Source organism: Salmo trutta, chromosome 1, assembly GCF_901001165.1.
Source record: "Salmo trutta chromosome 1, fSalTru1.1, whole genome shotgun sequence".
NCBI classification, from domain to species: Eukaryota; Metazoa; Chordata; class Actinopteri; order Salmoniformes; family Salmonidae; genus Salmo; species Salmo trutta.
The window spans coordinates 33,944,738-34,188,207 of record NC_042957.1 but is presented as its reverse complement, the minus strand read 5'-3'; the positions used below and the strand labels follow the sequence as shown (position 1 = coordinate 34,188,207).

Below are 243,470 nucleotides of genomic sequence, written 5' to 3'. Positions count from 1 at the left end.
TTTGCTTGCTCAGCAATTTTTCCCTAGAAGGATTCGACCACTGATACCGTACAGAGGCCAAGTTCACCTTTTCAAACAAAAATGATTTATTGAGAGCCATAAATATAAGAACATTTGTTCCCAATAAAACCAAGTCAAAACAAAGCATTACAAATGAGAAGCAGTGATCCACTCCTGTGAGGGTTCTGCTGCTGTAGTGTTACAAGCGTGACATCTAGTCTTAACAAACATAGGTTCTGATAACACCAAAGTGTTGTAAATGTCATTGTCTAAGGGTGTATGACCTTGTTCACGCTGTAATTGACAATAGCTCTCGCACCGGAGCCACTTGAACAACACGTCTTTCTTTAAAGTGATGGCATTTAAGAAACATAAACATTCATTGTGAGAGTAACTCCACCAGCATTACCAGTCACCATCGATATAGAAAGGAATAATCACAACCTTTTGGCAACTCTTTCCAATAAAACTAGCCTAAAGCTCAATCAATCAAGTTGGTTCTATAATGACACATGAAAGCTGGAACTTCAGACAGGTGCTAAGTTGCTAGGTCTCCTTGTTGAAATATGGTATCTAGTCTGGGTGTCTCCCAAATGGCAACCTATTTCTTATGTAGTGCACTACTTTTGACCAGAACCCTATGGGCCCTGGTCAAAAGTAGTGCACTACATTGGGAATATGGTGCCATTTGGGACGTAACCCCTAATGCTATTCAATACTTTGGAAAAGATGTACAGTATATGTTCACACAGAGGTCTTATTAATGCACAACTCATTATACTTGAACCACACGCCCCAATGAAGACATAAAGTTGGTGTGAGAGGAGATGTTGTTGTTTTAAAACATGGATCCTTCTATATTTTTAGCCCAGAGCTGATGGTGGTCCTCACATTAAGATTCAGTGTTGCACTTGTGGATAACATGAGACACAATGTGCCACTTGAGACACGGCTGTAAAAGTGACCAAACTGTTTCTAAGTCTAAGTATTTTATTAAGTAATCTAGTGGTTAGAGATAATTCTTCTGTGTAGATGACATACACTGAGTATACAAAACATTAAGAACACCTGCTCTTTCCATAACATAGACTGACCACGTGAATCCAGGTGAAAACTATGATCCCTTACTGATGTCACTTGTTAAATCCACTTCAATCAGTGTAGATAAAGGGTGGAGACAAGTTAATGAAGGATTTTTAAGCCTTGAGACAATTGAGACATGGATTGTGTATGTGTGCCATTCAGAGTGTGAATGGGCAACACAGAAAATGCCTTTGAACTGGGTATGGTAGAGTTCACGCCCTGAGAAAATGAGGCTGTTCTGAGGGCAAAAGGGGGGCTGTTTCCCTACAATTCTATCCTAATATCCTTCTATCCTTCCTAATTATTATGTCCATGTTCGATCTTCATCCTGACATGTACCATAACAACAGTAAAATGACAACTGAAAGTTTATTGTATAATTCTTTTAAATCTTTCCGGAACATGAAGGGTGATGGTGTGCTCATAACTGTGGCTATGGTTACAGTCTTCCATTCTCTCCTAATGCACAGGGAGCCGGAAACCAAAGCACTGCACATTACTGACAATTGAGTCAGAGCCTCTCCTTCTCTCTGCTCCCTAATGCTCCGAGATGGTTATCATGGCCAGGACCTCTCTGTCGGGCATTTCATCTGGGGTTACTAAGATACTGATCAAGTCAGTACCTTTTGAAGTCATTTTCCAAAATGTTTGTTTACCTTATCCAACGTAAGAGCCCTTCGCTTTTTGGATGGACCCAATACCTTTGCTCAAGATCTTATCGTTTGCAGCTGTACAGTTCCTCTGATCAATCAAAGAAATACAGTGAGCGATTCATGTCGTTGCCATTGACAATACACGTAGAAATGGATGTGTATAACTCCCCACGACCTCTTTGATTTGGCTTGATTACAAACTGCAAGGTGCATTGAATCAAGCTCTGTCATTCAATCTAGCTAATAGAGACATTGGTGTGTTCCATTGTGAGAAATGCTAAGTGTAGAATTTGATACGGCCCTCAACAGACTCATCCACGGTAAGGCAGGATGAGCAAATAGGCAGCAAGGCAGCTCTCTGTCACATAGCAACCCAGACCTATTTTGGGGAGGTGTTTAAATGTGCTTGTAAAATCAAGGTCCATGTCATTTGTTATTGGCAAGTAAAATCAAAGCAACATTGGATACACTGTACTGAATCCTACGTATTTGGATAAGGTTCAACACTTGTTTTAGATATTAGGTTTTTCCCCCATGGGTATCCAGAGGTTCATAATGATATTTTGCTCTCTGTAGATTACATATATCTATCTTCACAAGAGATGGGTTCAGCGTCTGTAGCGTGTCACATTTGGCAAAGGAAAATGTATAAAATTATTTACACATTTACACGGTTCGTTCTAGGTGTCTGGAAACAGATGTTTAGTGACTTTCATTAAGGCTAGATCTCTGTCCTCTTTATGGCAAAATATAAATTATGCAACATCTGTTTTGCAGTTTTTCTGGTGAGCGATTTCATGCTAATGTCATTAGCGCACCATAATGTGCCAAACAAAATAATATCCTATTGAGCTGCAACATAATGTAACATAATGTTTCCGATATGTGTAATGTCTAGCTCGTGGGGAGCTGGCTAGAGCAGTCGAGTTAGATTTTGCAACACACAAAATTTGTTTCAGGAAATCATTAATCATCAGTTAGTAGTAGTGGAGCTTCAGTAATAACACATTAGCTGAGATTTGTGCATTAAATAAGGAGACCCCCCCCCCCCCCCTTTACATTGGTCTATTTAGCCTTATGTATGAAAGCCCTCATCTGTTTTGTATTATAGGGAACATAGGACCCTTTCAGTTAATATCACACGTCAATGGTACAGGCTGTTAGGCTATGAATATTTAATTATATTTTCATGCCACTGGCTTTACCATAATGGAGTTTCAGTGGAGACAATGAATAGGCTACTTGACCTTGGGTCTTTACAGTGGGAGTATATGAAGTAGTAGGCCTATGCATTGGAGAAATGGCTGCATCCAATTACAACAATCAGGAGGCATTTGAGGGCATGCCACTACACACCACACATTTCACAGATTTGTATCGGATTATTTAAGATAAATGCATACTTTTTTTATGAAATGGAAAGTTATTACATATATTTGTACAGCAGCTCATTTATTCTGGGGTATAATGATTTCATTCAGAGCAACAATACAGCACTGAGAAGTGAGTCGGCTATGTGACATGAGAGGGTGTTGTACTCAGAGATGGCTCAGCTTCTACTAGAGAGTTGTCGCCACCTAGCAGTTCTCTGTGGTTTGGGAATGGGAATTTAGGGATGTGGTATTTCTGAATGAAATCAGTTATGCGAACACTGCTGAATAGTAGGGATGGGAAGATGGCTTTTTTCTTGTCTTCGTCAATACATCACATATTTTGTCACTTCGCACATAAGCACTTATTTTCAAGCATTAATTAGTCACAGGCAGCTTATCATGGTAGATGATTGTAACCGTGGTTCAACTTGCAGTTGTTTAGCCAGCCCTTCCCTTCCCAGGCCGAATAAAACCACAATAAGGCAACAGCAGCAGAGGTGCAGAAGTAGACCCACATGTATTATTTTGAAAATGTTTTACCTAACACCTCTGAGTAATAGGCAAATCAATAACGTTGGGCTTTTCTAGCAAATTATTCTAGCTACCAAACAATGTTTCCCCATTTACAACTAGCTAGGTACTTTGTAACAATCGAATGGGCACAACGTGTGTAGAGCTAGCACAATTATTCTGAGACCATCACGGTACATTTGGCAACGAACTGTTTGTTGGCTGAAAAAGTAATCGACACATTCTGCGTTGTGCGTAGAACCACAAAAGCCAACTCGCGAGCCCTCTGCGAGATTGGGTCGCTGGTGAGCAGCAAACACCATCTGAAAGAGAAAGATAACATGGAATAAACATGGCACACAACATAAGCTTTTTTGAAGGTAAAGTGAGACTTATTTTACCTAGTTAATTGTAAAGGCAAGGCGGCAATGTTCGTTAGCGATCGCATTCCCAGGTCTCTAAATGAGACGTCGGATCCCAGCGCGCGTGCCTCAAATTTTGGTTTCAATCATGTTCGGAGAGCGCTAGCAACTAGCTAGCGAGCTAAAGTTAGCTATTCCGTGCAGAACTAGCTAGCTACATTTATTCACATAACTTACATCTGTAGCTACATTGTTCGCCGTGAATGGACATTTCAGAAACAAAACGACCTAATAGGCACGATTAAAATGGAATTGTCAGTGTCACGTTGCGTTACTGAACGCTGCCTATAGTTATGCTAGCTACTAAGCTAGCTAGCTAACTTGCCCGTGTATGTCTGACTAGCTAGCCAGAAGCTATCTGACTACCTACTAGCTAAGCTAGCTAGATTCAAATGTCGTAGGAAATGGGACACGGTTTTACTGACATAAGTTTGCGCAGGATTTTATAGGAGTAATATGTTTACATAAATTATAGCTTGCTGTGCCATGGGGTAAAGTTGTAACTTACTTGTGGACGTAGGTACTGAATGTACTGTAGATAATGGTTAAGATTGAACAGTCAGACAGCAAGGCCTAGCTGGCTAACGTTAGCTACCTAGACATAATTGTTGACAGGCCTTCATGTCAGCTATACTTTTATGTCCTTTTTGTTTTTCATTTGAAAATATTTAACAGTGGATCAACCTAACGTTATTTGTTGGTTAGCAATCAAGCTAACGTTAGTTATAAACAATACATTATTTCTGCTTTTCAAGGTCTTAAAGCTCAGAGAAGGGTTGTCAGTTTCAATTTCAGACAGCGCATAACAAAGTAGCTAGTGTGATGGTGTTCATGTAAATAGCCAGCAACCCAAGAAGGACAAACCATATGCTTTATAATATGCATGCTTATATCAAAGTGCTAACTCGCTCAAAAACAAGGAAGGGAACACTTCTGTAAGCACCATGCCAGTGTGGAATGTGGTGTCTCCAAATTCAGTGTGTTGGGGGTGGGGGAGTTGAGGCTATAGGTATAGCTACGGTATATCATCTGCACATAACTCTTAATAACTCTTAACAAGACCAACACCTAATATATTTTGCTGTTAACACTTGCTGTCATGACCAATTAAGTAATAGGCCTAAGTTATTAATTGCCTGTGCCACAGACTATGGAGCAAGGACGTAGTTAGTGAGGACAGTATGCAACCCAAAGGCATATTGATAAAGGCAACCCCAGGAATAACTTTGTTTATTAGTTATTTCTATACTAAATTACTAGCTTTATAGACCACATCGTGTGAGAAGGGTCAGTACATTGAGACATTAGTCTGACAGATTCTAAAGGGAGGCTAAATGTAATTCTAGAAAACTCTAAAAACACATGACAATCTTTTTCAATTATAAATAACTGTAAGTGCCTACAGTGGGTCAGCTAAGTGGGAAATATCTTGCTGTACCTAGCATAGACTGGTTTGGCCTGTCTTGCGGCAGTCTGTCTGGCAACAGTGCCCACAGTGTTGAGAAGGGAACAAAGCTGCAGTGACTGTGTCATTGAGCCATGGGTTTGAACCACCGAGCCAGACTCAAAGCGATCCTTCAACTGCTGTGCCCATCTATGACTGACCAGCCTCATTCATTTAGACTGCTGATGGTGTTATGAAGAAGGTGGGATAACGCATGTAGGGTGGAAGCCTTGATTTCATAACGATGTAAGGATAGCCTACAGTGTTAGGAAATCAAATCATTGCTAGTCGGGTGAAAATGGAACGAGCTCAGTGGTCAAGTTATGACCTAATTATCTAGGCTACAGTTGGTGTACTAAGATCCGGTGTAGATGCATTTCTAACTGTTAGCCTAAACACTTACAGTGACAGAGTTTTTGACAGCAAAATATAGACCCTTTGGCCAACTGCCACATCCCCAGCTTCACTGCGTACCCTGCTGCTGTGCCACATAGTATTTATTGGAAAACATTAAGTGCTTCCTTGAAATGGTTTCCTCAGACATTGATATGGAGAGGCCTACAGTTATGTGATTGCACAAAACACACCTACTCAAAGCATCATGCAAATAACTTTTTGTGAAATACCGCCATCCAAAAACTGTTTTTGTCGTCTCTAAACCAGCTATTGTGATTGTCATGAGATATTACGACTCCACCGTGTCTCATTTTCGAGCAGCATGTTGCTACGCCTCTAAGCCTGTTACACATTTATGATGAGAGTCACCATAGGAAATGAGTCTTGTCGTCCACAGAGGGGGGGAGTTGCTCCTTGGCAAACACCTGCTCTGTTGTCAGCTGCCGATGTGTCTCCTCTGCTTACAGTTTTATCTCAGACATGATTTAAGCTTCATTCATCAAAGAACATAAAAGGGGTATTCAGTTATTTCTTTGTTGACTTGACTTTAGGTTGAGGCTATTTGGCTTCATCTTAACATCAGATTCATTATCTAGTTTTAGGATTACTCATGAATCGAAGTTCTCTTTGTTGATTTGAATTATGCATATGGTGCTAATACAAGCAGTGTTGAAATGATTAGTGCAACTCCTTGAAGTACACATGATCATTTCAACTGATGCCCTCATTTACCCGTCGTATAACTGAACTCATGCAAGTTGTGGTTTATTATATTCAAGCTCTGGATAGATCAGAGGCCAGGCGAGATGGAGGGTACAAGCAGAACTGGAGCTTTTCTCTTTCTGAAGGCAGTGAAGAGGAGAGGAGACATGAGTAAGCATTTCTCCTCCGGACCTCATTTCAGCACTCAGCATCGCTGCATTGCATCAATTTCACCCTGCCATCCGCCGTATCCACCAATCTGACAGACCCCAAGATTCTTTTTGTTCTGTTTATTAGTATTCCCACCTGAGAACCTGCCTTGCCACCAGCTTAATATACAGATATGGCCACATGCACACGCACTGAGTCTGTGTTGTAATAGAAGTGTGTAGACTGTAGAAGTGTTTTACACTAGGGATACAAACTGACAGTGATGTTACTGTAAAACTACATGTATCACAGAATCATGCAGTTGCATATGACATCATTTTTGTAATTCAATAATTGATGTAATCCAGTAACTTAAGGAAGTACCCAATATGTTTATCCGATGGTTTGGTCTAAGTGGACATAAAACCAAGGCATTATCTAACCACCCCTTTTTCGCTTCTTTTCTCCTAAGCTGCACATCGGTGGTGACCACGAAGGAGATGGATGGACAGCAGCACACCTCCCCAGAGGGGCAGAAGGTACTGTAGGCTACCTCCCTCACTAAGGAAAGCCTTATCTTGCACCCCTCCGCGTTACTCACATTTATGGCATTGTTGCTCGCAGCAGGCTACAGGCTTTCTGCTCTGTCCTGTTGGTGCCCTCTGCCGTTCTGTCTCATCTCTCTCCCTTTTTATATGTCCTTATTCTTTTCTGTCTTAATTCTTTCTTTCTCTCCTTTCTTTTTCTTTCTCTCTCGCTCTGTCAAATCTTGTATGGCAAAGCCATCCAGAGGACTCCAGCTTTGTACCAGTAAAATGTTTTGTGCTGGTGAAAAGTTCATGTTTTGACATTTTGATGCTAACTGCACTATTAGAATACACAGAACATTTAATCCCATTAAATTTATTGTGAATGTGATATTATTTTGGGGTATTATTACAAAATATTCAAAACCTGTTTCTCTTGTCTCAACTGAACAGTGAACAAGAACATCAGCTCAGTGCTGTTTTTGCCATAACTTTATCAGTGTTTAATGCAGCATCACTCAGGCATATATACTGTATGCTCTCAGCAGAAATGCACTGCAACATACTTTATGTAATCAGATCCTCTTCGGTAATTCTCTTCTTTGTTGTCCCTCTCTCCACCAGTCCCCCGCGCTTAGGCACTTCTCTTCTGCGGATCCCCTGAAAACATACGAAAACAGGCCAAATACAAATAATCACATAAGGGCTCTAAACAAACTAGGAACTGGCAAGAGGCTAAGGTATGGCACATCATTGTTGCTAGTATCTCTCCTGTCCAAGTTGGAACGTTTTGATGACAAAGGCAAATATCATAATGAACAAATTCGACCTGTGTTCAGTGAAACCCGGCAGATGTTCTTTCTCTGCTTTTCTCTCTAGTGAAATCCCATACCCGGTAGCAACGACGTCACCAATGCCCAACAGAACAGACTATTTAATCGGCAGCCCAACACCGCCTCAAGGGGTCGTTCTACAGGGGAGACACTTTCAGCACACCCACCATGTTCCTGCTGCAATGAGGAAACCTGTCCAAAGGTATGAGCCCTCACTGAAGTCACACTAGTCATACTGCATAATAAAGCATTGAAAGCGACTCTGTGGTTTTGTATGTCAGAACGCTTGATTTCTCCCAAGTTGCCAGGTAGGGCTGGATCTCTAGTCGATCGAAGAGAGAACATGTTACTCTCCCTTTTTATGTAAGGGTTTGATCAATTCCGTTTGGCTAATTGCCATCAAGTTGGAGGTGCAGCCCATTTAATCATGGATCACCACAATTATTGTGTTAGACTTGATTGTATTGGTAGACGAGACTTACTCTCTCCATTTTCCTTTCTTAAGCAACCTTGACTTAAAGGAAAGGTAAGACATTGAACCCAGTGGATTTTCTCAGCCACGCTTTGTGCTGCAACCACTCGTAGTGAGCTGAACGGTCTGATCTCTTTGTCCTGTTCTAACATTGCATTTCATGTCATGCTGTAGTCAAAGCAGTAGTGCCTGTGACCACGTGCGTTTGTACTCTTTAGCTAACTTAATACCCTGCTCAACGTGCATCCACCCACCTTTGGTCTGGATCTGTAGGGCACTGACTGAAGTCTGTTTGCATGGAATATCCCATGTCATGCGTTTCATCATAGCCTTACTCCATTGTGAAATAGCTTCATTAGCCCTCCTACCCTTCATATTGCATATTTTTCTTATCTCCAATGATCCACTGCGGATTTGAGTTGTTTACCTCATTTATGGCTGTTGACAAAAAAAGTATTTGTTTTAAATGGCTGTGCTTCTGACCAGAGCCATATATTTAGACATATCTAGATATATGGCTGTGCTTCTGACCAAACTGTGCCAATTTTCTTCCCTCAGGAAAGAGTACAGCACCACCCAGCAGCAGATCCAACCAGTAGAAGTAGAGAGCATCATTCTCACCTGTCCAGAGAGCCCAGGTAAGACGACACATTCACTGTATTTCAGGGTTTCCGTCATGAAAATGTGGCGCCGGACATTTGACCGGCAGCATTTCAATTTACCGGACATTTGAGAACTGTACCGGACCCATGTGCATTGGGTGCGTAACCTGATTCGGGTGTCCAATCACCGTTCTCAGAATGACAGAAGTCACATCTTAGATTATGGTAAATAATCTTCCCAGAATATGCAAGTCGAGGATGAAATGACGTGTCCTTGTCGTGCACTTTGATGTTAGAGGAACTGTCTACATTTACATTTTCCCCAGACCACAAAATGAGTAACGAGTAGCAAAATCGCTAGCCTATGTATAGGCGGCACGCGAGTTTCAAGTTTGGAGAAGAACATTTCACCGTAAAAATGCACCTTTTATAATAAAGCATTCCATGCATCATCGCATTTGCAGACTTATGTAAGATAGCCTACTATTCGTACTTTGAGTAGATTGGAGAGTAAAAATTAGGGCTGATAATATAACTCGATCGCTGTTTGCAACAAAAAAAAGACAGTTCAATGCATGGCTGAGCGCGTATAGCGTAGAGGCCTGGGCTATAGACCATATCGGGTACGTTTCTTCTTTCTTTGCACGTGAAACACATTTCTTGCGATTCTGCTGCACTTTATATGACCGGAGACATTAGCAGAATCTTGTGAAATATAACAAATTACAGGGTAGCCTACTCTTAACACTGACAAACAGTCAAAACATTTCGTGTCCATATAATAGGCCTATGAGAAGGGGATACACAACTAGAATATGACGTCCGTCTGAACTGGAGGAGGAAATTATTATCCAAAAACAAACTTTTAAGTGGCACTGACCCAACAATGATAGAGTGAATATGTGCGGGGCGCACCAGGGATATGGCTGTTGCTCTCCGCTGGTTCCAATTTGATAGGCTATAGGCCTGTTGTTCGCTCAACTAAAAGACAGAGTAGTCTTTTCATTGTCATCTCTTTACAGCAATAGTTTGGGAAGCAAATGGCTATGTTTTCTTGTGATTGAATGTAGAAGTATTGTGATATGCCTGGCTGGGCGTCTGTACTTTTCACTGACAGTCACAACTCAACAATCATCTATTTGGTATTTGCAGTGCACGCTGCCAAAATTGCGCGGGTCGCCTTTCCTCCCGACCGTAGGCAATGCGATTTTTAAAAAATCCACAAGGTGTCATTTTCTTACGGCTAGGAGAAGCTAATGATCCTCTGTGGCCAAATCTTGCTTTAGTAACCTATTTTGAAGTATGGTATTTATTTATGTATCGACAGGTGTAGGCTAATTAGGCTATATAATTTAGCCAATTTAATTCAGTTTACTAAGAGACGGCTTAGCTTCCCCTAGCCTTGTGGATGTGCTGCATATGAGCCTATGCCAATCTACTATCCCCCATTTGTAGAAAAGTCTACCTATTCTATTGGTCAGCTTGTCGAGAAACAAATAGCCCAAACAGGCTATGGGACGGTAGATCCCAAATTCGTCTAACCAGTAAGCCTAGGCTACATTAACAAACAAAAAAAGTTGAAGCAATGAATCTGCAAGATATCAATCAGAACATTTAGCTTAAAATGTCGATAAACTATAATTTCTTAACTTTTTCAGCGCAGCAGTAGGCTACGCGCGGATGTGCATTTGGCTATTGGACAATGAAAGAAAGTGGAAAACCAATAGAACATGAGAGAAATAGGCTACTTGTTTCAATGACATATGGAAGTCTTTATAAAACAATAGACTACTGGTTTCAATGACATGGAAGTCTGTATAAAACAATAGGCTACTGGTTTCAATGACATATGGAAGTCTTTATAAAACAATAGGCTACTGGTTTCAATGACATATGGAAGTCTTTATAAAACAATAGACTACTGGTTTCAATGACATGGAAGTCTGTATAAAACAATAGACTACTGGTTTCAATGACATGGAAGTCTGTATAAAACAATAGACTACTGGTTTCAATGACATGGAAGTCTGTATAAAACAATAGGCTACTGGTTTCAATGACATATGGAAGTCTTTATAAAACAATAGACTACTGGTTTCAATGACAAATGGAAGTCTTTATAAAACAATAGACTACTGGTTTCAATGACATGCAAGTCTGTATAAAACAATAGACTACTGGTTTCAATGACATATGGAAGTCTTTATAAAACAATAGACTACTGGTTTCAATGACATGGAAGTCTGTATAAAACAATAGGCTACTGGTTTCAATGACATATGGAAGTCTTTATAAAACAATAGACTACTGGTTTCAATGACAAATGGAAGTCTTTATAAAACAATAGACTACTGGTTTCAATGACAAATGGAAGTCTTTATAAAACAATAGACTACTGGTTTCAATGACAAATGGAAGTCTTTATAAAACAATAGACTACTGGTTTCAATGACATGCAAGTCTGTATAAAACAATAGACTACTGGTTTCAATGACATGCAAGTCTGTATAAAACAATAGACTACTGGTTTCAATGACATGCAAGTCTGTATAAAACAATAGACTACTGGTTTCAATGGCATATGGAAGTCTTTATGAAATAATTGCCTCCACGGATATGGTCGGAATTTGCCAAGGCTACGTTGAAGCAAGATAAAACATGTCTCCATAATATGTAGTAAAACGTTCAGGTTTCAAACAGTTAAGTAGCGACACTGAACAAAAATATAGACCATTTCTATGATTTTACTGAGTTACAGTTCATATAAGGAAATTGGTCAGTTTAAATAAATTGATTAGGCCCTAATCTATGGATGACTTGGGATACAGATACGCATCTGTTGGTCACAGATACACTGTATAGTGTATTCAGACCCCTTGACATTTTCCACATTTTGTTACGATGTAGCCTTATTCGAAAATTGATCACATTTGTTTTTTTCCCTCATCAATCTACACAGAAAACCCTATAATGACAAGGCAAAAACGGGTTTAGACATTTTTGCTAATGTATAAAAATATGTAGTGAAATATCACATTTACATAAGTATTCAGACCCTTTACTCAGTACTTTGTTGAAGCATCTTTGGCAGCGAGTCTTCTTGGGTATGACATTACAAGCTTGGCACACCTGTATTTGGGGAGTTTCTCCCATTCTACTCTGCAGATCCTCTCAAGTGCTGTCAGGTTTGATGGGGAGCGTTGCTGCACAGCTATTTTCAGGTCTCTACAGAGATGTTCGATCGGGTTCCAGCTCTGGCTGGGCCACTCAAGGACATTCAGAGACTGTCTTGGCTGTGTGCTTAAGGTCGTTGTCTTGTTGGAAGGTGAACCTTCGCCCCAGTCTGAGGTCCTGAGCGCAAAAGAGTTCAATCTTGGTTTCATCAGACCAGAGAATTTTGTTTCTCATGGTCTGAGAGCCCTTTCGGTGCCTTTTGGCAAACTCCTGGCGGTCTGTTGTGCCTTTTACTGAGAAGTGGCTTCCACTCTATCATAAAGGCCTGATTGGTGGAGTGCTGCAGAGATGGTTGTCCTTCTGGAAGGTTCTCCCATCTCCACAGAGGAACTAGAGCTCTGTCAGAGTGACCGTCGGGTTCTTGGTCACTTCCCTGACCAAGGCCCTTCTCCCCCGATTTCTCAGTTTGGCAGAGCAGCAAGAGTTTTGGTGGTTCCAAACTTTTCCATTTATGAATGATGGAGGCCACTGTGTTCTTGGGGACCTTCAATGTTGCAGAAATGTTTTTGTACCCTTCGCCAGATCTGTGTCGCGACACAATCCTGTCTTGGAGCTCTACGGACAATTGCTTCAACCTCATGGCTTGGTTTTTGCTCTGACATGCACTTATAATTGTGGGACCTTATATAGACAAGGTGTGTGCCTTTTCTCAATCATGTCCAATCAATTGAATTCACCACAGGTGGACTCCGATCAAGTTGTAGAAACATCTGAAGGATGATCAATGGAACAGGATGCTCCTGAGCTCAATTTGGAGTCTCATCGGAAAGGGTCTGAATACTTACCGTAATTTCCGGACTATTGAGCGCACCTGAATATAAGCCGCACCCACTGAATTAAAAAAAAATATATATATTTTGAACATAAATAAGCCGCACATGTCTATAAGCCGCAGGTGCCTACCGGTACATTGAAACAAATTAACTTTACACAGGCTTTAACGAAACACGGCTTGTAACAAAAATAAATAGGCTTTAACGAAACACGGCTTGTAACAAAAAATAAAAAATTAGCAGTAAACAGTAGCCTACCAAGAAAGTCATTGGTCACTATCTTCCTCCTCCTGTGCACTGAAACCACTGAAGTCATCTCCTTCGGTGTCGGAGTTGAATAGCCTCAGAATTGCTTCATCCGATATTGGATCGTTTTCCCTGTCGCTCTTGTCACTTTCATCCAGAGGCAAAACCCCCGCTGAGCCCTCTTCAAAACGCAGCAGTCCAGCCTTTCGAAACCCGTTGATGATAGTGGATTTTTTGACAATGCTCCACGCTGTCAGGACCCACAAATTTGAAAGCGGGAAAAATCCATATATTAGCCGCGTCTTTGTTTAAGGTTCAAAGCGTGGGAAAAAAGCGTGGGAAAAAAGTTGCGGCTTATAGTCTGGAATTTACGGTATGTAAATTAGTATTTCTGTTTTTAATTTTTAATAAATGAGCAAAACTTAATTTAAAAAAAATGTTTTTGCTTTGTCATTATTGGGTATTGTGTGTAGATAGACAAGGATTGTTTTATTTATTGAATCCATTTTAGTGTAAGGCTGTAATGTAACAAAATGTAGAAAAAGTCAAGGGGTCGGAATACTTTCCGAATGCACCGTATATACATAAGTATGTGAACACCCCTTCACGTGAGTGGATTTTCGCTATTTCAGCCCCACCCGTTCCCGATAAGATAATAAAATCAAGTACACAACCATGCAATCTCCATAGACAAACATTGGCAGTAGAATGGCCTTACTGAAGAGCTCAGTGACTTTCAACGTGGCACCGTCATAGGATGCCACCTTTCCAACAAGTCATTTCGTCAAATTTCTGCCCTACTAGAGCTGCCCCGGTCGACTGTAAGTGCTGTTATTGTGAAGAGGAAACGTCTAGGAGCACTAACTCCTCAGCCGCAAAATGGTAGGCCACACAAGCTCACAGAACGGGACCACCGAGTGCTGATGGGCGCAGTGCGTAAAAAAACGTCTTTCATCGGTTGCAATACTCACTACTGAATTTCAAACTGCCTCTTCAAGCAATGTCCGCACAGTAACTTTTAGTCGGGAGCTTCGTGAAATGGGTTTCCATGGCCGAGCAGCCGCACACAAGCCTAAGATCACCACGCGCAATGCCAAGTGTCGGTTGGAGTGGTTTAAAGCTCGCCATCATTGGACTCTGGAGCAGTGGAAATGCATTCACTGGAGTGATGAATCACTCTTCACCATCTGGCAGTCCGACGGACGAATCTGGGTTTGGTGGATGCCAGGAGGTTCGCTACCTGCCGACTGCGTAGTGACGACTGTAAAGTTTGGTGGAGGAGGCATAATGGTCTGGGGCTGTTTTTCATGGGTCGGGCTAGCCCTCTTAGTTCCAGTGAAGAGAGATCTTAACGCTACAATATACAATGACATTCTAGACAATTCTGTGCTTCCAACTTTGTGGCAACAGTTTGGAGAAGGCCCTTTCCTGTATCAGCATTGATATTGGCGAGAACTGGAACATGCTGCCGTAAACGTCAATCCAGAGCATTTCAAACATGCTCAATGGGTGACATGTCTGGCATTGGAAGAACTGGAACGTTTCCAGCTACTAGGAATTGTGTACAGATCCTTGCTACATGTGGCCATGCATTATCATGCTGAAACATGAGGGGATGGCAGCGGAGGAATGGCACGACAATGGGCCCCAGGATCTCGGCACGGTATCTCTGTGCATTCAAATTGCCATTGATAAAATGCAGTTGTGTTTGTTGTCTGTAGCTTATGCCTGCCCATATCATAACCCAACCGCCACCATGGGGCACTCTGTTCACAACATTCAAATTTAGAAAACCGCTCGCCCACATGATGCCATACACGCAATCTGCCATCGGTACAGTTGAAACCTAGATTAATCCTTGAAGAGCACACTTCTGCAGCGTGCCTGTGGCAATCGAAGGTAAGCATTTGCCCACTGAAGTTGGCTACGATGCCAAACTGCGGTCCGGTCAAGACACTGGTGAGGACGACTAGCACACAGATGAGCTCCCATGAGATGGTTTTTGGCAGTTAGTTCAGAAATTCCTCGGTTGTGCAAACCCACAGATTCATCAGCTGTCTGGGTGGCTGGTCTCTGAGGATCCCGCAGGTGAAGACTGATGTTGAGGTCCTGGGGTGGCGGGGTTACACGTTGTGAGGCCGGTTGGACGTACTGCCAAATTCTCTAAAACGACGTGGAGGTGGCTTATGGTAGAGAAATGAACATTCAATTCTCTGGCAACAGCCCTGGTGGACAATTCATGCAGCCAACATGATTTTCTCTACAAAATGTTTGTGATACAAATGTAAAAAGCATGTCAAGCAGTCAAGTTTCTGTGTGAGAATTGCTATAACAATCTGTGATGCCCAAACCATCCTGGCATGGAATCACCCAGCATGGTTTTATATGTGGACAAAGTGTACTGTACTAAGATGTCGGTTAAATGCTAGTATCAGGATGTAATGTGGGACTTGGTACTAGGTGGTAGAGGGTGTCTGGATGTGGCTTTGCAGCCTCAGTCTCTGGCAGTGAAGGCTGTGGGGTCTGCGGGGCAGCAGATCTGGGCTGAGCCTCCTGCCTGTGTCTGCCAGAGGGGGATTGCAGCAGGCCTCGCAGATTAATCCGCCCGCAAAGCTCCTCTGAGAGGAAGGAGAGAGAGCCTGGCGGTCACAAATGAGCATGGGGAGGAAAGCAGCACACACAGGCAGTCAGGCTAATAAAGCACACTGTGCCCAGCCAGCCAACTCCTGCACAGCGAAATATTATGGGAGTGGTGATGATCACATGTGGTGCAGCAAGGTGACCTTGGAACATTGGAACACTGCACCCGTGTGAAACTTTTCCCCAGGGGCAATTGTTTCCACTCTGGCAATTTTTGTTTGTGTTGAAGATGAGGCTGGTTCTCAACCAGTTGTTACTGCACACTGTATATGATAGATAAGTCATATTTCTCCTTTACATGTTATCTTTTGTTTCCTTTTTAGCCAACGACAACTCGAGCATCAAACGGCGTGTCCAGCAGCACAGTCGGAGAGCCTCGGCGGAGGGCTGTTGTAGCTTTCCCTCGCAGGTTCAGACCGAGGAGGTAAGAGCAGTAGTTTATACACTTTGTCATCTCGGAGTAGGAGTGCTGATCTAGGATCAGTTTTTGCTTTTACATTATAATGGACATGTTAATATGGACGGGGGGGCTGATCCTAAGTCAGCACTCCTACTCTGAGAAGCTTTATGTATAGGCCAGGCCCTGAAGGTCGAAAAGGACCTGTGCCTGCTTAGTAAGTGCATGTCTCTGTGGTCATCTAGATCTGACTGTTTAGTGTTTACCATGCAGCCTACCAGAGAGGACTCTGACCCTGCTGGGCTGGAGTGGCAGCTACTCTCCTCTGGGCCTTTCTCTCAGGCCTTGCTAGTCAACTATCAAACCATCCAGCCTGCTCCTTCCTGTCTGAGTCATACCTTTAGTGTCGTGCCTAGAGCCAGAGATGAATAAATACCTGACTAGAAAGAAGCATGTTTATCAGTTCCACTTTAGTTGACCATTTCAACCCAAAAGGGCAGACAGGTTTTAAGACGATACCCCTGACAGATTAGTGTTGAGAAGAAAATCTAAATATTTGAATGTGAACGTATCTGCTGCTGAAATTAAATTGTCTCATGTCTTTTCTGCAGGCCCTACATCCAAACGTAGTGTGCGGGAAGTGTAGCAAATCCAGTGACAACAGCACCATGTGTGAACACTGTGGGAACCCCTTGGCGTTGGAGGCCCCCCACCTCCACCACCCCCCTGCAGCCCAGCCTACGTCCCCCACGCCCAGACCCCCCATCCGACCCCACCCCCATACCCACCAGCACCCCTCCCCAGGAGCCAACAATTTACAGCTGAGGAAGAACAGCTTCTACGGTTCGGCCTCGACCTTGAGGGCGCTGCCGCTGCGCGTGGACACTGTGATGAACCCGCCCATCCCGGTACGCATTACCACCCGGGCCGGCCTGCTACTGCCACACAACGGGAGACCCGTGGGGGCTGGGCTAGTGGGGAGCTGCTGCGCTGGGAAAGTCACCGCCAACAAAGGCAGGAGGACGGCGGCCGCCAAGCTACACAAAATCAACGACCCCAGTAAGTCTACTGATCCATCCCGACCTGCTTAGTACTCACTTCTCGCATCTCTCTACAGTGGTTATTGTCAAGGTTTACCTCAGGGCTTTGCATTGTGTAAGGTAGTGCAGGAAGTTTTCATTTAACTTCTCTAGGGTATGTGGGACGGTAGCGTCCCACCTCGCCAACAGCCAGTGAAATAGCAGAGCGCCAAATTCAAAACAGCAAAAATCTCATAAATCAAATTTCTCACACATACAAGTATTATACACCATTTTAAAGATAATCTTCTCGTTAATCCAACCACACTGTCTGATTTCAAAAAGCCTTTACGGCGAAAGCATAGCATTAGATTATGTTAGGACAGCACCTAGACAAGAAAAACCACACAGCCATTTTCCAAGCAAGGAGTGGCATCTCAAAAAACAGAAATGCAGCTAAAATTAATCACTAACCTTTGATCATCTTCATCAGATGGCACTCATAGGACTTCATGTTACACAATACATGTATGTTTTGTTTGAGAAAGTTCATATTTATATCCAAAAACCCCATTTTACATTGGCGTGTAATGTTCAGAAATGTTTTGCCTCCAAAACGTCCGGTTATTGAGCACATCAATTTACAGAAATACTCATCATAACCTTTGATAAAAGATACAAGTGTTATGCACAGAATTAAAGATAAACTTCTCCTTAATGCAACCGCTGTGTCAGATTTCAAAAAAGCTTTACGGCGAAAGCAAACTTTGCAATAATCTGAGTACAGCGCTCAGACATCAAAACAGATACCCGCCATTTTGGAGTCAACAGAAGTCAGAAATAACATAAATATTCACTTACCTTTGATGATTTTCATCGGAATGCACTCCCAGGAATCTCAGTTCCACAATAAATGGTCGTTAAAGTTCAGCCGTTCAGTCGAGTAATCCAAATCCACTGTGCTCGCGCAGTAAATTCAGACAAAAAGTTATATTACAGTTCGTAGAAACATGTCAAACGATGTATAGAATCAATCTTTAGGATGTTTTTATCATAAATCTTCCATAATATTCCAACCGGAAGATTCCTTTGTCTTCAAAAATGAAAAGGAACACACCTAACTCTCACGGGAGCACGCGCGATTGAGCTCATGTCATTTTCTCAGCCATCTGACTCCACATGCTCTTATTCTCTCCCCATTCACAGTAGAAGCATGAAACAACATTCTAAAGACTGTTGACATCTAGTGGAAGCCGTAGGAAGTGCAAAATGACCCCACAGACACTGTATATTGGATAGGGAATCACTTGAAAAACTACAAACCTCAGATTTCCACACTTCCTGGTTGGATTTCTTCTCAGGTTTTTGCCTGCCATATGAGTTCTGTTATACTCACAGACATCATTCAAAAAGTTTCAGAGTGTTTTCTATCCAAATCTACTCATAATATGCATATCCTACCTTCTGGGCCTGAGTAGCAGGCAGTTTACTATGGGCATGCTTTTCATCCGGATGTCAAAATACTGCCCCCTACCCAAGAGAGGTTAAGCTGGCAGTACAGAATGTTCTTGCTAGTAAACCACACACCTCAAAACCACTAGCACCTGTCTGTACATCTTACCTCTCACACAAGGTCACATTTGTTTGCAAACGAAGGCTACTTTTCAAAATCTAAATCTCCTGCTCTTCTTGAAAGAATACATTCAACTATGTCTGTAATGTGTGTGTTCCAGTCGTGCTGTCCAGTGACGATGATGATGAGGATGAAGCAGACGACGGCAGCACTGGTAGCGTCAACAGGCTGGACAGCGTCTCCCCGCTGCCCGCTGACTCGGCCCACTCCTCGCCAGCGCCCTCAGGAGGCAGGGTAGAGGCGGCAGTGAAGAGTAGCGCAGGAGAGGAGCAGGAGGAGATCACCTCTGATTTCTTCTCTGACGTCGACAGCAGAATCTCACTACCCAAAAGGAACCGCATGAAAGATCAGGTATGTGTCCGCTTCTTTGAAATACACTGAGTGTCCAAAACATTAAGGACACCTTAATGTGACTTTCCGTGACACAGGATGACCAGGTGAATCCAGGTGAAAGTTGTGATCACTTATTGATGTCACTTGTTAAATCCACTTCAATCGGTGTATATGAAGGGGAGTAGAAAGGTTGAAGAAGGATTTCTAAGCCTTGAGACATGGATTGTGTATGTGTGCCATTCAGAGGGTGAATGGGCAAGACAAAAGATTTAAGTGCCTTTGAACTGGGTATGGTAGTAGGTGCCAGGCGCACCGGTTTGTGTCAAGAACTGCAACGCTGCTAGGGTTTTCAGGCTCAACAATTTCCTGTGTGTATCAAGAATGGTTCACCACCCAAAGGACATCCAGCCAACTTGACACAACTGTTTGAGTCATTGGAGTCAACATGTGCCAGGATCCGTGTGGAACGCTTTCGACACCTTGTAGAGTCCATGCCCTGATGAATTCAGGCTGTTCTTAGGGCTGGGGGGGGAGACAAGTTGATATTAGGAAGGTGTTCCTAATGTTTGGTATACTCTCTATGTATTTTAAAGGATTTTTTTTCATTTTATTCAGACTGGGATAGCATGAAATGAGTAGTGTCGGGGGCTGGGATTCGTACCCATGTTGTGGTAGTGTATATGTGCTGCAAGCGGCCGCGTTATATGCTGCACCAGCCTCTGTGTATAGGATGGCACTTGTGTGGATACGTAATGAAATGTTGTTGATCCCTCAAGGATCTTTCCGCAGTTCTCCTCTCAAAGGTTGGCCACATTGAGCCAGTCTGATAGTGAGCTGTTTTGGAACATTTCAGTCTGGATTTATTGACCCTGCCTGTCAGAATGTCCTTGAGAACTCAATGTTCCTGATCTGCTCTCTCAAGGTAACTTTGGGTTGTTTTGCTTGGCAGCAAATTATATTACTGGGTGTTTCTTTATTCACTAAGATAGTCCCACTCCCAATGGCCAAAAACAACTAACGATTAAGTCTCCTAATTTACTTTTTGTGTGTTCAGGATTGTTTTCCTTTGAGAAACATACCGCTTCTGACATTTTATAGCTTTCAAACTAATTAGGCAGCTGAATCTAAATGACCAGTTGAGGAAGTATCCGATACTGTTGGCAAGACGAGTACTGCACATGATTGGTCCCTAAGAGGAATGGATGATACGAAGCGGCAGATTTCAAGGCTGACCGTGTGTTTTTCAGTTTGGAAACCAAATACCTGACGACTCTACACCCAGGAAAAAACAGAAGACCTCCCCCTACAAGCTGGACAGCATCATCCTGGACTGTAGGAGCGTGAGAGTAGGGACTCTTCGCAGGATGGTGACCAAACCTGTCATTGTAAGTACTCCGCTCCTGTACTCTGTTCTCTCTCTGTACAGAGACTCAGTCGTGCTTCTCGGAAATCTTGCCAAAAACAATAGCCTATAGCAATATGGTCAAAGCTGAAATTATTTTTACTAATTGTCTTACATTATGTCGGTATCATTCAACCATCTCTTTGTCTTTCAGTTTACGGGCGATTACATTCAACTTGAAACTGAAGGTGAGAGACGTCAAAACATCAAATGTCTTACGCATTTTTTCCCTCTGCTCTCCAATGACAAAATGTTGTAGATGCATTATACGCACACTCTTGTACAGTATGAAGGGTGGCATAATTCCAATACATTTCCCATGTTCTCTAGAAATCGTATTTGGAGGATCCAGAATTTCCTGCTTATTCCCTCCTGTTTCAGGGAATCTTCCAACCAGGATTTCTGGACAACCTGGGAGTTGTCGAAACGTTACTGAAATTTTGCAAACCTAACAATATGTGATGTTCTAGTGCTTTGTATCCCAGGACCTGAAGTGGATTCTCTGGAGAAGGTGCGTCTGCAAGCGTCTGGGCTTATCAGCTGTGAGTGGTGCAGCGTGAGAAAGCTACCCGTGCTCTTCTTCCAGACCACCCAAGAGGAATGTCAGCGGCTTCGCACCCAGCTCAAAATGACCCGCGACAAGGGAGGCCTGTGGTACGACTGTGCCAGCAACGGTGAGGACTGCCAATTGAAAAGTGAAGAACCCTTGCCAGTTGCAACATCAGTAGTCTGTAAAATAGATGGATGAATATGTTTGTTCTTTACAACACTTGTCAACGTTGTCCCTCTGTTTTGGAGAAGACTTTCTATGACATATTTTTTTGCTAAATCAAGTCTGTGACCTCACGGTCAACAAAATGTCCACAAGTCTTATTGCTCTCCCTACTCACCCCAGACTCTGACGAGAAGTACATCGTGCTGATCTTTGAGAACGGGCTGTCGATGCACGAGCAGATGATTCTAGAGGAGATTCTACAGGAGATCGGCCGAGCCAACAAACTCAACGAGTTCCCCACTAAACTGCCGTTTGATGAAGCTAACATCAGATTGGTCAACTACAACAAAGCAACAAAAGAAAAGGTGGGCTTTCTCTACGTGGAAGATTATCATCTTGGAGCCTTTTGAGACTAGCTAACAAAATACGCGTTGCCGCTGTTGCCTTTCCTTGGCTTCAGGTTTTCAACAAACAGTCTCTTTTTTTTAAACAATCCCTTGACCATGATATTTTGGTTGCATCACTTTCTTGTAGGTAAAGAATAATAACAACAACAATGGCGGTAAAGCCAACAACACACCGCCACCAACAGTGCGGACACGCATGGCCACACGGCAGCAGACCAGCACGTTCTTTGATGATGATGAAGACGATGACATGGCTGAGCTCCAACCCACCTTCACTGGACCAATCGTAAAGTATGAGGGTTATCTATCTCCTACACCTGGGTCATGTTCAAGACAATGGGCTGAAATGGGAAGGGGCTAACACTCGTTTTCTGTTGCAAACCATTTCACTTCGGTGTGCCCTGTCCTCCTAAGTATCATTCTAAAGTGTTTGTCCCTAATGGTAATTGGATGGTTGTGTTGTAGGTTGATGGTGTACCCACCTCCTCCAGCCAAGGGGGGCATGTCGGTGACTAACGAAGACCTCCACTGCCTTAACGATGGAGAGTTCCTAAATGACGTCATCATAGACTTTTATTTAAAGTTAGTGGCTTTCGTGTTCCGTTGTGTATTTCCCATTGTTGTTTTTTGAAGTCACATTCTAGGTTTGATATTCTATCGAAACACAAAGTGCCTGCGTTTTGTAGTACACTGGGAATTTTGCCAACCTTTACAAGGATAGTGGATTAACTGTTACTCTATGTGCATCTTCCCTTTAGATATTTAGTTTTGGAGAAGTTGAAAAAAGAAGACTCACAAAGGAGTCACGTGTTCAGCTCCTTCTTTTACAAGAGGCTCAACCAAAGAGAGAGGAGAAACATCCCAGACACCACTAACCTAACGTGAGTCTCCTCTCCTCTGCCCAGAGCGGCCCAACAGCCCCCAGATCTATGTGTACTGTTTTGCCAACTCGTTTGGTCATTATCACAGCAAACATTGTTTTAGTTGTCAAGACGGCACAAACTGATGTGGGACCAGGCAAGGGCAACACATTTCAGACACAATTCAGTAAACCATGTCTCTTGTTTGCCAGGATCCAGAAGAGGAAGCACAATCGGGTGAAGACGTGGACCCGACATGTAGACCTGTTCCAGAAGGACTTCATCTTTGTTCCCATTAACGAGTCGTGAGTGCTGCTCAATACCCCTGGCTGCGTCCCAAATTACACCCTATTCCCTACGTAGTGCACTATATTTGAGCGGAGCCCGACTATATAAGGAAGGGAAAGGGGATGCCTAGTCAGTTGCACAACTGAATGCATTCAAATGGATCAGAGCGGTACAAGGGGCTGCCTTAATCAACACCTATGTCATCGGTGCCCAGGGAGCAGTTGTTGTGGGGGTTAACTGCCTTGCTCACAGGCAGAATGGCAGATTTTTCCACCTTGCCGGGATTCAAACAAGCAACCTTTCGGTTACTGTCCCAACACTCTAACCTCTAGGCTACCTGCCATTTGAGATGCGAATTTCAACATCGAAATGAATTGACTGTTTTCTTGTCTCATGTGCAATGATGAAGGTGAACAGACTGATACAAAATAATAGACAAAGATGGTAGACCTAACTGTCTCTCTTAACCAAACCCATTGCTGTATGTGTTTCAGAGCCCACTGGTACTTGGCAGTGATCTGCTTCCCAGGCCTTCAGGGCCCTCAGTTTGTGGCCAACCCCCTATACCAGGCCCCGGAGTCAGCACCAGGGCCGACACAGGCTGCCCCCCAGGGCAGCCCCCCTGACCACTGCCGGCCCCTGTCTCCAGAGCCAGACCACTTTGAGCCTCTGTCCCCAGACAGAGAGGAACCCATGGCCCACTCAGAGAAGCTGTCCCTCAGTGCCACCGAGGCCTCCTCGGGGGGACACTCTCACAACGAGCAGCCAAAGGGGGTGTCCTCCTGTCCCAATGGGGGCCAAGAGCCTCCCAAGATCTCTGGAGCCAGGGTGAATGGACAGGGCAACGCCCAGCCACAGTACACAGGTAAGCCACAGGCAGACGTCACTACTTGCAAGTAGAATTTCATTGTACCGTGTACAATACACTACGTTGTATCCTGCGCATATGGCAAATAAACTTTGATTGCGATTTCTTGGAAGCTGTGTGGAAACTGATGGGAAATGAATCTGTGATTCACTGGCCTTTTTTAATTATGTTTTGCAGATGGCCTGCACAGAATCAGTGTGTGTTATGGATCAGGAGGTGGCAATGGTGATGACACCCATACCTTTTCTGATGATCAAAGCTCCTGCCAGGTAACGGTGGGATTTGCTTCTCTGTTTGGTGACATTTCCAGAGGAAGTTAAATGAATGTTATGTGTCACGTTGTTGCTGTTTTTCCTTTTTGTCTAGGATGAGTGCAGTGAGGATGGTGCACTTGCTGAGGACCCGGTTACCCCTGAGAGCTCGGAGTGTACCTCCAAACCCACCATCTGTAAACAGTGAGTAGGAGAGGATGTTCTACTTGTGCCAGTAGATGGCGATATTGCTCTCCTGACACCTTTTGTTGCTAGTGTGATTTGAGGTAATTGTCCATTCATATTTACCTCAGAATCACAATGTTTCAGCATTTGCTGAGTGATTTAAAAAAAAAAAAATTTACATTTATTTTTTGCTTTGTTTTCTCAGGCCTTGCATTCTCATCATGGACTCGTTACGTGGCCCTGCCAGATCTTCGGTAGTTAAAACATTACGAGAGTAAGTCAATACCTTCGTACTGTTCTGTATATTGTACATTTAGTTTGCCTAATTTGTACGTTGTCTAGGTATTACACCCATTGGCGCACCAAAGCAAACCTTCCCAAGCCAATTCTTTTTTTGTGTTTTTGTTTATGTGACTTGCGTGTGTAACTACAGGTACCTGGAGGTGGAGTGGGAGGTGAGGAAAGGAAGTCAGAGGAGTTTTGGGAAGGATCAGATGAAGGGCTCCAACCCGCGTGTGCCTCAGCAAGATAACTTCAGCGACTGTGGAGTCTACATCCTGCAGTATGTGGAGAGCTTCTTCGAGGTGAGAGCATAGGCTGAAGGCAAAGCGGCTGTGTTCAAAAGTAGTGCACTATATAGGGAATCGGGTGCGATTTTTAGGATGCACACGGCGAGAAATACAGCCAGTGCAGTGTATAAAATTAACAGACACCTGGGGCCAAAATGGTCCATTTTCATTTTCTATTGGTTGTATTTTTAGATTGCCAATGTTTACCGAATTGATTTACTGTAACAACTACTGGTAGCTGACTCTGCTAACCAGAAGTGAATCCCAAATACAGATACCAGCTACTGTTGTAAAGCAATCGCACTAAACCAGGGCTTTATAGACCTATATTTTGAAGCTAATTTTCTACCTTACAACACTCCAAAAATAGATAGGACATTGCTTAGGAGTGAATCCATAATAATGAAGTTTTTCTGCCCTCCATTCAGAGTCCACTTGCCAGCTTTCATCTCCCCGTGAACCTGGCAGAATGGTTCCTGCAGCAACGGATGAAGACTAAACGCGAGGAGATCAAGGAGCTCATTCGAAAGATCCAATCCCAACAGAAGAAGGAGGCGGGCCAGGGCTCAGCCAAAGGCTCTCCTGGAGAACAGGAGGTGGCAGGAGAGGATACAGAGGAAGGTGTAGAGATACAGATTCAGAACTTTCCTGTCAGCCCCTGAGGTGCATTGTCTGGTCTGACACGGCTACCTACCTACTCTCTTTTACTTTGACATGACGGCCCTATCTATCGGGTGGGGCTCCCGCTGCCTGGTCAAGCCTGGAGGTCGGTCCGTCTGCCTTCCTGCTGCCAGGGCCAGGCCTGATTATATGCTGCTGGATTACCCCCCCACCCCCCTCATTATTTCCTAACTGTCCTATTCCTTCCATTTACAACAAAAGAAAACATTTTACATTTGTATTGAATAAAACATGTACATATGCTGGATGTTTTTGCTGCCTTTGAGATTTACTGTTTTTGATGGCGCACTATACATGGATGCTCATCATCCATATGTTTTCTTCATAGATGTTCTTTTTTTGGGTGCAGAATATACTGTTCTGCTCTTGTATCATATTTTTTATGCATCTGAATGAGTTGTGTAGAGAACTTGCAGCATTTATAGCCATACCGGTCTGGAAGAAAGTATCATTTTCAAAATCCCAGTACCTCCCATGAATTGCTTAGCCAGTGCTTGTTAAAGGCCCAGTGCAGTCAAAAACATGATTTCCCTGTGTTTCTCATATTTTTCCACACTAGGATGTTGGAATAATACTGTGAAAATGTATGATAATGCCCTTTTAGTGTAATAGCTGTTTGATGGGATGAAGACATCACAGCTAGTTTTCCGTTTTTCCCTCCCCACTCGAACCCCTCCCAGATAGTCTTAGCTAAATTCTTGCCTGAGAAATTGATCTTTGCTAAGAAGCTATTTGTTGCATTTTTACCATTTTTAATTGAAGATGATCACAGTAAGGTACTTACTTGTTTCCCAGATATGATTTGATATTGAGATAAAAACGGCTGCATTGAACCTTTTTAAGTCTCTATGTGAGTGGATGGAACTTGAGCATTAAACACAGAGATGCAAGAGCACATAATTTGCCTTAGTTTTTATAACATACTGTTTGTCAGCGTTCTTCCCTCGGTTGCTGTTGGTTTTCCTCTGCATAAAACATGAGTTGCACCTTTCTTTAGTAAAATATTTGGGACACTGTTACTGTAATAGAGTTCATGTAATTCCATGAGATGTCATCCCATATTCAATATCTCTATTGTGGTAGAAGTGCATTTGTGCCCGGTTTCATCATCTGGTCGCCCGGCGTTGATGGGATGAAAAGGTGATCATCTAGATGTCCTCTATTGTTTGAACAAATGACTGCTATTATCCATCATTATCTAGGGATGATTGGGTCTTGTCATTAATACAGCGATTTATACAGTTAGTTGATCTTCCTTTGCTCAAAATATTTTATTTTCTATTACCCTAGCTCAAAAAGTTTTGTTTACAGGTAACTGCCAAAATAAAGGAAACACCAACATGGTGTCTAAATAGGGCGTTGAGCCGCCAGTGCACCCAGAATGGCTTTAATGCGCCTTGGCATAAATTCTACAAGTGTGAAACTGAGAGATGCAACAGCATTCTTCCACGCGAAATTCCATCATTTGGTGTTTCGTTGATGGTGGTGGAAACCACTGTCTCAGGCGCCGGTCCAGAATCTCCCATAAGTGTTCAATTTGGTTGAGACCCGATCCCAGTTTTTAAAAGATATCTATCTGGATTCCACCTATCGGATAGTATTAAATGGAATGAACAGAACAAGAGTCCCCATTCAAGTCAATGGTTTGTCCGTTCTATTCATTCTATTTCTATGTATTTTATCCCATCCAATAGGCGAAATCCAGATAAATAACTTAAAAAACTAGGCCTGATGACTGAGACAAGGTCAATGAGATATCTTCTAGCCATGGTAGCCAAAATAATGGGCAACTTGGCATTTTTATGCTTGACCCTAAGCATGATGGGGTGTTTTAATTACACAATGAACTCGGGAACCACACCTATGTGGAAGCACCTGCTTTCAATATACTTTGTATCCCTCGTTTACTCAAGTGTTTCCTTTATTTTGGCAGTTAACGGCATTTTCATAGGCTTTATTTATGGTCTTTTAAAAATAATTGTATCTACTTTTTTCAGTTATCACAATGATCTTAAATATACTGTATGTGAAGAACAAGTATGTTAAAATAGCAGCGTGAGGCTTTCCTCTCCGTGTGTAGCATTTTGAGTTCATAGAAGCTTTGCATTCATTCCGACCCTCCCTCCCAACAGGTCCTTAGAAACCGATGTTACCTAACAAATGGCACACTATTCCCTTTATAGTGCATCACTTCCAACCAGGGCACCTATATAATGGACTACATTTGACTAGGGCCCATAGTACTCTGGTCAAAAGTAGTGCACTATATTTGGGATGCAGACAAGGAGTGAATAACCTGGAGCTGCCTTACCTGCCTTTTAAGTCTTTACTGCGGTTATGGTCACAGACAATGTTGTGTAAATATTTTAGAAGCTTAAGTAGGATCAATGCATCCTCGCACTGCCCTCTGCAATGTGACGGACAGTATCTATTGTCCCTCTGAAATGTCAAGTGCATCCAGACCTATTCTGCCAGTCACCATAGTTTCCATGGTGTATAGGCCATAATGCTGTTTGCACAGCTAGCCTTGTTTTTCATGAGGGCTGTCCCTAGTGGGATGGTGAATAGACAAACAAACCACATTTCCTCCAGCACAACCTGGATTTGCATTTCTTATGCACATCATGCAAGGTGGCCAATGAACTAGCTCACCTCACCAGGTGTGGAGTGTAATATATGTGTGCTTTCCCCTCCATATCTTATATCCCAAATATATCAAATCATGTGCCGAATACAGTGAAATGCTTACTTACAAGCCCTGAACCAACAATGCAGTTTTAAGAAAAACACCTGCAAAAATAAGAAATAAAGTAAGAAATAATTAAAGAGCAGCAGTAAAATAACAATAGTGAGACTATATACAGGGGGTACGGGTTAGTCGAGGTAATTGAGGTAGGTTGAGTTATTAAAGTGACTATGCATAGATAATAGAGTAGCAGCAGTGTAAGGGGGGGGGGGGGGGGGCAATGCAAGTAGTCTGGGTAGCCATTTTATTAGATGTTCAGGATTCTTATGGCTTGGGGGTAGAAGCCTTTTGGACCTAGACTTGGCGCTCTGGTACAGCTTGCCGTGCGGTAGCAGAGAGAACAGTCTATGACTAGGGTGGCTGGAGTCTTTGACCATTTTTTGGGCCTTCCTCTGACACCTACTGGTATAGAGGTCCTGGATGGCAGGAAGCTTGGCCCCAGTGATGTACTGGGCCGTACGCACTACTCTTTAGTGCCTTGCGGTCGGAAGCCGAGCAGTTGCCATACCAGGCAGTGATGCAACCAGTCAGGATGCTCTCGGTGGTGCAGTTGTAGAAACGTTTGAGGATCTGAGGACACATACCAAATCTTTTCAGTCTCCTGAGGGGAAAAGGTTTTGTTTTGCCCTCTTCACGACTGTCTTGGTGTGCTTGGTTAGTTTGTTGGTGATGTGGACACCAAGGAATTTGAAGCACTCAACCTGATCGACTATAGCCCTGTCGATGAGAATGGGGGCGTGCTTGGTCCTCCTTTTCCTGTAGTCCATAATCATCTCCTTATTCTTGATCACGTTGAGGGAGAGGTTGTTGTCCTGGCACCACACGGCCAGGTTTCTGACCTCCCTATATGCTGTCTCGTCATTGTTGGTGGTCAGGCCTACCACTGTTGTGTCATCGGCAAACTTAATGATGGTGTTGGACTCGTGTCTGGCCGTGCAGTCATGAGTGAACAGGGAGTACAGTAGGGGACTGAGCACGCACCCCTGAGGGGCCCCCGTGTTAAGGATTAGCATGGCCAATGTGTTGTTACCTACCCTCACCACCTGGGGGCGGCCCGTCAGGAAGTCCAGGATCCAGTTGCAGAGGGAGGCGTTTAGTCCCAGGGTCCTTAGCTTTGTGATGAGCTTTGAGGGCACTATGGTGTTGAACGCTGAGCTGTAGTCAATGAATAGCATTCTCACATAAGTGTTCCTTTTGTCCAGGTGTGAAAGGGCAGTGTGAAGTGCAATAGAGATTGCATAATCTGTGAATCCGTTGGGGCGGTATGCAAATTGGAGTGCCATGACCAGCCTTTCAAAGCACTTCATGGCTACAGACCTGAGTGCTACAGGTCAGTAGTCATTTAGGCAGGTTACCTTAGTGTTCTTGGGCACAGGGCCTATGGTGGTATGCTTGAAACATGTTGGTATTACAGACTCAGACAGGGAGAGGTTGAAAATGTCAGTGAAGACACTTGCCAGTTGGTCAGCGCATGCTCGGAGTACACGTCCTAGTAATCCGTCTGGCCCTACGGCATTGTGAATGTTGACCCGTTTAAAGGTCTTGCTCACATCGCCTGCGGAGTACGTGATCACACAGTCATCCGGAACAGCTGGTGCTCTCATGCATGTTTCAGTGTTACTTGCCTCGAAGGGGGAAAGAAGTAATTTAGCTCATCTGGTAGGCTCTCCTTCCTCCCGAAGTGTGCACTTGTTCACTTCCCTGTACCTTTTAAAGGCAATTTGTGGAATAAGAAACATGGTGGAACCTACCACTAGCCAATGCCTCCACCAATCCAATGCTTTTAGAATTATGGGAAGTAGGGAACAGTTCAGGAGACATGATGCATTATTGGGACGCACCGGTGAGGTGATATAAGTACACTTGAGGCACCATTTTGTCCCAGAAACATGGTGGAAACTACCACTAGCCAATGCCTCCACCAATCCAATGCTTTTAGAATTATGGGAAGTAGTAAACGATACATAAGACATTATTGGGACCCACCGGTGAGGTGATATGAGTACACTTGAGGCACCATTTTGTCCCATTGTCTGTGTGTACAGAAACATGAAGCAGATGTAACCCTGGCCTCCTCTCAGGTGATTCTCTAATGATATGTAGCTATCAGCTTTCAATCTGGTATTGGATGACTTCTTTAGGGGGGAAAACTTCACCAGTTTAATGTTACTAGGTCACTCAAAAATGTATGATGCCCAAGTCGTGGTGTTGTGTGGAAACTTGGTCTGCAATGCTGTCTGTCTTCCTTTTTCTTAGCAACCCAGCATAATTGCTTGGAAATAATTATGGCTATTGAGCCATATAACAGTAGATGCATAGACAGTTTAAAAAGATAATGGATACATACTCTGGATATAGAAAACATTAAGAACACCTGCTCTTTCGATGAGACTGACCAGGTAAAAGAAATGATCCTTTATTGATGTTACTTGTTAAATCCGTTTCAATTAGTATAGATGAAGGGGAGGAGATTTCTAACCCTTGAGACATGGATTGTGGCTGTGTGCCATTCAGATGGTGAATGGGCAAGACAAAAGATTTAAGTGCCTTTGAACGGGTTATGGTAGTAGGTGCCAGGCACACCGGCAGTTCTTGTGTCAAAAACTGCAAGGCTGCTGGGTTTTTAACACTCAACAGTTTCCTGTGTATATCAAGAATGGTTCACCACCCAAAGGACATCCAGCCAACTTGGCACAACTGTGGGAAGCATTGGAGTTAACGTGGGCCAGCATCTCAGTGGAACGCTTTCGACACTTTGTAGAGTCCATGCCCTGACGAATTGAGGTTGGTCTAGGGTCAAAAGGTGGGGGTGCAACTCAATATTTGGAAGGTGATACTACTAATGTTTAGTATACTCGATGAAGAATGTTAAATGTGTACAACTGACACTCAGTGTTAAGCGCTCCCAATGGTCAGTGGATGCTACTGCTTGTGATGCTCATGACGTCACGAGCAATTCCCTGGGGTGTATTCATTCCTCTTATTCTGTTGCAAAACGTTTGTTAAACGGAAATGAACGAAACGAAACTGGGCGGGACCTACTTGAATTTGTCCAACAGAAACTCTCGTTTTGCTCTGTTTGCTTCCGTTTGGTTCTTAAACGGTAAATGGGTTCCGTAATGAACGCACACCAGGACTTCTGAGGGAGTCGGAGGGTGCTGCTGCAGGAAGGGGAGCTCTGGGAGAGCTCGGAGGTTGGATCTTCACCCGGCAGTCTATCGTGGAAACTTTACATTTTTTTATAGACAATAAGTGTCCGACTGCACAGGTTGAAACGCATACGAGGTAGGTAACGTCCGCGACTGTCTTTTTCCTCCACAAACTGAATCCAATGTAATTGTTGAAAGCTTTGGAAATGGTGGTAGTTTTCCGTAGCTGGCTAACGTTAGCAGGCTACATTGATGCCAATGGAGGCTGTCAACACAGAAAGCGATAGCCATCAAAATGTATCATTACTTTCGAAAACCGTAAACGCAGCATCTTGGAATGTGGAATTGTGTTGCCGTTGTCGCTGAAAGCAATGCTCCCTTTCAGAAAACACTACATGTTTCGAATGATATGAACGTATATCTGGAAAATTCGACATTTTGACAAACACTCCAGGACAGAACAACGTGGGAATCACTGAAGGTTCATTACACCACTCTTCAGTTCAGTCGTTTCCCAGCTGCAGAGCATGCACAATAGGCGATGCCCAGACGGTTGTTTTATAACCGTTCCAACGACCAGTTCTAGTCCAATACAATCCTGTCAATCATGCATCATCAACGCGACTCCATGAGGATTAATGGAACCCTTACTTGTCCCCTGGCCGTGGTGTACCGGTTTTTGTATTCATTGTCTTCCCCCAGTGTTAATTAAGTATGGGCCTAGGCCCGCATATATCTTACAGTACACAGTGTTGAAAATAGAAACAGAGATTGTCTTATATGGACACACAGGTGTGCGTGCTCTCGTTATGACCGCAGTAACTAATGCCTATGCTCTTTTCACATGTGTAGCCTACTGTCCGGAAAATTGTACCTCTCTGTTTAATGATTGCACACACACCGAACTCTTATGTAATGTAAGCAACGCTGTTCTCGGTCCGACAACTAGATCAGACAGACAGACCCCTGATGATGGAAAGAACTAGAGCTGTCAAGTTGACAATTTTTTTTTCCATTGATCCCACAGTTTATGGAGGGACGTTTTCTACAGAACATTATCTGTCATCGTTTTTCGAGGCACTATGATCTTTGGTCATTTCCCTACCTGGTTTTACGAGAGTGAATTGGTATGAGTCATGTCACAGCGATACTGCTGCTTTTTGCCACAGAGGTGTAGTACCTGTGACATCCTGCTAGTAAAAGTTGAGAGAGTTAACTTCAAAGTCCATTTCAGGAAATGCTCACTTTACCACCCAGCTCCTGAACTAATCTGTTTTTTTTGTTTGTTTACATTTTGAAGACCATAACGGTGAGACCCAGTGGAGGCTCCTTTATAGGAGGAAGGGGAGGACCATTCTCAATTTATCAGAAGTTCACTAAAGTTAACCTGATTCATATGAAGGCAGTGGTGTCAGTTCAGCTGGAAAACCTTCCAGTGGTACTGGTCCAATGATGAAGACAGTGAATATGCATACATTCCCTGGGATATGGCTGATGCTTTCCACTGGTGCCAGTAAGATAGGCTACTGTGCACTCAATTGGGAGTTGAGAAGTAAGATAACTAGAGACAGATTAATATTTTCCTTACAGCAAACAGTTTTTCCTACAATTGTATTTTAAAAGATTGAGCTAGGCCTATTTACCTGCTTTTCATTGACCTCTGCAACTCAACAATCAGCTATTTGATAGACGATTTGCAGCCAGTGCTGCCCAAATTGCGTGCTTAAAACAATCCATAGCTCATTTTTAAAAGACTAATGATCCTCTGTGGCCAAATCATGCTCTCTGGTGTATTATTTTGAATTATTTTATTTATTTCTGTATAGACATGAGTAATTATATAGTAAATCTTGGCACATTTCATAAAATTTACTTTAGGGGAAGCAACTAGCCTATTGGACACGCCTCCTATGCTGACATTAATATTTAAAGTAACCGGTGCATAAAACATCTGGTGGAGGCTTACAAGGCCAAGTTCAAATGCCATGTTAAATTTCAAGCAATCAGCGCGCTGCCTAAACAGTTTACTTTGCTGGTCAGCCATCTGGCCCCATCTCTGCTTTTTTCTTTTTTTAATGAAAGGCGTGGCAGACTGGCAGCTTCTCTCCAGGCGATGCTCCGCGTGGTCCTAAAGCCTACTTTTACATTTTGGTCTTGAGATATGGTATGGTGCCATACCCTGTATGAAGGCCTTTGGGTTTACTGGCGCTGCGCGTACACTACAAAACTCAAGGTTTTTGAGGCTGTAAAATGTAATCTCACTGGTTACTTATTTAATTACTCTCGTCTGTGTGTTGATTGTGAAACTTGGAGACGTTTTCCTAAAACAACATCCCACACATTGGCCCAGCCAGGGTTACTGTGACCCTTTCATCAGGCATTGGCTGTATCCTTGATAGTGCCCTACATTTGACCGGGGTCCTGGTCAAAAGTAGTGCTCTATATAGGGAATAGGTTGCTATTTGGGACTGAGACGTTGACTCCACCCATAACCGAAGCAGATGTTTAAGGCTAACCACAACAGTAGTGCGGTGGGTGCCAGTGATGACAGAATGGGGATGGGACTGCACAAATGGATCGCGTTTCTGGATGGTATGAGGCTCTATGTAAGGTTCCAGACCCCATCACCTTTGTAATTAGTGTAATGTGAGCTGAATTAGTCATGCCCCAGTGATCAGACTGAAGTCTCAGTTTAGTGTGATGAGGAGTGTCACCTTACACAGTTTGAGGTGTAGGCTATCGAGCCTCTTCTCCAGGTGCTGTCAGGCTCTAGTGTCTGTTGTACGTACACACACACACATTCATAAGTCCACCAAACTAGCTTTGTTGTGCAGGACAAGAGACTTAGATTGAAAGGCAATGGAGGTTGGAGCTGTGAAAGGAAAGTTTAGTTTTCTATCGTTGTGCAATTAGCACATAAAACAAATTATGTTCTGATGTGTAGGGGTGTAAACATTCACCTTTAAATGCAATTGGGATGTTAACATTAATAAAAATAAATCCCTAACCAAAACTTTGTCTTCCACAAAATAAAAATCCCAGCGCAGTTATCACACAACGTCTACTGACGGGTGAATACTTAACACATCAAGGCTGTAATGTTAGTAGGATACATCTTTCAAATGATTTGCCATGGATATAAAGCACTCTGCACGTAATCCTTGGAAAAAATGGCAAAGGCAAGCAACAGCAGCGAACAGCCTGCTCTGCCCTGAGTCAATACCGCTGCCTGTGCTTCTAGCGGGCCCAATGTTACAACGTATCGATTGTTTCTTTGGAAACATGCTGAAGTACAGACTGACTGCTGCGAACATGTCTACAACTTCATCAGCAAGCTGTCAAACTATTGTAAATAAGGGACAAGTTACACGCTGTTTATCAGTGTAGTGCCCAACATCCTTGGCTAGCTAGCTAAAATTCCATCCCTGTGTTTGTCAGGGAATCTACCTAGCAGCAGACAGGCTACAGCAAACTAAATCAGCTGATGAAATCACTGGTGACCGATTTATACTTTACAACTTTTTCAGGGCGTGATTCTCTGCCCCAGTATCTGTGTTTCGTAGCGAGTGAGGCATGCACAACGGGTTGCGGGAAACAATGCTGGCGAATGGATTTTGAAATATTGATAAGTGGCAGTTGGGACTTCGAGTGTGCATCGTCTCATGCTCATTTTGGCCAAAACACTTGCAGACTAGTGATCACTATCGAACAAAACAGCAAGTGCCCACTCGATAAAGGGCTTATGGGTAAATTGTTCAGTTTGAGATTCAGACTGACTGCGGTAGATAGAACTTCATTGCCCCCTAGAGGTCATACGCAATATGACCATATTCGCATGGTGAATAAGCGTGGAATTGTATTCATCTTTGTAATTAATATTTTTTTTCCCCCCCCATCTGTCACATATCTATATGATACCATTATGGAATGTTTTCTCTCTTCCCTTCCTAAACCAAATGGCTGAGCCTCTGTACTGACTGAATCTTTAGTACTGCCCATGGCACATTTGATATGACACTTTTACCACATCGCACTGTTGCCTTTTGGGAGTGGGCTCAAATCTTCAGTTCATTTGTTTTTCTCCCTCCATAGCTCAGCTGTGAACTTGGCCTTATTGCCTAACTTAATGCCTCACGTGATTTAGCTGGCAACATGCATGCAAATGAACCCAGACATAATTAAGGCAGGTAGTGTAACATATATTGCATTATACCTCGTCCCTGACGCCAGAGATCACACGTTTTTGACCTTTGGAACCTCAAGCCAAGGCTGCCCTCAGAAATGGAGTTAGTCTCTGTACCAGATAGCAATAGTACAGACTGTAAGGACAATAGCCTACGTGGTTTAGTCTCCAGCGCACGCTACAGTTAACGTAGGCCATTTCCATGTAAAAGGACCCATGAGCACCAACGTGAAGTTCATAAGGGCACATACGATTTGGTGTCAAATGAAAGCAAAGAGTCTATTTTTGAGAAATTAAGGCATGTCATTTTTTTTCCCCTATCAAAAGATTTTGAATAAGCAAAGCCATTTTGATTTCTGGTTTAACAGATGGAAAAGGGGTCTTTTGCTTTTAAGACTATCTGGTAGCTGTTTTCTATTAGAAATGCCTCAACCCAATAATGTTGACGTTAAGACCCTTGCCAACTAATACCAACATTTTGTTAAGTTTTAGAATTAGAATAATAGCCAATGTGTCATAATACCCAAACATGCAGAAGGAGGATGTTGCATGTTTCTACCTTTTGTGTACTTATTCAGGATGCATCACAATGAACACATCACATATCTATAAGTATGCATTTCTGTATAGTACACATCAGGGACCCGTGATGTTATCAGGTGTTAACCCACTTCATTTACTGTAGTTGAATAACCAAAACAGATTTTTTTCAAACTCAAGGTGTCATATCTGACACCCCATTTCTTTCTGACATCTTTCAATCTTAATTCAGTGTAGACATTTTTGGGGGCGAACTTGGTCACAAAAACTGAGGGAGGTTTTCACATCATATGCACTGTTCTTCAATTAACCTAATGTGTATTTGTCAATTTTACGTGGATGTTTTGTGTAAGGTAAAAATCTTTCTCTTGTCCTTCTGTTACCATGGAATTGCCCAGTACTCGTATGTTTTAGTGTTGTTGCTGATAGTGCCGAGATACTCAAATCCCCAAATAGGAAGTGTGTATCAGCTTGATTGTTTTTATACCAGTGCCCAAGGCTGAATAGGCCTAGTACACACAGCCACAACGCACAGGCTAGACAGAGGCCTGTTAAATCAATTTATTTGCTTCTCTTTTCACTGTCTGCAGCCAGCTAGTGCTCTGTTTAGACTAAAGAGTTTCCATTTGTAATATATGAATGTATTATTTATCCCTTCCATTGCCATCCCTAAAGGCTCATTAGGTACTTATTCTGAACAAAAATATTGACGCCACATTTTCAAATATTTTACAGTTACAGTTCAATTGACTGATTTTTCTTTAGGGCCAAATGAATTTACTTCATAATCTATGAATTTCACATGACTCGGAATACAGATATGCATCTGTTGGTCAAAGATAAAAAAAAAATTTAAAAGGTGAGGCGTGGAGCAGAAAACCAGTTAGTATCCGGTGTGACCATTTGCCTCATGCAGCGCAACACATCTCCTTCGCATAAAGTTGATCAGGCTGTTTGTGGCCTGTGGAATGTTGTCTCACTCCTCTTCAATGGCTGTGCGACGTTGCTGGATATTGGCAGGAACTGGAACGTGTTGTCGAACCAGAGCATCCCAAACATGCTCAATGGATGGTGACATGTCTGGAAGAACTGGAACGTTTTCAGCTTTCAGAAATTGTGCAGCAAACTGCTCGCCAACATGATGCCATACATGTTGTTTGCCATTTTCCTGGTACAGTTGAAACTGGTATTCATCCATGAAGAGCACACTTCTCCAGTGTGCCAGTGGCCATCAAAGGTGAGCATTTACCCACTGAAGTCGGTTACGATGCCGAACTGCAGTCAGGTCCAAGACCCTGGTGAAGATGACGAGCATGCAGATGTACTTCCCTGAGACGTCTTCTGACAGTTTGTGCAGAAATTCTTAGGATGTGCAAACCCACAGTTTCATCAGCTGTCTGGGTGGCTTGTCTCTGACGATCCCAAAGGTGAATAAGCTGGATGTGGGGATCCTGGGCTAGCATGGTTACACGTGGTCTGCGGTTGTGAGGCCGGTTGGACGTACTGCCAAATTCTCTAAAATGACTCTGGAGGTGGCTTATGGTAGAGATATGAACATTCAGTTCTCTGGCAACAGCTCGGGTGGACATTCCTGCAGTCAACGTGCCAATTGCACACTCCCTCAACTTGAAACACCTGTGGCATTGAGGTGTGACACAACTGCACATTTTAGCTGCCTTTTATTGTCCCAGCACAATGTGCACCTTTGTAATGATTGTGCTGTTTAATCTGCTTCTTGACATGCCACAACTGTCAGGTGGATGAATTATCTTGGCAAAGGAGAAACATTCCTGTTAGTGAGCATAAAGAAATGAGTGCACAAAATTTGAAAATTTGTTTGTACCGATGGGACATTTCTGATATCTTATTTCGGCTATTGTAAAGTGTTATTCCCATGTTTTATATTTTTGTTCAGTATTGTATTTATTAGGGTTGCGGTATCATGTTAAGGTAGCAAAACATAAAGCTGACTGAATTTCTTGAGGAAAAAAGTTCTAATGTTGGAACAAGCAGCCTTATGTTATCACCCTGAGTCACATGTTTCTTTTCCAGGCTATAGTACCGTAAATTCCGGACTATAAGCCGCAACTTTTTTCCCAGGCTTTGAACCTCGCGGCTTAAACAATGACGCGGCTAATATATGGATTTTTCCCGCTTTCAGTTTTTTTTTTTTTTCTAAAAAAACAAAAACATTCTGTGACGTGCTCAGTTTGGCGGCATGAAGCTTTCATTAGACCAATGAAATTGCCGAGCGGGTTAAGGTCAAACAACTTTTTTGTTTACTGTTTAGATTAAATCGAGCGCTCTCAAACTTCATCATTCTGATTACGGTAGTCATTTTGTCACCCTCATCATGGCAAAGACACGGAGAAATGCATATGATGCAGCTTTCAAGTTGAAGGCGATTGATCTGGCTGTTGGAAAAGGAAATAGAGCTGCTGCACGGGAGCTTGGTCTTAATGAGTCGATAAGACATTGGAAACAGCAGCGTGAGGAATTGACTCAGTGCAAAAAGACAACTAAAGCTTACTGCAAATGTATTTTTTGTTACAAGCCATGTTTCGTTAAAGCCTGTGTAAAGTTAATTTGTTTCAATGTACCGGTAGGCACCTGTGGCTTATAGACATGTGCGGCTTATGTTCAAAATAATATATATTTTTTAAATTCAGTGGGTGCGGCTTATATTCAGGTGCGCTTAATAGTCCGGAAATTACGGTACACAATATTTTACATACAATACTTTCAATGGAGCAAAGAGTTTAGTCTGCTTTGTTTTCCTTTATGCCATGGAAAATCCGATTATCGCAATACTGGTATCGTGACAACCCTAATTAGGATCCCCATTAGCTACCACGGCAGCAGCTGCTCTTTCTGGGGTCCAAACAGGAATAAAACAATGCATCATAATACAAGACATTGCGTTTGTACACGTTTACATTGCTCCAATATTACAAATGTATTATATTGATAAAATATTTACAATTGTCTCTCCATAGTCCATGTGGTTCCATGAGGTGTTTTTATCAATTTAGTTTTTTATTTATCAAGTTTTACTTCTAGCTTGAGTTACTCAAGGTGGAAGAGTTCCATGTAGTCGTGGCTTTATATAGTACTGTGCATTTCCTAGCCTCTGTTCTGGACTTGGGGATGGTGAAGGGATGGTGTAGGCTATGTATGGGTAAAGCTTATTCAAGGCGAACTTTGACCCATATTATTCCATCCGCTCCGTTATCCCAACCCTGTGACATAAAAGAGAATAATAGACCAGCGCTTTTTCGCTTTTAATTGAGAGACGTTTTTTTTGGTAATTTTTCTACACAGAAACATTCTGTTTCTATAGAGCAGTGGAAAGTTTTGCCTCGCCCATGGGATGAGCATTCAGCATTCACTTATTATATATATTTTTTTAAATCAGCATTTACCTACAGCATCCATTATTCACATGTCTCTATCGCCTTAAATCATGTATAGCTTTTTACTAAACTTAGCTCTCCACTGTGTTGCTATCCATCCTGTACCGCTGCTGATACTCAACTAGTGCATTTAAGAAACACAGTGGGATAAGCAGCTTGGGGCCTCCAGACTCTACTGTGAGTTTGTCGGTCTGGGTTTCCTGGGCCTACTGTGTGTGTGTGTGTGTGTGTGTGTGTGTGTGTGTGAGAGAGGCCACCACTGTTTCCCTTCCAGTCCCATTGGGCTCCAGTCAGTGTCTCAATGTGTTTTTCCATGTTCTCTTTAGCTGGATAAGATTGATGGCCTCTGGGGGAAGTGGGGACTCCTCTCCTGGTTCTTTGGTCGGCAGTGTGCCTATGTTGCTGTTGGAGTGTCTTCCGACCGTGGCGCCACTGAGGCTTCCACTCTATTCATTGTGGGCGTCTGTAGAGTCTCTGGTCCCAAACGGCACCCTATTCCCTAGTGCACTACTTATGGCCAGAGACCTATGGCCCCTGTCAAAAGTAGTGCGCTTTTAAAGGGAATAGGGTGCCGTTTGGGATGTGCACATAGAATAATCAGTGGTGTTCACACAGCAAAGAGATTACTGTACGCCTGAAAAGACAAGATTGTGGGGAAGAGATTTTGTCTGTATGTCTCGAGGGACTGGCGGTAGAGGAAGTTATCTTAGGGGTTAGTTAACAAAAGACCGACTGCACAGACAGGGCCCCAGTGCTGTCTCGTTTTCAGTGAGCGGAACCCTTATTTGAGTGAGCCACACCAAAATTAGCCTATGCATACAGTATGTCAATGGAAGATTGGCATGACTCGTTGTATGCGACGATGGAATCAATGATGATGGCTCACGACTCGAGAAGCATGATTGGAAATAAAATACAAGAGAATGCGTACTTTTAATATGAACTTGAATAGTGATGGACTTCTTGCTGGAGGAGTTGAAATGCTCCTGGAAGCTGTGGTGCCGTAAGGCTGGGCACATTTAGAAGTGAATTGACACTGAACATGTTAAGCTCCTTTTCATTGTTTTACTGATACTTTAATTTCTGGTAATAGTGTGTGATCTGTAAGCCACTCTGGCCATTTAGTCAGTTTGTTCATAATACCAGTGGATGTATCCTAGATCTAGTGCCGTGCAATGACGATCAAATCCTCCCGTCTATGCTTAGGCAGAAATGCTGCTCAGTTCATTAGGGGAGAAACATTTTGCTAATCTTTTTGTGGATTAAAGTTGGGTTGAATTTGGACAATTGTTATTTAAAGTGCTTTTGGAAAGTATTCAGGCCCCTTCCCTTCTTCCACATGTCACGTTACAGCCTTATTCTAAAATGGATTAAATAAATGTTTTTCCTCATCAATCTACACAAATTTACCCCATAATGACAAAGCGAAAACAGGTTTTTAGAAATGTTTTGCAAATGTATACAAATAAACATACCTTATTTACATAAGTATTCAGACCGTTTGCTATGAGACTCAATTGAGCGCAGGTGCATCCTGTTTCCATTGATCATTATTTAGATGTTTCTACAACTTGATTGGAGTCCAACGGCGGTAAATTCAATTGATTGGACATGATTTAGAAAAGGCACACACCTTCTATGTAAGGTCCCACAGTTGACAGTGCATGTCAGAGCAAAAACCAAGCCATGAGGTTGAAGAAAGTGTCCGTTGAGCTCTGAGGCAGGATTGTGTCGAGGCACAGATCTGGGGAAGGGTGCCAGGTTGCCAAAACATTTGTGCAGCATTAAAGGTCCCCAAGAACACAGTGAATTCCGTTCTTAAATGGAAGAAGTTTTGAACCATCAAGACTCTTCCTAGAGCTGGCCGCCCAGCCAAACTGAGCAATAAGAGAAGGACCTTGGTCAGGGAGGTTGACCAAGAACCCGATGGTCACTCTGACAGAGTTCCTCTGTGGAGATGGGAGAACCAGAAGGACAACCATCTCTGCAGCACTCCACCATCAGGCCTTTATGGTAGAGTGGCCAGACTGAAACCACTCCTCAGTAAAAGGCGCATGACAGCCCACTTGGAGTTTGCCAAAAGGCACCTAAAGGACTCATACTATGAGAAACAAGATTCTCTGGTCTGATGAAACCAAGATTGAACTCTTTAGCCTGAAGTGTCGTGTCTGGAGGAAACCTGTCACCATTCCTACAGTGAAGCATGGTGGTGGAAGCATCATGCTGTGGAATGTTTTTCAGCGGCATAAACTGGGAGACTAGTCCGGATTGAGGGAAAGCTGAATGGAGCAAAGTACAGAGTTCCTTGGTAACCTGCTCCAGAGCGCTCAGGACCTCAGACTGGGGCGACGGTTCATCTTCCAGCAGGACAACGACCCTAAATACACAGCCAAGACAACCCAGAAGTGACAAGTCTCTGAATGTATGGGACAAGTCCCAGAATGTCCTTGAGTGGCCCAGCCAGAGCCCGGACTTGAACCCGATCGAATATCTCTGGAGAGACCTGAAAATAGCTGTGCAGCGACGCTCCCCATCCAACCTGACAGAGCTTGAGCGGATCTGTAGAGCAGAATGGGAGAAACTCCCCAAATACAGCTGTGCCAAACTTGTAACTTCATACCCAAGTAGACTCGCGGCTGTAATCGCTGCCATAAGTGCTTCAACAAAGTACTGAGTTGAAGGGTCTGAATACGTATGTAAATGTTCATTTATTTTAAAAAACTAACATTTTTAAAAACCTGTTTTCACTTTGTCATAATGAGGTATTGTGTGTGTGTGTGTGTGTGTGTGTGTAGAACAATTTTTATCCATTTTAGAATAAGACTGTAACGTAACAATGTGTAAAGTCAAGGGGTCTGAATTCTTTCCGAATGCAATGTATGCCCAACACCTCTAAACAACTGTAGGAAATAGGAATTAGGCCCTATAGGAAGGAATTGATTCGAACCACTAGACCTGTAGAATTTGTCCAATGTTTAACTTTTAAGTTGTAGAGTCCCTCCGAGAACCTTTTTAATGGTGTTAGACTTGAGGAAGATGATTCTTGTCAATCTTTAAGCTGTGTAACAGGGGTTGTAGGTTGAAGTTAGGCTTTAGATTCACTGCATCTGCTGACCTCATCAAAACCAAATTCACTGGACTGTGAGGGAGATCACAAAATGGAGTCTCTAGGAATGGGGGGGGGGGACTCAGGAGGGGAGGAGATTCCTGTCCACTTCAATAGCAAAAAGCTGGTAATCTTCTTATCCTTTTACACTCCTAGTTTGGGCAAGGCTTGGCTTTAGGAGAGTAATGCTTCAGCTTTTGTACAGTTGCCTATACTGGGTCAATCACTCACTGGGCACACAAACTGGAGAAATGTTGTCAAATTGAGAACATGAGCAGTAATGCAGGCCAAGTTCAGGTACTGTTGGCTACCTCCTGAGTTTTAAAACCCTTGTTTAAACCCTAGACTCACGTCTGGTGAGCGTGACCCTAGTAGGCATGACCTTCCTAGACCAGACCGGCTGGAACCAGGATCAGGGAACTACTCCTGCTGAGCCTATGTCAGCTCCAGTTAACAGGGCATGGATGAAAGCCCTATTTCTGACCTGCAGTCAGGAACCATCAGTCAGGAACCTTAGAATGAGTCTACCAGACCAATTGTCAAGGTTAGATGTTTCGAACCGGTTCTACTCATTCTATTTCTATGGGTGGAACCCTGTCTGAGGAAAAACATTTCTGTTGTGTGAGCATGACAGTGAGAGATTTGAATTCCCTCCATAGTTCTAACAAGATGTATCCGTAAGGTGTTAACTTAAATCATTATGCCCTATAGTTTCAAAACCTGTTTTTGTCCGGTATGTACAGACTGTGTTCTAGGGCAAACCGACGCACCCTTCAGGGCAGGGAATCCATACTTTTATAGTTTCTCTCTCTCTCTCTCTCTGGGACATAGGTCATGTCTCGACAAACCACCACCACCACCTGACTGTTACAACTTGCATCACGGAGTAAGAGAGGGAGTTATTAAGCATGACATGGTATTAAAGTACACACTAGTCTGCTGGTGTAGACCTCTCCCACTCTGAGCTCATACCACCATTAGCTTACATTTTGCAGGCTGCAATAATTGATATATCTGATAACCAATCATGTTAAACAGGAAACGATAGTTCATACCATTTAATATGCTGTATTTCTAGAGCTAAGCATAACCATAGAAAGGCTGAGTGTCATAGAAATGGAAAGACTTTGCAGGCAGATTCACAAGGCTTTGAAGGCTCAGCTCTTTTGCTCTTCTGGCACATTCAACACAGCCTCCAGGCCCATTGTTTCTGAACCCATCACAGGGTTTTGTGTTCAGAAGCGGTTGTGTCCCAAATGGTACCCTATTCTCTGTATAGTACACTGCTTTTGACCAGGGCCCCTAGTCTCTGGTCAAAAGTAATGCGTAGGGTAACATTTGGGATGCAGCCTCTCTTTTTGTCTCTTCACCACGTGACTTTGCTTTACCGTGACAGTAAGCTCTGTGTGCAGCGGACAGTCCAGACAATACTCCAACAATCCTCTGTTTTGTTCCAGCTGTGGCAGTGTGAAGAGTAGGCCCAACATGCATAACTCGCAGCCCATTCAAACACTCCCTCTCAACTCTTTCCTCTGCTAAGGTAGCAGTGGCTTTCTTTTAGAATGGAAAGGCCACAGTCTGCCTTGATCTCCAGCTCCTCTTCAGAAACACACAAGGAACTTCAACCAGCAGCTGCTTTTGGCCTGAACGTTCAAATGAATATCACTGGTTAACTCTCTTCACAGAACTGTCCCTTTTTAAAAAAAATACCATTTGGTTAGAGTGAATAGGCTTGGCTATGTCTCCCAAAACACACACACACACACACACACACACACACACTTCGTGGCATCCTCCCTAAGCTCTTCTCAACTCCCATATTTGCCTCCCTCTGTTTGTCAGATTGTGGCATCCTCAGAAGAGCGAGAGTAGCGTGTCCACCCACTCTGCGAAAATGTGCTTTGGAGATTACATAAAATGTCAATAAAATACATTTTACCAAGACACACATGATTTTCATGTTCTGAATCATGAACATTCTCGTGACCCCAACCATATCACATTTTGTGATTAACAGCCAATGTTAACTTTTTTTATTTGAGTCTATAGCAGTCAATGGAAAAAGATTCTAACATACTGACCGCGTTGCGTGCTTGGTTCTATTTGAGACGCTCAACACGCTGCAAGTCCTGCCTCTCCCCATTTCCTCCTCATGGGTTTTTAGGAGCATATGCCCACGTGGGTGATTGAAAGATGAACTGAGGCCCACACTCCAGTTGGTTGTGGTAATGCACCTCAAAGTTGGTTGCCAACCGCCATATGAAGACTAGAGGAGGAGTGGTGACTAGAAACTAACTCAGTTTAACGTTACCCTTTTTATCTGTGGATTCATTGTCGGCGTAGAGGACATTGTGCATTTTAGGTAAAATAAACCAATGTTTATATATTCCAGGACAAATTAGCTAGCAACAGCAAGCTAGCTAGCTATTTCCATAAATGTTTAATACTTTTTCAAATGAATATAGTTGGTTCAGAGTTTGTTTTGATATTTCATCCTGCGTGTCCTGATCGTGTCTGTGGGTGGACAAAATCAACATGGTGCACACAAGTGGTCTGGTCAGCATGTGACAGTATTTATGATTTGTCTTAACTCACAATCAAACATTTTTTTTAATGTCGGGCTATGACTGTCAAATGCAAATTAGTCTCACATGTCTCTTATCTCTACCCAACTGATGAGATGGGTGTGCTTAATGAATGTCGGCGCTTTGCAAAGTCGGGGCGTGGTCAACAGTACGCACCTCATCTCTGCAGACGAGAGCACTGAATCCAGCTTCACACAGATAGGAACTGGCGAAGGGTACTGTGAGTTTTGATGCTCAGAGGGAGACTGCAGGGTATTCCCTTTGAATCAGGTATCAAAACCCCTCCGTAGTGACCCGTGAATGCGTTGTCTGCAACATTCGGTCACATGGCAGCTCGAACAGCTGTTTTATTTCACTTACCAGCATGTCAACTGAGCCAGGATCACAGTCAAATGGATTGGGAAGTCGGTCCCGAAGTGCTCTGCCAAACGTTGGTAAGCAGTCCTCACTCGTGTGGGACACTTGCTGATGCTGTTTTCTTTCAAAAGCATGGTTCCCTTCTGAAAGACGTCCTTTCAATTGAATCGGTCACTCATCTGTAGAATGTTTTTGTATTTCCCCTGCATGCTTGTGTTCAGTTCATTCAGTTTCCCAAATGTGTCTGTTACATAGGCAAGAAGACATTATTTTCATTACACAGTCAACCAAGTCTTTTTTATTTTATTTTTACATGTTATTTTTTACATCCATTGTGAATAACAACAGTTCCTCTCTTAATGCGAAAAATCTTTCCAACACGCCCTCTCGATAACCACCAAGCCTTGGCGTGTAGCCTGTTCACCGTGAAATAGAACATTGTCATGTTCTGATCCCACATCTCCAGGCATACATGCAGTGGATGTGGTTTGTCGTTTACAATCGAAGTTACCTGCTGTAGTAAATCTCAGTTCTGTGATAAGCGCTTGCCGACAGTTGCTCTCGTTTATCATACAATGCGTCCATATGACAGAGGGAGACACCATTCATAAGTAGAGTGCAGATGCCTGCCCGCCGTCCCACCATAGATGGATCCTCACCTGGTGCGGAAGCCCACCATTCAACCCCTTGGGATCTGTTTTTCGTCAATATAGCCACGCAGCACACTGAACATCCCCTGTGCCGTTTCATGCTTGTGAATTGTGAAACCGAACAATATTTTCTTGTGAATAGTATCCCCCGACATGTATAGAAAACACAAGTCAATGCATGGGCGTCTTAGCCTCCCTCACAGTTAACGTCCATTTGGAGAGCATAAGCTGTGGAGTTTTTGACTTGTTCAGTTGATTGCCAGCAATAGCATCACTTCTTTAAGTGTTATCTGACAAGGGTATTGCTATGAGTTTCTGTGCCTCTGCCTCCCCACACATTAGTTTTACCGTATACATTTTGGGCGGTAATATGAAAGTCTCTGTCATAGTGTGTCGTTTCGGAGCGGGCCTAGCCATGAACTGTAGGAATGATTCAAGGGCAACGGTCAAGTGGCCTTTTCCCATTGGTTGGTTTAATTGTATCTTTTAGATTTGAATAATTTTCATTAAGGTTAACCAGATTTACAATGATTTTGAGACACACACACACACACACACACACACACACACACACACACACAGAGTCTTTGTATGTATTTCTGCAACTTCATTTTCATATCATGCGAACCCCTAATTTGGGAACTCCTGCTCTAACATATTAACATTTTATATCCAAAAAGTCAAATTTTTGTTAACTAATATATCTGATTAATAAACAACAAGCTCTGGCAGAACGGTGCAGATTCCTTGCCAAAACCTTTGAGAATTTTACATTTTGTGGTTGTGGGCTTCCAAGATACTTTGGGGTCAGTTGACATTTCACGTGTACACACAACACAATCGCTGATGCAACTGGTTCATCATGATGACATAATGCTGTGCTAACTCTGCATGACGGTAGTGCATTTGTTGCTGCTAATGTACCCGACTCCAGCTGGGCTCATGACAGTAAAGCAAGATTTTGTGGTTTAGTTAGGCTGAACAACACGTCAACCCTTAAGTTCCCATGTCATTTTCTATGTTGTATGCTGAGCTTCTTTGAGTTCGGCCTATATTTTGAAGAGGGAATGTTACTGAGAAAGAGCTGTGCGTTGCTCAAGTTGTTCATGTCAGAACCAATTACTGGCTTTGATGTCTTCCTCAAATTTCTCTGCTTATTATGTAAATTGTAAGAGACGTGGGCTGATAAGCAAATAGCTCCTTGTTACGCAAGCATTGTCCTAGTAGGTGTGTCGAGCCAGCGTGTCGTGCCCCCCCCCCCCCCCCAAAAAAAAAGATCCTGTGAAAAATGTCTTTAGTTGCCAGGCGTTTGCCCGGGCGCCGTGCTGGGGTTGCCATGATGCAGCAATACATCAAAGCAGGACTTTGTCTGCGTCTCAAATTGCACCCTATTCCCTATATAGTGCACAACTTTTTATTTTTATTTTTACCACAGCCATATGGGCCAGGCTAGGCACTAGTCCTACACAGGGAATAAGGTGCAGCACTTGTCACAAGGCCAGGCAAATAAGTCTCTGCGTGCCCTTTCCTCTGCCCAGGGATTGGTAACATATTTTCTTCAAATGCACATTGCTCAACCTATTTCAGATGTGCCGGAGTGCCTTTACATTAGTTTACTGATCAATGGAGCTGTGAAGATTGACTGGCATACCTAAAGTGCGTTCAGAAATCTTTTAATTGACTGCCTGAATAGAGTATCAACTCGTACTCGCTCCAGAACGGCATGTTGAAATCACATGATCAGGCGTGACTCTATTACTGTTACCATCATGCAAACGGAGGCTGCAACCCAAATGGCACTAAATAGAGTATTGGGATGCAGACAGAGTTCGATGGCTTCGATCACTGTGTTTACTGTCCCCTCGGTTATCAGGAGGGAGGAATTGTAGTCAGCCATATGTGATATCTGCCCGATTTTTATCATGTCTGTACGCTAGACTGATGGTGTGAAGGACTATCATTAACAGCTGCATCGGAAAACGCCATTCACAGATGTGCAGTCAGTGCTTGGTTTGCATTTCTGATTTTAATTTCACATGCCAATGGATGTGATAATGAGCATGTATGATGTATGCCAGTCAGCCCTGTGATGGGACTCTGACACATACAGAAGGAGAGCTCGTTGCCATAGGACCTTAGTTTTAGACTACGAGCTACAATGTAACCACAATTCTGCTTGTGAACACATGGGCCTACATGCATTTTTAGGTGCTCGTTGAACCTTCAATAATTCTGCTCAAGCTAAACTGTCAGATGTTGCAGTGTGTAGGCTTCCGTGGGTGGGTTTCAGGTTCAGTCTTGCCTCGTTCTGCATGGCTCCCCAAGGCTCCAGTGTCTTTCCATGTCATTTCAGCGAGCCATGACGCCCACCATCTTAGATTTGTCTGAAATTGTTTCTGTAGTTGGAAACATAAGAAGTATTACAGAAACATTATTCTGTTGAATTATAATTTGATTTCTGAGAAATTAAGCTAATTGATTGCACCCAAATTAGCATTTGTATTTATAGGATTCATATATGACAGCTGTGGTTTTGTTGGACATTGTTTCAAATGCTAACTTTTTTTAGCATTTGTGTCACATTCATTGCAAGAAAATGGTGCCTATATTAGAATTTTCGCGCTTCATATCCAAGTCATCTAAAGTAACGTTGTTACACAATCCATTTTTTTATACATTAGGATGATTTGGACATGAAGTGTGTAAATGCTCATATAAACTTAGCAAAAAAAAAAGAAACGTCCCCTTTTCAGGACCATGTCTTTCAAAGATAATTTGTAAAAATCCAAATAACTTCATAGATCTTCATTGTAAAGGGTTTAAACACTGTTTCCCATGCTTGTTCAATGAACCATAAACAATTAATGAACATGCACCTGTGGAACGGTCGTTAAGACACTAACAGCTTCCAGATGGTAGGCAATTAAGGTCAGTTATGAAAACCTAGGACACGGAAGAGGCCTTTCTACTGACTCTGGAAAACACCAAAAGAAAGATGCCCAGGATCCCTGCTCATCTGCGTGAACGTGCCTTGAGCAGGATCCCTGCTCATCTGCAAGGAGGCATGAGGACTGCAGATGTGGCCAGGGCAATAAATTGCAATGTCTGTACTGTGAGACGCCTAAGACGGCGCTACAGGGAGACAGGACGGACAGCTGATTGTCCTTGCAGGGGCAGACCACGTGTAAAAACGGCTGCACAGGATCGGTGCATCTGAACATCACACCTGTGGGACAGGTACAGGATGGCAACAACAACTGCCCGAGTTACACCAGGAATGCACAATCCCTCCATCTGTGCTCAGACTGTCCGCAATAGGCTGAGAGAGGCTGGACTGAGGGCTTGTAGGCCTGTTGTAAGGCAGGTCCTCACCAGACATCACCGGCAACAACGTCGCCTATGGGTACAAACCCACCGTCGTTGGACCAGACAGGACTGGCAAAAAGTGCTCTTCACTGACGAGTCGCGGTTTTGTCTCACCAGGGGTGATGGTCGGATTTGTGTTTATAGTCGAAGGAATGAGCGTTACACCGAGGCCTGTACTCTGGAGCGGGATCGATTTGGAGGGTCTGTCATTGTGTCACAGCGTCATCGGACTGAGCTTGTTGTCATTGTAGGCATTCTCAACGCTGTGCGTTACAGGGAAGACATCCTCCTCCCTCATGTGGTACCCTTCCTGCAGGCTCATCCTGACATGACCCTCCAGCATGACAATGCCACCAGCCATACTGCTCGTTCTGTGCGTGATTTCCAGCAAGACAGGAATGTCAGTGTTCTGCCATGGCCAGCGACGAGCCCGGATCTCAATCCCATTGAGCACGTCTGGGACCTGTTGGATCAGAGGGTGAGGGCTTGGGCCATTTCCCCCCCCCCCCCCCCCCCCCCAGAAATGTCCGGGAACTTGTAGGTGCCATGGTGGAAGAGTGGGGTAACATCTCACAGCAAGAACTGACAAATCTGGTGCAGTCCATGAGGAGATGCACTGCAGTACTTAGTATTTGGTGTGGCCACCAGCTGTGTTGACTGTTACTTTTGATTAAGACCCCCCCCCCCCCCTTTGTTCAGGGACACATTATTCCATTTTAGTCATGTCTGTGGAACTTATTCAGTTTGTCTGTTTGAATCTTGATATGTTGATACAAATATTTACACATGTTAATAAGTTTGCTGAAAATAAACACAGTTTACAGTGAGAGGACGCTTTTGTTTGCTGAGTTTAGGTACCATTGAATTTGTGACACAAATGCTAGAAAGCATTTGAAAAGTGCCCAACAAAACCAAAGCATGGATTGCTGTCATCTTGTCCAGGGTAAGGAAACCAATACGTGTTTTGGGTGAACTATCACTTTAACAATGTTTGTGGGGGAGGGGGGGGGTTCTTCAAACTTTTTTTCACAATAGCAGGAGCAGCGCCATCTAGTGTTCAGAACCTAGTAATATTAGTGTTGGAGGGAACATAAATATAATTTTCTCTGAATAGGGGAAAAATAATTAACTGAATACATTTTACACAGGATGAAGAAACAAAATTCAGAGCCGCAGCTGTGTACTACATGGGTGACTGGACTATTTTTTTGGGGGGGGGGATTCCTCATGTCTAAGTCATTGTTAGAAAAAGGTTTGGTCCAAATTGGATGTTAGGTGCTATATTTAGTGAAATATTATATGAATCCTCTAAATTAAGTGCCAGTTTGGGTGCAAACAATTCGATTAATTTCTCAGATCAAATTATTTCATCAAAATGCTGCAAGAATCTTATGTTTTCTAATAACAGGAACGATTTCGTAACAATCTGAGATAGTGGGGGTCAATCTTGTGCTTTTTGAGGTGGAACGACCCTCCAGGCAGTTCTAGTAACACATTTGCTTCATGTGACTATATTAGACTACTGCATCAGCAAATCTTGTGTAGCAAGCTATTATGGACAGACAAAAGAAAATAGTCTTTATAGACCTAGTATTTCTGATGGAGTTAGCCTATCCCTCTCGAGTACTCATTAGCATGAGGATGTGATGTGTAAAACTTATTAGGGCAGGTGAATTTTACAGCCCAGCCAATAAGTTACTAGCGACCTTTTGACTGATGTTTTGTTATGCCTGATTGGATAAAGGGACATTTCTGGAATCATAGTGAGTCCCTTTTGTAGGGTAATGTGGAAAGCAGACTCGGCTCTTGGCACACGGCTGAATTGATAGAGGTAATGAATGAATGAAGGTCCCTACTCATTCCAGGGTTTTTCTTTATTTTTACTGTTTTCTTCATTGTAGAATAATAGTGAAGACATCTAAACTATGAAATGTCACATAAAGGAATCAAAAAAAGAGTTAAACAAATGCAAATATATTAGATTTTCTTCAAAGTAGCCACCCTTTGCCTTGACAGCTTTGCACACTCTTGGCATTCTCCCAACCAGCTTCATGAGATGGTCACCTTGAATGCATTTCAATGAACAGGTGTGCCTTGTTTAAAAGTTAATTTGTGGAATTTCTTTCCTTCTTTTAAGCCAATCAGTTGTGTTGTGACAAGGTAGGAGTGGTATTCCAAATGTAACCCTTTTTGGCAAAAGACTAAGTCCTTATTATGGCAAGACCAGCTCAAATACGCAAAGAGAAACGACATGAAGGTCAGTCAATCTGGGAAAACGTGCAGTCGCAAAAACCAAGCGCTATGATGAAACTGGCTCTCATGAGGACCGCCACAGGAAAGGAAGACCCAGAGTTACCTCTGCTGCAGAGGATAAGTTCATTAGAGGTACCAGCCTCAGAAATTGCAGCCCAAATAAATGCTTCACAGAGTTCAAGTAACAGACACACCTCAACATCAACTGTTCCGAGGAGGCTGTGTGAATCAGGCCTTCATGGTCGAATTGCTGCAAAGAAACCACTACTAAAGGACACCAATAAGAAGAAGAGACTTGCTTGGGCAAAGAAACACAAGCAATCGACATAAGACCGGTGGAAATCTGTCCTTTTTGAGTCCAAATTTGAGATTTTTGGTTCGAACTGCCGTGTTTTGTGAGATGCGGAGTAGGTTTCCTACCGTGAAGCATGAAGGTGTGATGGTGTGGGGGGGCTTTGCTGGTGACACTCTCTGATTTGATTTAGAATTCAAGGCACACTTAGCCATGCTGGTTATGTGGCAGCTTCATTAAATAGTACCCGCAAAACACCGGTCTCAACTTCAACAGTGAAGAGGCGACTCTGGGATGCTGGCCTTCTAGGCAGAGTTGCAAAGAAAAAGCCATATCGCAGACTTGCCAATAAAAAGAAAAGATTAAGATGGGCAAAAGAACAGACACTGGACAGAGGAACTCTGCCTAGAAGGCCAGCATCCTGGAGTCACTTCTTCACTGTTGACGTTGAGACTGGTGTTTTGCGGGTACTATTTAATGAAGCTGCCCGTTGAGGACTTGTGAGGCGTCTGTTTGTCAAACTAGACACTAATGTACTTGTCCTCTTGCTCAGTTGTGCACCGGGGCCTCCCACTCCTCGTTTTTGTATTGTGTTTTTTTTCCTAAATTGAATAACTGTTTCATGGCTTTAGGAACGTGAACAGGCCTCTAACGGTCCCCTGTTTCTTTCCTATTGTTGCAGTGCTCTTCAAGCGGTCCAATGGAGGATGGGAAGCCGGTGTGGGCACCCCACCCAGCAGATGGGTTCCAGCTGGGGACCATAGTGGACATAGGAGCAAACAGCTTGAGCATCGAGCCGCTGAAACAGGGGCAAAAGGTAGGCTATGTCCAGCAAATATACACACAACCTCGCGAAAACAGACGTCCATCGCTATGACATTTTGCACATAGAGAATTTGTGTAATTGTGGTGGTGGCCATCAGTAGGCAGGTTTCTATTGCACCAGGTTAATATGACGACAAGCAATGTCCCCCCCCAAAAAACATTGACATGTTTTTTGTTAACTGCAGCTATAGGATAAATGCTCTAAAGATACTTTTTTTTGTAATTTTTTTTTTTTTAATCTGTTCGACAGGTGGATTTGTTTTTAACTTTATTGTGACAAATTATGATGATAAACTGTTTTTTGAATAACTTATGATTGACAAGGGGGGGGCCTCCACTCCGCAATTTATTTTAAAGGTGTACTGCTTGTTAAATCTTGTCTTAACATTCAAGAATGCCTGAATTGCTTTTCTGGATGCAAGTTCCACCATCCAATTATTTCAGATCTACATGAGTGCAAGTTTCACCATGGCACTGACTGTGGTAATATTTTGAATATTGCAAATATTTGATGGGGGAGGGGGCCACACCTGAACTCATCTTGAGGGGCCGCAGTTGCTAGCGGGTCTGCGTGCCTATTTTGCCATTGGGCGTAGAGAAATATTTGCAGGTATTAACATGATAAGAGTAAAACTTACTAACAAAATCATATATCTTACCGATTTTATATAAAAAAAAAAAAAAGTTAGTCACTCAATTAGCCCATGTCAGCTATCAATTACTGACATAACAAGAGAAACTACTGATGCATAACCAAATTTTGAAATTGCACCTTGTGTATTCTACTATTCTAACTCTCAACAGTAAGTTGAGACCCCGACTGAGTTCCTAACACTGTTCCATACACATTCTGCGTAACCGCAGCATTCAAACAAGGCTGCAATGAAAACTAACGGGACTGTAGAATCTGTTGGCATCAACATCCGGGGTGGGAACTACATTTCTATTCAAGTGTTTATTGACATGGTAATGGACCAATGGTATTGGAGAAACTATGAGAAAACGGACCCCTCTGAAGCGGTACTTTTACGGCACGCGTTCTGCTGCTCATTGCGTGCCGTACAACCTCTTTCCACCAGGAGTAGCGCTTCTCTCGCAGAATAAAAACAAGAAATGATCAATGGTGAGTTAATTACTCGTGAGTTCATCAAGAGTTAATTCAATCAATAGTCAAATGTTTGCGTCATCGCTGCGAGCCATCGTGACTCTCAAAAGCCGCGACAGCCACGGTTTACTTGGAAGGTAACTTTAGCGCTGACCTAAAGCACCCTACTCAAACTCGCACACAAACCTTCAAATAGGTATGTAATGAGACATTATAGAATCTCTTTATAGGGTTTTATTTACATTTTTACAGGTGATAAGTTGGAGAAATCCCCGCACAACATACCTCCCCCCTTTTACTATCACTCAGTAGCCTTCGCTTCTCCCTCCGCCCTTTTTAACAAGACCTGGCGGAGCTCCATTGCCTTTTTCAGTCCTCCATAGACGGGCAGCATTAAGGTGTCATTTATTTTGCTGGAAAGGCGAGAAATTGTGCTTTAAAATGGTATTCATATTATAGTTGACCTGGAAGTATTCCATTTTTGGGGTGCTAAAACAAGGTCAAATGTACAGAGGTTTGCTAGCTAGCGTTTTATCACACTGTGTATACAATAAGATCATGATTAGGTGAAAGCTGTCAGTCTATGACCCCTTATTGATGTCACTTGTTAAATCCAATTCATCAATGTAGATGAGACAGGTTAAAGAAGGACAATTGAGACCTGGATTGTGGATGGGTGCCATTCAGAGGGTGAATGGGCAAAGGATTTAAGTACCTTTGAATGGGGTATGGTAGTAGGTGCCAGGCACACCGGTTTGTGTCAAGAACTGCAACGCTCCTGGGCTTTTCACTCAACAGTTTCCCGTGTGTATCAAGAATGGTTCACCACCCAAAGGACATCCAGCCAACTTGACATGACTGTGGGAAGCAATGGAGCCAACATGGGCCAGCATCCCTATGGAACACGTTCATGCCCTGACGAATTGAGTCTGTTCTGAGGGCAAAAGGGAGGGGGGAGGGGGTGCAATGGCAAACTCAATATTAGGAAGGTGTTCCTAATGTTTGGTATACTCAGTGTATATGCATGTTTATATATACAAAGTATGTGGATTTGGCTATTTCAGCCACACCCGTTGCTGACGGGTGTATAAAACCGAGAACACAACCCTGCAATCTCCATAGACAAACATTGGCAGTAGAATGGCCTCACTGAAGAGCTCAGTGACTTTCAACGTGGCACCTTCATAGGATGCTACTTAAGTCAGTTTGTCAAATTTCTGCCCTGTTAGAGCTGCCCCCGGGCAACTGTAAGTGCTGTTATTGTAAAGTGCACTCGTCTAGGAGCAACAACGGCTCAGTCGCGAAGTGGGTAGGCCACACACGCTCATTAAATAGGTTTCCATAGCCGAGCAGCCGCACACAAGCTTAAGATCACCATGCGCAATGCCAAGCGTCAGCTGGAGTGGACTAAAGTTCGCTGCCATTGGACTTTTTGAGCAGTGGAAACATGCTCTCTGGAGTGATGAATCACGCTTAACCGTCTGGTTTGTTGGATGCCAGTAGAACGCTACCTGCCCGACTACATAGTGCTAAGTGTAAAGTTTGGTGGAGGAGGAATAATGGTCTGGGGTTGTTTATCATGATTCAGGTTAGGCCCCTTAGTTCCAGTGAAGTGAAATCTTAAAGCTACAGCATACAATGACATTCTAGAGGATTCTGTGCTTCCAACTTTGTGGCTACAGTTTGGGGAAGGCCTTTTCCTGTTTCAGCATGACAATACCCCCGTGCACAAAGCGAGGTCCATACAGAAATGGTTTGTCAGGATTGGTGCGGAAGAACTTGACTGGCCTGCACAGAGTCCTGACCTCAATTGGAACGCCGACTGCATGTCAGGCCTAATCACCCAACATCAGTGCCCGACCTCAATAATGCTCATGGCTGAATGGAAGCAAGTCCCCGCAGCAATGTTCCAACATCTAGTGGAAAGCCTTCCCAGAAGAGTGGAGGCTGTTACAGCAGCAAAGGGGGGGACTAACTCCATATTAATGCCCAAGATTTTGCAATGAGATGCTCGATAAGCAGATGTCCACATACTTTTGGTCAAGTAGGGTATATATTTTTAATTTGGGGGGGGGGGGGGGCAGGGAATTGATCCGAGGGCCTTCAAAAGGGGGGCCGTCAGTTGCCGATCCCTTGCATAAATGGATAATGGAAACACTTCAACCACTTTTATTTGACACTAGGTTTTTGTAAAATAGTTTAAAAATTATTTTCACCTACAGTCAATTGTCGCATCTAACTTTTTAAAAGTCAACCAGAAATCGCTGGAGAAGTTAATGGAAACCTATCTTGTCACGAAGACCCTCCAATAGCTAACATACTAGTGAAACATCAAATCTCCCAGAGGCTGTAGTTTAGTCGTTTATAGATACTACCGTCCTCCACTGGCACAAAATGAAGCCCCGGTATCTGAGGTAAAGTGGCTCTTACCTGGTCAAGTAGGCTTTCCCTTCGAAGCCCCCGTCACTGCTAATTCACTAGATAATGTATTACGCTAAAGCTCTTGATGTTAGCGAAACCCAGTTTCTATGGTAACTCGTACTTCCTTGTGTGGCTTTGTCATAAAGTGAACGTCCTCCTCAATTTGCTCACTTATAGTGTTTACATCCGGCCCATAAATCATCAGACTCCGTCAGATCTTTTATTATGAAGGAAGCTGTGTGTGTGTGTTCCAGTCATTTGTAACGGATGTGTCCATTCTCTGGCATTTATGGTCCGTTCTGTGCTGTAACAGGCAGTCTGAGGGGCACAATGTGTCTTCTGTCCCTGCAGCAGCCAGTTAGTGCCAGTCTACAGTTCCCTTCCTCCACGTCCAGCCCGCTCAGAGCAGCAGCGGCGTACGCAGCCTGGCAGACCCCCTGAGGGGGGACGTCAGGAGAGGGGCTGCTCAGTGCATGACACCGTGTCACTCACACACACACAGCCTGAGCCACAATGGCCGACTCTGTGGCCCACAACGTTTGGTAATGTGTCCCAGACTGGGGCTGTGTCCCCAATGGAACTCTGTCCTATATAGTGCACTCATTTTGATCAGAGCCCTGGTTGAAATTGGTGCCCTATAAAGGGAATAGGGATAGTTTTTTTTCACTGTTTCGCTCTGCCTTGGTGCCTGTGAAAAGAGGGAGGAGGGGTGAGGGACGTATTTAAATTCAAGGGGGCATTGCCTCACCGTGCCTCACTCCCCACCTCCCTCTCCTTTTCCTCTTGCCTTCAGTCGCCTCACGTGACTCAGTGCTTTGGAATCCTGCCAGTTTGGGCTCTGAATGTAGCATATGCCAGTGCGGGAAAGAATAAACTGACTGTACGTCACCTTGGCATCTCCACTCTTGGAAGTTTTAAAACCTTCTTGCAGTGCCTCTATTGGAGACACTAAGGACATCCCAAATAGCACCCTATTTCCTGTATAGTGCCATACTTTCAAAAGTAGTGCACTAAATAGGGATTAGTGTGCCAATTGAGACGAAACCTAAATTGCTGGCCCAGAAGAGGAGAGGCCAACAGGTCCCCATGGCCCACAGGAGGGAGCTGGCTCCGGCTGGATGTGTCCCAAATGGCACTCTGTCCCCTACATAGTGCACTTCTTTTGACCAGAACTCTGGGCACCTATGTAGGGAATAGGGTGCCATTTGGGACGCGATGCTGTCTGGCTTGGCCTAGCTAGCTACACACATTGCAGCCCGCCTGACCCGCTTACTAGTCTAAGGTCACCCCACATACTCAAAAATATTTGTTAAACATGTACATTTTTTTTCCCTGGTGAAGAAATATTTTTGCCACATTTGGAATGGACAAGGTAAAATTGCAGGAGGCTTTTAGCTGGTGCTGTGTTAGGGGCAGGCCAGGAGAATGTAGCTCTAACTCCAGGTGGCATTCTGCCTTCTCCCCTACCGTTTTTACCCGTTAAACTCCGCTGGGATTGTAGTTCACATGAGCTTTAATGTTTTAGAAACGTCAATCATCGCTTGCGATACGGCTTTCAAAACAGCATATGGCACTTATCTTTCATCAGCGAGAAAGAACCCTTTTAAATAAAAAAGATACTTACTGTAGCAGTTATGCACAGATCCATAAGGCTGTGTGTGTCCATATCTGACAACTACACTTCAGTAGTTACGCTTGGAGCACACTAGATGGCTAATTAGCACAGGTGGTCACCTCTGTCTTCCCGTAAACAAGCGCTGTAACATTGGGATATGGCCCGGTGGGAACACTAACCCTATAAAGGTGTGTAGTAATTTAAAAGTGTTTTATATGTATTTTTAAAATATTTTCTCGCTGATATGAAAGATACCTTCCTTATGTTTCTAAAACAGAAGTGGTGCGTGTTAATGTTCACAGCAAGCGTCTGGGCTCTTACCAAAACTCCCTCGGTCAGAAGATCCCGTCGTCAATAGGCGCTAAAGCAGTTGGCGTCTATGACTTGGGTAAGAAGAATGTATCCATGCAGAAGGAGAAAGGTGCAGCCAGCCATCTTTCACTAGCTTTGGTTAGCCAAGTAGCCCACTGTGTTTGTTCATAGTTCCATGAACATGAATGCACTGCATATCTTCAGAGACTATTCACACACCTTTACCTTTTCCACGTTTGTTGTTTTACAGACTGAATTAAAAATGTATTCAATTCAGATGTTTAGTCACTGTCCTACACACAATACCTCATGTCAAAGTGGAATTATGTTTTTGAAGTAAATTAAAAGCTGAAAGGTCTTAAGTCAAGTATTCAACCCCTTTGTTATGGTGAGCCTAAATAATTTCAGGAGTAAGCATTTGCTTAAGTCACTTAATAAGTTGCATGGCCTCACTCTGTGTGCAATAATGGTGTTTAACATGATTTTTGAATCACTACCTCATCTCTACCCCACACATAAATAATTGTAAGGTCCCTTAGTCGGGCTGTGGATTTCAAACAGATTTAACCACTAAGACCAGGGAGGTTTTCCAATGCCTCGCAAAGAAGGGAACCTATTGGTAGATTGAATAAAGAAAGCCATCAACAAGGCTAAACTGCTAGTGCTCCCATAGTACTCACCAGATGTGTTTTGTTTACCTTAAACACATGCTATGAGTAACACCAGCCTCACAACTCAAGCCCTGCCTATGGGAACATGTAGCTAGCACTATTGTTTGTCCTGGGCCATGCATGTGTACTGATAATGCCGGTGAATAATGCATGGTGGCTGTGCTCTGCGGTGAAGGTGCTGACCGACAACCTTGGGCCTGAATAGGGGAGGGGCTGCAGCTTGCAGCCAGCCTCCACAGCACCTCACTAGTTAACTCCCAGATCCTGTTTCTATCCTCACTCCAAATAATTCATTGTCCCTTGACTTGTCACTCACGGCTGCATACGCCAGGGTTTTTTGAAGCAATGGCGTTCTGAACAGTCTGTGTTTTGAGTGGCCGTTGGGAAACGTGGGGATTGCGAGAAGAACACGTTGACAGACTTAAAAAGGTTACTGACTTATATTTTTAGAAGCAGGCACATTGAACGGAATCAAAATAGACTTAATGGGTTTATTTACTCGTGTGTGTCTCTCTCCTTTGCGTTATTTGGTATTTTAGGCCACATACTTTTATGTACTTCGTGACCTCCTCTTCAACTTTAATACATTAGAAAGAGAACAGCATGGTGAAATGATTGAATCCTGTTTTCACGTCCATCTTGTTTTGACAGATCTTTACGGCCCAGATCAACCAAGTGTTCCCAGCTGAGGATGATGTCAACAAACATGTGGAAGACAACTGTGAGTTTACAGCACAAACACTGCTATTGTTTTACCAGAAGTCTGCAGTCTCCAGTACAAGGTTTTTATGTTTCTTACCATCACATAAAGTTTCCCTAATGGGCACCTAAGTGGTTTTGCAGCACTATATGAAGTAATGAACTGAATTACAATCATAAAACTGTTACCCCAAAAACATCCACTGAGGATTTAGGGATGCCATTTTGTGACATTTGTTCTTGTGTTTTCCATTTTGATCCATCCTCTTCTTGACAGCTTGTGATTTACTGTTGTTTTTCAGGTTCTTTGATGTACTTGAATGAAGCCACTCTATTGAACAACATCCGCGTGCGGTATAGTAAAGACAAAATCTATGTAAGTACTTTATAACAGACATAACCTGTATTTACGCTACCGTTCAAAAGTTTGGGGTCCGGTGCACAACTGAGCAAGAGGACAAGTACATTAGTGTCTAGTTTGAGAAACAGACACCTCACAAGTCCTCAACTGGCAGCTTCATTAAATAGTACCCGCAAAACACCAGTCTCAACATCAACAGTGAAGCGGTGACTCCGGGATGCTGGCCTTCTAGGCAGAGTTGCAAAGACAAAGCCATATGTCAGACTGGCCAATTAAAAATATTAAGATGGTCAAACGAACACAGACACTGGACAGAGGAACTCTGCCTAGAAGGCCAATTTTCACCTATGCTAACATAACTGCAAAAGGGTTTTCTAATGATCAATTAGCCTTTTGAAATGATAAACTTGGATTAGCTAACACAACGTGCCATTGGAACACAGGAGTGATGGTTGCTGATTAATGGTCCTCTATGCCTATGTAGATATTACATTTAAAAAAATATATTCAGCCATTTCCAGCTACAATAGTCATTTACATGATTAACAATGTCTACACTGTATTTCTGATCAATTTGATGTTATTTTAAATGAACCATTTTTTTTTTTTTTGAAGCTTTTATTTGAAAAACAAGGACATTTCGAAGTGACCCCAAACTTTTGAACGGTAGTGTACATCCTGCTGTCTTCCCCATCAGTCTTGTTCCAACAGCTGAACAGGTTGAACCAGCAGGGGCAAGGCCGATAGAACACCCACTCATTATCATGCTAAAGCCCTGTCACCTCAGCCACTTCTGTCTCTCTTCACCTACTGTACTTTACTACATGTTGTGGTGTGTTCCCTCCCTGATGGACAGCGTGACGGCCTTATCATTGTCACTCTGGGCTGCATGTCAGGTGGCTGATGGGAGCGAGGGCAGTTACATTGACGCGCGCACACACACACACCGCTATAGCGCGTGTCACTGGAACTACCCTCCCACCTGACTGGCAGCCCAGAGTGACAACGACAAGGCCTTCACGCTGTCCATCAGGGAGGGGACACAACACATACACACCCAGACACAGCTAGCTCTTGTCATCAGTCTCCCTGCTGGCCCCTGTCTACCCTTTTGTAATCGGCCAGGGAGCAGAGCAGAGCCAGGGAGCGCTATCCTGTTCCCCACTGAACTTAATTAGGTCCTCTGAGGTGACAGCCAGCCAGGCAGGCAGGGGGACATGGATGCCAGCTGGTGGGGAGAGGAGAGTCATGGGACACTTGTCTTCCAACGGGTGGCACCTAGTGGCTGCAGTGAGAAACTGCCTTGCTGTGTTCTATGGAAGTGTTTGGCTGATATGCAGTGAGACAATTCCTTTTAGCAGTGATGACTAGTGTTTTGTTAGGTACTTGAGGAAAACCTGGGTGTTATATCAGAAGTATTCACCCCAAAAGCAGTTGCTGTGTATCTGGTGCTGAGCGATTTAACCGAAATGTTGGTCATTTTGTTTTGCTTTTTAAACAACATTTTCCAACATCAGTTAAATTATTTGCATTCCATTTAGTTCCTTTTTTTCTGTGAGCTCAATGCGCAGTTTCTCTAGAGAGAAATCCGATGAAACCTGAACTGTGCGACGTAGTCGGGAGTTGTGGTTTCCAACATGGCGGAAATAATATTAACTACAATAACCATAATCCATTGCATGCCTACGTGTCCGGTCTGTGTGGGGCAGACATGGAGAGGGAGAAAAGAGACAGAACGTGCTGTTCGTTTGCTTGGTATCTCTACCTGAAAATACATGATTTAAGTGATTTGATAGTTGGTATTCAGCAGTCATAAAAGTATGCCTTATTTACTTTGAAGAACTACTAAAATCTATAGAGAGAAGTCAGCAGCTCATAATGAAATAATAAAGTCATAAAAAAAAAAAAATGTAATATACGTTAAAATATAGTTACCGTAAATTCCGGACTATAAGCCGCAACTTTTTCCCACGCTTTGGACCTCGTGGCTTAAACAATGTCGTGGCTAATATATGGGTTTTTCCCGCTTTCAATTATTTTTATTTTTTTCAAACACACTCTGTGACGTGCTCAGTTTTTTGGCGGCATGAAGCTTTCATTAGACCAATGAAATTGCCGAACGGGTTAAGGTCAAACAACTTTTTTGTTTACTGTTTAGATTAAATCGAGCGCTCTCAAACTTCCCATCATTCTGATTACGGTAGTCATTTTGTCACCCTCATCATGGCAAAGACACGGAGAAATGCATATGATGCAGCTTTCAAGTTGAGTGCAGTACAAAAAGACAACTAAAGCTTACTGCTAACGTTTTTTTTTTTGTTGTTACAAGCCGTGTTTCGTTAGCCTATTTATTTTTGTTACAAGCCGTGTTTCGTTAAAGCCTGTGTAAAGTTCATTTGTTCCAATGTACCGGTAGGCACCTGCGGCTTATAGACATGTGCGGCTTATTTATGTTCAAAATAATATATTTTTTAAAATTCAGTGGGTGCGGCTTATATTCAGGTGCGCTTAATAGTCCGGACATTACGGTAAGTAATGTTAATAAGTGAAAAGCCGTAATGGCCAGTCACTACCATCATGGGACTTTATTAATTGTTTTATTCTGTGTTACATCATTCAACCCACATAATGTATGGTGCATTATATTGTTTTGAAAAATGTGCGGAACTGACCTCAAAAAGCACTAATCGCTCAGCACCTTGCTTAAAAACAACCTTGTGTATACTAGAGTATTTCTGACTTCAGGTTTCCCTTTGTTTTTTCTCCCAGACGTTTGTAGCCAATATCCTGATCGCAGTGAACCCGTATGTTGACCTCCCAAAGCTCTATGCTCCAGAGACCATTAAACAGTACCATGGGAGGTCCCTGGGCACCCTGCCGCCCCACGTCTACGCTATCGGTGAGTACTAGGGAGGAAGGAACACACAGGTTGAGTTCCAAATGGAACTCTAGTCCCTATATAGTGCACTACTTTGACCAGGGCCCATTGGGATCTTGTCAAAAGCAGTGCGCTATGTAGGGAATAGGGTGCCATTTGGGACGCATAAACACAGATGTCTCTGTGCCATTGTTGGGCTGACAATGCATTACACTTTCACATCTGTCCACTGGAGGGCAGTCTACAGTAATTTTCACAGTACATGTATGCTCTGTCAAATCAAATTTTATTGGTCACATACATTTAGCAGATGTTATTGCAGTCATAGTGAAATGCTTGTGTTCCTAGCTCCAACAGTGCAGTTATCTAACAAATCACAAAAATACACACATCTAAAAGTAAAATAATGGAATTAAGAAATGTATAAATATTAGGACGAACAATGTCGGAGTGGCATTGACTAAAGTACAGTAGAATACAGTATGTAAACATTATTTAAGTGACTAGCGTTCCATTATTAAAGTAACCAGTGATTCTATGTACAGAGGGCAGCAGCCTCTAAGGTGCAGGGTTGAGTAACCGGGTGGTAGCCAGCTAGTGATGGCTATTTAAGTCTGATGTCCTTGAGATAGAAGCTGTTTTTCGGTCCCAGCTTTGATGCACCTGTACTGCCCTCGCCTTCTGGAAAGTAGTGGGGTGAACAGGCCGTGGCTCGGGTGGTTTGATGTCCTTGATGATCTTTTTGGCCTTCCTGTGTCTTGGCCTATTTTCAGTGTGATTTTCGCTACCTATTTCCAGTGAGCATTCAATGTACAGTTTGACTTTGCTAATGTAACCATCCATCTTGAGGATCCCATTTTGGATTTTTGGAGTATGTTGTGTGTGTTGTGAACACTGTAATCATTTAAAAGTACAAGGAGCATTCATTGTACCTTCTGCATGGCTATTGCAACCGTAGACTTCATTTATGATCCCACTGAGATTCTTTTTTTTGTGTCACTGAGGTAATGGAGAGGGTAAATAAACTGTAAACACTGTCTAATGGCTGGATGTCTGTTGTCAGCTGACAAGGCCTACAGGGACATGAGGGTGCTGAAGATGAGCCAGTCCATCATCGTGTCCGGGGAATCTGGTGCCGGAAAGACTGAAAACACCAAGTTTGTCCTCAGGTAAAGTTATGACGTTCTCTGTGCATCGTCAACAGACGGGCTGTGTCCCAAATGGCACCACATTCCTCATAGTGCACCATTTATTTTCCAGAGCTAGTCAAAAGTATTGCACTATACAGGGGCGTAGGGTGCCATTGGGGACGTGCCCCAGTCTGATCTGGCAGGCTGTTTTCTATTGGTTTGTGTAAAGAAGTGCAGTCAGAGTATTCACGTTAACTCAGATTTTTTTGTTTCTGCCCTGTAGATACTTAACAATGTCCTATGGAACAGGTCAAGATATTGATGAGAGAATAGTTGAAGGTACATAAAAATCTCACTTCCTAGCAGCATGACTTAATACCACACTGTATGGATTTGTGTTTTGATTTCTCTTTGTCAATCCCACAGCTAATCCCCTGCTGGAGGCTTTTGGGAATGCAAAAACTGTCAGGAATAATAACAGTAGTCGCTTTGGGAAGTTTGTAGAAATCCACTTCAACGAAAAGGTACAGCAGCAGCACTGTCATACCGCTGTGCCATATTTCACGAGCATTAAAATCATCAGACAACACCATAATAATAGTGTTCAAATACAATTTGAAATTGTTCAAAGACTTTGAGCATTTGCTTTGGCTACGTCTGATGCTAATTGAACCGGTGTTGTCTGGTCAGAATACTGTGGTGGGAGGCTTTGTCTCCCACTACCTGCTGGAGAAGTCCAGGATCTGCCAGCAGAGCCAGGAGGAGAGGAACTACCACATCTTCTACCGGCTGTGTGCTGGAGCCTCAGAGGACATCAGGACCAAGTTCCATCTGGAATCCCCAGATGCCTTCAGGGTGAGTGGGGCCTACTGGCTGGCCTAAAACTCACTCACTCACCTTTTGCTAGCTCCTTGGAGCGTGTGCGCTCAAGAAGATCAACCTGAGTATGGCGCTCCGCAGAATCACTGATCTACAAATCGCCTTGCATCTCAAATAACGAGTCATCATGTGATTTGAGATTAGTGAATCTGCGCAGCTCCTCGCTAAGGGCGATCCCCTCAAACACTACCTGACACTCGTATCAGTGTGAGGGAGTGAGGACTCGGCTCCTTCACCCCAAGCAGTCAGCTCAACGGGGGTACCAAAGCTCCTCATTAAATATTAAGGAAACTCACTCGTTTTGGTGTTTAGGATTAAAATAAAACGATGCTATGAAAATGTCAAGTCATGATACATGTTTGGATGGATTTCTATTGTTGCGCCGTACCTCTGAGACCACTAGGTGGCATTCTCAGCCATCCTTTAAGAAGGGCTTATTTTCTTGCCATAAACTTCACAAATATAACAATTCATTTCATTGTGCTTTAATTAAGGAAAGCCAATTCTGTTATAGTCAGATTATTTGAGAAGTTGTACAAAGTCTCTTCCTGCCTTGTCCATTATCGTTCATCTTTTATTAAAATTCCCTGTCTGGTTCCCCTCAGACTCAGTGTTATCGACACCCAATTCTGCTGTTATTAGCTGGCAGGTGTTTAGAGAAGTTGTACTAACTCCGTGCCTGCCATTTTCTGTCCACCATTGGTCTAAAGATCCCCGTCTGGTTCCTGTCAGGGGGATGAGATTATTTTAAGACACCCAATTATGTTGTAGTTAAGTGGCAGGTTTTTAGGGAAGTTGTACAAACTCCCCTCCTGCCTTGTCCAATATTGGTCCCCTCTTTTAAAGTTCCCTGCCCAGGGCTCTTTAGGCCGCTGGTTCCCAACCTTTTCCGTTCTGAGGACCACCAAATTGCGATCAACTGCCACATTTCTTAAAATTGACCACCAAGATATTTTATCAGTGAATGTAATAGATTAATGTTATTATTATTATTATTATTATTATTATTATTCTTATAAACAATTGTCATTGTAAAATTGCATAATAGCATTAATACTCCCACATCAAAAAAATTGAACTACCTGCAGGCCACCAGTGGTTGATCAGGAAGAGGAAGTGCTTTGACTCCAGCTCCTGACAGGAACATCGTCCGCTATAATGAAGATGGTCAAACTGAGTGATGCAGTGACATTTCTTCTGAGCTCCAATTCAACTTGGACATTACTATTGACCGTTGGAAATTCTATAGAATTAACAGCACCCAGACAACTCATGTGCTCCCTGTTTCACATCCAGTGCAGATTAGCATCGCATGGAATTGAAAGAGTTTGAGCAGCTAGACAGGAAGGAAGTTGCAGGGAAAAGAAGGGATTTCAGTACCTTCAACATCACTTGCTGCAGGAAACATCATTTCAGCGTGGCTCCGAAGGTAGCCTACATCTCTCTTCAGCTGGACATCACTTTAATGTCAGAATTTTGTCTTCAGCCTCCTCTCATTTGTGTTATTTGCCGTACTGCATATGGCCATAGTTTCCCTGTATTTCTGCCATTTTTATCCCCTGCGAAGCATATCTTCTGGGCAGTAAGCCAGGTACTTCTACTCAACCGTGGTCCCTTGTTTCCTCGAATAGTCTTCTGTCCTACCATTTTTCTGATGATCTGGAAACTAAAATGACATTTTATTTATTGATCACAACAATTACTTTTGTGCACAGCAGAGACCCAGTGGGGTTAGCAGCAGGGCTGTGTGGAGCTTTGTAAGATGTCTGTTATGTTCTGTAGCCTTGTGTTACTGAATATGCCCTGTCTGGAGTGTAGAGCACAGGGCTGGGAAGAGAAGGAGAGAGACGTACAATCCTCCTCAAGGCCTATCTCTGTAATTAAAGTCTTTGTTCCGTTCCATCTGGCCAGCTGAAAATGACTCGTCTCCTACAAACAAGATAAGCAACCGGGTTCTGTTTTGTTATTCTCTCCTACCCACCTGGGACGTTGTCGTCGCGCTCATCATCAGGCCCGTATCTCTAGTGACAGGCAGGAAGGGAGCAAGCGACTGAGAAGTCATTAAAAGTCGCACAAAGGCAATTACGGAGAGGAATAACGTATTTTGTGCCAAATGCACTCTTTGCCATGAACAATGGTGAATGCTCAAGACCCAAGTAAACAACAAATCCGCTCACAGCGAAGTGTAATCCATCATGTGAAACGCCTGTGCAGGCCACACAGACTTACATGGAAATAGAGAGACAGTGATGTGGAAATACAATCGCTACATTTTGTTGCCTTCACATGAACCCTCAAAAGGGAATATATTAGATTTTTTATTTTTTTTTGTCCTACTCCACATTTTCAAAGTTGAACTAAAATTATCAAAATGTTTCCTAATTAAATTAAAAAACAAATGTCTATTGCTCAATGCTTCACTCACCAGAGTTAATGCTTGGTGGAAGCACCTTTCGTAACCATTACAGCTGTAATATATATTTTTTTGAACTTCTACTAACTTTGCACAACTCTTAAGGCAGCATTTATCCATCGTTTTTGTCAAAATTGCTCGAGATCAATCAATTTGGGTGAGTCATTGATGGGCAGCAATATTCAAACCTTTTTTTAAGTCCGTTCTGAGGCAGGACCTCTCAGGAACTCTCAACACCTCATGGAAAGCCATTCTTGTGTTTCTTTGACATACAGTACCAGTCAAACGTTTGGTCACCCCTACTCATTACAGGTTTTTATTTTTACTATTTTCTACTTTGTAGAATAATGGTAAAGAAATCCAAACTATGAAATGACACATGGAATCATGTAGTATCCAAAAAGGTGTTAAACAAATCAAAATATGTTTTATATCGAAATTCTTCAAAGTAGCCACCCTTTGCCATGACAGCTTTGCACACTCTTGGCACTCTCCCAACCAGCTTCATGAGGTAGTCACCTGGAATGCATTTCGATTAACAGGTGTGCCTTGTTTAAAAGAATTTGGAATTTATTTTCTTAATGCATTTAAGCCAATCATTGTTGTGACCAGGTAGGGGTGGTATACAGAAGATAGCCCTATTTGGTAAAAGACCAAGTCCATATTCAAATAAGCAAAGAGAAATGACAGTTCGTCATTACTTTAAGACATGAAGGTAAGTCAAGAACTTTGAAAGTTTCTTCAAGTGCAGTCATAAAAACCATCAAGCGCTATGATGAAACTGGCTCCCATGATGACCGCCACAGGAATGGAAGACCCAGAGTTACATCTGCTGCAGAGGATAAGTTCATTGGAGTTACCAGCCTCAAATTGCAGTCCAAATAAATGCATCAGAGTTCAAGTAACAGACACATCTCAACATCAACTGTTCCGAGGAGACTGTGTGAATCAGGCTTTCATGGTCGAATTTCTGCAAAGAAACCACTACTAAAGGACACCAATAATAAGAGACTTGCTTGGGCCAAGAAACACGAGCAATGGATATTAGACCGGTGGAAATCTGTCCTTTTGGTCGAGTCCAAATTTGAGCTTTTTGGTTCCAACCGCCGTGTCTTTGTGAGACAGAGTAGGTGAACAGATGATCTCCGCATGTGTGGTTCCCACCGTGAAGCATGGAAGATGTGGTGTGGGGGTGCTTTGCTGGTGACATTGTCTGTGATTTTTTTAGAATTCAAGGCACACTTAACCAGCATGGCTACCACAGCATTCTACAGCGATACACAATCCCATCTGGTTTGGGCTTAGTGGGACTAACAGGACAATGACCCAACACCTCCAGGCTGTGTAAGGGCTATTTGACCAAAGAGGAGAGCGATGGAGTGCTGTGTGTGTGTGTGTGTGTGTGTGTGTGTGTGTGTGTGTGTGTGTGTGGTCCCACTAAAAAATAACTCTATCCCAGGGTTAGCTTTTCGGAAGACTAAGGCAGGTTTTCCTCAGTTTTTTTTTTTAACCTGGGCTTTGCTCCTTTTCATATTTTATTTTATCCTGACAAATGTTCCATTCCTTGCCAGTGACAAGCATATGTATAACATGATGCTGCTACCACACTACTTGAAAATACAGTGTTTCACTCTGTTTTGTTGTACTTGATTTGACCCAAGACTGTTGTTTTTAATTAAGACCCAAAAGTCAATTTCTTTGCAGTATTCTTAACAGCCTTGTTGCAAACAGAATGGATGATTTGGAGCTGATTTTAAAAAATAAATAATTTAAATATGTATTTTTAAACGGACTTCATTATGGGTATGCCGATCTCCTGCAGGGACTGGGGAGTTTGTTTGGATAAAAATAAACATGAAAGTAGCAAAGGCCAGACAGGAAAGAGGAAACCCTCCCTCAGTCTTCTGAATACCTAAACCTGGGATCGAGTTCTATTTTTCAGCTGGACAATTACACACATTTTAATGCTAAAGACACACCAGAATGGATTTCCAATATGTGTTGAGTGTTCCTGATTGGTCCTGTCTCAGGCTTGACTTAATTGTGCTTGAAATTCAGAGACAATGATTGAATGGTTCTGTCATCAATGACACCCAACCAAACGTACTGAGCAATTTTGTCAAGAACGATGTATATATGTTGCCCTAAGAGTTGTGCAAAGATTCTTATTCCAATTTTTTTTTTTTCATTTTTAAAATGTGGAGTAGGTTGTGTACATCAGTAGGAACAAAAATCTAATTTTAAAATGTTTTAATGTAATTTTAAGGCAGCAAAATTTGAAGACCGTGCAAGGGGTGTATAGACTTTGACTAGGCACTGTATTACTTACCAATGGCTTTCAAAAGTCATTGTTTCCCATATTACTGCTAATGCATTGTTAGATGTGTTGACCATTTTAAACCATCCTGTACCAAGGTTGATGGGATATTCAATAGATTTAGGGCCAGTTATAACTATACTGAACAAAAATATAAATGCGCCATGTAAAGTGTTGGTCCAATGTTTCATGAGCTGAAATAAAAGATCCCAGAAATTTTCCATACGCACAAAAGATGATTTCTCTCAAATTGAGCACAAATGTGTTTACATCCCTCTTAGCGAGCTTTTCTCCTTTGCCAAGATAATCCATCCACCTAACGTGTGGCATAACAAAAATCTGATTAAACGGCATGATCATTACACAGGTGCACCTTGTGCTGGGGGCAATAAATGGCCACTCTAAAATGTGCAGTTTTGTCACAACGCCACAGATGTCTCAAGTTTTGAGGGAGCATGCAGTTGGCATGCTGACTGCAGGAATGCCCACCAAGCTGTTGCCAGAGAATTTAATATTCATATCTCTACCAGTGTCGTTTTAGAGAATTTGTCAGTACGTCCAACTGGCTTCACAACCGCAGATCACATGTAACCATGCCAGCCCAGGACCTCCACATCCGGCTTCTTACTTGTGGGGTCGTCTGAGAGGGTGCTGAGGCGTGTTTCTGTCTGTAATAAATCCCTTTTGTGGGGGAAAACTCATTCTGATTGGCTGGGCCTGGTTCCCAAGTGGGTGGGTCTATGCCCTCCAAGGCCCACCCATGGCTGGGCTGCGCCCCTGCCCAGTCATATAAAATCCATAGATTAGGGCCTAATGAATTTATTTTAATTGACTGATTTCCTTATGAACTGTAACTCACTAAAGTCTTTTGAAATTGTTGCATATATATCATACTGCAGTATCTTGATCCATGCGATCTTCTGTTGATTGTTATATTTCTGTGTTGCAGTATTTGAACAGAGGATGCACTCGCTTCTTTGCAAACAAGGACACAGACAAACAGATTCTTCAGAACCGCAAGAGCCCAGAGGTACAGTGCATGTCTTAATCTCCTTTCTTTCCTTTCTCTCCTTTCTTTCTTCATGTACCTTCCATATTGATTGTCTTTAGCTACTCTGGGTATTCCCAGATATCTGGACAACCACAAAGGAAATCCTCCCTCTGATCCTTAGTTTTTGGCTGTCTAATGACAGATGGTTTCTCGTCTCCAGAACTAACTGGAAATGCACTTAGGCACGACTGTCTGTGCTGAGAGAAAATAACAGAACGTACTCTTCCATCCCTGTCTTGCTCGCTGTATCTGTCACAATGTCTTATACCTTTACTAAACGGCCTGCTCAGTCAAATAACGATCATTGTTCTTGGTCTGCGGATGCACTGATGTAGTGACACTAATTTATTTTATTATTTTATAAACTGAACAAGACACTTAAATATATTCATTTTACAAGTTTTAAAACTCCTACCAGTTGCCTACAAATTGTTTTATTTTCATTCTGGTCAGATAAGCCCCCTTATTTATATACACACACACACACGGAAACTTGATCTGAGATGTGGCGCAAACAATTTAATTAAGAAAGGAGCCAATGAGATGAACTGTATGACTAGATGAAAGTACCGTATCGATGAGAAGTCTTTATGCTCAGCCGAAATGAGTTCCTTCCTTTGCCTTCTCCCTTTGATTAATTATGCATAAGTTCTCCATTATTGCAACACCCCTTCAGGACTCACAAGTGTAATGAATTATTATTGTTATTATGAAATGCCCTGGACAACAGTGTGCCTCTCTTACTCTCCCCTTGAGGGACATTGATGATTAATCCATTCTATGTAGTCAGGGACATCAGTGGGAGAAAATAACGTGGCTGTGAGTGTGTACGTTTTCAATCTGATAATATCACGTTTTGTAATTGTGCTGCTGATGCCGTGTGTTTTAGTAGAGGTTATCCTACCATGTAGGTTAAAACCATGCAATTTAGAATGACTTCCATTTCTATAGTTAAAACTACACAGTAAGCAAACAAATTCCGAGTACTTTCTGGGCTGAGTTTTTCAGCGTCTGTTTTATCTAAGCAGATGGTTTTCAGATGACTCTTTTAGACGGTAGGTACAGTACATGTAGGTGATACCCTTGACCCCTTTTTAGGTTCACACCAGAAGGCAGTCTCCAGAGAGGCGTGTAGCTTGTTATATGATCATGGAGGATTGTGCCTTGTTGATCACAGGAAGCATCTGTTCATGATAAATGCTGGGTTTGGCCTATTGGAGAGAATCGTATTGTGACAGATGCTGAATAAGGCCTTTGCTCATTGCCTGTGGATATAATGGGCCCATACACTGCATGTGTTCCAAATGGCACCCTATTCACTGCGAGGCCTGGTCAAAAGTAGTGCACTAACTAGGGGATAGGGTGCCATTTGGGATGGACCCCTCGTTTTATACTATGTTTACTGTCACTGTTGTTGATCAAGGTTGTATGTCTCTTTGCACTGCTTCTGCTCTATATAATACAGGATGATCAGGTGATTATAGATTTGGTGCTATTACAAGGATTATTTCTTTTTGATTTTATTATGATGTGAATTTTGGGGAGTTTGTCTTTTTTTTGTGTCTGGGTTCACATTGGTGCTGAGTGTGGTGGATTCCTTGCATGCTTTCTCTCTCTTTAAGTGCATGATGGGGTTTTTCTCTGGAGTGTAAGACTTGAGGTCAAAATGACCACATATTTTGTGTCCAGCGTAAAGTTGGACCAGAATGTCAGAGTACAATGGTTTCTTTTTAATGGTGTAGTGGAGGACTACAGATGCAAAGTAGCTATTAGCGAAATCTGGTGGGACGCATCATTTCAGAGTGCTCTGAAACTTATTTTTGTGCATTGTCCCTGCCAAATAAACCTAATGAAATAAATAAACTGGCACTCGGGGCAATATTATCCTTCTATTTGATATCCAAAAGTTACTGGGAAGTTTGGAGCCAAGGAACTTTCACTCGGTACATGAAATGCAGCCAAGCAGCTACTATATAATTGGGAATGAAGTGCTCAAATGTGCCTTTTTAACAAACTGCTTGGTTTCCATTATTGTAATGGCTTGGGTTTCTTATCACCTTAGGCCATCAATTTTACTGTAGAGAAGAATAAACCGTTCTTACGCGCTAGCACTCCTATACCTTATGGTTGTTGTTTACAAGGCGATGTCTGCTCTGTACTGTGTTGTATGCAGAAAAGTATTACTCATTGCCGTAGTTAATTCATAAACTAGTGCCACCACCTTCAGTTACAGAATGTCAGTTGATATTCATTTAATGACAATAAATTCAAGAGTGATGAGATGGATTCTTATTAGTGTCTCATTAGCCACGAACCCATTCAAATTTACATCTTTAAAAAAAAAAAATTGTTTAATATTAGGAAACCCAATTATCATAAAAGCCGTTTATCTGCCGTTCTAATCTGGTGTTTGAAGCTACTGTATGTTATTGCTATGCCAGTATACCATCGTACTGTAACATTCTTTGTGTTGCTGGTTTTCCAGGTGTGGGCTCTTACCTTACTATCCTTGCTCCTCTTCCTGCCGCAGCGAACAGGATATGTTATGTACTTTATCTACCATGCAGGTTTAATGTGCTAATTCCATTTACAGAATCTGCCCAATTAGCTTGAAGTCCAATAGCATTGCCTCATCTCGGATCTAAACAAACACTTTCACCAAGTCAAAGAAAAACTCTTGCCAGTGAGGGAGATGGTATTGTTATTACTTTATAGGTAATGTTTTTTGTCATTTTATTGATGTTGGGGCACAACATTAACACAGCCACAATGCAAGCCTTTGATCTTTGAGACAGTACCCCTTCTGTAAAGAGCTTGTGACCCTGGTCACTGACTCATCCTCTCCCCATGGTTCCTCAGCACCTGAAAGCTGGGCTCCTGAAGGGTTAAGGTTGTAGAGAAAGGCTGACCCCTACTTAGGGCGACCACTGACCCGTCCTCTGCCCATGGTTCCTCAGCACCTGAAAGCTGGGCCCCTGAAGGACCCTCTGCTGGACGACCAGGGGGACTTCAACAGGATGTGTGGGGCCATGAAGAAGATCGGCCTGGATGACACGGAAAAGCTGGACCTGTTCAGAGTGGTGGCCGGTGTTTTGCACCTAGGCAACATCGACTTTGAGGAGGCAGGGAGCACATCAGGTGAGCAGGGTGTCTGTTGGTCTCGATTTGTTTGTCTGACTGTCCTTTTTGTCTCTCACACTCTCTCGCTTTGTCTCTCACTCGTTCACTGCTCACTATAGTTTCCACATCAGGTGAGCAGGGTCTCGGTCTCTCTCTCTCTTTCGCTCAGTGCTCATTATAGTTTCCATATGTTGGCCGGGTCTCGCGCTCGCACTCACTCCTCATTGTTTCAATTGTTTTTTTTGCATGCTTGTTTGCAAGCTTAACAGATGGCTGGCTTATAAGATGTCAGAGTATATCACCCCACTCACTATTTGGTACACTAACCAACAACAAAGACACAGCTGTCTCTCTTTCAGTGCAGTGACAATATGAGTAAAGCACCAGGGCACAGGACAGGAAGTCTAAGGGATGCTGAGGAAGTGGTAGCCTTTTGTCAGAGAGCTGGCAGATACCTTTTGCGTTTTCCTCATTGTGTGGTGTTGCCTCAATAAGTCATCTGTCTAGTCCAGGTATGGGAAATTTTGATTGGGGGGGGGGGGACCACAAAAAATCCAAACTCATCATGAGGGGCCGCGACCAGAAAAACGATCTTCTTTTGTGTCCTTGCAGTAGTTGCGCCATTTTGCTGTTGTCTCCGGGAAACTCTGCTCTGTGATCAATTACTTTAATCTTCAGCTTTCTTCTAAAGGCCCATGTGGCTTCTTGTTGTAGTCTGAAATGTATTTTATTCACTATCAAAGAGCCACCGACACAAGGACACTTGGGACTTGTCATTCTCCTCCCATTCATTTATTATTGCTACAAAGCCATTGGATTAATTGATGAAATGTTTCACATGTCGCTCTTTGTAGTCCCCTACGGTTATAATAATATCATACAGAATAATCTCATAGATTTTTATTGTTGTTGTTTGGACAAGTATATTCTTTCGTTTGGCAAGGCTGATTCATTACGATGTGAATGTCTTAGGCTCTCCTCCACCCACTGACTTCACACATGCTGTTTCAGACGACCCAGAGGAAGGTCACATTTTGAGAATAAACCATTCCTTTTGAACATCAGTGAAACTCGAACGTAGTGCCTTTCAATTCTCCTCTTTTTCCCCTTCTGTGAGAGTGAGAGCGGCACAGCATGGCAGCATTTAAAACAAGTACTTTGTACTCAGCGGGAGTCTCCCGTGGTGCGTTTTTACAGTGACCTGAAGCTAAGAGTCCAGTCAGAGAAGATGAGGATGGGAACCGTCCAGCTGCTCCCTGTCCCTGACATGAAACACATGATATCCTGCCTCGGCTCCTCTGAGAGAAGCGCCGTCTGGTGTCGCACGGAAAACTGTCCCCCTTATGTCCCTTCTATCGTCACCACCAAACTGTACCCTTTATCCCCTCCTTCCTGTGTCGCCCTAACCAAACATACTTATCACCTCCTTCCTGTCGCCCCTAAAATTGTCCCCCTTCTTCCTGTCACCCCTAAACAGTTCCCATTATCCCCTCCTATGTCTCGTCCTGAAACTGTCCTCCTTATCCTGTGTCGACCTTGATCTAGCCATTTTATCCCCTCATTACTTTCCCACTATCCTGCTTTTTGTCTATCTACAGACACTATGCCAGATAATGTGATATAACCAAAGATTTGGGGGTGTCAGTTACAGGAAAGGCCAACACAAACCACCGCCATAGAATTTTCAACTCACCGGTTTTTATATTATTATTTTTTATTATTATATCTTTAGTAATATCTGTTTCCAGTTGCATGTGGTTCTACAAAAAAAAACATACATTCTGAAAGATATTAAATCCATGTTTTGTATCCATTGAGATTTGCCTCTTACGTGTCTGTAGATCTTTGTTTTGGTCGCACTGTGTCATCTTCTACACGTGGCCGCGTCGCATATAAACGACTAGTACCTGCGAAGATGCTGGGAAATGTTCGGTTTGGGCCGCTAAAATGGCGAAGAACCTTCTTGCTGGTTTTTGTAGAACCACCTGCAACTGGAAACGGCCATTAATAAGAGAATGAAGACTGTATCGCCAGGAACGGGTTAGCTGAAAAAATCTATGGCGGCGGTTTTGTACGGGGCTTTCCTGTAATGTCCCAGTAAAGGACGCCAAAAACCGTTTGGTTACGTCCCATTATCTGGCGTAAAATCTGTAGCTACCTCTTGTCCACCCCTGGCACGGTTGGAGACTAATGAAATGCATAGCGTTAGGCAGTGATGGAGTGCTATGGTTCAGGAATAATGAAGCCTGTTTCATTATGAAGTAGATGGAGGGAGGTTACGTCTGTGCTGATAAATCATGCGAGATTGATTGTAGGCCTTGTCCTAATACTATTGAGACCAGACTAGGGTGACGCTGGATTGCCGCACGTAGCTAGTTCTTTAAAAATGCAATAGTCTCGTAGCTGGCAAGAGAATCAGACTTTGATCGTGCTGTTTCCTTACTGACTGCCTGTCAGAATCAATGACTGTATGGCCGGAATGGATGTTAAGTATCGATATGGGCAGTATTGAACTGTAATCCATGTCATATATGTCAATCATGTTGTAATGTACAATATGTGCAATCACTGTATGCATATTTACCCAGGGTCAGAGCTTACTCAGTCTTCAATAAAATAACTGACATTCTTCCTAACCGCTCACATCATTCTACACGTCATCCTTACAACGTTACTAACAACTTTACTAGCTACTTACAACGTAACCACTCTGTCTGGCCCACCAGGTGGCTGCACCATAAAGAACCAGTCGAGCCAGACTGTGGAGTACTGTGCTGAGCTGCTGGGTCTGGAAGAGTCGGACCTGCGAGTCAGCCTCACCTCCAGGGTCATGCTCACCACAGCAGGGGGCGCCAAAGGAACAGTTATCAAGTGAGTCACCATATAATGACTTATAGAACATATTACATACGGTACCAGTCAAAAGTTTGGACACATACTCATTCAAGGGTTTTTCTTTATTTTTACTAATTTCTACATTGTGGAATAATAGTGAAGACATCAAAACTATGACATGGTCCTCGTGAGAGCCAGTTTCATCATAGCGCATGACTACACTTGAAGAAACTTTCAAAGTTCTTGAAGTGTTCTTGATTGACTGACCTTCATGTCTTCAAGTAATGATGGACTGTCATTTCTCTTTGCTTATTTGAGCTGTTCTTGCCATAATATGGACTTGGTCTTTTACCTAGTAGGACTATCTTCTGTATACCACCATTACATTGTCACAACACAACTGATTGGCTCAAACGCATTAAGAAGTAAAGTAAAAAATATCTACAAATTAACTTAACAAGGCACACCTTTTTAATTGAAATACATTCCAGGTGACTACCTCATGAAGCTGGTTGAGAGAATGCAAAGCTGTCATCAAGGCAAATGGTGGCTACTTTGAAGATTCTAAAATGTATTTTGATTTAACACTCCTTTGGTTACTACATGATTGCATATGTTATTTCCTAGTTTTGACGTCTTCACTATTGTTCTACAATGTAGAAAATGTAAAAGATAAAGGAAAACCCTGGAATGAGTAGGTGTGTCCAAACGTTTGACTGGTTCTGTATAGCGCTATACCATTTCTGTTTAAATCACTTCCTTCTCAACGGCCTTGCATGGAGAGAGGACTGCGGCTGCATCTTAAATGGCACCCTATTCCCTATATAGTGCACTACTTTTGACCAGGACCGATGGGAAATGGGGTGTTTTTTGGGAACCATCCACTGCCTTTTTGAGAGGACAGGCAAAATAACAGGTAGCGCCTGTGTTCTTTAATTGCATGTGACGCGTGTTTGAATTCCTAAACGTTCCGATGTGAGACAGTATGTGTGTCAATATGGTGATGATTCTAGCCTATATTTCTATTTGTATTGGAAGGCTTGTCTTTGTGCAGATGGTGTCAGGTCCACATGATTAGCACTCATGCTCTGTTAACAAGTGCCTTACTGGTCACGTGCCAGTTACCATAGGAACCAACAGATGCGCATGTGTGTGCGCATTTGTATTGTGTGTGTGTGTGTGTATGTGTGCTGCGGTTGTCACTAACAGTAGTGCTGTGCCTCTGAGTAAAAATAGGAACTAGCCACCTTTGAATGAATACGGGCCCTTCCCTAGTCCCTGTATGTGTCCTAAATGGCACACTATTCCCTATATTCTGTAGTGCACTACTTTTGACCAGAGCCCTGGCCAAAAGCAGTGCACTATACAGGGAATAGTGAACCATTTGGGATGCGTGCCTCATTCTTGATCTATGGCAAGGCCCTGTGTGCATTTAGCCGTGGCCCAGCCTGTCTTATGCCTGACAGTGATTGTTGTATGGGCAGCTTGGCGCTCCCTCAGCTCGCCAACCTGAATGCCAAGCCAGTCGCTATGTGCAATTACCCTTATGTCCTCCCTCACTAATGTTTGTCTCATTTGTGGAGAGAGGGAGAGACACTTTCACACAGTAGTTAAGCTTTAACTGCTACTTTATACGGGCCTGGCTGGGTCTTTGAGAGTCATACTGTATTCCCTACATAGTGCACTATTTTTGACAAGGGCCCATATTGTTCTGGTGAAAAGAACAATGTCGGGAATCTGGTGCGATTTGGGACGCAGCCTCTGAGGGCGTAATATTAAACAATTAATTAGTGGTGTGCAGTGGCTTGTTTAATTTCTGTTTAATTAATAGCAGCAATCGCAATGTGTGAGTACAGTTACATTAAGTGACTTATAAAGGGTGGGTAAGGATTTCAACTGGCTCTCTCTCTCTCTGTGGCTCCACCATTAAGCGGCCTATTTTTATGACTTATGTAAGGGGGAAAGCCGTATCTAAATGTTAGCCTGTTTAGAGACTAGCTTTTAAGGTGTTTATGTGCGAGGCAGAGTGGGTGGGGGTGGGGGGGGGGGAAGAGGAGCGAGAGAGAGATATGTTAATCGTGTTGACCCCACCATGGTGAATTCACTGGCGGACGCGGCATCTCGGCGATGCCAGGTGGGGTCAGTCCACTCTCTCAACTTGCCCATATGCACAGTGCAGTACACACTCATAATGGTAATTTAAAAAAAGATGTGTGCCCCTCAACTTCCTGATAACATGCTGCCGGAGATCATTTTGTGGAGATCATTGGAGCAAGGTGGATAACCTCGGGCTTCATGGGGAATACACACATCCCCACTACTGTTTAGTGTTCTGGCATTTCCTACCTCTTGGTTTGTAAATGAGAGGCCAGGGCTTAACCCTGGTATTTAAATGTTTTAGCTGTGGACCGTTAGTTTCTCACTGGCTGGAAGAATATAGATGAAACTTGGTTTGTGGTTGAGAGAGCGTGAGAGAGGGCCCAGGTGTACTGGGAGCTTAAGGAGGCAAAAGTGTAAAACGAGGTGATGTGATGCTGGTATCATAATGGGGAGTTCTTGTCTTGTGGGATGTGTTAAATGGAGATCCACGGGGGGGATGAGATAATGGATAAGTCCTGCCTGAAGAGTGTGGGTGTGAGGGATGGAGGTAAAGGTGTGTGAAGAGAATCTCTAAATCAACTCACTTCAAGACATTAGAGGTGGCTTTTGGACATTGGCAGTTCTCTAAGTACTTAATGGCTAAGTGCTACTTGTACAGTATTATCCTGGTTCTCTCCCGACCTGAAAGGAAAAACTTTAGAAGAAAAGTGTCACTTGCCACTTAATCACAATGATGCTTTTTGGGTCATGATTCATTTTACATCATGATGAAGTGACACTTGGCATCTTGAAGTCCAACAGCTTGAAAACTTGACATGCAAAACATTGTGGGCTAATGAAGGAAAATACCGAAAGATAGTTTTTGAGTGGAGTTTTCCTTTTTAAGTGCATGACAAAGATGCGTTTGAATCAAAGGTAAAGCTTAACGAGCAACTTTTGAAGTCCACGTGGTAGTCATGTTGTACATTTCACGTTCCACTGCATTCTCAGCCCTCTCTCGGTGGTCTCGGATTATTCAGCTGAGCACTTGACCGCAGTCCGAGCTCTGGGGATGTCACAATGCCTTCACAGAGCTGTGATGCTTATACTTTCTCTCATTGTCATGGCTCCTTATCACGCCACAATCACTCTTTCCCCAAGATGTCAATAACCCAATTATCTGCTTGGGAAACCAAGCAGACCCTCAGTGTTTTTGCAGACCAACGGTGATGAATGCATAAGATTATTTAAACTGACTGCCTCTTATGAATTGTAGGCTATTGATTTCACCAGCCATCATTGCTCAAATCTCTGTCTCTGTGTGCGTGTAGGTGCCTTAGCGCTATGTTTCTTTGCTGGTGACAAATCCAAATCCCCCTTGTGTGGACTACATGGTAGATTTTAGATTAGATATACTTAAATTTACTTTAAATACAGAAAAGGCAAGTATTCAGTTATAATATACAGTATGCTATTTAGCAGCTGTTTTTATCCAAAGCAACTTAGTCATGCTTGCATACGTTTTAGATACGGTTGGTCTTGGGAATCGTACCCGCTATGCTGGCGTTGCAGAGTACGGTGCTTGCAAACGGAGCTACAGAGGACCAGTGCTAGGAGGAATTATGTGCCCTCTCTTTGTCTCTCCCTCCCAGGGTGCCATTGAAAGTGGAGCAGGCGAACAACGCGCGGGACGCCCTGGCCAAGGCTGTGTACAGCCGGCTGTTTGACCACGTGGTCACCAGGGTCAACCAGTGCTTCCCCTTCGACTCCTCCGCCAACTTCATCGGGGTTCTGGATATCGCAGGCTTTGGTCTGTACCCCCTCTATGTGCTACATCGACGTGATACATGATATGCTATTAGTAGTAAACGTTATTATCCCTCAGGCGGAAAATGGTTTTGCAGGGTAATTGTCCATTTAAAAATATCATCAAACAGACATTTCGCCATGGACATTATACATAACACAAACCACACATTGCGCACACATGCTAGAGTTCATTAGTCAGAGACAGTGGTGGTTTACAGCTGAAGTGTTTTTTTTTTATGTCTTTTCATTTCCCCTTCCAGAGTACTTTGAGCACAACAGCTTTGAGCAGTTCTGCATCAACTACTGTAATGAGAAGCTGCAGCAGTTCTTCAACGAACGCATCCTGAAAGAGGTGAGCGCTTCTTCCACTGTCTGTCTGTAGACCCCCGACGCCCCCTCCTTAGTTGACATCCCTGCTGTCCAAGAGCTTAATCTCAGGATGCTAGGAATCAAAGAAAGGCAACTTATCTCCTTGCCTCCTCCTCAACTGTGTTAGAGGGAAATGACCAAGGTCCCTCCCATTGGACCTTCTTCTCCAATGCATTCTGAGAAGGAGAGAGGATCTGAGAAGGAGCCCAGATGTTTACAACAAGCAGAAGGAAACCTTGATATTTAAGATTCAGTTATATTGATCAGTGAACTTGCTAACGTAATGTATTATTGTTGGATAGCTATAATAGACAAAGCTTCTGCCCTCATAGACTTTATTTGAATATTTGAATGAGTCTTTGGCCTCATTAGAATAGAGAACAATCTTATATACACTACCATTCAAAAGTTTGGGGTCACTTCGAAATGACCTTATTTTGGAAAGAAAAGCAAAAAATGTTTGTCCATTTAAAATATCATAAAATTGATCAGAAATAGTGTAGACGTTGTAAATGACTATTGTAGCTGGAAACGGCTTTTTAAAAAAAAAAAAATTATGGAATATCTACATAGGCCCATTATCAGCAACCATCACTCCTGTGTTCCAATGGCACGTTGTGTTAGCTAATCCAAGTGTATCATTTTAAAAGGCTAATTGATCGTTAGAAAACCCTTTTGCAGTTATGTTAGCACAGCTGAAAAACTGTGGTCCTAATTAAAGACGCAATAAAACTGGCCTTCTTTAGACTAGTTGACTATCTGGAGCATCAGCATTTGTGGGATCAATTACAGGCTCAAAATGCCCAGAAACAATGCAGTTTCTTCTGAAACTCGTCAGTCTGTTCTTGTTCTGAGAAATGAAGTCTATTCCATGTGAGAAATTGCCAAGAAACTGAAGATCTCACACACCGCTGTGTACTACTCGCCTCTTCGCTGTTGACGTTGAGACTGGTGTTTTGCGAGTACTAATTAATGAAGCTGCCAGTTGAGGACTTGTGAGGCGTCTTTCTCAAACTAGCCAGTAATGTACTTGTCCTGTTGTCCTGCCTCATTGCTCGCACACGCTTTTTCAGTTCTGCCCACAAATATTCTATGGGATTGAGGTCAGGGCTACTCGAATACCTTGACTTTGTTGTCCTTAAGCCATTTTGCCACGACTTTGGAAGTATGTCATTGTCCATTTGGAAGACCCATTTGTGACCAAGCTTTAACTTCCTGACTGATGTATTGAGATGTTGCTTCAATATATCCACAATTCTCCTCACTCATGATGCCATCTATTTTGTGAAGTGCACCAGTCCCTCCTGTAGCAAACCACCCCCACAACATGATGCTGCAACCCCCGTGCTTTACAGTTGGGAAGGTGTTCTTCGGCTTGCAAGCATCCCCCTTTTTCCTCCAAACATAACGATGGTCATTATGGCCAAACAGTTCTATTTTTGTTTCATCAGACCAAAGGACATTTCTCCAAAAAGTACGATCTTTGTCCCCATGTGTAGTTGCAAACCGTAGTCTGGCTTTTTTATGGCAGTTTTGCAGCAGTGGCTTCTTCCTTGCCGAGCGGCCTTTCAGGTTAACCTGTTAGGGCTAGGGGGCAGTATTTACACGGCCGGATAAAAAACGTACCCAATTTAATCTGGTTACTACTCCTGCCCAGTAACTAGAATATGCATATAATTATTGGCTTTGGATAGAAAACACCCTAAAGTTTCTACAACTGTTTGAATGGTGTCTGTGAGTATAACAGAACTCATATGGCAGGCAAAAACCTGAGAAGATTTCATGCAGGAAGTGGCCTGTCTGACAAGGTATCGTTCTTCTTGCCTCTGTTTATTGATCTTTGCTATAACGTGACACTTCCTACGGCTCCCATAGGCTCTCAGAGCCTGGGAAAAAGCTGAACGATATCGAGGCAGCCTCTGGCTGAAACACATTATCGCCTTTGACAAGTGGCCGATCAGAGGACAATGGGCTTAGGCGCGTGCCCGAGTCGACCCCATGCTTTATTTTCTTTCGTCTGTTTACCTAATTGCAGATTCCCGGTCGGAATATTATCGCTTTTTTATGAGGAAAAATGGCATAAAAATTGATTTTAAACAGCGGTTGACATGCTTCGAAGTACGGTAATGAAATATTTTGAAATCTTTTGTCACGAAATGCGCCGTGCGCGTGACCCTTATTTACCATTCGGATAGTGTCTTGAACGCACAAACAAAACGCCGCTGTTGGAACATAACTATGGATTATTTGGGACCAAACCAACATTTGTTATTGAAGTAGAAGTCCTGGGAGTGCATTCTGACGAAGAACACCAAAGGTAATCAAACTTTTCTAATAGTAAATCGGAGTTTGAAGGCTAAACTTGCTGGGTGTCTAAATAGCTAGCCCTGTGATGCCGGGCTATCTACTTAGAATATTGCAAAATGTGCTTTCACCAAAAAGCTATTTTAAAATTGGACATATCGAGTGCATAGAGGAGTTCTGTATCTATAATTCTTAAAATAATTGTTATGCTTTTTGTGAACGTTTATTGTGAGTAACTTAGTAAATTGTTAGTAAATTCGCCGGAAGTTTGCGGGGGGTATGCTAGTTCTGAACGTCACATGCTAATGTAAAAAGCTGGTTTTTGATATAAATATGAACTTGATTGAACAAAACATGCATGTATTGTATAACATAATGTCCTAGGGTTGTCATCTGATGAAGATCATCAAAGGTTAGTGCTGCATTTAGCTGTCTTCTGGGTTTATGTGACATTATATGCTAGCTTGAAAAATGGGTGTCTGATTATTTCTGGCTGGGTATTCTGCTGACATAATCTAATGTTTTGCTTTCGTTGTAAAGCCTTTTTGAAATCGGACAGTGTGGTTAGATTAACGAGAGTTTTGTCTTTAAAATGCTGTAAAATAGTCATATGTTTGAGAAATTGAAGTAATAGCATTTCTAAGGTATTTGAATAACGCGCCACAGGATTCCACTGGCTGTTACGTAGGTGGGACGATTTGGTGCCACCTACCCTAGAGAGGTTAACCTCTCTGGGCCAGTGGGACGTTAGCGTTCCACCCTAGTCAACAGCCAGTGGAATCGCGTGGCGCGAAATACAAATACCTCAAATGCAATAAATTCAATTTCTCAAACGTAAGACTATTTTACACCATTTGAAAGATAAGACTCTTGATTATCCAACCACGTTGTCCGATTTCAAAAAGGCTTTACAGCGAAAGCAAAACATTAGATTATGTCAGGGGAGTACCCTGCCAAAAATAATCACACAGCCATTTTCAAAGCAAGCATATATGTCACAAAAACCAAAACCACAGCTAAATGCAGCACTAACCTTTGATGATCTTCATCAGATGACACTCCTAGGACATTATGTTATACAATACATGTATGTTTTGTTCAATCAAGTTCATATTTATATCAAAAAACAGCTTTTTACATTAGCATGTGACGTTCAGAACTAGCATACCCACCGAAAACAACCGGGAGTTGATAGGCTTGAAGTCATGAACAGCGATGTGCTTCAAACATTGCGAAGAGCTGCTGGCAAACGCAGGAAAGCGGTTGTTTGAATGAATGCTTACGAGCTTGCTGCTGCCTACCACCGCTCAGTCAGACTGCTCTATCAAATATAAAATCATAGACTTAATTATAATAAACACACAGAAATTTGAGCCTTACATCTTTAATAGGGTCAAATCTGTAAACTATCATTTCGATAAAACTAAAAGTCTTTATTCTTTCAGTGAAATACAGAACCGTTCCATATTATATCGAACGGGTGGCAACCCTAAGTCTAAATATTACTGTTACATTGCACAACCTTCAATGTTATGTCAAAATTATGTAAAGTTCTGGCAAATGAATTACGGTCTTTGTTGGGAAGAAATGGTCTTCAAACAGTTCACAACGAGCCAGGCGGCCCAAACTGTTGCATGTACCCTGAATCTGCATGCAATGAACGCAAGAGAAGTGACACAATTTCCCTAGTTAATATTGCCTGCTAACATGAATTTCTTAACTAAATATGCAGGTTTAAAAATATATACTTGTGTATTGATTTTAAGAAGGGCATTTATGGTTTGGGACATTGGTGCAACGATTGTGCTTTTTTTTTCGCGAATGCGCTTTTGTTCAATCATCACCCGTTTGGTGAAGTAGGTAAATTCGATGATAAATTAACAGGCACCGCATTGATTATATGCAATGCAGGACAAGCTAATTCAACTAGTGCTATCAACCATGTGTAGTAAACTAGTGATTATGTTTATATAAGTTGTTAGCTAGCATTAAACTTATCTTGGCTCCTTGCTGCACTCGCGTAACAGGTGGTCAGCCTTCCATGCAGTCTCCTCGTGGATTGCCATGTAATTGGCCATACGCCGATTACCGATTTTTGTTATGAAAACTTGAAATCGGCCCTAGTTAATCGGCCATGCCGATTAATCAGTCGACCTGATTTTGAGCCTGTAATCGAACCCACAAATGCTGATGCTCCAGATACTCAACTAGTCTAAAGAAGGCCAGTTTTATTGCTTTTTTAAATAGAACAACAGTTTTCAGCTGTGCTAACATAATTTCAAAGGGTTTTCTAATGATCAACTAGCCTTTTAAAATGATAAACTTGGATTAGCTAACACAACGTGCCATTGGAACACAGGAGTGATGGTTGCTGATAATGGGCCTGTACGCCTACGTAGGTTTTCCATTAAAAATCAGTCGTTTCCAGCTACAATAGTCATTTACAACATTAACAATGTCTACACTGTATATGACCAATTTGATGTTATTTTCATTTACAAAAAATGCTTTTTTTTTTCAAAAACAAGGACATTTCTAAGTGACCCCTAACTTTTGAACGGTAGTGTAAGTAAACAGACTTTAATTATTTCCTTAATGTCATTATGAGTGACATTACCAATGCTTGTTTTTGGACCCGTTCTGTTTTGAATTCTAGGAACAAGAGCTGTATCAGAAGGAGGGTCTTGGAGTAAATGAGGTCCATTATGTCGACAATCAGGACTGCATAGGTTTGTCTCGTCTTCGTATCTTTACATGCACATCATTTGAGGTTTACCCTACATACAGTATCCTCTGCCTAGTTTCCAGTTCCCCCCCCCCAATGTTCTTCTGACTGGAGATCTGTTTTGGCCTCCGTTTGTGTGGGAAGGTGGAATAGCTGTTTTCTCTGAGAGGTTTACGCTTTTGAGCACTAAACTCTTGACCCTGACCCCAAGTTATGTTTCATGGTCAACAGAAATAAAGCAGTTGATGGGAGGTAGATTGATTATGTTGCAGAGCGCACCTAAACCCCTCTGTTTGAGGTGTGTGTGTGTGTGTGTGTGTGTGTGTGGTATGGCGGCAGGATACCGGAGAGTGGAATGGAGGTGACCGGGGTTAACGCTAGATAGAATTGGGTCTGCGTTTTAAGAGGAGCAGCCGGTGGAACAAAGCATGCCCTGTAGACTCACTCTCTGAGAACAGACATTTTACTTTCTGTTCCATCAAATAGGGTTGGGTGTTTATAGCCAAAATGTATCACAATATTTCACTTTTTTTTTTTGTAGTTTTATATTTTTTAATAGTACAGGTTATAAATTTGCTTTAAGTAGTGCATGACCTTAGCATGGCAACACATACATTCTAAGTGATTTCAATGGGTCTTTCTCAATACTGGTTGTTTTATACTGTTAAATCAAACTTCAAACAAAAGTAATTTTCATAAATGTCTGCATCTCTTGCTCTCATTTTGAGATCATGTCCACAGTGCCACAAATGGCTGCGTGATATGGGCAAAAAAATGGAGGCCTTATTTTTAAACAGATGTTGCTATTGCTATTTGATTTGTGATTTTAGACCAAAATACTTGGGTGAACTGTTGGAATCATGAAAATATGTCATTATTATTTTAATTCTATAGTTATATTATAATAATGGGCACTTTGAATAGTGTTTGACATGAAAAAGCCTGGGAGTTATTGTGACATGTTGTTTCCCAGTGGACCCTAATTAGATGTTAGCTACGTTAATGTTTTCTCTTACTTGATCTAGCTAAAATATGCATGCTTTGCCTATTCCTGTCTGATTTAGAAGATACTGTTGCACAAACAAAATGCTGACTTGTATCCGACTGTATTAGCTAGCTATGTTTTCTGACTCGGTAAATGTATTAGCTAGCTAGCTTACTTGCTATTAGCAGCTAACACGATTTATTTTAGCCACAACTTATTTTAATTCGATTTTTTTTTTTAACCTTTATTTAACTAGGCAAGTCAGTTAAGAACAGTCTTATTTTCAATGACGCCCTAGGAACAGTGGGTTAACCGCCTTGTTCAGGGGCAGAACGACAGATTTGAACCTTGTCAGCTCGGGGATTCGATCTTGCAACCTTTCGGTTACTAGTCCAATGCTCTAACCACTAGGTTACCTGCTGCCACTTGCTAATAAACAAACTAGCTGTTTGCACACAGTAAGATACACAAACTAATAGTGTAATTATAGAACGCTTGTGGATTTATATTAAGAAGCAAAGTGGAAACAGCATCATTGGCAACACTTTTTGCATCTGCTGCATTGACCATGCAGACTGAAGAGTGAAAGACAAGTGGTCTCGCGGTCGAAGCAACAACTCCGCTCCTTGAGTGACTAGGGGCGGGGAAAGAGGGAGGGGGAGACAGACGACTCAAGTAGCGGAGTGAACTATAAAAACGGACACGTTGCACTCTACACACATGTACACATGGATTTTGTGTTTATGTGATAGAGTAGGAGCCTGAGGGCCTTAATGTGTTATGAAATGTAATGTCATGTAATATTTGTAGTTGTGTATAACTGCCTTAGTGTTGCTGGATCCCAGGAAGACAGCAGCTAATGGGAATCCTTAATAAATACGCCACACTGCCATGTTTATTTGTATCACATTTAGCAAACCAAACATTGAAATACCGCTACAGAAGATAAAGTAAAAACCCAAACCGTTCCCTTCGTCAATACCGATGTCAAATTTTATTGGTCACATACACATATTTAGCATATGTTATTACGGGTGTAGCAATATGTTTGTGTTCCTAGCTCCAACAGTGCCGTAGTATCTAACAATTCACAACAATACACACTAATCTAAAAGTAAAAGAATGGAATTAAGAAATATATAAATATTAGATTGAGCAATGTCAGTGGCATTAACTAAAATACAGTAGAATACAGTATGTACAAATGAGATAAAAGCAGTTTGTAAACATTATTTAAACATTTATTTAAGTGACTATTTTTCCATTATTAAATTTGCCAGTGATTCCAAATTTATGTACATAGGGCAGCAGCCTCTAAGGTGCAGGGTTGTGTAACCGGGTGGAAGCTGGCTAGGGATGGCTATTTAACAGTCTGATGGCCTTGAGATGGAAGCTGTTTTTCAGTCTCTCGGTCCCAGCTTTGATGCACCTGTACTGACCTCGCCTTCTGGATGATAGCGGGGTGAACAGGCCATGGCTTGGGTGGTTCTCCTTGATGATCTTTTTGGCCATCCTGTGACATCGGGTGCTGTACGTGTCCTGGAGGGCAGGTAGTTACAAATAACATTTTATTTGTCGACTATAACTCATTTTATTTGCTGAATACAACAGGTGTATACCTTAGCGGGAAATGCTTACTTACAAGCCCTTAACCAACAATGGAGTTCAAGAAATAGTTAAGAAAATATTTACTAAATAAAGAACATTTAAAAAAATCTAAAAGTAACACAAGAAAATGACATAACAATCGAGTCTGTGTGGGGATACAGGTTAGTCAAGGTAATTTGTAAAGTGACTATGCATAGATAATAAATAGCGAGTAGCAGCAGTGTAAAAACAAACGGGGGGGGTCGTCAATGTAAATAGTCCTGGTGGCCATTTGATTAATTGTTCAGCGGTCTTATGGCTTGGGGGTAGAAGCTGTTAAGGATCCTTTTGGTTCTAGACTTGGTGTTCCGGTACCGCTTGCCGTGCGGTAGCAGAGAAGTCTGATTTGGGTGACTGGAGTCTTTGACAATTTTCCCCTGACACTCAGATCGTCAGTGACGTATGCACCGAGGAACTTGACATTTTCCAACTTCTCCACTGCAGTCCTGTCGATGTGGATAGGGGCGTGCTCCCTCTGCTGTTTCCTGAAGTCCACAATCAGCGCCTTTGTTTATTTGATGTTGAGTGAGAGGGTATTTTCCTGGCACAACATTTCCAGGGCCCTCACCTCCTCCCTGTAGGCTGTCTCGTCATTGTTGGTAATCAGGCCTACTACTGTTGTTGTCTGCAAACTTGATGATTGAGTTTGAGACGTGCTTGGCCACGCAGTCACAGGGAGTACAGGAGGGGGCTGAGCATGCACCCTTGTGGGGCCCCTGTGTTGAGGATCAGCGAAGTGGAGGTGTTGTTTCCTACCTTCACCACCTGGTGGTGGCCCGTCAGGAAATCCAGGACCCAGTTACACAAGGCGGGGTTTAGACCCAGGGCTCCGAGGTTAATGATGAGCATGGAAGGTACTATAGGGTTGAATGCTGATATGTAGTCAATGAACAGAATTCTTACATAGGTATTCCGCTTGTCCAGATGGGATAGGGCGGTGCGCTTGCATCGTCTGTGTATCTATTTGGGTGGTAAGCAAATTGAAGTGGGTCTAAGGTGTCAAGTAAGGTAGAGGTGATAGGATCCTTAACTACCCTCTAAAAGCACTTCATGATGAAAGAAGTGAGTGCTACAGGGCGATAGTCATTTAGTGCGGTATCCTTTGTTCCTGTACCCAAGAAAGCAATGGTGGACATCTTGAAGCGAGTGGGGACAGCACACTGGGATAGGGAGAGATTGAATATGTCAGCTGGTCTGCGCATGCTCTGAAGACGTGACTAGGGATGCCGTTTGGGCTGGCAGCTTTGCGAGGGTTAACAAGCTTAAACATCTTACTCACGTCAGCCACGGAGAAGGAGAGCCCACAGTCCTTGGTAGCGGGCCGCGTCGGTGGCACTGTGTTCTCCTCAAAGCGGGCGAAGGATTTGTTTAGCTTGTCCGGAAGCAAGACGTTGGTCTGTGACCCTGCCACATGCGTCTCGTGCCTGAGCCATTGAATTGCGACTACACTTTGTCTGACGTTTTAGCCTGTTTGGTTGCTTTACGGAGGGAATAACTCCACTGTTTTGTATTTGGCCATATTCCCAGTTACCTTGCCATGGTTAAATGCAGTGGTTCACGCTTTCAGTTTTGCGCGAATGCTGCCATCTGTCCACGGTTTCTGGTTTGGGTAGGTTTTAATAGTCAGTGGTTAAAACATCTCCTATACACTTCCTGATGACCTCAGTCACCAAATCCGTGTATGTTATTCTCAGAGGCTACCCGGAACATATCCCAGTTCGTGTGATCAAAACAGTCTTGAAGCATGGATTACGATTGTTCAGACCAGCGTTGAATTGTCCTTAGCACGGGTGCTTCCTGTTTCAGTTTCTGCCTATAGGAAGGGAGGAGCAACATGGAGTCTTGATCAGATTTGCCGAGGGGAGGGCCTTGTAGGCATTTCAGAAAGTTGAGTAGCGGTGGTCCAATCTTTTCCCAGCGCGACTACTACAGTCAATGTGTTGCTAGAACTTCGGTAGGGTTTTCCTCAGATTTGTTTTGTTAAAATCCCTAGCTACAATAAATGCTGCCTCAGGATATATGGTTTCCAGTTTGCCGTCGTGGTATCAGCTTGAGGGGGAATATACACAGCTGTGACTATAACTGAAGAGATTTCTCTTGAGGTAATACGGTTGGCATTTGATTGTGAGGTATTCTAGGTCGGGTGAACGAAGAACTTGAGTTTCTGTATGCTATTACAGTCACACCATGAGTAGATAATCATGAAACATACACCCCCGCCTTTCTTCTACCCGGAGAGTTCTTTATTCCTGTCTGCGTGATGTATTGAGAACCCAGCTGGCTGTATGGACGGGGACAGCATATCCCAAGAGCCATGTTTCAGTGAAACAGAGTATGTTACAGTCCCTGATTTAGAACCTAACAGAACAAAGGATCCAATTCAGGGAAGTCGTATTCCTGGTCGTAATGCTGGTGAGTTACTGCCACACTGATATCCAAAAGGTATTTCCGGCTGTATGTTATAAAACCCCCCAAAAATTCTGGGCTAATAATGTAAGAAATACACACATAAAACAAATACTGCAAAGTTACTTAGGAGCTAGAAGCAGAGCTGCCATATCATTCGGCGCCATCTTACGCACAGTAAAATATGGTATACCGCCCAGCCCTACCATCACGTTGTTCATCATAAGTTTTTCAACAGATTTTTTTCCTACCCACAAATTCCTTAGTCACTCGATATTTGTCTGTGCATTTACTGCATATGAGGGATAATATATCCTCCTCGATTGGCAAAGTAAATAAGTGTCTAAGGGACAGTCTATTGTGATTCTATTGCGCTAGAATGCCTGTGCTTTTGCAGCATTGCGAAATCCCGAGAATATGCCGATTTGGAGCTTTTTGTTTATTTAGTATTTTTATTTTACTTTAACTAGGAAAGTCAGTTTAAGAACAAATTCTTATTTACAAGGATGGCCTAGGAACAGTGGGTTAACTGCCTTGTTCAGGGGCAGAACGACAGATTTTTACCTTGTCAGCTCGGGGATTCGATCTAGCAACATTTCAGTTACTGCCCCAACGCTCTATCAAGTTTCGTGGAGTCACAAGCTTGATATCATTGCGTGCAACAAATATGGGACCACTTGGGACTACTTCAATGGGACTACTTCAATGCACATATACAGTAATTGAATTTATCCCAATGCTTTTGGTCCCCTAAAATGGGGGGGAGACTGACTATGTACAAAAGGGTGCTGTAATTTCTAAATGCTTCACCCGATATGGATGAAAATACCTTCAAATTAAAGCTGACATTCTGCACTTCATAGTTGTTTATCATTTCAAATCCGAAGTGCTGGAGTACAGAGACAAAGCGACAAAAAATAGGTCATTGCCCCAATACTTATGGCGCTCACGGTGTCTCTTACACCTTCAGTGCAGTGTTTCCGCTGCAATCATCTTGCTGTGGTGTTGCGCCACGCCAACATTATTGCCGCCACAACAAAAATATATGGAACATGAAAGGCGCACTTTGATGTTCTACTTTGAAGATGCTAGATCAGTACACATTGACTTTTCCTCTGCAAACAAAATGACTAATGAATAGAAAAATCTGACAACCCCATAGTAAAATATTATATCTATTGACCTAGTCGGCTTGTTGTGCGTTCTATGCAAGATAAATATTCCTCAAGGCGCATTCAAGTTGCAAATGCCATAGGGAGGTAAACATGCATTCTGACAATCAAGGCACAGCAATTCATAAAGCAATCGTGGGGAGAACAGCACTTTTTTTTAATGGCCTTTGTTAAAAAGAGGGGGGATCCCAGCTTTGTATTTATTATGGATCCCCATTAGCTACTGCGAAGGCAGCAGCTGTTCTTCCTGGGGTCCAGCGAAAATGTAGGCAGTGATATACAATTTTTAAACATTAAAATACATTTTACAACAAATTTCACAATACATTAACTGTGTGCCCTCGGGCCACTACTCTACTAACCACAACACACAATTTGTGTGTGTGTGTGTGACTCAGTCCTCACTGTACCGTAAAGTGTGTAATCTGATTTGACCGCTTATGTGAGTTACTTGATGTGGAATAGAGTTACATGTAGTACTGTGCGCCTCGCATACCGTAAATTCCGGACTATAAGCCGCAACTTTTTTCCCAGGCTTTGAACCTCGCGGCTTAACCTCTCTAGGATCGACGAAATCGTCCCACCTACATAACAGCCAGTGGAAGACACGGAGAAATGCATATGATGCAGCTTTCAAGTTGAAGGCGATTGATCTGGCTGTTGGAAAAGGAAATAGAGCTGCTGCACGGGAGCTTGGTCTTAATGAGTCGATGATAAGACGTTGGAAACAGCAGCGTGAGGAATTGACTCCGTGCAAAAAGACAACTAACGCTTACTGCAAATGTTGTATTTTTTGTTACAAGCCGTGTTTCGTTAAAGCCTGTGTAAAGTTAATTTGTTTCAATGTACCGGTAGGCACCTGTGGCTTATAGACATGTGCGGCTTATTTATGTTCAAAATAATACTTTTTTTTAAAATTCAGTGGGTGCGGCTTATATTCAGGTGCGCTTAATAGTCCGGAAATTACGGTAGTCTGTTTTGGACTTGGGGACTGTGAAGAGACCTCTGGTGGCATGTCTTTTGGGTTATGCATGGGTGTCCGAGCTGTGTGCTAGTAGGGCTGGGCGGTATACCGTATTTTACGATATACCGGTATTGATGCATGGACCAGTTTGGGCTTTTACTTCACCTTCTGTAACGGTATTTGAATGTTTGGTTTGTTAAATGTGATACGCTGTGTTTAATGTCCATTTTCATAGTTATAAAAATAATTATAGTTCGCTACTTGAGTAATCTCTCTCCGCTCTCTCTCCGTGCCGCTTTCCTCACAGACCTAGCCCCGCCCCCGTCACTCAAGGAGCGCATTTGTTCCTTGACAACGAGATGCTTGCGTTCAGTGTGCATGGTCAATGCAGCACATACAATGCTGTTTTCACTTTGCTTCTTCATATAAATCCAGTAGCGTTCTATAATTACGCTATTAGTTTGTGTTGCTTACATCTGCAAACAGCTAGTTTGTCTTTTCTTAGCGAGTTGGGCCTAAATCTTGTTAGCTGCTAATGCTAATCGCTAGGTAGTTAGCTAATAAATGAACCGTGTCAGAGCAAACATAATTGGTTATACAGCCTGATAATACCAGTGATGGTGTAGTCCTAAATCAGCATGTTTGTGCGACAGTACCTTCTAAATCAAATATAAATACAATAAGCATTAATATGTTAGCTACATGAAGTAGCTAAGAGAATACAGACAATGTAGCCAAAGATTATAGGGTCCCCTTGGAAACAATTATCAACACTTTGGATCCAAACACAATAACTCCTCCCTGGCATTTTCATTAATTTTCATGTCAAACAACACTATTCAAAGTGCCAACTATCATATTCTAACTATAGAATTTGAATGATCATTCCATTTCCATGATTCCAACATTGCACCTAAATGTTTTGCTCTAAATCATCAATCAAATCGCATTTTTTATTTCACCTTTATTTAACTAGGTAGGCCAGTTGAGAGCAAGTTCTCATTTACAACTGCGACCTGGCCAAGATAAAGCAAAGCAGTGCAACAAAATCAACAGAGTTGCACATTAACAAACGTAGTCAATAACACAATAGAAACATCTGTCTACAGTGTGTGCAAATTCAGTAAGGAAGTAAGGCAATAAATAGGCCAATTGTGGCGAAGTAATTACAATTGATCAATTTACACTGGAGTGATATATGTGCAGATTAGGATGTGCAAGTAGGAATACTGGTGTGCAAAAGAGCAAATAACAAATATGGGGATGCTGTTGGTTGGATGGGCTATTTACAGATGGGCTGTGTACAGCTGCAGCGATCGGTAAGCTGCTCTGACAGCTGATGCTTAAAGTTAGAGAGGGAGATATGTCTCCAGCTTCAGTGATTTTTGCAATTTGTTCCAGTCATTGGCAGCAGAGAACTGGAAGGAAAGGCGACCGAAGGAGGTGTTGGCTTTGGGGATGACCAGTGAAATATACCTGCTGGACCACGTGCTACGGGTGGGTGTTGCTATGGTGACCAGTGAGCTGAGATAAGGCGGGGCTTTACCTAGTAAAGATTTATAGATGACCTGGTGCCAGTGGGTTTGGCGACGAATATGTAGCGAGGACCAGCCAACGAGAGCATACCGGTCGCATTGGTGGGTAGTCAGAAATAGCAATAAAAGAAATGCCTTACCTTTGAAGATCTTATTCTGTTTGCACTCCAAAAGCTCCCAGCTACATCACAAATGATCCTTTTGTTCGATAAAGTCCTTTATATCCCCAAAAACTCAGTTTAGCTGGTGCGCCCTAATACGTAAATAAACGATAAAATTTAAGACGGAGAACCGTTATTGTCTTTACCGGAGATAAACAACAAAGAATGCGCTCTCATCCACGCGCATGAAAACACTACAGCCAAAATGGGAGCCACTTAGAAAAAATACATATTTTAGCTAATTTTTCCAAAAACAAGCCTGAAACTCTTTCTAAAGACTATTGACATCTAGTGGAAGCCCTAGGAACTGCAATCTTGGAGGTTTTCGCCTCATAATAAGCATGACAGCCATTGGAAACAGTGGTAGGCTGAACATTCTTTTAATTTGTTTTATTTTTATGGTTTGTCCTCGGGTTTTTGCCTGCCATATCGGTTCTGTTATACTCGCAGACATTATTTTAACAGTTTTTAGAAACTGCATATCCTCGCTTCTGGGCCTGAGTAACAGGCAGTTTACTTTGGGCATGCTTTTCATCCAGACCTCAAAATACTGCCCCCTAGCCCCAAGAAGTTAACCCAGTGTCCAAAGAAGGGCCAGATGTATACACAATGGTGTCATCTGCGTAGAGGTGGATCAGAGAATCACCCGCAGCAAGAGCAACATCATTGATGTATATACAGAGAAGAGTCGGCCCGAGAATTGAACCCTGTGGCACCCCCATAGACTGCCAGAGGTCCGGACAACAGGCCCTCCAATTTGACACACTGAACTATATCTGAAAAGTAGTTAGTGAACCAGGCGAGGCAGTCATTAGAGAAACCAAGGCTGTTGAGTCTGCCAATAAGAATGCGGTGATTGAGTCGAAAGCCTTGGCCAGGTCGATGAAGACGGCTGCACAGTACTGTCTTTTATCGATGGCGGTTATGATATTGTTTAGGACCTTGAGCGTGGCTGAGGTGCACCTGTGACCAGCTCGGAAACCAGATTGCATAGTGGAGAAGGTACAGTGGGATTCAAAATGGTCGGTGGTCTGTTTGTTCACTTGGCTTTCGAAGACTTTGGAAAGGCAGGGCAGGATGGCTATAGGTCTGTAGTTTAGGTTTAGAGTGTCTTCCCCCTTTGAAGAGGGGGATGATCGCAGCTACGTTCCAATCTTTGGGGATCTCAAATGATACAAAAGAGAGGTTGAACAGACTACTAATAGGGGTTGCAACAATGGCGGCTGATCATTTTAGGAAGAGAGGGTCCAGATTGTCTAGCCCAGCTGATTTGTATGGATCCAGATTTTGCAGTTCTTTCAGAACATCAGCTGTCTGGATTTGGGTGAAGGACAAGCGGGGGGGGGGGGGGGGCTTGTGCCAGTTGCTGCGGTGGGTGCAGAGCTGTTGGGGGTTGGGGTAGCCCGGTGGAAAGCATGGCCAGCTGTAGAGAAATGCTCTCGATTTATCAGTGGTGACAATATTTTCTAGTCTTAGTGCATTGGGCAGCTGGGAGGAGGTACTCTTATTCTCCATGGACTTTAGTGTCCCAAACCTTTTTGGAATTAGTGCTGCAGGATGCAAATTTCTGTTTGAAAAGCTAGCCTTTGCTTTCCTAACTGACTGTGTGTATTGGTTCCTGACCTCCCTGGAAAGTTGCATATCACGGGGAATATTCGATGCTAGTGCAGTACGCCACAGGGTGTTTTTGTGCTGGTCAAGGACAGTCAAGTCTGGAGTGAACCAAGGGCTATATCTGTTCTTAGGTCTACATTTTTTAAAGCGGCATGCTTATTTAAGATGTTAAGGAAAGCGCTTTTTAAAGAACAACTAGGCATCCTCTACTGACAGGATGAGGTCAATATCCTTCCAGGATACCCGGGCCAGGTCGATTAGAAGTGTTTTGGGGAGTGTTTGACAGTGATGAGTTGTGGTCGTTTGACCACGGACGCAGGCAGTGATCGCTGAGATCCTGGTTGAAAACAGCAGAGGTGTATTTAGAGGGCAAGTTGGTCAGGTTGATATCTATGAGTGTGCCCATGTTTACGGATTTGGGGTTGTACCTGGTAGGTTCCTTGATAATTTGTGTGAGATTGAGGGCATCTAGCTTAGATTGTAGGATGGCTGGGGTGTTAAGCATATCCCAATTTAGGTCACCTAGCAGTATGAACTCTGACGATAGATGGGGGGGTAATCAATTCACATATGGTGTCCAGGGCACAGCTGAGAGCTGAGGGGGTTCTATAACAAGCGGCAACAGTGAGGAACTTATTTCTGGAGAGATGGATTTTTAAAAGTAGAAGCTCGAACTGTTTGGGTATAGACCTGGATAACCTGCAGAGTTCTGTCATACTATCTCTACAGTAGATTGCAATTCCGCCCCCTTTAGCAGTTCTGTCTTGACGGAAAATGTTGTAATTGGGGATGGAAGTTTCAGAATTTTTGGTGGCCATCCTAAGCCAGGATTCAACATTTGCTATTGCAACATTTAGTTCAAAATACGGTTTAGATTGTTTGCCCATATCATGCAGCCCTACATGGTGGTGTGGAAAATATCTCAAATGACTGCAGGAAATTTATGAAAATGCAAAATAAATATTTTGGGTTGAATTGAACAGTATAAAACAATCAGAATGGAGAAAGACCCATTTGAAGTCACTTAGAATGTATATGTTGCCACCCTGAGGTCATGCACTACTTATAAAGCAAATTTAGAAATGTTATAATTTAAAAACATAAAATACTGTCAAATACCGCCATACCGTCCAAAAAAAATGTAATATCGTGATATATTTTGTCCATATCACCCAGCACTATGTGCTAGTAGTTTAAACAGACACCTCTGTACATTCAACATGTCAACACCTCTCACATAGTGAAGTCAATCTCTCCTCTACTTTGAGCCATGAGAGATTGACATGCATGTTGTTAATGTTAGCTCTTCATGTACATTTAAGGGCCAGCCATGCTGCCCTATTCTGGGTCAGTTGTAATTTTCCCAAGTCCCTCTTTGTGGCACCTGACCACACGACTGGGCAGTAGTTGTCCAGGTGCAACAAAACTAGGGCCTGTAGGACCTGCCTTGTTGATAGTGCTGTTAAGAAGGCAGATCAACACTTACTATGGACAGACCTCTCCCCATCTTAGCTACTGTTGCATCAATATGTTTTGACCATAAGTTTACAAGCCGTAGTTACTCCAAGCAGTTTGGTCTCCTTAACTTGCTAAATTTCCATGTTATTCTTTACAAGATTTAGTTGAGGTTTAGGGTTTAGTGAATGATTTGTCCAAAATACAATGCTTTGTTTTTTGAAAATATTTAGGACTAACTTACTTGCCACCCATTCTGAAACTGACTGCAGCTCTTAAGTGTTAGCAGTGATTTCACACACTGTAGTAGATGACGTGTTGAGTCATCAGCATACACCACATAAGGCTTTACTCCAAGCCAGTGGCGGTCATCAGTAAAGATTGAAAAAAAGTAAAGGGCCTAGACAGCTGCCCTTGGGAATGCCTCATTCTACCTGGATTATGTTAGAGAGGCTACCATTAAAGAACACCATATGTGTTCTGTTAGACGGCTAACTCTCAATCCACATTATCTCAGGGGGTGTAAAGCCATAAAACGGCTCCCACAATCTTTTTTATTATCAATTTCTCTCAGCCAATCATCATTAATTTGTCTAAGTGCTATGCATGTTGAATGCCCTTCCCAAAAGTGTGCTGTAAGTCTGTTAATTTAGTTACTGTAAAATAGCATTGTATCTGGTCAAGCACCATTTTTTTCCCCCCCCAGAAGTCTACTAAGGGTTGGTAAAAGGCTGATTGGTAGGCTATTTGAGCCAGTAAAGGGTGCTTTACTGTTCTTGGGTAGTGGAATTAATTTAGCTTCCCTCCAGGCCTTTTGTAAGCTTAGATTTGAAGGGATGGCGAATATGAGTGGCGATATCGTCCACTATCATCCTCAGTAATTTTCCATCCAAGTTGTCAGTTTGTCAATTTTTCATCCTCTTCCACCCTCAATTTACAGAATTCAAAATTACAATGCTTGTCTTTGATAATTTGGTCAGTTATACTTGGATTGGTTTGGCGTTTGTTGCTGGCATGTCATGCCTATTTGCTAATCTTGCCATGAAAAAAAATATATATATATTAATGGAGTTGCCTATATCAGTGGGTTTTGTGACGAATGAGCCATCTGATTTCATTTGAGGTGCTCCAAAGCGTTTTACTATTATTCTTTATATCATTTGTCTTTGTTTCATAATGTAGTTTATTTTTGTTCTTAGTCACATGATTTCTTAATTTGCAGTAGGTTTGCCAATCGGTTTTGCAGAAAGACTTATTTGTCATTCCTTTTCCTCATCCCTGTCAACACTTTTTAATTCCTTATCAATCCACGGGGATTTTAGTTTATAGTCGTTTTCTTAATGGTTGCACGCATATTAGTAACTGGCGTAAGCAATTTCATAAATTTGTCAAGTGCAGTGTCTGGTGGCTCCTCATTACACACCACAGACCAGCAAATATTATTTACATCATCATAGAAATCACTACAAAACCTCTTGTAGGACCTCTTATACACAATATTAGGTCCAGTCTTTGGTTAGCATGTTACCGCTAAACAATTTGCAGTGAGTGAAAAGGGGAGTGTGGGGTTAAATGTAACACGGGTCAATTGTAGGGTGACTTGGGGTTAAATGTCAACCTACATCAAATAAATAATTATTTGTGAGTGACTTAACTTGTGATGAGACGGATGACATTTTTTTGTTCAGCATGAGTAGTGGCAACCGGGGATGTGTTGGGGGGGGGGGATGATGACATGAAGCTAACTAGGTGAAAAATCTGTCAACGTGCCCTTGAGCAAGGCACTTAACCCTAATTGCTACTGTAAGTCACCCTGGAAAAGAAGGTACAGGCTGGGGGACGTGTTATCCCAAGTTGCCCTAACAGGTAGACCTATATTATAGTTTTACTGCGTTTATTCAAGTTCATCAACAATAAGATGCTAACTAGTTAAATAATCTAATTTGGGATCTAGCTAATGATTAGTTCAATAGGGGAAATGCAGATAGGCAACCCCATGCTTCAGCCTATTTATTTATAGCCACTATGCTGTTATCAGTTGGGCTACAGGTGATTGCTAATTGCTAAAAGCAGACGTGTGTGTGTGTTAAAATATATACAATTTTACCAATATCTTATTGGGCTCATTTTGGGAGGTGGAAATTATATTTTAGGTTGTGGCGGCATCATTTTATTTTCACTCATTTTGGAGTATAATGTCCTTTTTAAAAAGTCACCAGAACTGAGCTTCTCAGTCCTTCTACATAAACATTATTCAGTGGCCCTGGGCATGGCCCTACTACTGCATTTGGTAATCCAGCCCTGGACTATACAAAGACTAAACCCCTTATGAAATACAGGAAGCAACAGTATAGCTCAAACTGAAAGATGATTGGATATAGTCATTTTGGGATACCTTGACCTTTTGACCTCTGTCTGTTTACAGACCTTGTGGAGGCCAAGCTGGTGGGCATCCTGGACATCCTGGATGAAGAGAATCGTCTACCTCAGCCAAGCGACCAGCACTTTGCAGAGACCGTACACAACAAGCACAAGAACCACTTCCGACTAACCGTGAGTTTTTACTTTAATCAGGATTCATGTCCTTTCTGTGTGTTATAGGCAGTGCCTGTGTGTGTGTGTGTGTGTGTGTGTGTGTGTGTGTGTGTGTGTGTGCGCGCATTTTAACATTTGTAAAGTAATTTGTGTGTTTCTTTCTTTAAGCCATTTGAAAGGTCATGCTTCAGTGGTTGTATTTGTGTTTCACTTATTTAAAATGGATGGTGTGTGATGCATCCCTCAGGTGCCCAGGAAATCCAAGCTGCAAGTCCACAGGAACGTGAGGGATGACGAGGGATTCATTGTCAGACACTTTGCAGGAGCGGTGTGCTATGAGACAGTATGTTCAGGTTCACACACAATGACTCAGCATGATGTCTGAAGGCAAAAAAACATGTCATTTTTTTAATGAGTTTTATCATGTATATTTGTTATCCACCATATCCTTGTGGTAGGCCTATACTGCAGCATCTCCAACATTCTCCTGCTTTGAAACCTGCACAAAACCCAGCAGGTGGAACTCAAAGCATGTTTATTTTTTTTTTAAGTGCCCCACTTATCTTCCCAAGCAGAGCAGCCTTTTTCTGAACGGGGTACTTCTGCATCTTCAAGGTTCTACGTTTTCTCTCAATTGCAGACCAAGTTTGTGGAGAAGAACAATGATGCGCTGCACATGTCCCTGGAGTGCCTGGTGAGTGAGTCTAAAGACCGGTTTATCCGGGATCTCTTTGAGAACTCCAGCAACGCCAAGGACTCGAAACAGAAGGCCGGCAAACTCAGCTTCATCAGCGTCGGCAACAAATTCAAGGTGAGGACGAATGTTAATCCCACGCTTTTTATTACCAGACTTTATTCTTACGCTGCTTAACATGGTAGGTATCGTTTTACTTTCCACAGAGTTCATGTTCTCTCTCTATCCTGTTACCTGTGGTGTTCTTCCTAATGCCTCTCCCTCCCACTGTTCCGCCTCCCTTTCTGCTCTGTTCTTCGTTCCTCCTCCCTCTGTGTCTCCATCATTTGCCTATTCCCCCCCATCATAGCTGTGATTTAAAGTTGTGTAGAGAGAGGGAGAAATACAGACAGGAAAAGCAGAAAGGTAGGGGGGGGGTAAAATCAATCGTGATGACTTGTAGAAACAGCCAGGGAAATAAGGTAACTCGTCTTGTGCTGTTGTGTGTGACGAATCCCACAATGCATCAGTGAATAATGCTGTTCTCTCCAGCTAACCGCTTCCAGCCACCCCCTTTCCCCTCCATCGTCTCTGTGCTTCCTCCCTCCACAATTTGTCCCCTGCACCACAACATGCATACTTTGGGTTTTAATCTGAATTCAGCCCACGGGCAAACACTTGCTAATGATATCTGGATGTTGGCAGCTTTCAATTCCAATTAATTGAAATGTTATTCATATCAGTATCGCCAGTGTAGTGTCAATATTTTGCAACTTGTTATAGACCACAGCGAGATCCATAGCTTGTAAATAAGGCAGCTACTTTAGAAATAGTGATATAGATCTTTGAGCTTGACTAAGGCCTGATCATTGATGCAGTTTAGTACCTGTCTGTTCTCAGAGTTACAAGGTGAGATAGAAAGCGTTAGCAGCTGATTATATGAGATGTGCGATCCTGCCGGGTGTATGAATATTAATGTCCCACTGGTGATCCCTAGAGCAATCAGTCTGTTAAACACAGCTCTTTGCACACTAGGGTCGCAAAATTCCGGTAACTTGCGCAAAATTCCCAGGTTTTCCAGAAATCCTGGTTGGATAATTCCTGAAATCCAGGAATTAATTTGAACTGGGATTTCTGGTAAACCTGGACCAGTTGGGAAAATTACAGGGGATTTGCAACAAGAGCTCTAGAACAGTGACCGAGAGGGGCCAGTTGGTTATCTGTTTGTCTACCATCCCACAATGCATGGTTAGTCGGCTACCATGCGTTCCTCCGTCTGTCTGTCCTTCTGTTCCTGTGGTCCTACCGGGGTTGTATTTAGACCTGTTTGCATGAATGACATTCAAACAGAATCTCTTTTTGTTTTAGTTTCAATGCGCTTCAACTGTAAAACGTGTGCCTTTCATGGCTGTACTGTTGCTTAAGTAGCTGTTGATTTGAGTTTTGGACAGGTGCTCGCGCACTCTCTGCCTCCAGCGCAAGTACCCTTAGTAAGCTTGTGTTCATGTTGTGTTAGACTAGACAGGTCTGTCTGTCACTAAACAAAAGGTTTTCTTCTTTTTACCTCGACAGACCCAGTTGAACATTCTACTGGAGAAGCTTCGCAGCACGGTTAGTATTTACTACAGTGCTAAACGATTTACTGCTTCACCCCACTCACAGGGCGTCTAACTTGAGTTGAGATCAGGTCTCGTATAAAATAACTTTTATCGATCTCCCGGGGAAATGTTTTCTTTTGTAAGTCTGATGCCTAAGCCGATGTCTAACCAATCTGGGTCACCAAAGAAGTGGCCATCTTCAGTGTGGCTGCTGTCAGGGCTAACAGCTTGAAATTGCATATAGAACACTTGAATTGAATAGGGTCTTTATGGCTAACAGCCTCCTCTCTTGCTCTCTCCCCCCCCCCAGGGCTCCAGTTTCATCCGCTGTATCAAGCCCAATCTGAAGATGGTTAGCCACCAGTTTGAAGGGGCCCAGATCCTCTCCCAGCTGCAGTGCTCAGGTCAGTATATAGTTCTAAAGAGCAGGACTAATCAACTTGGCACCCTATTCCTTATGGGCCCTGGTCAAAAGTGGTGCACTATAAAGAGAATAGGGTGCCATTTAACACACGCTCTACATTGGTGATGGATGACGTGAAGATTCCCCACCGTACTGTTAAGCGTTAATTATTCAGTTGTTTATATTTAACTTGCGTACAACTACACTGGGAGACATGACTACAGATGTGGAATTTGAATCTGCCTGAAAGCGTTCAAATGCAAAATGACCAATGTGATATACATGCGTTTATTGAAAACTCAGTTTTCTTTTCTCTCCAGAAATTGGCACACAATTACTGTGTACCATCTACGTTTCTGCTTGTTCATCAGAAGTTCCTACCGGTGACCTGAACTTGACAGTGCCCTGTTCCACAGCAATCCTCTTCGTCCTAGACCTAGATGGTTTTACCTAGATGGGGGGGGGGGAACAACAGCCAAGAGCTGTTCTACTTCAGTGTTTTCTCAACTTTTCTCTTTCTTGGACTTTTTTTAATTTGCCTAGCAGCCTTCAGTTTAATGTCCCATTCTCCTGGTAAATTTGCGTACTGCATTTGACATGCTTTTCTTCTGTATCCTTGGAGCTGCCAGATTATATATATTTTTAATCTACACGAACTCATTAGTGATCCCACAGATAAAGGGAGAGACTATGCGCCAGTTCTCTGAGTTTAAGGACAAATGGTAGTGCATTAACCATATTGAGTGGGTGATGGACTGAGTGGAGTCAGCAAACGTTCGTTTGATACATTGGAAGAATGATTCAGAGAAATGTGTGTTAAAGTTCACCTCTGACTGAACAGGAGAAGATTGAAGCTTTAACTATGGTTTTACAATAAACATATGTTTTAAATGGTGTGTCACGCCTCAACTTCTGATGCAACATTTGATTCTTTAAGGTTATTTGATGCATCATTCGATTTATTTATTTATTTTTCCTTCGACAATAAAGCTGCCATTTAGTTGCAAGTGCCAAGATGTTTTCTCTCTCTTGGCTGGAGTGACCCTGTCTATGTCTATATGTGTAGGAATGGTGTCTGTGCTAGATCTCATGCAAGGAGGCTTCCCCTCCAGAGCGCCATTCCATGAGCTCTACAACATGTACAAGCAGTACATGCCTGCCAAGCTGACTCGCCTGGACCCAAGACTCTTCTGCAAGGTCAGTACCTCATGGCACACACACACACACACACACACACACACACACACTGGCCCTTCTCTGGGCTCCTCTACAAACACAGTTTGACATGTCATATCAACATCTTGTGTTTGCGCTGCAGGCTTTATTCAAAGCGCTGGGTCTGAATGAGAACGACTACAAGTTTGGGCTGACCAGAGTGTTCTTCAGACCTGGGAAGGTGAGAACTCCATGATCTGTCTCTGTGCTGTTGTCATTGTGCTGGTTTGACTGTGAGGGGAAAGGGATTTTGATAATAAACCATCGAACACTGGGTATTTACTTCTGCACCAGATGAATTGGTCAGTGATGTTAAATGTGCTGTTAAATGTGCGGTTTGGCATTTCACATTGAAGCTCTGTAGTTTAGTGCTTATGAGTAAATCAATATGTTCTCCTCTTGACCCTGACCAGACAGGAACTACTGTTATGGCTTTAATATATCCATCCGCTATTGTCATCTCCGCTGAGCAGGGAACATCTGCATACTGATGGCTGTTTTAGAGGGGAAAGTGCCTTTCACTACTCTGTTCTCTCTCTCCTCTCTCCCCCACCCGTGTCGGTCACCTCTCTCCCCCACCCGTGTCGGTCTCATTCCTCTTTCCTCCACCCATCCTCACCTCAGTTTAAGGAGTTTGATCAGATCATGAAGTCCGACCCTGACCACCTGGCAGAGCTGGTCAAGAAGGTCAACCAGTGGCTCATCTGCAGCCGCTGGAAGAAGGTCCAGTGGTGTTCCCTCTCTGTCATCAAATGTGAGTAACATCCTGCTACCTTCCATATCACCATTATACACCAGGGCCTCTATTCTCAATGCGTCTCTGAGTAGGAGTGCTGATCTAGGGTCAGTTTTCCCAATTAAGTCATAATGAATAAAATTATATGGACAGGGGGTACCTGATCCTAGATCAGCTCGCCTATGCTGATATGCTTTGTGAACACATGTTTTAGGAGACAAATGGTTTAAAGTGATTGCACCAGTTGCTCTGACCCAATTCTGACCATAAAACGGCAACTGGCTCTGGCCATCTGTTTTGTGTGGCGATGTCCTCTGATATAATCAGACCGCCTCATAAAGCTCTGAAAACAGTCATTTAAAACCTCTTCATCCTGGACCAAGATATTGCTTTTTCCTCCATTACTCTAACGTGCTGTGGGGCCGTGTTGGCAGACCGTTCACCTCAGTCCTTCAGATATGATCTATTACCTGCCCAGATAGTATACAAAACATGAGGAACACCTGCTCTTTCCGTGACAGACTGACAAGGTGAATTCAATCAGTGTAAATGAAGGGGAGGAGACCGGTTAAAGAAGGATTTTTAAGCCTTGAGACATGGATTGTGTATGTGTGTCATTCAGAGGGTGAATGGGCAAGACAAAATATTTAAGTGCCTTTGAACTGGGAAGCTCAGGCACTCTGATTTGAGTGTGTCAAGAACTGCACCGCTGCTGGCTTTTTCAAGCTCAACAGTTTTCCCGTGTGTATCAAGAATGGTCCACCACCCGACCAACATCCAACTTGACAAAAACTCTGGGAGTCATTGGAGTCAACATGGGCCAACATCCCTGTGGAACACTTTCGACACCTTGTAGAGTCTATGCCCTGACGAATTGAGTCTTCTGAGTGCAAAAGGTGGATGGTACAACTCAACATTACACTCCTTGGCTGCGTCCCAAATGGCACCCTATCCCCTAGGTAGTGCATAGGGCTCTGGTCAAAAGTAGTACACTAACAAGGGGATAGGGTGCCATTTGGGACATGCACTCAGTCACACATATAGTCTTTGACCCATTGGGTTTACCTCTCACTGAGGCAACATTTCCATATCGTCTGCTCTTTCTGTGTGAATTACCGCTGGAGTGTACTGTGCAGCGTGTCCCCTATATTCACTTAGCAGCGGCACGCCACATGTCTGGTCTCCCATTGTCATCCTCTCTCTCCTCTTTCTCTCCTCTCTTTCTTTCTCACGCTCCATGTCTCCCACAGTGAGGAACAAGATGATGTACCGCGCCAGTGCCTGCATCAAGATGCAGAAGACGGTGCGCATGTGGCTGTGCAGGAGGAAGCACAAGCCCCGGTGGGTATCCTCTAATACCTCCCTCCTCTTCCTCGTTATAACTGCACTTTCACAGCTCAGCTCAGGGGTGCCAGGCTGCTTAACACATGATGCATGTAGCTCCACAGAGCCGGTCTTATCTGTACCAGCTGGTGCCACAAGACTGTCTTATTACCTTTGTAAAGCTCCAGGTGATCTGTACTGATTACCACAGAGCCCGGTTGCATAAAACGCCTTAAGTTCATTTTCCTCTTTTTCTTTCCCTTTAAATGTCCTTTTCCATTGAATTGTCCTCAACTTTAAGTCAGTTGCACCACACATTTTAAGGTGAAGTTCCCCCTTAAATTAAGTGAAAGTTAATTGTGCCTGTGAGGTTCCCTTAACGGCTTCATTCAGTATGGATATCAATGTAGTCAGTATTTGTAGAGGTGAATGTTGCTTTCATCTCTTCTGGTTACAAAAGGGAAACATCAACCGGCTAGCTACTTAGCTAAACAATGGAAGGTGCGCAATCCATGGCTACAAAGCTAGCTGGCTAGTTAGGTATAGCTACTCTGTAAGCTAGCTTGACGTACTAGAAAGCAATTTAAAAACAAGAAACGTGATTCATTATCTTCTGAAGCGATTTGGTTATCCTGTCTTGATTGTAGATCTCTTTGACGAGACCTTTAGTGAGTGAATCAGGTCGTGTCCATGGTAGCCAGATGCTCTTTCTGCCGTACATGCCTTCAAACTACCGTCAAACCCCTTAAGTATGCCCTTACCTAAGGAGATATTTGAGGGGCTATATGCAATGCCCTTAAACGATTCCCTTAGGTAGGGGAACGTTATTCCTTAAGGTAAACCCTAAAGATGTTTTATACAACCGGACCCAGAGCCTCTAGGCCAGTGCGATAGGAGTTACTGTGCGATTTTGTAATTATTTGAAAACCAACTGTCTTCGACTAACTGTGTGTGTGGTACAGGATCGACGGGCTGGTGAAGGTTCGTAACCTGAAGAACAGGATGGATAAGTTCAACAAGGTTATCGCCGGCCTGAAGGAGGGCAAGCAGGAGATGAGCAAGCAGATCCAGGAGCTGGATGCCTCCATCAACGCAACCATGGTCAAAATCAAGGTCTGTGAGATGATACCCCCAGCCTTCCATCCTGCGACCTCTCCGAGTTCTACGAAACCTCTGCTTTTTAAGTCAAACTTCTACCTAACCCCTTTCTCCTCTTGTCTATGAATCCAAAAACAAAGTCTCTTTTGTCAAGTTAGTTGAAACACTCTGTATTTCCAAAGGGAGATCAGATATGTTTGTTCACCTTTGTTTGTTTCATCATTCCTTCTTTGAATGTCAAACTTCTATCCAAATGCTCCTGTCCAAAAAAAGAGTATTTCAAGATATTTCATAATTCATTATTTCTCTACATTCAACATTTAGTTTTCTGAATGTCATTACACCAGTATGTGCATCGAGTCCGCTCAACGTCGAAGATGTGTCCCCAAACGGCGCCCTATTCCCCGTAGCGTGCGCTGCTTTTGACCGGCCCTGGTCGAAAGTAGTCCACTAATACAGGAAATGGGGCGCGGTTTGGGATGCAGGCATAGCGCTTATATAACACATTCATCCCAGTGTGGAATATTTAACACATGGTGGATAGTTGGAGGGAAACTCTACCTGTTAATAACAGGCTTCAGCCAGATGGTGTGTAATTATGGCAGGCTCAGTGTACAGACTATGAATTTTTGGGGAACCTCTGGGGAACCTGAAGACTTTTAAATGAGGGCAGCTTTGACTGCTGTAAATCACTCCCCTGTGTTGTTCATTTTCTCTCATTTTGTGAGTAGCATGAAACAGGGTTTGTTATTTATTCACAGGACCTGATGTTGTTTTGGCAGCTATACTCTATCTTTGAATCAGACCTTCTCTCTGTCTCTACCCGTTGGCATCGTGGCTTTTTTAAATTTTTTAAGATAGATATTTTTCATCATAGCCAAGGCTGGATTTAATAGGATGCCTCAGTCCACGGGCTATCTGCATTTTGAGAAATGCATCTTGTCTCAGAGCCGTGTATATTAACTTTTGACTTCTTTTTTTGCATTTTTAGGGTTCTGTTTGTGATCAAATTGTATTAGTCAAATGCGCCGAATACAACCGGTGTAGACCTTACAGTGAAATGCTTACGAGCCCCTAGCCAACATTGCTGTACAAATAAAATCTTTGAAAGCCAAGTTGACAAACAGGTCACCGACCATTTCGAATCCCACTGTACCTTCTCCACTATGCAATCATGGTTTCCGAGCTGGTAATGGGTGCACCTCAGCCACGCTCAAGGTCCTAAACGATATCGATAAAAGACAGTACTGTGCAGCCGTCTTCATCGACCTGGCCAAGGCTTTCGACTCAATCACCGCATTCTAATTGGCAGACTCAACAGCCTTGGTTTCTCTAATGACTGCCTTGCCTGGTTCACCAACTACTTCTCAGATAGAGTTCAGTGTATCTAATTGGAGGGCCTGTTGTCTGGACCTCTGGCAGTCTCTATGGGGGTGCCACAGGGTTCAATTCTCAGGCCGACTCTCTTCTCTGTATACATCAATGATGTCGCTCTTGCTGCTGGTGATTCTCTGATCCACCTCTACGCAGACGACACCATTCTGTATAGATCTTGCCCTTCTTTGGACACTGTGCTAACAAACCTCCAAACGAGGTACAGAGTCAATGTGGTTAAACTTCTATCCAGTTAGTCGAGGTAATTGAGATATGTACATGTAGGTAAAGTTATTATTAAAGTGACTATGCATAGATAAGAGTAGCAGCGGCGTAAAAGAGGGGGCGGCAATGCAAATAGTCTGGGTAGCCATTTGATTAGATGTTCAGGAGTCAGGAGCTTGTTGGACCTAGACATGTTTAGAAGCCTCTTGGACCAAGACTTGGCGCTCCGGTACCGATTGCCGTGCGGTGGCATAGAGAACAGCCTTTGACTAGGGTGGCTGGAGTATTTGACAATTTTTAGGACCTTCCTCTGACACTGCCTGGTATAGAGGTCTTGGATGGCAGGAAGCTTTGCCCCAGTGATGTATTGGGCCGTACGCACTACCCTCTGTAGTGCCTTGCGGTCAGAGGCCGAGCAGTTGCCATACCAGGCATTGATGCAACCAGTCAGGATGCTCTTGATTGTGCAGCTATAGAACCTTTTGAGGATCTGAGGACCCATGCCAAACCTTTTCAGTCTCCTAAAGGGGAATAGGTTTTGTCGTACCCTCTTCACAACTGTCTTGGTGTGCTTGGACCATGTTAGTTTGTTGGTAATGTGGACACCAAGGAACTTGAAGCTCTCAACCTGCTCCACTACAGCCCCTTCAATGAGAATGGGGGCGTGTCGGTCCTCTTTTTCCTGTAGTCCACGATCTCCTTTGTCTTGATCACATTGAGGGAGAGGTTGTTGCCCTGGCAACACACTGCCAGGTCTCTGACCTCCCTATAGGCTGTCTCGTCGTTGTCGGTGATCAGGCCTACCACTGTTGTTTCATCAGCAATCTTAATGATGGTGTTGGAGTCATGCCTGGCAATGCAATCATGAGTGAACAGGGAGTACAGGAGGGGACTGAGCACGCACCCCTGAGGGGCCCCTGTGATGAGGATCATCGTGGCGGATGTTGTTGCCTACCCATACCACATGGGGGCAGCCCGTCAGGAAGTCCAGGATCCAGTTGCAGGGGGAGGTGTTTAGTCCCAGGATTCTTAGCTTATTGATAAGCTTTGAGGGCACTATGGTGTTGAATGCTGAGCTGTAGTCAATGAATAGTATTCTCACACAGGTGTTCCTTTTGTCCAGGTGGGAAAGGGCAGTGTGGAGTGCAATAGCGATTGCATCATCTGGATCTGTTAGGACGGTATGCAAATTTGAGTGGGTCTAGGGTTTCTGGGATGATAGTGTTGATGTGAGCCATGACCAGCCTTTCAAAGCACTTCATGGATACAGACCTGAGTGCTACGGGTCGGTAGTCATTTAGGCAGATTACCTTAATGTTCTTGGGCACAGGGACTATGGTGGTCTGCTTGAAACATGTTGGTATTACAGACTCTGTCAGGGACAGGTTGAAAAAGTCAGTGAAGACACTTGCCAGTTGGTCAGCGCATGCTCGGAGTACATGTCCTGGTAACCCGTCTGGCCCTGCGGCCTTGTGAATGTTGACCTGTTTAAAGGTCTTACCCCCATCTGCTGCGGAGAGCGTGATCAGTCTTCTGGAACAGCTGGTGCTCTCATGCATGTTTCAGTGTTATTTGCCTCGAAGCGAGCATAGAAGTAGTTTAGCTCGTCTGAAAGACTCGTGTCACTGGGCAGCTCTCGGCTGTGCTTCCTTTTGTAGTCTGTAATGGTTTGCAAGCCCTGCCACATCCAACGAACGTCAGAGCCTGCATAGTACAATTCGCTCTTAGTCCTGTATTGATGCTTTGCCTGTCTGATGGTTCGTCGGAGGGCATAGTGGGATTTCTTATAAGCTTCCAGGCTAGAGTCCAGCTCCTTGAAAGCGGCAGCTCTAGCCTTTAGCTCAGTGTTGCCTGTAATCCATGGCTTCTGGTTGGGGTATGTACGTACGGTCACTGTGGGGACGACGTCATCGATGCACTTATTGATGAAGCAAATTACTGATGTCATGTACTCCTCAATGCCATTGGAGGAATCCCAGAACATATTCTAGCAAAACAGTCCTGTAGTTTAGTATCTGCTTTATTGGACCACTTTTTTATAGACCGAGTCACTGGTGCTTCCTGCTTTCATTTTTGCTTGTAAGCAGGAATCAGGAGGATAGAATTATAGTCAGATTTGCCAAATGGAGGGCGAGGGAGAGCTTTATACTCTGTGTGGAGTAAAGGTTATCTAGAATTTTTTTCCCCGTTTTTTTTAAATTTTCCCTGCGTTAAATTCCCCGGCCAATAGGAGCGCCATCTCTGGGTGCACGTTTTCCTGTTTGCTTATGGTGGAATGCAGCTCATTGAGTGTGGTCTTAGTGCCAGCCTCAGTCTGTGGTGGTATGTAGACAGCTATGAAAAATACAGATGGAAACTCTAGGTCAATAGTGTGGTCTACAGCTCATCATGGGATACTCTACCTCAGGTGAGCAAAACCTCGAGACTTCCATAGATATCGTGCACCAGCTATTATTTACAAAAATCCATAGTCCGCCGCCCCTTGACTTACCAAACGCCGGTGTTTTATCCTGCCGAGACAGCGTATAACCAGCCAGCTGTATGGTGATAATGTCGTCGTTCAGCCACGACTCCGGGAAGCGTAAGATATTAGTTTTGAATGTCACGTTGGTAGCTTAATCTTCCGCATAGGTCATCGATTTTATTTTCCAAAGTTTGCACCTTTGCTAGCAGAATGGAAGGCAGGGGTTTATTCGACCGCCTATGAATTCTCACAAGGCAGCCTGCCCTCCGGCCCCTTTTTCTCTGCCTTCTCTATATGCAAATGACGGGGATTTGGGCCTGTTCCCGGGAAAGCAGTATGTCATTCACGTTGGGCTCATTGGATTTGATAAAGTAAAATAAGGATTCTGCCAGATCGTGGTGAGTAATCGCAGTTCTGATGTCCAGAAGTTACTTTCGGTCATAAGAGACGGTAGCAGCAACATTATGTACAAAATAAGTAAAAAAATAAGTTACAAACAACGCGAAGAAAGAAACAAAAAAAAACACAATTGGGTAGGAACACGTAAAACGTCAGCCTTCTTCGTCACCCTGTTCACAATTAATAGTACCAAAAAAACGTGTTAAACAATTAATTCCTTTGCGTCCAACTGATTTGTTAGACTTTAAAAGTAAAACTTTTTATTGTAGAGAGTAGTGGGCCTTTTTAAGGTGAAACTAACATCAAATGCTGCTAAGTGTGACTTCAGAGTCTGATGTCGTAGACAAAGCATAATTCAACGGATGTTTGGGTTATGAAAACCGAGTGAGGAGACGCTCTGTATCCGTGTCCTCGGGCGGTAGTAAAACACATCAAACACAGGCCCACAGCTGCGGCGCAGAATAGGGCCTTCTGATAAAAGGTTACTTTGACGGCAGATGCGTATGAATATTCATCAGCGGCAGAGAGTGTTGCTGTAATACATTTGCCTCTAATTCAAACCTACACCACTGTCTGTGGAAGCTCTGTAAATGCCAGCAGTCACAAATGTAGGGCTCTGATTGGGATGAATGTGTTAGTGCTCAGGGACGGAGATGGCACCCAACAGAAATATGAACTTGAATACCCTCCCGTGCCATCAAGCCCAATTAGTTGAGGCGTGGGTCTTGATGGTCTGGGAAGGTGTTCCAGATCATATTTCTGTTTGCTGCAAGGAGACACTTGCTGAATCCCAAACCAGTCTCTTCCTCTCGGCCCTCCATTTGCAAAAGTCTCCCAAAGCTGAGGGAGTGAAAAGTAAGTGTGTATGGGCTAATTAGACCCTTCAATAGCCAGTTTGACCGAGCCAGCAAGGCTGAAGTGCTATCCCAACACGCGCCACGATTTTGCTCAATTTCATACAAAACAATGGAAAGGCGTGGCTTAATGTATGCATTGTGTATTTGTTTGTGTTTGGTTTCCAGGGTAAAATGAAATCTCTCACACCTTACCTGTACCTGTGTCCTACTCCCCCGTCAATGTCGAGATTGGGTGGATACTGCACCCCATGTTTGTTCTTAGTCTTTACTGAATTCAATCAAATTTTGGCTGATGCCTTTTTCATGGGACTCTACTCTCTCTCTTCAGACTACAGTCATGACCCGCATGGACATTGACCACGAGTACCAGGCCCTGGTGACCCGGTCAGAGCAACTACTGACCGCCATGCAGAACAAGAAGAAGGAGGAGGAGGAGAAGGAGCGACTGAAGAAGATCCAGGAAGAGATGGAGAGAGAGAAGAGTAGGAGGGAGGAGGAGGAGCAGCGCCGCAAGCAGGAAGAAGAGGACAGGCGCCTGTGAGTGGAGGGGGATGGAGGGATGGAAAGAGAGCAGAGGTTGTCAGATACATTAGTCATGCTTAGTGTCATCCCCTCTCTTCATTGGTGAATAAAACCCTTAAGCAGAACTAATGGCCCATTGTATCTGTCACTAGATCCTAATTTAAGGCATTAGAGACGACTACCAAAACTTTATGGACCTCTGACGACTCTGCCAACTTTATATGCCTGGTAACTGAAGGGTACCGTCATGGACATGGTTTAATAATTAGGCCTACCTACTGCTGAGGCACTTTGAGCATGACCATGTCAGAGGACCTTGATAATGTCATAGATGTCGTAATGCAATTATCAGGGCTCTTCCGGTGGTCATTTACTGTAGGTTGGATTTTTTAATCCAGGGATTATTTATTGGTTGGATCCAATTGAATTGATTTAATCGGTTTCACCTCCCTTAATTCTGTAGGAGTGTCCTACCAGGATGGGTAAAGTATTGATCTACACACTGTATGAGCTTGACTAGTACTGAGGAGCTGCTGTATGTTACAGTATTGATTATGAAGTTCAACCTTTGACTCGCCGTGACACCAGACCCTAACAGCCTTTCTTATTCTCACTCTTCCTCAGGAAAGCAGATATGGAGCTGAAGAGAAAACATGAGGAAGAGGAGCGGAAGAAGAGGGAAGAAGAGGAGAGGAAGCTTCAGGTTAGTGACAGTGTTCTTCTTCCATTGTTGCTTTCTCCTTGTCAGTGTCTTTCGCAGGGCGTAGTACAATGCTTTACTTAATGTTCTCGCTCTCTCGCTCTCTCGCTCGCCCCCGCTCTCGCTCGCCCCCGCTCTCGCTCTCCCTTTCTCTCGCTCTCTCCCTCCAACTCACTCACTAGCTCTCTATACCCACTCACTCCAGTTCCGTGGAGATGGTTAGACTTCTGTTTATATACTGTCCATCTGGCTCCCCATGTTGTCCATCTGAAGAGGGATAGCACGAAAGTGCCCCAGAGATCTGACCCTGGATAATCTACAGGCTTTTTAGCTTTTATTGCTGAAAACTGCGCTCTTAAATCAGTGTCTGGCCTAGAGCCCACCCTGAGCCAGGGACAGGGTTGGTGCTTACTCAAACAGCCTTTTTAACCTTTAGATACCCCATCAACATCACATTTGGCTTCCGTGTACGCGTTGGTATGAATATGCATGATTTACACTGCAGATGTTTGCGTTTTGGGAGGAAATAACTACATGAAACACAGGGCTTTGACGGTCACGAAATTTCGTCAGCTGGTGATTGTCAAGCAAATAACTGTTGGTCTCACGGTAATTGGCCATTTAATTAACATAAACACATTTAGCATATCCTGGCCTATAAGCCACTGATGCAGACCTTTGGAACATCTACATTTTAAGTCTAATAAATCCATGTAATATAGCCTACACCTTCACAATAAATCCATTATTTATTGTAGACAGGCCTAAAGAAACATGATAGGAAGAGTCTATTTCAGAAGAACAGAATAGCATACTCTGAGTTGTCCTTATGTTTGGTCCTGATCTGGCAATGCCAAAATGGCTGTGGGCTACACTAGTTTAATTTAGCAGACAAGATTTGCTTAGAACAAAGCTGAATAAAATAAAGGATATTTTCTCCAAACGATTTGAGGGAGTGCGCACATGCGGCTATTCTGTGTTGAGCAGTTAGCATATAGGAGTACCTATTTCTTTGTTTAGTTATTAATGTAACTTTGGTTGTTCTACTAACGTTGGGCTATATCTTTAGATGTGTAATACATTGAAAGGCTGCATGATGAGACTCTGATTTGAAGAAGTTGCTTGAAAGGAATGAGCTCTGCTTTGGTTTTTTTGCGGTAGGCTGTACACACTTCATCAGTCTCTCATTCACAATTTGACAAGCACTTGATAATGCCTAGAATTTCACGGCGGCATCCCGTGTGGCCGTAATGCACCCTAAAAAAATCCATGCCTTTTGCGGCCAGTGGCTGTTGTACCCTTTGCCCGGAGTGCTACGTTGTGCCGTTCTCCCTGAGTGCTTTGGAGCTCGCCGCACGTCTCACTCACATGGCTCTCCATCACATGATTGGGTCTTTCTCACAGGTTACAAGTGAAGACAGACACATCGGGGACGCAACGGCATGTGTCCTTATCCAATTCCGAGGTGCATATTGAAGATATTGAAAGAACTGTCCACATTTACTTAAGCCAACAAGATGAGTAGGCCTTTACGAACAGCAAAAGCATTAGCCTATGTCAGTCGACTATCCATCATAGTACAAAAGTTGACCAATTATATTCTTTGCGAGAAATAAATATTTCACACATAGTCTGGGACAGTTGTGGGATGCAATGGATCTCAAATTAATACAGCCACTAGTATCAAGAAATGCAATGTGGCTGATGCAACAAGTCAGAACATTTAGCTTAAAATGTTGATAAATTACTAGGCTATTTCTTCACATTATAAGCACAGCAATGCGCACATGGCAGTAGGCAATAAGCACTTATGTTCCATTAGCGGGAAAACACCATTATCAAAAGTGACCGCAAATGTGATTATGCATGTAATGCTATTATTATAAAGGTGCATTTTTATGGTGAAAATGATCTTCCCCAAACTTGAAACTCACGCGCTGCTTATAAAGGTGAAATACATTTTTGTTATTTTTTTTATTATATATGTCTGTCAGGCTTTACGCCCCATGTGAAGCGGATTTGTGCTGCATTTTAAGAAGTTATTTGGCCACTTTAGTTGTGATACAAACCTTATCAAAACATATAGGGCTAGGCTACATGAACTGTGAGACTATAGCTGTGTTCGAATACTCATACTAACCGTACTACAGTATGTGTGACGTGAATTGAGTATATAGTATGCTTATTGGTCATAGTATGGATATAGTTAGTATGCCAAAAGTTCCCCGATGTCGTACTAAATTTGCCAAAATATGAAGTATACACAGAGTACACAATTTCCGTACTTTAGGGCCCATAATGCAATTCAGGGCCCCTTCGTTTCGAGATTTGAAGAAAATAGCGGAAAATGTGCCGTCGAAGTACAAGAGCAGATACAAATTCATTGCTTTAACTAATTATGACGAATGTTAAGAAAATGTTGAACAATGTAATAACTTTTCAAGTAAGTTACCTTACACGTTATATTGGCTGACAATTTGTTAGCAACGCTGTCCTTACGAACCAAATAGGTACATACTGCTGTAATGATACTATGTTGTTAGCTAGCTACCTAATGTTAGTTGGCTACTATACTTATACATCAAACTTGCCAGTATATTAACAATAGGATATCTAACTACCCAACGTTTTATTGACTTGATTATTACCGTCATTCTTAGCTTAGCTAAATGGTATAGCCGTTATGCGTTTCAATGGACATTCGGGTGCTTTCGTTAATTCGCTCTGGCTATCTACTCCGATTTCAGAGCACTCTTGTCTGAGTGTACCAGAGTGCAAAATAATGAATTTACGAGTGCACAGCCCCCGTTGAATATGGCCGGTGTCAGTAAAAAAAGCATAATTCAATTGTTGCGAGCATCACAGTTAGTCACCAACGCTCTGGATAACATGGAAACTGCCTAAACAACTCTGCTAGGGCGAGTAAAATGGTCAGTGGTCTCATTTGTGTCTGGAAGTAGCTAGATAGCAAGCTAGCCAACGTTAGCTTGGGTGCTTAACTGCCGTTGTAAGGTCAGAACGCTCAAACCAGCCCAAGCGTCCAGTGTGCGCTCCGAGAGCGAAACGCTCCAAATTTACAATCTGACAACGCTCTGAATTTACGAGCACACTCTGGCACTCCAGATTGAATTTAAGAACACACCCGAGCTCGTAAAATGTCTAACTAGTCATTTGTTATGCTAACTAGCTAGCAAGAGGTTGCATAGCAACAGCATCAACTTCCGGTAGACAGGCTAACAGCTCAACTGAAAGCATACTGTTCGTTTACAGTATACTAAAATGAACTAATAGTATATACTCATTAAGTACGTAGTATACAGTATGTTAATATGGCTATTCGAACACAGTTTATGATATAGAAAAAGTTACAACAAAAAAGGCATTTCTTGCCTTATGCTGGACATCATTCACAAGTGATGGGCTAATATTGTCACCCATCAGACTATTCTTGATTTATTCTTGTCTCTACATATACTAAATAATATGTGACATTTTGGGGATTTAGGAACGGTGCATGCTAATGGGCCAATCTCGAAGCAGTGGCAACGGGAAAAAATGCATGTCATCTATGCACTTACAGTGAATTGAGGACACTTTTCCCGTGATTCATTTTCATGCCAGCCAAGTAGGCTATACTCCTGTAGTAAAGATAAGCAATGTACTTAATATTAGGAAAGTTGAAATAAATATAATAGGCCTAGCCTATAAAAAGCTGATGGGATCCTTTTTTTTAATAGAGACCATCACTCAGTTTTCTCGTACAATTGCATAGCCTATAGCAATGCTGCGCAACATGAGCTCATGGGCTCTCATGAAGTTTGATTAGATTTTCAAATACATTTGCATTGATGTCAGAGTGATTAGAGGGACAATAGAGCGCTGAGTACCAGGCAGTTAGCAAGTTTGGTAGGCTACTAATGACCAGCAGCAGCATCAGAGCTTGGAGAAGCCTAATTACCATGAATAAACAGTCATGTGGAATTTGACTGCCTTCATGATTCGTGACCGCCGGTGTGGCGGTAATATCACCACCACAACAACCCTAATCAAACATCTTTTGATGCTTTTTCTCCACCTTTTAATGGATCTTGTCTTCCTGTTGGAATTTCTCTCAACCCGAGTGTTTCTTTCAGTGGTGTAAAGTACTACTTAAGTAGTTTTTTGGGGCATGTGTACTTCACTATTTATATTTTTGACTACTTTTACTTCACTACATTCCTAAAGAAAACATTGTACTTTTTACTCCATACATTTTACCTGACACCCAAAAGTTACGTTTTGAATGCTGAGCAGGACAGGAAAAGGGTCAAATTCACACACTTATCAAGACAACACATGGTCATCTCTTCTGCCTCTGATCTGGCGGACTCACTAAACACGCATGCTTCTTTTGTAAATGATGTCTGAGTGTTGGAGCGTGCCCCTGGCTATCCGTATTTTTTAAAAACAAGAAAATGGTGCCGCCTACTTTGCTTAATAGAAGGAATTAAGTGATTTATACTTTTACTTCAGATACTTAAGTATATTTTAGCAATTACATTTACTTTTGATACTTAAGTATATTTATAACCAAATACTTTTAGACTTTTACTCAAGTACTATTTTACTGGGTGACTTACTTTTACTTGAGTAACTTTCTATTAAGGTATCTATACTTTTACTCCAGTATGACAATTGGGTACTTTTTCCACCACTGGTTTCTTTGAAAACAAGTTCTCCATTGATCTTATTGCCAAAAAAGTGTGGTGATCTTTTCAACCCTGCCCCTTGTATTTTTCCCCAGTAGAAAACTTGACCAAAAGATAAATGTGCTTGGCTTGGTACAGTGGACTCCATTCCCTAGTTGCACACCTGAAGGCTGCTTATCTCCTGACCCTGGATGGTGGCCAGCTCCTGTAGACTACAGCTAACAGCCCCTCGGGGATCCACAGGCAGAGGAAAGGCTCATTAGTGGATGTGTAAGGAGTCTAATCAGGCCCTGCCACACACATAGCTGCCGCCTTTACATCTCTGCGCTTAAGTCCCTGACAGACTGTATAGCGACTGCGGGGGGGGAAGAGACAGATGTAGACAAAGAGACGGGGAGGACGAGATGGGGGGGGGGGCGGTGGGCGCGACACCGGGCGAGGGCGATTGAAGGTGCCAAAGGGAGTATCACCCAATCTTGTGAACCTGCAGTCATCCCGAACCTGCAGCGATGAGCTGCTATTTTGAGAGCACTGTAAAACGTTATGCCCATGTTAATATGCATCATCTTCATACAAAGGCGTCTTTGGTGCCCTTCATGAGTCTGGCTTGGGCAGGGAGTGACTTATGAAAATGTGCTCATAAGGACATGGTGCAAGCAGGACCATCCATCATATTACTGGGTCCATCAGAAAACCACATGCCACCTTCAGCGTAACAGAGGAAATGAGGCTGTCTTCTGATTCGCGCCTCACTCCCACAGGGCTCATTCTACGCTTTCTTGGGTGTGTTATTGGATGCTGTACTTTGTGGATTTGTGCTTGTGTGTTACAACATCCTGGGGTGTGTGTGTGTGTGTGTGTGTGTGTGTGTGTGCAAGCGCGTATATTAAACTAAACTGTCTCTGCAGGCGGAGATGGATGTTCAGCTGGAGGCTGAGCGAGAGGAGGAGGCGGTGCGCCAGAACATCTTGGAGCAGGAGAGACGCGACAGGGAGCTGGCCATGAGGATCGCCCAGAGCGAGGCTGAACTCATCCCAGAGGAGAGCCAGAACGATGCAGGCCTGCGCAGGTAACGGCTCACGAACACCGCTAACACACCTCCATAGACCATCTGTAACCCTCTGATGCGAAGCAGAGATGGGGCTTGATGAGGACTTTGGACCTGGGGAGAGACTCTGACCGTTTTGTAGGCCTGCCTAACCAATCTCTTCTCTTCTTCTCTTCTCCCAGTAACGGCACCTCAGGTGTTCCATCATCCCCAGAGAGCGCTACGTAAGACACCAAGATTTAACCCCTTAACCCCCCCCCCTAGTCCAACCTAAACCTGACCAGTGAAACATAACTACCCTGCATGCTGTAGCAATCTGCCAGCTAAACCAACCAACCTTACCTCTTTCATGCAAACACAGTCATTGATTGATGCTAGGCTAATAAGTATGATATTTAAACCAACTCATAATTCGACTTCAGTTAGAGTGCTGACTTTTGATTCAGAATCACCTTCTCCAAGTACATTTACGTGCACCAGGAATTTGACCTCCGAATTTGATTCCCAGACACGACTGAGCTCACTCTATCAATCAAGTCCATTTATTTTCAAATTGTTGCCAGAGGAATGGTCTGTCCTTTAACCAATCAAAGAAAGAGGAAAAGGAAGCACCTTTTCTTCCAGTTTCCCCATTGGCTACTGTATTGTGTACGGTTGTAATCCTCATCATTCTCTTGTTGCAGTGGGGCTGGTGGATCTCAAAAGCTCAAGGGCATGTCCATGTAGGTTCCTTTTTAAACATCACCTTCGCTGTATAAATACACCTTCAGCACACTTGCACTTCTTTTAAATTCAGACGAGGTGCACGTAGAATATCACACTATATGTTTTCTATTTATGAACTATAAGGATCTGCACGTCTTTTGCATGCTTTTTGTTGTTTTTTTAGCGTCGAGGCTGAAAAGAATGCATTGTGGGAAAAGCAACGGCTAGGCTGACTGCACTGACCGTTACCTTGATATTACTAATCTATTCCACCGTGTGCTGTAGCAGCATCTGCCAACTAGACCTCTGCTCCCCACAGCATTCCCACAAGCCCCTGAACTGCACCAACTCACTAACCTATGTTTTGATGGATGTGTCACGTTGTGAATCAAAGACATGCTGATGTGCACTCTGAAATGGTGTTTTGGAGGGTCATAATGGATTTGCCATATGGTTACTCTCTTTTACAAGCCACTGTTCCTGTCAATTGTAAAAGATTTCTTGGAAATACGCTCTCTCATCCGGTAATAATAAATTGCTTTGGAACACAGTAATACATGTTCTAGGCAGAGCAAAGCTATTAGAATGTACACGTTCTCTCAGTTTGCGTCACCTGAGTTTGCAAACCGGGAAGAGAAGTGCTCTTAATTGTGAAAGAAAAAAAATCATCCTTAAAACAACAGAAGTGAGAACATCAGAGTGGTGAGTTTAATCAGTGGCCCTGTAGATCAAATCTAAGTTTGTTGTTCGCGTACACAGATTTTCAGGTGTAGCTAAGCGTTTCTGTTTATAGCTGCAACATTTCCCATGCTGAGCTCTGGGCTGTTCACACAGCCTCATGCGGAAAGGATCTCACACATACAGATTTACATTCGAGTCATTTAGACAGTTATCCAGAGCGCTGTACAGGAGCAATTAGAGTTAAGTGCTTTGCTCAAGGGCACATAGATTTTTTTTTTTCACCTAGTCGGCTCAGGGATTCAAACCAGCAACCAAGCTCTTAACCGCTAGCCTACCGTCCGCCCGATCAGCCTCTATGTCACGCCACAACGTGAGACGATTCAGTGACCAGCAAAGCAGCAGTGTTCCAGTTAGGGAGGGGAGATTGTATTATATTCCTGGCTGCACATGCACACACACCTTTTCTCTCTTTTACACGCCTTCTTTCTCTCTCCTGTCTTACAACTGCAATCAATGTGACAGTTGGCTGGTATTGAAAGTGGTTCTAACTCTTATTATGCTGGGCTCATCATGTCCTTTTTAGGGAGGAAATGGCCAAGGAAATGTCTGAGCTTCTGTCTAGGTGGGTAGAAATCCTTTAAAATTCCATGAATGAAATCTCCGATAATCGTTACGATCACTTCAAATCTCTGGATCAGAACATGTGTGATTCTGAGTATCAATGCTAATCTTCTTAGTAGAGATGTATCATCTTCATTTGGGGCTAATTCTTCATAATTTCACACAATTAACCATTGTTGAGTATTCCTACACAATGAGGTAGGGCTCCCCACCATGCAAATGGATGGATGATTGGTTTTCAAATCAGCCGGTGTCTTTTTAAGTTGAATCTCAATCACTTAACTTTAGCTAGCTTTTGCTACTGGTAAGTAAATAATGGTGACTCACTCTTCTACAACGGGGCCTCGTCATATGTTTGTTCTATTATTATTATTATTATTATTATAGTTACTCACACATTATTTAAGTCAGCCATATCCTGATTCCTGGCCCACTGATATTGCACTGTAGTAGAGCTCTTCTTTATTGGGATCCCAATTAGCGGATGCAATGTGGCCAGCCGTCAGAATGACTGAATGAGAGATGTTTGCTGGAGCCCGTCGACCACACACCCAACAGGCACTGTTACGTTGTCTGTTTACTAATTGGTTCAAGCCGCCTCCCACCACGCCTCATTGCGACACATGGCCACAGGAAGTGGGAGCAGAAGGTGCCTCGGCCTGCTTGCCCAAGGTCGATGGGGCTGCGTGCTTCTGGGTACCCGGAATAGCAGCCAACGGTGCGAGGCACGCTCCCCTGGTTGGAGAGGCTCAGTCAGCCAATAGGATTAGAGCGTGGCCCAGGGCCCGCTCCAGCCTCAGATCCAGAGAGTCTAAAAGGGGAAAATCCCAGCCAGGATGTAATTAGCCCTGTCAGCAGTTAGCAGGAGGAGGAGGTGACGACAGATCAGACTAGCAAGAAACAGCCACACAGCTGGAGAGTAGAACGACACAACAGGGCCAATTTCCCCGACAAGGATTAAGCCTAGTCCTTAATCTGTGTCAGGGAAACCATCCCAAACAGTGCTAAATGGCTGTTCAACAGAATAAAGCAGAACTGGAGCAGCTCCGTGACCAATTCAGTGGCTTTGTGGTTAGTGTCCTGCCTGAGATTGGAAGGTTGGGAGTTCGATTCCCGGCCGAGTTATACCAAAGACTGTAAACATGGGACCCGATGTGTGTCTGTTTGGCACTCCGCATTAAGGAAAAAAATTGGGGGCAAGGCCCTGTGACAGACTAACATCCTGCCCAGGAGGTGTAGTTGCACATCAAGCTGCCTCATGCTACAGAAACAGGAGATAGGCTCCTGCTCCTATGAGCCGTTCCAGCTCCATACAGTTGGGTTGTGAATAGTTTGTGTTACTGGTGTGGGGTTGTTAAATTTCTCTTGTCTAGCTGCAGTTCACCTGACAAACTTCACATTTCACTCCACATCATCCTGCTCCCAACTCCTCCAATGAAAATCGCAATATGCCATCACGTGATTATGACCGTTGATCTCTCTCGTTATGGATCCAGTCGTTCTTGCTCCACTGGGAGGGTGAAGTTGCCCCTAGACGCTGATCTTGGGTCAGTTTAGAATTTTTCCCACCGATGGTTAAGGATTGGGGGAGGGTACGCCGATCCTACATCTGTACCTAAGGGAAACTTCACCCCGGAGCCTGCTTTGGTTTTGGTTCTAATCCCACTGTCTTGATTTGTTTCTGTGCTGCCAGAGGCCCACAGGTTCAGGCCACCAAAGCTGCTGCTGCTGGCACCAAGAAGTACGAGCTCAGCAAGTGGAAGTATGCCGAACTGAGGGACGCCATTAACACGTCCTGTGGTAAGAAAGTCAGCCATGTTGAATGTTTGGTTGAAGCTCATTTAGAAACTTGACTCTGACAATTTTTACGTTAAGAATCTCGACTGGGACATTTTGCTGAGACACTGTCGCTCCTAACGAACCTTATGCAATATTGAACTGTCAAACTGTTTTCTGAGCCTGGTTCGCTTCGGTCTAAAAGTGAATTGTGGTTTTACAGCTTTAACTTGCTCTATGGTTATTTATTAATGCCTACGTTATTATTTGATCACTTCCTTGTACATGAAAGTCAAATTCTTCTGTCATTTGGTAGAACAGTGGGGTACCAGTGGTCAAATGTTGTGCACTATGTAGGGCAGGGATCCTCCATTACATTCATCCGCTGGCTGTTTTTTTGTTGAACAGATGGTTATAAATAATTTGTATACTGCAAATTGACCACAAGAAGCCAAAACGGGTATAGTATTTGACCAAAACATAATCATTTCAAACCTTTATTTATGCGTGTGAATACTTGAGAACAGATTTCCTAAATTAAAAACACTACGCTGGTTTCCTGGGGATTTTAGTCTTATGTCCAACAACGAAAACTATAACATAAAAAAAAAATAATAACTTCACCCCCCCCCCCCCTCCCCAATTAAGTCACCCGCGGCCCTATTGGAGAACCCTGGAATAGGCTTTCATTTTGGACGCAGACTCATTCATTCGCTGCTCCCCAAGCCCTGTGTCTTATGTGCTACCAAAAATGCCCAACAATGGGGTATCTGGGGTTGCTGACGCATTTGTATTGAAAGTATTCACAAAGCAATCAGGCATGCTGATATTAAGTAGTGTGCCCATTATAGGGAGACCTTTTTGACAGTGAAATGACTCATTTATCTGGTAGGTAGGAAGCCATCTTTGTGAATTCAACTTTACCAAGGCACTTAGCGGGGTCTGCTGATGACAGTTTAAATGCATTTTAACCCGAGCAGCAATTGTTTTAGAATTTCATGAAGACATAGAAAGACAAACCCATAATGCTGTCTTTTTATTATTTTATGGCTTTTGAATTGTTGTTGAAGTAATAAGTCTTTTAGCTGTAGCTGTCGTCTCTCTGTTGGTAGTCCTCCATCTCTGTGTGTAGCTCTGTCCTTTGTGGTGCTGGTAGACTTTAGAGCCTGCCATGCTCTAATACCTCTTTCTCTCCCCTTTATCTTTCTCCCTCCCTCCACCCACAGATATTGAGTTGCTGGCTGCCTGCCGAGAGGAGTTCCACCGCCGGCTGAAGGTCTATCACGCCTGGAAGTCAAAGAACAAGAAGCGTGGCAACGACACCGGCAACACTGAGCAGAGGGCCCCCAAATCAGTCACCGACTACGGTAAGGGACCCCGCAGGACACCGCGTCCCCAATCCACAGGGTCTTTCAGACAGTGTTATACAGTACAACATCAATGTAGGCGTCTTATTATGGGTCTCTTTCCATGCTGTGATAGTCGTGATTTGGAAGCATACATTTTTTTTTTATTCTGCTCCCAATATCAGACCTCGAGTCCCCTACTGATATATTCTACTGCAATACTGATACTGTGGTTGCATCCCAAATGGCATCCTATTCTCTACCTAGTGTGCTTCTTTTGACCGGACCCATGTGGGCCGTGGTCAAAAGTAGTGCACCATCTATGGAATATGGTGCCATTTGGGACACATCCTGTTGGTGGCTGCTCTCATCCTCCAGCCTGACCTTTTTTCTCTTATTGTTCTCCATAGAACCCCATGCTGTTTCGCTCTGTGAGCCACAAATGGGTCCTTTCCATGTACAAAACATGGCGTCGCCATGACGACAAACAGCTATTTTTCCTGTGTGGCAGATTGCAGATCCACTTTGTATGTGCTGTTTGTTAGACAACTGATTGGACTACATACCACATACACAGCCCCCATAGAATTACATATATAATTCTAGGATCTGTAGCTATGCCCAGCCCCCACCTCTCCTCCTCTCACTTAGGGTTCTATTTTCGTCTGGTGTCAAGACAGCGCTATTGTCAAACGCGTGCTTGTTTGCAATTTCGACCTGTTAAATCCCGGCGCTCTTATATTTTCAAACCCTAGCGCCAGGATTGGTAATTTACCTGTCTTATATGAACTCGCTTGCGCTGAGGTTGGAGGGGTAGCAATATCTGATTTTTGTCGTTAAAAACGTGTGCCAAAGTGCTGTTTTCAGTATGCGCTGGTGGGGATATTTTAAGACCAACCGAAAGCTGGTCTTAGCGGTAACGCGGTTGGTTATGGCATGGATTTTGACAGCAGAAGCTCAGCCTATCCAGCCATGATGCATAGTGCCCATATACACATGGAGCAAGAGATGTGCTTTGTGCCCGTGAATCTCTTATTTAGAAACCATTTTCCCATTTTTGTTTAATTTGATTAAAAACCAGACATGTCCTCCCCTCTAAATGAAAGCAGTTTTTTTTTTTTTTGTAACGTCCAATGCTTTCGCTTAGTCAAGACTATCGATAAATGGTTTGGATTGTGAGACTTCTTAGAAAGAAATCTTTATCACCAAAGCTTTATTCAAAGATCAAGTTTGGCAGCAGCAAAACTGTGAGCGGACGTCCCTATTTTTTTTTTATCTATGTAGGCTATTACATTATTTTAGCCAGCGCCTGTTATTATTATTTTTGGATGTGCATAAAGCCCCTCCGTGTAGACTAATTGCTCATCATGGAACGAGAGATGAGATAATCCGGTGACATTAGTATTTAGAAACATTTGTTATTTTCCATTTTGTTTCATTAAAAAAGCAAACCCTTAGTAGGCTACCCTTACCCTACTATAACAAAAGCTGGTTCAACAGCAGTGCATCTGGTGTCAATCTTATCCTGGCCATGCATTAGCCAAGTAGCCTATCTATAACGCATGCGGTATTAAGGCATGGAACGCCGTGAGTGGCCAAGCCCTCGTCCCAACCACAACTTGTTTATTCATCAAAACCCAGCCCTTTCGCGCCACCGCCAGCTATTGCGCTCATAATAACAGCTGTGAAAATAGCAACAACAAAAACGATATCGCACCCGGACCTATAGCGCTACCGCCAGCGCTTAGATTTACCATTTGCGTTAGGTTTGTTAAAATAAAGCCCATAGTGTCAGACACAGCACAGTGCCAGCTATGCCTACCTGCTCTCTGACACATTAACAAGCCAGAGGCTGAGGAGAGCTCTCATACTTTCAGGCTCCAAGCATAATGTAACCTACAATCTAATGATTTTGCTTGTGAATGACCATATACAGTAGAATGGCCTTCCATGCCTATGGTCTCATCCATTTAGGCCATGGCTACAGTAAACGCGTGTAAAGACATAGTAATAGCGCTATCATTAATATCTATGAAGAAGGGGCATTGATATTAGCGATCGGCTCAAAATAGCCTCGTCTTTCTAGGAAGTTCATTTGTAGGTCTGTTATATTGTCTTGCATGTTGATTTTGTTTAATACCTGTGTCATACTGCATGTGTTGTTTGTAAGTGTAACCTGGCATGTTTACTTTCAGATCTCGCACCTCATGTGAGACAAGCACGTAAGTGGTTCTCCATGATGTAGTAGCACCACTAACCTCAGCCCAGTGCTAAGCCCTCTATTAACCATGGGGAAATGGAGGGGAGTGCTGTGTGTGTGTGGTAGTCACTACTCGTCTGTGTGGAAGGGTTTTAGTTTCTGTTTTGGGATAAGGCTCTGGTCAACAGCAGTGCACTATATAGGAAATAGGGTGCCGTTTGGGACGTAACCTTGGTGATGGCGTACGGAATCTTACAGCAACTGGTTTCTTTCTAAATGAATCGTCTTTGGTGTGCATGTTATTTTCTAACAGAAGATTATTAAGGGGTGTCGACTAAGTGCACCTGGAATTCTTTGCAAGTGTAGACTATTGTATGAGACACTACAGACTTCTCGCTTTTACAAGGCAGTGTTCGACTTGGATGGTGTTTTCAAATGTCGAACTCGAGCTGATAGAGAATGAGAATGGGCACAAAGAGATTTCAAAGGGTTAAAATGGCTGCTGTTATTGACGTTGCTGCAAATGTTATGTGGCTACGCTGACAATTGGAGCTAAAATCATTCAGGGCACTTAGGCTAACTGGTGTTTGGATGGATGTGTGCCCGCCTCCCAAATGGGACCTTATTCCGTAGATGGTGCACTACTTTTGGGCCAGCAGCCGAAAGGTCGCTGGTTTCTAATCCCTGAGCCCGACTAGGTAAAAAGAAAAAATCTGTCTGTGCACTTGAGCAAGGCACTTAACCCTAATTGCTCTGGATAAGAGCGTCTGCTAAATGACGTAAATGTAGCGCACTATAAAGGGAATAGGGTGCCATTTGGGAAACTGTGGGTCTCTGTCTCATCGTTTTTTTGGGGAGTATTACAGCGTAACACGTCTGCCTGCTGATTGGAAGAGAAACCTTGCAGTTGACTCCTCATTGGAGCAGAAAGCAGGGGATTTGCTACACAACACGTACTTGTACCTTGGAGATTGTTGGGTGCACGTCTACTGTATATTCTCTCATTTCCCTGTCAGTTCAGACCCTCTCATTCACTGAAGTGCATCAGACAATGAGTAGCTGGCCGTACAAATAGACTGACATCCTTGCAATGAAAAGTATTCACATATGGTACGTCTGTCAAGGAGTTTGGTCAAAAGCAATGTGTATTCACATATAGAGATTGTATACACGTCATTGGAACAAACACCCCCCCCAAAATTCTGTCAGTCTCTCTCGGTTGCAGCATTTGCAAGCTTTTTCTCTGGACAAAATCAACTGTTTTATACGAGGGAAGGACTCTCTGAAAGGTGTTGGGAATGAGTGGGCGGCCATTGTTTCTCTCTAGTTAATAGTACCGCAATGGTGTTAGTTCCAAAGTGTCATCCTCATAGTTAACGGCACAACCTTTTCGGCTTTCTCACCTTTTAGTAATGGATCCGTTTTGTTTGGTGGCAGTGAATCAGGGAGAGGTTGCTCTAAACTAAAGGGAAAATATGTACTGTACCATGCCTGTCAACAGGACTGAGGCTACTGCACCCCCCCGTCTTTCCCTGGTCCTTTTCTCCATAGAGCCTCCCACCCCTTTCAATCACTTGGTCTATCTATTCCCTTATTTATTTATGCTCCACTTTGCGTAGAATATGCAAATGTATGTTCTTTATGTTTTGATAGGAGCAGGCTCTGTAACAAACAGCTTGTCACTCTGATTTGCTCTCTGCTAATACTGCCCCCCCCCCCCCCCCCCCAGCTCTAGCAGCAACGCAGTCCCAGCATCCCTATTGGTTCTTGCTGTTCCTTCCCATTCCTACTGGTTCCTGCTCCTTCCCATCCCTATTGGTTTCTGTTCCCATTGCAATCAGCCAGCATCATTAGCCTCTCTAACTAACCCCTTCCCCAACAGCCCAGGCGAACCCAGCCCCGCCCATCCCAGCCAGGCAGCATGAGGTGGCCATGAACAGGCAGCAGCGCTACTTCCGCATCCCCTTCATCCGGCCCGGGGACCAGTACAAGGACCCCCAGAACAAGAAGAAGGGCTGGTGGTACGCCCACTTTGACGGGCCCTGGATCGCCAGGCAGATGGAGCTGCATCCGGACAAGCAACCCATCCTGCTAGTGGCAGGTCAGTCAGCAATCCTGACCCAGTGGGGGGGGGGGGGGGGTCTTTGTGTGCATGCATGTGCCTGTCTGTTCTATTCATACTGTTACTGCCTCATAACTCTTGTTTTGCTGTTTTCTCTGTGTGTCTGTAGGGAAAGATGACATGGAGATGTGTGAGCTGAGCCTGGAGGAAACAGGCCTGACGAGGAAGAGGGGAGCTGAGATCCTGCCCCGGCAGTTTGAGGAGATCTGGGAGCGCTGCGGGGGCATCCAGTACCTCCGGAGCGCTATCGAGAGCCGGCAGGCCCGCCCCACCTACGCCACAGCCATGCTGCAGAGCCTCCTCAAGTAAAAGGTGTAGGGTGAATTTCCCCCTAGTTACTGATCCTGGGTCAGTTTTTCATTTTCCCCACTAATGGTTAGGATTGGGGAAGCTGATCCTAGATCTGTACCTAGGGGAGACTTCCACCCTGGCGCTAAAGCCCCTGTCCCAAACCACAGGCCTCTATCTCACTACAGCAAAGGGAAGAATGCATTTAACTACTGTACCTAACACGGCGGGCATTCAAACAATACTGTACCAGGTTTTGACTGGAGGTACTCGAGTCATAAGTGAACTGCTTTTTGTTCATTGTCCTTTTTTTCCCTTCATGTTGGTCTTGCCGGCTTTCAATTCTCTTGTTGATTATTATTTGTTGGTGGGAGCAGGGGAATTTGCAGTGAACCTATGCAGAGTAATCGGACACTAATTACATCTAGTTTTGTTTCTTGAGCAAATGTGAGGTTTTTCTTTAATATTCCTGCTACTTTAACTACGAGGCCTTATTAAAAAAAAAAAAAAAACGACTTTAACAGGGTCATTTGCTGAAAGTAGGGACTGTTTCAAAGCTGCGCCTCCAAATAAGAGTTTTAAGAGTATTAAATCGTAGATGTTTATTATTGTGTTGGTGATTTAACCTGAAGTCTCATCGTTTTGCCTCTCTGCAGTCTTAATAACAGCTTTTTGATGATCTCACGTAAACCAATACTTTCTGTTTTCATGTAGTTATTACAGGACAATACTTGCACAAAAGAGATGTTTGATCCATGGGTGGAAATGGGCTTCAACGCATTCTGGGGGTGGTGGTGGCGGGATGATGATGATGATGATGATCTCTCTGTTATCTCATGTGAGGCAGTTATACTTGAGTGTCAGGTTCTTCTAATGATTATTTTCAGTAACTGCACATAAATTCACATTCATTTCAAATTATTATATTTGATAATACTGTAAACTTTTTTTTCTTTTTTTTTACCTCTTTCTTTCAGACAGAATGTAATTTGAGTCGATTTTGTTCCTTCAGTCTCTACTTTTTGTTTATATGTGTGATTTAGGTATGCTAATGAAAGAACGAAAGAAAGCTAAAGAAAGATATTTTCACGTTCCCCAACCGTTCATTCCTAAAGCCACGTGGTTGAAATTGAAATGCATTGTTTCATGTTGTCCACACAAGGCTATGATATTCCAAATATTGTCTTAAGAAGAAAAATAATGTGCTAATGTAATTTATGATGTGGATTACCAGAAGTGAACCATACAAATCTTGAGATACTCTAGGATTTCAAATAGCATTCAAGTCATACTGTTGGACCAAATGTGTGTATGGGAGCAGAACTGAATGGAGAAATGAAGTTGGAGGGGTCAAGAAGACCTCAACCTCAGATACAGTAGTCAGCTAGTCTTCCCTCTCCTGGATATCATCATCTCATATTTCAATAGACACGTATAGAATATTTTATATAAGTGTATGATACAAAGAGAGTAATGTTTCTACAGGAATGTACACATTTATTTTCAGAAGAAATCTTTTTACTCTAAAATCAAAGGGTTTGGGCACATGACTCATGTTTTCTTGAAAAAAAATAAACTACTTTTAAAATGAAGCAATAATTCCTCCAAACAAAGCTAGAAGGAGAAAGGACAGCCTTTGTCATGTACAGTACTGTGTGTTTTAGAGACAATCTCTTGCGAGACTAGAACTACTCTCTTCAGGTAAGGCTGATTTTGTTAGTCTGGAGTTTGTTTTCTAGCGCTTCTTCTCATTCCCTTTTGACGCTCTGCACAAGCGAAAAGGCGACGTCGTGGTTGTTTGAATGCATGAGATCTATCCACTCCTGCTCGTGTCTGAGGCATGTCTTCAGTTTAGATCTATTTATTTATGACTTGAACACCCGAGTATACTACTGTACTGTGTGGTCTCCTGGAATATCTCTTGTAATGTACAACCAATTACTGACTGGCTTCGATATGCTCTGTGTGTGTCTCCACGCGTTACAATCATTCCTCAAATACTGCCTTTTCACTGTCACTTTTTCTAATGCTGATCTCTAACTGTTGAAATAAACGCATTCTTTCACTCAACTGATATTGCCCCTCGTGTTTTACGTTCTGTTACTCAATGCTACAGCAACAAAAATACAGATAGTTCTGTGAGGAAATCGTTTTTTAAAAAAAGCCCTATTGAACATGGTGAGCAATTCATTTCCCCGACGTGTACAGAACAGTAGTTTTACAACACCGAGGAAACACCATTACATTATTAGAGACCGACGTTAATGATGCATCACCCACACAGGTGTCCAGTATGTGTTATTCACTATACAACGTTGCAACATAAGTACCTCATTATGAGGAAAACATTTGTAACTTTGTCTGGCATTTTACATTTAACACTTTCACTACTAAAATAAATGTCAGCACATATGTATAAAAGCCAGTTAGCTGTCCTGGGATGCCATAGCAAAATGACCACATCCGTTTGACATTCAACTGTCGTTCCCGAGTCATTTGTTCACTGATGACAATGATCGAGTTCGCCTGAATGTCTGTTTGACAGAAAATGGGAGTATCCTTTCTGGTAAAACACAGGCTTTGGAAAGGTCAAATGAAGGGGTTGTCTGGCTGAGTGCCTGTCTGTCCATCAGTAGCCAACAGGTCAATGTCTTTGCAATCACAACATAGCTAATCGCAGATGCAGATCACGGACTATCGTTTATTAACAGTCCTGTGTCTCTTCTGCAGTCGCCAAGTCTAAAAAAAAAGAGAAACACAGATGCCAGTGTTACCTTTCACAAAGACTGTACAGTGCATGCTAAAATGTATATCATTAATCTAACTGGTATACTGTATAAACCCAAGTCTGATGCTTTGAATTGTATTATCTTTTGAATGAAACCAAGCCAAACTCAATTCTGCATTCTGTATCCTTTCATTTAACTCTTAATTCAATTTGACCCAGTTCCTCAACAACAAAATAACACTGACCCGGAAAGAGGATCAAAGAAAGCCAGACTAATCACAAAGCCAGACTACCGACAAAGCCTGCATTCCGAAAGCAACAACGGCTTCTGCTCATAAACAGGCTTGAGAATCCGCCTCTCCTCCATCAAGAGGTGAATAACATGGGATAAGCCTTCACTTTGGTAGGTTTAGTTTGTCTGTGTGAAGTGTTTGTCTGTCTGTCCGGCTTACTGTCTTGTAGAAATGCACTCCGCTCTAATTCAATTTGAGCTCCACCCGTAAACTAGCAGAAAGATAATGGACCCGTTTGAATAATAATTATGTCATGGTTTGATTCGCTTTCTTGTTTCGCTAATGTAATTTCATACCTTAGCATTCTCTGTCTGGGTCAGAAATGACGATCAAATAAAAGTCAAAGTTGTCCAGAGAAAACAAATGACCTAACAAGTCCTTACCTCAATACGTAGTGTTGTCATTCAACACTCGATGTTCTTAATTTGTCCGGCCTGGAAGACGTATACTTTTCTGGGTATCTACAAAATAATAACAAGAGAACTGATATTGAGACAAAACGAGCAAAGGAAGTAGCAAAAAATAAAACAATTGCCACTATACATTATCCCAAGGGGCAAAGTCACATGGGGTGAAGCGCATCGAGGTTTTTTCTGTAAAGAAGACGTATTAGTCAGGAGGTTCTAGTGTACATTAAAGACCTGTGAGATGGAATGACAGAGTTAAATATGGTGCAGTATCCTCTTGGCAAAAACAAAGTACTTTACCTTCACGTTGCTTATAGACCATTTTCAAATGTATCCTGATTGTAGGCCTAAATTGCTGTTCAATAGCAAACGTCTTTGAGAAATGAATACATTCCCTAATGTATCAGTACTAGATGCATTTAATTTTAATCTGGCTTTAGACCCAACCATTCTACAACTACAGCATTAGTGAAACATACTGATGATATACCTTTTTCATCTGACCAAGGCAAACTAACTGTTGCCATTTGAATCAAATGGTGTTTTTTTTGTTGATTATTCTATCTTAATAGGAAAACTTAAACCTTGGTTTCACAATTATTATTTTTAAACTGGTACCATGCGTATCTTTGTTTTCATAAGACACAAATCACAACTTCTTGGACTCAGATGTGTACCTCAATGCTCAGTATTGGCACCCCTTTTCTCTATATTCATAATTGAATTGCCTCATTTGTCAGAATACATATGTTCACATATATGCTGTTACAGTGCTCTCTATACATCAGGTTAAAATATTTTGCAGATCCAAGCAACACCAAGATGATATTAACGCTTTACAAAAATTATTTCTAGCAAATTATTTGGTTTTAAATCAAAGTCCTATATGCTGTTTAGTACATGGCAAAGAATAAACTCCACATTTCAAAATGTGACGGAACAATGCTTGAAAGTGTTGATTGTTTGAAATATATGGCTTTGAGGATAGATACTGAATTATCTTTTGGAAAGCATAAGCTTGGGTTACTATACAGCGCTACTGTAAGAATTGTTTTATTGTATCCATTAGAAAGACCTTAGTCTAGGATAGGAAGCAGCAGTTGGGTTACTATGGTGACATCTACCAAAACACAACCAAGACCTTACTTTACGAATTAGATGTCATTTATAACAATCTTTGCAGATTCATTCTTGGATGCCATTATAAGACACATCATTGCACAATGTATGAATAACTAAATTGGCTGTTACTCCCAAACAGGAGATTTATTTTTTAAATGTATCAACTTAAATTTCCTTGTATATATTAAGGAAGACCTAACTTCACAAGACTCACACTACTCCTTTCGACAACAGCAGCAATTCCACATTCCAAGGGTACATCACGAGGTTGGAGTAAGATCTTTCAGATACAAAGGCCCAACTGACTTGAATAATTTACCTATAGAAATCAAGGCATTCAAATTAGAACATTTAAGAAAGCTCTTTTTCAAATGTTAACAGTTGTTTTTAACTAATTGAAACATCTCCATGAAGATATTTGTAAATATGTATACTGTTGAAGTCGGAAGTTTACATATACATTCAACTTTTTCACAATTCCTGACATTTAATCCTAGTAAAAATTCCCTTCGGTCACTTAGGATCACCACTTTATTTTAAGAATGTGAAATGTCAGGATAATAGTAGAGAGAATGACTTATTTCAACTTTTATTTCTTTCACCACATTCCCAGTGGGTCAGAAGTTTACATACACCCAATTAGTATTTGGTAGCATTGCCTTTAAATTGTTGAACTTGGGTCAAGTGTTTCAGGTAGCCTTCCACAAGCTTCCCACAACAAGTTGGGTGAATTTTGTCCCATTCCTCCTGACAGAGCTGGTGTAACTGAGTCAGGTTTGTAGGCCTCCTTGCTCGCACACGCTTTTTCAGTTCTGCCCACAAATGTTCTATAGGATTGAGGTCAGAGCTTTGTGATGGCCACTCCAATACCTTGACTTTGGAAGTATGCTTGGGGTCATTGTCCATTTGGAAGACCCATTTGCTACCAAGCTTTAACTTCCTGACTGATGTCTTGAGATGTTGCTTCAATATATCCACATAATTTTCCTCCCTCATAATGCCATCTATTTTGTGAAGTGCACCAGTCCCTCCTGCAGCAAAGCACCCCCACAACATGATGCTGCCACCCCTGTGCTTCACGGTTGGGATGATGTTCTTCGGCTTGCAAGCCTCCCCCTTTTTCCTCCAAACATAACGAGGGTCATTAGGCCAAAAAGTATGATCTTTGTCCAGATGTGCAGTTGCAAACCGTTTTACTGTGGATATAGATACTTTTGTACCTGTTTCCTCCATCTTCACAAGGTCCTTTGCTGTTGTTCTGGGTTTAATTTGCACTTTTCGCACTAAAGTACATTCATCTCTAGGAGACAGAACGCGTCTCCTTCCTGAGCGGTATGACGGCTGTGTGGTCCCATGGTGTTTATACTTGCGTACTATTGTTTATACAGATGAACGTGGTACCTTCCTTGCTCCCAAGGATGAACCAGACTTGTGGAGGTCTACAAAATATTTTCTGTGGTCTTGGCTGATTTCTTTTGATTTTCCCATGATGTCAAGCAAAGAGGCACTAAGTTTGAAGGTAGGCCTTGAAATACATCCACAGGTACACCTCCAATTGACTCAAATGATGTCAATTAGCCTATCAGAAGCTTCTAAAGCCATGACATCATTTTCTGGAATTTTCCAAGCTGTTTAAAGGCACAGTCAACTTAATGTATGTAAACCTCTGACCCACTGGAATTGTGATACAGTGAATTATAAGTGAAATAATCTGTTAACACTTGTTGGAAAAATGACTTGTCATGCACAAAGTAGATGTCCTAACCGACTTGCCAAAACTATAGTTTAACAAGAAATGTGTGGAGGGGTTGAAAAACGAGTTTTAATGACTCCAACCTAAGTGTATGTAAACTTCTGACTTCAACTGTATATTATAGGTACTTAGTATTGTTTTATTTGTAGTTGTAGCAGTAGTTTTTATTAGTTGTAGGTTAACACTTGACACCTAGCATCATAACACATGACATAACAGCTGACATAAGTTGTCATAATATGGTCATAACACTGTCATGGCCCATATATTTAGACATTGACATATATTGTGTAATTTTATGGCTGGTTATGACACCTACATACGTTTCAAAACCCACATTTTATTCAAATGCTTTTTTTCCCTGCCAAGAAGTTTCCTTTCATTTGAAAGTTTGTTTCTTAACTCCTTTTTTGTTGTTGTAATTAATTTTTTTCAGTTATGTTTTTTTATATTTTAAATAACTTGTATAAAATACACTTCATGACACTGTCATGACGCATAAGGACCATCCTGTCACTTTATTTGGATTAAGAAAATGAACTTTATGGCACAGTCAGGAAGCATTATAGCCATCCTGTGTCACTTAGACTAAGACAAATCCACTTCATGACACTGTCCTGAAGCATTATGACCATCATAATCATAAAAGAGGGTGTTTTGTCCTGCTCCTGAAATATGATTTTGTATTCATCTCAGTCATCAACAGCAGAGCATTGGGTAAGGTGCATCTCTGACATTAATGTGTGTGCAATTACAATGATTACTTAATATGGTCAATTTCAGAAAATCTTATAAAATTACTGTGGACAAGTAGGCTATGGTGTATTAAAATGTTTTGCCTTGTGTGGTAGGTTTTGTGGGTTTTCTTTGGGCACTCTTATGTTGATGTCATAATCAGCCATAAAATAACACAATATATAGTACCAGTCAAAAGTTTGGCCACACCTACTCATTCCAGTAAAAACATTTTTATTTGACTATTTTCTACATTGTGGAATAATAGTGAAGACATCAAAATGATGAAATAAATATGGAATCGTGTAGTAAAAACAAATTTGTTAAACAAATCCAAATATATTTTATATTTGAGATTTTTCAAAGTAGCCACCCTTTGCCTTGATGACAGCATTTCTACACATCTTGGCATTCTCTCAACCAGCTTCATGAGGATCCCAAGGATTCCCCCCCCCCCCCCCCCCCCAAAAAAGATATAGATGTACTATTGTAAAGTGGTTGTTCCACTGGATATCATAAGGTGAATGCACCAATTTCTAAGTCGCTCTGGATAAGAGTGTCTGCTAAATGACGTAAATGTATTTCAATTAACAGGTGTGCCTTGTAAAAGTTTAATAAATGCGTTTGAGCCAATCAGTTGTGTTGTGACAAGGGAGGGGGAGCTATACAGAAGATAGTCCATATTATGGCAAGAACAGCTCAAATAAGCAAAGGGAAACAACAGTCCATTACTTTAAGACATGGAGGTCAGTCAACTTTGAACGTTTCTTCAAGTTACCAGCCTCAGAAATTGCAGCCCAAATAAATTAGTTCAAGTAACAGACACATCAACATCAACTATTGAGAGGAGACTATGAATCAGGCCTTCATGGTTGAATTGCTGCAAAGAAACCACTACTAAAGGACATCAATAAGAGGAAGAGATTTGCTTGGGCTGAGAAACACGAGCAATGGACATTAGACCGGTGGAAATCTGTCCTTTTGGTCTGATGTGTCCAAATTTGAGGTTTTTGGTTACAACCGCCGTGTCTTTGAGACGCGGAGTAGGTGAATGGATGATCTCCGCATTTGTGGTTCCTACCGTGAAGCATGGAGGAGGTGTGGGGGTGCTTTGCTGGTGACACTGTCAGTGATTTATTTAGAATTCAAGGAACACTTAACCAGCATGGCTACCACAGCATTCTGCAGCGATACGCCATCCCATCTGGTTTGGGCTTAGTGGGACTGTCATTTGTTTTTCAACAGGACAATGACCCAAAGTGCACCTCCAGCCTGTGTAAGGGCTATTTGATGAAGGAGAAGAGTGATGGAGTGCTCTGTCAGATGACCTGGCCTCCACAGTCACCCGACCGCAACCCGTTTGGGACGAGATGGACCTCAGAGTAAAGGAAAAGCAGCCAACGAGTGCTCAGCATATATGGGAACTCCTTCAAGACAGTTGGTAAAGCATTGCTCATGAAGCTGGTTGCGAGAATGCCTAGTGTGTGCAAAGCTGTCATCAAGGCAAAGGGTGGCTACTTTGAAGAATCTCAAACTTAAAATTGATTTAGATTTTGTTAAACACTTTTTTGGTTACTACATGATACCATATGTGCCATTTCATAGTTTTGATGTCTTCACTATTATTCTACAATGTAGAAAATAGTTCAAATAAATTAACACCCTTGAATGAGTAGTTGTGTACAAACATTCGACTTGTACTATATGTCACAACAGGTCTAAATATGTGTCATGACCATATGACAGGTTATGTCAACTGTTATGACATGGTTATGACTGTTATGATGCTAGGTGTCAAGTAAATTGTTACCTTTTTGGGGGGGGACACCCTTGAAGAGATTCAAAATGTCTAAATAAAATTGTTCCATAGAATAGATTTGCTGAGACAAAATTGCTCTTTATCTTTTGACCTGAGACATCTTAAACTAGTTACAATAAGATTACAGGAAAGCTAAATAACGTATTAACCTTTTAGATTTTTTAAGACTTGATATTGTTGACTGTTTGTGGTGCTGTCTGGTCTAGGAGCTAGATTAGTACTATATCCAGAATAGGTTGCCATTTTGGATGTACACTGTGTTAATGGGAGATGGCAAATCTAGGTCTGTGTGGGTGGGTTAACTGGTTCCTTGTAGTGTTGAAGCCCTCAAATCCCCAGACAAGCAGAAAAGCTGCTCTCACATTTTCACGTGGAACTAACTGGATCAGAGGGGGAACTAAAGCCACTGACACTTTAACCTTTGCTTGAACACGACTTTGTCACTGTAAGTACTTTATCGCTGTTTTTACATATACTGTGTCGAGGGATTAGTTAAGTGGTAGCATAGTTAGTGAAGGATATTTGGAAGTTTCTGATTCTTGTCATATGGGCTTTACTGAAGAATAAACATACGTTGCCCCCATACAGAAATACATCTTTAAGCATATACCAGTAAAGGCATAATGATTAGCTTTGAATGTGTATGTTAAAAAAGAACCAAGATTTGAGTGGTGGTGACTTTAAAGATTGAATCCCCCAAAATAAAACCTAGTTTCAGAAGGTGAGTATGTTTAATCAGGTCTAAACAAAATGATATTAAGAAAAAAATAATATTACACAGAAAGGTTTTCTGTAGGTTCCAGTGTCAGCATGACGCTGTCTGGATGTCTGCGACTGCAAGCTGTGAGCTTATAGCGTCACGATAACGTCACTGAGTCCAATAGTATTAAGACTACAGTACCAGTGCAGCACTCAAAGCAAAATTAATGTTATCTCTAACCAGAATGTGTGTGTGTATATATGTGTGTGTATATATATATATATATATATATATATAGTGAGTGTAGAAATAAGAATACATATAGTACAGCTAAATACATGTACCATACAAATCCACACAGTGAAGAAAATACTTTTGCTTATGCCAAAGTCACTGTCTCTCTGGTCCGTCTACATTGTGTGTACATGAATAACATGAGAGCTATCACGGCATAAACAAAGGACAGGAAGCCCACAAAGCAGCTTATGAAAAGGAAGGGGTCTACTGGCACGGCCACCAGCTCAGTGCAGCATTCCCCGTTAAAGTGCCAGACTTTATCTATTGGGCATCTAAAGCGGTGAAAGACACTTGGTTAGAGCACATAATATACAGTTCATGAAGAGTGTGTGTGTAGTGTTGAATGTGGTATTATATTGCCACGTTGTGTTGCTTTCCTCGCAACACTTTAAGGAAACAACATAAACATGTAGAACAACATGTAACAGGTGAGAGAAACAAGTGATGACAATGGATATTATGAATATTAGGTAGCAGTACAAATGTGTGGTTTAATACAAATCTTGGTACATGTATAGAAACATACTGCAATGTTTCCTATATGTTCAGATAGTTGAAGTATTCTAAGGTACCTGCAAGTGGCTCCATGCCCTGGTACTATCTCACAATGGCCCCCGTTCTGGCAGTAGTCTGGCTGCAGGACACAGACACTCTGACAGGGCAGGCCGTCCTTAGCCATGTACCCCGGGTCACAGAGACATTCAGCCTCCCGTGACCATCGATTCACCACACAGTGAGAGAAGTCGTTGCACGCCAAGAACTTACAGGGATCTGCTTGATCAGCTGTTCAAAAAAGGATGAGGAAGGGGGAAATGGTAGGATCAGTTTCCGTGAAATACCAAAGTAGCTGTGAAGCTGTCTTCTCCCCCTTTTTAACAATATTTTTTTCTCAGGGAGGTACCTATTGAAAAGTCTAGCAATGATGGCACATTGCATTCGATAGATTTTACACTCTCGCCAATTTATAGTCTATTACAGCTATAAAGCACTTCTATCGTAGTCTCCATGCAAAATGTTTTCATTCATTAGACTTTTACTACAGTATATTTGTTATGCATTTAATTCTGTAAACATCTTGAAATGAGTGCAACACTGCAGTGAAACATGGTCTGAGTCTGAAATGGCACACTATTCCTATGTAGTGCACTACTTTTGACCAGGGCCCTACCTATGGGCTCTGCCTATGGGCAAAAGCAGTGCACTATATATGGAATAGGGTGCCATTTGGGACACAACCCGGGCCTCGTCTCGTACCAGGCTCTATGTCCAGAGAGTGACTGTCAATCTCGATGTTGAGTCTCATGGCTGCAGCGTTGCAGAAGTCTTCCAGGACACAGTGGACGGCCTGGGTCACGTTGTATGGCACTGACTTGGTGAACTTCATCTTGCTGTTGACCACAATGCTGCCATTCCTGAAGTTAAGAATCTCTAGCTTCTTGAATCCTGTTAGATTGGACTGCAGGTAAGGCAGCAGCTGAACAGAAACAGAAGAGAAAAGCCAAAAGTGACTAAAGCATTGAGGACAAATTATTTTCAATTGACATTTAAATGTTTCTAACGTGTTTAACTTTTTTCTCTTAGGCATAGAAAGAGATTATTGGCCTTCACTTATTTGAACGACTTTCTCGTAACAGTGACATTTAATCACTGTCTGTAATTACCATGTGGTAGTTCAGAGTTCTACCCGCTACACTCCATGTTTTTAAACTCTATCGAAGTGTAACAAAGCCCTAATACTAACATCCTCTACTTGTGACCGGTGTGGCAGTGTCCCATTATTCAAAGCCATGAAGTGATAATAATACCAGGTCTAACCAGGTCTAAGCCAGGTCTAACCAGGTCTAAGCCAGGTCTAACCAGGTCTAAGCCAGGTCTAACCAGGTCTAAGCCAGGTCTAACCAGGTCTAAGCCAGCACCTTCCCTCGGAGTTGAATAAACCATTTAAAAGGATGTAATTCCTCGGCTCCTGAGCGTAGATCAGACAAGTCTGGGGGGCAAAAAAACTTTGCCTTCAGTTATTTCTTTCAATTGGAAATATTGAATGTAGAACCGTTACTGGCAGGCAGCACATTGAAGAGTTTTTGATCTTTGGAGGGAAACTTAGGACAGCTTTGATGCTGGTTGAGATCTCGGAGCTTGGCAGTTCATCAGACTTTTGTTGTCAGCACAGCAATCTTCCTTATAGTTTTTCCTCCGGTTTTGTCAAAGGGATTCAAAGCTACCATTTTAGACAAACAAAGAGCATAACCCACTCTGCAGTTATATGTTAATCATGCACAAATTGTGAGTGAAGTGACATATCTTTTGAAAATACATATCCTCAAGAGTTGAAGCACCTTAAAGGTTGCCTACATACCTGCATAGCTGGGAATCTGATTCAAATTGGAACTCAACATTTAACTACTTTGTTTCTCTGTCTCCCTTGGGGTTGAATTGCTCCTATAAAGTGAAACACTGTTTTGTATTGTAGCTTGAATAAAATGGGAAGTACCATGTGAGGAGTCACTCTGTGCTAAATAGACAATGTACATCTAGGCCTACACTCTTCTTTATTAATAACCACGCCTCTTACAGTCCTGTTTCATTCACATGTATCGTATATCATGTGTGTTGAACACAATAGTCTGAATAGTTCAGGCTCTACGGGTGTAGTATAGAATAGATCAGATCAGGCTCTATGGAGCATTTTGCGTTGAAGTATCATGTTATTATGATGCAGCTGGTCATAATGGCTCTATCATTTAATTTATCCACATACAGAACGTGCGTATGTTTACAATGAGCCGGCATTTCAAGTCCATTAACTTCTCAGAGTCTGCCTCTTCAATTTACAAATAGCGTTATTTTTTTTAAAAGCCTGAAATTAGCCCAAACAAACTATTCCATTGGAGTCTGTACATGTGGAGAGAGGCTGAGGTGTTACCAGCACACTTTTAGTGATGAAGCTATGGGGTCAATGACATAATGACAGCAACAACAAAAATTGGTTTGACATATGAAATATTTCATCTCCTCTCTCTCTCTCTCTCTCTCCTTCTCTCTCCCACATCTTATCACATCGAAAGGAACCAGAGCAGTGTCTACGTGCTCGGTTCTCAACATGGCAGCCCTCAATTTTCTACAATTTATTTAACTGTAAGCTGAGTCATTGCACTGTATACCGAGGGGAACGGTGCAGCTGTTTCAGCGTGAAAGCGAGACATGTTTATTCGACTTATGTGCATAAGTAAATCTAATCAATGTAAACCATCTATTGATGATACAACCAATCATTAAAGGCAGCTAATAAGAGTATTCCAATCTAACATGTCAAGCTCAAGAGAAAGGTGAAGAAAGGTTAGCTATGCATATACTTTCACAAACAATATACCCATCAGCGGTATCGTTTCAATGTACCTTATTCTGAAAGCTGAATCTGCTATCTTATGACTCGTTGCTAAATTCCCTCAACGCTAAAGCAGGCACGTCAGTTTAGTCCGAGGAAAAAGGAGTCATGCAAAACGCAGGCCTTTAAATATGGACGTCACTCTTGAATAGACGTCACACCAAAAATGAACATAGCTAGCATTTGCTAAAAAAAAAAGGGCACCGCATCGCAGTGTTGTGGCGTCACTACAACCTGGAGTTCGATCCCAGGCTGTGTCATTATCGTCCGCGACCGCGAGTCCCATACATTTAATCTTCATTTCTTTGACAGACTCACTAGAATATGGAGAGAATGGTTCAGAATATTAGGGATCAATGGAAGAAAGCCATGAATATTCATCTCATTTTCAGCACCAGTTGGTAGGTAAAAAAAATACTCTGATCTTGTATTAGGAAAATATTCATGAATTATAATAAAAAAGAGGTTTGGACAACCTTTACACACTAAACTCTCCTTCCAGACTCACATTAAGCATCTCCAATCCAAAATGAAATCTAGAATCGGCTTCCTATATCGCAACAAAGCATCCTTCACTCATGCTGCCAAACACACCCTCGTAAAACTGACCATCCTACCGATCCTCGACTTCGGTGATGTCATCTATAAAATAGCCTCCAACACTCTACTCAACAAACTGGATGCAGTCTATCACAGTGCCATCCGTTTTGTCACTAAAGCCCCATACACTACCCACCATTGCGACCTGTACGCTCTCGTTGGTTGGCCCTCGCTTCATACTCGTCGCCAAACCCACTGGCTACAGGTTATCTACAAGTCTCTGCTAGGTAAAGCCCCGCCTTATCTCAGCTCACTGGTCACCATAGCAGCACCCACTCGTAGCATGCGCTCCAGCAGGTATATCTCACTGGTCACCTCCAAAGCCAATTCCTACTTTGGCCGCCTTTCCTTCCAGTTCTCTGCTGCCAATGACTGGAGCGAACTGCAAAAATCTCTGAAGCTGGAGACTCATATCTCCCTCACTAGATTTAAGCACCAGCTGTCAGAGCAGCTCACAGATCACTGCACCTGTACATAGCCCATCTGTAAACAGCCCATCTATCTACCTACCTCATCCCCATACTGTATTTATTTATTTATCTTGTTTCTTTGCACCCCAGTATCTCTACTTGTACATTCATCTTCTGTACATCTACCATTCCAGTGTTTAATTGCTATATTGTAATTACTCCGCCACCATGGCCTATTTATTGCCTTAACTTACCTCATTTGCACTCACTGTATATAGACTTTTTGTTTTCTTTTGTTCTACTGTATTATTGACTGTTTGTTTTGTTTATTCCATGTGTAACTCTGTGTTGTTGTATGTATCGAATTGCTACTCTTTATCTTGGCCAGGTCGCAGTTGCAAATGAGAACTAGTTCTCAACTAGCCTACCCGGTTAAATAAAGGTGAAATAAATTAATTTAAAAAATATATATTGGTGAATCAAAAATACAGTAGTTCGATTCATCCTGAAAGTTGACATATTCAATTGTTCAATCCATAAACTATTGCAAGGTGAGAAAAGAGTACAATAGGGATGAAACAGTAGTCCTATAAATCTATCCTAATAATCCTCACTAATCATGGAACTGTGATGACAACCGTCCAGTCTCCAGGTTTAAACTGCTACGTATGGTCTGTGTTCCATAAGGATTCAAATAGGCTACACGTCCCAAATTATTTCACAGCTTGTAATACGTTAGCCTAATATGATCCACTATGGCTAGCGATCCTCAGGAACAACCACACGAAGGTGACAGAGGAAAGAAAGGCTACCGATAGTGGGTAATATTTAACACAATGCAAATTGTAAAATTTCGGACATATAATTAAAACATTCTGCAAATCATAAATCAACTCAGTAGGTTTGGTGTTATAATGTCATTTGCTCATGGCTACAGAAGCCTATAGCTTGGGTCTCCATATGTCATCCCTGCAACTTTATAAGGCCAGTATTTCATAAATGTCCCTGTGGAAAAGGTGATATGTTGATATGTTACAGTTTGCCGCCGTACTGTACGACTGGTTTCAGATTTGTCTCCAGCGATCATAAGGTAAAATAGATCTAAAACAATTGTCATTGATATTTACAATCCCCTTATCCAAAAAGCTTACTAATTTACCTGGCTCTTATCAATAGCGCTTATCAATTTGTAAATTACAGTGCATGGAGAATGATGTTATTTCTATTGAAAAATTATGTTATTCCACTTGGAAAAGACAGGTTGCTCGACCTCATTCATCGCTTGATCACGCATAAAGATTGTGGAATTATGAGGGAATTAAGTCGCGGTCAAAATACAGTGTATCTGTAGACACACTGCCGCCACACCTTCATTTCTTTGATTTCACACCTTAATTTCCTTAATCTCCACCCCAAACGAATAGCGGATGAATAGCATGCTATTCTCATGCTTAAGTTCAAGGTTAGAATACGTATAAAGAGAAATAAGTGAATTATGTTCCATTTACACACTTAACTTGGGTCGGAATTCCCCCCTTTATGAACACATTTCATTCTCACTCACCAGTTCCAAAAAGGTGTTCTCCAGGGATCTGTATTCTGAAGAGCTCTTGTTGAAGAGGTCATCTGAGAACCTCATGTTGGTGACCCGTAGACTGAAGAACACCACCAGCTCCCTGCCTTTACTCGCCGTGGTCATGGAGGGAGTGGTCAGGTATCTTAGTGGTGGAGAAGCTGTGGTCTCGACGGGGTGCTCCTCAGGAGCCAATGAATATCCACTGGCCTCTGGAAGGTCAATGGGCTCTGTGCTCACCAGGTCCATTTGGTCAAGTTCGTCTGCAAGGTCTTGCACACGCTCGTCCTCAGGTTCTGAGACCTCTACAACCTCCTCTTCAGCCTCTTCATCGATAACAACCACCTCAGGCTCCTCAGTATCCTCCACCATAAGCTGTAACTCTGAAGGTGACTCTGTTACATCTACCACAGGCACACTATCAGATTCTGCAGCTGGTGTTGGCGTAGAGTCTGGGATGGGTTCTGCTATCACTGCTATCTTCTCTTCACTCTCCTCTGGCAATGGAGCCACTTCCACTTCACTGACCTCTGCTGTGTCATCTTTGTAATAGGAGAGGATATTTCAATAAGTCACTAACCATCAAGTGTGTTTTACCCATACTGCAAATGCCTGCCAACTGTCCAATACATAATACATTATCCTGCTTTGTACTGAATGTGGAGCTTCATTCCCTATATGACTGCTGGAATAAAACCGTTCCAGACGAGCCATTCACTTCTGCCGGGGCCTTGCAGTGAATAATATTTGTCTGATTTATTTTATAAAAATCAATCAGCATCATTTGATAAAGTATCTCTCAGCGGTATAAGCATTGGTAATGAATGAATTGTCAAAAGCCTTGTGTTTACTGCATACAAAATGATAAACACGACAAAAGATTCATCAGCAGGCAGCACAGCACTCAGTCCAAATATAGACCATTAATACATCTCCTCCCTGGGCCGGGCTGTAATTATTAGTTGTGATGCAACTGCACTCCTCTAGCAACAAAATACATTGTTGAAAATGTTTAATTATATATGCCTGTTATCTGTTCTTTACTGGTCTATAACAGCCTTTATAACCTGCATTACGCACCTGTTTCTTCCACAGTATCAACAGCTTCTTCATGATAGCTGTCCTCATACCCGTGGTATTCAGGCAACAGTTCCTCCATGTCCTCCTCAGCTGACTGGTCTTCTACTGGGACAATATTGTCCTCTTCAACAGGATCAGTTTCCTCTCCAAATAGAGTGTCCTCTAAAGAATCCACAGGTTGGATGATTTTAATTTCTTCAGCTTGTGGCTCACTAATATTTTCCTCAAGCTGTGTTTCCTCAACTACCTCTTCCTCAGGTTCTGGTTCTTCAACTTCCTTTTCCTCAGGTTCCGAGACCTCAACTACCTCTTCCTCAGGTCCTGGATCTTCAACTACCTCTTCATCAGGCTCCGGTTCTTGAACCTCCTCTTCCTCAGGCATTGGTTCTTCAACTTCCTTTTCCTCAGGTTCCGAGACCTCAACTACCTCTTCCTCAGGTCCTGGATCTTCAACTACCTCTTCATCAGGCTCCGGTTCTTGAACCACCTCTTCCTCAGGTTCTGTTTCCTCAATTACCTCTTCCTCATATTCTGGTTCTTCAACTACCTCATCCTCTGGTTCTGGTTCCTCAACTACCTCTTCCTTAGGCTTTGGTTCCTCAACTACCTCTTCCTCAGGCTCTGGTTCCATAACTACCTCATCCTCTGGTTCTGTTTCCTCAACTACCTCTTCTTCAGGCTTTGGTTCCTCAACTACCTCTTCCTCAGGCCTTGGTTCCTCAACTACCTCTTCCTCAGGCTCTGGTTCCATAACTACCTCTTCCTCAGGTTCTAGTTCCTCAACTACCACTTCCGCAGGTTCTAGTTCCTCAACTACCGCTTCCTCAGGTTCTAGTTCCTCAACAACCGCTTCCTCAGGTTCTAGTTCCTCAACTACCGCTTCCTCAGGTTCTAGTTCCTCAACAACCTCTTCCTCAGGTTCTAGTTCCTCAACTACCGCTTCCTCAGGCTCTGGTTCCTCAACTACCGCTTCCTCAGGCTCTGGTTCCTCAACTATGTCTTCCTCAGGCTCTGATTCCTCAATTACCTCTTCCTCATATTCTGGTTCTTCAACAACCTCAACCTCTGGTTCTGGTTCCTCAACTACCTCTTCTTCTGGTTTCTCAACTACCTTTTCCTCATGTTCCAAGACCTCAATTACCTCTTCCTCAGGTTCTGGTTCTTCAACTACCTCTTCCTCAGGTTCTGGTTCCTCAACTACTGCTTCCTCTGGTTTCTCAACTACCCTTTCCTTAGGTTCTGAGACCTCAACTACCTCTTCCTCAGGCTTTGGTTTCTCAATTACCTCTTCCTCAGGCTCTGGTTCCTCAACAACCTCTTCCTCAGGTTCTAGTTCCTCAACTACCTCTTCCGCAGGTTCTAGTTCCTCAACTACCGGTTCCTCAACAACCTCTTCCTCAGGTTCTAGTTCCTCAACTACCTCTTCCTCAGGCTCTGGTTCCTCAGCTATGCCTTCCTCAGGCTCTGATTCCTCAATTACCTCTTCCTCATGTTCTGGTTTTGCAACTACCTCATCCTCTGGTTCTGGTTCCTCAACTACCTCTTCTTCAGGCTTTGGTTCCTCAACTACCTCTTCCTCAGGCTCTGGTTCTTTAACTACCTCTTCATCAGGTTCTAGTACCTCAACTACCTCTTCATCAGTTTCTAGTTCCTCAACTACCTCTTCCTCAGGTTCTAGTTCCTCAACAACCACTTCCTCAGGTTCTAGTTCCTCAACAACCTCTACCTCAGGTTCTAGTTCCTCAAATACCTCATCCTCTGGTTCTGGTTCTTCAACTACCTCTTCTTCTGTTTTCTCAACTACCTTTTCCTCATGTTCCGAAACCTCAATTACCTTTTCTTCAGGTTCTGGTTCTTCAACGTCCTCTTCCTCAGGCTTTGGTTTCTCAATTACCTCTTCCTCAGGCTCTGGTTCCTCAACAACCTCTTCCTCAGGTTCTAGTTCCTCAACTACCTCTTCCGCAGGTTCTAGTTCCTCAACTACCGGTTCCTCAACAACCTCTTCCTCAGGTTCTAGTTCCTCAACTACCTCTTCCTCAGGCTCTGGTTCCTCAGCTATGCCTTCCTCAGGCTCTGATTCCTCAATTACCTCTTCCTCATGTTCTGGTTTTGCAACTACCTCATCCTCTGGTTCTGGTTCCTCAACTACCTCTTCTTCAGGCTTTGGTTCCTCAACTACCTCTTCCTCAGGCTCTGGTTCTTTAACTACCTCTTCATCAGGTTCTAGTACCTCAACTACCTCTTCATCAGTTTCTAGTTCCTCAACTACCTCTTCCTCAGGTTCTAGTTCCTCAACAACCACTTCCTCAGGTTCTAGTTCCTCAACAACCTCTTCCTCAGGTTCTAGTTCCTCAAATACCTCATCCTCTGGTTCTGGTTCTTCAACTACCTCTTCTTCTGTTTTCTCAACTACCTTTTCCTCATGTTCCGAAACCTCAATTACCTTTTCTTCAGGTTCTGGTTCTTCAACGTCCTCTTCCTCAGGTTCTGGTTCCTCAACTACCTCTTCCTCTGGTTTCTCAACTACCGCTTCATCAGGTTCTGGTTCCTCAACTACTTCTTCCTCAGGCTCCTCAACTACCTCTTCCTCAGGTTCTAGTTCCTCAACTACCTCTTCCTCAGGCTCTGGTTCCTCAACTACGGCTTCCTCAGGTTCTAATTCCTCAACTACCTCTTCCTCGGGTTCTAGTTCCTCAACTACCTCTTCCTCAGGCTCTGGTTCCTCAACTACCGCTTCCTCAGGTTTTAGTTCCTCAACTATGTCTTCCTCAGGTTCCAAGAGCTCAACTACCTCTTCCTCTGGTTCCTCAACTACCTCTTCCTCAGGTTCTATTTCCTCAAGTACCTCTTTCTCAGGTTCCAAGTCCTCAACTACCTCTTCCTCAGTTTGTAGTTCCTCAAGTACCTCTTTCTCAGGTTCCAACAACTCAACTACCTCTTCCCCAGGTTCAAGCTTGTCAACTACTTCTTCCTCACGTTCCAAGACCTCACCTACCTCTTCATCAGGTTCCGAGACCTCATCTACCTTTTCCCCAGGTTCTGGTTCCTCAGCTACCTCTTCCTCAGTTTCCAAGACCTCAACTACAAAGACCTCATCTACCTCAGGTTCTGGTTCCTCAACTGCGTCTTCCTTGGGCTCCGGTTCTTCAACTACCTCTTCCTCAAGTTCGGGTTCCTCAGTTACTTCTTCATCAGGCTCTGGTTCCTCAAATACATCTTCCTCAGTTTCTGGTTCCACAACTACCTCTTTCTCAGGTTCCGACACCTCAACTACCTCTTCCTCAGGTTCTAGTTTCTCAACTACCTCTTCCTCAGGTTCTAGTTTCTCAACTACCTCTTCCTCAGGTTCCAAGAGCTCAACTACCAAGACCTCATCTATATCTGCCTCAGGTTCTGGATCTTCAACTACGTCTTCATTGGGCTCTGGTTCCTCAAATACTTCTTCCTCAGGTTCTGGTTCCACAACTACCTCTTTTTCAGGTTCCGAGATCCCAACTACCTCTTCCTCAGGTTCTGGTTCCTCAACCTCTTCCCCTTCAATCGGAATAAGGATAATATCCTCCTCAACTTCAAAGTCCTCTATTGCTTCAGTGGCAGGCTGATCTGTGATGGCTGAGAGACTTGTCATAGGTAATCCAGGGTTAGAAACCTCTTCCTCAGTGGCAATGGCTGTGGTAAACTTAATCTGAGTGGTTGGAGTAGGCTCAGCCTCCTTCTCAACAACAGCCTCCTCCTCTGATATCAAGTTAGGAAGGAGTTTAGCTGGAGCATTAGTTTCTATACTTTCTATTTCAGGAGCGGATGTAATATCCAAATCCTCATGGGGTAAAACAGGGTACCCATTAGTAGGGACTAAATTACCAAAAGGTGGCTCAGGGTATTCCTCAGCAGGAGAGGTTGGGAAATAGTCTCTTACAAGCTCACCAGTTCCCTCATCAATGGCTTGAATGGTTTCAATCATGTGTGTGATAAATGGTACCTCTTCCTCTGGTTCAGTTGTTGCTTCAGATTCACTCTCCACTAATTCATCACTAGTATCCTTGTAGATGTAGGGCACATCTCCCCTCTCTGGTGGTGCTGCTTCTTCTTCTTTATCTGGAATATCTGTAGAGTCCAGGAGGGTGACGAGCGCATTTTCCTTTTCCACAGGGCCAAGTGGAACATCCAGACGAGGCTTCTCCATGGCAATCTCTGGCTCATCTGTGGATATGTCCAGATCGTTGTGGAAAGCTGGCTCACTGGACTGTTGATGAAACAGACAAAAAAAGCATGTTGATGCAAAGTATGGTATTTTACCATTGGTAGTCTAGATTAATAAGCCAGTACTTACATCTTCAATCGTTTCCTCGACAGCTTCCTCAACAGGTGTTGTAGTTGTTGGAATCCCTTTTACTGTGGAAAGACGTACAAAAATTATGCAAAACATGTATTTCAAAATATAACATACCTTATTCACAGTGATTTGGCTACCTGGTTCAAAGTTTAATGACTGTAGATCCACTGGCAGAGAGGCCTCTTCACTCAAAGCCTTGGCCACCATTTCCCGCAGGCTGGGCACAGCTGACACTGGAGTCCCTGTGTTATCCTCTGAAATTGTCTGAAAGACCAGAGAATAGTGCACTGTCACTCCTCCAGGTCTGAAAAAGAAGAATATATTGTATGAGAGAAAATAAGAGTAGTTGGTGATTACTGTATTATACAGATCTATATACACTTTAAGCAATGAACTATCAACTAAAAACAAAGCAATCCCCTGGCAGGTTTAAGAATTGGAGAGTCAAGATACAAGATCAATTGAAAAGTAGTATACTTGAAATGCAGAGCATGGAAATCAACCACTTTTTTCTTGCAGATTTTAATGACACTATCAGAAATGTATCAATATTCAGCTCTTGTCAATGCAGAAGCCGGAGGGTAAACATATTAGTTCAATAGGATTAATAGCAATGATACATCAATGTTGATACATCAATTTCTTTCCTTTTTGTTTTTGTGAATAGTGAAGATGCCAAGGTCGAATGAGTTGTGTATCCTTTATCAGATTAGTGAAGCGGGCTCGAGCCACTAACGGGCATGGATATTATTGCATGTGACAGCACTGGCCACCACAGGGCTCGCAAATTAGGGAGGGATCAACTCAGCAATTATTCTATTCACACAGGGCTTTGTATTGCACTACTTACTTGCCTTCCATCCTAAGATGAAGAAGCCTATGAAAACCTTGTTAACCCAAAAGGGATACTTTGTGATTTTGGCAACAAGGCCCTCTATCTACTTCTCCAGAGTCAGATGAACTCGTGGATATCATTTTTATGTCTGCATGCAGTTTGAAGGAAGTAGCGCTAAAGAAATTGCTAACTAGCATTAGCTCAATGACTGGAAATCTACTGGTATGCTACTAGCATGCTAGCAGAAACCATAGACTTCCAGTCAATGTGCTAATGCTACTTAGCATTGGCTCACAAAACTACAGTACCTCTAACTTCCTTCATACTGGACACAGAGACATAAAAATGGTACCCACGAGTTAATCTGATTCTGGGGAAGTAGATAGAGGGCCTCATTGCCAAAATCCCAAAGTATCCCTTTAAATGAGCTACAGAAGGGGAGAAAAAAATGAGTCCCTGTTTCAGCTGACTTTGGTCGTCATTTCTCAACAATGTCCTGGTTGATGCATTGACCCATCATGGCTGCAGTGCAAAAACAGCTGAGTAATAGAGCTCGCCAGCTTGTAGTCCTAAAAACCAGAAATGATTTACCTCTGGTTCGTTCAGCCATTCCTATGGGCAAAATGAATGGCGAAAGAATAAGGTTTTGGAATAAATGCCGAAAATAAGGTCTGAGGTTAAAACCGGCTTATGAGATCTTATATGTTTTGTTCTATGAGATAACATCAGTCAGTTAACATGACCTTTATGAATTATGAAGCCTTTGTCTATTATTTTTTACATTTTCACAAATGCTTCAAAATTCAGAAATAGTGATGTTAGCTGATGAAGATTATAGCATAGAACAAAACGAAAATATGATCTCCTAAGCTTATGTTTACCACAGATCTTATTTTCAATCTTTATGAGAAAAAAAAAACTCTACAAAAACTCTATTTTGACATAGGCTTTGTTCAATGAACCATAGCGGAGATAGTGCCTACAAAAAGACGCCATTACTCTCTATTAATCTCTATTGCCGAGTTGCTGTTTGTTTAGGGGAAAATCCATTTGAATTCAATCACTTTTTTAAAGCAGCCCTTTTAATTTGAACGAAACCTTCCATACATATTTGTGATTTGAAGAAGTGCTCAGAAAGTGACTTTTTGGACCTGAATGCCAAAACATTCAAGCGATAAAGATGCTGAAAGTTTACCTATTTTGCATACCCCACCATAGCATGAGACATTCATGTCTTCATTAATGGAAAATATAAATGGTTGAGGTTGACATCATTTGAAAGCTTACAAACAGGGTTGTTAAACCATTGTATTATTTCTTGATTTATTTTATTTGGATAAATATGTCTTTTTTTTAACGTTAATTATCAAAAATATATATATGGGTGATTGGAAATTATGCAGAAGCCACAATCTATCTGCAATGTTAAAGCTGATCCTATTTTTTTCATATTCACATATGTTGTAGCTTAGACCCTATTTTACATAATCTGAGGTTTTTGTGTTGTGCCCGCCATCGGCTGAGACACAACATGCTCTTGAATCCAGGGTGGGTGTCATGTTTTGGCTAATAAAATGGGAATAAAATTTCAACTTTCAAATGGTACCACAAAGATGGTTGGAGGTCCACACATATCAGAGAAGGTTGACTTGAATGGGAATATCTGTTGTTTTAAATTATACTCTCAATCCTCCACAGGAAACCTATTGAAACCATAGAAATATATATCATAGAATAGACCATTTAAGTTGACATTCGATGGTGGGTGGACCGGAGGCCAACTTTGTGGTTGTAATTAGAAGTTAACATTTCAATTCAATTTAAATGTCAACGGTGTATCAGTTAATGGCAGTGGTCTGAAGGGATATATAGGTCCATTCTATTAATTATATTTCTATGATTGAAATTAAACCCACCCTGTTTTTAAGAGCACGTTGTGTCTCAACCAATTGCGAGCACAACATAAAAACCTCAGATGATGTAAAGTAAGGTCTAAGCTACAACATATGCGAATATGAAAAAAATCGGAGTTTATCCATTTTTAGATAATTAATGTTTTTATAAAAAGAAACTCAACCGTAGGTTGAAGATGTGATGAAGACATGGATGTCTCGTGGTTTGGTGGGGTATGCAAAAGGGGTAAACTTTGAGCACCTTTATCTCCTGAATGTTTTGGCATTGAGTTCCAAAAAGTCACTTTCTGTACACTTCTTCCATGGACAAACATGTATTCGAAAGTTTTGTTTAAATCAAAAGGGATGCTGTCAAAAAGTGATTGAATTGAAATGGATTTACTCTTAGGTTATCTGATCCCTCTCTCCCTGGGTCCTGTGATAGATCCAGATACACACTGAGCAGAGCAGCAGACTGGCAGGGACAAGCACAGACACAGAGGGAAACTGCAGCTACCACTCAAGATGGCTCTCATCACAGTAATTAAATTACCCTTCACTCTCATGGGCCTCGCTAAGATTTGGAGAGGGGGAAGAAAAGAGGCCATTAGTATGTGATTTATTGACTTGTCAGCCATTAGTATGTGATATAATGACTTGTCAGTCATTAGTATGTGATATATTGATTTATCATCTACAAAGGAAATAAAACGTCCTTCATTGCTGGTCGGGTGTTATCACAAACATGTGCTTTTCACTCGTGACATGTATTCTTTTGTATTTGAATGTAAAGATATAATGACCTTTAAAGATATACAGTGAGGGGAAAAAGTATTTGATCCCTCTGCAAAACATGACTTAGTACTTGGTGGCAAAACCCTTGTTGGCAATCACAGAGGTCAGACGTTTCTTGTAGTTGGCCACCAGGTTTGCACACATCTCAGGAGGGATTTTGTGCCACTCCTCTTTGCAGATCTTCTCCAAGTCATTAAGGTTTCGAGGGTGACGTTTGGCAACTCGAACCTTCAGCTCCCTCCACAGATTTTCTATGGGATTAAGGTCTGGAAACTGGCTAGGCCACTCCAGGTCCTTAATGTGCTTCTTCTTGAGCCACTCCTTTGTTGCCTTGGCCGTGTGTTTTGGGTCATTATCATGCTGGAATACCCATCCACGACCCATTGTCAATGCCCTGGCTGAGGGAAGATTTGACGGTACATGGCCCCGTCCATCGTCCCTTTGATGCGGTGAAGTTGTCCTGTCCCCTTAGCAGAAAAACACCCCCCAAAGCATAATGTTTCCACCTCCATGTTTGACGGTGGGGATGATATTCTTGGGGTCATAGGCAGCATTCCTCCTCCTCCAAACACGGCGAGTTGAGTTGATGCTAAAGAGCTCCATTTTGGTCTCATCTGACCACAACACTTTCACCCAGTTGTCCTCTGAATCATTCAGATGTTCATTGGCAAACTTCAGATGGGCATGTATATGTGCTTTCTTGAGCAGGGGGACCTTGCGTGCGCTGCAGGATTTCAGTCCTTCATGGCGTAGTGTGTTACCAATTGTTTTCTTGGTGACTATGGTACCAGCTGCCTTGAGATCATTGACAAGATCCTCCCGTGTAGTTCTGGGCTGATTCCTCACCGTTCTCATGATCATTGCAACTCTACGAGGTGAGATCTTGCATGGAGCCCCAGGCCGAGGGAGATTGACAGTTCTTTTGTGTTTCTTCCATTTGCGAATAATCGCACCAACTGCTGTCACCTTCTCACCAAGCTGCTTGGCGATGGTCTTGTAGCCCATTCCAGCCTTGTGTAGGTCTACAATCTTGTCCCTGACATCCTTGGAGAGCTCTTTGGTCTTGGCCATGGTGGAGAGTTTGGAATCTGATTGATTGATCGCTTCTGTGGACAGGTGTCTTTTTATACAGGTAACAAACTGAGATTAGGAGCACTCCCTTTAAGAGTGTGCTCCTAATCTCAGCTCGTTACCTGTATAAAAGACACCTGGGAGCCAGAAATCTTTCTGATTGAGAGGGGGGTCAAATACTTATTTCCCTCATTAAAATGCAAATCAATTTATAACATTTTTGACATGCGTTTTTCTGGATTTTTGTTGTTGTTATTCTGTCTCTCACTGTTCAAATAAACCTACCATTAAAATTATACTGATCATTTCTTTGTCAGTGGGCAAACGTACAAAATCAGCAGGGGATCAAATACTTTTTTCCCTCACTGTAATGACCTTCAAAGGAAAGATGTATTTTTGGTATGCATGTGGTTCACACTTATGACTAAAGTTTTCTTATTACAGTCAGCATAGCCAAGAGCACAACCTGTAGCATGACAGAATGGCTTGGATGGCACTCAAATATTTTCTGTTCCTGGCATTTGACTGCATTTCAGCTAGGTGGGAATGGGCTTGTTATGTATTCAAATGAATCCAGAGTCCATTCCAAATCAACACGTAGTTAAGGTCCGATGAAATAAATTGAGTCTGAGAGGAATTTCTCAGGGCAGTGAGAGGCTGTGCTTCACTTCTACTGGTGGAGCTACCAGCTTTCACCTGGCTTTCATCTGTCTCACCTAATCTATTGCTTTTTTCATTAGCTCTCCAAAATGTTGGAATTAAGCTCGAAGGCACCAGATGTGATTATTCATGTCTGCCACAGACTTACCTGATTCCCAAAACACTGATCTCTTTAAATCCTGGGAGCTTGTCAAAAACATGGAGCATCTGTTGAAAAAGACAGACTAAATTAAACTTGTTTATTACAGAATCAAATATGATGGCATTTTCTGTTGGCACAAATGTTACTGGTTACCAGCTCTCATAATGTAGTCTGAGAATATCTGAAGTACTGTAAGTCAGGAATTTATGAACGGGACACTTACACTCATATATCTGTAACTTTAGTTACTCACATTTAGCAGACACTTGCCACTGGGCACACAATGGTTGAATCAATGTTGTTTCCACGTCATTTCAATGAAATGTCTTTGAACCAACGTGGAATAGACGTTGAATTGACGTCTGTGCCCAGCTTTGAGAGTGCATTGAATTTCCGCCATTGTAACATCCAATGCAAGGAAATGTGCAAGTGCATATTTCGGGAGAAGGGTGGAGATCGGGACTGAACCTTGGTGTATTCAGGTTGAGAATCCAACCCTGACTGTCCAAGTGCAACTCAGTAATTTGCTTTCTTTTCTTCTGACTCATGATCCTGTGGCATTCTATAATTATCTTTACCATGAACCCCTTCAGAGGGCCACAACCCATGAGGGCAGTACCACTTGTAGCAATGTGTCACAGATCACACTGTACAGCATCAGGTTCCTGTATCTGTTAGTTGATTGTGTTACACTGATAAGATAATGACTTTATTTCCAATGGGAAATTTTGTTTGCGGCACTGTGCATACATTAAAAACATATAGAAAAAAAACATCAAGACACCGAATAAACTGTACCTCAATGGGATAGCCCATTGGTCTTAGGGACATTTACGTTACGGGGCGGCAGCGTAGCCTAGTGGTTAGAGCGTTGGACTAGTAACTGAAAGGTTGCAAGATCGAATCCCCGAGCTGACAAGGTACAAATCTGTCGTTCTGCCCCTGAACAAGGCAGTTAACATTGAAAATAAGAATTTGTTCTTAACTGACTTGCCTACAAAAATAAATACAATTACTGATGGACATAAAGAGGGTATACAGAGTCTGGCCTCCCATATGTTATTCCAGCTACTGTGCAGTATCTTGACTAGCCTGAGTGTCAGTCTGTTTGCCCCATCATGCCAACTCCTTGTCACTCATTTCCATTCTATTTGGCTTGACAATGACAGCAAGGGTTATTATCTCACCTGGTCTTGCAGGTGATGAGAGAGGTCAACATATTGGGGGGAGTCAGGGTAGTCCAGTAGTTCCCTGTAGCCTGGGTCCACCAGGTCAATGCTGAACTCCACTATCTCCTCCACATGGTTCTCCGGGACAATGTTGGGCAGCTCAGAGTCCTACAAACAGTGGAAGAAAACAGGGCCCTATTCATTTGGTACCAAAAGAGCCCTACTGATTAGGTACCAAAAGAGCCCTACTGATTAGGTACCAAAAGCCCTATTTATTAGGTACCAAAAGAGCCCTATTGATTTAGGTGCCAAAAGTGTCCTATTGATTAAGCATTAAAAGGAAAGAAAACAGACTGAAATAGGGAGGGACAACCTGAACTTAAGAAATACCCGTTTTCGTTTTCCCTGGCAAAACATTATGCTATGGTGTAGGCTCGGCCCTAACATATGTGCTCTCTGTAACCTCTGGGTCTGCATGGCAAATGGCCCAGGAACACAAGGAACATTCTCAAGGGCCAGTCAATCCTGTCCCCATCAAGAGGCCAAAATGCCTTTCTCTCTCTCTGTCACACAGTATGCAGCAGATAAACTATTGAAATGTGTGTTAGTGATGCTTGTTTGGTCTCTATCTGAAACTTGTACCCTGAAGAGAACACTGATGCTATCTATATGGATGTACAATCTCTGTAGTAAGTCTAGATGGTCAGAGTGAACTCTGACGACACTGTATGCAAGGATCTCTTTTGTCCTCTCAGGAACGATGTCTTCTCTCTAGTATACCCAGCCCACCCCCTCAGGTCATCAAACATAGATGTGACCGTCTTCTTAGAGGATGTTGGCTGGTTCGATCTGATTGGATATCTTAGTTTTATTCATTTTGGTTTGGTCTGTGATTGTCAGAAAACGTATTTTCAACACAAATAATTCAGATCTGGTATAAATGGAATGGAAGTATTTACTTCTCTCACTTGCTCCTGTTATCCACTTTACAAGAAAGGTTGTTTGGACATGTTTCTCTTGTAGGCTGCTCGGCCTTCTGCCTGAGTAGACCTGTTTTGTTCATGCTTTGCTTTGTAACTCTGACATCTTTATGCCTAGAATAATGCCTTGTAATGCTTGTTAATGTTTTGTAACTTAAGCTTTATGCCTTGAATGAGATTTCATTCTGTTTTACAATGTTCATTAAATATCTGCCTTAGGCAATTTGGCAATTCTCAGACATTTCTTGATGGTTTATTACTGTAACTCAACTATAGTCTCTTGCATAAAGCAAAATCATCTTTATGTAGTCAGATATTTCGTTTTAGTAGACTTTGATCATATTAATTGCATAGTCTTATAACGGGTCATATGTAAGGTATACTGTATATAAAATGCAATATATGATACACATTACTTCACTACAAGGGTTTGCCCTAATGAATAGGAACAGCAGTTAGATAATGTATTGTATAAGATGATAGCATTTAGACCATATGGCTAAATGTTATCAGCTCACCCTCTCTGTCTGAGACATACAAGGCAACAGCTGGGCTGGGCAACCACAAGCAAACATTCTGTCAGCTTTCCTTTCAATCTGCAAGCTGTTAGCAATCTTAACATCTAGCCTAAACTACAGTGCCTTCAGAAATTATGGATTCCCCTTAACATATTACACATTTTGTTGTGTTACAGCTTGAATTCAAAATGGATTAAATCTATATTTTTCTTACCATCTACACACAATTCCCCATAATGATGAAGCAAAAACTGGTTTTTATAAATGTTTGCACATTTATAAAAAAACTTTTAAAAAACTGAAATATAACATTTACATAAGTATTCAGACCTTTTACTCAGTACATTGTTGAAGCAGTTTTGGCAGCGATTACAGCATCAAGTCTTCTTAGGTATGACGCTACAAGATTGGCACACCTGTATTTTGGGAGTTTCTCGCATGCTTCTCTGCAGATCCTCTCAATCGCTGTCAGGTTGGATGGGGAGCGTTGCTGCACAGCTATTTTCAGGTCTCTCCAGAGATGTTCAATCAGGTTCAAGTTGGGCTCTGGCTGGGCCCTTCAAGGACATTCAGAGACTTGTCCCAAAGCCACTCTTGCATTGTCTTGGCTGTGTGCTTAGGGTCATTGTCCTGTTGGAAGGTGAACCTTCGCCCCAGTCTGAGGTCCTGAGCGCTCTGTAGCAGGTTTTCATCAAGGATGTCTCTGTACTTTGCCCCGTTCATCTTTGCCTCGATCCTGACAATTCTCCCGGTCCCTGAAAAACATCCCCACAGCATGATGTTGCCACCATAGGGATGGTGCCAGGTTTCCTCCAGATGTGACGCTTGACATTCAGGTCAAAGAGTTCAATCTTGATTTCATCAGACCAGATAATCTTGTTTCTCATGGTCTGAGAGTCGTTAGATGCCTTTTGGCAAACTCCAAGCGGGCTGTCATGTGCCTTTTACTGAGGAGTGGCTTCCATCTGGCCACTCTACCATAAAGGCCTGATTGGTGGAGTGCTGCAGAGATGGTTGTCTTTCTGGAAGGTTCTCCCATCTCCACAGAGGACCTCGAGAGCTCTGTCAGAGTGACCATCTAGTTCTTGGTCACCTCCCTGACCAAGGCGCTTCTTCCACGATTGTTCAGTTTGGCCAGCTCTAGGAAGAGTCTTACTGGTTCCAAACTTCTTCCATTAAAGAATGATGGAGGCCACTGTGTTCTTGGGGACCTTCAATGCTGCAGACATGTTTTGATACCCTTCCCCAGATCTGTGCCTCGACACAATCCTGTCTCAGAGCTCTACGGACAATTCCTTTGTCCTCAAGGCTTGGTTTTTTCTCTGATGTGCACTGTCAGCTGTGAGACCTTATATAGACAGGTGTGTGCCTTTCCAAATCATGTCCAATCAATTGACCACAGGTGGACTCCAATCAAGATGTAGAAACATATCAAGGATGATCAATGGAAACAGGATGCACCTGAGCTAAATTGCGAGTCTCATAGTGAAGGGTCTAAATACTTATGTAAATAAGGTATATCTGTTTTTGATATTTTATACATTTGCAAAAAAATGAAATAAGGCTTAACAAAATGTGGAACAATTCAAGGGGTCTGAATACTTTCCGTTGGCAAGATTTGAAAACGGCTGTCTAGCAATGATCAACAACCAACTTGACAGAGCTTGAAGAATAATGTGCAAATATTGTACAATCCAGACGTGCAATACTCTTGGAGACTTACCCAGAACGACTCACACCCCTGAGTCAATACATGTTAGAATCATCTTTGGCAGCAATAACAGCTATGAGTCTTTCTAGGGTACATACAACATGTGGAAAAAGTCAAGGGGTGTGAATACTTTCTGAAGGTACTGTCAATGGTGTTTACCTCCTCAGCAGCGGTTTCTTCTACTTCTTCTTCAACTGTATCCTCAGGAGCATCAGGGACACTGGCATCACTGGTCACAGGAGTGGGTGGTTCTGGTGCAGCAGTCTGGGTCTCTTCTGGACCTAAACGGATCATTGATGTCATGAAGAAGGGCTCATACCCGAAACGTTTGTGTAGGAAAACAAATCTGTTCATTTAAGCTGTTTTTGTTTTTCCCTAAACAGATGATTACAATCTAATTATACAATATGCAAGACAGACATATATACAAGGCAGATTTATTAAATCATTGATTAACTATTGATATGTGCATTTTAATAAAGTTTCTTGCCATACCTGCTATCTCAGTGACCTCTGGTGCTGCTGTGGTTGCGGCTGCTTCTGCTCTGCAGGTGAAAGAGTAGATCATACGAATGATGAATGTTTGTCCACAATAGCCCAGCTGTGAGTGGTTAAGCTAATGGTTTGTGAAAAACAGCATTTGACAACAAGCACTTATCCCCCAATTACTTTACAAGATAATTACCATGGCAATGTGCAAGCTCTCCACCTGCTTTAAGAATACAATGGTCTTCAACCAGCAGCACCATACAAGAGTGCATGTACATGTACAGTATACCAAAGCAGATGTTGTACTGTACAGTATATAGTAACAACCTGGGTAAATACTTGATGGTCATTTATGGTAATTATGTCACGTGATATGGACTTTGACCTCTAGGGTACATATCTGAATTACCTGTATAAATTGCTTTAAAAAAGAAACCCTGATACATTTGAAACTATGTTTGCCAAGTGTTTCTAAAATGTGATGAAATTACCTTTCGAATTATAAATAATATAACCAATTTTGAATGCACCACCTTTCAACTATTGTTTAAAAATAGGCCATATTGTGCCATTGACATTAGAATGTTGTGAGCTTAGCTGTGGGGCAGCTATGTTTTTGGGTTGTAACTTTGGGGACAGAACCACTAAATTGCACACACAGTAAATGTAGAACCAGGTTTTAAAAAGAGTTGTAGATACAGGGCCATCACAGGATTCCCACATTAACCTCACAGAAGCCCTTTTCCAATGTGACCGCCAAACATCTCAATGGGGTCTTATTGGATCAATTTCGCATGAACATACTTGTATGAAATATAATTGTAGTATGCCCAATAATATCTTAAAGTATTCATAGTAATGTAGAATACACAACCAAATGAGCCAGGTGTGTGACCGCTATAAAGATGTTAAATTATTCACACAATTGTGGTAATAATATTTATCAAGCCTTAATTGCAATATTTAATCTTCAAACATGTAAAAATTGATATGTACAAGTAAATATTAATTAATGTGGGCTCATTAAAATGATATACATTGTTATCCTATTAACTGTTTTCATTATGGAGACTATAGACCTGCCCCTTACATTCCATTACTATGTAGTAAAATCCGATGTTTGGGGAGTAACGGATTACATTAAATCTGTTACATGTAACTGATTACAAAAGAAATGGAACTGTAATCTGTTACGTTACCAGCAAAAATATTGTACTTCTAGGATTACTTTTACTTTTTTTTTACTAAATTCAGAAAGGATGTTTGCAACAAAATGATTTGACACCTTTCTGTTTTCTCAATGCCATTCAAATTAGCAATGAAAAATGTTGAGCTTGGAGGACACTATGGTGTTTAACGCTGGTTTGATCATGCGAAATTGATCTGATAAGACCCCGTTGAGTTGTTTGGCAGCCATATTGGGAAAAGGCTTCTGTGGGGTTAATATGTGAATCCTGTGACGGCCCTGTACTGCACATATAAATATGTTTAAAACAATGTTCTAGCTGTGTGTGTATTTGGTTCTATCACCAAAGTTACAATTCAAAAACAGAACTGCCCCACCACCTCCTTCTATGGCCAAGCTTCCTACATTCTAATGTCAATGGCACAATATGGGCCATTTTTAAACAATAGTTGTAGGTGGGGCTTTCAAAGTTGGTTATAATACAACAAAGTAAAAATGTATCAATGTGTCCTTTTTAAAGCAATTTATACAGGTCATTCTGATATGTACTCTAGATCAGGGGTTGCCAAGCTTTTTCCCCCAGGGCCCCCTTTATCACAATTGAAAAATGTCAGCCCCCCCCCCCCAACTTCACCCCTGACTTTCCAAAAATAAAATATGTTTTATTATGATAATGCATATGAGCCCTCAATTTAATTATAGGGTATACGTGAGCAATAACTTCTTGACATTGTTTGTCATAGGGTTAAATCCATATGGGAAATGTGAATGTGATGGAGGGATGAAAGAAAGAGTGATAACACACAGAAAGCGGTCATTGCTGCAACGCTATCACACATTTTCCAACTCTAGGGACATAGACCTTCAGGAAAATCCCTATTAGACATCGTCACCCCAAGTGAGCCTGACCGACCCCCCCCCCCGGCCCATGGACCACATGGAGTGCTGGAATTATATGGCAGGTCAAATTCAAAGCCGGACTCAAGAGGGCTGCAGTGTGAGTGAGAAAGCAGCACCGTTGACATCTATCAGCAGACAGCAGGCGGCATACTGCCTTGTCTCTAAGCCTTACCCAGTCGACTGCCTCTCGTCTCGCAGATTCATCCTCTACGAAAGTAGAAAAATCACATCATTACATCAGTCATACACATCATCTGGACTTTAAATCAATAACATAATACATCAAAACTGTGTAGTATATAAGGTATCAATGAAACGTGGGAGTGCCGTCTGCAAATATAATTGCATTTTATAAACTCTTATACATGTAAATTAACCTAATTGACTAGACTAGAGATTAATATGATGCTGTTTTGTGTGTTAATGGGAGCAATATAATAAGGATATGTTTCCCCTTCACTCAAGAGACTGATATGTAATTAATACTGAGAGGAAAGACAAGTTCCAACATTTACTTTCCCTGTGGCTATTGTGCAACAAACAATGCTGTTGTTTCCTGAGGAAATGTACTAAAATGAATGGATTCCACATGATATCATAAATTCACCCATTGGCCATTGCCATTCAAAATTGTTTTACCCCCAGTAAAGACGTGCATATGCTCATTCAAATAATGAAAGTAATTATTGGTCTCACTGCTACAAAACATAAAAGGAAGGCATGTGTTGTTGGTTCCTCACCCTGTACACCATACTCATGTGCTCCTCTGAGTTGCTGAAGTTAGTGGCCAGGTCAGCGAGACACAGAGACTCGTGTTGACATGTGTGAACCCATGTTGTGTACTCTGTAGTGACAGGGATCCTGTCAAAGAAGATCCGGAAGGCCTCCCACACAGCCTCCTGACAAACTGACCAAAGACAGAACAGTCTTCCAGTGAGAGTGAAAGATCCTCAGCACTTCTACCAATAGATACAGATCCACATAAAGTCCAAGTGTACATCCCAAATGGCACCCTATTCCCTATATTGTGCACTACTTTTGACCACAGCCCTATTGGCCCTGGTCAAGAAAAGTAGTACACTATAAAGGGAATAGGGTGCCATTTGGGGGGTGATAGAGATGTCTCAAAGGAAAATAACTCTAAACCAAGCAGATTGTTTTCAGATACATGAGGGTTCAACAGTAGTGAGATGAAAGCTGGGAGAACGGTGGCTTTATCTTGCCAAGAGAACACACCGATGGTTCTCATGATGAACGACTAAATTCAGAATTTTTTTCCCTGACCTGTCCTTAGCCAAGTTCCCCACTCCATCCTCCGTCCTCCCCTCAGAATGGCCCAGCACTATCAGATTGGTTACCCTTTCAAATGTGAAATTAATTCAAGACTATTGCTGCAATCATTCAGTTTGTTCTTATCCTTCAATCCACCTATTTTGAGACTCTCAGCACGAAAAGAGTTGTAGAATAGACACAAAGTCTTATGTCTGGTGAAAAGATAAAAGTCTGCTCTTTTATCATCTTTACAAAACCTGTGGGGAAAAAAATGGAATTCCTATTCCCAAAGGTGTGCTTTTATGTTTTTAAAAGGCAGCGAATAAGTCCCAAATGGCAACCTATTTCCTATATAGTGCACTACTTTTGTATTGCATGCTGCCTCAGGGTGAAGCTGTGAGTTTTCTCCCTACTTTATCTCAGAAAGAACTCTGGATTACTTTGTTGTTATTCTTCTGCCCAGTCTCCAGTTCTCTTCACTGTCTACTGTAGACTGTAGACTTATCAACATGTCCTCTCTGGACATCCAGTTGTAGGTAATACTGGGTACTGCTATGGTCCACAATCTGTACTAATTGAGACATTTACCACTGGCGCATACCACAACCTTCACAGTTTAGTTTGAGTAGAGGCTTTACACACCACGCAGCAGGCAGAGCCTCAACTCATGCCCTCTAGGGCAGAAGAGCTGGATACTAAACATATCACACTGCAATAGCCAACATGATTGCATTTGATTACATAACTGTAATGATTGTCTGTAATAAATGGGAGGCCCATACCTCTGAGCCTGTAGTAGGCTTGATGGCTGGCAATGACCTCATTGATGGTCTCCTGAGGACAGACTCTCACTCCAGAGTGAAAGACTGCGGACCGCTTCCTCCGATGCTTTTCCAGGTCAAATATCGTTCTGACATTAGAGTTTTGTTTGGTCGTTTTCAGAAGTTCAACCAAGTGCATAGAATTGATGGCTTCTGTTTCTGTCCCGATTACTCCTCTCTGCAAAGAGCCCCGATTATTCCTCTCTGCAAAGACAAGATAAAAGGAAAAATACATTCAAACCATGATATTTTCAAGATGTGTCAAATTGTATAATGTACTGTACAATGTTTGAAATGCCTGTGTTGAAAAGCAATTTTTTCCCTCATGGCTATCCTGAAATAAATTACAGTTCTATTCTATCAATGCATACAATATTCAACCATGTCTCTGGCTTCTATTTGTGATACAATTACATAATTGCATGATCTCTCAGCTGTGAGAGAGAAGAATTCTACTGTAGTGGCGGGAGGGAAATTCTAAACTTATCAGCAGAAAGTATCCCAGCTAGCACAAAGCGTTCTGAGAACCGTATGTTTCTTAGAGCTTGGTCAGAGCGTGGTTGTCCTATGGTTATTTTGCATACAACCTTACCACAACTTTCTGGGAATGGTGCAGGATAGGAATGGTGCAGGTGCTTGGCTTTGGAACATTCTCAGCACATTTAAGGAACGTGAAAAAATAACTTTCCTAAACATTCAAACATGATTACATTTTGGTAATGTTCTAGGAACTTTCTCCAACTGGTTTGACATTGGGAATGTTCTCAAATAGTTCAGAAACCATTGTTGTTCTGTGGGAATTTCAGTACTTCAGCATAATGTTTCCTACCGGGTTGTTCATGGTTTTATTTAAAGTCATGTTCTCAAATTGTTACAAAAATGTTAAGAAACATCGTTCTTCTGTAGAATTTCAGTACTTCACCACAACATTTTCATACAGATTTCCTCAAGGTTCTATTCAAAGAAGCTTTCTCAAATTATTCCTGAGGACATTAAGAAAACGTTCCATAAAAACCACAGGAAAACTTTATTAAAGTTCATAGAATGTTCTAAGAATATTATTTAAAAACATATCCGTTCCGTTCTAGAGAACAGAAGATTGTAAGTTTGAATCTCACTCAGGCCGGGTCACAATAAAAAAAAGTGTTTGCATTAATACCTAAGGAAATTCATTTCCATATGTGCTTAGAGTTCAAATACCCAAAATAAGCCAGCAGTGTTATTAAAACTCTTAATGAAGCATTCTGTGAATGTTTTAAGGATGTTATCAAAAAACTTTAAATAACCTATAATTTCCGTTCTCAGAGTGCTAATAAAACCTCTCAGGAAAACCTTCAAGGAACCAGACTAAAAGGTTCTCAGAACGTCTCTGCCACCTAAAAATAGGCTTCCCAGAACAGGCAAAATGTTCACTATTGTTCTCAGAACGTTTAAAAAACGTTCAGTTTTACCAGTCAGGAAACCTATGGCTTCATTCCCACAACCAATGTGAAACCAAAAACATACATTTCCACAACTTCCAAGGAACCAAATGTGCTAGCTGAGTAATGTTTACATCCGTAGCCTTTTCAGATTTGCACTCATCACCAAGGAAACAGAGACCACCACAGTCTTAATTTAAATGTTGCCAGTAGATTTCCATGTCGTACACAGACAGAAAAGATCCATGAAAAAAAAGTTTTTATTTTTTTTATTTCACCTTTATTTAACCAGGTAGGCAAGTTGAGAACAAGTTCTCATTTACAATTGCGACCTGGCCAAGATAAAGCAAAGCAGTTCGACAACATACAACAACACAGAGTTACACATGGAGTAAACAACATACAGTCAATAATACAGTAGAAAAAAAATAAGACTATATACAATGTGAGCAAATGATGTGAGATAAGGGAGGTAAAAGCAAAAAAATGCCATGGTGGCAAAGTAAATAAAGTATAGCAAGAAAAACACTGGAATGGTAGATTTTTAGTTTGAAGAAAGTTCAAAGTTCAAATATAAATAATATGGTGCAAAGGAGCAAAATAAATAAAATAAATAAATACAGTAGGGGAAGAGGTAGTAGTTTGGGCTAAATTATAGATGGGCTATGTACAGGTGCAGTGATCTGTGAGCTGCTCTGACAGCTGGTGCTTAAAGCTAGTGAGGGAGATAAGTGTTTCCAATTTCAGAGATTTTTGTAGTTCGTTCCAGTCGTTGGCAGCAGAGAACTGGAAGGAGAGACGACCAAAGGAGGAGTTGGCTTTAGGGGTGACCAGAGAGATATACCTGCTGGAGCGCGTGCTACAGGTGGGTGCTGCTATGGTGACCAGTGAGCGGAGATAAGGGGGGACTTTACCTAGCAGCGTCTTGTAGATGACCTGGAGCCAATGTGTTTGGCGACGATTATGAAGTGAAGGCCAGCCAACGAGAGCATACAGATCGCAGTGGTGGGTTGTATATGGGGCTTTTGTGACAAAACGGATGGCACTGTGATAGACTGCATCCAGCTTGTTGAGTAGGGTATTGGAGGCTATTTTGTAAATGACATCGCCGAAGTCGAGGATTGGTAGGATGGTCAGTTTTACGAGGGTATGTTTGGCAGCATGAGTGAAGGCTGCTTTGTTGCGAAATAGGAAGCCAATTCTAGATTTCACTTTGGATTGGAGATGATTGATGTGAGTCTGGAAGGAGAGTTTACAGTCTAACCAGACACCTAGGTATTTGTAGTTGTCCACAAATTCTAAGTTAGAACCGTCCAGAGAAGTTATGCTGGATGGGCGGGCAGGTGCAGGCAGCGATCGGTTGAAGAGCATGCATTTAGTTTTACTTGTGTTTAGGAGCAGTTGGAGGCCACGGAAGGAGAGTTGAATGGCATTGAAGCTCGTCTGGAGGGTTGTTAACACAGTGTCCAAAGAAGGGCCAGAAGTATACAGAATGGTGTCGTCTGCGTAGAGGTGGATCAGAGATTCACCAGCAGCAAGAGCGACATCATTTATGTATACAGATTCAGAAAATGATTGTTGCTTCATGGTCATGGGTGGATATTCGAAATTGAGTCACTTCATTTCATTGCAAATATTTACATTTTGAGTAATTCTTTAAGACCTCGAAACGGCCTTTTGTCCTGCATGTGTGTGTCTTTAATACTACAAGAAAACATCTGTCTTCTTTTGATATAACAACAAAAAATACTGAGCACTTTGTGTGGATATCAAGTTGTGGGTACTGCTATGGGTACTGCCATGGTCCACACTCTATTGCCTACTTATTTAGACATTTCCGCTGGTATAGTGTAGAACCATGATCACGGCACAATCAAACTATAATAAACAGGCGTTCATTTGTCTGCTGTTAAATTTGACCCTTTGTCTCTCTAGCCTTAAAACAGTTATATCTTCCAAGCTCTTATTACATCACCAAGTTAGTGCCAGCTGGTTATGCAACCACAATGAGCTCTAAATTGTTCAAACAATGCCGAAAGTTCAAACAATTTCAAAGAGGTTGTGACGCTCACCTCTTAGGAAAACTCATCAGTATCAGGATGGGAAGTACTGTATGTATAGGAGATACTCTATGAGATACTGTAGAACTACAGGCCTACAACCTGTTGTTATGCCACCGTTATGCAACCTGCTCATCCTGCCCGGGTATATTCCTATCACGCCTGCCATATTCCCCATCATATGCTGGCTTCCTTGCTGCCATATTCACTCCTTACAAGGTGCAGTATCTCTTACATGTGTTTCAAACGCAAGGCTGGGAGTAGTATCTTACAAAACTTGTTGTGGAAACATATTGTAGTTGAATCAGTATAATCGGCGTAATCAGTAGGCCTCTGTATCAGCGCTTTAATGGTAGCAGTGATATACCAGTGGTAAAGATAGAAAGCTCATTTTGGATTATTCTAATGCTTGGTTACACCCAATTACCCTTAAAGTAATCTTGCAGATTGCCGCTGTAAAGTTCCACACACAATGTCCAAAATGTAAAACTGTCTTAACTATGAAAATGAAATGATTTAACCCACTGTATAAGGGGTGTAACATTTGATATCTAAAGCAGCAAGATCCCATAAAAAGAGATTAAGTGTAGTGCCCTTCAGGTACTTAAGGTTTATGGCTCTGTGAACTAAAACGGCGCTGGAAGCTTACCTTTAATTGCAGTGGCTTGGAGTGTGAAGAGGAACAGGAACAGCGTAATAATGAGTCCACATTTCCAAGGCATAACGGAACCGTTTTGTTTACAAAGTTAGAATAAGAAAAAAAATCCAGGCGCGGAGTTTATCTCATGCGGTGCTAATACAGTCCTTGGGATCATTTAATATCAGGGTGTCTATCGATTCCGCATGTAGGAGGCTGGTCATTTAGGCTAAGGCTTTGACTTGCTTCCCGGCAGATAGTGAGAATTTGAGGGTGGCATCTGACAGACATGGCATGGAACTAGGCAAGCTCCCTGGGTCCAACTAGGGATAGTGGACTCGCTCGAAGTGTGACAAGAGGGACAGGGTTAAAAAAGCAGACACTGTTTCGGGAATAATCTGTTTATCTACTGCTCAGACATAATCCGTCTTTACCCCATGGGCCCTACAGCCCCAGCGTCATCCTGTTAGGGACTTTCTTGGTTGGAAGCATCTGTCAACCAGAGACCTGCCTGCCACCCCATGGCACTCCTGCCCACCTCATCCTCCACGTCCACTCCCAGCCTCACCTGATTCCCCCCCCCCCTTACCTCCTCACCCCATCAACTACTCACTATGTCACCCAGATCCCTACTGTCCTCTTTAAGCTTACTTGGAACCCAACTACAACAGCTTTCAGTAAATCCTTGACAAGACAATGCACTCTGTTCTCCTGTGTGTGTTGTACTGTACAGTACGTCAGACAGTGTTGTGTTTCCTCTGGGGTTTAAAGTGGGTGCTTTAACTGTGGATTCCCCCCCCCCCCCCCCCCCCCGCACTCCTGTCAGCTAGCAGGGGGGTTGCCAACCGCCGCTGTTATTTTCGTTCTTGCCGCTCTAACCCCCCCCCCTTAGGATGAGTGCTTATGAACTGTGACCTGTTTGATTAGGATGAGTGGGGGAAAGTTGCAAGTACTTACTTATGTCACTGTCCATTCAAAATGCCGTCCAGTGGAGGCACAGCTTGGTCAGAATATTTTTTTTCAGTCTGACTGAACGTATGAACAAACACAACAATTCCACAATTGTGGTTGTGTGTGGTTCAATATTGTGAGTTGTAGCGTTTAAGTTCCATTCCATCAACCACGTATTCCCAAGGCTCCCCCCGACAACTGGATGGTTGATATTTCATTAAGTAGCCTACTTCTGAAGCTATCACCGTTAATATCCAGATGCTGTATTCGTCGCCCTATTCACAGAGGCAACACGCAACATGTAAATTGACTCCTTAACAAAAGGAAGTGATAAGCTAAAAATAATTGATATTTGTTTGGTACAAACAGTTGGATAAATACACATGTAGGTAGAGTCCATTCACGTTTTTTTTCCTTCTCCCCCTTTTCTTTTAAGATCTTTGTTTACAACGGACCACTCAGTCAATGCCCCCTCAAGGGTTATGGAGTACGCAGTGTTACTTAAAAAGAACATTCTAATAGAAAATGGTAGCTGGTAACTATTGAACTGAATTGTTAGATACTACTGCACTGTTGGAGCTAGGAACACAAGCATTTCCCTACATTTGCAATAACATCTGCTACATCAGTGTATGTGACCAATAACATTTGATTTGATTGTACATAAAGGTGTTTAAGCCATACACTTATAACCATAATCTCCATGATTGAAGCCAATTTCACAAATCAAGCGACATTGTTTTGTCTTCAAAAGGACAGCTCTCTTATAGTGCATTTCAGCTAAATATGAAGATAGATTTTCCACAGGAATCTATAGTATATGGCTACTGTCCTTTGTCCTGTAAGTGCCCTATACATTTTGACCCTGCCTCCATGATAACACTGACAATGAGGGCTAAAATGTCAAGTCTTAAAGCCTGCATGAAAACACTAGTTACTACAATGCTGTGTATGTTCTTACTTTGCTCAATTGAACACTTCATGCCATAAAATGATTATAACTTCTGTTTCATTGTCATGGATGATCAGGCAGTGCTGTCTAACCTATGTTTGGTTGTCCCCCTCTGACCCTTTTAAAGAGCATTATGAGTCATCGTCTCATCACTGTTTACACTCCCTGAGGCTAACCATGTCGCCTGAGGGCTTTGCCTACATGAAAATGTCAATGCTGTTATAGAGGCTGTTTTATATCATATGCTTGGTTGAGCCTTTCCTTATCATATAGAATCATCTTGAGTCCTATTCTGAAGGAATACGCATTACAGCCTTTCTTAAAGTGATATTCATGAAGGGATGTGTTGGGGGTAAAGGTACATGTCATTGGTACAGAACAAGTCCTTATCATCAGTCTAAAAGAAAGAGCTCCCCCAGGGGTTTCCTTTTGAACAACGCCCTGTATAACGTCACGTTCACCATCACAAATCCAACATCCTCTTTCCCTTTTAGAACAGGGTAGTGAATCATTTGGCTATGGTCTGTGGTGTTCTATTGGTTCAAGTTTAACTTGAACAAACTAAGTTTGCTAACTAATCCTGTCAAGGCACTTCAGTTCTGCCTCTGGATTACTCTGTCTGTCGGTTTTGCAGACAAAGATCTGACTCACCCTCAGTCTCTAAAAAATGTAATCTTGTTCCAAAATGTATCCTTTGATCTCTCAGCATGCCAGAGTGTGCGTGTGTAAATGTACTCATTACCATCCCAGAAAGAGGTATTTTTGTAGGCCTCAGAGAAAAATAAAGTGTATGATTTTTGTAAAATTACTATTCCACTAAGCATTTACCATCAGGCGACGTCTTCTGGACATCTTTATTTTGGTCCTATCCAGACCGGCTGTCTTTTCTAGGTATTTTTTTGGTGCGGTCCGGACCGGACTTGATTTCAATGTCCAGGGACGTATATTTTTGGTCCGGCCCAGACCAAATCTGAACCAATCATAGATGTCTATGTTTGTTTCAGATTCGACCCGGCCTTAATTTCAATGTCCACAGACGTCTGGTCCCAACTGGCCTATATTTGGCCCAAATATAGATGTCTATAATTGATTCAGATCTGGTTTAGTCCAAACTAGCCTTAATGTGGCCCAAACACAGACGTCTATGATTGGTTCAGATTTGGTCTGGGCCGGACTAGACGAAATCTGAACCAATCATAGCCGGCTATGTTTCATACGTATGGACAGTACAGTAGAGCACCACAGATTACAGTAAAGTACAGTAGAGCACAGTAGAGTACAGTATAATGTAATGTATTGTACTGTAGTCTACTCTATTAAACTCTAGTGTTCTGCATTGAACTAAACTGTACTGTACTCAGTGCATTCGGAAAGTATTCAGACCCCTTGACTTTTTCCACATTTTATGACGTTACAGCCTTATTCTAAAATGGATTAAATAAATGTTTTCCTCATCAATCTACACACAGTACCCCATAATGACAAAGAGAAAAACAGAAATACCTTATTTATATAAGTATTCAGACCCTTTGCTATGAGGCAAAAAATTGAGCTCAGGTGCATCCTGTTTCCATTGCACATCCTTGAGATGTTTCTACAACTTGATTTGAGTCCACCTGTGGTAAATTCAATTGATTGGACATGATTTGGAAAGGCACAAACCTGTCTATATAAGGTCCCACAGTTGACAGTGCATGTCAGACTAAAAACCAAGCCATGAGGTTGAAGGAATTGTCTGTAGCGCTCCGAGACAGGATTTTGTCATTGCACAGATCTGGGGAAGCGTATCAAAATATTTCAGCAGCATTGAAGGTACCCAAGAACACATTGGCCTCCATCATTCTTAAATGGAAGATGTTTGGAACCACCAAGACTCTTCCTAGAGCTGGCCGCCTGGCCAAACTGAACAATCGAGGGAGAAGGGCCTTGGTCAGGGAGGTGACCAAGAACCTGATGACCAAGTTCCTCTGTGGAGGTGGGAGAACCTTCCAGAAGGACAACCATCTCTGAAGCACTCCACCAATCAGGCCTTTATGGTAGAGTGGCCAGACGAAAGCCACTCCTCAGTAAAAGGCACACGACAGCCCACTTGGAGTTTGGCAAAAAGGCACCTTAAGGACTCTCAGACAATGAGAATCAAGATCCTCTGGTCTGATGAAACCAAGATTGAACTCTTTGGCCTGAATGCCAAGCGTCATGTCTGGAGAAAACCTGGCACCCGACTGAGGCGAAGGTTCACCTTCCAACAGTACAACGACCCTAAGCACACACCCAAGACAACGCAGGAGTGACTTTGAGACAAGCCCAGACTTGAACCCAATCGAACGTCTCTGGAGAGACCTGAAAATAGCTGTGCATCTGTGACACTCCCCATCCAACCTGACAGAGCTGGAGAGGATTTGCAGAGAATAATGGGAGGAACTGCCAAGCTTGTGGCATCATACCCAAGAAGACTCAAGGCTATAATCGTTGCCAAAGGTGTTTCAACAAAGTACTGAGTAAAAGGTCTGAGTACTTATGTTAATTTAATATTTAGATATTTATTTTAAATTCTTTACCTAAAAAACTGTTTTTGCTTTGTCATTATCGGGTATTGTGTGTAGATTAATGAGGATTTTTAAAAATCCATTTTAGAATAAGGCTGTAAATTAACAAAATGTGGAAAAAGTCAAGGGGTCTGAATACTTTCCGAATGCACTATAACTTTACTGTACTGTAAGGTACAGTATGGTACTATACTCTACTGTTCTGTGCTGTTCTATACTGTGCTGTTCAACCTTGGGAAACATAGTCGTCTATGATTAATTCAGATTTGATCCAGTCTGTACCGGCCTTGATTTGGCCCAAAAAATTAAGTCTATGATTCGTTCAGATTTAGTCCGGTCCAGACTGGCCTTGATTTGGCCCAAACAATGTCTATTATTGGTCCAGTAGGGCGTTTGCCTTTCATGCCACAACCCGGGTTTGTCGTTCTCTACAAATGTTAGCCATGACCGTGAAACATCATGACTGGTAGTCCAAGTAATATGGTGAAAACTCCTTCTACTAGCCTATAATTCCTCTGATCCTGCTTTTAGATTTGTGGGAAGTACTGTAGTGAATGTGTATAGGCCTACACTTATTTTTAAAGTTGTGGGGAAATGCCCTTTATAGGAACCTTCAGAGGCTGAATGATTGATTTCTCTCCGGATCCAGATTTCCTGCAGTAGCAAATCCATCTTTCCCATCCAATCAAATTACTGAATGAACAGGCATACTCAACAAACTGTTGCTACAGCAGACCAGGTGTAGCTTGTTAAACACCATATTGAAAGAAAAAGTATCTTGGTACTTGTGCTGCAAGACAGACGGAAGACTCACTAAACTAGGTATGCTTTTTCTTTTTCTAAATTAACTTTCAATTCAACGTTATTTCTAATTCTGCTACTCTACTTAAACTGTGTTTGGTAAATTCGACAGCAGCGATGTCTAGGCTACTGGTAGACTGTAAAAAAAAAACCTGTGTAGAAACTTAGCTAACGTTAAATATAATCAGCGTATTATGCTGTCTGTATGCTGTAAGAGTCGATAAACAATTGGTGTTAATTGTCATTTTTATCAGTCATATTTTGCATGACTCTTTAGTCATTTTTGACCTAGTGCGTACAGCCTACTACGATTCCCCGAGTGTTATTCACCTCTGAGTGCCATTCACCTCCCAGAGTGCCAGTCACCTCCCTCAACCAATACACTTTGATTATTGTGTGTTCTGTGTAATTCCTTTTGTATTTTCCAATGCTAACTAAACGGTGAATATCTGGTGTCATTTTGTCTTCTTTTTGTATGTGAGAAGAGATGTTGTTTCTTAGGGGAAGCTAAATGTTTATTTTCGTTTCTGTATATTTGAACTAAATTCAACTCCAGTTTAAGAACTGGGATAAGATACAAATCTCACTGTGGGGTAGATGGTTAAAGCTCCTAAACGGAATTGTCATCAACACGTTTCCACTGTCCATACATGCCTACACCTTTAACACCTTAGACAACATGATTACTCAGTTTATTTGGACTATTAAAAGGACAAGGATTAACCTAGCTAGATTAGACAGAGACAGAAGGGAGAATTAAAGCTGCTTAACATGTAATTATATCAAGAAGCCTTTATAACTGCCCAAATAGGCTCTCTTTATTGAGAACTCTAATAGGGCAATTTGGGTTGACATTGAAGAAGAACTTAATGCCCCATTTGGAGCATCCTATTATCTGAGTCAACACTTAAATGTGGGACTGCAGAATCCCATAATGTCTCATACTAAGAAATATGGCGTCGGATAAGTAAAAGAGACATCTTTAACTTTCCTGACAAGCTCTGCTTCGTTATGGAACAACCACACATACAAATTAGGAGGACAGGTGGTTTTCTGGAAAGAGTGGTATACGTTTTGTCTAAGCCTCAAAATGAATACATTTCACTTTTGCTTTTAGTGTCAACTTGAATTTAAGTAGGCTGTGGAATACTGGCCCCTTGATGATGTCTGCAAGCGGCTGAATACCAATGATCTCCATGATTCAATACCATCATTCCAAGGTTAACAATCTGTCTGAAGAATGACAACTCTATTCAATTGTCCATTTGTAACAAACATACTTTCTCTGTGTCCAGACTACTCACACATTTTGGCCTCTATCACCAGCATGAACCATGTTTTCTAATTACCTGTGGACTTAATGGGTGTGGGAAAACAAATAGATGTTTCAGCGCCTATCGGTCACACGTCTACCGAAACCACTAAGAGCTTTTAAGCGCCAACTTAGATGAGAATTTCCCCCGTGATGAACCCATTGAAGATACCGTGAGCAGTGTAGAGAGTCTGCCAGAGGCTGAGCATGTTCATGCCACAGAGATCAACACTGACCAGCTAATTGAAGGTCTCAAAAATAATATGTCTTTTTATTTTGAAAATCAGGGAAGAACACTGCATCCCAGCTACGGTACAGAGTAGCATTGTTGAGGACCTCAGAACCATTTTTGATGCATTTATGAAACACTACAAACACTACAATGACTACAACTACAATGAAACACTACAATGATGCCCTCAGGTTTTACCTTACAAATAAGCTGTGTGAAAGAATTGGATTTGGTCAGGCCAATTGAAGTACCCCTGAGCAACAAAGGTCATAAAACAAGGTCATTTCAACACATCCCATTGGTCAGCATACTGCAAAAAAAATACAAGTAAGGAAGAGGTCTGGGCCACCTTGAATCAAGATCAAAAGCCACATAATGATGAAATTCTGGAAGACTACTGACAGTGAATTGTTCAAATCAAATCCCAATCTAATGAAACAGAGCCTTCATCTACAGTTCTATAGAGATGCATTTGAAGATGTCAATTCACTGGGTTCTAAAAAGGCAAGCACAAATTGACCACAATGTACTTTAGATTAGGAAATCTTGACCACAAGGATACTTCCCGTCTCCAAAATATATACCTCTCCACACTGGTTCATCGCCACCTCATTAAAAAAGCCATCACTTACGAAGATGTATTGAAGCCTTTGATAAGTGACATCCAGGAATTGGAAACACAGGGTGGGACGTTACCACGCAATGGTGAAAGCAAAACATTCCGAGGCACAATCAACAATCTCAGCAGATATTCTCTCCACACATGCAGTTGCAGGGTTGAGCAAAAACGCTTCCTCTGGTCGCATTTGTCGCTTCTGCTTGGCTGCTAAGGGGGACATTTGCTCAAAAATCACTGAAGAGGAATTCACCATGCGTGACCCAGACAACTACAAGTACCATCTGCAGGCTGTGGAAGAAAATCCAGACAATGCATCGATGTCTGGCATCAAAAAAGCCTGTTGCTTCTCTCAGCTGAATCATGTGCCATCTCCAATTACTTATCTGTTTCATAAGGGCATCATACCCACAGTGCTCAGACTAGTGCTGCAACAATTGGTTCAAGAGAGGCAAATTACTCTTGCCCAGATTAACTATGAGATTGAGAACTTGTTATATGGCAAACAAGATGTGTCTTCTAAACCTGTGCCACTATCCAAGAGAGTCTTAAGGAAGAATGGCCATCTATAAGGAAGTGCATCAGAAAAATTTACACTTTTCCATTTACTCCCTCAAATGATTGGTAGTCAAATTCAACACAGTCAACAGTGGATTGCTGTAAGGCCTGGTGAGGAGATCAATTTCCATGGGTTAGATGGATACAGGAACCCCGAGGGAAGAGTGTCCATTTCACTCCACCACTGGATTGCAGTTAGTGAAAATGCATTAATTTATTAACTCATTAAGCACAAAACACTTTTGTTTTCACATTTTCATATGCGTTCTATTCTGATATGCTTTGACCAGAACACTGACATGTTATTTTTCTTTTGTATCTTTTTTCCCACAGAACACCAAATTGATGGAGAGACATTGATGTTATTGGACCAAAGAACGGTGGAACAATTCGTTCCAATGATCAAAGTTTGAATCAAATAAAAAAAATCATGGAGAATCTGGAAGCTGTAAATAGGTAAGTCAAGATGGTGCTGACAGAGATGGTCACCTCGCTTCAGGTCCACAGGAAACTATGAAGTTATTCGTTTTTTATGTATTATTTTATGTATTATTTCTTACATTGTTAGCCCAGGAAATCTCAAGTGTTATTACAAACAGCCAGGAAGAACTATTGGATATAAAAGCGATGACAACTTACCAACATTACGACCAGGGATACGTCTTTCCCGAAGCGGGTCCTTTGTTCGGATCTCCACCTTGGACATGGGATCTTATCCCAGAGGCCGACCCAAAACAACGCAGTTGCCGCAGGAGAGGCAGACGGAACAGCATACTGGTCAGACTCAGAAGGCGAGGACGCCATCCACCGCTCCCGAGCATATTACTCGCCAATGTCCAATATCGAGATAACAAGGTGGCCGAAATTAGGGCACGAGTTGCCTTCCAGAGAGACATCAGAGATGGTAACATTCTCTGTTTCACAGAAACATGGCTCACTCTGGATATGTTGTCAGAGTCGGTACAGCCACCCGGTTTCTTCATGATTCACGCCGACAGAAACAAACATCTCTCTGGTAAGAAGAAGGGCGGGGGTGTATGCCTTATGATTAACGACTCATGGTGTAATCACAGTAACATACAGGAACTTAAGTCCTTTTGTTCACCTGACCTAGAATTCCTTACAATCAAATGCCGACCGCATTATCTTCCAAGAGAATTCTCTTCGATTATAGTCACAGCCGTGTATATCTCCCCAAGCAGATACCTCGGCGGCCCTGACAGAACTTCACTGGACTCTATGTAAACTGGAAACCATACATCCTGAGGCTGCATTTATTGTAGCCGGGGATTTTAACAAAGCTAACCTGAGAACGAGACTTCCTAAATTCTATCAGCATATTGAATGCGCGACACGGGCTGCTAGCATTCTGGATCATTGCTACTCTAACTTCCACAATGCATAAAAAGCCCTCCCCCGCCCTGCCTTTGGAAAATTTGACCATGACTCCATGTTGTTGCTCCCAGCCTTTAGACAGAAACTAAAACAGGAAACGCCCTCGTTCTGTCCAACGCTGGTCTGACCAATTAGATTCCACGCTCAGGATTGCTTCGATCACGTGGACTGGGATATGTTCCGGATAGCCTCAGCCAACAACATTGATGTATATGCTGACTCAGTGAGCGAGTTTATTAGCAAGTGCATCGGAGATGTCGTACCCACTGTGACTATTAAAACATTTCTAGACCAGAAACCTTGGATTGATGGCAGCATTCGCGCAAAACTGAAAGCGCGAACCACTGCTTTTAATCATGGCAAGGCGATTGGAAACATGACCGAATACAAACAGTGTAGCTATTCCCTCCTCAAGGCAATCAAACAAGCAAAGCGGCGTCAGTATAGAGACAAAGTAGAGTCACAATTCAACGGCTGAAACACGAGACGTATGTGGCAGGGTCTGAGAATGCTGTTCATTGACTACAGCTCAGCATTTAATACCCTGGGTCTCGACCCCACCCTGTGCAACTGGGTCCTGGACTTTCTGACAGGCCGCCCCCAGGCAGTGACGGTAGGAAATTTACATCTCCACCCCGCTGATCCTCAACACTGGGGCCCCACAAGGGTGCGTTCTCACTCTCCTGTACTCCATGACTGCATGGCCATGCACGCTTCCAACTCAATCATCAAGTTTGCAGACGACACTACAGTGGTAGGCTTGATTACCAACAACGACGAGACAGCCTACAGGGAGGAGGTGAGGGCCTTCGGAGTGTGGTGTCAGGAAAATAACCTCTCACTCAACGTCAACAAAAGAAAGGAGATGATCGTGGACTTCAGGAAATAACAGAGGGAGCACCCTCCCATCCACATTGACGGGACATTAGTGGAGAAGGTGGAAAGTTTTAAGTTCCTCAGCGTACACATCACGGACAAACTGAAATGGTCCACCCACACAGACAGCGTGGTGAAGAAGGCGCAACAGCGCATCTTCAACCTCAGGAGGCTGAAGAAATGTGGCTTGTCACCTACAACACTCACCAACTTTTACAGATGCACAATCGAGAGCATCCTGTCAGGCTGTATCACTGCCTGGTACAGCAACTGCACCTCCCTCAACCGCAAGGCTCTCCAGAGGGTGGTGCGGTCTGCACAACGCATCACGGGGGGCAAACTACCTCCCTCCAGGACACCTACAGCACCCGATGTCACAAGAAGTCCAAAAAGATAATCAAAGACAATAACCACCCGAGCCACTGCCTGTTCACCCCGCTATCATCCAGAAGGCGAGGTCAGTACAAGTGCATCAAAGCTGGGACCGAGAGACTGAAAAACAGCTTCTATCTCAAGGCCATCAGACTGTTAAACAGCCATCACTAACATAGAGAGGCTTCTGTCAACATAGACTCAAATCTCTGGCCACTTAATAAATGGACTTAATAAAGGTATCACTAGTCATCTTAAATAACGCCACTTTAATAATGTTTACATATCCTACATTACCCATCTCATATGCATATACTGTTCTATACCATCTACTGCATCTTGCCTATGCCTATCATTAGTCATTTTAAATAACACAATTTTAATCATGTTTACATATCCTACATCACTCATCTCATATGTTTATACTTATCACGTTCGTCATACAGAGCGGACCAAGGCGCAGCATGAGTTGAGTTCCACATACTTTATTATATAGTGAAACTACCAAAACCATAAACAAACATTAAACGAACGTGAAAGCCGTAGTGCTAAACACACTAACACAAACAATATCCCACAACCCAGGTGGGAACAATGGAGAACTTAAGTATGACAACGAACATCAGCTGCCTCTAATTGGGAACCATACCAAGAGCACCAACATAGAAATGAAAAGACTAGAACACCCCCTAGTCACGCCCTGACCTACACCATAGAGAACCAAGGGCTTGCTATGGTCAGGGCGTGACAATACTGCTCTATACCATCTACTGCATCTTGCTTATGCTGCACGGCCATCACTCATCCATATATTTATATGTACATATTCTTATTCATCCCTTACATTTGTGTGTATCAGGTAGTTAGATTACTTGTTAGATATTACTGCATGGTCGGAACTAGAAGAACAAGCATTTCGCTACACTCGCATTGACATCTGCTAACCATGTGTATGTGACCAATAAAATTTGATTTGATGTATGACTGTTATCTGCATCATTGTTTCTGTCACATTGATCCTATTCCAATCCTCTGCTCTTATTTTCCCTTTCTGAGCCTGAAAACACAAAACCAGTGTGTTATTGTTAGTTCACAGCTACAGCAAACAGCCCAGCAAAATGACCCAGCATCTGTCCAGCAAAATGACCCACCAACTGGCCTTCAGAATGACATCGCAACTAGCCAGTAATAGGACACATCAATCAGCCATCGCCCCACTGTGCACTCGAAGTGGAGGTCTCAGATTGTGCAGGTCTTAGCTTAATGTTAATGATATAAGTTCCTCAATTATGAATCATAATGCTTGTGTGTGTGTGTGTGTGTGTGTGTGTGTGTGTGTCACCCTGAGCCCTTCTCCTGTCTTCCATACTCTCCTCCATACTGTTGTCATAACCACTGCATCTGATAGCATAGCACATATTCAACTTTTACATGATGACAATCAACGGCATCAATCAATGTAATTTGTATTACAAATGTAATTGTTAGTCTAACTGTAATGTTGTTTAAGTACCCCAGTACCCGGCAATACATGGATGTGAGCACAGCGCTCAATCAAAAGTACCCCTCGTTGAGAGACCAGACAGGGAAGGGATATATAAGAATTCTTCAGTTTTCCTACTCACACTAATTCACACTAATAACCTTTTTACACTATTTTGCCTATCCAGACCATAATGTGCTGGCTTGGATATTTTCTTCTCACATTGTTAAACCATCACATTTCCAGCAGCTTAACAAGACCATCTCTAGTCTGCTCCTCTGACCTCAGTCCCAATAATCCGTCATGACATTTCTCCACTCCACATTTTATTTTAAGGAGTCAGGGCACGGCATGAAAAATAATAAATACAAAAAAGAACATCAGCCGCTTGCTCGCGTTGCACAAGTACAGGAAATGCAGAAGGGGTTTGGGAGGCAAAAAAAATCCCTCAATGACACCAAAAGTAAAGACCCTGCATACAAAAAATGGCCCGTATTCAGTGTGTCGAAGTCGCACAGCTGATCACGGATCAGTTTTTAAGATCAAATAAAATTGAATGGACAGGTGGGGCCTGATCCTAGATCAGCACTCTGAGATGCTTTGTGAATACGGGACATTTTGCCTTTTTCTGTAGACTTTGATCCTGTTTGATGCTGTATGTATCAATATTTGATCATATTAATATTACATTTTCAGATTGACGCGGGTGAGGATTCCTTCAGTCAGAAGTTACATGTTGAAAAGATGCAGGTGGAGTGCCAAAAAAAGAGACAGAACAGAAGTTCCCTACAAAACAAAATGAGAAAAGGCTGAAAAATATCACTTTTTTATCAAACAAAAAGGCACCAAGAACATCTTAAAACAGTACCCAGCCATTGTAAGTAGACAAAAAGTTGCAGAATCTCTACAAGACGGCACTTCTCCCACACACGGAGGTTATTTTTTTAATCAATGTTACTGCATGTAAAATGGACCCTTAACAGAATAGAGCCGTTCTAATTCTATTGATTCTAATCTAGACTTTTTATTACACACCATCCAAGTTCAGGTCTGATCACTGCAGCCATTTTGCTCCTCCCCTACTTCTTCAAAGAAGATCCAAGTGGGCTGTACGTCACAGACAGGGTTTGTATTTCCCAGCAGACAAATAAATAAATGCAAAGTTAGTAGTACTGTGTAAGGTGTACTGGGCTCAGTTGCTAACTTACTGTTTGAAATATGACTCGAGTAACTTATATATATATTTTTTTGACTTCTTACAGTGTGTAAAGTTCCCATCTCTGTAGAGAGGGATAAAGGAGAGCAGAGATTTATGTGATGTCTGCAAGTGAGATTTCTGTGACTTCTAAAGTCAATAAAATTAATTTGTGACTTTACAAGTTTCCCACTAAATGTTATTTGTATTATTATTGTTAATATTATTATTATTATTCATAATAGAAAACATGGGACATAAAAGGTTTCTAAAAGTTATTTTAGGAAAAGGTTCCTGGAAGCACCTTTATGTGTTCCGTCGTTGTTGAACCCCTAAAGGTGCATCCAGGAATCTTTTCTTTTTAGAGTGCTTACATAGCTGTCTATAAAGATGCCATAATTGAGTGCATGGCTCTCTCAGCACATTTTAGAATGGAGACTAAACGCAACTTCTGCTATGTGCTGTAGAGACAGACTGCACTTTTTCCTTGTGATGCAGTCTGACTACAGAACATAGAAATGCGCGGAAATGTCAGCTATGTAGGTATAAGTATGGTGTCGTAAGGAACATTGCAGAAGTAGTGTGTTTAGTCTCAACTGTAAAATGTTGTGCTGACAAGTGGTAGCCATGCACTTTGAGCTGTCATGGTACACGATAATGTCCAGCTGCAGGAGTACCAGCTCTGTGGTTCTGCTACCACTAAATTACGGTCTCACTAATAAATATTGTAAAATAATTCCAGAAACGTGTCCTGTTTAAGCTGGTGGCAATATTGGAGGAGCTGTGGAGGATAGGTGGAATCGCAAAGCCAGACGACTCAGCCTTTCATATCAGGAGGCTAGAAATTCTAGAGGAGCGTCTGGAGCAAGAGGCCCAGCTAAACAATTCAGACGCCATGGTAATGTTTGATTTCTTTGAATTAAGACAAATAAAAATGGCATGTGTCTAGCACAAATTGAATATTGGTCACAATCAAGTCAGAGAGCACTGTATGATGTATCATCTTTGGTAGTTCATGAAATGGTACAACATTGTTTTGATATAGATTATTCTTACCCTCAGATTGCGCTGCTGGTCAAAATTGGTGGGAGGGATGTGAAAGACTGCACCAACAAAACCCTGGACAGGTAGGTACTTGATCATCGAATCATCTAGTTTCCTGATATTTTCTATTCATTTGAGGGTTAAAGCAAATAGCTGGCCCCTTCTGCACAGCCCCTTATACAGTCATGTAGGCTCATGCACTTGCAGGGTTATTATCTTACTCAAACTTGACTACTTCATACACTACTTCATACACCTTTTGCTCACACTCACTTAGACATAGTCATTGTTATTCAATTTGCTTGCTTGCCATTTTTGGCAATTCTTGCTTGTATCCCATGAGTTTATTGTGTTTCAGGATATTCACAAATGGCCTGATGGCAAAATTCTATATGAAGGGGAAGGGGAAACGGTCTAAGATACCCTTCTTAAACACCAACATCTGTTCTGTAGTGAACGTAACTACCACCATTTTCCATTGTTTTGTGAAATAATCATTTGCATTTGCTTTCTTTCTTAGCTTTGTACCTTGATTCAGATACGACGTGTTTCCTGATGTTACCGTGACTTGAAATATAAACTGAAATGTGACGTGGAACTTTACCCCTAGAACTGTTGCATTAGAACCGTCCTGCTCCTTTAGGGTATCAGTAATTCAAGCCATTGTTTTAGCATTTCTGCACTCATGAGGGCAGGCATGTGCACAGATAGAGGTCTACCCTTGCCCGAGCATCTGCCCCTTTGCCCTCCCACTCGCCAAGTGTCCTTTTGGGTGGTGGTATATATATTCTTTATTTGTATACCATTTTTGTCGTTGCCTCCAAGTCATCGTGACAATTACCTCGACTAACCGGTAAAGTTGGAAAGCAAATAGTTCTTGCTGAAAAGTGAATACTCTAATCTGTCTGTAGGCTACCAAAATATTTTATCTTCCAAGTAGGCCTATTGAGCGAACATTGTTTTTGAAAGTAAAACAAGAGAGAGGTAGGCTTTTGGCAAAAGTTCGAGTAAACTGCTCATCGTTGGGTGAGTCAATGAAACTGGACAGCTTTTTTTAGGACTATAATTTCCTCCTCATATTGTACAATATGTGTCTCCACACACCTAGGCAAAGGCTATTACTGGTGGATTCAAGACAAGGTCGTTTTTATTGATCTCAGATAATCAGTTTGCCAGTGTAAAAGTAGCCTGTCATTTCGATAATTTATGCGGTTTTAAAAAACATACTGCCAAAGCAGTAGCGGTGCGTGGGTAAAAATCACTGGGGAAGCCAAGCCCCCCCCCCCAAAAAAGCCGTATTACAACCTATGTATTGTGATAATCGCGTTGTTGGCTCTATAACCTGTTAATTCATATGCCTTGCAACCGTGATGTATAGGCCTAAAGGCTGAGAAAATTAGAAGACACAGTGGCAGAATAAATTCAAACGGGATAGCAACCTCTGTCCAGTGAAGTCCACAAAGCATATTGCATGTAACAGACAGTTACATGACCTACAGCATGGTCAAACAAGTTAATGTTTCGAACATTTTCGGACCACTAAACAACTATTGATTTAGAACCACAGAGAGTTACTGCAAGTTGCAAAGAAAACAGAAGCTGCTGTAACGGGCGTCGTAAGGATTGGACCAAAGTGCAGCGGGAACGTGTATACTCATCTTCTTTATTAAATCAAAAGAAGGAAAACAAACAAATCACGTGTACAAAACAACGAACGACACTAAACAGTCCTGTCAGGTGCACAGACACAAAACAGGAAACAACTACCCACAAATCCCATAGAAAAACACCCCTCTTAAATAAGACCTTCAATTAGAAGCAACGAGGAGCAGCTGCTTCCAATTGAAGGTCAACCCCATAAACTAAACATAGACATAGAAAGACTAGAACTAACATAGAAATAAACTAACAAGAACATAGCCCAACAAACCCCGAAACACTCTAAAAAAACACCCCTCTTACATAGTACATAGCCCAACAAACCCCGAACCACATAAAACAAACACCCCCTGCCACGTCCTGACCAAACTGCAATAACAAATAACCCCTTATACTGGTCAGGACGTGACAGTACCCCCCCCCCCCCAAAGGTGCAGACCCTGGATGCACCTTAAACAAAACACAAAAATAAACCCCCCCAAAAAAATAATCCCAAACTAAAGGGAGGGAAGGGAGGGTGGCCACCGTCACCGACGGCTCTTGTGCTACACCCCCCCTCCCCAACCCACCTACTATGGAGGTGGATCAGGCTCCGGCCTTACTCCCCAACCTAACCTGTCCACCCCCGCTAAATACTCATTATACTTTACCCCTCCCGAAGTCTCTGGGCTATGGCGCATCGCTGAAGACCTCGGGCTGATGCGCGTTGCTGGAGACCTCGGGCTGATGCGCGTCGCTGGAGACCTCGGGCTGAAGGGCGACTCTGGCTGCGCCGACTCCGGACTGTAGGGCGACTCTCGCTGCGCCGGTTCCGGACTGTAGGCCGTCTCTCTCGGCTCCGGACTGTGGGCCGTCTCTCTCGGCTCCGGACTGTGGGCCGTCTCTCTCGGCTCCGGACTGTGGGCCGTCTCTCTCGGCTCCGGACTGTGGGCCGTCTCTCTCGGCTCCGGACTGTGGGCCGTCTCTCTCGGCTCCGGACTGTGGGCCGTCTCTCTTGGCTCCGGACTGTGGTCCGTCTCTGCTGGCTCCGGACTGGAAGCTCTGGATGAGACACTGCCGTCGGAAGCTCTGGACGGGGTCGGCGCACTGAAGGCCTGATGCGTGGGGCTGGCTTAGGACGCGCCAGACTAGGGACACGCACCCAGGGCTAGTGCGAGGAGCAGGAGCAGGACGAGCTAGACTGGGCTGACGCACTGGAGGCCTGGTGCGTGGGGCTGGTAGTGGAGGTACCAGACTGGAGACATGCACCTCAAGGCTAGTGCGAGGAGCGGGAACAGGATACACCGGGCCATGAGTAGGCACTGGAGGTCTGGAGCGCACCTCCTGCACAACCCGTCCTGGCTGGATGGTAATAGTAGCCCTGTACGAGCGGAGTGCTGGCACAGGGCGAACTGGGCTGTGCAGAGGCCTGATGGTTGCCGTGCGTAGAGCAGGCATAGGGTAGCCTGGGCCTAGGAGGCGCACTGGTGGCCAGATGTGCTGCGCAGGCATCCTCCTTCCAGGCTGGATGCCCACTCTAGCACGGCACTTGCGAGGGGCTGGGATCGCTCGCACCATACTGTGCGTGCGCAAGGGCGAGATCGTGCGCACTTCCGCATACTCCGGCGCTCTCTACTCCATACGCTCCCCATAATAAACATGGGGAGTTGGCTTAGGGCTCACCCTTGGCCCAGCCAAACTACCCGTGTGCCCCCCCCAAAAGAATTATTGGGGGTGCCTCTCGTGCTTCCTAATCGGCGCGTATAAAGCCTCATAACGGCGCCGCTCCGCCTTGGCTGCCTCTCTCTCCTCCGGTGGGCGATGGTATTCACCAGCCTGGTGCCATGGTCCAGCCCCGTCCAGAATTTCCTCCCATGTCCACGACTCCTTGTAGTCCACCTGCTGCTCCTTCCTCCGCTGCTTGGTCCGTTGTTGGTGGGTAGTTCTGTAACGGGCATCGTAAGGATTGGACCAAAGTGCAGCGGGAACGTGTATACTCATCTTCTTTATTAAATCAAAAGAAGGAAAACAAAGTAAAACCACAAGTCCAAATCCCTATCTCCATCCATGGCTAATAATAATTATTTAGGAAAGAGACAATTTTAGCTAGCTAGCCACCGGAGGACAACAACACAATGAGATGCAACAATTTAAGTTTTTCTGTCAAGGATGTTTGCTCTCAATGCAATTTGAAAGGAGTGACTCCAAAATCCAAGCTGGCTTCCCTTGACACATTTTTTTTTGGTGCGCCAGGACCATTCACAGTTGAGCACGCTCAGTTTAGCTCAACGCTGATTGGAAAATGTTGTATACTTTTTTTTATCAAGGGAGTGATTGCTGGCTTCCCTTGCATTCCATTCAATGCTACGGCCTACATGTAGAGAGACAGAGGGGCGCTGTTTCGCTCGCTCGGATGCTTTCTATGGTGAGATACATTCAGCCTCTTGCGAATTGAAGGACAATTATGAAACACAGAGAGACGAAAGATTTTTAAAAATGTTTTGGGGGGAGCCTGACTCCCCTTGGCATCCATGAATACACGCCACTGTGACAAATTCTCCAGTTATGTATAATGACGTAGAATTGCATGAAACGCAAGGCCAAATCTTTCCCAGACCCTAGGCTACAGAAATTAGTCCCCATGTGTGCAACTTCTGTAAGTGCCTCTACTCTACTGCTCTATGCCACTACACAAATGCGATGATACGCATGAAATGCTTTATTACAAAGGTTAAAAAAATGTCACTGTAACTAGGCACTGTAACTAGGCACTGTAACTAGCTTGCTTACAATTTGTGCTGAGTGAGTGTGTTGTTTCTGAAATAAATAGGCCTACGCAACAACAACAAAAAGTAGAACTGTCGCTACAGAGGCAGTTAGCACGTTATGAATTTCAAGATGTGAATTACTGTACGGTTGTTGAGCACCAGCCCCCCTGAAAGGTCTGTGCACGGCCCTGCATGGGTGTATACTTTCCTGTTAATGTTGCAGCTGCAGTAAAGAAGTTGGATCTGAAGGCCCTTGACACACAAACGTAAAGGGTGCCATAGCAGACCACTTAAAACATGCGTCAGCAAGAACCGGGGCCGGTGGCTATAGAAAGGGATCTACATTGATCTTAGTGGCTGCTAAAAATGCACGTTATACTATATGCACACGTTTTAATGCAGATAATTGTTTTGTAGGTATCAACGACATGATTTGGCATTAGATTATTTGATATCGAATACTTTAATGCTTTCTTTTTTATTTGAGCATTTTCAAATAAAGTGGCCAGAATCAACTACTTCTATTTTAAGTATTTAGAAATTATTTCCATTAAAGGGCGACTATTTGAAAGTATTTTCAAATGCTTAAATCCAAGTACATTATTTGAAATACCAACCTGGGTTCAAATGCATGGGATCATATTTCTATTTGAAAATACTGTGTATTTGAGTATTTTCAAATGCTTGCCAATACGTTCCAAGAGTATTTCACAATACATTCCAATGTTACAGATAAAGAATGTTTAAATACTTACTTCCAAATGTAATTGAAATACCCTAAATCGTATTTCAACCAAGGTCTTTTATGTCTTCTAACCTTTCATTCAGCACCTGAAATGCACGTGACCCTGAAATCCACTTGATGTCAAAGTCTGGAAAAGACATTAAAAAGATGTCATTTTGCTTAATGGGATACTTCAAGAGGAAGCAAAAAGCTTATATTGACCACAAACGATTTCTGTCAGACATCCTACCACCTCAGGCCAAAATGTTAACTTTCTCTAGCAGTACTCTTAGCTTCTCTCTCTTGTTATAAGGGGCCGATTGACTGTCTGAAGATTACATGTTCCCCTCTGCAGCTTTGCACTGAGAAGATCCCCCAGCTGTAGAGACAATGGTGGCCAACAGAGGGCACAATGTGTGCTACAGTAAATAACAGTGATTAGAAGCTACAGTAAGTGATTCATGATTGCCTACATGTCGCTAACCAAATGGATGCATTGCACATGACAATTAAACTATCTTGGTATCTCTCCATTCAGCCCTGCCAGTATACTGTTTCATCATGTGTATTCGCACCTACTGAATGTCACAGTAATGTCTGGAAAGAGTATTTAACGAATTTGAGAGGTATGAGTATCCTTGTCCACACCTGATGACACATCACACGTCAACAAGATGGTATATTTCTCACAGCCGAAACACTGTGGAGGGAAACAAGATGCCCCCTGTCAGTCCCTTACTTCTTCCTTCGCCTGAGTTGATAAAATGCTTCAGATTAGATATACATTTTAGTAATTTAGCAGACACTCTTATCCAGCGACATTATACTAGTGATTGTATACATTTTTCATCTGTTTTTTTTTCTCCGTACTGGAACCCACAATCCTAACGTTTGCTCTACCAACTGAGCCACACGGGAGAGGAGATTTATAGTGTGTCAACGCAGCAACCCTGCAGTTTATATCCCAGAATGACCTTGGGGCATTTTATCATTAGAAATGAGCACTATGGGAGGAGAAACAAAGGCCATTTGTCTAGTATTGCAAGCAAGTTATGACTCGTTTTGACTCGTCTATACATTTCAAAGATGGGGATGCCTTTTCAACTGGACAGACAGATAATGACTGTGTAATGAGATGACCTTCAACGTTCACCTTTGCAGTGATTAGCAATGTGACTGTTAGCATTAAGCCATTCTTCCATCCATGCCATCTGTCTAACTGTAGTAATTGAATTGCTGCCCTTTGTCTCATCATCACCCTGAGGTAATACAGCTATATTACTGTAGGCCTACATGAAATCATTTGAAAATTGCATCATTAGATTCCTGTGCTGGTAAATGCATTTAGTGGTGATTTATGCTATATTTGGGCACATCAATGGGGAAAGCAATTGCACCATTTTGATTCTGACTCTGATAACCAGATTTGACATAGCCTACAGTATGCCCAGATAGCACATTTTGGTTCCTTGGAAGTTGTGGGAACGTATGTTTTTGGATTCCCATTGGTTCTGGGAAAGAAGCCATACGTTTTCTGTTAAAACTGAATGTTTTCTGGGAACATTCATTTTTAGGTTGCAGGGAGGTTCCGAGAACGTATTACTATGGTTCCCTCAACATTTTCCTGGGAGGTTTTATTAACGTTTTGAGAACGGAAATGATAGGTTATTTGAAGGTAATTAAATAACATCCTGAGAACATGTTTCAATAAGACTTTTAATAACACTGCAAGCTTAGTTCGTGTTAACTGTTCTGAACTCCAAGCACAGAGAGGACACATGGAAATTCATTTGCTTTGGCGTTAATCACATTTATTTTTTATTGTGGCATGGAGTCAGTGAGATTCAAACCTCTGATCTGCTGTTCTCTATACATGAAATTAGTCCACTGCACTACCAGGATGGAGCTAGCATGCCATATTTTTTTACTCATACAAAGCTGCTAATTCAAACAACCCCTATTTTAAAAGAAACACCAGTGGCATGTATTCATGGATGCAAAAGGAAGCCAGGCTCCACCCAAAATGTATTTTGCCTGTCTGTGTTTCATAAATGTCCTTCAATTCGCAAGAGGCTGAATGTATCTCACTGGAGAAAGCACCCTCCCCCTCTGTCTCAGTATGTGTAGCCCATCTATCTGATGCTGTCTGGTCAAAAAAGAGTATGACACTGTTGTCGCCCATAGCACTGAAGGCAAGGAAAGCCAGCGACCATTTGGCCACCCAGGATAAAATAAACAAATAAAATAATAGCCAATCAGCATTGAGCTAAACTGAGTGAGCTCAGCTGTGAATGGTCCTGGCGCACAAAAATAAAAGTGTCAAGGGAAGCAAGTTTGGATTTGGCTTCACACCAAATCTGAAGCCAAACGTCATTGACAGAAAAAAACTTGAATTGTTGCATCTCGTTGTGTTATTGTCCTCCGGTGGCTAGCTGGCAGAGAGAATACAGTATACGGCATGTGTCCGAAAGGGATTGATGATCTATTTTATGTCATGTGTTAATGCCCGTTTATGGACATCCTGTCCGGATGTTCTCACGCTATTGAGTGAGTGCTTTTGTAGCATAATAGTGCAGCTGTTTTGGGTAAAGCATATGTTTGCAATAAAACTGTCCTGGTGACTGATGTGTTGTGACCTTGTTGAACTGAAAGAAAATGTGAAACAGTTGGGAAATTTTGTAGTGAACTTATGGATCTGCTGTTTAGGGAGCGTGTATATGAAAAAGTAATTTCCGGGGTAGGTATGCCTGAGTATAAGTAAGAGCTGTGAACACTACGAGCGACAAGAAACCTCAAGAGAGATAAACTACATAAAACATGGCTCCTAGACCAATTCTCAGTGTATTGTGTCCTTCGTGTCATGAACACAATGACAAATCCATCGATGCAATTCTTTGTGATGCCCCTGATTGTTTTAATGATGTGATGGATATGAGTGAAGGACATATGGGTTACATTTTCCAACCGGACGATTCAACGGTGAAGATTTTCACAAACAGCTGCCTCAACACTGTTTCACATTTTCTTTCAGTTCAACAAGGTCACTACACATCAATCACCAGGACAGTTTTGTTGCAAACATATGCTTTACCTAATACAGCTGCACTATCATGTTACATAAGCACTCACTCGATAGCGAGAGAACATTCGGACGGGATGTCCATAAATGGGCATAAACACGTGACACATAAAATGTATTATCAATCACTTTCGGACAAATGCCGTATACTGTATTCTCTCTGCTAGCCATGGATGGAAATAGAGATTTGGACTTGTGGCTTTACTTACTTCTCTGTACTGGCCAATGATTATAAAGGCGATTCTGATTTAACCATAAATTCATACATTGTGCCCCTGGTATGAGTGGATGGAAGCTTCAATATGTAGCTAGATGTACTAGGCTAATGTTAATTAGCTGGCCTGGCGCATTGTTTCCCATGAAAGGAAGTTAGGCTAGCAAGCAAGCATTTTAGCCAGGTGGCCTAGTACAACAAAACCAAACGCGTGTACTGTGTGACAGAGTCATAGACCATTCAGGCAACATGAAAGAGTGGGATGGCATTGGAGTTTCTCTGTAAGTAGGGTGAGTCAGCTTTGTTTTCTACTTGCACACACACACATACACAGGAATCAGTAACATGGAAAGCCATATCATATTTTGCTTACATTGTTTGGACTAAATATTTCTTTGGTATCTTTAAGTCGCTGTTTAAGAATAAGCATAGGTGATGCTGAAATGTTGAAGTGGAAATGATGCTGGGATAGTTGTTGCATCGACTTGCAGTAACTTTCCGTGGTTCTAAATCAATAGTTGTTTAGTAGTCTGAAGATATGGGAAACATTAACTTGGTTGACAGTGCTGTAGATCATGTAACTGTTTGTCACATGCAATATGTTTTGTGGACTTCACCGGACAGATGTTGCTCTCTGGTTTTGTGATGAAACAAAGGTGTGGTTGAATTTATTCTGCCCACTGTCTTATTGTCTCGCTTTAGGCCTATTATATCACGTTGTCAAGGCATGTGAACTAGCAGGTTATAGAGCAAACAACGCAATTATCACAACACATAGGTTGTAATACGGCATTTTTTTCCTGGCTTAGCTTCCCCGTTTTTTTTACCCATGCACCGCTACCGGGAAACACGCACTCAACAAGATAGAGGATAGAGAGAGTTTTGTTGATGCTGAAAATGGAATGATGTATATGTTTTTAATTAACATTCTTAGAACATTGTTTGAACGTTACTAATGTTCTTTGCGGTTTTTTTATGGAAGGTTTTCTTAATGTTCCGAGAACACGACTTTAAATAGAACCATGAGGGAACCTGCAGAAAACATTATGCTGAAATTCCCACAGAAGAACATTTGTTTCTTAAAATGTCCTCTGAACGTTCTGAGAACATTACTTTAAATAGAACCATGAGGAAACCTGCAGAAAACGTTATGCTGACGTATTGAAATTCCCATCACTCATTTCTTTGCCTTTGAAATTCTTCAACACATGAGCACCTCATTTTGAGGACCCAAGTTTTATCATCTTAATCCAGAAACATTTAGGCGAGCCACCTGTGAGTCAAAATTCTGTCTACATTTTTTTGAATAAGGATAAACACATTACACCAAGCCTTCTTTAATCAACAAACCCAATTCAAGTCATCTGACATTTCATACACATAGTAGTCTGTGTTCATCAATGGCTTAAATGCAAAAAAGCATCTCTACATTTACAGGTCAATTGATAAAAAGGAATATGTATTTTTGAATTACACCAATAGCAAATATGACATGCCAAATAAACTCATTGAATTGAGCATACTGTGTCATCCTCAATGACACAACAGGGATGGATTTGTAAATGTGCAGTATTGCCTGTGGGTCTAAATAGTTGTGTAATAGGCACAGTCCTGGTTAATTAACTTAACCGTAATTTACCAAGTACACACCAGTCCATCACTGTCAAACCCTAATGAAGAATGTCTGAATGAATGGACACAGACTTGTAATACATTTAATTAGTGTCTAGCCTGAGATTATCTCTCATTAATGTCAATGATCATGTTCCTTTGAACAGCTGGCCTTGTAATGGGACATTTTACTGGCTAAACGTCAACGAGGGGGGGACACCTGTGTAAACGCCAGTCTAGAGACGTTGAGAGTCAGGTTGACTGCCGTTATCCTACGAGAGATAGGCGGGCACCTAGATGCTTGGACTTGTAGAACACTCTCCTGACAGTTCATGTAAGAGGGGAGGAGGAGTTGTTTATTGGGGTTGTGCCGCAGAGCATCATGGGAGTTGTATGTGTTGAGATGAGCGCGTTGTAAAACTCAAGTTTTTTAATCCTAGATAACTCTTTGGCACACTCATGAAAATAGTCATGGCCTCTAAACCTTCAAGCTGCATACTGGACCCTATTCCAACTAAACAACTGAAATAGCTGCTTTCTCTGCTTGGCCCTCCTATGATGAACATAATAAATGGCTCCCTATCCACTGGATGTGTACCAAACTCACTAAAAGTGGCAGTAATAAAGCCCGTTGACTCAGAAAATATAAAAAAACGAATCGGCCTATATTGAATCTCCCATTCCTCTCAATTTTTGGGGGAAAAAGCTGTTGCGCAGAAATTACCTGAAGACAAACAATGTATATGAAATGCTTCAGTCTGGTTATGGACCCCATCATAGCACTGAGACTGCACTCGTGAAGGTGTTAAATTACCTTTTAATGGCATCAGACCAAGGCTCTGCATCTGTCCTCGTGCTCCTACACCTTAGTGCTGCTTTTGACACCATAATGTTAAATTTCACTGCTATGCAGATAATACACAGCTGTACATTTTGATGAAATGTGGTGAAGCCCCAAATTGGAGGCCCCTGGAAGCCTGTGTTTCAGACAAGGAAGTGGATGCCGGCGAATGTTTTACTTTTAAACTCGGACAAAACAGAGATGCTAGTTCTAGGTCCCAAAAAACAAAGAGATTTTCTGTTGGATCTGACAATTAATCTTGATGGTTGCACAGTCGTCTCAAATGAAACTATGAAGGACCACGACATTCCTCTGGACCCTGATCTCTCTTTTGACGAACATATCAAGAATATTTCAAGGACAGCTTTTTTCCATCTTCGTAACATTGCAAAAATCGGAAACTTTCTGTCTAAAAATTATGCCGAAAAGTTCATCCATGCTTTTGTTACTTCTAGATTAGGACTACTGCAATGCTCTACTTTCCAGCTACCCGGATAAAGCACTTAATAAACTTCAATTAGTGCAAAACACGGCTGCTAGAATCTTGACTAGAACCAAAATATTTGATCATATTACTCCAGTGCTAGCCTCTCCACTGGCTTCCTGTTAAGGCTAGGGCTGACTGATTTCAAGGCTTTACTGCTAACCTACAAAGCATTACATGGGCTTGCGCCTACCTATGTATTCGATTTGGTCCTGCCGTATATACCTACAAGTATGCTACGGTCACAAGACGCAGGCCTCCTTATTGTCCCTAGAATTTCTAAGCAAATAGTTGGAGGCAGGGCTTTCTCCTATAGAGCTCCATTTTTATGGAATGGTCTGCCTATCGATGTGAGAGACACAGACTCGGTCTCGACCTTTAAGTCTTTACTGAAGACTCATCTCTTCAGTAGGTCCTATGATTGAGTGTAGTCTGGCCCAGGGGTGTGAAGGTGAACAGAAAAGCACTGGAGCGACAAACCACCCTTGCTGTCTCTGTCTGGCCGGTTCCCCTCTCTCCACTGGGATTCTCTGCCTCTAACCCTATTACGGGGGCTGAGTCACTGGCTTACTAGTGCTCTTCCCTGCCGTCCATAGGAGGGGTGCGTCACTTGAGTGGTTTGAGTCACTGATGTGATCTTCCTGTCTGGGTTGGTGCCCCCCTCGGGTTCGTGCCGTGGGGGAGATCTTCGTGGGCTATACTCAGCCTTGTCTCAGGGTAGTAAGTTAGTGGTTTGAAGATATCCCTCGAGTGGTGTGGGGGCTGTGCATTGGCAAAGTGGGTGGGTTATATCCTGATTGGTTGGCCCTGTCCGGGGGTATTGTCAGAGCCACAGTGTCTCCCAACCCCTCCTGTCTCAGCCTCCAGTATTTATGCTGCAATAGTTTATGTGTCGGGGGCTAGGGTTCGTGAAATATCTGGAGTATTTCTCCTGTCTTATCCAGCATCCTGTGTGAATTTTAAGTATGCTCCATTGAATTCTCTCTCTCTCCCTGCACTCCCAGAGAACTTGAGCCCTGGGACCATGCCTCAGGACTCCATGGCCTGATGACTGCTTGTTGTCCCCAGTCCACCTGGTCGTGCTGCTGCTCCAGTTTCAACTGTTCTATGGATCCCTGACCTGTTCACCGGACGTGCTACCTTGTCCCGGACCTGCTGTTTTCCACTCTCTCTCTCTACCGCATCTGCTGTCTCTAACTCTGAATGCTCGTCTATGAAAAGCCAACTGACATTTACTCCTGAGGTGCTGACCTGTTGCACCCTCTACAACCACTGTGATTATTATTATTTGACCCTGCTGGTCCTCTATGAACGTTTGAACATCTAGGCCATGTACTGCTTTAATCTCCACCCGGCACAGCCAGAAGATGACTGGCCACCCCTCAGAGCCTGGTTCCTCTCTAGGTTTCTTCCTAGGTTCCTGCCTTTCTAGGGAGTTTTTCCTAGCCTCCGTGCTTCTGCATTGCTTGCTGTTTGGGGTTTTAGGCTGGGTTTCTGTATACCACTATGTGACACCGGCTGATGTAAAAAGGGCTTTATAAATACATTTGATTGATTGATTGTAGATAAATGGTTGAACTGATTTCAGTCTCCCGTCTCATCATTATTGAATTGTGGTTATGACAATATTACTACTCAGAGACACACACAGGCCAACCTGAATACATACACTGGGAGTTGGTTGGTCCCCATACTGATTACACTGCTACAATATGTGAAGTGAGTGAATGAGCCACAGTTATAGAGGAAGCAGCTATTAGCAGCTATTAGAGGAATATGCTATAATGGAAGTGTGTCAATGGGATATTATAATTGGGTTATTTGACTGATAGACGCATTAGCACAATTCTATTTTAAAGAGCTAGGGTTGAGCCATAAAAATATTGGTAATGACATGGGGAGATAGACTTTCAAGTCGAAAAAGTTAAAATGAAGGAAAAATCATAAGTGTGTCTAATATCACCCCACTTCAGTTCTCCATTAGCAAGGCCAAACATAGCTCAGTCGAGAATAATAACGGTCTATTTTTACCCAAGTTTTATTTCTCTGAACAGAAGCGACAAAAAAAACATTTCAAATGGAGGTAAAATGTGAGACTGATCTTCAATATAGAGAATCATCAATCAGCGCTGTTGTCAAGAGATGAGAAGCGTTGGAGCCTCATTTCTGTGAAGGAACTGAATGGGATGAGTCACATATAAATTTGACCTCCGTTAGTTTCATTATAGACTGGTGGGGAAAGGTGGGGTGATATGGGAATATGCATGATAACACATTTACTCAGAAAATTTGAGAGAAAATGTCTGCGTTAAGCCCATTGAATAAGTGTTCAATGGACAGATACTGTCGATCCTATTCCAGAATGCCCATCGTCTGTGAACTCTATTTGCTTTCGCAGCAGTTTCCCTATTGGATTCATCAGAATATCATTTTGCCATAGCAGCTATTTAAACATGCAAAAGAACAGTGCTGCATAATTTAAAGTCAGGTTATAAAAGCGCAAATGTGACTTGATACTGTGATACTATGTCTGAAATACTAATAAACCACTTTTGCCCCAACAATCTCAGAAATGAATTAAATAGTTCCAGTAAACATGACTATTTAATAGGGTCATTTCTATTCAAGTAAAACATAATAGTATGTATGTATTCAAAACCCCAAAATCAAAGATTGCAATTATTTTGATATGTTCCTCATGTATAGTCCAACACCCCCAACTTCTGAAAAACACTTGGTGCCATTCTCAATTTATGAATGTCAATAGAGCTAACAGCCCTTGAGACAAAGACTTGAACAAAGAAGCTAAGTCACACTGTCATTACTGACAAAGTACTGGAGACAGACCCACTGCTAAAACTTTAAAAAGAGTTTGCCATATCACTGGTTTGGGATTTATCTTGATTGTATTGATTTGAATGAAAAGCGTAATAGATCCCAGTTGATCCATAGGTTCTGGATTGAAAATAATACATTCATAATTCTCACGGGCGGTTTCCTGGAAACAGATTAAGCCAAGTCAGGGTATAAAAAGCATGCTCAGTGCACCGGTATTTCTTCTTCTGTTTCTTGCCAATACACTTGAGAGTGCTGTCTATCACCAACTCTTTTGTTATATCTCTCAGAACAATCTCCTTGACACTAACCAATCAGACTTCAAGGCGGCTCATTCAACTGGGACCGCTTTCCTCTGTCACACAGAGGCTCTCCAGGCTACCAAAGTGGACTCTCTCCTTTGTTCTTATACTCATAGATTTATTCCAAGAAATTCTAAGAAAGTTAAAGCTCATTCACTGCAATTCTATACAGTTTAAAAAGTCAAAAATGCTATTTGGAGAACTAAAACTAGCAAAAATGACCCCAGCCGTTATCACATTGGTTGCTGTAGATTCATTTACCTCAGTCGATCTGCAAACATATAGCCTATTAGCTGTACAATTAGCTGCTACACATTAACGCACACTAAGTCAGCACCTGGATTAAAAAATATAATTGAATAGGTACAGAGAGATCTGTTAGCAGAAAAAGTATTTTATGAACAAAAGGTAAACAAATGTTGCTTTAACAGGACAATTTTCTAAGCAAATCTACACATTTTGCAGCGTTAAAGATAATTACCTGCAATTCAACACATTTTAACATGACTTATGCCATGTTATTATGATATCTGAGTGAGAGTGACTAACAAAATCAATGGGGCCCCCCTGAGGTACGAGCCCTGTGTGCGCGGTTGGTAAATCGAAAATGATTACTACAAGTTTAGATAGCTGGCTAACTAAACTAATTTACCAATCTGAAAGAAAATCTAAATTGCACCTTGTGTATTATACTATTTTAACTCTCAACATTAAGTTGAGACATCGAATGAGTTAAAAAATAAAATAATGATGTCCTCATATGTAGCTACAGCCCTGTATGGGGGTCAGCTCCCCCTCTCATCCCAGTCAAAGCTCTTCTCTGTCCTGGCACCCCAACGGTGGAAGGAGCTTCCCCCTGACGTGAGGAGTTCCTGCCCATCTTCCGAAAACCTACCTCTTTTTATGAAGTATCTTAATTATACTACTAATTTATTACATTTATAAAGTGATTTTCAATATACAAGAATAATCTAAAAATAAAAAGTGCCTAAACTAAAAATAGTAAATAGAATAACAAAAATAAATAAATATGTACAATACCAGTCAAAAGTTTGGACACACCTACTCATTCAAGGGTTTTTCTTTATTTTGACTATTTTCTATATTGTAGAATAATTTGATGTGAAGACATCAAAACTATGAAATAACACATATGGAATCATGTAGTAACCAACATTTTTTAAACAAATCAAAATATATTTTATATTTTAGACACTTCAAAGTAGCCACCCTTTGCCTTGATGACAGCTTTGCAAATGCTTGGCCTTCTCTCAACCAGCTACACCTGGAATGCTTTTCCAACAGTCTTGAAGTAGTTCCCACATATGCTGAGCACTTGTTTTGATGCTTTTCCTTCAATCTGCGGTCCAACTCATCCAAAAGCATCTCAATTGGGTTGAGGTCAGGTGATTGTGGAGGCCAGGTCATCACTCTTCTTCTTGCTCAAGCACTTAACAAGCAATGCAACAAAAAAAATTAAATACAAAAAATAATAAATAATAAATAAAAGTAACAAATAATTAAAGAAAAATAAAATAACAATAGCGAGGCTATATACAAGGGATACCGTTACAGAGTCAATGTGCGGGGGTACCGGTTAGTCGAGGTAATTGAGGCAATATGTAGATGTAGGTAGAGTTACTAAAGTGACTATGCATAGATAATAAACAGAGAGTAGCAGCAGCGTAAAAGGTGGGTGGGGGGGGGGGGGGGGGCAATGCAAATAGTCTGCGTAGCCATTTCATTAGATGTTCAGGAGTCTTATAGCTTGGGTGTAGAAGCTGTTTAGAAGCCTCTTGGACCTATACTTTGCGCTCCGGTACCACTTTCCGTGCGGTAGCAGAGAGAACAGTCTATGACTAGGATGGCTGGAGTCTTTGACAATTTTTAGGGCCTTCCTCTGACACCGCCTGGTATAGAGGTACTGGATGGCAGGAAGCTTGGCCCCAGTGATGTACTGGGCCGTATGCACTACCCTCTGTAGTGCCTTGCGGTCGGCGGATGAGCAGTTACCATGCCAGGCAGTGATGCAACCAGTCAGGATGCTCTCGATGGTGCAGCTGTAGAACCTTTTGGGGATCTGAGAACCCATGCCAAATATTTCCAGTCTCCTCAGGGGGAATAGGTTTTATCATGCCCTCTTCATGACTGTCTTGGTGTGCTTGAACCATGTTAGTTTGTTGGTGATGTGGACACCAAGGAACTTGAAGCTCTCAACCGGCTCCACTACAGCCCTGTCGATGAGAATGGGGGCGTGCTCGGTCCTCCTTTTCCTGTAGTCCACAATCATCTCCACAATCATTCAGTCTCGAGGCTATAATTGCTGCCAAAGGTACTTCAACAAAGTACTGAGTAAATGGTCTGAATACTAATGTAATTGTGACATTGAAATTGTGACATTGAAAAACCTGTTTTTGCCTTGTCGTTATGTGGTATTGTGTGTAGATTGATAAGGGAGAAAAACTATTGAATTCATTTTAGAATAAGGCTATAAGGTACCAAAATGTGGAAAAAGTAAAGGGTCTGAATACTTTCCAAACGCACTGTATATTATAGAGATCAGTCCTTTCGGTAGCCCAGATCATTTATTTATAAATCCCATGGTTCGGTAGTTGGGTTTCCCAAGAGACTCTATAGGCCAGCATAGCTGACCTAAGTTGTAAATATAGAAAAAAAAATTTGCTTGGTCTTTCAAATCTTGGAATGTTCTGAAACCATTGCTGTCCATGATATCGGCAAAGGAACGGATTCCAAATTTGGACCATTGTGGGGATGCAAAAGGCCACCCCCTCCAGATCGCAAGGCGTTATTGTTAAATATTGGAGTATAGGCATGCCATCTTGATTCCCAGTTATATTACCTTTCAATTTTGCACCAAATAGAAATTGTGTGAGCAATAATAGGACCAAAGCATAGTTTACCATGTTTAAGGCATATATCAGTGAAGATCACCTCTTCCTGGGCAATAGGAGACACCATATTTCTCTATATATTCAGCCAGGGAGCGGAAGAATCATGTCTAAACCAATTTAGGATGGAACGAAATGCTAGTACTTGGAAATACAATTTAAAGTTTGGTATGGAAAGTCCTCCTACATCTTTGCAAGTTAGTTAATTTATCCAGGCTCACTTATCTTGCCATATAACATTTTGAAACTGCACTATGGATTATATCCCAATAGCCATTGTCTAAATAAAGTAAGATATCATCAGCGTATAATGAAACGTAGTATTGAGAGATATTGGTGTAATTTCATTCGATTGTTGAATTGCCTGGGCCAGGGCCTCCAGAGACAATAAAAATAGCAGGGGTGAGATGGGATCACCTTGCCTACTACTTCTAGTTATTCTGAACGGAACAGAGCAGGTATTGCCTGTTATTACTATGGCTGAGGGATTGGCATTTAGTATTTTAATCATATTAATGAAATTGGAGCCAAATCCCATACAGTATGTTCCAAAACCGACCAAAGATATGACCATTCTATTCTATCAAAAGCTTTTTCTGCATTGAGAGATAGAACTGCCCAAGGAGCATGTAAGATATTTAGACGATGGAGGTTATCTGACGATATTAGTTTTTTTAATAAACCAGCTTTGTTCCAGATGTACCAATTTGGGTAAGTACGTTTCGAGACGGGACAACAGAATTTTAGAAAATAGTTTAATATGTGTTTATCAAAGATAGAGGGTGATAATGAGAGCACTGGGTGGCATCCTTACCCTTTTTTAATAAAAGTGAAATTAGTGCTGTATTTTACATCCCTTCCAAATGCACTTATGTGAACGACTGTGTTAATCCTCTCAAGTAACAGTGGACCTGATTGGTTCCGAAATTTGTAAATAGACCAAGGGAGGAATACCGTCACAACCAGGTGATTTGCCTTTTTTCATGTTATCCAATGCCCTTTTGAGTTCATGTAGGCTCCCAGCAAGCCCGCTTCCTCAGATGAGAGAAGAGGAGTTATTATATCCTTTAATAATGACTATCTGGCTTGTTGTGGATTTACAATCAGAGGTGTACAACTCTTTAGGGGTGGCTGGTAGCCTGGCAGGTAAGAGCGTTGGGCCAGTAACTGAAAGGTTGCTGGATCAAATCCCCAAGCTGACAAGGTAAAAATCTGTTGTTCTGCCCCTTAGCAAGGCAGTTAACCCACTGTTCCCCAGGTGCTGGTGACATGGATGTCGATTAAGGCAGCCCCCACAGCTCTCTGATTCAGAGGTGTTGGGTTAAACGCAGAAGACACATTTCAGTAGAACGCATTAATTTGTACAACTGACTAGGTATCTCCCTTTCCCTTTATAGTAACGGGATAATCTTTGGTTGAGTAACTTGGGTTCTGATAATAATTCACCTGATACAGATTCAATAGTTGCAATATCCGCTAAATGTTCATTACTGCGAAGCTTGTTAGCCAGTAGAAGACTGGTTCGATTACCATAGAAGTAAAGGTTGAGTCTAACTCAATGGATGGCAAATTCTGCTCTCTGTCTTAACAATAGATTTAGTTCTGCCTTGACTTTGAAAAGCGTAGTCGCTACCTGGTCTGAAAAAAGTGTGTTTGTTGAGAACGCTCTAACGTTGTTAACAACTTTTCCAATTCTGATATCTTCTTTAATTGTTATTTATTCCTCCCAGAAGCAAATGTAGTTGCATGGTTTTTAATAAAACCTTTAATGGCATCCCAGAAAATCACAGAATCATCAACTTAATTTTTGCTAATCATTATGAGTTCAAATTGTTCACAGAAAGTAGGATTTTGTAGTAAGGAAACATTAAAGCGCCATCTTGTGGCTCTTTTAGGAGATTCTGACATTTGAATCTGGCAGTAATAAGCAATATGATCACGAGGAGGATAATTGCATAGTCAATTCTTTGAGGAACAGGTAGTCAATGGAGATCAGCAAGGATGGGCGTGATGTGGGCAGACATTTTGCTTGTGTCAGAATCCTCACGGTACTGTTTTGGATGAGCTGGAGTTGAATTTGCAGGCAGTACCCCAAGTACTTTGTTCCAATAATCAATTCTGAAGCCAGATGCGTCAGATGTGGTGAGAGAGGGTCTGAGGCGGGAGATGTTCTTAAGGGGACAGAATTACGGTTTACAGACGTGACTAATGTGGGCACTGAAGGAGAGCGCAGGGTCAAATTTCACACCCAAATTAGTGACTGAGTAGAGGGGGATGATGTGGCCGTCAATGGCAGGGTGGATGCTGCAGGAGTTGGTGATCTGTTGGGGTGGTGCCCATCAGCATTGACTCTGCCTTGCTGCTGTTAAATTGGAGGAAGTTGTTCTGCATCCATGATTTTATTCCTTCCGGACAGTTGGACAATGTTGACAGAGAATATTGTAAACTATGTCACGCTTGGAAGATTTTTACATGACACCCCTTAGTTCCAGTGAATGGAAACTTTACGCTACAACATACAAGGCCATTCTAGACAATTCTGTGCTTCCAACTTTGTGGCAACAGTTTGGGGAAGGCCCTTTCCTGTTTCAGCATGACAATGCCCCTGTGCCCAAAGTGAGGTCCATACAGAAAGGGTTTGTCGACATCGGTGTGGAAGAACTTGACTGTCCTGGACAGAGCCCTGACCTCAACCCCATCAAACACCTTTGAGATTAATTGGAATGCCGTCTGCGAGCCTCTGCAGCGCCTTGTGGTCGGATGCCAAGCAGTTGCCATACCAAGTCATAATGCAGCCAGTCAAGATGCTCTCAATGGTGTAACTGTATAACTTTTTGAGGATCTGAGGGACCATGCCAAATCTTTTCAGCCTCCTGAGAGGGAAGAGGCGTTGTTGTGCCCTCTTCACGACTGTGTTGGTGTGTGTGGACCATGATAATTCCTTAGTAATGTTGGCACCGAGGAATTTGAAGCTCTCGACCTGCTCCACTACAACCCTGTCGATGTAGATGGGGGGTGTGCTCGGCACTCCGTTTCCTGAAGTCCACGATCAGCTCCTTTGTCTTGCTGAGCAGAAGGTGGAGCAGGCTGCTTTTAGTGTTTTGAAATAGCAAGCCTGGTGGTCTTTATAGGCTAGTAGGTGTACAGTTAGTTCAGTACTTCTCCACAGACGCTTTAATCTTCATGCTGCACAGCTCCTCTGTGAACCATGGGGAGGACCGTTGGATGGATACTTTATGTGCTTTTTCAGGGGCAAGGCTGTTAAAGGTATTGCTTAGACTGCTGTTATATAGGTTGACTAATCCCACAGTACCCACCTCACCCCCTAAAAAAACACAACAAACAACTAACTCCCTTTACTTTCTTGAATTAACACTCACACTTGACTTTTCCTACTACCACCGACATTACCGATAGCTACTTTGTTGAGATATTATTTAATTGACTTACTGTAGCTAGGTTTCCATCCATTTTGCAACAGATTTTTATGTGAATATTCTAGAATCCGCACAGACACATCTTCCCACCAGTGGTAAGTTTCCACCAAATGAACTTATTGTGGATAGAAATTAGTGCGTGATGACGTAGTGCACACAAAATGTACTTGTCATGTACCAAATAAATTCTAAAGTTCAATGTGTTTCCATCGCATTTTCAACTCTACCGATAGTTTTGTCACAAAAACGATTGCGTTAAATGTGCCTATGGTCTTGGCACCTGCGCTCTAGCCGACAGCTCGCAGATACAGAGCGGGTAGCTGCGCGGGTTGTCTAGTCTACATTATGAAATTATTATGGATAAGAACAAGAATATTTATATTTGTCAAACGGCAGTCAAGCATGGATCATGTAACTAGAATAAGACCCCAATATTTATTGGAAAGCAGCATCATGTGCACTTTCAATACCCTGTGAAGTTCATCGTAACTTATTTCATCTGCAGCCTAATAAACTGCATGGTTTACTGAGTCCTAGTGGGAGAACCACACACCATATCACCGCGTGACTCCAAATTACCTTCGATATGATGGTTATTTTCTCAATATTTGCACATAGTGTTTTCACCGCCATTTCCAGCATAATACATTTTACAGACACAAAGATCCCACCATGTCGAACAAACAAATGATCTGTTGGCATTTATGAAATTACACCAAATCTTCCTTTTTCCATCACAGCTGTCGTGATTTAAAAAATTTGTTTTATACGATATGACTTTACTCACATAGAGTTTCTCAGTCCAGTATCTGTGTTCTTTTGCCCATCTTAAGCTTTTCTTTTTATTGGCCAGTCTGAGATATAGCTTTTTCTTTGCAACTCTGCCTAGAAGGCCAGCATCCCGGAGTCGCCTCTTCACTGTTGACGTTGAGACTGGTGTTTTGCGGGTACTATTTAATGAAGCTGCCAGTTGAGGACTTGTGAGGTGTCTGTTTCTCAAACTAGACACTCTATTGTACTTGTCCTCTTGCTCAATTGTGCACCAGGGCCTCCCACTCTTTCTAATCTGGTTAGAGCCAGTTTGCGCTGTTCTGTAAAGGGAGTATTACACAGCGTTGTATACAATCTTCAGTTTCTTGGCAATTTCTCACATGGAATAGCCTTCATTTCTCAGAACAAGAATAGACTGACGAGTTTCAGAAGAAAGTTCTTTGTTTCTAGCCATTTTGAGCCAGTAATCAAACACACAAATGCTGATGCTCCAGATACTCAACTAGACTAAAGAAGGCCAGTTTTATTGCTTCTTTAATCAGAACAACATTTTTCAGCTGTGCTAACATAATTGCAAAAGGGTTTTCTAACGATCAATTAGCCTTTTAAAATGATAAACTTGGATTAGCTAACACAACGTACCATTGGAACACAGGAGTGATGGTTGCTGAAAATGGGTCTCTGTACGCCTATGTAGATAATCCATTCAAAATCTGCCGTTTCCAGCTACAATAGTCATTTACAACGTTAACAATGTCTACACTGTATTTCTAATCAATTTGATGCAATTTTAATGGACATTTTTTCTTTAAAAAACAAGGACATTTTTAAGTGACCCCAAACTTTTGAACGGTAGTGTATATAAACAATATTTTATGAAAAAGTATTTTTGGCCTTACTGCTATTAGCCCATGCAATCACATTGAATAAAATATTCACTACATGGAACAACTGATAGTCCACCCAAAATCTCAAATGGAAGTTTGTTCTGAAGTGTCTGTCCTATATCTGAGAGAATTTTACATGTATTTAACCCTTTATTTTTGGCACTAAAACAGTCTCAGCTTCAATATGGAAATATATTGTTAAACATAACATTTGGACTGCTATAGAGGTCAGGCCTCTATAGGTCAGGCCTCATTAACTATTGATAAGGCTTAAAAAGACTGAATAATTGTAATAAAATTTGAATCAAAACAACTTGTTTTAAATGTCGAAATACACGCACCATAATTGCTCCCCGTGGGAGCAGGTAAAGGTAAACTATGGAGGCTTTTATGCACATCCAAACTTTTCACATGAGCTGGACAAAGATCCAATGTAAAGAGAAAGAATGTCCACTCACCATTATACTGCTCCCAAATATGTTTTTATAAACATCATGGAAGGATCTTACAGATCACATTTGCTCACTGTTTTGCTGCTCGCAAATGTCATATTTTAATAAAGCTTTGGTGATTAATATTTATTTCAAAGCAATCTCATGAGCCAACCCCTTTATTGATTGGTGAATACATTGGCCAGGAAAAAATAAATAACTAATTAAAACAGCCTTCATTGCTTGGTTTTTAATCAAATGAAAAACAAGCAACCTGTTTTTTTTAAAACAATATTTCTAAAATAGGATGGGGTCAGAAGCATGATATCATAAACCGCATCTCTCGTTGGCACTGTGTGCACAAGTAGGCCTAAATGTTTTTATGCATAACATTTTTACTTCCATACAAAATACTACGCTCCTGTCAATTGTCAACAGCTGACATACAAATCATTAAAATCCAGACAGAAAATATTTACACAAGAAGCAACCTAATATCACACAGTCAAACTCTCAGTCATTTAGTAAGTTCACCATTCTGCCATTCTCACTGTTATTGTTGTGCAAGGAACATTCTCCGAAAAATCTGCAGTTTATATGGCATTATAAGTGAACTGAATAGTTTAGAGAAGCGCGTCTTTGAAAATGAGGATGGATAGCCTACTTGAACAAGCGAAATCAAGTATGCAGGTTTATGTTTCTAAATATAAGATTCACCGGCACAAAAGGCACATCTCTCCTTCCATGGACACTGTGCGTCATGGGTGGATAGGCTGCACTTCCTCTCTCAAAATCCATGCAATTATCAACTGTGTTACAGTTAATACCTGCTTTTGGTGGGTTTTAGAAGTTCCCTTTAGCGCTGCATGGAATTGTCACTTTTGTGCTTGTTTTTGAGGAGACACCTCAAATATTGTCACCCCTCCCAAGCAAAATGATGTTTTAGACAGGTCGATTGCCGAACCTGGCGTAAGAGGTGAGAAATTCCAGTGTGCCAGATTTTACATGACGAAATTGCAAAACAACGTGCGCTTGACACTTCCACCTCCTTAGCGCCAGCCACAAATAGAGCCCAAACAGAGACTACATGGGCTCTGGTCAAAAGTAGTGCACTATGTAGGGAATAGGGTGCCATTTGGGACAAACCCACAAGATTGGCTGTGTCTGTTACTACAGCACTGCACAATCGGAGCAGTTCTCCAACCCTTAATAATTCATCCTGTGACTGGTATGATCATGGGGAAGATGAATGGGACTGCAGGTCTGCATGATCCATCTCTAGCATTTTGGAGCTGTCGAGGAGAGTAATCGCTGCTCCGCTGTGTGCTAAACTGAAGGCTACTATAGGGGTAAACGTAACCCCTACACACTCACCCTTTGCACATCCAGCTGCCTGTTTATCCACTCTTTGGTGAGTTCAACTATTCCTACAGTACTATGAAAGCCTTATGACTAATAATGGTCAAATGGTTTTACATGTGGTACTTGTGCCTTCGCCTCTCTGTCTGTGCACAGCATAAACACAAACACACGAAAGTGTTGAATAAATTTATTTGGTTATCAAATTGAATGCTGTCAGCAAAGCAGATTCTTCAGATCGTTGTCAGCGATATACATTATGCGAGAATTCATAAGGCTTTGTAGTGTCCTTGGTAAACAACAAACATTGGGTATACTAGCCAGCAACAATCTGGTCGGCCGCCAATTCTGGAAGCTCTCTGGATTTGGAGTGAGGAGAGATCAAAGCTTTGTTTTACTTTTTATTTTTTCCCCCGGCAGAGTAATTGTTACACAGCTATAGAAATTAAGTGTGAAGTGAGTCATAATGTATTCTGTATGGAATGTTGTACCTGTATTGTTTGTATCTTCCATGACCTCTACTACTCAATGCGGCTCAACTCTTTATCCCAAACTCTTAACTTTCAAAGTGAGACAGTGCTTGAAACTTTGTTTGGCAAGGAACCAGAGAGATTAAAGTACCGTACCTCTGTGTAGCAGCCTCTCTGGTAGGGATGCAATGAAGCAGTACAGTGAGCTGATGTTTTAAATTATGACGGGGAGAAAGTAGATACACTTCATATCACAAATCAATGGGTTCATATAGGCCACCTGAAACATCCCTGGCCCAAAACTACACTCTTAGAAAAAAAGGTGCTATCTAGAACTTTAAAGGGTTCTTTGGATGTCCCCATGGGAGAACCCTTTGAAAACACCTTTTTGGTTCCAAGAATAACCATTTTGGGTTCCATGTGGAAGAACCCTTTCCACAGAGGGTTCTACATGGAACCCAAAATGGTTCTACCTGGAACCAAAAAGTTATTTTTTACCTAAAACCAAAAAATGGTTATCTTATGGGGACAACCGAATAACCCTTTTTGGAACACTTTTTTCTAAGAGTGTTGCCTATTGCATGACTGTTGCAAGTGTTAGATGACAAACTAAGCTGGACATAACAATCTCAGAGACCAGACTACCACTAGGCTGTTCAGGACATGTCTGCAGAAAAGGGCATGCAGTCAACCGTTTCAGCCTTTTCAATGCCCCAATCACAAAGTAGAAGGCTTCGAACAAATCACTTCAAGCCACTCCACCTCAATATTTCTCTTGCATATTGCTGTAGCAGACAATCCACATGAGGGAGCGGAATGAGTAGAATGGTATCAAATACATCAAACACATGGTTTGATTCCATTCCATTTGCTCCATTTCACCCATTATTATGAGCCGTCCTCTCCTCAGCAGCCTCTACTGATACAATTGTCTATGTGTCACGTTCTGACCTGTAAAGGTGTGATTTGTTAGTGTTTAGTTTGGTCAGGACGTGGCAGGGGGTATTTGTTTTATGTGGTTCAAGGTGGTTGTGTGTATGTGTCCATGTAGAGAGGGGTATTTGATTTATTAATGCAGGGTTTTGATTATTGTTCTATGTTAGTTTATTTCTATGTTCTGTCTAGTCATTTGTATTTCTATGTTTAGTTAATTGGTGTTGGGGCCTTCAGTTGGAGGCAGCTGTCTATTGTTGCCTCTGATTGAAGGTCCTATAATTAGGGGTGTGTTTGTATTGTGGCTTGTGGGTAGTTGTATTCTGTTTTGTGCTTGTCACCTGACAGAACTGTTAGTGTCGTTTCTGTTAATTGTATACGTGTTTATTTTGTTTCTCCTTCTTATATATTATTAAAAAGAGAAGATGAGTATACACTTCCCTGTTGAGTCTTGGTCCTCCCCACACGACACTCGTTACACTATGATTTTTATCTCCAACAAAATATATGTACAATTAGCTCACATTTGCTTTCTATCTCTCTCAGAATGTTCTGACCTCTTTGTTTTAAGTCTATGCCAGGTAAACTCTCATTGTCCTTTCCACCTCATCACAACATTGACCAAGGGTGCAGAAAGTCATCCCAGGTCCAGACGTTCATATGACAGCCAATAACAAAACCACTGCAGGGTACTGGTTGTGGTGAGACTGTTGAGTCAAAGTCTGACTGCTGAGGGACCTCAAGTCACCTTCCTAAATGTCGGTCTTTTTCCTTGTTTGTTTCAGTCCTAGTTTGTTTGTCCTGCCACAGATTGTTTCCTGTTATTGTATCTTAGAATCTGCAGGAAAGACAGATGTTTTATGTACCTAAAGATAGTCAGCCTGTGAAATCTGCTGAATATGCTTGCCATAAACTATCTGTAACTGGTTTATTTTAATAACTGGAGTCAGCAAGGTGCCAAATAAAGGAGTAACACGGGTAGTGGATGGCATGCATGTCCAGCTAATTTCACAGGTGCATGATGTAGAAAACCGCAGGTCAAGCTGGAAAATTATACAACTTTTTTTAAATATTTGTTTTTACATTTTTAATCGCTGTAGGAACTTTGATTGTTTTGCAAACCAAATTATTTTCAAGCACTGCATATTTCCATGTTCAAGTGTGACTGTTTTAATTGGCTCGTAACCAAGTCAATGACATGCACATTTATATTCCAAGGTTAAAGGAGGTAAGGCAAAAGTATCAGTGAACGAACATCGCCCGTGGCAACAAAGCTGTTTCCAGAGTGAGCACCTCTGATGTAGGCCTAAACAACAATATCAAAATAAAGTTCGAAAAAAAAAAGTAAGAAAGAAATCAATCTGATGGTCATGTTCAGACATTTCATAGATTAGATTCTCATTTACCAAATGGAAGTTCTCTCAAATGAGCCATGATCAAAGACATTCGTATTCTTTGAGCCGTGTCACACTTGACTTTCACTGGCAGCCAGAGACACGAGAACTAATTTTGCAGTACTAATGAGTGTTGCTACCGCTACTTCATTTGTGTGCCAGAGGAGAAGGACCGATCCGAAATATTGATACCTCTCTTTTCCTATAATAATCTCAGATTTCACTGTCATAATGAGCACTGATTAGATTGTACAGCACAGACAGGGAGCATATAATGGAGTTCAATTCTCCCTCAGTGTTTGAAGACCTATTTGGGGTTATGAATGATTCAGTTTCAGTTGAATGGCGATAACATATTAACAGTAAATAGGAATAAAAAGGACTTGCAGAGACATTGTGAGATGAGTGGCCTTGTGACGAAGCCAGAGGACATATCGCATAATAAAAGGTAGGGAGTAGGAACCCATGATGTCTTGAGAAAGAATTGGTTAGTCTTTCTGTTAGATCCATTATGGACTTGTCTCATAAAGCTAATGTATCAGTTCCAATCAAACACTCACCTTTCATTCAAATGCTATGACTGAATTTGAATGCTATGAATTCGATATTTGGTATACAAAAAATATTTCACTCCTACGTCGTATTGTGTAAAACACACAAAGATGAAATGGTGGGTTGCTTCTGTACATTGAAAAACTAATCTGTCTATCTAGCCATATCTCAATATTTGAACGTGATAGATGTAGATCAAATCAAATGTAGAATAAAGCATTTTTATATCAGCAGAACACTGATCAGAGAGAACAAAAGATGTAGTTAGGCACTTTGTCTTTACAAATGTCAATACTGACAGAAATCTAATTTCTCTATGAGAATAAGGACCATTATGATGTTAAATCATATTGCAGACACATGAAAGGAGGAAATTCAAAAGGAATAAAAATATATAACTATTTAACGCATAAACGTAGCTGACTAAGTTTGAAAAATGGATAAATTAAAGAAAAACGCACTGTAATCAGTGTATCTGGGAGAAAAGGACACAGCACTCTTAAAAACACATGTTTTTTTATGCTGACACAAATCTGTCAATAGCAAAGAAAAACAGAGGACTACTCCTGCTCTTATTGACCTTGATGCAGTAAGATCACACCACCGTTCCACCCCCTCTACAGAGGGGTGGAAAGAGTACTGAAATATCCTCTACTCTTAGGAGAACCCTTTCTGGTTCCAGTTAGAACCCTTTCTGGCTCCAGGTAGAACCCTTTCTGGCTCCAGGTAGAACCCTTTCTGGCTCCAGGTAGAACCCTTTTGGGTTTCATGTAGAACCCACTGTACAAAGGATTCTACATGGAACCCAAAAGGGTTTTGGTTCCAGGTAGAACAGCCTCAATTCGTCGGGGCATGGACTCTACAAGGATTTGAAAGTGTTCCACAGGGATGCTGACTCCAATGCTTCAAGTTGGCTGGATGTCCTTTGGGTGGTGGATCATTCTTGATATACACAGGAAAGTGTTGAGCGTAAAAAACCCAGCTACGTTGCAGTTCTTGACACAAACTGGTGCACCTGGCACCTGTTACCATACCTACTACCATAGCCCTTTCAAAGGCAATAAAATATTTTGTCTTGTCTATTCACCCTCTAAATGGCATAAACACACAATCCATGTCTCAATTGTCATAAAGCTTAAAAATCCTTCTTTAACCTGTCTCCTCCCTTCATCTACACTGATTGAAGTGGATTTAACAAGTGACATCAATAAGGAATCGTAGCCTTCCCCTAGATTCACCTGGTCAGTCTATGTCATGCAAAGAACATGGGTTCTGTATACTCAGTGTATTATACACCAGACCATTGGTTTCCAAATATAAATAAACTAACTACTAGCTATTCTGTATTCTTTTTTCTTTTTTTACAATAAAGCATTGCTGTTCCAATTAAAACCTGGTATGCTCCTGTTAAACCCAGTTTGCATTGAAACACATGGGGATTGTGTGTTAAACCCTAATACTCAATCAACCTGAGTATAAAAGTATATATTTTTTAAAATCTGAGATTTATATTCAAACTACAGTTATGCATATTATGCATCAACTGTATCCATGGTGCATTTATCAAAATTAAAATCAATTAAGAACAATTCAAATCCCCTGTACTCTCTCCAAGACGTTTGGAGGGGACATGTAATTGTTGATGCAGAGAGAGACGAATAAGATCAGGGTTGAAGGATATCAGGGATAGAAGACCTAAGTAGTGGACAAACGCGGAAACAAATGAGGGACAAGAGGACTATTGGACGACTGCTCATGCGATTAGGGCAGGGGCATTGTCATCTTGTTGTCCATCATTCATCCAGATGTTTCTATTTTTTGGTACTGTACCTTTGTAATACAACAGGGAGATTTGAAACTGTCTTCAGACAGGCTTTAGAAAGCCAAGTTGAACTAAGAAAGAATACTACAGCAAATGTGAACCAGCTTTCAGATAATTAAAAGCTGTTTGTGTTGTGATCTTTGTGAATGGTGTCTTATCCACAGAGGGCCAGTGCAGGTTTTTGTTCTAACCAAGCAGTAGCACACCTGATTCAACTAATGCAGTCTTGATTAAAGTCTATGATTAGTTCATTAGTTTAAATCAGGTGTATGCAGGTTGTCAAGAACAAAAGCCTGGGCCCAAATGGATCTCTGCAGGTACAATTGGAAACCCCCTGTTAGGAATGCTACTTTCATGAGGAATAGTAATGATCAGTTGATTTTAATAACTTTAGGGGAGATGATTATAATTTGAATTTACATCAATGTCAGTTTAAGTTTCAACATTTGTAAATTAATTTAAATTGTTTATTTAAGAGGTGGGCTTATTTGGAACAGGGTATATTCGATACCCAATAAACCCAGTCTGGACTTTTCAGAAATTTAATCAAATATTATCTCACAATAAAGAATTGTGTAAGTAAAGTCATACGCTACAGGACCAAACGTATTTGGACACCTGCTCGTCGAACATCTCATTCCAAAATCATGGGCATTAATATGGAGTTGGTCCCCCATTTGCTGCTATAACAGCTTCCACTCTTCTGGGAAGGCTTTCCACTAGATGTTGGAACATTGCTGCGGGGACTTGCTTCCATTCAGCCATGAGCATTATTGAGGTCGGGCACTGATGTTGGGCGATTAGGCCTGGCTCGCAGTCGGCGTTCCAATTCATCCCAAAGGTGTTCGATGGGGTCAGGGCTCTGTGCAGGCCAGTCAAGTTCTTCCACACCGATCGACAAACTATTTCTGTATGGACCTTGTTTTGTGTGCGGGGGCATTATGCTGAAACAGGAAAGGGCCTTCCCCAAACTGTTGCTACAAAGTTGGAAGCAAATTGCCTATAATGTCATTGTATGCTGTAGCTTTACGATTTCCCTTCACTGGAACCATGAAAAACAGCCCCAGACCATTATTCCTCCTCCACCAAACTTTACAGTTGTCGCTATGCATTGGGGCAAGTAGCGGCTCCTGGAAGCCGCCAAACAAAGATTTGTCCGTCGGACTGCCAGATGGTGAAGTTTGAGTCATCATTCCAGAGAATGCGTTTCCACCGCTGCTCCAGAGTCCAATGGCAGCAAGCTTTACACCAGCTAACAATTGGCATTGCACATGGTGAGCTTAGGCTTGTGTGCGGCTGCTCGGGCCATGGAAACCCATTTCATGAAGCGCCTGACAAACAGTTATTGCGCTGACGTTGCTTCCAGAGGAACTCGGTAGTGAGTGTTGCAACCGAGGACAGAGGATTTTTACGCGCTTCAGCACTCGTAGGTCCCATTCTGTGAGCTTGTGTGGCCTACCACTTCGCGACTCAGCCGTTGCGGCTCCTAAATGTTTCCACTTGACAATAACAGCACTTACAGTTGATCGAGGCAGCTCTAGCAGGGCAGAAATTTGACGCGAACTGACTTGTTGGAAAGGTGGCATCCTATGACTGTGCCACATTGAAAGTCCCTGAGCTATTCAGTAAGGCCATTCTACTGCCACTGTTTGTCTATGGAGATGGCATGACTGTGTGCTTGATTTTATTCCCATCAGTAAAGGGTTTGGCTGAAATCGACCGACTCCACTAATTTGAAGGGGTGTCCACATAATTTTGTGTATATAAATTATAATGTACAACTTCACATTAGAGATTAATCTTTCAAATTAGGGCTGTATACGTTAGAAATGTCTAAACTTAGATTTTGGTGTGCTTAATAGGTACACTTGCCCTAGCTCATTTAAAAAGTCCTCAGAGTAAAGGAAATTGAGTTACTTTGAATTAAAACATTGACCTTGATAATTTGTTATTTTCGCTAAGGTTACCTGAATATATTATGCTTACTGGATGAAGTTAAAGCAAGCCAGTCAGACTGCCTTACTGAGACAAAATGCAATGAACATTTTGGGAAATAGTTTTGTGGATGGCCTTCACCAGGAAGAAAGGGATGCAACGAAGCACCAGTTGAATCTTAAGATTAAAAACTGATTAATTAGATGTGAAAGACAACATCCGAAGAATAGAACAAAAGTGAGATTACGCTGTAATGGAAAGTATTAGCCAATATTAACTGTTCAATATGACATGGCGCTCTCAGCGATGGAATCAAACATTGGATGTGTTTGGTTGCAATAAGACGTTTGCATGTACGTCGAACCCAACCACACATTCCGTAATGCAATATGTATAGTTAAAAGGAACCGATAGCTGAGCGTTGAAGCAAGTCATGATTGCCAAACTGCGACATGCCAGATGTGTCCAGCCCAATGCTAGCCTGCTGAGTGTCTTGCATTGCTACAATTAAGAATGGACAATCATGAAATGGACACCAACGACTATATGTAGTTATGTGACTGGATACTCACTAAATTAATCAAACATTTTCTGAAGGGTTTAGATGAAATGCTACAGTACCAGTCAAAAGTTTGGACACACCTACTCATTCAAGGGTTTTTCTTTATTTTGACCATTTTCTATACTGTAGAATAAAAGTGAAGACATCAAAACTAAGAAATAACACATGGAATCATGTAGTAACCAAAAAAAAAAGTGTCAAACAAATCAAAATATGTTTTATTTTGGATTCTTCAAAGTAGCCACCCTTTGCCTTGATGACAGCTCTGCACACTCTTGGCATTCTCTCAACCAGCTTCACCTGGAATGCTTTTCCAGCAGTCTTGAAGGAGTTCCCACATATGCTGAGCACTTGTTGGCTGCTTTTTCATCACTCTGCGTTCCAACTCATCCCAAACCATTTCAATTGGGTTGAGGTCGGGTGATTGTGGAGGCCAGGTCATCTAATGCAGCACTCCATCACTCATCTTCTTGGTCAAATAGCCCTTACACAGATGATAGTCCCACTAAGCGCAAACCAGATGGGATGGTGTATTGCTGCAGAATGCTGTGGTAGTCATGCTGGTTACGTGTACCTTGACTAAATAAATCACAGACAATGTCACCAGCAAAGCACTATAACACCTCCTCCTCCATGCTTCACGGTGGGAACCACACATGCCGAGATAATCCGTTCACCGTCTCACAAAGACACGGTGGTTGAACCAAAAATCTCAAACTTTGACTCATCATACCAAAAGGACAGATTTCCACCGGTCTAATGTCCATTGCTTGTGTTTCTTGGCCCAAGCAAGTCTCTTCTTATTATTGGTGTCCTTTAGTAGTGGTTTCTTTGTAGCAATTCGACCATGAAGGCCTGATTCACGCAGTCTCCTCTGAACAGTTGATGTTGAGGTGTGTCTGTTACTTGAACTCTGTGAAGCATTTATTTGGGCTGCAATGTTTGAGGCTGGTAACTCTAATGAACTTATCCTCTGCAGCAGAGGTAACTCTGGGTCTTCCTTTCCTGTGGCGGTCCTCATGAGAGCCAGTTTCATCATAGGTCTTGATGGTTTTTGCGACTGCACTTTCAAAGTTCTTGAAATGTTCCTTATTGACTGACATTCATGTCTTAAAGTAATGACGGACTGTAGTTTCTCTTTGCTTATTTGAGCTGTTCTTGCCATAATATGGACTTGGTTTTTTACCAAATAGGGTTATATTCTGTATACCCCCCCTAACTTGTCACAACACAACTGATTGGCTCAAACGCATTAAGGAAAGAAATTCCACAAATTAACTTTTAACAAGGCACACCTGTTAATTGAAATGCATTCAAGGTGACTACCTCATGAAGCTGGTTGAATGGTGAACTTACTAAATGAAATGAGAGGTTGACTGTGTGATATTAGGTTGCTTCTTGTGTAAATATTTTCTGTCTGGATTTTAATGATTTGTAAAATTGCCAAGAGTGTGCAAAGCTGTCATCAACACAAAGGGTGGTTACTTTAAAGAATCTCAAATATAAAAATATATTTTGATTTGTTAAACACTTTTTTGGATACTACAAGATTCCACGTGTTATTTCGTAGTTTTGATGTCTTCACTATTATTCTATGAGTAGGTGCGTCTAAACTTGACTGGTACTGTACGTCTGCTTGTAGGTGAATCCAACCAACGCATGCTGTAATAAAATGTGTATACAGTGAGGGGAAAAAGTATTTGATCCCCTGCTGATTTTGTACGTTTGCCCACTGACAAAGAAATGATCAGTCTATAATTTTAATGGTAGGTTTATTTGAACAGTGAGAGACAGAATAACAACAAAAAAATCCAGAAAAACGCATGTCAAAAATGTTATAAAATGATTTGCATTTTAATGAGGGAAATAAGTATTTGACCCCCTTTCTATCAGAAAGATTTCTGGCTCCCAGGTGTCTTTTATACAGGTAACGAGCTGAGATTAGGAGCACACTCTTAAAGGGAGTGCTCCTAATCTCAGCTTGTTACCTGTATAAAAGACACCTGTCCACAGAAGCAATCAATCAATCAGATTCCAAACTCTCCACCATGGCCAAGACCAAAGAGCTCTCCAAGGATGTCAGGGACAAGATTGTAGACCTACACAAGGCTGGAATGGGCTACAAGACCATCGCCAAGCAGCTTGGTGAGAAGGTGACAACAGTTGGTGCGATTATTCGCAAATGAAAGAAACACAAAAGAACTGTCAATCTCCCTCGGCCTGGGGCTCCGTGCCAGATCTCACCTCGTGGACTTGCAATGATCATGAGAACGGTGAGGAATCAGCCCAGAACTACATGGGAGGATCTTGTCAATGATCTCAAGGCAGCTGGTACCATAGTCACCAAGAAAACAATTGGTAACACACTACGCCATGAAGGACTGAAATCCTGCAGCGCCCGCAAGGTCCCCCTGCTCAAGAAAGCACATATACATGCCCATCTGAAGTTTGCCAATGAACATCTGAATGATTCAGAGGACAACTGGGTGAAAGTGTTGTGGTCAGATGAGACCAAAATGGAGCTCTTTGGCATCAACTCAACTCGCCGTGTTTGGAGGAGGAGGAATGCTGCCTATGACCCCAAGAACACCATCCCCAACGTCAAACATGGAGGTGGAAACATTATGCTTTGGGGGTGTTTTTCTGCTAAGGGGACAGGACAACTTCACCGCATCAAAGGGACGATGGACGGGGCCATGTACCGTCAAATCTTGGGTGAGAACCTCCTTCCCTCAGCCAGGGGATTGAAAATGGGTCGTGGATGGGTATTCCAGAATGACAATGACCCAAAACACACGGCCAAGGCAACAAAGGAGTGGCTCAAGAAGAAGCACATTAAGGTCCTGGAGTGGCCTAGCCAGTCTCCAGACCTTAATCCCATAGAAAATCTGTGGAAGGAGCTGAAGGTTCGAGTTGCCAAACGTCAGCCTTGAAACCTTAATGACTCGGAGAAGATCTGCAAAGAGGAGTGGGACAAAATCCCTCCTGAGATGTGTGCAAACCTGGTGGCCAACTACAAGAAACGTCTGACCTCTGTGATTGCCAACAAGGGTTTTGCCACCAAGTACTAAGTCATGTTTTGCAGAGGGGTCAAATACTTATTTCCCTCATTAAAATGCAAATCATTTTATAACATTTTTGACATGCGTTTTTCTGGATATTTTTGTTGTTATTCTGTCTCTCACTGTTCAAATAAACCTATCATTAAAATTATAGACTGATAATTTCTTTGTCAGTGGGCAAACGTACAAAATCAGCAGGGGATCAAATACTTTTTTCCCTCACTGTAGATACAATTACGCGCTTGCTGTGCAACAATTACGAGCTTGCTGTGCATCAAACCCAGATAGGGATTGTGCCAGAGTATCTGGCCCAATGCGGGCCTGCTGAGTGCCTTGCATTTGTTATATTTAAGAATGTGCAATAATAAATGCCCGCCACAAGCTATATGCATGTGTGTGATTGGATACTCAAACACTAATGTAACTATGTGTGTTTTGATGCTAGAATTATGTGAATGAAGCAAGAATGAATGACCACCACCAGCTAGCTATATGCATGACTAACTATATGCATGACCGTGAAGCCATGATGAAGTCTGATTTAATTGATACTAACGTATGAAAAATAGGTAGAGAATGACCAACACCTAGTTGCTGGAGATTGAGGCTGCAGCCCCATTCTGAATGAATGGCCAGTATAAATGTGGAGATGGAAGATTACACAGTTGTATGCGGTAGAGGTGATATGTACACCAGGTTTAGACAAGGGATGTTTAGGAGGGCTACGAAACAGAAGGTAAGAAGAAGCAGAGAGAGGTAGAGCAAGAAGATATTTCAACGTTGTTGTGGAAAATTGTCTTAAGAACATAATACTCTTACAAGAACTTGTGAATTCAATATAGACTTTAATACAGAGTAGCAAAGCCGAGCCCTTCCATGGAAGGACCCTACCACACACGCAACAGGGCCGAGCCCCTCCATGAAAAAGACTAAATTCTCATATTACAGAGTCCTATCTTTATATGATTCTGTCTTTGCATAACGTATAGAGTCCCCTCCCTCTATATGAAAATAGCTTTCCTTGACCGTTCATTACCATTATCTCTCCATATCAGTTGTTGCTTGTTAACGCCCACATCTGACAGCTGTATAGATTATAATGCTAGCAGGGCCTCCTCATGTGGTACAAAAATAATGCATGCAGTGTATGCTCATCCTTTCCTCTATACTTCTTTGTCCGGCTATCTTGAGTATTTGGGGCCCTTTCTGCATAACTCAAGTCTGGTTGTCAGGTCGCTATGCCTCCCACCGTGGCCTGCTGCTCTATCAGAACCAGGTGTCTTCTTCTCCTCCTATAGTCAAAATATTTCCTTCTTTCCCCTTCAGCACATCTGCTTATCTCCCACAACGTTCTTTCCCCTTCAGCACAAGGACAGAATTCAGTGTTTGTGTGAGCTGAAATAATGCTGCGACCAAAACCCATTAGAGTGCTTAAGAGTATGGAGATAGCGACTAGGGTATAAAACCAGATCAACAAACATATATAACGAGGAGGAAGGAAAGCCCCTGTGGAAGTTGTAAGCTCACCGCAATAAAGAAAACCAGTAAGACCGCCTCAAGAAAACATCAATGCAGAGTGAAACAGCCTTGTCTGAGTGTTTGATGTACAGCAGAAAAAGAATAGTAGCAGGTAGCTTAGTATCATGAATAAAACTGTTGTATTACAATGAAAAGTCGTGCAGATTGAATATGAATGGGACTATTGTGCGTTTCAACCATTGTGTTACATGAAGCAGTCTCTAGGCCTATGAGCTGAGGCCCACTATTACCATTAAACCCGAATGCAAGCGCAATGACCTGCAAACTACTGAGCCTGAAAAATCCCCCCAGAGTACATGGATGGGAAGCATCCATAGTAAAAACCCAGACTCCGAGATGAACTGTCAACACAATGAGATATTGAGATCGTCCAGACAGAGTCCGAGATGATCTGTTGATCCAGAACCGAACCAGTGTGCATATGTAATAAGATCCCGTTTGGAGTGTGATGGAAAAGCCTACGTGGAGCTAGGGCCGGGCGATATGACGATATATATATATCGTGTGACGATAGAAAAACGTCTATCGTTTATTTCGTGTCGCAAATCACACTCTTTACGGCAATATTTTTCGTCAATTGGACGACGCTTTGGGTTCGTGTGGAAGGAAATTTGCAACACAAGCAAACATGGAGTAGAGTGAACGTGATACAGAACACAGAGATATGGAGCTCGTGTCTAAAAGAGGTGGCTACTTCGGTCACATGGACGTGGTTTGGGTATGAAAAGTCTGACACGGACCAGGAAACCATCCTCTGCAAAATATGCCGCAGGTCGGTTCCGAACAACAGGCTCAAACACCACTAACCTCTTTTACCACCTACGCAAGAATCATGTGAAAACGTACGGAGAGTCTACGGATGAGACCCAAAAGTACAGTCGAGGGCTCAAAACAAACCCCAGACTCAGACTTTGCAAGAGGCTTTTGCCCGCAGCACACCATATGGCAAAGAATCACAAAGACGGAAGGAGATAACAGCTGCCGTTACAACTTATATCTGCAAAGACATGGCCCCAATTTACACAGTTGAGAAACGGGGGTTTCGTGAGTTGATGCTAATACGCAAGGCTGCATATCAAATGCAAATTGATATGTGACACATATTAATGACAAAATAGCATGCAAAACAGGCAAGCCCCCCCCCCCCCAAAAAAAATATAGAGAGATTTATTTTAGGCCTATATTTACTGTATTTTGTTTGCAAGGATAGTTGAAGTGTTTTCTATTTACCCTTTTAGATTTTATACATTCATATTTTGTTACATACTTAATTGAAGGTTTGCACAGGTTCTAAATAAAATAAGAAATACTCAAATATGAGTAAGTACCTTTTATTTGTTGAGTATAATTAAAATGTAATAAGAAATAGGCCTTTACATGTGGTCATTTTATATTAACTATAAACTATAAATAGTCCACTGATATGTAGCCTAATTCAGATGCAAATGTTATTATCTATGGAGACTGTGCTTCAATGCAAGAAACATAACAGATATACAGAGAAATAGCATTTAGTTCCACCTGTAAAATATCATAAAACAATAACTTGAATAAAATACATTAAAAAAATAAGCCAGTTACACATGACTTTGGGTCTTTAGAAGCTGTGGTCAAGTGTGCTCTTTGTACAGTATTGTAGTAGTTATCAACAATGTTGATAATGGACAGAAGCTTGATATTAGCATGATATTAGAATATTTAAAAAACATTATATCCAAAATCAATACAGAATTTTAATATTAGGATTTGCTCTGACTTCCAGTTTGTGTGCACCTGTTCTAAAAAACCCTTGCCTTGTTAGCGCAATCTTCCCCAGTATGTCTTTTAATAGGGGTGTGCCGAGTATTCGGACAAAACCATTATTGTTGCCGATGTTAGGACTTTGCAGAACACAAATATGAACGGATTATTAACATTATCCGTGATTGTAAAAAGTTTCTGAAAACAGAATTTCTCGAGTCGACTACAAATTTAACAAAACATTGTTTTTGACATTGTCGCCATTGATGATAGATGAAGTCTTATCCCCTAGCACTAATGGTAACTATACAACTCATCTCCTTTCTCTCCCCGTCTCCCTCGCTTTGTCACTCTCCCCTTCTATCTTTCTCCCCCTTTCTAAGTACAGTATATTAGATTTGAGTTTTGGACTTAGTCAAGCATATGTTCTCTGCCTACCTCTCAGATTCCTGTTTAGATAAATGCTTTGTTCATAAAGTATTATCTTGAAATGTAAATCTCATATCCTTGTTTAATGTTTTCATCAACTATGTTAAAAGAGGTGGTTCATCGAAAAATACGTTTAATCTCACTAGAACATTTTCCTTGGCATTAGCCTTCACCAGAGACAGTTTTTAGGTTGGTTGGATCAGTATTTAGTTTAGCTCATCAGCTAATTCTACTTCTCCCTCTGTCACGCCCTGACCATAGAGAGCCTTTTTATTCTCTATTTTGGTTAGGTCGGGGTGTGACTAGGGGGGGGGTGTTCTAGTCTAGGTTATTTATTTATATGTTGGCCTGGTATGGTTCCCAATCAGAGGCAGCTGTTTATCGTTGTCTCTGATTGGGGATCATATTTTGGCAGCCATTTCCCCACTGTGTTTTGTGGGATCTTGTTTCTGTGTAGTTGCCTGTGAGCACTCCATGACTTCATGTTTCGTTTGCTGTTTATTGTTTTGTGCGTTTCACTAATAAAGATGTGGAACCCAGATCACGCTGCACGTTGGTCCGAGTATGCTTCCAGTTCGTACGACGAGCGTGACACCCTCTCCCATAGAAACCCCATTTAATGTCAAAGTTTATCATAAATACCTTCGAAAAACACCACCGGTGCCTCCAATCACTGAAATAGCCCTTGTAGGTAAAATCTTGAAACTTTGATAAAATATTTACCTAGCCTAATATTTCCCAATGATATCGGTAATTTTTTCATTAAAATCCAGGAAGTAATTTTCGATTAATCCGCGCAGAGCTGCGACTTGGGTCAGAGTCAGAACTTGTTGATTCAAAGATTTGTATCAACCAGATGACACAAACTGAAGAAAACATTAGCTCTAGTAGGTTGATTTTTGTAACATGTTTTAAAGCCAATCAGATAGTTTTTTGGCAATTCAATGATGAGACAACATTTGTTGCATAAAGTGAGGATAAATACATATAGTTTTTCATACATTCTAGATAAAATAGTAAATGTCGCATTTTTAAATAAAATTGCAGAAGTCTAAATACTGATCCAACTAACCTAAAAACTGTATCTGGTAAGGCTAATGCCTAGGCAAAAGTTCTGAGGTTAAAAGTATTTTTCGTTGAACTATCAGTTTAAGTAAATGTATTTGAATTATAAAACCATTCTCGTAGTCCTTTCTGCCATGACTCAAGTTGTTTGCTTGCTGTATTCTGTTAGATAGTTTTGTGAAAATGTTTAGCATAATCCTATATGGCGCTCTATAAGTTAAAACACTTATAAGAAAAATTATCATTGTACTACAATATGCAATAAACATTTATGTTAAATTAAGCTAAACTGCACATGCATACAGTATTTCTCTGCTTGCTGTATTGATACAATGTTAATACACCTGCTTTTGTATTCAAATTGTGACTAGTTTGCATCCCCGCTTTACAGCTCAAGGTTTGAAGTCACCCTACCATGCTGTCTGGGAGGGTTGTGACGGCTATGTCGTGAAGTGCTGCTTTTGGGGGTTGGAAGAAGGGTGTGGATCCACCAGCCATGTCTGGGAACACACAGTATGACAGACAGTTAAAGAGATTTAATACAGATTCATTCAACTACCTCCTTACAACTTCTAATCATCCCTCCCATTCTCAATTCCTACTCCTCATATTCTGATCATCAACCAACAACAATCTATAACACACACACCGTTAGAAACTGTTTTTCCTCTCTCACCATTGTGAGATTTGGAGATGGGTCTCAAACCACCAGCCATGTCTGGGAACACACAGTATGACAGACAGAGAAAGTGAATACAGATTCATTCAACCACCTCCTTCCAAGTTCTAGTCATATTTCTTGCTCTCAATCTCTACTCCTCATATTCTGGTCATCATGCTTAAACCAAACACACAGACACTCTTTGAAGTTGTGTGTCTCCTCCTCTCCCTCTTTAGATTTTTCACCTCCTGGAACAAACCTGGCAACTCTGAAAATATAGAACATAACGGGCTATCATTACACTTGCATGCAATATGCCTTCAACTAATAGATTGGTAGAAACTATACAACTGCACCTACTCACAGATACACCTACAACTGAACCTAATCATAGTATCTATGGGTATATACACAAGTAAACCTGGACTTGCATGCAGGGTGAGAATATTCGGTTGGAGCATCCACAAACAGGAAAGATTACCTTCAATCACGGAGAGAGATTGTCTGAGTGCTGCATTTTCTCTTTAGAGCTCCCTTATTTGAAAGTTTGCAGTGGTTAGCTGCATTTGCATTTCCTGTTTTGACACTAAGGTGAGGTCCTCCTCATTCTCTGTGTCACTGAGGTCTGGAAGAACAAATTTGTAACACTTACAAATTTAGACATGAATAGGGGACATATTTTTTTAAGACAAAATCCACCAATTGACACTATTTGTGGCAAATTGTTTAAATGTATTTGGTTGTGTTGAGGAGAAATCAGATTTGTATGACAAAGTGTTATGCTAATATTAGTGATTAGTACATTAAATAGGTGAGACAGGGTTAAATTCACCTTGAATGCATCAACTTAAATTGCACAACTAATGCTCAAAGTGTTAGAAACTTACTTGACATGATATACTGGACATTAGTTCCACCTGATGTTTTTTTCCAGACTTGGCCCTCTTCTTTTTCTGTGATACATTCTGGTAGAGTAACACAGCTACAGTCAGGAAATTACAGGTTTTGCGTAAAGATACAGCTAGTCAATCTCACAACTAAGCATACTGTAGCCACCCGCACAGGCGTTATGATATGTGTTTGGCTATTAGTTGGTTGTGTTGTACCTACCAGTACCCAGTGTTCGCGGGGTCCGACATGCCAATCAACCTGCTATCTGCCAATCACGGGAATGCCTGGAATGTTCTGATGCCGGGCATCCTGGTGGTTGGCGGAGTGGTGTGGAGGGGGGTTGGGCAGGGGGATGGAGCAATGGACCATTGTTCTCTCTTTTACGTCTGGCTTTCACAAGAGAAGGTCACTGTTGTTTTATAGGGTATCCTTCATTTATTTGGCGTGGGCTACGGCCAAACAGTAGCCTGTGTGAAGTTGGGTTAATAAACTGGAAATTCGTAAACTCAACCCTCTGGTAGGACAATTGTTCGTTTATGATCTAGTCTGGTCATTACAATACCTTTTGAGTAGTATTTTATGCTTCTTCCACATAATGCAGGTTCTTTCTTTTCTCCCTCATTCCTCTCCCTTTCCTCTCTTGCACATTCTGACCTTAGTCTCTTGCATCTTCTACAAAGTAAAAATGAACATTATTAGCTAGGCGATAGCTAGGAGCGGCTCACATCACTCACCATGTTGCCATGTTGCATACCCCCCTCGCCCCATATCATAAGCTGTATTTGCAACTTAGCTTACTAGCTAGCTATATCTTTTATTTGACTTGACTTTACCTTTATTTTACCAGGCAAGTCAGTTAAGAACAAATTCTTATTTACAACAACGGCCTGGCAATCTGCCCAGTTAGTATGTGTTAGTTAGCATTTGTACTAACCAGCAGCTAGTTAGCTGGTGGATCGGCCTGCCGAACAGCTAACTAGCATACTACCTACACATACTAGGGAACTTAATTAGTGATATAACTAGCTCCTTAGCTAGCTAGGGTTAGCTACATCAGTTGTTATTGTTATAGCCAGTGTCTTGGCTGTATTACTTTTTTATAACCAAGTTTAACGATTGATAACATTAACCATTCTCTCCAAAACTCTTGAGCGTGCCGTCCTTGGCCAGCTCTCTTGCTATCTCTCTCAGAATGACCTTCTTGATCCAAATCAGTCAGGTTTCAAGACTGGTCATTCAACTGAGACTGCTCTTCTCTGTCACGGAGGCTCTCCGCACTGCTAAAGCTAACTCTCTCTCCTCTGCTCTCATCCTTCTAGACCTATCTGCTGCCTTTGATACTGTGAACCATCAGATCCTCCTCTCCATCCTCTCCGAGTTGGGCATCTCCAGCGCGGCTCACTCTTGGATTGCGTCCTACCTGACAGGTCACTCCTACCAGGTGGCGTGGCGAGAATCCGTCTCCGCACCATGTGCTCTCACCACTGGTGTCCCCCAGGGCTCAGTTGTAGGCCCTCTCCTATTCTCGCTATACACCAAGTCACTTGGCTCTGTCATATCCTCACATGGTCTCTCCTATCATTGCTACGCAGACGACACACAATTAATCTTCTCCTTTCCCCCTTCTGATAACCAGGTGGCGAATCGCATCTCTGCATGTCTGGCAGACATATCAGTGTGGATGACGGATCACCACCTCAAGCTGAACCTCGGCAAGACGGAACTGCTCTTCCTCCAGGGGAAGGACTGCCCGTTCCATGATGTCGCCATCACGGTTGACAACTCCATTGTGTCCTCCTCCCAGAGTGCTAAGAGCCTTGGCGTGACCCTGGACAACACCCTGTCGTTCTCCGCTAACATCAAGGCGGTGACCCGATCCTGTAGGTTCATGCTCTACAACATTCGCAGAGTACGACCCTGCCTCACACAGGAAGCGGCGCAGGTCCTAATCCAGGCACTTGTCATCTCCCGTCTGGATTACTGCAACTCGCTGTTGGCGGGGCTCCCTGCCTGTGCCATTAAACCCCTACAACTCATCCAGAACACCGCAGCCCGTCTGGTGTTCAACCTTCCCAAGTTCTCTCACATCACCCGCTCCTCCGCACCCTCCACTGGCTTCCAGTTGAAGCTCGCATCTGCTACAAGACCATGGTGCTTGCCTACGGAGCTGTGAGGGGAACGGCACCTCCGTACCTTCAGGCTCTGATCAGTCCTTACACCCAAACAAGGGCACTGCATTCATCCACCTCTGGCCTGCTCGCCTCCCTACCTCTGCGGAAGCACAGTTCCCGCTCAGCCCAGTCAAAACTGTTCGCTGCTCTGGCACCCCAATGGTGGAACAAGCTCCCTCACGACGCCAGGACAGCGGAGTCAATCACCACCTTCCGGAGACACCTGAAACCCCACCTCTTTAAGGAATACCTGGGATAGGATTAAGTAATCCTTCTAACCCCCCCCCAAAAAAAATATATAGATGTACTATTGTAAAGTGGTTGTTCCACTGGATATCATAAGGTGAATGCACCAATTTGTAAGTCGCTCTGGATAAGAGCATCTGCTAAATGACGTAAATGTAAATGTAAATATCGTGTTAGCCTGCTACGTTACACTGTGTCATTAGCTGGGTAGCTAGCTAGTTAGCATACCATCCAGAGCCATGACATAGGCGGGATATCTCTTCCCTGGGCGCTGTCAATTAACAATACATTCTTTGAAATTGTCGCACTTCCCATCAAACTCTTCAATATTTTCTACTGGAACAATTTCTGATGTCCCTTCAACAAAAAAAATCCACAAGTGCATACATGTTTGGTGATATTTTTACTTTCTCATGAGTTACGTAGAGCTTGGCGCCTTTTATGCTTTGCCGCAAAGTTTTTTTTATCGCTAGCTACGGAATAAGTTTCATTAGCAGTTGACGTGATGCAAGCAGTTTTCAGCAATTAGCTAATTTGCTTACCCTTGAAGGAAATGCCTCCAGTCCGGGTGATAAGGGGACCATATATAAAATGGATGCATGATAAATACTCCCCTTTTCCTTGACAGACCAGGCCATGCAGGAATATTAAGGTATTGTTGTTGTAGTATTGCTTTAGCCAGGTGTGAGCTCTAGAAAACGAGATTCATTTTTTTAACGTAGCTACAACCATATTACTGCTTGGTGTGTTCAGTTGCTTATGCTATGCTGTTACTGGTATGTATACACTAGCTGTATATCTGCTAGCTAGGTACAGTAGCTAGTTAACTTGCTAGCAAGATGGTACATTGTCAGTGTTTGTATTCACTATCTAGTTTCTAGCTAGTTACTTACAAACCTCAATCAACATGGCTCTGATTATTTACAGACCCACTCCCCACACACACACACACACATTCAGTTTCTTAGCCTCACCCTTGTGAAGTCAGTGTCATGTATTCTAGCTAATCATTTCATTAGATAATGTTCTGTGTTGGTTTTCTCTGTACATTTTTTAGGACCCTCTAACACACCCCAATCTACCTGGCTCTGATGATTTCGACTGTGATGATGCCCGAGATGGTGTCAGGTGCACAAACACACACACACACATTCCATTTCCTAGCCTCATCCTTGTGAAGTCAGTGTTATGTATTCTATCAAATATTTTAGTTAGATAATGTTCTGTGTTGGTTTTCTCCATGTATTCCTAATTTAGCACCCCCAATCAACCTGTCTCTGATGACTTAAACTATGATGATGCCCCTGAGATGGTTAGTGTCAAGTGCACAAACACACACACAACTCTCAGGCCTTAGCAATCTGTTCTACCTTTGCAGATTTATTATATGTTTCCTTCTGGCTTAAACAAATGTCTAAATATACCTTGCATCTAACTCTTTTCAGAACGAAGAAATGATTTACCCTGGGGCATCAGTAACAAAGGGGCAATGCCTTATGGCAATAATGTTCTTTGTTCTGCATCATCACCTGACTAAAACTTCCCTGATATACCTACTTGCCTTGCTGAATTTGCTTGTCCCCAACTTGGTTCCAACATCTAAATATCTCTTCAAAACGTTTTTGGGTAATCCAGCCGTCTCTCATTTATTTTGTGATGAATGCCAAAATTACTTAGGAAAGCAACCCAAAGACACAAATTGCTCACATTGTGGATCGTCCTTCATCAGAGAAACACAACGTTTATTTTTGTCAATTCCTTTGAGGGACCTTCTGTGAGATACACTGGAGAACAATGGAATAGATATTTTGAGGGAAACGGTGAAGGAAGAAGAATATGAAATCGAGGATGTCATGGATGGAAAGATGTACCAGACATTACTGAAAGAGATGAGGCTATCTGCTGATGATTTAACATTAAGCTGGGACTGTGATGGAGTACCTGTTTTTAACTCCTCAAATTACTCAGTTTGGCCCCTTCAATTTACCATAAATGAATTGCCTTACATACATCGGAAAGAAACAGTGACGCAGGACTTTGGTTTGGCACAGAAAACCCCAGAATGGATACCTTTTATTGATGAATGTTACGATTTAGCCCAAAACCCATTACTTTGGAGAGATAACAGTTGGATTCTGAAGAGGACAAAGGTCTTCTCCTTGATTTGTTCCTCAGATGCAATTGCCAGGCCAATCCTCCATTACTGTAAGCAATTCAATGGTGAATATGGTTGTGACTGGTGCTTGCACCCTGGTAAAGTTGTCCCCAAAGGTAGAGGGGGGAGGATTTCGGCAAGGCTGACCAGTAGTGTGTGCCACAAAGTATTTGACTCTATCCACAAAATGAAGGAAATTAGAAGGGGGGGGGGGGGGGATTTCGGCAAGGCTATTTTCTTGCCTGCCGAAATTCTCTCCACCCTTCTATCTTGGGACTGCAAGGCCTGGACTGCAAAGCAAAATTAGAGTATAAAGAAACAAACATTTATTTTAGAAACATTTTGTAATGTTTAAGAAAATTATGATAATACAAATATTATCACACAATAACACAAAAACATCACAAAGTTAAGTTTGTTAACTATGGGCTAGGTGGGACGTTAGCGTCCCAATCTATTCAACAGCCAGTGGAATCGCGTGGCGCGAAATACAAATACCTCAAAAATGCAATAATTTCAATATTTCAAACATACGACTATTTTACACCATTTGAAAGATAAGACTCTCGTTAACCTCTAGGGTAGGGGGCAGTATTTTAAAAAACATACCCGATTTAATCTGGTTATTACTCCTGCCCAGAAACTAGAATATGCATATAATTGTTTGATTTGGATAGAAAACACCCTAAAGTTTCTAAAACTGTTTGAATGGTGTCTGTGAGTATAACAGAACTCATATGGCAGGCCAAAACCTGAGAAGATTCTATACAGGAAGTGCCCTCTCTGACCATTTCTTGGCCTTCTATAGCCTCTTTATCAAAAACAGAGGATCTCTGCTGTAACGTGACATTTTCTAAGGCTCCCATAGGCTCTCAGAAGGCGCCAGAACGGGGAATGATGACTCTGCAGTCCCTGGCTGAAAAACAGTAGCGCATTTGGAAAGTGGTCGATCTGAGAACAATGAAACAGGGGCACGTGAAGAGTCCATTTTCTTCTTTGAGTCTTTGAACGAAAACAAGTCTCCCGGTCGGAATATTATCGCTATTTTACGAGAAAAATCGCATAAAAATTGATTTTAAACAGCGTTTGACATGCTTCGAAGTATGGTAATGGAATATTTTGAATTTTTTTGTCACGACATGCGTCTGCGCGTCACCGTTCGGATAGGGACCTGAACGCACGGACAAAACAGAGGATATTTGAACATAACTATGGATTATTTTGAACCAAAACAACATTTGTGGATGAAGTAGAAGTCCTGGGAGTGCATTCTGACGAAGAACAGCAAAGCTAATCCAATTTTTTTTATAGTAATTCTGAGTTTAGTGAACGGCAAACTTGGTGGGTGTCAAATTAGCTAGCCCGTGATGGCGAGCTATCTACTCAGAATTTTGCAAAATGTGCTTTTGCCGAAAAGCTATTTTAAAATCTGACACCGCGATTGCATAAAGGAGTTCTGTATCTATAATTCTTCAAATAATTGTTATGTTTTTTGTGAACGTTTATCGTGAGTAATTTAGTAAATTCACCGGAAGTTTTCGGTATGTTTGCTAGTTCTGAACGTCACATGCTAATGTAAAAAGCTGTTTTTTGATATAAATATGAACTTGATTGAACAAAACATGCATGTATTGTATAACAATGTCCTAGGAGTGTCATCTGATGAAGATCATCAAAGGTTAGTGCTGCATTTAGCTGTGGTTTTGGTTTTTGTGACATTATATGCTAGCTTGAAAAATGGGTGTGTGATTATTTCTGGCTGGGTACTCTCCTGACATAATCTAATGTTTTGCTTTCGTTGTAAAGCCTTTTTAAAATCGGACAATGTGGTTAGATAAACGAGAGTCTTGTCTTTAAAATGGTATGAAATAGTCATATGTTTGAGAAATCGAAGTTATAGAATTTTTAAGGTTTTTGAATATCGCGCCACTCGATTCCACTGGCTGTTGACTAGGTGGGACGAATACGTCCCACATACCCGAGAGAGGTTAATCTAACCACATTGTCCGATTTCAAAAAGGCTTTACAGCGAAAGCAAAACATTAGATTATTTGTAAGTCGCTCTGGAAAAGAGTGTCTGCTAAATGACGTAAATGTTAGGAGAGTACATAGACACAAATAACCACACAGCAATTTTTCAAGCAAGCATATACAGTGGGGGAAAGAAGTATTTGATCCCCTGCTGATTTTGTATGTTTGCCCACTGATAAAGAAAGGATCAGTCTATAATTTTAATGGTAGGTTTATTTGAACAGTGAGAGACAGAATAACAACAAAAATATCCAGAAAAACACGTCAAAAATGTTAAATTGATTTGCATTTTAATGAGGGAAATAAGTATTTGACCCCCTCTCAATCAGAAAGATTTCTGGCTCCCAGGTGTCTTTTATACAGGTAATGAGCTGAGATTAGGAGCACACTCTTAAAGGGAGTGCTCCTAATCTCAGTTTGTTACCTGTAAAAAAGACACCTGTCCACAGAAGCAATCAATCAATCAGATTCCAAACTCTCCACCATGGCCAAGACCAAAGAGCTTTCCAAGGATGTCAGGGACAAGATTGTAGACCTACACAAGGCTGGAATGGGCTACAAGACCATCGCCAAGCAGCTTGGTGAGAAGGTGACAACATTTGGTGCGATTATTCGCAAATGGAAGAAACACAAAAGAACTGTCAATATCCCTCGGCCTGGGGCTCCATGCAAGATCTCAACTCGTGGGGTTGCAATGATCATGAGAACGGTGAGGAATCAGCCCAGAACTACACGGGAGGATCTTGTCAATGATCTCAAGGCAGCTGGGACCATAGTCACCAAGAAAACAATTGGTAACACACTATGCTGTGAAGGACTGAAATTCTGCTGCGCCCGCAAGGTCCCCCTGCTCAAGAATACATATACATGCCCGTCTGAAGTTTGCCAATGAACATCTGAAGGATTCAGAGGACAACTGGTGAAAGTGTTGTGGTCAGATGAGACCAAAATGTAGCTCTTTGGCATCATCTCAACTCGCCGTGTTTGGAGGAGGAGGAATGCTGCCTATGACCCCAAGAACACCATCCCTACCGTCAAACATGGAGGTGGAAACATTATTCTTTGGGGGTGTTTTTCTGCTAAGGGGACAGGACAACTTCACCGCATCAAAGGGACGATGGACGGGGCCATGTATCGTCAAATCTTGGGTGAGAACTTCTTCCCTCAGCCAGGGCATTGAAAATGGGTCGTGGATGGGTATTCCAGCATGACAATGACTCAAAACACACGGCCAAGGCAACAAAGGAGTGGCTCAAGAAGAAGCACATTAAGGTCCTGGAGTGGCCTAGCCAGTCTCCAGACCTTAATCCCATAGAAAATCTGTAGAGGGAGCTGAAGGTTCGAGTTGCCAAACGTCAGCCTCGAAACCTTAATGACTTGGAGAAGATCTGCAAAGAGGAGTGGGACAAAATCCCTCCTGAGATGTGTGCAAACCTGGCGGCCAACTACAAGAAACGTCTGACCTCTGTGATTGCCAACAAGGGTTTTGCCACCAAGTACTAAGTCATGTTTTGCAGAGGGGTCAAATACTCATTTCCCTCATTAAAATGCAAATCATTTTATAACATTTTTGACATACGTTTTTCTGGATTTTTTTGGTTGTTATTCTGTCTCTCACTGTTCAAATAAACCTACCATTAAAATTATAGTCTGATCATTTCTTTGTAAGTGGGCAAACGTACAAAATCAGTAGGGGATCAAATACTTTTTTCCCCCACTGTATGTCACAAAAACCCAAAACACAGCTAAATGCAGCACTAACCTTTGATGATCTTCATCAGATGACACTCCTAGGACATTATGTTATACAATACATGCATGTTTTGTTCAATCAAGTTCATATTTATATCAAAAAACAGCTTTTTTACATTGGTGTGTGATCTTCAAAAATAGTATTCCCACCGAAAACTTCTTGTGAATTTACTAAATTACTCATGATAAACGTTGACAAAATACATAACAATTATTTTAAGAAGAACCGACTTGCCAAAACTATAGTTTAACTAGTAATGTGTGGAGTGGTTGAAAAACGAGTTTTAATGACTCCAACCTAAGTGTATGTAAACTTTCAACTTCAACTGTATATGTACATGTATGTGTATATAAACTCAGCAAAAAAAGAAACATCCCTTTTTCCGGATATAAATAATAATCCAAATAATCCAAATATTATACTTTTTCCCCCTATTATTGTCATGGGCGTCGTAAGGATTGGACCAAGGCGCAGCGGGTAAAGTGCTCATCTTCTTAATTTAATAGAATTAACACTTAAACAAACGATGAAACAGTCCCATAAGGTGCACAGACTATACAGGAAATAACCACCCACAAAACACATGTGAAACAAACCTCAACTAAATATGGCCTCCAATTAGAGACAACGACAACCAGCTGCCTCTAATTGGAGGTCCTACCAAAAACCAACATAGAAATAGAAAACTAGATTTAAACATAGAACCAAAAACAAACACCCCCTGTCATGCCCTGACCAAACTACAATGACAAATAACACACAAAACAAACACCCCCTGCCACGCCCTGACCAAACTACAATGACAAATAACACCTTTTACTGGTCAGGACGTGAGAGTTATTATAACAGTTTACTGTGATTATGGATATGCACTCATGTTGACATATATTTGAACTTTTGTTTTGGCCCAGAGTACAATTTTTTTTATTTATTATTTTATTATTACTGTACCTACATTCTTAACTAAAACAGAAAGTGTAAAACAAATGTAAGAAAATCCATAAGAGAGAAGAGCACGATGGGATGGGGGATTGAGGGATGGGTAGAGAGAACAGTAGAGGGCTCTGAAAAATATTATTGCGGAAATGACCACTTTCTTTTTGTGACTAGAGTCTAATACTTCCTGTGGCTCACACAAAATGATTCTGAAGTGCCAGGCCTTGCAGTCCCAAGATAGAGGGGGGGGGTTCGTCATGCAAGAAAATAGAATAGTCTTGCCAATCCCCCCCCCCCCTTCTAATTTCCTTAATTTTGTGGCTAGAATCAAATACTACCTGTGTCACACAGTCAAATACTTTCTATAGAACAAACTTCACGTCAGGATAGGCAACCAAAATTAATAATTAATGTATGTGTGTTACATTAAACATAGAGGAGGTAGTAAAATGTAGGCAAGCAATAAACATTTCAGAACAACTACTAGCCGAATAAGACATGGGAGAGATGCCGAATTTTGGCAAAGAGATTTATTTATAGACTAATACACTTGCAGACATTACTATACAACTGCAGACATTACTAGTGCCTCCCTCGCTATCAAACCAACATAAAAAAAATCTAAAATCTTAACTAGCGAGCAAGTCGCAGCAATGAAGAATTGAGTGTGTGTGCGTTCAGGGAGTTTCAGGGATGCCCATTCGATGATCTGATCTCGGGTTGACTTTAGTTCAAGTCCACTCCATTTCATGTATAGATCAGCTGCAGCAAAACCACCTGCGTAGCCCCACGGTTGGGGCTTTCACGGGCCAGGCACGGCAAATTCATGGAAATGAACTGGTGTTTTATGGCGTTCCTATACATTCTAGACAGAACTAAAGAGAGGCGAGAGCAAAACAGGGTAGAGAAACGGCACAAACATATTAAGCAGGAGAGAGGCCTAGGCGTAACCAGCTCTCAGGCTGTACACCTGAAATTAATTATGCATCGACTGCAAATGCGTGCTATTCATGCTCATTCAACACGACATAAGTACAGACGTAGCCCTATAATGAGTGAATAAAAGTGCCACCAATTATGCACGAAAGCCGCTACAATAGCCTAACAGCTATAATGTAATCGCTATAGCTGTATTTATGCATTGCGTACAGACCGTTGAGAATGAATGTGACAATATATGAAGATGAATGTCATCAGAAAAATATACACATGATTTATACTTGCGAGTCGCTTATCCAGTAATGGCTACTAACAGTAGCCTGTGCGCTCCTGTCTGACTGCAGAGAAAAGATTGGGCTTTGATATCTCCATTCACTTCCTGCAAAACAAAGTTTGACAAAAAGCACCATATTGTTTAACAAGCAGATTGTTATTATTCCTATTATGAATCCCGAAAGTAAAGAGAACCTAAATGCTTGTGTGTGTCCAATTAAACAGCTTGAGAGACAATGCATGAACAGTGCATTTACAAAGCTAAATCTTCTTTGAGATTGGGTTGATGGATCGCCACCTACTATACTGGAGTGTGAGGCCAGTCACGGCTTACCAACAGTACATTAAATTGTCTTCATTAGTCCTGTCCCTCTAAGAAAGTGAAATAGTGCCCTAGACACCACTTTCCTCCCCCCACTAAACCACCCAAACCCCAAGCCAGTCCAGCCTCTCTAACCCTTTCACACAATCTCTCCCCATCTACATCATACTAACTGTATGATGTAATTAGGGAGAGATTGTGTGAAAGGGTTAGAGAGGCTGGACTGGCTTGGGGTTTGGGTGGTTTAAATATCAACACATGCTCCACTGTTTCCTCCACTAAACACTCATCACACAGACTTGTTTCATGTCTGCCTATCATCCACAATGTGGCATTCAAACCTGTGTGCCCAAACCGTAGTCTACTCCACACAATTTCCTCTGTCCTACATCCCATACTCCCCACCTCTTACTTTACTGACCGGTGCACACGATCAAATTACCTCCCCTTACTACTAGCATCCCAAAGATCGAGTCCTTTTGCCCGGATCAAGGACTTGACTTGCCTGCGGCCCAGCGGGACCTGAATATCTACCCCCTTTCTCCTCACCACACTCTTAGCCACCACAACAGCCTTCTCATTACCCTCCACACCCACATGGGCGGGAACCCAGCAAAAGCTTACCAGCACTCCCATCCTCTCCAATCGCATTAACAGCACCATCATCTCCACAAACAAGTCTCCCCTATCCGACCTGCCCGTCTTCACACTACTCAACACTGCAGGCGAATCAGAGCAGATCACCACTCTGATCACCACTCTGAGTGGTTTCACCACCTCCACCCATCTCAGACCTATAATCATGGTCGCCAACTCGGCCGCATACACTGACACATAATCAGTTAACCGCTTACATACTCTAACATTGATATCTGGGATATACACCCCTGTCCCCACCCTACCACTGACTGGATCCTTTGAACCATCTGTATATATCCAAAACGAATACAACTGATTTATCTATATATATCTCCACACACCGTCTCACCTCCTCACCCCATTCTCTCCTACCATCAATCATATCCACATCTACACTTGGTTTCGGAAACAGCCATGGAGGTACGTTCCCGAATGCAATTGCCGGCCCTCTCTCTCTCTCGCCCAGTCCATATTCTACCACTTTCTGCCCAATTGTCCACCCGTACGCCCTCTGCTCACACACTCCTTTCTTCCAGCATTCCCCAGTTGCTGTGACCACAGGATGTCCTTCTGAACTCCCTTTCAACCTCCCCCAGTACGCTAAATCAAGTTTGTCCCTCCTTATCCTCAGTGGCAGTTCCCCACTATCCACCTGCAATGTCTCAACAGGTGTCATCCTGAAGGCACCCACACACAATCTCAGGGCCCTTGACTGTATGCTATACAGGCGCTCTAGTACCATTTTGGCTGCCGATCCATATACAAAGCAACCATAATCCAAAGATGACCTGATTGATGCCTGATACATATACAACAGTGTTTGTCTATCTGACCCTCAATCATATCCTGCCACTGCCCTCGTGATGTTTAGCACCTTCCTACATTTAATTTGTCCTTCCTACACTTAATTTTATCTCAACCTCTCATCAAACTACATACCTAAATACTTAAGCTCAGACACCCTACCTTTATCCTTACTGTATATGTGCAGCCTAACATCTTTAACCTTCCTCCTAGAAAACACCATCAATCAGGACTTGGCCATAGACATCCTAAACCCCCATGTCAGAGACCAATCTTCCACAACTCCCACAGCTTCTTGCATCTTCCTCATCACATATTTCACATTCTGACCTCTTTTCCGTACATCCCCATCATCAGCATACAAGGCCACTCCCTGTCCCACCGCCTTAAATATGTAATCTCTCATCAGGGTGAACAACACTGGACTAACCACACATCCCTGAGGAGTACCATTGTCCACTTTAATCCACATTGACAATTCTGACCCCACCCTCAATGCCCAATGCACTCAACTTGATCAACAACCCTTCCCTCCACATGGTATCGTAAGCTTTCTCAATGTCAAAATACACATCACTCATTACCTATTTTTTGTCAGGGCCTTGGCTATCTCTGTACTAACCAGGGCATCCATGGCAGACCTCCCTCTCCTGAACCCACTCTGTGCTACGCTCATCAAATCCCTAACTTCCAAGAAATACATCATCCTACTCACTATCATCTTTTCCATCAACTTGGATGTCAACACAATAGCCTATAACTGGTATCACCCCAGTCCGCCACACCTTATTATACAACCCTAATAATGCTTCCAACGCACTGTTCGGTGCATGCTTAAACATCACAAAGCTAAATCCATCTGGATCAGCTGAGATGAATTAAATGTATCAACGTCGGATGACCACTGGACATGCAGCATGATTGAGTGAAAAAGTGGACAACGTGACATGCGATGCAGTAATAAAAAACAAAAGTACAGAGATACTACATATGTCTGCGTACTAGGTTCGGTTTGCTCCAAGGTTTGCTCCTAGCAGAACTCGGCTAGGTGACGCGAACATCTGTGCTTCGCATACTAATTTGAACTATTTCCTCAAAATAGTCAGAATTAATCTAAGATAAATCAAGAAATCTGTAATTAATTTAGACTTTTTTTTGCCAAGGTCGTAATTTGAATCTAATTCAATCTGTCTGCAATATTAAAGCTGATCTATCCCCTAAAAAATAAAAATACATCTGAATTTTATTGAAGAATCCCTACTGTTGACCACTCACAGACGAAGGGCCGTAGACTTCGGCTACCGAACTTCGACAAGCCTAAAAAAAGAATGTGTGCTTGAACTGCCGAACATCACAAACTTTTGTCATAATATATGTACAAACTGTTTTGACTGGGAAGCATACGGTAGTGTACCCTTGACTGGGGCAGGGCAATGTGAACTCCCCAGCAACTGTATTAGGAGGGTCGGAAAACCAAGATTGAAACATCTGGGTAACCGGAGGTCTGCCCCATGAGTTAAGGAAAACATTCTCACTTGTTTGAATAGGCCTACCGTTCAAAGCTCGCCGACCATGGATAATATAACTTCATCTTATATAGTGCAAAGAAAAGAAGGTAGGCTAATTGTCAGAGAAATAATTCACCTGCAGAAAAAGTGTTCTCCGAAGCGTGGTGGCCTACACGACTAGCCACGTTAGGCAAAAGTGAGAGAACAAAGATGCGTTGACATATAAATACATCCCAAATTTATGCCAATTGGTTGAGAGAGAGAATAAGGTGATAATTGGCACCCTATTCCCTATATAGTGCACTACTTTTGACCAGAGCTATGTGGCTCCTGGTCAAAAGCGGTGCACTAAATAAAGAATAGGGTACGATTTGGGATAAAGACACACAATTGGATGTATTTCTAGTAGCTGTTGGACAAACAGCATCAGAGTTTGATTAAAACGAGGCAAAGCAATTCTCAAACAAAAACATCCCAAATACTGTACATCACCCAGGAGGCCAGTGTGAATAGGACACACTGTACAGTACCTGTCAGAATGACCACACATACTGTATTTATCATTTAAAAGTTGTTTAATCTTTCCCCTTACCATCCACAGAGAAAGTGATTAACATATTGTTTGTTGTTAGGCAGCTGTGACACATGATTTCGCGTCAATGGATCATTGATGCTTTTCCATATGAATACACTGATAATTATGTTGTCAATTCTTGAGCCACCATAGCATAAAAGCCTCTTTCTGAGGCGTGATGAGCCAGCTGAATGTTTAATTATCCCTTTCTCCTATGCTGGTCTGATGGTCTCAAAAAGCTCATCAAACTGTTTAGCATACATGTGCATAGCCAAAAAGAGGCAATGTTTTTCTTTCTAAAATCACTAAGTGTCCTTCATTAGTCACAATTTCCCTGCTAGGCTATATATCACAGTCATAGCCAGCCATCACCATGTCTTGAGACGTCTTAACCAAGGTTATTATAGTAAACTAAAAGTGAAAGTAAAACTAATCATGATAAAACAATTTATTAAACGGAAATAAAATAACGAACAAACCCATTTCAAAAACCAAAAATATACTGAAACTATTATCTTTGACTCCAAAACGAACTAATAAACTCATGAATTATGTTCAGTTTTAGTTATTTTTTTCAAACTTTATTTTCTAATGGTGTTTAAGCTTCTGAATCTGGCGGATCAGATTGAGATTGACTTTAACTTAAAGGTAGACTCGGCAAGATGAAGTTTTCACAAGCAGCAGGCGGATATTGGTTACGTTCTCCTGCTCAATGGTTGCATGCACGAACCAATGGTTGGTCTGATGGTCTACAGTATGTGATGTCATGGGCCTCCCCCTTGCTTCCAGAAGCACTCGAGAAGAAAATAGGAAAGACAAACCCCTCACTTGTGCCATATCATGACATACCTGGACCACATATTGAGATGTGCCTTTGTTAAGAAAATCTGGTGATAAATGAAGTGGAAAGGAGACTGGTGTAGGTCTTTAAACCTAACCTATGACCTGACCCATCACCTCATGCATTACTGCCCCACAATGGCAAGAAGTGATATCTCCAAAAAACAAAAACTATACAACACATAAATGGCTCCTAGCCTCCCTAGCATTGGCTACTTTCTGTCCCTAACACTGAAACTAAGACTGAAATTATATAATATAAAAATGAAATAGAAATGTTTTTATAAAACTTAATCTATATTAAAACTAGTAAATCAGATCTGAAAACTAACTGAAACAAAACTGAATCTCAAAAAATATATATATAACAAATTGATAATTAAAACGAATATAAAAACAGAAAACTATAATAACCTTGATCTTAAGACATGTTGGTGAAAAGACAGGTATGACACTATACATTCATCTATAATAGGTGTGCTAAAACGTATTCATGTCAGTGTGATCTGTCAAAGAAAAGTTATTAATGTGGGGAGGTACAGTGCTTATGTTAAAACGCAATCTATTTTTGCACAAACATTCTCTGTATATGATTGAGCAGGTATTGGATAAAATATGTAAAAATGTGTCTGGGGAGAGAATCTGCTTCACGACATGGTCTCAGCAAGACGCAGCCTGCTGTATCTTGACATTTATGTCCAGAATCTCTGGCACAGTGCAATCAAAGCCAACAGTTCTCCTGAGTGAAGCAGAAGAAGAGATAGAAATGAAGCAGCCAGAACACGCTCTGCGCATCCCAAATGGCACAATATTCCCTATATGGTGCACTACTTTTGACTGAGCCCTATGAACCCTGGTCAAAGGACTATAAAGGGAATGCACTATAAAGGGAATAGGGTGCAGTTTGGGACTCAGGCGGAGAACACTGGGCAATGGATCCACTCTTCCTTCCAGCTATGAAATTCATGAACCACCCATGAGACATTTATTTCTCAAAGTGAGAGAATGAGTACTGTACATTTCTAAAAATCTCCCTACATATAACAGCTTGGAGATACAATTGGGAAGACCAATTCGTAATGTCTTTTATATGAAGGCAAGTTGTTAATCACGTTCAAAGTCCCTACGTAGATTAACAACTATCATCTTTAAAATGGAGAGCCACTTAAAAATGCAGAGACAATCATATCTTGTGGATACAGAGATGTACATGAGAGAGATTTGTACAACCAAAATAGCCCATGTATGAAAATTATTTGACATTTAAAATATGTTATTTGTATTCTCATATTATTTGTAATTGATGTCTGAGTAAATGTCGAGACTGAAAAGCTGTCTGAGTTATTGAAGCTCAGGAGGAATTTCACATTGGGCAGCATAATAGTAAAGGCCAAATTCAGCTACTTTCCAGACAGAATAAGATTATATTTTAGGTCGAGGAAGTGTCTGGTGATCAGGGTTGGGGTCAATTCTGAATTGAGTTGCATATTGCTCTTTAATCCCAATTAAATTCTTGAATTTAAATTGGCCACACCCCACAGGAAGCAGAATTGTAATTGAATTTGAATTAAAGAAAGTATAATTTAATTCAATTAAATTCAAATGCTTTATTTATTCTGCACATCACCATAATTGTTTTTATTTTCACATCATGTATGGTGACCAATATCATGTACCATAACTCTAGAGTGTCTTCATCATGCTTCCCTAAACTGAAAATATTGTGTAAAGATTGTTTTGGAGTCAGTGGGAGTTGGTACGGTATAGTCTATACCTTGGCAACTAAACTATAAAGGCAAAACTATCCTTAGTTCTTGGCTGTAGGCCTAGTTAGTTTCGAAGACCATCTGAGAGAAACTATTAGGGAGCGTAAATGTCCTTGAAGCCCAATATAAGCCTGAGAGTTCATAAAAGTTTGAGTATGGACGTAGGTAACTGGCAAAAACTTTATTTAAAAAAAAAAAGGTTAATGGCTAAATAGTAGCATGTCTCAAAAGTGAGTCATAAGATTATAGTACATGGCTGAGAAGGAAATGCCCGGGATAGCATATGGTCTGCCTTTTGGTGCCTAGTGTGTATCATATTGTGATTGTCTTGTATATACAGTTGATGTTGGAAGTTTACATACACCTTAGCCAAATACATTTAAACTCCGTTTTTCCCAATTCCTGACATTTAATTCTAGTAAAAATTCCCTGTTTTAGGTCAGTTAGGATCACCACTTTATTTTAAGAATGTGAAATGTCAGAATAATAGTAGAGAGAATGATTTATTTCAGCTTTTATTTCTTTCATCACATTCGCAGTGGGTCAGAAGTTTGCATACACTCAATTAGTATTTTGTAGCATTGCCTTTAAATTGTTTAACTTGGGTCAAACATTTTGGGTAGCCTTCCACAAGATTCCCACAATAAGCTGGGTGAAATTTGGCCCATTCCTCCTAACAGAGCTGGTGTAACCGAGTCAGGTTTGTAGGCCTCCTTGCTCGCACACGCTTTTTCAGTTCTGCCGACACATTTTCTATAGGATTGAGGTCAGGGCTTTGTGATGGCCACTCCAATACCTTGACTGTTGTCCTTAAGCCATTTTGCCACAACTTTGAAAGTATGCTTGGGGTCATTGTCCATTTGGAAGACCCATTTGCGACCAAGCTTTAACTTCCTGACTGATGTCTTGAGATGTTGCTTCAATATATCCACATCATTTTCCTCCCTCATGATGCCATCTATTTTGTGAAGTGCACCAGTCCCTCCTGCAGCAAAGCATCCCCACAACATGATGATGCCACCCCCGTGCTTCACGTTTGGGATGGTGTTCTTCGGCTTGCAAGCCTCCCCCTTTTTTCTCCAAACATAACAGTGGTCATTATGGCCAAACAGTTCTATTTTTGTTTCATCAGACCAGAGAATATTTCTTCAAAAAGTACAATCTTTGTCCCCATGTTCAGTTGCAAATGGTAGTCTGGCTTTTTTATGGCAGCTTTGGAGCAGTGGCTTCGTCCTTGCTGAGATTACTTTCAGGTTATGTTGATATAGGACTCGTTTG

At 42.2% G+C, this 243,470-nt stretch overlaps 3 protein-coding genes across 12 annotated transcripts; 2 read left to right on the top strand and 1 right to left on the bottom strand.

Annotated features, from left to right (window-relative positions):
* The first annotated feature begins 3,631 nt into the window (after positions 1-3,631).
* Positions 3,632-26,568, top strand: LOC115194586 (sentrin-specific protease 6). Of its 4 annotated transcripts, none has more exons than XM_029754422.1 (24): positions 3,632-3,999; positions 6,661-6,754; positions 7,206-7,272; positions 7,885-8,000; positions 8,140-8,295; positions 8,599-8,619; positions 9,124-9,203; positions 16,384-16,484; positions 17,069-17,516; positions 19,210-19,460; positions 20,690-20,827; positions 20,999-21,032; positions 21,330-21,518; positions 21,740-21,924; positions 22,094-22,257; positions 22,432-22,548; positions 22,725-22,847; positions 23,039-23,131; positions 23,609-23,979; positions 24,160-24,251; positions 24,349-24,437; positions 24,625-24,693; positions 24,853-25,003; positions 25,417-26,568. In XM_029754422.1, exons 1-24 carry the CDS (start codon positions 3,972-3,974, stop codon positions 25,648-25,650), a joined length of 3,411 nt encoding a protein of 1,136 aa, XP_029610282.1. In that variant the 5' UTR covers positions 3,632-3,971; the 3' UTR covers positions 25,651-26,568. The 4 variants fall into 4 exon arrangements, with proteins under 4 accessions (XP_029610282.1, XP_029610271.1, XP_029610299.1 ...); XM_029754411.1 differs by having other exon boundaries at positions 3,633-3,999; positions 21,315-21,518; XM_029754439.1 differs by lacking the exon at positions 6,661-6,754 and having other exon boundaries at positions 3,635-3,999; positions 21,315-21,518.
* Positions 26,569-31,544: 4,976 nt separating this feature from the next.
* Positions 31,545-131,833, top strand: myo6a (myosin VIa). 7 transcript variants are annotated; one of them, XM_029754351.1, is made up of 36 exons: positions 31,545-31,700; positions 52,992-53,126; positions 59,910-59,979; positions 60,260-60,333; positions 63,088-63,217; positions 64,260-64,365; positions 64,610-64,665; positions 64,753-64,850; positions 65,017-65,181; positions 70,885-70,965; positions 73,944-74,124; positions 76,833-76,977; positions 80,673-80,830; positions 81,090-81,181; positions 86,159-86,231; positions 100,592-100,719; positions 100,949-101,044; positions 101,342-101,512; positions 102,947-102,985; positions 103,283-103,376; positions 104,442-104,572; positions 104,694-104,771; positions 105,215-105,344; positions 106,577-106,667; positions 107,612-107,762; positions 113,395-113,603; positions 114,213-114,291; positions 119,885-120,045; positions 120,207-120,248; positions 120,708-120,746; positions 121,994-122,032; positions 123,725-123,831; positions 125,034-125,174; positions 127,349-127,375; positions 129,236-129,454; positions 129,585-131,833. In XM_029754351.1, exons 2-36 carry the CDS (start codon positions 53,010-53,012, stop codon positions 129,782-129,784), a joined length of 3,918 nt encoding a protein of 1,305 aa, XP_029610211.1. In that variant the 5' UTR covers positions 31,545-31,700; positions 52,992-53,009; the 3' UTR covers positions 129,785-131,833. The 7 variants fall into 7 exon arrangements, with proteins under 7 accessions (XP_029610211.1, XP_029610235.1, XP_029610225.1 ...); XM_029754375.1 differs by lacking the exon at positions 120,708-120,746; XM_029754365.1 differs by lacking the exon at positions 121,994-122,032.
* On the bottom strand, positions 131,264-169,866 carry LOC115194554 (interphotoreceptor matrix proteoglycan 2). Its single transcript, XM_029754337.1, has 17 exons — positions 169,570-169,866; positions 165,401-165,643; positions 164,087-164,253; positions 163,519-163,553; positions 161,267-161,316; positions 160,931-161,052; positions 157,581-157,730; positions 156,400-156,458; positions 154,279-154,299; positions 151,136-151,302; positions 150,996-151,057; positions 146,666-150,908; positions 145,577-146,127; positions 140,872-141,091; positions 140,190-140,400; positions 133,168-133,245; positions 131,264-132,502 (listed from the first exon to the last, which is right to left on the bottom strand). The coding sequence occupies exons 1-16, from the start codon at positions 169,640-169,642 to the stop codon at positions 133,185-133,187; spliced, it is 6,435 nt and encodes a 2,144-aa protein (XP_029610197.1). The 5' UTR covers positions 169,643-169,866; the 3' UTR covers positions 131,264-132,502; positions 133,168-133,184.
* Between the last annotated feature and the right edge of the window lie 73,604 nt (positions 169,867-243,470).

What these genes read in the sequence shown, in the direction of transcription:
- LOC115194554 (XM_029754337.1), bottom strand. Translation starts at nt 169,642, where the DNA reads ATGCCTTGGAAATGTGGACTCATTATTACGCTGTTCCTGTTCCTCTTC. An exon ending in TCGAGGAAACGATTGAAGAT is followed by an intron (nt 150,909 to 150,995) that starts GTAAGTACTGGC and finishes TTTCATCAACAG; the next exon opens with TCCAGTGAGCCAGCTTTCCA. An exon ending in TGATACTGTGGAAGAAACAG is followed by an intron (nt 146,128 to 146,665) that starts GTGCGTAATGCA and finishes CCTATTACAAAG; the next exon opens with ATGACACAGCAGAGGTCAGT.
- myo6a (XM_029754351.1), top strand. Translation starts at nt 53,010, where the DNA reads ATGGAGGATGGGAAGCCGGTGTGGGCACCCCACCCAGCAGATGGGTTC. An exon ending in CGACAATCAGGACTGCATAG is followed by an intron (nt 86,232 to 100,591) that starts GTTTGTCTCGTC and finishes GTCTGTTTACAG; the next exon opens with ACCTTGTGGAGGCCAAGCTG. An exon ending in AACGATGCAGGCCTGCGCAG is followed by an intron (nt 120,046 to 120,206) that starts GTAACGGCTCAC and finishes CTCTTCTCCCAG; the next exon opens with TAACGGCACCTCAGGTGTTC.
- LOC115194586 (XM_029754411.1), top strand. Translation starts at nt 3,972, where the DNA reads ATGGCACACAACATAAGCTTTTTTGAAG. An exon ending in ATGAGGAAACCTGTCCAAAG is followed by an intron (nt 8,296 to 8,598) that starts GTATGAGCCCTC and finishes TCCTTTCTTAAG; the next exon opens with CAACCTTGACTTAAAGGAAA. An exon ending in TTCACTGGACCAATCGTAAA is followed by an intron (nt 22,258 to 22,431) that starts GTATGAGGGTTA and finishes GTTGTGTTGTAG; the next exon opens with GTTGATGGTGTACCCACCTC.